The sequence below is a fragment of the Choloepus didactylus genome, chromosome 16, assembly GCF_015220235.1.
Source record: "Choloepus didactylus isolate mChoDid1 chromosome 16, mChoDid1.pri, whole genome shotgun sequence".
Classification (NCBI taxonomy): Eukaryota; Metazoa; Chordata; class Mammalia; order Pilosa; family Megalonychidae; genus Choloepus; species Choloepus didactylus.
In genome coordinates this window covers 16,905,150-17,156,481 of record NC_051322.1, presented here as the reverse complement: position 1 = coordinate 17,156,481, position 251,332 = coordinate 16,905,150, and the positions used below count along the sequence as shown (strand labels likewise).

At 40.2% G+C, this 251,332-nt stretch overlaps 4 protein-coding genes across 13 annotated transcripts in view; 3 read left to right on the top strand and 1 right to left on the bottom strand.

Annotated features, from left to right (window-relative positions):
* Window positions 1-19,062: 19,062 nt before the first annotated feature.
* On the bottom strand, window positions 19,063-70,789 carry VPS4B (vacuolar protein sorting 4 homolog B). Of its 2 annotated transcripts, XM_037805712.1 has the most exons (12): window positions 70,501-70,789; window positions 54,809-54,920; window positions 53,195-53,351; window positions 46,379-46,446; window positions 43,832-43,951; window positions 37,712-37,868; window positions 33,757-33,905; window positions 33,179-33,260; window positions 31,577-31,796; window positions 25,615-25,755; window positions 23,917-24,038; window positions 19,063-19,510 (listed from the first exon to the last, which is right to left on the bottom strand). In XM_037805712.1, the coding sequence occupies exons 1-11, from the start codon at window positions 70,525-70,527 to the stop codon at window positions 23,937-23,939; spliced, it is 1,335 nt and encodes a 444-aa protein (XP_037661640.1). In that variant the 5' UTR covers window positions 70,528-70,789; the 3' UTR covers window positions 19,063-19,510; window positions 23,917-23,936. The 2 variants fall into 2 exon arrangements, with proteins under 2 accessions (XP_037661640.1, XP_037661639.1); XM_037805711.1 differs by having other exon boundaries at window positions 19,063-24,038.
* Window positions 70,472-172,878, top strand: SERPINB5 (serpin family B member 5). 3 transcript variants are annotated; one of them, XM_037805708.1, is made up of 7 exons: window positions 70,472-70,968; window positions 147,186-147,360; window positions 157,089-157,226; window positions 159,398-159,515; window positions 162,980-163,122; window positions 167,488-167,655; window positions 171,055-172,878. In XM_037805708.1, exons 1-7 carry the CDS (start codon window positions 70,526-70,528, stop codon window positions 171,445-171,447), a joined length of 1,578 nt encoding a protein of 525 aa, XP_037661636.1. In that variant the 5' UTR covers window positions 70,472-70,525; the 3' UTR covers window positions 171,448-172,878. The 3 variants fall into 3 exon arrangements, with proteins under 3 accessions (XP_037661636.1, XP_037661637.1, XP_037661638.1); XM_037805709.1 differs by lacking the exon at window positions 70,472-70,968 and adding an exon at window positions 85,564-86,312; XM_037805710.1 differs by lacking the exon at window positions 70,472-70,968 and adding an exon at window positions 135,327-135,394.
* A 40,322-nt stretch (window positions 172,879-213,200) lies between these two features.
* On the top strand, window positions 213,201-225,460 carry SERPINB12 (serpin family B member 12). Of its 2 annotated transcripts, none has more exons than XM_037806336.1 (7): window positions 213,201-213,368; window positions 215,098-215,172; window positions 215,976-216,116; window positions 217,185-217,302; window positions 220,981-221,123; window positions 223,900-224,067; window positions 225,056-225,460. In XM_037806336.1, exons 1-7 carry the CDS (start codon window positions 213,201-213,203, stop codon window positions 225,458-225,460), a joined length of 1,218 nt encoding a protein of 405 aa, XP_037662264.1. The 2 variants fall into 2 exon arrangements, with proteins under 2 accessions (XP_037662264.1, XP_037662263.1); XM_037806335.1 differs by having other exon boundaries at window positions 215,098-215,232.
* A 14,745-nt stretch (window positions 225,461-240,205) lies between these two features.
* The window catches only part of SERPINB13 (serpin family B member 13), a 17,295-nt gene continuing 6,168 nt past the window's right edge, over window positions 240,206-251,332 (top strand). For 2 of the 6 annotated variants that reach the window (XM_037806126.1, XM_037806121.1), the window contains exons 1-3: window positions 240,206-240,370; window positions 240,893-240,961; window positions 249,280-249,297. In XM_037806126.1, coding sequence (XP_037662054.1) covers window positions 240,206-240,370; window positions 240,893-240,961; window positions 249,280-249,297 — 252 coding nt within the window. The remainder of the gene's footprint in view (window positions 240,371-240,892; window positions 240,962-249,279; window positions 249,298-251,332) is intronic. The other 4 variants (XM_037806124.1, XM_037806127.1, XM_037806123.1 and 1 more) reach the window with 2 other exon arrangements.

Below are 251,332 nucleotides of genomic sequence, written 5' to 3'. Positions count from 1 at the left end.
AATTATATAAAATACACCAATTCCAAAACACGTGTGAAGGCTGCCAAGGCAGCTGGGATTTGGCAGAGGCCAATGAGGAGAATTGAAGGGGAAAATTGTGCAGAATACTCTATGTGCCAGCAATAAATACACCCCTCAAGATGAGAGATTTACCTGGAGATGTAAAGCATACATCCATTGTTTGTAACAATGAATGTGCTTGTAGGGCTGGCAGCAAAAGACCAGCTTGTAGGGCTGGTTCAGCAGAGTAGAGAGGCAGAGCTATTCAAACAATTACACAAACAAGTCCCATATGCAGCTGAGGAGAGAACATTTGGGTTATAAATCTTTGAAGACTACTTTGCTCTGCCGGAAAACTCCTGCAAATAGCTGATCCAGGTATATCCAACTTATTCAATGGTAAATAAAATTTTAAAAAAGAAAATGGCACAGCACTGATATTAGGATAATACAACAAAAAAAGGTGGGGGGTGAAGAAGGAGAGCAGGAAGACTTAGAAACTGATCAACATTTAGGAAAAAAACATAAAAGACCTAAAATTTGTGATGATTAACTATTTCACTATGATTTATGAAAATGCAATGAAGGAGATTTAAGATGGAGGCACAGAGAGGAGTGGAAGCTAGTTAGTCCCCCTGGAACAACTAATAAACAACCAAGAACAACTAGTAAATAATCCTAAATAACTGTGGAGGGACAAACGTGACTGTCCACTCATCATACACCAACCTGAATTGGGAGGAATGCCCGAGATCGCAGCATAAAATCTGTAAGTAAAAACTGTGTATCCAAGCCAGGAGCCCCCTCCCCCCACAGCCCAAGCTGCAAAGCCTCCTGGAGCCAGAGAGCATCACTCTCCCAGCAAGCGAATATAGCTCAGCTGAGCTCCAGCTGGGGTTTTAATTAACAAGTATGGACTGATCAATATAAATCGCCAACAAACAGACAGAGGCTTTGGGTGAAGACTGATCTTGGAGAGCCAGAGGGTGGCTGCTGACTGCCCCTGAAGGGGGCTTTCTGTCCCTGTTTCAGCTCAGTGGAGAAAGCCTCAGCCATTTTCAGTTCCCAGTGCTCTGATGCAGAAAAGGGTGGAGATAGCACAGGCAGAGAGAAACCATTGAAATGCTAATGACCTCTCCCTAGGGGGTCTACCTTCCTTAAGAGGAAAGAGGTGGGGCCCAGCTGTACTACCTGCCTTCCATTCAGAACCAGACCCCAGAGCCTGGGGGAAAACAGCCACGGGCCACACCTCCTTACACCAGTCTGGAGTTACAGGCTGACAGGCACCACCTGCTCTGCAGAAAAGCACAGTGACCTGAGGCCTCACAAGGTGTACCAATCTTCTAAGACACACTCTCAGGGAAACCAGATATGGAATGGTTCTTCCTTCTAGGACTGGAGCCCATTTTGGTCTGGGAAAACCTGATTGGGGTAACCAAGGAAACCATGCCTAGACAACAGAAAACTACAACCTACACTAAGAAAAACGAAGTTATGGCCCAGTCAAAGGAACAAACTTACACTTCAACTGAGATATAGGAACTTAAGCAACTAATATTAAGTCAATTCAAAAAGTTTAGGGTAGATATGCCGAAAGAGATGAACTGTAAAATTTAAACACTGGGCATATATGAGGTAGAAATTGAAAGTTCGGAAAACCAACTGGCAGAATCTATGGAAATGAAAGGCACAACACAAGAGATGAAAGCCACAATGGAAACATACAATAGCAGTTCTCAAGAGGCAGAAGAAAACACTCAGGAACTGGAGAATGAGGCACCTGAAAGCCTACACACAAAAGAACAGATAGAGAAAAGAATGGAAAAATACGAGCAACGTCTCTGGGAACTTAAGGACAAAATGAAAAGCAAGACTGTACATGTCATTGGTGTCCCAGAAGGAGAAGAGAAGGGAAAACTGGCAGAAGCAATTATAGAGGAAACAATCAATGAAAATTTCCTGTCTCTTATGAAAGACATAAAATTAGGGATCCAAGAAATGCAGCATATCCCAAACAGAATAGATCTGAATAGGCCCACGTCAAGACACTTAATAATCAGATTATCAAATGTCAAAGATAAAGAGAGAATCCTGAAAGCAGCAAGAGAAAAGCAATCCATCACATACAAAGGAAGCTTGATAAGTCTATGTGCAGATTTCTCAATAGAAACCATGGAGGCGAGAAGGAAGTAGGGTGATATATTTAAGATAATGAAAGAGAAAAAATATCAACCAAGAATCCTACATCTGACAAAACTGTCCTTCAAATATGAGGGAGAGCTTAAAATATTCTCAGGCAAACAGAGAATGACAGAGTTTGTGAACAAGAAACCTGCTCTATAGGAAACACTAAAGGAAGCACTGCAGACAGAAAGGAAAAAACAGGAGAGGTTTGGAACACAATTTTGGGAGATAGTAGCACAGCAATGTGAATACACTGAACAAAGATGACCGTGAGTATGGTTGAAAGAGGAAGGTTGGGACCATGTGGGACACCACAACAAAAGAGGAAGGATAAAGACTGAGACTGTGTGACTCAGGGAAACCTGGGGTGCTCAACGGTTGTAATAAAAGGTACAAATATGTTTTTACATGAGGTAGAACTAATGAATGTCAACATTGCAAGGTTGTAAAAATAGGGTGGGATTGGGGGGAAAATAAAATCAATGCAAACTAGAGACTATAATTAACAGAAACATTGCATTATGCTTCCTTTAATATAACAAAGGCAATATATCAAAATTAAATGCATATGGGAGGTGGGGTGGGGAATAGGGGGAGGGTATGGGACTCCTGGCATTGGTGATATTGTCTGACTCTTTATTCTACTTTAGGTTAATGCTATCTTTCCTTTTGTTGCTTTCTAGCTGTTGTTTTGTTTTTTTGTTTTGTTTTGTTCTCTCTCTCTTTTCATTTTCTTTTGTCTCTCTGCCTTCTTTGACTCTTCCTCCTTCTTTGTGGAAGAAATGGAGATTTCCTTATATAGATAGTGGCAATGGTGCTGAACACATAAATATGTGACTATACAGGGAACCAACGATTGTTTACTTAGGATGGAATATATGGTATGTGAACAAAACTGTCTTAAAAGAAATGGGTTGATGAAGAAACCTTGAGGGCACTATATTGAGTGAAATAAGACAGACACATGAAAGCAAATATTGCAGGGTCTCACTGATATGAACTGATTATAATATGTAAAATCATAGACGTGAAATATAAGTTACCAGGATAAGAACGAGGCTAAAGAAGGGGGAGCGATTACCTATTATGAACAGAATGTTCAATTAGGGTGAATTTAAACGTTTGGAAATGGACAGGGGTGATGGTAGCATGTTGTGAGAATAACTAACACTGCTGAAAGGTGTGTGAAGGTGGTAGAAAGGGTAAGCTGAGAGTCATGCATCTCACCAGAAGGAAAGATGGAGGTTAAAAGATAGGAATGTATAAAACATTGAATCTTGTGGTGGAAAATGTCCATGATTAACTATACAAATATTAGAAATCTCTCTCATGAACTAGAACAAATGTAGGACACTATAATGAGAAGTTAATAATAGGCACATAGGAAAAAATATATACCTATTGCAAACCATGTACTACAGTTAGTAGTATTTTAACATTCTTTCATCAACAGTAACAAATGTACTATACCAAAACTATGAATCAATAATGGAGGAGCAAGGAGTGGTTAGGGGTATGGGAGGATCTGAGTCTGCTTTTTTTGTCTTTATTTCTTTTGTGGGGTAATGAAAATGTTCTAAAAGTTGAAAAAAAATTTATTGTGGTGATGGATGCACAGCTGTATGATGGTATCCTGGGCAATTGATTGTACACTTTGGATCATTGGATAATATGGTATGTGAACACTCTCTCTCTCTCTACACACACACACACACACACACACACACACACACACACACACACACACAGTTCTAGTTTGCTAATGCTGCCAGAATGCAAAACACTAGAAATGGATTGGCTTTTATAAAGGGGGTTTATTTGGTTACACAGTTACAGTCTTAAGGCCATAAATTATCCAAGGTAAGACATCAATAATCAGGTACCTTCACTGGAGGATGGCCAATGGTATCCGGAAAAACTCTGTTAGCTAGGAAGGCACGTGGCTGGCATCTGCTCCAAAGTTCTGGTTTCAAAATGGCTTTCTCCAGGTCGTTCCTCTCTAGGCTGAAGTTCCTCCAAAATATCACTCTTAGTTGCTCTTGGAGTGTTTTTCCTCTCTTGGCTTCTCTGGAGCAAAAGTCTGCTTTCAACGGCCATCTTCAAACTGTCTCTCATCTGCAGCTACTCTCTCAGGTTCTGTGCAGTCTTCAAAGTGTCCCTCTTGGCTGTAGCTCCTCTTCAAAATGTCACTCTCAGCTGCACTGAATTCCTTCTGTCTGTCAGCTCATTTATATGGCTCCAGTGATTTAATTTAGACCCATCCTGAATGGGTGGGTTAAGACCTCCATGGAAATTATCCAGTCAGAGTCATCACCCACAGTTGGGTGGGGCACATCTCCACAGAAACACTCAAAGAATTACAATCTAATCAACATTGATACATCTGCCCACACAAGAGTACATCAAAGATAATGGCGTTTGGGGGGACATAATACATTCAAACCGGCACAAGGGCTAATCCATACTGTCAAAGGAAGGAGAGATAGACAATAAAACAATAAAACTAACTTTCCTAAATATCATATTTAGGCAAGAAAAAGAAACAAGAGCCATTAAAAGAAAAAGAAGGTAGAAAATAAACCATCACTCTCTGCAAATGATATGATTCAATTCTTTCCCGACTTCCTCAGCACTTGCTGTTTCTGAGTCGTAAGCTTTGCCAGTTTTCTGCAGGGCTGATTGGCATCCACTGGGCAGTGTCCCCCTTTTCACCCTTTGTTGATACCAAGTGCTTCTCAAATTGTGTTGAATCTCCACCTTTCTTTTTAATTTCTGTTCTGTTGCAAACCAATTGGAAAAATGAAATGAAACCAAAACAGAACAAACACATGCAAAATACAAGCTCTTATGATTTACTACTAGTTTCAACAGACTTAAAAATAAATTTTAATAAATACAAATGGAGCAAAGATAATACAGTGGAAAAATTGCAAACTGCCTATCATGTTCACTGAAAGGATGCATAAAAGTGATCAATATGAAGAATTATTTTTGTAACAAACAGCATTTTCCAAAGATGGCTGCACAATAGCTTTTATAATGTGATCTTGACACTCATTCCATCAAGCCCACCCCTCCCCTTGAACTGGGGTGGGCTCCTGTGTCTGCTTTGACCAAATGAGTGTGGCAGAAGTGATACTGCAGGACTTCTGATGCAAGGTTGGAATAGGCCACGTGGCTTTTCCCCAGTGTTCTTGCAACACTCACCCTGGAACCGACTCAGCATCCTTTGAGTAAGCTCAAGCAGTCTGTGGAGATGCCCATGTGAAGAACTGAGGCCCCCCAGTCCTCGTCCCAGCTCAACTCCCAGCCAACAGCTGACACCAACTTGCCAGCCAGGTGAGGGAGCCATCTTGATAGAGCAAGTTTCAGCCCCCAGTCGTGTGCCCCAGCTGACACAGAGTTGAGCCATCCAAGTTGAGCCCAAATGGTAGATTATGAGCCAAGTAAATGGTCATTGTTGTTGCAAGCCACTGAGTTGTGGAATGATTTGTTTTGAAGCACCAGATAACTGAAACACTATTCCACTTGTAACTTTCTGTCATTTTGCTCTCATAACAACAACTGAGTGAAATAGCATTCGCTCATGTTAAATGCCTATAATCACACTTTTTTTTTAAATTGAGATTGTTCAGATACCATACAACCATCCAAAGATCCAAAGTGTACAATCAGTTGCCCATGGCACCACCATACAGCTGTGCATCCATCAACACAATTATTTTTTTTCAATTTTTAGAACATTTTCACTACTCCAGAAAAGAAACAAAGACAAAAAAAAAAAAGAAAACTCACATCCTCCCATACCCCTAACCACGCCCCTACCTCCGTTATTGATTCATAGTATTGGTATAGTACATTTGTTACTGTTGATGAAAGAATGTTAAAATACTACTAACTGTAGTATATAGTTTGCAATAGGTATATATTTTTTCCCTGTATGCCTCTCTACTATTAACCTCTAATTATAGTGACATACATTTGTCCTAATTCATGAGAGAGATTTCTAATATTTGTATAGTTAATCACGGACATTTTCCACCACAAGATTCACTGTTTCATACATTCCCATCTTTTAACCTCCAACTTTTCTTCTGGTGACATACGAGACTTCTGAGCTTCCCCTTTCCACCACCTTCACGCACCTTTCAGCACCGTTAGTTATTCTCATTACATGCTACCATCACGTCTGCCCGTTTCCAAATATTTAAGTTCATCCTAGTTGAACATTCTGTTCATAATAAGCAACCACTCCCCATTCTTTAGCCTCATTGTATATCCTGGTAACTTATATTTCATGTCAATGAGTTTACATATTATAATTAGTTCATATAAGTGAGACCCTGCAATATTTGCCTTTATGTGTCTGTCTTATTTCACTCAATATAGTGCCCTCAAGGTTTCTTCATCAACCCATTTCTTTTAAGATGGTTTTGTTTGAACACTATACATTCTGTCCTAAGTAAACAATCGTTGGTTCCCTGTATAGTCATTTATTTATGTATTGAGCACCATCACCACTCTCTGTACAAGGACATTTCTTCCACAAAGACAGAGGAAGAGTCAAAGAAGGCAGAGAGGCAAAAGAAAAAGGCAAGAGAGAGAGAAAAACAAACAAACAAATTTGATAGCTAGAAGGTGACAAAAGGGAAGATAGCATTAACCTAAAGTAGAACAAAGAGTCAGACAACATCACCAATGCCTGGAGTCCCATACCCTTCCCTTATTCCTTCCCCCCCCATGTGCATTTAGCTTTGGTATATTGCTTTTGTTACATTAAAGGAAGCATAATACAATGTTTCTGTTAATTCTAGCCTCTAGTTTGCATTAATTGTATTTTCCCCCCAATCCCACCCTATTTTTAACACCTTGCAATGTTGACATTCATTTGTTCCACCTCATGTAAAAACATATTTGTACCTTTTATTACAATCGTTGAGCACCCCAGGTTTCCCTGAGTCTCACAGTCTCAGTCTTTATCCTTCCTCTTTTGTTGTGGTGTCCCACATGGTCCCAACCTTCCTCTTTCAACCATACTCACAGTCATCTTTGTTCAGTGTACTCACATTGCTGTGCTACTATCTCCCAAAACTGTGTTCCAAACTTCTCACTCCTGTCTTTTCCTTTCTGTCTGCAGTGCTTCCTTCAGTGTTTCCTGTAGAGCAGGTATCTTGTTCACAAACTCGGTCATTGTCTGTTTGTCAGAGAATATTTTAAGCTTTCCCTCATATCTGAAGGATAGTTTTGCTGGATACAGGATTCTTGGTTGGTGGTTATTCTCTTTCAGTACCTTAAATATATCACCCCATTTCCTTCTTGCCTCCATGGTTTCTACTGAGAAATCCACACATAGTCTTATCAAGCTTCCTTTGTATGTGATACATCGTTTCTCTCTTGCTGCTTTCAGGATTCTCTCTTTGTCTTTGACATTTGATAATCTGATTATTAAGTGTCTTGGCATAGGCCTATTCAGATCTATTCTCTTTAGAGTTCGCTGCACTTCTTGGATCTGTAATTTTATGTCTTTCATAAGAGATGGGAAATTTTCATTGATTATTTCCTCTATTATTGCTTCTGCCCCTTTACCCTTCTCTTCTTCTGGGACACCAATGACACATAAATTCTTGCTTTTCATTTTGTCTTTAAGTTCCTGGAGACGTTGTTCATATTTTTCCATTCTTTTCTCTATCTGTTCTCTTGTGTGTAGGCTTTCAGGTGCCTTGTTCTCCAGTTCATGAGTGTTTTCTTCTGCCTCTTGAGGGCTGCTGTTATATGCTTCCAGTGTGTCTTTCATCTCTTGTGTTGTGCCTTTCATTTCCATAGATTCCGCCAGTTGGTTTTTTGAACTTTCAATTTCTACCTTACGTACGTCCTGTGTTTTCATTATATGGTTCATCTCTTTTGCCCTATCTTCCCTAAACATTTTGAACTCACTTATTATTAGTTGTTTCAATTCCTGCATCACAGTTGAAGTGCAAGCTTGTTCCCCTGACCAGTCCATAACCTCATTTTTCTTCGTGTAGGTTGTAGTTTTCTGTTGTCTAGGCATGGTTTCCTTGGTTATCCCAATCAGCCCTCCCCAGACCAGAATGGGCTCAGGTCCCAGAAGGAAGAAATATTCAGTATCTGGTTTCCCTGAGGGTGTGTCTTAGAAAATTGCTCCACTCTTTGATGCGTCAGGTCACTGTGCTTTTCTGCCCAGCAGGTGGCGTCTGTTAGCCTATAATTCTTGACTGGTATAAGGAGGTGTGGCTCTTTTTCCCCAAGTTCCGAATGAAAGGCAGGTAGTAGAGCTGGGCCCCGCCCCTTTCCTCTTAGAGAAGATAGACGCCCTCAGCGGAGGTCATTAGCATTTCAGTGGTCTCTCTCTGCCTGTGCTATACCCTTGTCTGGGTCACAGAACTGGGAACTGAAAATGGCTGAGACTTTCTCCACTGAGTCGAAAAAGGAACAGAGCTAGTCCAATGCTACCCTCCGGCTCTCCAAGGTCAGTCGTCACCCAAATCCTCTGTCTACTTGTTGGGGATTCGTATCTCGTAGTGGGCAGTTCACATTCGCTAATTAAAACCCCAGTTGGAGCTCAGCTGAGCTATATTCGCTTGCTGGGAAAAAGCTTCTCTCTGGCACCACGAGGCTTTGTAGCTCGGGCTGTGGGGGAGGGGTCTCCCAGTTTGGATCCACAGTTTTAATTACAGATTTTATGCTGTGATCTCGGGCCTTCCTCCCAATTCAGGTTGGTGTATGATGAGTGGATGGTTACATTTGTCCCCCTGCAGTTATTCCGGATTATTTACTAGTTGTTTCTGTTTTTTTTTAGTTCTTCCAGGTGGACTACTTAGCTTCCACTCCTCTCTATGCCGCCATCTTCTTGTTACCTATAATCACGCTTTGATTGAACACGTATATGTCGAGTTTTTGTGAGCAGTGAGCTTGCTTCTTTCTTGTTAACTTATCTAAGGTAGGTTGGGTTGTCAGCAATGCTACTCACAAGAGATAATGTATGCCAAGTTAGTTTTATGTTTTGTTTGAATGCACTCCCACAAAAATCTCAAGAGATATGTTGACAGAAAGGAAGAAGAGATTCTAAGGCAATTTCAACAAGTTCAGGATATTTAACTTGTATACAAATGCTGTATTTCAAAATTCATCTACAAGCTTTCATGAGTTACCAGTTATCCTATAAAGTTATGGTTAAATTTTAAATATCTTGTGAAGAAATAAACAGATTCCAGAACCACAATTTCTTATGAGTGGATCTTCTCTTGACAAAAAATAAAACTTGAAACATCCTATCAAATTTTAACGTAAAAAAAAAAAAAATTTAATGTGATCAGTTATTATTTTTCACAGAATTTCAATGTCAAGATCATCACTGACTTCACTGATAATTGTGGCTAAATAATGGAACATGTCATAACAATCTGTAGACACTTGTTTCTTCCAAGCCTCTAACTTTTGTTTTTGCCCTCCAATTCTTATCAGCCATTGCGGGAAAAAGTCACACTGATTTCTTGCAGGAAACTTAATTAAAGTATCTTAAACATTCGACAAGTAGGCACTTTTAGCTAATTCACAACTTTAAAAAAAAATTGGGTCCCAACAGGTTTATTATCTCGAAGATTCCCCCTTAATAACCACTGTATGTCAGCATGTAATAACAGTTGTTTTTGAGTTGCTTCCATGTCATCCCATTAAATAATTTCAAATTTAACATATAAACATTATGTATTATACAAATTGTACTACTTCACTAAGCATATGGTGTAGTTCAGCTGAGATTTTTCATAGCAGGAAGGAAACAATGCATTGATTTGCATTCTGGCACAGTCACCTTCATCTAAGTTACTCCTTCAGAACCATTTCCTGTCATTGCACCTGCCCCATTAGGACATATTCCTACATAAAACTTAAACTCCAAGCCACATTTATTGACAAAGTTATCCTTCCTAGCTTTATAAAGTTCTGAGATGTGTTTGTCAGCAACAAAAGAAGCATTATTTTCTTCGTCTTACCATTCTGTTGAAATTGCATGCCTACTTAAAGAATTGCCTTGTTACCAGTATCTGTGCATTCAAGTTGCAGTAAAAAACACACCTAGCTAGCTTTACTTGTTCTATGAGTTAGTCTTCAGTTCTTGAATATGTTAAGTTGTGGCTCACTGGAAAGTGGTGCCTGAACCACCTTCCTGCATTTCCAAGCAAATATCTTCAGTGCTGTCCTTCACTAGTGTCCCAGCAACTGCATGTGGATTTTTAGCCTTAGTGAACAGGTGTGCTCCTTTGTTTAAAAAACTGCAAAGCCCTAATGTTTCCATGTGCCTCTACTGGCTTTTTAATTCAATCTTCTTTCAAAGAATTCTTTTGTTTTCAAACTTATTTCTGTATATTCTGATGTGAATTCCACTTAAGTTTTCATGGTTCCATTCCTTCACTACTCAGTACATCTTAATGACACACTATGATTCTAGCACTTTGCCATCAATTATGTCTACAAAACCAAATCACATTTCAAATAAAATGAGTACAAATGTAGTATTTATTTCTTCATAATCACTTCCATCATCACCTTTAGGTACTATTTGCCACATTTGTGAATGGTGTGTCTTTTTAGACAACAAAGTCAATTTAAATTTGTTTCCCACATATACTAGCATTAAAAATAAACAATACAGATCTTATTTTCTTGATTTAGCTTATGATGTTAAATTCTAACGAAAAAAAAAAAAAAAGCAGGCTCGGAAATGGGGGAGAAAGGACAACTTTTCCTTGTAGAGAATCCTAGTTAATAAATGTAGAAGGAATGGGGAAATTGAAAACCATCTTTAGAACACCAAGTAACAAACAATTGCTCTTACAGGCAAAATCGACCAGTGTCTGTGAAACTGAGTCAGGAAAAATTTAAGGAGAAACAGGATATTGCATAGCCTCCATGTGTATTTTCCTCCAAATCTTTATTAAATGCTATGGTGGTTTTAACGTATGTCCATAAATGCTCTGATAACTCTCCCTCCAGGAGGTGGAAGCTTAATTCCTCTCCCTGTGAGTGTAGGCTGGGCTTGGAAACCAGCATCTAATGAACAGAATATGGAAAGGAAAACTAGTAACTTGGCAATGGAAAAACCTGGCAGACTGCACCTTGATCAAGTGATCAAAGTTAATTGTATCACTATTAATTAGACTTTGATAATTTGTACTCCATGATTTGATGTGATGAGAAGGATACCTCACCTTCGTGGTATCCTTATTCTAAATCCAGAACCTTTGCTAATCAAGAGAAACCATCAGACAAACCTAAATTGAGGGATTCTACGAAAACCTGACCAATGCTCTTCAAGACCGTCAAGGTCATGAAAGACAAGGAAAGGTGGAGGGGACATCAGGGATCAGAGGCGTCTAAGAAACATGACAATGAAATGCAATGTAGGATCCTGGATTGGGTCCTGGAACAGAAAAATGCACTGGTGGGAAAGCTGGAAAAATCCGAATAAAGTTGTGATTTAGGTAATAGTGTTGTATCAAGGTTAATTTCTTAGTTTTCATCATTGTACCAGGTTATATGAGATCTTAGTTTTATCTTTGACCTCTTCGGCCTGCTTCCGCTTCCTCCTCCCTCTTCCTTTTGCAGATGTTGATCTGTAATAAACATCTTACACCCCCAAACCCATTTCTTGTCTGCCTCTGTGATAACACAATGTTTCAGTTTTCTGGTTGCTAAAAAAGTACTATACAATGGGTTGGCTTAGACAATAGGAATTTATTGGCTCACAATTTTGAGGCCAGGAGTTAAAGACAGAGGCATTAAAAAGGTAATACTTTTTCCTCAAAGACTGTGGCAGTCTGGGGCTGGCTGCCAGCCATCCTTAGTCCTTGGCTTTTCTGTCACATGGCAATGCATATGGCGGCATCTCCTCCTTTGTCTTCGGGTTCTGTTGATTTCCACTTCTGGCTGCAAACTGTGGTTTCTCTGTGTCCAATTCCCATGGCTTATAAAGAATTCAGCCACACTGGTTTAAGACCACCCCCCTCATTCAGTGTGGGCACACCCTAACTAAGGACCTCTTCAAAGGTCCTATTCACAAATGGGTTCATACCCACAGGATCAGGGCTTGGGACCCAAACATGCCTTTGAGGGGGACAGGATTCAATCCCTATCACCACATCCCACAGCTCCTTTCCCTACAATCTCCATTCTTAAGTACTAGGAAATCCCAGTGTGAACTGTACTTTCCTCAGGTTTTAGCATTTGAATTGTACAAAAGGTAAAAGGAACCTAGTCAGATTCTAGACCCTGCTGGAAGAAAGCTTACTTTTCCCCCTGCCACCACATCATCAAAACCATTTGGTGTAATTCAAGAATAATTTAGGAAATCCCAAAGGCTGACTCGTTGGTGTTTCATGGAATACTGAACAATCTTGCACAAGATTGTTGTGCACAACAATCTTGTCTTGCACAAGAGCCAGAAGCTCTTTGCAGAAGAGCTATAGTGCAAAAACGTGTGCTCCTCAGTTTGACAGGTGGCCTGGTTTGGCATGACTTCTAGTCTATAAACAGTCAGAGGACCAGGCTAGAACAAAGTGAATGAGGCCTTGACTGAGGCACAGAATTTAAGGGGGACCAAAGAGACTGAGTAAACTGAAGTAGTATTTCAAGTCAATGTTTTTTAAAATCAAAATTCATGCAAGAACTCCATGATGAACAAAATCAAAATTTTCAGTACAGATGATCTTAACCCAAATGACTGAATGAACAGAAGAGGTTCGTTATGGGGTTCCATTCCTACTGCCGTCATCCTAAAGCAGGTTACCACCACATTCTTAGCTATATAAATTGTGGATTACAATTTTTTCCCTGATTTTTAAAATAAATGCTCACTTCTTAACATTTAGAAAATAAAAAATAAAGAGGAAATTAAAATTACCTATAATTCCATCACTCAGAGATAGTTACCATTAACCATTTGGCTTCCCATTTTGTTCTGGAGACATTTGCTTGGGGACCTCATACTACATGAAGGATTTATCGAGATGTCAATTTTTTCTCTCTGCATTTTCCCCCACCCTGCTGTGTGAAGGTTGTCAGGACTTTTTTTTTTTTTTTAAATAAAATACTTTCCTTTCACTTAAGAATCCACTTAAAATTTTATAGAAGCCTTTAGGAAAATAGGATTCGAACTACAGCTCTTACAGTTCTGGCAACTTTCCAAGACACAGCTATCTTCATGCCAAGGATTACCCATGTTCAAAGGCGGTGGCATTACAGCCCAAGAATGGCATCCAAGAGCACATATCAAGGACCCATCCTTGTTCATAAATATGTCCATGCTTGGGATTTAGCAACATCAATTGGTCATGGATTCTACCACTGCATGTTTTTTAAATTGGCAGCAAGTTTCACCTCCTCCAGAAATGACCCATAATCTCTCTACCTTATTTGTTTTAGCCACATTTGCTTTATGTGGGTGTAGGTGTGTGGCTGGTTACTACTTTGCTGAAGAGTTTCAAAGTAAGTTGCAGACAAACTGGCACTTCACCTCCCATCCCAGTATGTCCAGACGTTGGCAATATCTCTTAAAAATAAGGGCATTTTTCGTCATAACCACAATACCATTATCATACCTAAGACATTAACAATTCTATAATATCTGATAGCTAGTCCATATTGCTATTTTTTTCAACTGTCCGCAAATTGCCTTTTATAGCTATTGTTTTTCAAACTAGGGGACAATCAAGGTGCATATATTTACTTGGAGTTCAGTTTCTTTTAACCTAGAAGAGGCCCCCAACCTTTCTTTTTTTTTCTTCTTTTTAAATGATATTGACTTTTCAAGAGACCAGGCCAGTTGTCTTATAGAATGTTCCACATTCTCTTTTGACCGACTGGTTCCTTGTGTTGTTATTTACCTCTCTTCCCTGAATTTCCTATAACCTGACATGTCTCTGGCTTGATTGGACTCCGATTAAACATTTTTGGTCCAAACACTTCAGAGACACATTTGTACTGCATCCCACGGGGAGGCACATCATGTTAGGCTGCCCACTTTTAGTGATGTTCGATGTGATTTCTTGCTCAAGATGTTGACAGTCATGCCTCTCCACTGTAAAGAGAGTGCTCCCCTGTGTAAGGAGCAAGGAACCTGGGAGTGATACTTCGGCCCTTTGGCAGGTTGTAACCACCAATTCCTCCCATTCCTGTTTGCACATCCTACTTCCCCTATCAGGAGGTAGAATCTACTTTTCATCCCTTGAATCTGGGCTGGCCCTGTGACTTCCTTTGGACAGAATAATGTGGTGGAAGTGGTACTTCCTTATTACCGGGCCTGGGCCTTAAAAGGCCTTAAAGCTTCCCTTTGTGAGCTCTTGGGATTAGGCTGCCAGGTAAGGAAACTGAGGCTGGACTCCTGAATGTTGAGAGACCAATGGGAAGAGAGGGGCCCAGTGTAAGGACCCTGATGTGTGAGTGAAGCCATGTTGGATTCTTTGAAGTCAAGCCACCCCAGCCAACACCACGTGGAGCAGAAGCAAGCATCTCCACAGAGCTTGGTGTACAATGTATCCATGAGAAATAATAAAACGGTGGTCATTTTAAACAACTATGGCTTTTAAAATGATCTGTTATGCATGAAAGATACTGCGTGAGCTGTCAGTTTCTTGAGGGCAGAGACATTACAGGCTCAGACCCAAGTATAAAACTAGATTTCTGTCATTTTTTTTTTCATTTTTTCTTCATGCATATTATAGCTTACATAATTTGGATAATATTGTATAAATTTTTAAAATCCTGCAATTGTTTTGTCTTTGTGGTGAGTTTGAAGTTTAAATTTCCATTTTATGTTTTAATCAAAAGAATAACTGCATGTGGATATTAAAAAAATAAACAGTATAGTGGGCTAATAATGTAAATCAGCAATCCCCTACCTGCAAGCCCTCCTCAACTCCAATTCCACTTCCCAGGGTTTTGTAACCATTGTCATTCTTTCTTAGGTTTGATTTTTGTGGCATTTTCTTTTCCAGTCATGGCCACGATATCTTCCAAATCACATGCTCTTCTTATGGTGTGTGCCGGTTTGGATGTATTATGTCCCCCCAAAATGCTATTTTCTTTGATGCAATCTTGTGGGGGCAGATGTATTTAGTCTTGATTAGGTTGGAACCTTTGGATTAGGTTGTTTCCATGGACATGTGGGTAATACCTTTGATTGGATTATTTCCATGGAGGTGTGGCCCCACCTATTCAGCATGGGTCTTAATTAAATCACTGGAGCCATAAAAAAGAGCTGACAAACTCAGAAGGAACTCAGTGCTGCAGCTTACAGAGACATTTTGAAGATGGCCATGGAAAGCTGACACTGACATTTTGGAGAACACCATTTTGAAACGCAACCTGGGAGCAAGCAGACGCCAGCCACGTGCCTTCCCAGCTAACAGAGGTTTTCCAGATGCCAATGGCCTTTCTCCAGTGAAGGTACCCTATTGTTGATGCCTTACCTTGGACACTTTATGGCCTTCAGACTATAACTTTGTAACCAAATAAACCCCCTTTATAAAAGCCAATCCATTTCTGGTGTTTTGGATAATGGCAGCGTTAGCAAACTGGAACATGATGTGACGCTGACATTCTTTCCATGGACAGGTGGGTTCTGTGTCCTCTCCTCTTGAGACTGAGTGGGCTTTAGCAACTGTTTCAACCAACAGAGTAAGGGAGAAGCAACACAACGTGACTTCTCAGGTGAGGTCATAAACAGCGATGCAGCTTCTGCCTTGCTCACTGGGATATTGTTCTTGAAGCCCTTGGTCACCAGTCACCACGTAAGCTGTCTGACTGCCCTGAGGCCACTATGCTGTGTGGCAAACAAGTCCGCGCAGAAAGCACTTGGAAAGACTGAGCCTTCCTAAGGAGAGAGGCACAGCCGGCCCTCAGCTGCTTCAGCCCCTGCTATTCCAGGCCCACCACTCCTGGTTGCAACCACGCAAGACTCCCAGCAGGAACTGCCCAGCCAAGCCCTTCCTGAATTCCTGACCCACAGACCCTGACAGAAAATAACAGTTTTAAGCGACATTTTGTGGTGATTTGTAATGACTGAAATAATTTTTCTGTTACTCCGTTTGTTTATTTCACTATACCTTATCGCTTATACATTATTATATTCCCTACTTTGATAGATGAGAATTTAGCTCACATCAACCCCACTTTTCCCTCCCAACTTTTGATAGTTAATGTCACCATTTACTTTTGTTACCTTTGAAACCAGAAGTATTTTTAAATCTTTCTCTTGCCCCATATTTTGAAATCCCATATTGTTTTGTATTCTCTATACCTTTTTCTTGCACTTCTCTCTTCCCCCTTCAACTCTCAACTTATCTGTTATATTCTGTTTTATAAATTGTGAAATACTAGGCAAACAGGACGTATAATGTATGCACTGACATCTTCTAACATTCAGTTGTCTTCTGCACTGTGCCTCCTGAAGAGCTGAAGGGGCCCATGGTGCATATCACCACACCTGCCTCTTTCATGTCCTTTGATTGTGGCAGGACTTTCTGGGATTTCCCCTAGAGCTTTAAAAATTACTCATGATTTACTGTTTTTATAAGAGGGGGAAGTTCCAGGGGTTTTTCCTTGGCCCCTCTTTTTACGTTAATTTTACTCCACGCCTCAGGGAACTGGTATAGGGACTGACAGTTGCTGAGGACACATTCAAAGTTTTACTGGGCCTAGGATGCAGACTTTAGTCAGAACTTGACTCCACTTTCACTTGACCACATAAATCCCCTCTGGAACAGCGGACTATGTTGACTTTTTAATTCCCCAGTAAAGAGTATTAGCTCAGGGCCAGTGTCCAAAAATTGCCCCAAAGCCCAAGTATTTCCTTGTCTGTATTTCACAGCAGGCTTCATAAGTAACCTCAGATCTTCTAGGTGAAGGCTGAAAGGAAAAGCACAGTATGAACCTGTATGTTATTACAGGATCTTTCCTCAACAATAATTAGTTTCCATTTCTTTCAAGTGGGACCGATTCTGACCTGGCTCATGTGGGAATTGAATAAGCTGCTCTGCCTACCACAGGGGGTCCAGTCGGGTCTGTGTTCCCCAGACTTTGGAGTTTTTTTGGGCAATACCAATGTTCTAGTTTGCTAATGCTGCAGAATGCAAAACACCAGAGATGGATAGGCTTTTACAAAACGAGGGTTTATTTTGCTATACAGTTACAGTCTTAAGGCCACAAAGCATCCAAAGTAACACACCAGCAATCGGGTACCTTCACCGGAGGACGGCCAGTGGCGTCTGGAAAACCTCTGCTAGCTAGTAAGGCAGCCGGCATCCGCTCCAAAGCTCTGGCCTCAAAACGGCTCTCTCCCAGGACGTTCCTCTCTAGCAAGCTTGCTCCTCTTCAAAACATCACTCACAGCTGCACTCAGTTCCCTCTCCTAGAGTCAGCTCATTTATATACCTCCACCGATCAAGGCCCACCCTGAATGGGCGGGGCCACATCTCCATGGGAACATCTCATCAGAATCATCACCCACAGCTGGGTGGGGCACATTCCAAGCAAATCTAACTAGCACCAAAACATCTGCCCCACAAGACTACAAAGACAATGGCATTTGGGGGACACAATACATTCAAACCGGCACAACCAACAAAGTAGCTCTTTACCGTTGAGTTCAGCTGCCATTTCTTTTGGTCCTAGGACCCCATCGCCAATGAATTATTGCTGAAGATCTCTGTGGGAAAGACCCTTTTGATTACCATGCTGGCCTTAATGTCTTAACGTGGTAGCCAAGTCCCCTTGGCTTGTGCTGGTTAATTGCTACTACTTGGCTTCTACAACCCAACAATCTTTCCAGCTCCACTGAAATCAGAGAAGAGCCAGAAAAGCACTTTTGAATATATTCCTTTCATCTAGTAAAGCCCTGGTTAAAGGACTGTATTCTGGGTCTTCTCAATGGAACAATGTGGCTTTGTGGTGGCTCACACATGTTAAAATACTCCAGCACTGCTATATCCCAAAGATACTGGGTTCTTTCTTTGGTATTATATGCTACTGGAGTTTCAGAGTGGGTCCACCGTTGAGTTCAGTTTCTTCAACCAGCCAAGCAAACAGAAAACCACTCCCAGCAGCTCAAACTAAAATACTGAATCCAGAATCTCTGTTAAGTGAACCTACATGGATAAATGCAATCTTACCTGAAATTAGATTGTCCTTTCTTGGATGATCACCGGCATACTACATTCCCACACATAGACCTACAGATAATTGCCAATCCCCAGAATCCTCAAAATTCTCATAAATATGTACATTACAATTCTATGGATCCCACTTTTTTCCTATTAAATGACTGTACTTATATTAAAAAAAGAAAAAAAAAAACTTGGTGAATCTGCGAATTCAACTGATACAATTTGACAAATCTCAGATCAAATACTGAATTTGACTTTTGGTTACTTTAGTACTGAGGCTGCAAGAAGTAACATTCTTTTAGCATAGTCATTAGAAATTCCTGGTTTCTGTCCCTGCCTTGACTCCAACCAGCAGTCCTTGAAGTTCTCATGCTCTTTATTTTGTTCTCATGCTCTTCATTTTGTTCTACAGCAGCTGCTAAAAGGTCTCCACTATCTTGCCCTCAATGGACACATCATCCCACATGTCCCACAAGCAAAAATATAAGCAGGCATCTCACCAGTCTGAGCCACGAGCTACCAGATTCCCATCCTTAAATCCTACTGATATTTCATGGTGCACAGTCTTAACTAGACCAGATAACCAATTTCAAATTCCCCACATTTCACCAAGTTACATGTATAACTGAAACCACATGTACGAATTTCTGAATTAACTCAGGTTATTGCTTACAGACCAAAGAAACTGGCTCTAGTCAACTTAAGTAGAATAGAAATTTATTGGAAGCACACTGGGTTTTTCACAGAACTGATGGAAAGTCTGGAACCTCTCTGGGAGGACCAAAGGAGCCTCGGCACTCAGGCTACACCAGTGCTTCTGGACCCAATTTGATGCTGCTGATGCTACTAGGATTCTAGTTTTTAAATGTCCTGCCATCTTTGTGTTATTTGTTCAAGGCTAAAGGATCTGGGTGACGGCATCTGAAAAGTCACGGCTAGGTCAAGGGTCCATGTGCTGACTGCCAAGTGATGAAGGAAAGGAGCTCCCATTTTGGTTCCTGTGGTGGGAGGCCAGAGGCATTCCCCAAACCAGGACGGCAGTTTGGATGTTGACTGGCATCCCTCCAAGTACATTAGTTTGATGAATATCTTTGTTGTCCTGTTTTTCTCTCTCTTTTTAAAACATTTGTTGTTATTTTATAGGAGTCCTGGGGAAGAAAGAGAGATTCCTGTCATTAGCTGTTAACCTGACTGTAAGTGTCCCTTAATCTTTTTTTTTAATTTTGGGAAATTAAAAATTCAAAAATGAAAATATAAGGGAAAAATTTTAAGTATCCACATGTCTACCACCCAGATTTAGCCACTGATAGTCTCTCAGTGTATCTGTTTCCAGTTCTAAGTTTCTTTTTTTTCTTTGTTTACAGAAATAAAATTTGGGGGGATGGGACAAAAATATAAATGCTCATTGTAAAGTACTCAAACAGAAAGCATACAAAGATTCTTTCACTCAAACATTTCCTGGCACCCTTCAGGGACCAGGGACTATTGTAGATACTAGAGACACTGCGGGGAACACCGGAGACAAGAAATGCTGCCTCTCGTGGGGTGCATGCGCCAGTGGGAGACAACTACAAATAAGGGAAAACTGAGTAAAATAGAGTGTTAGATAATGGTAAGTGCTACAGAGGGAAACAACAGGGCATGGGGATAAATAAGGAGCATCAGGAGGGACTGTAATTAAAAACAGGAAGGCCTGAGAAGGTGATGTTTGAAAATACACCTGAAGGAGACAAGCAGCACCGAAAATAAAAAATCAACTCAAATCTCACTACTCACAAATAACATAGTGAACATAGGGCGAGAGTCATTCCAGAAATCTTTCAATGAATACATACAGATTTCTGATGGATCATCAATGGATGGATTGATGGATGAATGGTCTGACAGATACAGCTTGGAGAAATATACTAGAAACTATTTTCCCCTAATCATCAATAAATCACTTATTAAGCATCTATTTTTGTTTCTGGATATGTGTATTTATAGCATAGGGCGCATATTGTAAAAGTAGAACTTCAGGAGTGTTTGCAAATGTATACACCTCTGCATCAACCATCCAGATTCAGATGTGGGACTGCATTAAATCTATAAATCAATTTGGTTAAATTGACATTTTTTTAATAGTGAATCTTCCAATTCATGAAGAGGGCACATCCCCCCACTTATTTAGGTCATCTTTAATTTCTTTTGGTAATGTTTTGTAGTTTTCTATGTGGTGGTCTTGCACATCTTTCAGTGGATTTATTTTGAGGTATCTGATGCTTTCAGATACTAATGTAACTGGTATTGTTTTATAATTTCAATTCCTAATTGTTGCCAGAATATAGAAATACAATAATTTTTATTTTCTGACCTTGTATCCAGTCACCTTGCTAATTTTATATTATTTCTAATAGTTTATCTTTAGATTAATTTGGATTTTCCATATATGCAATCATGCCATCTGTGAATAATGACAATTTTGTTTCATCCTTTTTAATCCTTAAGCTCTTTATTTCTTTTTCTTGCACTGGTTGGAGCCTCCTGTACAAAGATGAAAACCAGTGGTGATATCAGGCACCTCTGTCTTCTTCTGAACTCCAGGGAGTAGTTTTCAATAATTCACAAATATAAGCTTGCTATATAATTTTTTGTTTCTTTGCAGATACTCTTTATTAAATTAAGACATTTCTTTCTATTTCTAGATTGTAAGCTTTTTTGTTTAGGATGTTGGATTTTATCAAATGCTTTTTAGGCATCTGTAAAGATAATAGAACTTGTCTCCTTTATTTCTGGAAACATGACAAATAATATTAATTTCCCCATTTTAAACTACAGGCTCTCCTTGCTTTGTACAGCACTGTGTTAACTGAAACTCTTGCTGATTTCTGTGTGTTTCAAACTACCAATATGAGCCAGGAAGAGATGAGAACAATTGGTTCTTGTGAGCCAGCATGAGCTGGCTCCAGCACATCTCTGACTTTAGAGTCCCTAATAACCAAGATAGAAACACAACTTTATCACAACTTCACTAGACCAGTAATAACAAAGTGACTATTACCTAACAAATTACCTAATTTATAAAGAGCCTCACAGATAATCCATGAAGTAGATCAATAAAATTCACTTATTTTTTCAACAAACTTTTCTAAGTACCTAATAAATAGTGTCCAGCACTATGCTAATTGCTGGAGAAAATGTTAATTCTTTGCAGAGTTTACAATTGAAGTGATCTAAATAAGATTAACAGAACATGCTTGGCACTGGAGAAAAATCTTAAGATAGCAACTGAGTGCTAAAGAAATCCAAAGGTAGGATGGGGACAGTTTAGGAATTCTTTCTGGAATAGATTACCCGAGTCATGAGCTAAGTCTTGAAGGAAATATGGGATTTGGACTAGCAGCTAAAAGGAAAGGACACCTATCATTAGGGTACTAGAAGTATTCAAACGAGGGTATTGAGGTAGGACAGAGCAGGGCATCTGTAAGAGTTTAAACCCTGAGGACCTCAGTGTTGATGCCACACACTCTGTGGTACCTCATCTGCGACAACGTCAAGCAACATTTATGGCAACCGTGTTAGGTGCGTGTCCCTCTAATCTAATTATGCAAGTGGTAAATGGTATTTCAATAGTATTAAAAATCAAATACATTTTAAATCAAACAAACCAAAGTTACTGGGTTCCAGGAATAGTTTTAGACCCAGAAGTTCTGATAATGGAGCTATGGCTAGAATTGTATGGCTACTGAGACATAGCCCTCAAAGCATACTGAAGAATTATGTGTAATTAAAGCAGCCATTTCTCATCATAACTGTGCTTACATCCTATATGGTCATGTATCTGATCAATTTAAGTAGAATACTTCCTCAAAACAAATTTTGGATTCACAAAAATTCTGGATTGCAACTATTATATAATTCTAATATGAAACTAAGAACAATACTGTAATGTAATTCTGATGCTGATTAACATATAAAGTACATAAATTATCATATAGGGTATCCACAAAAAAATCCAGTGTTAGTCTGCTAAGTTAATTCCCAAGCCTCACATAAAAATCAAGGAAAAATAGAATTTTCATGCATATACTCTTAATTCTTAATGTTTTATGATTTCTTTGTAACTAACCAATTTTGATAGCATTTTCTCCAACCCAGGTCACAAAATAAAGAAGCATACGCAGAATATAGCCAATAGTAGGTTATATCAATTTACTTCACATAAGAACAGTGTATTTCAGACCCATGATTTCCATTAACATCAATAAAAACAATCTGTACAGAAACCCCAAAGGCAACCATATAGCATAACATGTAAAATGTGCAAATATATCTTAAAATGCAAGTTATTCTATAGCATTTGCAAGGTAGAACTTTACAATAATTAAGGAATCTACCTCATTCTAGCTAACTAATAATCTTTTGCATGTATAGCCAATGCAGATGTACAAGGCACAACTTAGTGTTGATGCTAAGGTGTTTTAATACACATCCTCAGATTATTTATTTGAAGATATTAAAATAACAAAATATCATGTGTATATTTTATTATTTAATGAGACTGTGCATTTCTAAAGCTTCATAAAGCATTACACTGATAATGTATGTGTGGCCAAGATAAACTGTTCTCTGAACCTAAAAGGTAAAAGACAAGATCCTTTCTAGCCTATATTAAAAAAAATTTATATATATATATACACACACACATACACACATCACACAGAAGGAACTTCCCATAATCCAAAGCGTGGCCTTTCCTTGTTAGCAAAGGTTCCCATTACAGTATTTCAATGAGCTATTTAAAAATCATAAACTTATTTACCACCTGTTTTGGTCAAACTTGCCATAAAAAGACAATGAAATAGACAATTTTGTTCCTCAAGGTAAAGACAATGCCTAATTTCGAAAGTTGTTCCCTTGAGATTGCACAGTGAAAGGTATCATTTAGTTAAAATATAAAAGCTTGCTGCTTTTAAAGAAAATATTTAAATCCAAACAGAGAGAAAAAAAGTCAACCTCTCAGAAATCAATTTTATAGCCAGGGCACTCACTGGCTATAACACAGTTCAAAATCTTTCAAACCCAAACATAGTGCTTGTTACTGTTTTATTATATACTACCCATCCCTGAGAGTAAAGATTCTATCATTTCAAATTTTGAATAAAGCAAATAAATTTTTCTTTGATATTAAGAATGATATTTAAGAATTTTTTTCTAAAATATAAACGAAACCCTATTTTACTTTAGTCAAAAAATGATAAATGCTCTTTGCAAAGACCACTACATTCATACAAATTTTAAATATGTGCATCTCAATTAATTGCCATCTACTTTTTCCTGGGTAAAATTCTATTACTTGCCATTCATATATAACTCATTTCCTCATAACTCACTACTCTGTAATTTTTGTTAATAGGAGCATTTAATAGGTAATGGAGGAAAGGTACAGTATAAAACTTAAAGGAGCTCTGAAGTAAGATCTAAGTATCCCTGTGGTAAAAGAGTTTGGAAATAATCTGAATGCCATCCAAGAAAGGCAAAACTATTTATGAAAGAAAGAATACATATGGTAAACCTCTTCCTTATTGCTTTGGATTAGCCTTCTTGGCCAAAGTCTTCTGTAAACTTCTTTAATTTCAACAAGTCGTGTTCATTGACTGTAGCTTTTGTGCTAGACAGTGATCGTAACATGTCCGACTGTCAGGGAAAAAAAGATGGGGGGGGCAGTTATTAATAACAGATTTAATAAAATAAAATCATCATATCATCATTGCTATTATGAATTTTAACCTAAGGTTAAGCTTAAATCTGAATATTTGCAGTGTGCCGTAAGTCAATGACAGTCAATTATCTCATTCTGTCTAAACGACACCTTTGATACTGTCATTGCTTTGTGTCGAAACTTTCAATTCCTCCCCTAATTCTGATTAAAATCTTTCCTTGGCTCCTCAGTACTTATTGTTCGAAGTACAATCTTCTTAGCCTAAGGATCACAGCCCTCCAAAATATGTTCATGATTTACTTTCTGGCCTTAACTGTTTTATTTTTAAACAAGAAAGAAGGTTTCTAACTGAGTGCAATTCAAAAGGAATATAGTCATTTACACCTACTTGGGTGCAGTGGAATAACCACTTAATCAAAAGCAACTCAGCACCATTTTACTAATTAGTTAAAATTATGACTGAAATGGCAAGAAAACAGGCTCGTACCAGGGATCATTCAAAACTCAACTTCTAGGCTATGACTCCTATGAAACAGTATGGGAAATGATCAAAAGGACCACTCTAAGTTACTGCAAATTCTTCACAGCTGGACAGAGTACAAAACTTAAAAAAATAATATACCAAGGGTTGAAACAAAAAGGAGTTTCTGATTAACTTCCCAGATAACATTTATGGTTAATTAATATATATAAATACACATGTATACACACATATATATACCCAAATGCATTTCTAAACATATATGCACATATGTCTTTATATATAAAAATTTCTCCTCTGGAAGTTATTGTTAATCCTACCACAAAATTCTTTTAAAATCTGTAAACTAAAGCAGATAATTTTAAAAACTCAGTGTTCTTCAACAAGAAAAAAACATAAACATAATAAAATGTAATTTTCCAATCACAAGCTCCCTTATGATAATATACCTTACCAAATAAGTGCTATAAAATATATTAACTCCTACAATATAAACTATAGATAGTTAACTTTCTGCAATAAAAATGAGGTTTTTTCAGTTTTCTTCTGCATTATTAAACTTTCCATGGAGCTTTGAAGAGTAAAACAGAAAAACATTTATGACTACTATCATATATATATATACTATATGTATATTACAGTATTGGATAGTTTTAAAAATCTAAGATTCAGAGAAAAAAATCTTCACCAATCCTACTTTTTTTCATTAAGTCTTGACAATGCAATGTATATGAGCATTTGGGGGAGAACACTGGAGTCAAATTTCAAGTTTTACTAACAATAGAAAAAACAGAAGACACCTATAAAACCTCTAAGGTCAGAAACCTGTTTGTTTTTGAAAAATAGACTTACTTAAAATTAAATTTTCCTCAAAGCCCAAGATAATTATTTTATATTTTAAGTTTAATCATTGCAAATCTTCAAGTTAGTATATAGCACTCAATGAACATGCCTGATCATACTAAAATTTTCTGGCTAATCTTATATAATGGAAAAAAATTTTATCTCCATCTGACAAATTACAAAATAATGTTTTAAGATTTTTCTAAAAAGCAAACAAAATTTCAAACCATGGAAACAACTGGCTCCAAAAGTTTATCACCAGGGACATCCATCCATGTCATTTCAATGGCATCAGGATCACCAGGAGAACAGGGCGTTAGCAGATCATCTACAATTTTGTTAGGGTCAGCTCGGGACGGTCCACAAACCTGGAAAAAAATATTTATTTCAACGAATTAAATTAAGATTTTGGCTGTTAGTATGAAAGTTGAAAATGTTTTTTGTTAAATTTTTGTTTAAAATGCTTACTTTTGAAGATAGCAAGGAATATACAATAAAAAAAAAGTGAGTGAAAACATGGATTTTGGTTGATTTAAATTTTTTCTTTATGATTTTCTGTGTTTTTGAAATTTAGTACAATAAATTATTTATATGTCCACAGGGGAAAGTGAGTTTAAAAAGAAGAAACAGTTACTATGGCTAGTCTCCCCCCCCCCCCTTTTTTTTCCTAATGCTTATTAATTGGTAATAGTGTTAGAGAGCAAAAATGAACAGATATATTTCAAAAATTCTATAGTGGAAGAACTTCTGTGATATGTGAAGCTCTAGTCTGAAATTACTGAATCTTTTTTATCGTTTTTAACAAAAAATCTCCTTCTTCAAATATAAGTACAAAATAAAAGCTAAATGTAATTCCAGGGCCATTTTATGATTCGTAACTTAGGAACAATATACAAAAAGGACCTCTGTGACATACAGTCAAATGCAAATATTTATACGGCAACAATTTGTATCAAGTTTTTAATACTTGTTTTAATATTTGTTTTACTGACCAACTTTAAATGTTATGTCAAGATAGGTGAAAGTATGGAAAAATCAACATTTTCACTTTACTTAGCATGGGTATTTTATTGTCTATTTTCCGTCACAAAAATTTCAGGTGCATGAGGTCAAGGATTTTTTTTTTCCAACTAATTTCTGATCTTTCTCTGAGCTCAGATTGGTACTTCAGGCATTTGATAAATGAAATAAACAGGCAAACTTATTCCTGCTAATTGAAATAATTAGTTTGAAAAATCAAATGAAGGATGGAGCCATTAGAGTGGTCTACTTTGCTTGGTGATGCAAAAGTGCTAGTGTTGAAACGGAGTTGACAGTTTTACCTTCATCCTAACAAGGACTTTGGTTTCGCTGTCATGTAAGCTGTCTCTGGTTATAAGACTAGAAGCAAATGATAAATTCTGGTAGGACTGGACTGACTTCCTAAGAATCTATAGGTTCAAAATGGCAAAGAGAATTCTGAAGGAAAAATACAATGGCTGCAGCAGGTACATCATCTTGAGCCTATTTAATTTCTCAGTAATGAAATGGCTGAAGAAGGGTAGGTAAGTCATATTTACTGGGCTATTCAGGCCCCGTAATGGGTGATTTATGAGTATTATTTCATTTAACTCTCACAACAGCACTTCAAGGCAGTGTTATTACCCCCATAGAGATGATAAAAAGGAGTCTTAAATAAGTATTTTGCTCATGGAGATATTATAATGAGTAAATTGTTGTGCCAGGCTTCAAATTCAGGTTTTAATTCAAGCCCAGAACTTTTTTTTTTAAACCTTATTTTACTGTGATTTATAAAAAACATGAAGAGGTAACTTGGTCATCATATACTACTCTTGTCATATGTTGCTGGATTAGGTTTGCTAATAGGTTTTTAGGATTTTTACATCTATATTCCTGAACAACACTGGCCTGCAATTTTCTTTTTCCTTTTAATGTCTTGTCTGATGTGGGTATCATAGTTAAGGTGGTCTTATAAAATGAACTGGGGTATGCTTTAGAGGGATTTGCGTAAGATTGCTACTTCTTTCTTAAATATTTGGTAGTATTTGCTGATAAATCCATCTGGGCCTGCAGTTTTATTATGAGAAAATTTTAAAACATAAAATTTCTTAAATGGTTTATTCATATTTTTGTTTCTTTTTGTGTTAGTTACGTTGTATTTTTCTAGAAAATGTGTATATTCATCTAAATTTTCATGTGCCCTAGCATAATGTTCATTATACCACCTTTTTACCTTTTAAATGTCTAAAGGATTGACAGTAATTGTCTTTTCAGACCTCATATTGTTCATTTGTGCCTGCTCCATTTTTCCTGGGTGAGTCTCTTCAAGAGTTTAGGAATTTTATTAGTCTTTTAAAAGAAGCTTCTGACCTTGTGGATCACACCCCCTTTATCTAGTATATGGATGAGTAGAAAAATGGGGATAAAAACTAAAGGACAAATGGGGTGGGACGGGGGGATGATTTGGGTGTTCTTTTTTCACTTTTATTTTTTATTCTTGTTCTGGTTCTTTCTGATGTAAGGAAAATGTTCAGAGATAGACTGTGGTGAGGAATACATAACTATGTTATCATACTGTGGACAGTGGATTGTATACCATGGATGATTGTATGGTGTGCGAATGTATTTCAATAACACTGAATTTAATAAAAAAAAAAAAAAAAAAAAAAGAAGCTTCTGGTTTTACTGATGTTCTATGTTGTATATTTGTTATCTAGATCATTCATTTCTGCTCTTTATTTTTCTTTCTTCCACTTGCTATGGGTTTAATTTCCTGTTCTTTTTATAAGTTCTGACACAGATGTCAATTGAGCTCATTGGTATCCTTTCTCTTTTCTGATGTATGGAATTTAAGTAAAGATATTATTAAAGCAAAAAATAAATACAGAAAACGTACAAATACAGGAACACACCGTGTAGCTACCACCCAGATGAAGAACTAGAACTTTACCAGAACCCCGCCTTGCAATCTCCCCCAAAGGTAACCAATATCCTAATTTCTATCACCATCAATTTTACCTCGTTTCAAATTTCATATAAATGGAATCATATATGTATGCTTGCATCTAGCTTCTCGTGGAATGCTATGTTCCCAAGAGAAACATACACCAAAAGAAATGCATAAAAATGTTCAACAGCAACATTAATCCAAACTGGAAATCACTCTCACATATGTAAATAGAGCTATACCTCTGAGTTGGGATTTTTTTTTTAATTTTTTAATTTTTTTTAATTGGTGCTGTGACTCGGATACTCTAAGTTGGGATTTAAATTCAACTCACAGGTTGTAAAATAGAAGGCTTTCCTATTCATTCAATTCAAAATATTTTCTAATAATATTAGGATATTTTCTTTAAACCACAGTCTATTTAAGAAGTATACTTCTTAATTTCCAAAGAGATGAGATTATTCATTGTTTATTTGTTTGTTTTTTTGGGTAACTGTACTGTACCCCAAAAAAAGGCCATGTTCTTTTAATCCAATCTTGTAGGGGCAGACCTATTGTGGGTGGGACCTTTTGATTAGATTGTTTCCATGGAGATGTGACCCAGCCCATTCAAGGTGGGTCTTAAACCTTTACTAGAGTACTTTCAGAGAGCTCACAGAGAAAGAGAGCTCAAAGAAGGTGACAGACATTTTTGGAGAGGACCTAGGATATGTAATCTAGAGTTTGCCCCAGGAGAAGCTAAGAGAGAAGCAAAGACAGAAGCCCAGAGACATTTTGGAGAAAGCCACTGAAACCAGAAGCTAAACCCGGGAGACAAGGTTCAGCAGAGCCAGTCCTGTGCCTTCCCATGTAACAGAGGAACCCTGGATGCCATCGGCCTTTCCTCAGAGAAGATACTTACTTTTGATGCCTTAATTTGGACATTTTCATGGCCTTACAACTGTAAATTTGCGAGCCAATAAACTCCTATTGCAAAATCCAACGCATTTCTGGTATATTGCATTTTGGCAGCTTTAGCAAACCAAAAGAGTAACTGATTTCTAACTTAATTGCACTGGCTTCAAAATATGCTCTATATGAGTTTAAAACTTTGATTTTTTTTTCTTTCATGACTTGATTTATGGTCTAGTACTTGGATAATTTATGTAAATGTTCTGTGTGCTTGTGAAAAGAATATGTGTTCCACAGATTTCCATTAAGATCAAGTATACTGTTTTGTTCATTTTTCTTTATCCTACTCTTTTAATCTGTTTGTTCTATTTGGTACTGAATGATTATAGATTCGTCTGTTTCTGTTAGTAGCTCTGCCAAATTTTGTGGCATCTACTTTGAGGCTATGTTATGTTCATACAAATTTAGAATTTTCTGTTTTAAACTTTACATGAAATTAGTTTTCCAGAATTTTTAAAAGGCTGTTTTGGATTTTTTTTTTTTTTTTAACTTCACAGAACTCTCTCTTGTTGCTTTCATGTGGTATTAAAATATGGCAGCTCGCTTTCTAAGATTTTTTTCTGGCTCTGTTCTTCGCCCCATTTACCTAGACTTTCTCTTTCCTGCATCTCTACTATCCCTGTCGTCCTGGTCTATTCTGATCCCCCTTCCAGCACTGTAGGACCCTCTCTTGGAGGGGGAACCCTGGTAGGTCCTTTGAGGGTTCCATAGGGTTAGACAGCCCCTCACCTATCCACCAGTCCTTACTCTAGGCCCTGCCACTCACTTGCTATTTAGAACAGACAGAACTTCCCAGTTTTAGGTGCTTTCCTCAAATTGGCCCATCCTGCTTTCCACTGGATACCTCTTGGCTATTTTGGGATTCTTGTTCTCAGTCTGTAAGATTCCATTTGCTTACACATTTTCTCCCATGCAAATACTAACTCATAAGTCTCATAGGTGGTGGTTTGTCCTCACCCATTTATATACTGAAATAACCTGTCACCTAGTTTTGTTGTAAATACTGTTCAAGGGTTTTTGGTTTATCTATCTGGTTGACTGATATTTAGGTTTATTTCTAAGATTCTTCCTGTTAGTTTCTGTTCAAACTGCCTTGTCTCCATGTGTACTAGGTTATTTTTTTATCATAAGCTGGTCACTGTATTTGTAAAATTGTTGTAGAAATAAATCAAGCTTAGGATGATGTAATCCTTTCCCATAAAACATTTATATTTTCTTATGCCAGGTTTTGGGGGGATACTAGCAGTCTGGAAATACATCAATATAATTTCAGGGACTAAAATGATTCAAAGGTAAGCTGCAGTTCCTATAGGGCCTGTCTACTTTGCATTCACTCTTACTCCTTACTCTTAAGGTACTTTCTTTTGGGGTCCCACCAAAACTTGCTCCCCCACCCCCACCAGCCTCATGATGCTGCCATAAGCAACATTAATCTCTATGCCATCTTCTCTGGAACTGGCAAGTATTATCAGAGGAAAAGTGACCAAAATCAGGCTTACCTTCCCATACTTCCTTTTCTCCTTGGATTCTCACCTAAGGATTATTTATCTTCTTTTTAGGTCTCTCATGCCTTCTAGTGAAACATTTGTTTTTTAAAATATATTTTTCTAGTTGTCCTCAGTAAGAAAGGTGGTCTAAATTATCTAGCCCACTACTTAAATTGGATATCCCAAGACCAACCTTTTTACTAAATTATATCCAAAGCATATATGCTCAACTCATTTATGCAGAAAAAACAGTGCACAGGAGGGTTCAGACTTCATATTCTTCTTACTTGGGGCCAAATCATACCCCTGCCCCTCACTAATCGCAGTTCCATGGAAATTGTGTTAACATCTAAGTCCCAGATTGACCATCATGTATCTCTTGTAGAGTTTTTGTGCAGACCAAATAAAATAATTTAAAGGATAGAACCAAGTGCCAAGGATGTAATAAAGGATATTAGCGATTATTATTTTTACTTAGTTAAGTAAGTATAATTGCACCAGGTTATGGTCAAGGATATTTAGGTTACATCAAAGGCAGCTTTACAACTATATATTTAAGTGCCTACACTTACATCAAAACAATACAGAAATGCTTAAAACATTTTAGGACTATATGTCTATTAATAAGCAAACTTTAGTTGGAAAACTTATTTTTAATGAAGTAGAAATATTTCTTTTATATAAACCCATTTATGGTACTATTACACAAAACTGAAACTCTCCCAAAATCTTTGAAGACAAACCAATGATGGTCTCAAAACTTGATTTTAAAAATAAATGAAAGGATGGATATAAGTTACTTACCTTTTTAAAATGGGTAGCTGACTGTACTTTTCTAACAGGCTGCATAAGTGCATCACGTACAATGATACTTATATCTGCTCCTGAATAACCATCCGTTTTCTTCCCCAGTTCTCGGAAGTCTGTTTCCGTTAGACTGTTCTGAGTGGTCCCTAAGTGCAGTTTAAACATTGCTGCTCGGGCATGGGCCTCAGGCAAAGGAATATAAATTCGTTTCTCAAATCTTGAAAAGAGGAAATACATCAAGAAAATTAATATGTATTTTAACATTTTAATTGAAAATTCACATATTTTCAAAAGAACAAGATATTTAAATATTCTCAATTATATAAAGTTTAGTTGAATAAATCAGTAGACCTTTATGTATTAGAGTTAACATTTTTATTTAAGATGGATTAAGGGAAAATGCCCAAAATACATTAAAAACAAACAAAACCAAAATAGCCAGGGAACCAGTCTGGAGTGCTTTCAGTTTTTCTCACATGTTTTGGGGGGTATTTTGGGCCACTGTGTTTGTTATATGCCTAGAATTCATGACATAAAAAGACTTGTAGTACAGGACTATATTTTGCCATGGAGTTGCACTCTGAACTCCCGATCAATGGATGAACAAGAGTAACAATATTAAATAAGAGTGGAGATAACAGAGTAATTCTCTAAATTCATTCAAAATAGTAAAATTACTCAAAATCTTATAGAATAAACATGTTATTATTACACAAAATGCCCATTTTCTTATAATGGGCACATTCAGAACAAACAATTCTACTATATCATAAATAAATTTTTAAAAAAACCAAAACCATGATTTATCAACAATTTTGCTTGCCTTAAAATTTCAGGATTTGGAGATAGGGAGGAGGCAAAGAGGGACAATTTAAGTGGTCTGTTCAGACTTTTTTTTTCTAGGTAACTTTCTATGGCATCGGGAAGAATTTTAAGATCTACCATTATTTTAGAAATGGGTTCAGAATAAGGCCAGTTTTTTTCAAAAATACCTAGCACATTTCCTTCCTTTGCATTGGATGGTAATCTAGCATGCTGACAAACCATCAAGTGAATGGGATAAAAATGGCAGACTCAAGTACTAATTTTTACCATGCAAAATTAAATGAATGGAAAAGGGAATTATGAGGCACTGAAAAGTGAAGAGTCTATGTATTTTTCCTATAAATGAAGTTTCATAATTTAAAAATTAAAGACAAATTTTTTAACTAAAAATATATCTTGGTTGTCTTACTTTTTGACTTGTATAATTGTTATTTTGCAAAAACTTTATATGAAGACTTTTCACTGAAACATCAAGCTACATTTATAAATTTCTGAAGCATCAGGGCCCACTGAGCTCCATCAGAACTAACGGTAAGCATTAGGTAATATATTTTCCAACACAAAAGATTCAGTAGGTAGAAATCATTTTCTTCAAGATAGCAGGCAAACAAACAATGCCTGCTCCTATTCTCCTGAGGTAGGGAGGCTACGGGGTTAGGGAACAAAAAAAATTCTGAAAAGTTATCAGAATGCTTCCTCACTGGACAAAATGAGAATTATCATTTACTAGCTTTATCTGTAGTCAGAAATAAGATATTTACTGTATTATCATACCTTCGCCTAATGGCAGAATCCAGAACCCACGGTATATTTGTAGCTCCCAGAACCAAAATTCCATCATTGTCCACACCAACCCCTGCATCAAAATAGGTAATACTTTTAATAATCTTTTATTTTAGTGTTCTTTAATCACCTCTATGTACTACTAAGAAATGTGATACTTGAATGCTGAAGTGCCTTATCTTGAGTCTCTCTCTCAAAAAAGTGTATTGTATCAGATATGATATATATATTCCCAATAATTAATCTCCTAGATTGTGGACTAAAACTTACTATTTTCAAAATACTTCTTGAAAGGTTTCATTTGAAATCTACACATTCTCTTTACTCATATTGTTCCTGGTACATCATGTCTAAATATATTCTTCTCTTTACACAGTGAGTCCTACAAAGATGACCACAACTGGTTGAAAACCATGTTATGTATATGGAGGACACTTAGAATGAAACATGGCACAATGAAACAGTTGTTCTGTTAGAATGGAGATGTTCTACTTGAATTTCTTCCTATTATTGTTATAATTCTGGTTATATGATAAATAGAATCTGTTTTTAAAAATCAATAATACTACCTTGCATTTGAACTAGGAACTCGGTCTTAATTCTACGTGCAGCTTCACTTTCATTTTCACTTCTTGAACCACACAGAGAATCAATTTCATCAATGAAGATAATGGAAGGTTTGTTCTCTCTGGCAAGTTGAAATAAATTCTTAACTAGCCTGAAAATAAACAAAAACTTTCAGTTTCTAAAAAATAGTAAAAAAAGAAAAAAAAAAAAAAAGACTGACGAAAAAGATCATATCATATCACTTCTCTGAACGTCTAATAACGATATAGGAAAACTACTACATTGTAGCCTGGTTATTTAAATATGAAAAACTATTTTAAAACATTTGGATTATTCTTCACATTCACACTATGATTTTTAAATATCTCCCTAACAATAATGGGATCATGACAATTATATATATACCTATTTCACCAAACCAAGTTTTTCTGTATTTGCGATACTGTATGTGGTAGGAACAAAAATCTGAAAACACAATTAAATGTATACAAACTTAATAAAGGATATTATTCTTGTTAGTGGCATTCTGAGCCAACACAATTTGTCATGAAAAAGCAGGTTGCTGATACAGTTGAGAAACGTTCACCTTTTCATAGTGCTTTAAATAATAAACAGCAGTCTCCTTGTATTTGTTGCAAGGGCAAACTGTTGAGAAAATGATCTCCCAAATCTTTGGTAACTGTCAATGATCTAATCTAAAATTTATTTTTTTCAATTATGAAATACATCAAGCACAGAACAGTTCAGAAAAAATAACAGGTTATATTATGTATTTATAACCAGCCAGAGTTACAAATGTTAATGTTTTGTCATGTTTGCTTCAGATTGCTTTCTTTCTTTTTCAAAGAAATAAGCCACTGAATTAAAGTTAAAGCCCAACCCCAATCTCTTTAGTGCTCCATCTCTCCCTAGGGTCAAACATTCCCTTAAGATAATTTGTTTCATTCCTATATATATTTAATGTTTTTATTAAAAGAGTATACCCATAATTATATTTTTTTATCCTTTAACATGTTACATTAATGGGAATATACTGTATGAATCTTTTTATCCTAGGCTTTTTTATTCAATGTGATTTTCAGACTTATCTATATTGATACATGAGGATGTAGTTCATGCCTTTTAACTGTAATGTAAACCATAATTTGGGTAACTATTCCCTTACGGATGGATAATCAGGATGCTTCCCAGTTTTTGCCATTACAAACACTGCTAATACATGTTTTCTTAAGCATGTGTACAAGTTTTGTTAGAAATGAAATTAATTTTTCAATACCTAGTATGCTGGTTTGAAATCTGTTATGCCCCAACAAAAGCCATGTTCTTTAATGCAATCTTGTGGGGGTAGACTTCTTAGCCTTTCAATTAGGGCGGCACCCTTTGATTGAATGTTTCCATAGTGATGTCACCCACCAAACTGTAGGTGAGACCCTTTGATTAGTTCATTTCCATGGAGATGTGACCTCACCCATTCCAGGTAGGTCTGATATAGATCACTGGAATCCTTTAGGAGAGCTCATGGAGAGAGGCTCAGAGAAGCTGAGAAAGACATTTTGGAGAGAAGCTAAGATATGTAATCCAGAGTCTGCCCCCAGGAGAAGCTAAGCACCAAGACAAACCCAGGTGCTTGGAGATGCAGACAGAAAGACATTTGGAGATGCTAAGCTAAGAGATGAAGCCCAGAGTCTGCCTCAGAGAAGCTAAGAGAGGACCTCCGGATGCTTAGATGCACAGGAGCTGAAGAAGCTAAGAGACACAGAAGCCCAGAGACATTTTGGAGAAAGCCATTTGAGAAACCAGAACCCGGGAACAAAGCAGACACCAGCCATGAGTCTGCCCAGCTAACAGAGGTGTCCCGGATGCCATCGGCCTTTCTTCAGTGAAGGTATCCTTAGTTTGGACACTTTTATGGCCTTAGAACTGTAAATTTGTAGCCTAATAAATTCCCTTTATAAAAGTCAATCCATTTCTGGTATTTTGCATAACAACAGCTTTAGCAAACCGGAACACCTAGTAAGGCTGAAACTTTTATTTTGCGAGTGGCTGTACCAATTTACACCTCTACCAGCATTTTATACGAGTTCCCTTTTCTCTACATCTTCGTTTATACTTGGTGTTAAGATGTGATTTTTTTGCCTATCTGATAGATTTGAAATTATACCTCATTGTTGACTTAATAAGCATTCCTCTGATTACACCTTCCCACATTTACTTTCTAAAAATTTCTTGTCAACTGCTTGTTAATATTCTTCCACATCTTTCTATTAGGCTGTCCTTTTCCTCTTAAGAACATATTTTGGCAATTTTATGTATTAAACATTTTTCTTCTTCTAGCCTTTGAGCTTTATTATAGTTTCTTTTGAGATACAAAACCATTTTAATGTAAATAAATGTATCTTTTCCTTTATCTACAGTTTGTATATGTTGACAACTCAATTAACGAACAGTGAGACTTGAACAGACATGAAAGATGTGAGAATAGCAAATAAATGCTCACTGGGGAAATGCAAATTAAAACCACAATCAGATTCTACTGCAAACCCACCAGAATGGCTTCTAAGACCAACACCACCAATTTGGTGGCAAGAATATGGAGCAAAATAAAATGATGCCTCTTTGGAAAAAAGGTTTGGTGGTTAAACATGTTCTTAACCTTTGACCTGGTAATCAAACTCCTATTTATCCAGAAGAAATGAAAACATATTCTGCCTCTAGAATTTTCTCCTTTTATTCATGACAGCACACTAGACTAACTTTCCTTAAATAGAATTTCTTTTATCACTCATCCAGTCAAAATCTTCAATGGTTCATTTATTCATCTAACAAATATTTGCTGACTGTAATTTGGTAGATGCTGAGATTCTTTCAAAAAGAAAGTCAAACTCCCTATCTTCTTGGGGCATAAGAAACATTCAAATAATCGTGCAAACAAGTAATGAATTACCATCTTATAAGTTCTTAATGTGGTAAGTGCTATGAAGAAAAGGTGGAGACCAGCCTGGGACATGGAAAGGAGTCCCTGAGGAACTGATGATCTGAAGGAAAAAGAGAACTTAACTTGGCAAAAGCGGGGTGAGGTGTGCCTCTGGGGGAGCCCAGACACAACACCTCTAACATGATTTTGTATACACATAGGTAAATGCAAGAAAATCTGCTCCTCTTGATAACGGTGATGACCAGAATAATGAAAATAATGATAGCCTAACTTTACTAAGCTCTAACTATGGACCACGTGCTACTTTAAGCCTTCACATGAATTAGGTGAGCTAATCCTCACAACCCTCAGTGAAGCAGTATTAATATCTCAGTAGATGAAATTACACTGAAGGCTGAATTCAGTACAATGGATGGATACTTCTCAGAGGAGGTTCAACAGAGTATCTCCAAATTCTCTATCATTTTCAATTCTATATTCTAAAAAGTTTGCCCTTTGTAGTTCTCCCTGTCTCCTGTTCTATGATATACAATAATTGTCAAGGCACTGACAGTCAGAGGTTAGATATCTTCATTAAGAAAGCAAACATGAATAAAAATCAATCTGAAAACACGACTTTATTGAAAACAGTAACCTTCAATTACCCTATACTTTCAATATTCTTCCAAGTCATTCAGCACTGTCAATTCCAGAAGTATGAGGTAAATAAGCTTAAAGTCCTCAGAGCTATGAATAATTGACAGAGCTACAATCTGAATTATACTTATATTTCTGGGGCTATACACACATCACCTTCAAAAAAATTTTCTAATACAGAAATCAACCATAACATATTTTAAAACAGTAGGAACAGAAATACCTAGAAATAAACTTTTTAAAATGAATATTTTAATATCCTAGTAATAATAAGCATGAAAAAATTTCCAAAATTTAAATGACAAGTTAGGATAATTTCTGAACTATAATATTTCATATAAGTGACTATGAGACAAAGAAAAATAAAAAATCAATTTACTACTTACTTTTCACTTTCACCTAGCCACTTAGAAACAAGGTCAGAGGAAGATATCGAAAAAAATGTTGAGTTGTTTGCTTCTGTTGCTACGGCTTTGGCTAAATATGATTTTCCTGTTCCAGGTGGCCCAAATAATAGAATGCCCCTCCAAGGTGTTCTCTTGCCTAAAATTTGCATAAGAAAAGTAGCATGAGAATTTCAAGGCTGCCAATTTCAGCTACCACAGACATCACCCACACTGAAGAACACTGTGGAGATGGTTTCATTCTAAAGCTTTCAGTAAGAATAAAAATGTTTTAAAAATAGATCAGTCTAAGGTAAAGAATATTAGACACATTTTATTCGCTTTTTCTAGACACCGCTTTGTCAAAAGTGTGGTTACATACACATAATCCTTTTAACAGGAAGTTCATGTGCTTGCTCTCATTCATTCAACCAATATGCATCAAAACCACCAAGGGTAGACAGAGAACACAGAAGAATCTCTGCCCTGGTGGGCTTACAGCCTAGGGGGAAAAAAGAGTTCAGCCAAAAGGCACTTCCAGAGCATCTACGGTGTGTACTGCTCTAGGCCAGAAAACTGCAGGAGAAACCATAGCCACAGGGGAAGAGCAGCTGGAAATATTTTCCTTTTAAATATTTATGACCTCTGAAAGAGTAAAACTAACACAGTCTGGATGACCTGTGACATTCTAGCCAATTCTTGATTCTACAAGGTAGCATAGGTTATTATTACAGGTAGCAGATTCTCATTCAAACAGCTGGGTAATGATTCTACCTTAAATCCTAGTTTTGCCAAAATATAACAAGTGAACAAATCAATACTTTGCATCTCAATTTTGCTAATGAGAAATTATAATACTGACTAAAGTGGGTTACAGCTAGCAATAAAATATATATTAAAAAACTGCTAAGTGCAAACTGTGGATGGGTACATGGTCTGCAAAATAATAATACAGAGATGGCTAATGGAAAAACTAAATATTTTATATTTACTATTACAAAAGCTTCAACTCCTACTTGAATTCTGTTTGCCTATTTTAAATGTATGCCATTATAAGGCTGTGTTTCCCTGAGTGTGGTACAGACCACTGTGGCACAGGAAGTGTTTTTAGGTGGTAAAAAAAATACTTCACCTAAATCATTATCTTTTTAATGTGTATTAGAAAATCGATGATTTTTTCCATTTGTAGTAGGCACAAAGCAGTCTTCTAAAATAAAGTTATTAACTAAAAATCAGTGAGATGATTTAAATGTTCAAATGTACAGGCAAAATAAGAAGTCAAGAGAGAGTGATTACCTTTGGGAAGAAGATGGATGGTGACTGCAAAGAGGCAGAAGGAGGGCTTCTGAGAAACATCACATCTCGCAATGTGATATGTTTTGATTTGGATGTGATTACACAGGGGTAGTTACTTTGTGACAATTTATTAAGCTGAACACTTAAGGGTTCGTGAACGTCTATATTTATGCTATACTTTGATATAAATTTTATTTTTATTTATTTATTTATTAAATTAAATTCAGTTTTACTAAAATACATTCACACACCATACAATCATCCACGGTATACAATCCACTGTCTACAGTATGATAACATAGTTATGTGTTCATCACCACACTCTATCTCTGAACATTTTCCTCACATCAGAAAGAACCAGAACAAGAATAAAAAATAAAAGTGAAAAAAGAACACCCAAATCATCCCCCCATCCCACCCCATTTGTCCTTTAGTTTTTATCCCCATTTTTCTACTCATCCATACACTAGATAAAGGGGGTGTGATCCACAAGGTCTTCACAATCACACTGTCACCCCTTGTGATCTACATTATTATATAATTGTCTTCAGGAGTCCAGACTGCTGGGTTGGAGTTTGGTAGTTTCAGGTATTTACTTCTAGCTATTCCAGTACATTAAAACCTAAGAGGTGTTATCTATATAGTGCATAAGAATGTCCACCAGAGTGACCTCTCGACTCCATTTGAAATCTCTCAGCCACTGAAACTATTTCATCTCATTTTGCATCCCCCTTTTGGTCAAGAAGATACTCTCAGTCCCACGATGCCGGGCCCACATTCATCCCCGGGAGTCATATTCTGCATTGCTAGGGAGATTTACAACCCTGGGAGTTGGGTCCCACGTAGGGGGGAGGGCAGCGAGTTCACCTGTCGAGATGGCTCAGTTAGAGAGAGAGAGGGCCACATCTGAGCAACAAAGAGGTACTCAGGGGGAGACTCTTAGGCACAATTACATGCAAGTTTAGACTCTCCTTTGCAGTAACGAGCTTCATAAGGGCAAGTCCCATGATCGAGGGCTCAGCACATCAAACCGCCAGTCCCGATGTTTGTGACAACATCAACACCAGTCCAGGTGAGGATGTCTAACACATCCGCACATTCCCCCAGATCCTCGGGGCTGGGGAGATGGAGGCTGTAAATATATTTTTTATTATCTGCCCAAATTACTCTGGGATGTGTCACTATTTCACTCCAGCCTATACTAACCTACCGTATCTCACTTCCTATTCAAAGTTCCATGCAATTGTGGTGTTTGAACAAATCGACTGTAGAGTTGTACCGTTTAGAAAATTTAGATCCTGTACCAAATAGATATCTCTTCCCTTGGTCTCAAATGGAAGTTGAAGTTTTAAAACACAATCAGTTTCAACCTTTACCTTTTGGCCTGGCTTGCCCTGGTCTTAACCAGATCTGCTTCATTCATATCACTAATTGAAGTCTGGGCTCTTTTTCAGCTTTTTTTTTTTTTTTGACAGTGGCTGTATGCACTAATACTGACATTCATATCTGCCGAGCTCTAGCTCTGAGTTTCAGGTGTCTCAGAGATATTCATTGTTCCAGAGACCAATCAGGTTATACGCTAGGGGCTCAGCATCTCAAAGTTTAGAGATAGGCATTACAATTCAGGGATAGAGTTAACTGCTGTAAGAGCTTACAATCTAGGGACTATTACAATTATTATGTCCACGTTAGGCTGTGTTCTAAGATTCAATTCTGAGTTTACACATTGTAGTTAGTCCATATTGGTGAGGCATCATCCCTTTCACCATGTTTTCTCCAACACTTTTACTCAAATACATATATTTTCCTACAATTTTATAGAGTTATATTCACATACCATACATTTATCCACAGTGTACAATCAGTTGTTCATGGTATCATCATAAAGTTGTACATTTATCACCACAATCAGCACTTGAACATACTGATTACTACAAGAAAAATTGTTTCTTTTTTAGCAATAAGAAAAAAATGATAAAAAGAAAAATAACATGTCATACAATATACTAGTAAGGACAGCAAATAACACCACTACCAAGAATCCCATATTCCTCCCCTATATCCCCTTCTCATATACATTTAGCATTGGCATATTGCCTTTGTTACATTTAATGGAGGTATATTACAATGTTACTGTTGACCATAGACTCCAGTTTGCTTTGATTATGTTTTTTCCTGAATGCCATCCCCTTTTCAACTCTCTACATGGTTGACGTTCATTTGCTTTCCCACATGCAAAAACATTTTTATATTTGTATATTTAGTAACAGTCATTGGCCACTCCAGTTTCTGCCAAGTTATACAGTCCCAGTCTTTATCATCTATGTTTACCTCTGGTGTCATACATTCTCCTATCCCACCTCTTTCAGCTTTACTTACAGACATCTTTGTTCAGTGTACTTACAATACTGTGCTACCATCACACAGTATTATGCTATCTATTTCTGGATCTATGCAATCAATCCTAAACATTCTGTAGTCCTTCAGCATCAAATGGCTGGTCTCTGCCCTCTTTCTATCTCCTGGTCGCCTGTGTTGTCAGCTTTTAACTCCCAAAGTTTGTTCATTAATGTCTGTTCATATTAGTGAGACCATACAGAATCTGTCCTTTTGTTTCTGGCTAACTTCACTCAACATAATGTCCTCAAGGTTCATCCACATTATTACATGATCCATGTCTTTGTTCTGTCTTACAGCTGCATAATATTCCATCATGTGTATATACCACAGTTTGTTTATCTACTCGTCCTTTGATGGACATTTGGGCTGTTTCCATCTCTTGGCAATTGTGAATAATGCTGCAATAAACATCAGTTTACAAATGTCTGCTTGTGTCTTAAGTTTCAGTTCCTCTGAGTATATACCCAGCAATGGAATAGCTAGGTCATATGGCAAATCTATATTTAGCTTCCTGAGGAACCTCCATACTGTCTTCCAGAGTGGTTGCACCATTCTACATTCCCACCAACAATGAATAAGTGTGCCTCTTTCTCCACATCCTCTCCAGCACTTGCCATTTTCTGTTTTTTGGATAATGGCCATTCTGGTAGGTGTGAGATGATATCTCATTGTGGTTTTGATTTGCATTTCCTTAATAACCAGTGAAGTTGAGCATTTTTTCATGTTTTTGAGCCGTTTGTATTTCCTCTTCAGAAAAATGTCTGTTCATGTCTTTTGCCCATTTTTTAATTGGATTGTTTGTTTTTCTGTTATTGAGATGCAGGATTCCTTTATATATTCGGGATATTAAACCCTTATCTGATATGTGGTTTCCAAATATCATCTCCCATTGTGTAGGTTGTCTTTTTACTTTTCTGACAAAGTCCTTTGATGTACAAAAGTGTTTAATTTTGAGGAGATCCCATTTGTCTATTTGTTCTTTGGTTGCTAGCGCCTTGGGTGTGAGATCTAAGAAACCACCTCCTGTCACAAGATCTTTAAGATATTGCCCTACATTTTCTTCTAAGAGTTTTATGGTCTTGGTGCTAATGTTTAGGTCTTTGATCCACTTTGAGTTAATTTTGGTATAAGGTGTGAGATGGACATCCTCTTTCATTCTTTTGGAAATGGATATCCAGTTCTCCAAACACCATTTATTGAACAGGCTGCTCTTTCCCAGTTGCTTTGGCTTCACTGACTTATCAAAGATCAGTTGTCTGTAGATGCGAGGGTCTACTTCCGAACACTCAATTCGATTCCATTGAATGATTTAAAGAAAAGACTATAAAAAGTAAAAATGGTCCACATATTTGGCAAAATGCATGAAGAGATACATAAATGACTCATGTTTGGGAAACACTAGTATAAGTATTGTAACACAATATGAATTCAGCTGCATTTTTGTACCTGCCTGGGATAATGATGTCAACCTTGACACCTTCATGTCATATTCCTGAGGTTACGCTGGTTGTAATTCGTACCTGGGAGCTAGCTAGACAGCGCGTGGCCCACAGGTCCTTGCTCTTCATCACTGTTCTATATGACATCACTGTCTGGACCTGTTCAATATGAGGCGAGTATCACGGATTTGCTCTCTACATAAACCAGCTTGTTTGCAAAAGGAAAAACCTCTGCTTCACTATTAAGATTGTGGGGAGAGCCATATCACAAACACAGGCTATCAGTCACATAAAGGTCAAATGGGAAGGAATGCTTCAGCAGAGACCAACCACTAACTGCTGAAACTTAAACTATATCCAGCAGCATTTGCTTCATGGTAATGAGCTGTCCCTTTGCTACCAGAGGATAGGCAGTTTATCTGAAATTATTAAACAATTATTACTCTTCTTTTTTAAATATGGAAATACTGTCTAAAACTAATACATGTCCGTTGCAAAAAATTCAGATGAAAGTCAAAAGAAAAAATCACCTGTAATCTTATCTCCTAGGCATACATCAACATTTTAACTATCAAAACATTTTCACCTACTTTTCAGTACACACATTTGTTTAACAAAAATGGAATCATGCCACACATATTTCATAACTTGCTTTTTGACCTTAATAATATATCATAGACATTTTCCATGTCAATAAATTATAATGTAGTCCTAAATTAATTAATGTAGATGTACATGGTACTTTTCAATAAGTGCATGGCAGTGAACTACTCTTATCCTCTACTGATTGGCATTTAGGTTGTTTTTATATAATATATGTATTTTAAAAGGCAATAAACATCTTTGCATAAAGAAATATCACCCCCTTATTTCACTCAAAATTTAAGATAATAACCCAAAATATGGTGGATGAGAATTGAGAATGCTTTACCTCAGTCAATGCATTTTGAACAAAAATCATCAGATAAAATTATTTAAATCATCTCACCCGTAAAAAGATGAGGAAATTTAATAGGCAATATCACAGCCTCCTTAAGTGCTTCTTTGGCTCCCTCCAGACCAGCCACATCGCTCCATTTCACATTTGGTCGCTCTATAACAATGGCACCTACAAAAAATTAATTACCTTTAAATTAAGGAAGACAATTTAATCAAAGTTAGAACACAACATGAAATAATGATGTTAAAGAAATGCATTATAAAATTGCCTGGAAAAGTTTTATGCAATAAAAGGTCTTCTGCGCTAGTGTGATGAGGGAGTAGTTGTCAGAGAATGGTCAGCTGGAGTTGGCGACCTGGGCTGGGGTGGCTGGATAACCTCAGGTAAGTCACTTAACTTTTCTAGCTCAGCTCCTTCATTTGTGAAATGACAATAATACCATCTGCCCAAGCTGCACAGACAGGGTCATGTAAGGATCAAATGACATCATGGAGACTAAAGTGCTTGGAAAAGCACCAAACATTATGTAAACTGGTTCTAACATTTGAATACACCGATTCTGGGGTAGGAAAAGTCTTTGTTCTATAGGGCTGACCTACTATTTCTCCTTTTTATCAAACGAAAAGACATTGCTTAATAGTTTGTCAAATTATATACGGGAAGGGATTCTTGGAAAATACAACCAAAACACTTTGATTGTACTTTGAATTATGTAAGTTTATCCAGTCTTTAGTTATATTACTTCTAAGTTAGTTAACCTCAAAAAAAGTTACTGAAAACCCAAATTAGCTAACAGAAAAGCCAAATCATAAGCCCATTTTTAATTCTAATGATCAAATATTACACTTAATGCCATAACCTGAAACAGAGGTAAAACTGTTTTGGGAGAAAAGAACAGGGAAGATTCAAAAACAGACATTATAGTGTGCAATCTATCAGCAAACCATTAAATTAAAAATGGGAAAAAAAGATTCCCAGGTATGAGAGGCTAGGACTCCTTTCATATTCTATTATCATTCTGAAGTTCCAAATAAATTTCCTCGTTAAATGTTTTAAACATTTTCCTTTTTATACATTCCTGGCCCTTATCATAACTGATAAGGAATTTAAAGAAATGTCCTCTATGAAAAGTTGGTTGTATCTTTCCCATAGTAAAGATACAATCCAATTTTTACTGGGGGTGGCAGAGGGCAGAAGGGATGGTAGTGATGGTGAAGGGGAACAAAGCCAAAACCAAAAGACCAGAGACAGAAGAAAGGTTCCTGGCCCTACAATTGAAACGAAGCCACAGGCAAGAAGCCCTGGTCACCTCACAAAGACTCACTGAGCCCTGATGAGGGCCGGCTCTGCTCCAGGCTGTCGGGAAGCAGCAGTGGGAACCCAAAGTTTCTGTGCTTAGACAATATATCCACCACTGAAGTTCTTGGCATATAAAAATGCTCTCTACCCTCATTAACTGTACTATTTTCAAGATACCATTCTTATTAAAGTATTCTCCTATACATCCCAGTGGGCTTCGTAAAACACAAATATTACCAAAATGAAGAGACTTGTGAAACAACGTTACAAGTCTGGCCAAGCTTGGTATATTCACCCTTCACTAACCAAGGCTGAACTTATGTAATAGAATTCTTCCCAGTTACTCATTCTAGTTGGTGAGATTCAAATTAACAACATACATATTAGCAATGACTGAGCCTAAAACTCAACTTGAAAAATTATTAGCTAGCATGATCAACAAACAATCAAATCTCAGCAATTAAAGAAGCCAGCAATTAAACAGATGCCTTTCTAGATACATAAGAACTACCATTTAATGAGTCCCTACAATTTGTCAGATATCACATTAGAAATTTTTACAGTCACTGATCATTGAATAGCCCTGACAGGATGGTATTATTAATTTCCATTTTAGAGATGGAGACTCAGACTCCAAGAAGTTAGGTAACTTGCCCAAAATTAGACAGCCAGACTCTGGGGTGGAATCCAGATCTGAATGGAGCCAACACCTCTGCCTTTTCTATGCTGCCATTATCCTAGAGTAGAGGAGACTGAGAGGACTTTTATGGGTTTGCAAGGTAAAAGCAGGTAACTTTAAAGAGATAAATGTATGTGGGAACACTGAAACAGGATAAAAAAGCAGATGAGGAGTAACAGGTAGGAAACATGAATGAATAAGCAATGAATAAGCTACATTAACAATCATAAAGGTCAAGTGCAAGTCCTAATTCATTCTGCTCCTTGGACAGTAAAATCTAATTCTAACAGATTCTGTAGTACGCTAATAGTTTAAATGCTACCTTTGGAAAAGGGAGAAAATATGATCAAATGAAAGAAAATAAGCTAAGAGCCTTTTTAAGGGAGACATAAAACCAAACATTATTTTTACTACATGAATAAAACCAAAACCATTAGACACCCCAGAGAGCAAACCCTATGAGAATGTTCCAAACAAAGTCCACACTGACTATAGGAACCAAGTCCATTCCTGAAACTCATGTAAGTATAGGAAAAATATATAGATAATTCAAACAGAAAATTCACTCTGAATCTTTTTAATAACAAAGCAAATTGAAGAATGAAATCTTAAGCAACCTTGAAGTTGATTCTGTAGTTTCTTTTTTTCAGGATCATCAGATTCTCCTTCCCCATCACTGTCATTCCTGATAAAAAGAATTTAATATATTCAAATGACAACTCATTGCTAGCAAATAAAATAAGGCAAACATGAAGGAAAGATTAACCTGAAATATTTTACAATTAAACAGCAAAAGAAGACATTCATATTAAAAGTTTGCTTATTTTATTATTTTTAAGAATACATGTAATAAAATAGTAAGCAAGCACATGATCAATCAATATGGAATTATGGAGAGAAACAGGACAAGAACATCAGAACGAAGTCAGAAATTAGCTCCCAATTCCCATAACAAACCTATGCATGTATTAATTTATAAATACACGCTCCATACCTCACTCCACAAAGGATTTAAGATGAATTGCGGAGAGGCATAAGCAACGATAATAAGGTATCAGGACCAGGCAAAATATGTATTAGAACAAGAAGCCATAACTGGGGGAGGAGGGGGTGGGGGGTGTTTGTTGGGGGAAAAGGGGAGACCCAGAATACTGATTATGTAAGGTATAAAGTTCTATAACCTTTGGTCTGGGAGTTCAAAGGATGGACGAAGCTTCCTGATGAAAATGAACTGAGCCCAGAGAGCAAGTGAAGCAACTCAGGCATTTCAAACCTAAGGAATTTATGCTGAGGAAATAATTTAAAATGAGTCAAAGGACTTGACTATAAGAATAATCATGGCAGCACTGTTTATAATAGGGAAAAAAAATAGGAATAATGTATTTTAAATTACAGGGATTGGCATATGACAGAATACATTGCAACTTTTAAAAAGAATGTTGTATTTATCTTGTATCCTGCCACTTTGCTGACTTCCTTTATTAGTTCCAGAAGCTTCCTTGTGTATTCTTTGGGATTTTCTATATACAGGATCATGTCATCTGTGAATAGGGATAACTGGACTTCTTCATTTTCAACATAGGTATCATTTTTTTATATTTTTTTAATTTTGAATATAGCATATGTACATAGAAGTGATAACTTTCCAAGTGCAATTTAACAAGTAGACAGCAAATTTCAAAAAAATATTATAGGCTGCAGTTCCAAAATTTCAGTCATTTCCTTATTATGAAATATAACATATATACAAAAAGGTAATATCTTTCAAAGTATTACTTAATAAGCAGATACACAGGAAATTTCCAAAGTTGCTATGAGTTACAGTACCATAGTTTCAGTTACTTCCTTATTGTAAATATAACATATATACAAAAAGGTATAGCTTTCAAATTACAATTTAACAAGTAGCTACAGAACAAATTTCAAAGGATGCTATGTGTTACAGTTCCACCATTTCAATTCTTTCCTTCTAGCTATTCTAAGACTCTAGCAACTAAAAAAAAGAAAATTATATAAATATTCAGTATTCATAATCCTTTGTTAAATTCCATCTTGTCTTTTGCTACCGCTTCCTCTAGTTTATCACTCTCCCCATCTTCAAGGATGTCTAGGCAGTGACCACCCTAACCTGTTCATGTTGAAAAGGGGTGTCAACTTTATAAGGAAAGGGGACACATCTAGTTAATGTTCTTGAAGAGGCTATCGCCTCTGGGTTTGGGGACTTACCCGGCATAGGGGCACTCTAAAGGATTTAAGTCTCTGAAGAATAACTCAGTGAATGAAACTCAGTCCCAGTCTGGGATCTGGGTATTCTTTAAGGTTTTTGGGACTACTGTTGACTTGGGCTTATCATATTGTGGTCATTTGGCACATCTACTTGAAGCATGCATAGGAGTAACCTCCAGGATAGCCTCTTAACTCTATTTGAATTCTCTTAGCCACTAAAACCTTATTTTGTTGCCTTTCTTTTCCCCTTTTCGGTCAAAAAGACAATCTCAATCTCTCGATGCCAGGGTCAGGCTCATTCCCGGAATCCATGTCCCATGTCTCCAGGAAGGCTCATTCATCTTGAGGATCCTGTCCCACATCGGGGGGGAGGGTGATGAATTTATTTGCAGAGTTAGGCTTAGAGACAGAAAGTCCACATTTGAGCAACAAAAGAGGTTCTCTGGAACCTCCGAGGCATAATTAAAGGTGGGCTTAGCCTCCTCTTTATAACTTTATGTTTCACCTGAGAAAGCCTCAATATCGAGGGCTTGACTTACAATGCACAGGGTTCCCAAGTTCACACAACATATGTTATGCCTACAATAATCTATCCATGTCTCACATTCTTATCACTTAGCTATACAATCCTCATCACTCTCCATTTTAAACAATTCTCATGACCCAAAACATCCCATAGCTCCTGTCAGCCTTCAATTATTTGTCCCTAGTATTTACGTAACTAGTATGGTATTCCCATTATAGTCCTTAGTATGCAATATATAAATTTTTCCCATATACCCTTCTGTTGTCAACTCTCTGCGCTAGTGTCATACCTTAGATAGGTGCTTGCGTGATATACTTCATACCTTAGAAGTATATCACACAAGCACCTATCTATATTTGTGGTGATCTGTGGGAAACGCCTTTAAACAAGCTGTTTCAATCCTATTCACCTTCAATACAGTTCTGATACTTATAATCCCATTAATAAGCAATTGTTACCCCTATCTATTACCATACCTTTGAAGTCACCATCATTAACATATCTGAACATGTTAGATTATTATTCCCCCTTACCAGCTACGTCTATCACTAGGCCCCTAATATTCTACATTATAAGACATTGATTTTACATTGTTCAGATAGTTCACAGAAGTGGTAACATAAAATATCTCTCCTTCTGTGTCTGACTTATTTCACTCAGAATTACATCTTCAAGGTTCATCCATGTTGCCATGTTTCAGGACCTTGTCAATTTAGGTATTTTTTTTTTCTTTCTCTGGCCTGATTGCTCTGGCTAGAACTCTCTATATAATGTTGAATAACAGTGGTCAAAGTAGGCATCCTTGCCTGGTTGTTGATCTTAGCAGAAAAGCTTTCAATCTTTCACCACTGAGTCTATTTGCTGTGAGTTTTTCATAAATGTCCTTTATCATGTTAAGAAAGTTCTCTCTATTTTAAACCATATATCTGATAATGGTTTAATACCCAGAATATATAAAAAACTTCTAAAATCCAACATTAAAAGACAAACAACCCAATCAAAAAATGGGCCAAGGATATGAATAGACATTTCTCCAAAGATGATATTTAAATGGCCAATAAGTATATGGAAAGATGCTCAACATCATTAGCCATTAGAAAATGCAAGTTCAAACTACAACAAGATGCCACTTCACACCCACCACAATGGCTATTAAAAAAAAAAAAACCAAAAAACTTAAAAAAAAAACAAGGGTTAGCTGAAGATGTGGAGAAAAAGGAACCTTCATATATTGTTTGTGGGAATATAAAAGAGTGCAGCCACTGTGGAAAACAATTTGGCAGTTCCTCAGAAAATTAATCCTAGAATTATCATATGACCTGGGAATTCTACTCCTAGGTATATATCCCAAAGAACTGCAAGCAGAGACTTGGCAGATATGTCAGTACACCAATGTTCACTGCAGCATTATTCACAATAATTAAAAAAGTGGAAGCAACCCAAGTGTCCATCAACAGATGAACGGAAAAACAAAATGTGGAATATACATACAGCGGAATATTATTCAGAAACAAAAAGAAGTGAAGAACTGGTACATGCTACAACATGATGAACCTTAAAGATATCATGTTGAGTAGAATAAGCCAGACACAAAAGGGCAAATATTATATGATTTATCGTAAAATTAACACATTCAAAGGACAGAAAGCAGTATAGCGGTTATGAAGGGTGTCAGGGTGGGAAGGGAGAGTTATTGCTAAATGAGTATGAGTTTTGGTTTAGGATGATGACAATAGTCTGGAAATAGTGGTGAAGTTACACAGTATTGTAACTGCACTCAATGTCAAAGAATTGCCCACTTAAAATAGTAAAAATGGTATTTATGTCATGTATATTTTACAACTAAAAATAAATTTTTTAAAAAAAGAATGTAGAAATAGTTGACTGAAAAGATGTTCATTTTATAATTTTGAGTGAAAAAGTGATGAAAACAATAAATATGGCATTAAATCATTTCTTAACATAAATTATAAAGGCAGATAAAAAGCTTGACAAATTTATCCCAAAATGGGATTGTCCTTGTTATCTTTGGATGATGGGGTTATGTGTAGGCAGATCCTGCAAACTGACTTACTCAACACTCATTCCAACCTCCTTCTACCATGCCTTCTTCTGCTGTAAAGGCTTGTTCTCATAAAAAAAAAAACAACTGTCTTTCCTAGGCTCCCTTGCAGCTAGGGTTCCACATGAGACCTAAGTTCCACCAAGAAGACGTAGCTTTGCAATACTCAGAAGGCAGAACCAAGCACAGTGAGGTGGAGGCTGTACACAAGATCAAATTATCTGGCAAAATCACCGGTTTTTCTAAGGAAGCCAAGGCAGAGGTTATCCTTTCTGTTTCCAAGCATTCTCAGGGACCAGCAACCATGGGATCTCTACTAAAACACTGTTATGGCTGGGCATTTCTCTTAGCTATATGGAATCCAAGCTCTGACCCCTAAATCCTGTGACATATCCCATAATAAATCCCTCTTTTCTTAAGTTAGCCAAAGCAGGCCCTGCTTCGTGAAATTAAGATTGCAGATTAATACAGCCGAAGTACTGGCATCCCCTTGTTAAGTGACCATCTCAGGAAAGATCATTAGAGAGCCTTTACGCAAGACCAGAAGTGTCTCAAAAGACATGGAAAGAGAGAATGTTTCTGCTGGCAAGGGGGCCTCAGTGAGGGTTCCAGGTCCTAAGCACTTGAAGTCAGCTGAATTTTTCCCAATACTGTTATTTAAATCTGGAGTCTCAGTCTTCCAATAAATGTTCTAACTTTTGTGTAAAAAACCTGGTAAAGTTCAACCCATGTTAAAATTCAGTAATCTGTAAGATCAGACAGTGGTCTGATTTTTGTTATGTCAAAGCTATAGCTGCAGAAAAGAAAACATTCTTAGAAAATATCACAGAAACTCCCTGGTTCCCTGACCATCTCTTGAACAGAGAATATAAAACCATGAGCTTGTAATTTTGTTGAGACTCTCCCATGTAGTCTGAGGCACTCAGTCAACTCTGATCCTTCTATTCCTCATGACCTTCAAAATGGTCCATGGCAGCAGCCCCAAAGCCCTGCCTTCAGGGAACTTCTTTCCTGGTGACCTGAGAGGATTGTAGAAGTAGCTTGTGCCACCGCATACCATTAACTATGAACTATGAATCTCACATCCGCCAAAACTAACCAGACCCTCACTACTTTCAAACCCACCCAGGCCAGATAACCCATCCCAGATTCTCATTTTCCTGAGTCTGTCACCTGGACCCACTTCTGGTAACAATATAGTGGTCAGAAAAGGTCTGGCTAGAATATGTTCCCACTGCTAGCATAAGCCTGGCATGGATATATTAGGAGTTGAATAAATAAGTTCTGCATTTGTAATTTCCCTACCCAGGAAGACATTCCAAAAAATGAGTTTCAATGTTTTGAAATTAAGCTGGGCTGCTTTCTTTACAATGACAAAATGAACCAAATATAATGCAAAATCCATTCTGAAAATCTTTACATAAGATATCCAAACTATTATTTACATGATTGGATTTATTTTTCACTTTGTTTACATTTCATAACCACGTGGTTAGTACTGATTAAGAGCCCTAGTAGTCAAATATTTAACTCACAGATCACCACTGTAATTTTAAACTTCAATATTACATAATGCCCAGAGTAAAGAATGGAATACTATGCCTATAAATGTCTTCCCCTTTTACTAGCAAGTAGTTATGGAAAGCTATTTAAGCTATATCATCCCCTAAGCATGGTTTAAACTAAGGGTGGGCAAATTTTTTCTGTAAAAGGCCAGAAAGTATTTTAGGTTGGTGGGCCATGAGGTCTCTCGAAGCTACCTGACTTTGCCATTATAGCATGAAAGCAGCTGTATGTTCACTGTAGCTGTATGGCCACGTGCACAGGGTGCTGTCCAGAGGTAAGCCCTGGGTAACCCCTGCGGCCCCTCTCCACTATTCTTCCCCAGCCTGTCTTGGAACGATTTGAGCTGGTTCATCTTTTATTCACAGACAAAAGAGAGGCTGTGTTCCAATAAAACTTTTACACAATCAGGAGGCTGGCTGAGATCTGGCCCATGGGTCATTGTGGTAGTGTGGAGCTGTATGTACCCCAGAAAAGGCCATGTTCTTTTAATCCATTCTTGTGGGTGCAGACCTATTGTGGTTGGGACCTTTTGGTTAGGTTGTTTCAATTGAGATGCGACCCACCCAATTCAAGGTGGGTCTTAATCCCTTACTGGAGTCTTTGATGAGAGGATAAAAGAAAGAAACATTTGGGAAGAGTTAGAGAGAGAGAAATGACCCAGAGATGCTGAGAGAGATCCCATAAATACTCAGAGAGAAAGCCACCGGAATCAGAAGCTGAAAGCAACAAAACCCAAGAGCGAAGGACCAGCTGACGCTGGCCCTGTGCCTTGCTATCTGATAGAGGAACCCCAGATGCCAGCAGCCTTTTGTCAGAGAAAATATCTTCCTCCTGATGCCTTAATTTGAACATTTTCATGGCCTTAGAACTGTAAAATTGTAACCTGATAAATCCCCATTGTAAAAGCCAATTCATTTCTGGTATACTGCATTCCAGCAGCTTTAGCAAACTGGAACAGTCATAGCTGGCCAATACCTAGTTTAAGCAAAGGAAATTTACTTCACAAATTAAAAATTAAAAGGTACTAGAAAATCTAACACTTAAAATACATACCCTTTCTCATCTGCTGGACTCGGTTGTCCCTCTTTTACTGGTTTCTGTGGTTTTTTTTCTTTCTTTTTCAGGTACTCCTTTAGTTTTTCTGCTCTATCAAGATATTCTGTACACTTTGCCCTGATATTTTGCTTGGCTTTATCGCTCTGTGCTTCATCTATTGAAGGGAAATGAGAGATTTTTTTCCATTAGTATTTGCCACAGGAAAGGTTTAAATATTTAGGTATACTTCTTTTTTAAACTTTCCATTTTGAAACACTTTCAAACTTACAGGAGAGTTACAAAAATAATACACACCCCATACAGAGAACTCCAACATCCCCTGTTCCCCCAGAGACCCAGATCCACCAATCTCAACATTTTGCCACATCATTCTTTCTTTCTTTCTATGTATCCATCCATCCATCCATCCATCCATCCATCTCTCTCTATATCCATCTGTCTATCTATCAATTTAAGTGTATTTTTTAAACAAGGAAAATCTATTCTGGCCAAAGGAAGAAAGATCATCTCAAGTTCATCATAACCATGACTATTAAACCTTTTCTACTTCTTTCCCCAGCAGGGTGGGAGGCCAAGAGGTCTCAGTCAGAAAGAAATCTGAGCAAGAGAGCAGAACACTTTACGTTGGTGTTAAATAACAAGATATTTATTAATTTGTAGGTTTCATACTCTTCTCTTACATTTAATGCAATAGTTGAAGGCTTGCTTGTCTCACACAAACCCAATTATAAAGAAAGACAAGTAAGATTAAAACAGTAGTAACCATTTCCATTCATGACTATAGAAGCTTTATTTCGGGGTATAAAAAGTGATGGAAATTCCATATATTATGTATACTACCACTGTAGTAATTTCACTACATAAAGGCCTCTGTCAGGATGATTTTCAAAAGCAGACTTAGCAATACCCACAGTGCACTGGGTTATAGCCCCACATGCTTTTCCAAAACAACAACTTACATGACTCATTCTTTATTTAGCTTTAATTTGACAGAAAATCTCAAAATTAAATGAGAAGGTTCAAAAGAAAATCTTAAATGATCTCACTGCTAAAATTTTCATTTAAAAATAACTTTAAAGTTTACCAAAAAGACATCTTTTCTTAGATATAAGGCTCTTCTTTCTTATATGTGCAGCATTAGGTTTAAGATCCACAAAGGTAGGGTTTTTACTTCCTTTTTCCCCCCCTGTTGTATCCCCAGGGCCCTAGAGCAGTGTCTGGCACATGGTAAATGTGCAATTGATCTTTGTAAAATGCACAAACATAATGTTTCCCGATCTACGTTTAAAACAGAATATTTTGAAAGAGATGCTTAGTAAAAGAGTAAATTCAGATTAAATAATTTTGGTGTATTTCCAGTAAAATAAAAAAGTATTTCCACTGACTATACGGCATTTTAAGATGTTCAGATGTACAAAATAACAACTGTGATAGCTGTTTACTTTGTTAGCTAAGTTCGAGTGCTTAAAAAGTTGCTAGAGTAGTAGTAGGAAATGTTTTGCAAATGGATGGGTTTTGAATTTTCTGGCATTTTATTTCAATTTTATTAAACAAAATTAATTAATTTTTTCTTTTATTATTTTTTAAGTAAAAAATAAGTTACTAACTTACATTTAATTACATGAAGAAAATACTGTACAGCATGTTGGTAGAGTCGAAGGGCTTCTTCATAGTTCCCAGCTTTGTCTTCTTGTGCAGCTTTGTTAGCAAGTTCTATTGCTTTCTGTTGGAAGAGAGGCAAAATAATGGCCTTAAAAGCAAAGCAAAAGCAGTCTGAAGCAGATAATCACATGGAATTTTTTTTTAATAAAAGCAATCTTAAAACAAATCTGTCTTTTCTTCTAAATCACAAAATTGTATTTTATTAGAAATTATTTATAAAATGCAAATTAAATTTATTATATGGAAAATGCTACTATGAATAATATTTTAATACGTATCACTAAGATTCTAATATAATTTTCACTGAACAAAAGTCAAACTTAGGGTTAGTAAGAAATGATCTAATAATCTGAAAGCTCAAATGAAAAAAAGCATTCAGGGAAATGTTCAAAAACATAAATGGAGTAAAACCCTTTCTGAACTAACAGGGCAATGGAATATCAAGAATCTGAAAAACACCCAAATCTTTTGATCCAGAAATTCACTAAAATGTTTATTAAGCAAAGACATAAACCAGAGCAGTTTTTAAAACAACAAAACCTGGAAACTTAAATCTTAAATAGCAAAAGGATGCCAAACAACAGAATATTATAGTATTATTAAAATAATATTAAGAAACATTTGTAATAACATAGAAAGTACTTACAATCAAAGTTCTTAAAAATCAGGGTACAACACTGTATATGTACCATGAGTTCAACTATTTGCAACAAAAACAAAACACAGGGAAAAGAAGGGAAGGAAATTTAACAGAGCTTATCTTTGACTAGTAAAACTTCATTATATTTTTCCTTTTCTAATTTTTCATGTCTTCTAAAAAAGGTCATATTGAACATGGACTACTTTTGTAATGCTGAAAAAAAAAAAAAACCACCCCAGAAATAGAGCCACACAAGTATGTCCAACTGATTTTTGACAAAGATGTGAAAGCAAGTCAATGGAGGAAGGAAAGCTTTTTTAAGAAATTGTGCTGGAAAAACTGAATTCCACAGTTAAAAAAAAAGCTCAACCTAAACCTCAGATTTTCCACAAAAATAACTTAAAAATGAACTATGGACTAAAATATAAAACTATAAAACTTTTAGAAAAAGCATAGGAGAAAAATCTTCAGGATCTAGTGCTAGGCAAAGAGTTAACAGACTTGACACAAAAAACATACTGCACAAAAGAAAAAAATGAAAAACTGGACATTATCAAAGTTAAAACCTTTTGCTTTGTGAAAGATCCTGTTAAAAGGATGAAAAGAGAAGCTACAGACTGGGAGAAATATTTGCAAACCACATATCTGATGGAGGACTAGTATCTAGAATATATAAAGAACTATCAAAACCGAACAGTAAAACAACAAATAAGCCAATTAGAAAATAGGCGAAAGACGTGAATGGGCATTTCATTGAAGAAATTATAGACGGCAAATAAGCATATAAATAGACGTTTAACATCACCAAGTCCTTTGGGAAATGCAAATTAAAACCAAGAGTTATCACTACACAATCAGAAAGCCTAAAACAAAAATAGAGGCAACATTAAATGCTGGTAAGGACGTAGAGAAACTTGATCACTCATATACTGCTGGTAGAAAAATAAAATGTACAGCCCCTGTGGAAAGCTGTTCGGCTATTTCTTACAAAACATGCAAGTACCATATGAACCAGCAACTGCACTCCTGGGCATGTGTCCCAGAGAAATGAAAACTGATATTTCACAAAAACTTGAATAAGGATATTCCAGATGTCCTTTAACGAGGGTGTATTAGTCAGGGTTCTCTACGGAAAAAGAATAAACAAGAGGTATCTATAAATAAAATATGCATGAGTCCAAATTTTGAAGGGCAAGCAGCAAACTGGCAACTCCAATGAAGGTGTTTGATGACCTCCTCAGGCAGCGAACTGGCAACTCTGATGAAGGCGTTCGATGAACTCCTCAGGAAATGGTTTGCTGGTTGGCCGAAGAAGAAGTGAAGGTTCTCTAAGTTTCTCTCTTAAAAGTCTTCAATTGGATTAAATCCAGCTGATTGCATTCTCTCATTGTGGAAGACACGCCCTTTGTTGATGTAATCAGCCACAGCTGTGGACAATTGACTATTTAATAAACCAGCCTTCTGGTTTATTAACCAGCCACAAATGTCCTTGCAGGCCAGAGCTTGCTGGACCAGATACCTGGACAGCATCACCTGGCCAAGTTGACACATGAACCTAACCATCACAGTCCACCCCTTGTCTACTTGTCAGTCATACATATCACCTTAAACCATACTTATTCTCTAAGTAGAGAACAATAACAGACATATATTTCGCCTAACAATACTCAGCTGTGCTGCGTACAACTGGAAACGCACTAAATCTCTCCAAAATAGGGTGCAAGTCCTTGGCTGATATTAACTCTTAAACTTGATTTCCTTTAATTTAAATACTGCAAAATGAACAATACAGCTTATGTCCTATGATAAGGGGATAAGACAGGGAAGAAAACAAAGATATTTGCTTTACAGACAAATCCAAACACACTCATAACAAAACAAGGAGGAAATATTCATGCCATCATAGTCTTCGTTTCTGTAACTGTTTACATGGTCGTAGTTCATATTTGTCATTACCTTCTTCCACAACCAATTCAATGTTCCCTTTACCCTCAGCAAGCACTTCAGCTGGCCATGGTTCTTTGCCTGGTGGGGTGACACAAACCTTCATTCCTGAAATTTCTTGGCCATTGGTAGTCCTGCCTGGATTGGGTTGTTGCAGTTTTCCATTGACTTTAATCACAGAGCATGGTAGTACTAAGAGATGCCCTAGGGGATCTCCTGTATTCCAGGAAAACTCTTCTTTACCTCCATTGTGTAGTTGCAGTGCTACTTCCCCTTGATAGTCACGATCAATCACCCCAGCCAGTACAGTAATCCCCTTCCTGGCCTGTTGATTCAGAGGCATAAGAAGCCCAGAGTGGCCAGGTGGCAGTCTTAACTTCCAGTTCAATGGAATTATTGTTGCGTTTCCTGGTGAAAGCACTCCTCCTTCTGGAACTAAGACTCGTAGACCAACAGAGCTTAAGCTTGCAAGGACAGAGAGCAAAACTTTTCGTATTGGATCACTAGGAGTGATAGTGAGTGGTGCTACTCCTGTTTCTACCCCTTGATTCCTGGACCCGTGAATCCCGGCTAACGGAGAAACAGCACCATAGAGTGGACGCTGATTCAGAGCATACACAGCCTCCTGGAGAACACTGCCCCAGCCCTGCAAGGTATTGCCACCTAGTTGGCACCGTAATTGAGTCTTCAACAGGCCATTCCACCGTTCTATCAACCCAGCTGCCTCTGGATGATGGGGAACATAGTAAGACCAGAGAATTCCATGAGCATGTGCCCATTCCCTCACTTCATTTGCTATGAAATGGGTTCCCTGGTCAGATGCAATGCTGTGTGGAATACCATGATGGTAGATAATGCATTCTGTAAGTCCATGGATGGTAGTTTTGGCAGAACCACTGTGTGCAAGCAAGGAAGGCAAACCCATATCTGGAGTATGTGTCTATTCCAGTGAGAACAAATCACTGCCCTTCCATGATGGAAGTGGTTCAATGTAATCAACCTGACACCAGGTAGCAGGCTGATCACCTTGGGAAATGGTGCCATATTGGGGACTGAGTGTGGGTCTCTGCTGCTGGCAGATTAGGTACTCAGCAGTGGCTATGGCCAGGTTGGCCTTGGTGAGTGGAAGTCCATGTTGCTGAGCCCATTCATAACGTCCATCCCTACCACAAGACCACTTTGTTCATGAGCCCACTGGGCAATGACAGAAGTGTCTGGGCAAAGAGGCTGATTGGTATCCACCAAATGGGTCATCTTATCCACTTGATTATTAAAATTTTCTTCTGCTGAAGTCACCCTCTGGTGAGCATTCACATGGGACACAATTATCTTGTTTTTGCCCACTCAGGAAGGTCTATCCACATACCTCTTCCCCAGATTTCTTTGTCACCAATTCTCCAATCATGTTTCTTCCAAGTCTCTGACCATCCAGCTAAACTATTAGCAACAGCCCATGAATCAGTATACAAATGCAACTCGGGCCAGTTCTCCTTCCAAGCAAAGTGAACAACCAAGTTTACTGCTCAAAGCTCTGCCCACTGGGAGGATTTCCCCTCTCCACGGTCCTTCAGGGACACCCCAGAAAGGGGCTGCAGTGCTGCAGCTGTCCACTTTTGGGTGGTGCCTGCATATTGTGCAGAACCATCTGTAAACCAGGCCCGAGTTTTCTCTTCCTCAGTCAACTGATTGTAAGGAACTCCCCAAAGACGCCATAGCTGTGAGCTGGGTAAGAGAAGGTAAGGTGGAAGGAGTGGGGGGCATGGGCATTTGGGCCACTTCCTCATGTAATTTACTTGTGCCTTCAGAACCCGCTCGAGCCCTATCTCCTATATACCATTTTCATTTCATGACGGTGTGCTGCTTTATGGCTTGGCGGGTTGGACAACACCCAGCTTATGATAGGTAACTCAGGTCTCATAGTAACTTGGTGGCCCATGATTAAGCATTCTGTCTCTACTAAGGCCTAATAGCAGGCCAAAAGCTGTTTCTCAAATGGAGAGTAGTTATCTGCAGAGGATAGTAAGGCTTTAATCCAAAATCCTAAGGGCCTGCATTGAGATTCTCAGGAAATAAATAGCATCTCTATTTGCCACTGACACTTCTAGCACCATTGGATCAGCTGGATCATATGGTCCAAGTGGCAGAGCAGCTTGCATAGCAGCCTGGACCTGTCATAGAGCCTAATCTTGTTCTGGTCCCCACTCAAAACTAGCTTTTCTGGTCACTCGGTAAATGGGCTGGAATAGCACACCCAAATGAGGAATATATTGTCTCCAAAATCCAAAGAGGCCAACTAAGCATTGTGCCCCTTTTTTTGGTTGAAGGAGGGACCAGATTCAACAGGTTATCCTTCACCTTAGAAGGGATATCTCGACACGCCCCACACCACTGGACACCTAGAAATTTTACTGAGGTGGAAGGCCCCTGAATTTTTGTTGGATTTATCTCCCATTCTCTGACACACAAATACCTTACTAACAAATCTAGAGTAGTTGCTACTTCTTGTTCACTAGGTCCAGTCAACATGATATCATCAATATAATGGACCAGTGTGATGTCTTGTGAGAGGGAGAAATGATCACGATCCCTGTGGACAATATTATGACATAGGACTGGAGAGCTGATATATCCCTGAGTTAGCACAGTGAATGTATACTTCTGGCCTTGCCAACTGAATGCAAACTGTTTCTGGCAGTCCTTACTAATGGCTATTGAGAAAAAAGCATTTGCCAGATCAATAGCTGCATACCAGATAAAAGGGGATGTGTTGATTTGCTCAAGCAATGACACCACATCTGGAACAGCAGTTACAATTGGAGTCACCACCTGGTTAAGCTTACGATAATTCACTGTCATCCTCTAAGACCCATCTGTTTTCTGCACAGGCCAAATAAGAGAGTTGAATGGGTATGTGGTGGGAATCATCAGCCCTGCATCCTTCAAGTCCTTAAGAGTGGCATTAATCTCTGCAATCCCTCCAGGAATCCGGTATTGCTTCTGATTTACTATTTTGCTAGGCAGGGGCAGTTCTAGCAGCTTCCATTTGCCTTTTCCAACATAACAGCCCTCACTCCACAAGTCAGGGAACCAATGTGAGGATTCTGCCAGTTGGTGAGTATGCGTATTCCAACTATGCATTCTGGAACTGGGGAAATAACACAGAAAGGGTCTGGGGACTCACTGGCCCCACTGTGAGATGGACCTGAATTAAAATTCCATCTATCACCTGACCTCCATAAGCCCCAACTCTGACTGGTGAACCAGAGGGACGTTTTGGGTCTCCTGGAACTAATGTCACTTCTGAACCAGTGCCTAATAATCCTCAAAATATCTGATCATTTCCTTTTCCCCAATGCACAGTCACCCTGGTAAAAGGCCATTATGTCCCCCTAGGGAAGGCTGGGAGGAAGATTAACAGTATAAATTTTTGGCAGTGTAACAGGGTCCTTCCTCAAGGGTACTCGGCCTTCCCCTCATTCAAGAGGCTCTGGATCTGTAAACTGCCTCAAGTCTGGGAATTGATTAAGGGGCCGTGACTCTCTGTTTTTGTAATTCAAGGTAGATTTTTGTTCACTTGACCTAGAATTCTTCTGCTTATACAGATCAAACAAGAATTTCATCTATTTTACTACTAGGTACTCCATGATATACTAGCCAATGCCATAAGTCTCTGCGAGTCAGATTATTATGACTGCTGCTTTGAGCCTGTTTTCCATTATGGTAGCCATGTCCACCTTGTCTTTGGTGATTAACTGCTGCCACGTGGCTTCTGCCAATTTGGGATCTGATTATCTCCACTGTGTTTAAGGATTCCAGCTCAGTGACAGCAGTTCCCATAGTAATATCTGACCTACAGAGAAGGGCGACTACAGAGCAGTTCAGGAATGATGGAGCTAGTCTCAAATTTATTCCTCACAGTCCTGGTAAAAGGTGTGTCCTCTGGACATTCCAGGGGTGTGTGAGAGGTCCTCCATGATAAATCCACCCTAACATTCCAATTCTCTAAGCCTTTGAATCCCCTCCTCTACATTATACCAGGGAAGTTCTGGCATTTTGACCTCAGGTAATGTCGGCTACCTTTTGATTCATGTTTCAGCCAACCACCCAAACTATTAACGTCCTTTCTAACCCCGCCAACTACAACATTATATGCAAAATCTCTGCTTAGTGGGCCCGTATCAGTAAATTCAACCTGATCCAACTTTATAGTCCTTCCACCATTATCCCACACCCTTAATATCCATTCCCATGAATATTCCTCTGATTTCTGTCTGCATAAATTGGAAAACTCATACAGTTCTTTTGGAGTATAGCATATTTTCTCATGGGTCACACTTTGTACCTCACCCTTTGGGGCCTGTTGGGACTTTAGTCTAGTTATAGGTCTTAAAGCAAAGACTAGTGGTAGGGGTGGGTCATGAAAAGAATTAGAAGCATCCCTCAAGCCATTTACCTCAGGACATTCTGTTACAGTTTCATCTCATAGAACAGAATTAATCTTTCCAGACAGAGGAGTGAGGGCTGCTTCCTCAGGGGAGGTGATTTTAGGTTTAGCAGGCTCTGAAGGGTTAATCTCTTTAGGTGGAGGCTGGATGGCAGGCTCCTCAGAGCAGACTGGAGGTTGGAAGTTGTTTCCTCAAGGCATGCTGGAGGTTGGGTAGCTGTCTCCTCAGGGCAGACTGGAAGTGGGGGGGCTGTTTCCTCAGGACAGACCAGTACAGGTATATCTAACAAAGACTCAGCAGAATCCAGGGTTCCAATGTCCTTACTGCCATTATTACCAATCCATATGTCCCAATTCCAAGTTTCAGGATCCCATTCTTTTCCAATCAATGCCTTTACTTTAACAGCACACACCCTGTGAGGTTGAGATTTTACTTTATGTTGTAAATCTGCTACTTATACAATGAGCCTCTGGGTCTGGTTTTCAGAAATCTCAAGTCTTTGGCCACAGAAAACAAGAGTTTCTTTCAGGGCACACATAGATACCTTTATATCCATTATACAGTACTTAAATTTCAAATTTGAAGCCTTTAGCTCATCCTTTTCTCTTATAACTTTATCCAGCATAAAACTAAGAGCAACCAGTCAACATCATTATACTTCTTAACTCTGCAAAACTCTATTAAGGTGTCAAAAACATTGTTACCCAGAGCCTTGCTTCGTACAAGAGTACCATCAGGAGAATCACACGGTGATATTTTACCTGTCTCCATTGCCAACTCACGCCATGGACTGTCAGTGCCATCTTGATTATTGGAAATGCAGTCATTAGTGCCTTTGAATCTAATCAGAGTAGAAAACCTATTGTAAAAGCCCATTTTAAGATTCTGTTTCTCAAGAATCACCCCACTTCCGATACCAAGTTGTGTTAGTTAGGGTTCTCTAGGGAAACAGAATCAACAAGAGTTATCTACAAATATAAGATTTTATAAAAGCATCTTATGCAACTGTGGGTATGCACAAGTCCAAATTCTGTAGGGCAGGCAGCAAACTGGCAACTTCACTCCAATGAAGGTGTTCGATGACCTACCTCCTCAGGCAGCGAACTGGCAACTCCGAAGAAGGTGTTCAATCAACTCCTCAGGAAACACTTCACTGGTTAGCCAAAGAAGAAGTGAAGGTCCTCTATCTGTCTCGCTGAAAAGCCTTCAACTGATTGGATTAAATCCAGCTGACTGAATTCTCTCATTACAGCAGACATGCCCTTTGTTGATCAGTCATAGCTGCACCTATTTGACTGATGATTTAATAAACCAGCCTGTGCTGGTTTGTATATATTGTCCCCCAGAAAAAGCCATATTCTTTAATGCAATCTTGTGGAGGCAGATGTATTACTGTGGATTAGGCTGGAACCTATTGGTTCAGTATATCCATGGAGGTATGGCACGCCCATTCAGCATGGGCCTTGATTAGTTTACTAGGGCTTTATATAAGCTCAGACATAAGGAACTCACAGCTGTAGCTAAGACAGACATTTTGAAGACAGCCATTGGAAGCTGATGCAGACATTTTGGAGAACACCATTTTGAAATGTAACCTGGGAGCAAGCAGATGCCAGCCATGTGCCTTCCCAGCTAACAGAGGTTTTCCGGATGCCAATGACTTTTCTCCACTGAAGGTACCCTTTGTTGATGGACGCTTTATGACCTTAAGACTGTAACTGTGTAACCAAATAAACCCCCTTTACAAAAGCCAATCCATTTTGGGTGGGGATTTTTTGCATTCTGGAAGCATCAGCAAACCGCAACACAGCCTTCTGGTTCATTAACCAGCCACAAATATCCTTTTGCAGTAATGGCTAGGCCAGTGCTTGCTTGACCAGACACCTGGACACCATCACTTGACCAAGTTGACACATGAACCTAACCATCACAGGGGGCATGGTTAAACAAATTGTGCTATACATGCACATCATGGAATATTATGCAGCAATATAAAGGAACGAACCACTGATACAACTTGGTAGATTGGTGAAATGCATCCAAGGAATTATGCCAAGTAAAAAAAGCCAATCCCAAAAGGTTATATACCTTATGATTCCATTTGTATAACATTCTTGAAAAGACAAAGTAACAGAAATGGAGAACAGATGGGTTGCCAGAAGATGGTAAGGGAAGGGAAAAGGAGGTGACTGTATAAAAAGGAACATGAGGGATCCTTTTGGAGATGGAACTGTTCTGTACTTTGTGGTGGTGGATACATGAACCAATACATGCGATAAAATTGCAAAGAACTTCACACACACAGACACACATACACACACACACACACACAAATGAATACAAATTAAACTGGGGAACTCAGAATAAGTTTGGTGGAAAGTATCAATGTCAATATCCTGGCTGTGATACTGTCCTACAGTTTTAGGATATGCTATCACTGAGGGCAACTGGGTTAAGGGCACACGTACCTCTCTGTATCATTTCTCACAACTGCAGGTGACTCTATAATTATCTCAAAATAAAATTTTAATTTAAAAAAACTATCTTTAATACTTAAAAATATGCACACATATACACAAAAAGAACAGACATGATCTATTAAAGTGTACCAACAGGATTTATTTAGGTAGTACAACTCTATTCTATAGATGTAAGAGCCAGCAGAAACAAATAAAACTATCATGGTTACGCTGTATTAAAAATAGGCACATAATAAAGATAAGAAAAAATTATTCAAACAATTAAAAAACCCAATCATATGCTGTGAACGGAATAATACACTTGGAAGCAGCTGCTCATGGACTGGAAGTGGACAGGTCTAAAGGCTGTCAGTGGAAGGAACAGGCCTTCCGCTGCAGGACCACTCTTCGTCTGTTGTGGCAAAAGGGAAGGATAAAATGGTATCTTTTAAAATAGACATGAATTGCATGATTTCACAGTTCAAACAGCTAAATTTTAAAAAGTTTTGTAAGCTAGGCAGAATATAGAAAATGGAATTCACAGCAAATGGTCAATTTGTGGTTGGTTGAGCCTGGTCATATAAAAATGAAGCCAATAACTGAATAAGAACAGATAAGCTATCATGGGTAAATTTAACATTCTGGGAATACCCAGGAATGACTATGGTTTGTTAATTTCTGGTGGGTATGGTAGGAACAGGTTCATAGAAATGTAACTATATTAGCTTATTTTCTTGGGGTACAGTAGGAACATGTTGAAAGTAAAGTAGTAATTTTAGGTTAGTTGTCTTTTTCTTACTCCCTTGTTATGGTTTGTTTGAAATGTTTTTTAATTGTATATATTTAAAAAAAATTTTTTGATACAGTTAATAGTTAATTTTAAAAAAAGAGTTAATTTACAAAAAACAAACAAAAAAAAAAAACAATGAACAAAATATGCAGAGCCCCCCTGAGGAGCTGCTCACTTCTTCAGCCACCCATTGCCCTCAATAGCAGTCAAGTCTCTTTCAGGCACCATATGACTGATATTTGTTAAACCCTTATAGTCAGTACTTAATACTCTGGCTCCAAATGCTGTTCCTACTAGTTTAATTGAGACTCTCTGATGATGGAAATATGCTATATCTGCACTATTCAATATAGGAGCAGTATCCACATATGGCTTTTGAGGAAAAGAATTTTAAAATTCCATTTAAAATTAAATTACTTTATTGAATTAAAATTCAAACAGCCACATGTTCCTTAGTGGCTACCACAACAGATTGCACACATCAAGGCTTTAATCAGAGATGATTTAAAGGATATGTATCTTTTGGTTTCTGCTAACATTTTTCACTTGAAATGAAAAAGACTTTCTTGTACAGTTTTGGACAGCAAATTATTCTTTCAGAATCTAATCGTTACCACTGCTACCACCCTAGCTCAATGACTATTGTTTTGTCAAAATTCCCGCCATGCCTTGAAAGGGTCACCTGCCTCCACCTTGCCTAAAGGCCACAGAGCTCTTTGAGGGCTTCCCATGGCCAACAGCATAAAATCCAAATGCTGGGTCATGACTTACCAGACCTTAAATCACCTGGGCCCTGGCTATCTCTGGATCTCACCTGAAACCCTCCAGTCCTCCTTCACCCGGCCAGTGGGTGTGTGCACCCCTCCGCTGGCCTCTCTGTGGGACGTCTCCTTTTCAGACCTAGTGCCAAGGCTGTGCCCCGTTCCTGCTTTCAGCACTCCCCCCACCCCACACCCCACACGCTCTCATTCCCGCAGACTGTTTACATCGCATTTACCCAGAGGCGTACTTTTCGGCTATCTCCCTTAGTAAGTAAGGAAAGGTAAGCTCTGCGGGGACAGGGATTTGTCTGGAGCACTGCTTTATTCCCAGAGCCTAGAACAGAACCTGGCACACAATGGGCACTCAATAAAATTATTAATGATGAACAAACTCCCTATTACTTCCTCAAATCATCTCAGGTTATTCCATCTCAGTCATATGTAACAACAATTTCTCTCCACTACATCATTTCCATTAGCATACAAATAGCCCTTCTTTAAAAACCCTTCAGCTTATGTTCCGTTTGCTGCCTTTCCCAGCCCAAATCTCACTGAAGTGCTCTCTACTCCCTCTTTGCAATTCCTTTTTTCCACTGACCCTTCAGCTCAGGCCATCTGGCCTTCTGTCACTTATCACATCACTACAACTGCTCCTATCAAGGTTCTTCATGATGCCAAATCCCAAAACCAGCTTGTGTCAGTCTTGATCTCTTCACAACATTCTACAAAATAGATCGTTCCCTTCCTCTTGGACCTCGTCCTCTCCTGGGCTTCCAAGCACCAGCCTTTCCTGGTTGTCCTCCTCCCTCTCTGAGGCTCCTTCTCAGTCTTCTTTGCTGTATTTTCCTCTCATATGCAACACAGAAAAATTACGGATCCTCAAAGTTTGGACTGGGTCTCCTTTCTCTCCATATACTCCCTCCCTAAAAGATCTGTTTTCAATGACTCAGCACCCTCTTCATGCTGATGACTCTCACAGGTATTCAGTTTTAAAACACAGCTGATCATGCTGATCCTCTGTTTCAAATCCTTCCAGGGGCTTGTTTTTCTCTTTACCTTTTTTGATCTGTCTCTCCATTAGAACATAAACTCCATGAGGGCAGGGATATTATGCCATTGTATTCACTTGTGTTTTTTTATTTTCAAAAGTTTATTTGAACATAACTATGCTAACAGAAATACACTCATATTGATTAACAGAATGCAATTTAAATTTAAATTATGCTACACAATTTGAACCAAAAACTTGGTACATGGTTTACGATTTTTAAAAAAAGGAAGGATTTGCAATCAGGTTTATTTTTCATCTATTACAAATGTATAAATGATTCTATTCTCCCTCAAATGCCTCTATAATAAACAACAAGAACCATGAGAAATTTACCTTTGGTTTGTTTCAGAAAAATAGCACATATTGCACTGTAAAAGTTTCCATTCAAATGTCCCCATAGACATGTCAAACCTGACATGTTCAAAACTGAATTTACTTTGCTCCTCCTGACCCTACCGTAGCCCCCAATATGCCCCTTCTCTATATCCCCAGAACCAACTCCCACCCTTCAGCTATCCAAGCCAGAAATCTGGGAGAAAACCCAAACTCCTCCCTCCTCTTTCCCTTTCTAATTGCAGATCCAGGCCTAATATTCTACTTCTTAAAATTTTCCCCATCAATCCTTTCTAACAGCTACTATTTTTATTTGCCCCCCTCCATCCATCATCTCCCATCACACAAAACCATGCCTCTTAACTGATCTCCCTGTCTCTAGGCTTGCTACCAGTCAAGTCTTTCCCTGTACACACATGATAGTTTCATCCTAAAACAAAAGCCTGACCAGACTGACATTGACTCACCAAAGAAGAACAATCACTGAGGGGCACACAGTTGCTGAATGACATGGCTTATCTCTCCAGCCTCATCCTCCACTTTGAACACTAAGTTCCAGTCATTCCAAATTACTGGCACAATCTGGGCTGCTCGGGCTCCATGCTTCTGTATACAGTGTACACACCACCTGCAGTACCCCATTCCACTTGTCTCCCTGCACAACCCCAGCTTCCCCAGACAGTGCAGGCGTTGTTCACCTGCTGCAAAGCCCTCCCTGATTTCCCCACAGAGGCCTTGCCTACCCTTCCTCTAGGTCCCCACTGTCTTTTGTATGCACTTCCAATGATCACGCTGTATCCTATTTGCCACTTTATGTCTATTTTCGTATGAGAACATAAGCCCTCTGAGGATGAGGATATGTTTCTTTTATGATTTCCCCAGGACTTGGCAAAACGCTTGACATATAGTAGGTGTTCAATATTTACCACTGAGTAAACTTTGAGTTTTACTTCATACTGCATTACTTGCAATTTCCCCCAACGCTTTCTAAAGTTTATTATACCTCTGGCATACGTTGCTTTTCTCTGCCTAGAATGCATTCCCCTTCCTTGTCAAAGGAAGCAGTAATATTGTAGTGAAAAAAAAGTCTTAAAACCAGAGAGACTTGGATTCAAAACTATCCTCAACACTAATTAACTGTGTGTCTTTCAGCAAATCATAATGTCAATAAGCCTTAGTTTCTTATTTTATGAAACTGGAATAATATGTACCTAAAAGCGCCGTTTTGAGGATTAAATGAGATTATATCAAACACCTACCAAATAATTAGTGTGAGTACCTTTGTCTTTATCTAAGCTCACATCACCTACTCTGTGAAACATTTCTTATTTGTCCTCAGAAGAATTAGATGTACCTTTCCTTTCTGCCTGTCCACGCTAATCTCTAGTTCTATTACAGCATTTATTGCCATATTTTCTGATTTTGATCTTTAGTTATTTGCATTTCCTATTAGATTATAAGCATCTGACTACAAATTTGCCTTGTGGGAAGTTTGTTCGTTATTTGAATATTCTTCATTCAAATTTCCTAGGTTTAGAAGGCTGAAAAGGTTGAATGGGAAAGCGCACCTGTGAACTGACCAGAAATAAAAGCATAACTCAACATCTCTCCGGATTTAGCACTAGCAACAATCCCATCTCCTCCCTTTAATATTGGTCAATCTCTAACTGATCCTGTTATGCATATCCAACGGTCCATTCCAAATATGATGCAAAATGATTGTAAAATGAAATCACAAATATAGCAAAACAAGAAAGACATCAGTAAATGGATGATAATTACATTATAGAATGTCCAAATCACATGTAAAGTCTCCCACAAATGAAGAGCTGGGGGGATATAACCAGTTAACTGACAAACCAATAAAAATGATACAAGACAGGAACTTCAAAAGAAATCACCTTTGATATTCAAAGGATCAATACTTTTAACAAATAAGCAATACTTTTCCCAAATACTTTTACTAATTACTCTCCTTCCAAATGGGGCTATAAATAAACAAATGTTAAGTGAAGATCAATGTATCTTAGTTCAATACAATCTTGTTGGAAAAGACACACACACACACACACACACACACACACACACACACACACACACATCAATGCCTGACTTGTTCTTTATTCTAAGAAATGAGCTATAGTTGCAATTACAGCATGTGTTAAAGATATAAAACATCTATTTTCATCATCTTTTAGTTTGATTTTCAAAATAAAAGTCCCAACTAAGCCTTTCTCCCCACTCTCTTTTCTTGTGAAATTTTGATCCCTGCTTAAGTGGGGTCACTCTGAATCGTCTTTCTCCTGGGTTAAGAAGGTCCTCAGTTATCTTTGGTGCCTGTACAAAGCACTCAATAAACGCCTGTTCAATCAACTGTAGCAGGACAAAGACAAGGATTCCATACAGCAATTTCACACTGACTCTTTTGTCCTAAATTGAGCCAGTGACCCGGAAGTCCTTCAGGCTAAGTCACACTCTAAACCCCACTGAAGCCCCAAATCCGTTCGAGAGATAGGAGGCACTTACATAAATTCCTCTTCTCAAGGAATTCCTTTCCTTAGAGGCCAAAAGGTTACATCTAAAATCTTAGCAGTCTATGATTTATTCACAAAACCCTGTACTCACTGTGGTGACGGGGTGGAGGGAGGAGTGAGAAGGGGCAAAGAGTGGAGACACATAGGAGTTTAAGGATATTCCCTTATCTTACATACTACAAAGGCAAGTGCATATAAACACATAAGCTCGATGAATTCACGGACATTGTATTTAGGCTGACTCCAACCTTAGGCGCCAGGGCTGTTGGTATATTTCTAATCATCCGACTGCCCGAACAAAAAAAGGCTTTGCTGTACCAGCTTCGGAAACTGTAAGAACGATAACCAACTAGTCCAGGGAAGTGCTCTCCAAGAATTACGCACTACAAGCCCTCTCTCCTCCCTCCCTTACATTCCTTGAAGAGCCTGTGCCTTCGGTCTGTCCAGTCCGGTGCAATATCGGCTGGTTAAAAAAAAATTCACAAAGCCAGAAAGGTCAGGAGACCCCAAAGGCAGGCCGGAAGTGACCCTTCCTCTAGGGAGTGCCCAGACTCTCCCACCCGCGCCCCGCCCTCCTCCGCCCCGCACCCGGGCGCGACCGCTTCCTCTCCCCGCCCCCCATCCCACTTCTCGCGCCTCCCCTCTGCTCCAGCTCTCAGTGGGGTGGGAGAAGAGTGATGATACCTGGAGGTTGGATGAAGTGGATGCCATGGCGGAAATCCGAGGCGATTCCCTGGGGAGAAACCAGGGATTGGGAGGGCCAACAGGATCGACGTCGAGCCGCGACCGGTGTGGCCCCAAATGTCGGGAGGCTGGTGGCTCTTGGACCCTGAGCGGCGCCTGCCCTTCGGGAACTTGGGAAACCACACCGACCTCCACAATCCGCCAGACCCTCCTCACCAAACTTCCGCAATCCGGAGCCCCTCTGGGCTCTCGTCCCTCCTCGAGCCGTGAGGACTTCCGTCTTCGTCATCAGCACGCGCGCTACCCAGTCACCGGATTCCCGGCGTCTGGCTGTGACCCTGGCCCTCTGGAGGCGGGGAGAGGCGGCGTTGAAGCCAATTACAGGCCTGGAGGAAGTCAGGCTTGGCTCAGGCGCACTGCAACCCCGGCTTCTGGGCAGGAAGGCGGCCTGGAGAGCGGAAGGGGAGCGTAAGCTTCTGGGGACAATTCCCTTTTCTTTCCGAATAACTTATACTTTGGAATGAGTTATTGGCTCTGGCTTCTCCCATTCCACATCCGCTGCTTCGTCACTCTACGGCTTTTGAGTGAAAAGAATTATCTCGTCTCTAGACCGCACTGGTTGGGGACTTTGGGCCTGTTACTGGTCCTTATTGACTCCGTTTCCTCATCTGTAAAATGGGGTACTTACAGTCCCTACCTCAGGGCTGTGGACAGGAGGGGTTATGCGCGGTGAGGGGATTGACGGGCAGTGCCACCTCTGCACGTGCCCACACTGTGCGCTTATTCAGCAGACGTTTGTCGTTTGCTTCTTTACCGCTAGACAAGGCTCTGGGAAGATTCAGAAAGACATGGCCGCTGCCCTCGAGGGGATGTGGGGAAGCAGGCTCTTGAACGCAAATCTTGTGAGACGGATAGGTCAGATATTTTACCAGTTACAGTTACTAGGAAGGTTATTGACTGGAGAGGTTAAAGTGCTTTATGCAAGCTCACAGAGGTCAGGGATCGGTGGCAGAACTAAAACAACTTTTCCTCAGCCCTGCTATTGTTTTGCAGCCACAATCCTCTGTTTCTTCTTCCTTTCACAGTTGAGCTTCTCAAAGGAAAGTGAAATAGATGTTTAATTGCTCTGCCATTTTATTTTCCACTCCCTAGTTATTTCCAATATCTGACACCCCCAAATAAAATATTCCTCTCCCCCTTCTCAGTGGGTATCATCGACCACTCATTTCTTGAAATCTCTGTGTAGCTTCCTAATGTTCCTTGCCTAGCTCTTCCTCTGTCTTCTCTTTTTTCTCCTCTCTAAGTGACGAATTTCCTCAAAGACCTAATGTCCTCCCCTCTCTCACTACTCCATCTCTGTTCATCTTATCCCCTTCCTGGCTTGGAATCTAGATCTCCAGGCCCACCCTCTCTCTGCCCAGCCTTTATTGCTGCCTCCCTGCCCAGCCTTTATTGCTGCCTCCCAGATATCTCCATCCATCCCTGGGTTTTTCCTCAAGACAGATACAAAGCCCAACTGATTATCTCCAATCCCAAACTTCCTTCTCTTGTCTCTCTTCCAAATGGTATCGATGAATCTCCCTCAGCCAAACTCAAAGCTCAAAGCCCCCGCTCTGCCTTCCACCTACCAGCCCTCCCTCCCTCTCCTCTGTTTCCTTCCAGTTAGTGATACAATATTGTAGGGACTCCAGACTTTAGCCAGTAATAGACACTTAATACATTTTAAACTGTTTATCTGAACTGCTTAAAAGAAATCAGTGTTTCCCTAATGACAATCAAACCTGATTTTGCCTGAAGATACAACCAGACTCCAACTTACCTTTCAATTCAAACCCTAAACCTTAATTGAACACCCACTAAATGCAAAAGTCTCCTAGGCATTAGGAAACTACAAAGAATAGCGGTCCTTGCCGTTTAGGAGTTTACCATTTAGTGGAAGAGACAAACACAAAAGAGTTAAAAAAGAAGAATTTTATTGAGATATTTACTGAGTACCACCATATGCCAGCCTGTTTTAGATGCTAGATATGAACCAAACTGTCAAATATCCCTGTTTTATCACCAGTAATATGTCATTTTGATATTGTATATCTACTGATATGCAATGGGAAGGGCACACCACCTCTGTGGTATTCTTTCCCCAAATCTGTATTGTCAGTCTGATTATGAGAAAACCCCAGAAAAAAAAATTCTAGAAAATGCCTTACCAGTATTCTTCACCAGTGTAATGATTGTGAAAGACAAGAAAAGGCTCACAGTTTGGAGGAGACTAAGGGGATCTGATGATTAAATGCAATGTGGAATCCTGGATTGTATTTTGGAACAGAAAAAGGACACTAGTGGAAAAACTGATAAAATCTGAATAAGGCTTGTAATTTAGTTAATAGTATTGTACCAGTATTAATTTCTTAAGTTTTGATAAGTGTCCCATGGTTATGTCAGATGTTAGCCATCAAGGAAGCTGAATGAAGAATATAGTGGAATTTTCCATATATTGTTACAACAATTATGTGAATCTGACATTTCAAAATAAAAATTTTTTAAAAGTCCCTATTCTCTGGGAGTTTACAATCTATTGGAATAGAAATTTTTTTGTCTTTTTCCTTCAAATCTAGATCTCTAGGTCCATCTCCAGGGTAAAAGTGTAAATGTAAAAATGTTACATGTGTAACCATTTACAACCATTTATATTCTGTTAAGCCTGTAAGGTAGATCATATGGATCCCATTTTTCACAAATGAAGAAGCTAAGCCTGAGTGAGATTGGTGGAAGTTCCAGTCCACTGGGCCCCTAAGTGGCCGAGCTGGAGTTTGAAGCCAGGTCACCTGACTCCAGCTGCAGTTTCAGAAGGCAGACTGTGACAAGTGCTGTAATTGAGGCAGAATGCCCCGTGGGGTCACAGAGAAGAGGACACTCTTCTGATAGGGTAGTTAGGAATTTCTTAGGGAAGGTGTCATTTAAATCGAGTCTTAATATCTTAAACAGAGAGACAAGGCTGTTTCAGGCAGCAGAAAGAGCATGAATACAGGCATGAAATTGAGAAATACATGACAGTTTTGATGACTGGGAGCCTGGGGAGCAGAGGGATCTGGGGAGGAGAGGGAAGGAGCAGGACATGGAGCTATAAATGCCCCAGTGGGCAGTGCCAGGCTCTCAAGGCTTTGATAAGGAGTTTGGACTTTATCCTATGGGCAGAAAGGATTTGTTGAGAGGTTTTACCTTTATTCCTACTTTCCCTTCCTTCCTTCCTTCTTGGTAGAGCAGCGATTCAGTTGGATATTGGTTTTATGAAGATGAACTTGACAGTCGTTTGTAGAATGGAGGGGAGAGATAGGAGGCAGGAAGAGATAGGAAGCCTCAGCAACCGTGTTGTATTTTGGACAAAATAGGGTGTGCAGGGCCAAACAGAATATTCCCCATGCTTGGAGCATATCCCCTCATTCCTTGCCTCTTGGGTTTTGAAGGAAAATCATCTCTCCCTCAATTCTTTTCACCAATTTGACCTGTTAAAATCATACCTATTCTTCAAGTGCCAGTTCAAATGTCACTTCCTTAAGAAACCTTCCGGAATCCTCTCCAAATGCTCATTGCACTTTGCACCTTGTATTGCCCTGAGCAAGTGCATGGCCAGTGCCTATTACAGTGCCTAATGCAGAGCAGATTCTCAAAACGTGTGAGCCTCAGCATGAAGTGTTCTACCTTTCTAGACTATAAAATCCTGAAATGCTAAAACTTCATCTTATTCATTTTTTTTACCCTCTTGCACCCAGCCCCAACATATACACCATCTAAGTATATGCTTAAATAGTCACGGTTCATTGGACAAAATGAAATCTCCATGCTACTGATCAAGGGATTGGGAGATTCGAGACGCCAGCTGGCTGGTAGGCAGCATTTGTGGAGTCAGGCTCACATCCAGCCCATCCAGGACTGAATCCATCCCATTTGCATCTTTTTGTAGGAAAAGCCTAATATTTAGGACCTCATAGGTTGTCCTGCCCAGCCACTCATGTCTACTCAGAAGCCAGGTCTCTGCTTGCCCAGTCACCAGTTCCCTCCCTAATCCCGGAACATAACTCTAAGGAAGCAAAGTGCTGACAGGGCTGATCATGTGAAAGAAGTGACTCAGAGGAAGTTCTCAGGTGGGAAACTTGTTGGCCTATCTCAGGCAGCATACCTAGCTGAATGTGCACAGTTATCCTGGAGGCCCATCCCTTTCTCACTGACTACTATTTGTTTTATTCACACGAAGCCACAGAGTGTTCACGTACTGATAGGTAGGTTTGGGAACCACCCTTCGACGTCAATCAGACACATAATAGAGGGTGTGGGCCTTGAATGAGCCAGTCATCATTTTGATTACATAAGGGCAAAGATAATGTAAAGAATTGGTACAGAAGAAAAGAAGTTTGCAGGCTAATACCATCATCCCCAGGCAATGAAGACCTGGCACACGAATAATTCACATGCAAAGAGTTAGTTCCAAACACCTTTATCCCATGCCACTCAACCTGTCTTTTCCAGGATGGTTTTCTCCAAAAATGCCTCCTTTCCTCTTGTTCTATATTCAGTGTTCAAGCTGTCATGGCTTAGATAGTGTTGCCCCGTTATGCTTGTTGAGGGAATGTGGAAAACATTTGATCCCTTCTCAAACCCTATTTTTACTGTCTCGGGAATTATTTGGCAGGAGCTGTCTCCTTTATTTTCCTGTTTTAAGACCCTTTGCTCTATTTTTTTTTTTTTTTTTTTTTTGAGGTCTATATCTTTTATTATTCTATTTATATACAGGGCCGAACCAGGCAAAACTCATCTATGGTGTTAGAAGTCAGCCTGCTTCTACTGACTTCAGAGTGTATCAGTTATCTACTGCTGCGTAACAAACCACGCTAAACATAGTGACGTAAAACAATGACAACTTCTTCTTTTTTTTTTTTTTTTCACTTTCTTTTTTTTTTATCTTCATTTTATTGAGATATATTCACATACCATGCAGTCATACAAAACAAATCGTACATTCGATTGTTCACAGTACCATTACATAGTTGTACATTCATCACCTAAATCAATCCCTGACACCTTCATTAGCACACACACAAAAATAATAAGAATAATAATTAAAGTGAAAAAGAGCAATTGAAGTAAAAAAGAACACTGGGTACCTTTGTCTGTTTGTTTGTTTGTTTCCTTCCCCTATTTTTCTTTCTTTTTTTTTTTTTTTTAATCATCATTTTATTGAGATATATTCACATACCACGCAGTCATACAAAACAAATTGTACTTTCGATTGTTTACAGTACCATTACATAGTTGTACATTCATCAACTAAATCAATCCCTGACACCTTCATTAGCACACACACAAAAATAACAAGAATAATAATTAGAGTGAAAAAGAGCAATTGAAGTAAAAAAGAACACTAGGTACCTTTGTCTGTTTGTTTGCTTCCCCTACTTTTCTAGACATCGATCCATAAACTAGACAAAGTGGAGTTTGGTCCTTATGGCATTCCCAATCCCACTGTCACCCCTCATAAGCTACATTTTTATACAACTGTCTTCGAGATTCATGGGTTCTGGGTTGTAGTTTAATAGTTTCAGGTATCCACCACCAGCTACCCCAATTCTTTAGAACCTAAAAAAGGTTGTCTAAAGTGTGCGTAAGAGTGCCCACCAGAGTGATCTCTCGGCTTGTTTTGGAATCTCTCTGCCACTGAAGCTTATTTCATTTCCTTTCACATCCCCCTTTTGGTCAAGAAGATGTTCTCCATCCCACGATGCCGGGTCTACATTCCTCCCCGGGAGTCATATTCCACGTTGCCAGGGAGATTCACTTCCCTGGGTGTCTGATCCCACGTAGGGGGGAGGGCAGTGATTTCACCTTTCAAGTTGGCTTAGCCAGAGAGAGAGGGCCACATCTGGACCCTTTGCTCTATTATTCCAATCAATTGACCTTTGTCAATGCAATTGGAAAAATAGCATTGTGTAATCTTAGAAACACTTTCTGATACATTTAAAGATAAAATTATTTGCTTCATAATAATGCGGTATGGAGGTGGTCGGGTCGGGAATGTGTATGGGAAATACAGATGAAACAAGAGTAGCCAGAAGATGACTGTTGTAGCTGGGAATGAGTATATGGGCATTCGCTGAACCAATCCCTTTACTTTTGTGTGCAATTGAGATTTTCCATAGTTAAGAGGTTTGTTTTTTTTTAAATTGTATTTCCATTTTTGTATTGAACTCTCTGTCCAAGTTCTTTGTCCAGTTTTCTGTTGAGGTGCTCACCTTTTCAACTTTTTATTTGTTAGAGTTTTTTTTATATTAAGGAAGTTCTGCAGTTACAGAGTTGCAAATATTTTCCCATTTTATTCTTCAGCTTATTACTTTATTTTTGGATACAAGATTTAAGTTTCAACACTGTCACATTTATCACTTTTCATTTTCTTTTTTGTTACATTTAGAAAGACCAACTACCAGCAACAACATGCAGTTGCCTTCTTCTAGTGGTATTTCATTTTTGCATTGACTCTGTTTGACCTCTTGGAACTTATTTGGTATGACAATCAAGATTATCATTTAATTTTTATTTATTCCAAATGGGTTAGTCAATTGTCCCAATATTATTTGATGTCCATCTTTTCCCCAGTCATTTGAAAAGCTACCTTTATTATATATCAATTCCCCACGAGAATTTGTCTGAAATTTTTGTTATGTTTTGATTATTCCTTTTCACCACCTATTCTTATGCCAGCACAAATTGTTTTTACTCCAGTAGCTTTGTAATACATGTCAGTCTCTTGCGGGACTGCCGAATTCATTCCAAGCAGAATGCAGTGCTAGTTAAGAGCTTAGGCTCTGACATTAGAATGTTTGGTTCTTGTTCCAGTTTGCTAATGCTGCCAGATTGCAAAACACCAGAAATGGATTGGCTTTTATAAAGGGGGATTATTTGGTTATACAGTTACAGTCTTAAGGCCATAAAGTGTCCAAGACAACACATCAACAATCGGGTACTTTCACTGGAGGATGGCCAATGGTGTCCGAAAAACCTCTGTTAGCTGGGAAGGCACATAGTTGGCATCTGCTCTAAGTTCTGGTTTCAAAATCACTTTCTCCCAGGACATTCCTCTCTAGGCTGCATCTTCTCTCCAAAATGTCACTCTCAGTTGCTCTTGGGGCGTTTTTCCTCTCTTAGCTTCTCCAGAGCAAAAGTCTGCTTTCAACGGCTGTCTTCAAACTGTCTCTCATCTGCAGCTCCTCTCTCAGCTCTTGTGCTTTCTTCAGTGTCCCTCTTGGCTGTAGCAAGCTTGCTCCTTCTGTCTGAGCTTATACAGGGCTCCAGTAAACTAATCAAGGCCCATGCTGAATGGGCGGGGGCCATACCTCCACAGAAACTATCCAATCAGAGTCATCACCCACAGTTGGGTGGGGCGCATCTCCATGGAAACAAGGAATTACGATCTAATCAACAGTGATATATCTGCCCACACAAGATTACATCAAAGATAATGGCATTTGGGGGGACATAATGCATTCAAACCAGCACAGTTCTCTTGACTCAGCATTTATTATGCAATTAATCTCTCTAAGCTGCCATTTATGCGTCTCCAAAATGCTGAGAATCACAGCACCTATTCTTGGGGGCAGTTGGGAGAATTAAATGAGACTAACGTGTGACAGAAGTGTGCTTAGAACATAGTTAACACTCAAGAAATGTTAGCTATCAATACCTTTCAGGATAGCTAAGATTTTCTTACATGTATTTTTCTGTATGAACTTTAGTACCATTTTGTCAAGTTCTGCCTAAAAAGCCAATTTATTTTGTAAGTGAATTGATAGATTAATTTAGGGCAAGTGGACATCTTTACAAAATGGAATTTCCCTCAGGTTTCAAGAACATATCTTTATTTATGGAAGTCTTGTATGCTTCTTAGTTGAGTTTTTTCTGCATGTAGTTTCTGAACTTTTCTTTTAGGTTTATGTATACATATTTTATGTTATTACTGCTGCAATAATTAATAGTGTATTTTCTTCTCTTATGTTTTCTAGCTATTTATTGTACGTATGCAGGAAACTATGAGTATCTGGAAGTTAATTTTGGCAGGTTAATAGTTGTTTCTAATAGACTGTCAATAGATTCTCTTGGGGTTTCTAGGCATAGAATGAAAATACCTGCAAACAATGACTCCTTTGCCTCTTTCTCATATAAAGTTAAAAATGTCAAGAATAGGCATCCTTGTCTTGCTCCTGACTTTAAAGGGAATGTCCATAGTATTTCATAAATAGTCATTTTGAATGTGATTATATTAGTTTTTCATTGCTATAGAACAAATTACACAGACTTAGTGGTTTAAAACAATGCACTTCCTTTATCTCTGTCACCATGGGCCAGGAGTCCAGCATGGCTCTCCTGGGTTCTCTGCTAACGATCCCGCAAGACTGAAATCAGAATGTAGGCTGGGCTGCATTCTCATCTGGAGGTTCAGCCTGGGAAGGTTATGCTTCCAAGCTCCCTCCAGGTGTTGGCAGAATTCCTTTCCTGGTGGCTGTAGAATTCATGACAGCTTGCTTCTTCAGAGCACAAAATGAGAGTTTCTGCTGCTTCATGTTGCTAACTTCAGGGAAGGTTCAGATCTTCTTTTAAAGGGCTTGGCTGATTAGGTCAGACCCACCAAATCAGAGTAAACTGATTAGGGACCTTAATTACAGCTGCAAAATCCCTTCACTGCTGCTGTCTTCTGTTGTTTTGAAGCAAGTCGTGGGTTCTGCTTGCACTTAAGGGGAGGGAATTGTACAAGGGCTCGACTCTTTGGAGACCTTAGGGTGTGACTGCACAGTAATCTTTTGAAACATATCTATAAAAGAGAGGGGAGAAATTAATATTCTGTTCTTAACATAAGAGAAGTATGTAATATTCAAAATTCTAAATACTATATCCACTAGCAAGAATAAAATTTTTTGTTGGTACTATATATGTTCATATATATGTATATATGTATAATTTATATATTGTGGGACAAAAATAAGTATTGCATTCATTAAGCTAAAAATAGATGATATAAAATGGAGTGACTAAAGACATGCTGATAAAGAAAGGCTTCCTGATAAAGCACTGCCTGGAGCCATCATATGAAGGGGAAGCATTTGGTCTCAGAAAGAGGAACCACTTCTCCAGACTTGGAAATACCATTACGAAGACACAGTTTAGGAGTAAAATTGATTCATACATTGATGATCTTGGAGTCCACAAAGAGCTTGCTTTCCACAGTGAAATGGATTTCAGTTGTCTTTTGAACAGACAAAATTCCCCAGGATGACTGCCACTAAATCAATACAAAGGTCTGTGGTGAGGGTGCCGGGTGGATTTCTACCAGTTTTAGTCCAAAATCAACCTCCAATGGCTTCCTGTGGATAAATTTGGGGAAGATTTAGGAAAATTAACCTCAGGACGACCCCAACACTGAACACAATCTTCCAAATAGCAACAGTGCCTTAATCCAGTTAACTGTCTACATTAGCACAGGAATTTTGCATCTTGTTATCTAAGTGAACATTTTCTCATGAATTACAGTCTAATTTAGTTCTTCACTGACCGATTTAGTTGCTAAATCAATCAACTTGACAATGATTAAGCAGAAATAAAATGAATGCATCATAAGAGTAGCAATTACATGTTGTTCCAGAGGCTCAAATACGATGTCTTTTTACTAGAGTTTTTTTTTCCCTGAAAATAGCAGAATGCTTTCTTTGCCTTTTTTAGCAGCTCATTTGCATCAATGTCAAGCAAATCTTTGTGGAGACCTTAAACTTTGATTTGTGATCTTTTCTTCCTTTTCAAAGAGAAGGGACTTACATTATTTCTTGATACTGCAAGTACTCTTTATTCAGTTTTCTTGAGATACATTCACATACCGTACAATCAACCACAGTGTGCAATCAGTTGTTCACATTTCCATCATATAGTTGTGCATTCATCACCACAGTCAATTTCTGAACATTTTCATTTCTCCCCCAAAATAACAATAAGAATAAAAATACAGGTAAAAAAGAACACCCAAGACATCCCATCCCCCCTCTCCAGCTCCCCTATTATTCATTTAATATTTGTCCCAATTTTTTATTCATCTGTCCATATGCTGGATACAAGGAGTGAGAGCCACAAGGTTTTCACAATCACACAGTCACACTGTGTATGCTATATAGTTATACAATCGTCTTCGAGAATCAAAGCTACTGGGTTGCAGTTCAACAGTTTCAGGTATTTCCTTCTATCTATATCGACACACTTAAAACTAAAAAGGGATATCTATATAATGTGCAAGAATAACCTTCAGAATGAACTCTCAACTTCATTTGAAATCCCTTAGCCACTGAAACTTTTTTCATTTCTCTTCCCACTTTTGGTCAAGAAGGCTTTCTCAATCCCATGATGTTGGGTCCAGGTTCCTCCCCAGAAGTCATGTCCCACGTAGGGAAATTTACACCCATGGGAGTCATGTCCCACATGGGGGGAGGGCAGTGAGTTTACTGCTGACTTGGCTTAGAGAGAGAGGCCACATCTGAGAAACAAAAGAGGTTCTCTGGGAGTGATTCTTAGGCACAATTATAAATAGGCTTAGCCTCTCCTTTTTACTGCAAGCATTTTTAAAATGATCAAACTGTGTCACAAAATATATATATATATAAATTTGCTTGTGGTTTTGTGTTGAGTACATAGAGAAGCCCTATGCTTTCATTATTAGCTAAACATTTGATAAATAGCCCTCTGCAGATCTCTGAGTAATAGGTAAGAGTAATGCTCAGTTAGAGAGGGGTGTGGGGCAGGACCGGGGATCCCTGAGAAAAAGATCAACCTGATCAAAATGTTATGACTGAAAATCAGCTGGTAACTTTCTTCCTTTTGATTTATCAGTTTCCATATTTAGTAAATATAGATTTAAAGATGAAACATTTCCATAGTGTGATAAAAAAACAAAAATTGCCAAACCTAAAAATGTCTTATTAGAAGCTGCTATTTCAATATACATTAAGGTCAATATCTTGACTAGATAAGCCATTTAATGCTCCCTGTTACTGTTCTATTTGTAATTGTGTTGGATGTTGGAATCAAAGAATATGGAATGCAATTCTTATTTATATGTGTTAATAGACAGAAACCCTGGGACTCTAAAAAGAGGCAATAGAATTGGTGAAACACCTATGCTTGAATCAGTAATACTTTTCATTCACTAAATCAACTGGTGCTAATTGAGCATCTATTATGTAGGTAGCACCAAATTAGTTACTTAAATGAATCCCAAAGAGAAGTCAAACATGGCCCCTTCTTTCCGAGAACTTTTGGTATAGTTGGAAAATAAAGTGGAAACAAACAGAGAGCAGGTCACATGGGTCAAAATGAATGATGGGTAAAATGGTGCAGCCACTGTGGAAAACAATCTGGGGGTTACTCAAAAAGTTAAACATAGAATTACCATATGATCCAGCAATTCTACTCCTAGGTATGTACCCAAAAGAATTGAAAACAGGGACTCAGATGGACACTTGCACCCCAATGTTCACAGCTGCTATCTTCACAATAGCCCAAAGGTGGAAACAACCCATGTGTCCATCAACAGATGAATGGATAACAAAATGTGGTCTATCCACACACTGGAATATTATTCAGCCATAAAAAGGAATGACGTTCTGATACCTGCAACAACATGGGTGAACCTTGAAAACATTAGGTTAAGTGAAATAAACCAGGTACAAAGGGCACATGTTTATTTTTCCACTTATATGAGGTATCTAGAATCAGCAAATTCTTAAAGACAGAAAAGGAGATGATTGGAGGTTACCAGGGGCTGGGGGAGACGGGGATGGGGAGTTATTGCTTAGTGGATGCAGAGTTTCTGTTTGGGAATGGTTCTATTCTGGAAGCAGTTCTTGTGATGGCTACACAATATTGTGAATGTACTTAATGTCACTTAATTGTACACTTAGAAATGGTGAAAATGGTAAATTTTAAGTTTTGTGTATTTAAGTTTTGTGTTTTTAAATTAGGTAATATATCTATAGCATACAATTTGCCAGTCTAACTGTTTTCAAGTGCACAATTCAGTGGCACTATCTATATTTACAATGCTGTGCCAACCTCACCACTACACACTATGAAAATTCTTTCATCGCCCAAAACAGAAACTCTGTATCCAAGTTATATATATTTTACTACAATAAAAAAAAGAAAAAAATCCAACTAAACATCTGGTCCAATAGCCATAAAACAGGCAGTACTTAAAAATTAATAATTTAAAAGTATCAGCAACTTCCTTATTCTACTCCCCAAATGTCGAATGGAATATTCAACTATGATTATCTCAGCCTGTAATTATTCATGCTGGTGAAAGGAATGCCTCTCACTTTAAAAAATGTAATTTTTCCTTCATAATAAAATCATGAGGCTCCTTTAAAAAAAGGATCATAGAGACAATACGATGTATGAGTTAAAACAAGTGCTAAGAAATGTTGGCTGCAGTGTTCCTAGAAAAGGTTGGGCCAGAACTGTGACTTAAGAAGAAACTTTAGATACAATGATGGAATTTAGATTTGTTCATTTAAAGACACTCTGTTACTGAGGAGAATTGTCCCTTCATGTTATTTAAATTAGAATTAACAAAATGGAAGTCTTGAAAGCTCAAATGTTTATTCATAATCTTGGCCAAATTCCACCTTGGAAGGGTAAGAACAGGATAAAATCCACAGTCAATTCAATTATTTAATTTCACTGTATTAAAGCTCAATGTTGCCAAATGATCTCATTATCAAATTATATTTTCAGGTCATCCTGGGAAAATAAGTTATTCTGTGCAAACAAACTACTCTCAAGGGCAACCCCTGGCCAACAATATTGTGAAGTTGCAAATTGGGTGTATTTTTTTCATCAGAAAATTCCGTCTTCTTTTCCCTTGTACTCTTGGAGAGTTCTGTAACTTACCTAACCAAGCACAACGAAGCATTGAGCCAAACAGCATCATGAAAAACCACTTAGTAACATGTGAATGACATCTAATAGCAATCTGGAAAATAATTTTGTAATGGAGGGAAGTTGGACCTATAAAAATCATACAAGAAAGCAGGAGATTCTAGTGCTAATCCCAAGTGCCTTCTACCTGCTATGATTAGGTATTCACAGGTTGTCAAAATATTATTGTACCAGTTGCCACTGAAGGAAAATGTTAACTAAAGAAGTGAAAAGACCAAAATGTTCAGCTTTCACCATTGATGTTTTGGTGCCTATTTTTTCAGTGGTGGGATTTTGTAGAAGCAAAAGGTTCAAGTTCCCTCCTAAAAGAGCAAGTAAACTACCCCTATCAAGGCAAGGAATACGTAAAGCAGAGTAGTTTTATTATGCCAGAGACAAACGAGAAACTCCAGGAAAGGGATAAGAGCCCCTAAGGTGTAGATTTAGGTCAAGGGAATATATACTTTAGAGGGAGATGGGGACATTAACTTATTGAGCAGTTGGCTCACTTCAAAGCCCCCGGAGTGTAAAGTATCAAGTAATTGACCCAAGTGGACAATATGTCCATCAACAAATCTAAATTGAGTCGACTATTATTATGTGGAAGGACCCTTCAAGCTTCTTCTCAATTCCCCGAATGAAAAAGACAGCATTGTGCATTGATTGTCTAACTAAAGGATATTACAACACCATATATATATATATATATATATATATATATTTTTTAACTTTTCAAATTTTCTTTTTTTTATTAAATTCAGTTTTATTGAAATACATTCACACAGCATACAATCATCCATGATATACAATCCACTGTCCACAGTATGATAACATAGTTATGTGTTCATCACCACACTCTATCTCTGAACATTTTCCTTACATCAGAAAGAACCAGAACAAGAATAAAAACTAAAAGTGAAAAAAGAACACCCAAATCATCCCCTCATCCCACCCCATTTGTCCTTTAGTTTTTATCCCCATTCCTCTACTCATCCATACACTAGATAAAGGGGGTGTGATCCACAAGGTCTTCACAATCACACTGTCACCCCTTGTAATCTACATTATTATATAATTGTCTTCAGGAGTCCAGACTGCTGGGTTGGAGTTTGGTAGTTTCAGGTATTTACTTCTAGCTATTCCAATACATTAAAGCCTAAGAGGCAACACCATATATTTCTGAAGAGCCACTGGAGAAGTTGTGTTCTCTATGTGTTTGCACTTTGTCATGTGAACTCCTGAAAGTCCTGGGTTCTAATCCTGACTCCTCCTTCAACAGCTACAGGACTTTTCTCCGGCATGGAGCAAGGGGCTTGGGTAGAAGGCCGTGTGACCTAATCTGTACCAGACTCTGCCACTGACTTGCTTTGCAATATTGAGGAAATGACAGCTTCTCTTGTCTTCAGTTTGCCTGTCTGTGAAAAGGACAGGCCAGATTTGATCTTTTAAACTCATCCCTTGGAGCATAATTATTTTATTTGAAGTGATTGTGGATGCTTAGAGTTGCATCTTAGCTTTCTCGCCAGACTGTCTAGGCACTGTGGTATAACAGAAGGTACTTGGGACTTTGGAGCCAGATCCAGGCACAAGCCCTTAACTGCTCTGAAACTTGGTTTTCTTATCTTTAAAACTAGACTAACAAGTCCTGCTTTTCAAGGCTGCTGCCAAGATTTGAAATAATGGACCATGAATCAGTAACCGGTGGCGTTTTTAATGTTTACCTCAGTGAACGACTTGATGCCAAGGTCTAGCGTTATTCCTGTGGGAAAATAAAACAGAGTTTGTAGCAATCTACAATTTCTAGGTCATTGCCGTGGCGGCCACAGCATAACGTTATCTTTTGTAGTGCAGACAGGTAGGACATTTTAGGAAAACTTACTATTGGAGTCTGGTGTTGGGTTTACAAAGGTATTGGATGTTGCCTGGGTAAATGTCCCGCGCTCAGACCTTTACAGTTAATTCTGACACTTAATTCTCACTTAGTTCCGCAGGCAGTTAGGCCAGCTCCAGCCGGCCCCAAGTTGACTTGAAGGGCTAGAATGCACTTTAAAGGCGTCTTCTCAGCTTGGCATTTTCCTCAAAACCCTTCGCTTTAGACTTCTCTTGTTTCACACCCTCCGGGCTCGCGGCGTCGCCATCGCTCCGGGTCTTTGCATTTTTGCCACATCGTGGATGCTATGGGGTGTGTCCTCCTTCCTTCATGCAAGCACAGAACAGCAGGCGGGGTTCTGCCAGCTCCGCCACTCGCCTTCAGCCCGTCTGACCACCAGCAATCATGAGAAGGTGAAACCCTTTACACCGTTACTTATAATGCCTGAAATTAATGTATCGCACTGCGGAGCACCTGCCGCGCCCTCACCGTCCTTGCACCTGGGGCTGGTCGCGGGGGCGCACCGGGAGCCTTAGTGGGTAGCGTCCGCAGCCGCCGCGGTTTCCCTGGCAGCTCCCGGCAGAAGGCACAGCCCGGATCTCCCAGGGTTTACAGCCAGGTCACCTCTGCAGACAAGCTGGGTTTGGTGCTGCCGGAAGGGGGAGCGGCAGCGCGGCTCGGCCGGGCTGGGGGCGAGGAGAGCGCGCTCTCGCGGCCCCTTGGCTGGGTTCTCCCGCGGGGAGAGGCGGGGCCGGGCAGAGGCTCCCGGGAGAAGTTCCACCAAGACTCATTCCTAATCGGTGTAGAAACTCACCTCTCCCGCGGACATTCACCCAGCCTAACACGGAAGAGAAAAGCGGGCGTCAGATACTCGATGTGAGCTTGGCTGGACAACGTGTGCCCCTCTAGCCCAATGTCCTCCACCCAAAGAGGGACAGTTAATGTAAGTTGTTAATATGTAGCCCAAGATGTGGTACAAGAAGTATCCGGGAGGAAGCATGTCCCTGATCAACGTGAGGTGCCAGGTGTACCTCCCTGCCACGTAAATATTTATATATGAGAGGTAGCCTTAGCTCATATTGGTCTGTATAGTTTAACAATTTCCTATAAGATTTTATTCACAAATTAATTTATACATTTATATGAATACTAGATTTATAGGTTTCTTAGCTCTTTGCTACGTCTAAAATATTTCCATCGTGGATTGAAATAGTTTTAAAAATATTTTTAAAGAAATCTCACCAAATGTATTAGCACAGAGAGCAGAAGATCGTGTTTGGGGTTTTTGGTAGCCGGCAGCTTCCAGACCACCTGTGTCAGTTTCCTAGGCTGCCATAACAAATGGCCACAAACCGGATGCATCAAAACAACAGAAATGAATCCTCGCACAGGAACTAGAAGTCGGAAATTAAGTGTCAGCAGGGTGGCTTCCTTTTGGAGGCTTTGAGGGAGAATCTGTTCAGTGCCTCTCTCCTGACTTCTGGTGTTTTCCGCCAATCCTTGTCGTTCCTGGGCTTGTGGACACAGCATTCCAACCTCTGCCTCCCTCCTCACATCGCCGCCTTCTCCGTGTGTCTCTGGGTGTCCTCTTCTCTTAGAAGGACACCCCTCCTTGGGTTTAGAGCCCACCCTCATCCAGTATGACCATCTTACCTTAACTAATTGCATCTGCAAAGACCTATTTCCACATAAGGACACATTTGGAGGTTCTGGATGGACCTGAACTTTGAGTGGGAGTTATTTAACCTACTGCTCCACCCTTCCTGGTCTAAGGGACCCCAAAATTGTCCAGTCATGGTGGGAGGCAGGGGTCCTGCTTCTCAGTGTGGAAGCTGGGGTGAAGGGTGAGGGGGAAGATCTCTCTGGTGGATAAGCAAAGTCTAGCAACCACAGCTCTGACCCTGGCAGCTCTTGTTTGGACTTTTGGATCCCGAGCTAGTGGCCTAAAGCTTTAGGGACAGTGAGGTTGGACTTCAGAACCCTGCAGTGGCGTGAGTGTCTGAGCAGGCGGTCCTGTCTGTGGCTGTGGCCAAAGGCTCATGAGTGAGTGGGTTCTGGCCAGACAGCTGCTCAGGCTCCTTCAGTTCCTGCTTGATTCTTGAATTTGATTCTCCGTCCTTTCCATCAGTTCTATGATCATCCTAATATCCTTGCAATTAATTACTTCTCCTTTGCTTAAGTTTGACAAAGTCAGTTTAAGAAAAACTGCAAGCCAGAACTCTGAGTAATGGCAGTAACAAATTAAATGAATTTTTAATCCAAATATTGCTAGAAGGTTCCAAGCAGAAGCAGAACCGGGAGATAATTATCTTCAGAAGAGTAACTGCCATTAAGAGCATTAATTATGGCAAGACATTAATTATTGATTACCAAGTCACCCTTTTGTTGTAAATATTTTATACAAATGACAGGATTAAGCTCCTTTATAAATAAAATAATTGCATCAGGAAACATTGGAGTTTTACTCTTTAGTTTCTAGAGGTCCAAAGGGGGTATTCAAACTATTTTTAAAATTGTATTTCAAAGGGCTTTTGGAAAAAAACTTCAAAAGAGGAGTTCAAATATTACTTCTTTTTATTATTTTTTGGCTATTGGTACAGTTCCCCAATATCAGGTCAATCTGCAAATTTTAAAGAAAATTTCCCACTTAATATGAATTAATTTTTAATTATTCTTTCAAGAAAATAATCAGGAGCTGGATATAAAGAATTTATATTCTGAACAGCATAATTTGTTTTGTAGTTTTTCAGTCCTATGTGTGGTAAGAAGTCCCTCTACTGGCGATCTATGGAAACTATAGTTTTCTAAACAGCAGTTACAAAGGGATTCAAAAGTAAGCAGGTAATATTTTGTTCTAGCTCCCTTGAAAAATTGTCAGAGGAAGTAGCCTCGAGGCAGGAAAAAGTATAGGCCCAGATTAGGAAAGCAGCTATGAAGCAAATCTTGGCCTACAGCTCTCAGGGTTGCAATCAGAAATGATCAGTTCTCTAGGGAACAGTGCTATCCAATAGAGACATACAGCAAGCCACATATGTAATTCTAAATTTTTTGGTGGCCACATTAAAAAGTGAAAAGAAAACCAAAACCAGGTGAAATTCATTTTAATATTATTTTTTATTTGGCCCAATATATCCCAAATATTATCATTTCAGCATGTAATCAATGTAATAAATTAATGAGATGAAATTGGACGTGTATTTTCCGTTCGGGGTACGTCTCAGTTTGGACTAGCCTCATTCCAGTGCTCAGTAGCCATGTGTGGCTGGTGGTTGCTGAACTGGACAACACAGGGTGTGGGAAACTCCCAAAACAAGAACCAAAGCAGTAGGGGTATGACATTAGCTGTGTTTCACAATTGGCAATTCATGAATTATCACCTTACAGTTTGTCCAAAATCCTCTTAGAAAAGGGCCTTCAAATCTTAATTAGGCTCCCGACAGCCCAGAGGTTAATGGTTTATTTGTAATGTTGGTGGAGTGTACAGCTGTACAAGGTGGTCTTGGGAAAGTGGTTTGCTATTACGTCCCAAGGCTTTCTAACATTCACCCCTGCCCGGCAGCTACATTTATGGAACTTGTAGCAATGGAATATGAGGTCTCCCCTAACTTTGGTGCCAAGCTCCTGTTTGCTGGGCCGGGCAGCTGGAAATGCTCTGCCCCTCTCCATGCAATTCCCACAATCCCGCAAGTCCCTGTCAGCTCCCAGGAAGGCTGCTGTCCTCCGCTGTGGATCTCTTCCCGCCCACCACAGGCTGGTCCCAGGAAACGTGTGGCCGCTTTGTCCCAGGCCTGGAAGCAGCTGACAGAACTGGACCTGCTGGTCACACTCTCGGCTTGCTTTCCTTTCCCTCTTCCCTTGGGGTCTGCAATTGGGGTGGGCTAATTTTAAAAAGTATGCATAAAATTAAATGAATTAATTGACATACATGATTTAACCAATTAAAATAAGGAAATAATTAAACTATTTAAATTTATTATGGTTTATTGAAAGTATTTGTCTTCTAGGGCATTTTGTAAGGACTGATTAAAAGGAGCCCTGGGTTCCAGTGAAAGAGCAGGATGAACCCACAAGCGTCCACTGCCCCCTGCCCCAGAATAAGAATTTACTCTAAGGAGATGATCCAAGATGCAGCCCAAGACCCATGTACAAAGCTATGGGACATAGCCTTATTTATTTTAGGAAAAAATAGAGACAACAGGATATTGTTTAACAATATGGCCTTTTCCATATGATGGATAATTATGCAGCTTTCAAGGTAAGGTTTCAGTGAATTTTCTTCCTTTTTTGTTTTAGTTTCTGGTTTTATCAGTTATAGCCATGTTTTGTATAGTTTGTCAGGGAAAGCATCAGACCTCCCCCACCCTTCGCTTTTTTTCCATTTCCCCTCTTCCCAGAGCCCATTCCTTTAACCTCTTTTAAACTGGTCAATTGAGCATTTACTTCCAACTCTCCAAATATCATGCATATGTTTCTACCTCTGGATTTTCAGTTTTTGTCATTATTTTTGACTTGTCCCCCTGGAAGGAGAGAATTTAGCTCTTTCCCTTCCCATCACCACCAGGAAGGCTTACCCTTCCCATTCCCGATCCCCTTTGGAGTTTTGGCCCCTCCTCAGGCTTGCTGCTCCCAATTCTACCCCCACATTGCTCTGTCCTATCACCTGTCCCCACTAGTTTGTAATTATTCACTTACTTGTTTGTTTCCTCACTAAACTGGGAATCTTTCAGGATAAAGTTTATGCCTTTATACAGTCTGTGTACTGGGTGTTTGATACATTCCAGACACTCAGTGTTTGAGAAATACCTAAATTAAACAAGGCTTATGGCAGTCCGTAGTCTGCTGCTTTAAGAAGGATATGGAATGTCAATGGCAATTAAAGCCACCCCCAAGGAACTTTCATCTCAGACTTCTCCTTCCCTCCATACCTGTTACTGTATTTTAACTGGTCTTCCACCTGCCCTCCCAAAACTTGACTACTATGTCAAGATAACACTTGTTTCCCCTCTCTGTATTGGCTATCTTTGTCCCAGGTCTGCCTATAAATGGAACAGCAAAGAGTATCATCAATGTCATTTAAAATGAATATTCTCACTGAACTGTCCTAAGTGAGACTGTGTTTTCCCTTGAAATATGCTACAGAGTTTGGGTGGTTTTCAAGTTGTACATTGAAGATCAGGTAAGACATCAGCAGATGGACCCAGGGCTTGTTTGTAGGAGGATGTGCCAAGTAATCCTTTGAGGCAAAGCAGAGAGGGCTTGTTCCAAGACGAGTCACCGGTTTACTTTATCTGTAATTTAACTCTATTTATAGTGGAAATTAGACCATAATATTGTTGGTGACTGTTGCCTTCCACAGCAGCTTGTAAAATTTTGTGAGCTACAAGTTTGTGAGTAAAGTTTCTACCAGATTCTGTTGAGTACCTGTTATAGAACAAGGCCCTCACTTGATCCTGGGGAATGAGCAGTCAAAAAGACATGATTTTATAGTCCAGTGGCTGAGATAATCACAAATAATAAATAGATAACCACACATAATTGCAAGTATAATAAATGCTATGATGAGAAAGTGCTATGAGAGTGTTTTGAATAGGGGTTAAGGCTCCCCTTGAGGAAGAACTCAACTTCCGTTAGAGAAGATTGTTAGGAGTGTGGGTCACTGGGCACAAGTCGAATTCCAGGTTGTGTAATATGCAGAGACAGAACACATGTACAAGGAAATATTTGAAGATATAGGGTAGATAATGTATATAAAGTTACAATTTTGAAAAATCAGATGTACAAAAATTGTACTTTTTCTATAACTGAATTTACTTCTATCTGACAGATATGGAGAAAAGAAAGTAGTCTGTTTACTCATGAGTAAATTCAGCCATATTCAGTAATTTGGGGGCATTACTGATTTAGAATTTAGTCACGTTCAGAACAAACTTGGTCATATTTGGGGATGTCATTCTGGGTCCTGTTCCTCTCCCCAGGATGGGTATTAGGATGAGCAAGCTTTGCGTTCCAGCCACCTCAGACCCCTGGCGGACCTGCCCAGCTTGCTCTCTCTCACTCAGGGCAGCTCTGCCCTGGGGTGGCCGTGGGAGTCCTCAGATGCCCTTCTGGGCCTAGACAGGCTCAAATACTGCCAGGTCCCCACTGGAGCTACCACTACCCGGTAGCTCCGGGGAGAATTCTCTGTGCAGCCTGCTGTCTCCCCGGGCTTCCTCTGGGATTTGAGGCTCAGGTCCTGCCTGTTCTTGGATTCTGAAACTTATCATGTGCCCTTACTTCTCCATCCACTGCCAACCTGACTTGGCTGAGGAAGGAGCAGATGGTGTGTCTCCTGCTTCCTTCCCAAACCTTCCTCCTGCTTCACCTCAGATCAGAGGGCCTCTGATTCTGTGGGAGTGAGGGTGGCACCCAGGGGAAATGGATCTGCTCTATTATACCTTGTGGTGGATTGCATTATGTACCCCGGAGAAAAACGTGTTCTTAATCTTAGTCTGCATTCCTCTGGGTGTGAACCCATCGTAAATAGGATCCTGTTGAAGATGTCAGTTTTGGTTAAGGTGTGGCCAACTGAATGAGGTGGGGTCTTAATCCAGATTACCAGAGTCTTTTATAAGCAGAAGAAATTCAGACATAGTTAGATAAAGCCACAAGGAGGAGCAGGAGGCTGGAAGTCAACGGAGCCAGGAAGAGAAAGGAGAGGACTTTGCCATATGTCGTAAGATGGGACATAAACCAATTCTTGGTGTCAAGGATTGCCAGCATCGTCATGGTACAGACTTTGAGGAGAAAGCTTTGCCTGGCTGACCCCTAGATTTTGGACTTTTCCTAGCCTTAAAACCATGAGCCAATAATTTCCCATTGTTTAAGCCAACCCGTTGTGTGATATTTGTCATAGCAGCCAGGAAGCTAAGGCATGCCTCTTTTTACATCTTTTCTGCTTTACCCTTTTCAACCTCTTCGTTCACTGATTCTGCCATGCCTGGGCTGGTGGGGAGGCCTGAGGCTGTAAGTGAGAGATGCTTATGGGGGGAAAGGTCACAACCAACAATACCTTAGGAAACCCCCACTGGGTTCACAAGAGAACAGGGACTCCAAACTGGCCCAGAGTGTAGTATAGTAGCCAGGGCTGGCGTGGGGTTGAGGGAGAGCAAGAGCTAATCAGGACAGAAAGGGGAACATAGGAGGAAATGGTCAGGCTCCCAGGTTTGTACCCAGGGTGCCATGATGGCAGATGGCAGAACTCAGTAACAAGAAATGTCACGGTGGGGGAATTCAGAGTAGACAGTATTTAATCTTATGTTCTATGAACCATTTGTACCAGCGTTCTGAAAAATTTATTTTTCATTCCTTTTTCCATGCATTCAAGTTAGGAGTGTTGTGAAACATAGATTGTTTATATTATTTCCTGGGTGTTGCTTTTTCTTTTTTGTATCCTAGTATAAATGCCCAGACATTTGAAAACACAGTAAATTAAAAGCAGGTGGTACTTTGTAGAAACATCACAACTCACGTACATACACATATGCACACATACAAACCCGGTTTCTGAGTGGGTCAAGTTGAGTGTATCTTCTAAACGTGCTGTCTGAACAAGACAGCAATTATGTCATTCATTGGCAATAAACACATGGGAAGCCATCATTGAGGCTGACAGGAAGTTAAAGAAATGAGTCCCCAGGGAAACACGAGGCTCTGCTTCCAGTTCCGTGATAAGTGAATAACGTCACTGGGAATGCATACAGATAGAATTTATTTCTTATTACCTCATAAAAATTTATGCCCAAGGCGAATTTGGTGAACTTGGCCTTCATTCCTCCAAGGCACCGTTCAGGAGCTGCATCCTGGGTGACCAAGGACCTGAAACATAAACCTTTTTTTAACCACCTACCCCCTCCACCCCCCACACAAAGTGTGAGTTCATTCTGTTGAGCTAAGATTCAGGGAAGACAGGGCATGCCCCAAGCCCAGATGAAACATTCTTCTTGAATGTGTAACAGAAACCCATTCATTCCTAGAAACTGGGATCTGGCGTTTTTCTTGTAGAGGCCTGTTGGGGCTGTTCTCTGTTGGAGCAAACCCTACTGGGCATGCAGCCCAGTCTCCAAGCAGAGAACTTTCCCAATCACATTTGTATCCTAAAGCCAGGTATCTTGTTTTATGAGGAAATTAATGAATCTCCTAGATATTTTATGGGGCAGCAGAGGAGGTGGGTTTCCCCAGTGAGAGAGGAAGTCACAGAGAAAGAGAGGAGCAATCCCTCATTGGTTTAGAATTATTGGGAAGAAATTGAGTTTGGATACAGGAAAATTCTGAATTATGGAATACTTGAAAAGAAAGATGAATTAATAGTTTCAAATACCTTATATACTAAACTAAAATGCCAGGGGTTATTAGTCAACTAAGTGACAAATTGTACTTTCCTTAGTCTTGCATCATATATTAATGTATCATAAACATAAAAAAATTATTTTGAGGTTTTTTTTTTTACCAGTACAAACAACATTATGTACGCATGAGTATAAATTTCATTTTAGTGGAGTCATAACCAATGAAGGTATTTATTGCTCCATCATTAAAATGATAACTGCTCTAAGTCTCTGAAAGGGCATTTGAGGGGCATTCGTCTTTCCAAAGGGACAATTTGAATTCAAGGATCTGTAAGGCTACTCTCTACTGATAACAGGCTCAGACAACAGGAGTTGGTTTGGAAGTAGACACAGGACTGGAAGCAGGCCAGTCTGAGCACTTCCCTGAGGGGTTTCTGACTGGAGCTGGCAGAGAGGAGCCCCGTGCTCTCTGGTGATAGAGAACTATGACAGGTGACTGCTGGGCCTGTCCCTGTTGCCTGGGAAAACCCATCTACATCATAGAGACTGAGGTCAGCATGCCGAGAGAAGCAGAGTCAAGAGGCCATTAAAGAAAGTCCTCACTGGGTTGAATCTCTGGTCCAGCCCTGCCCCACCCACCATTTAAATGGTGCTGATACTGTCCCCTTTAGGGATCAGGCACTGTATTAGTTAGGGTTCTCTAGGGAAACAGAACCAACAGGAGATATTTGTAAATATGAGATTTTATAAAAGTGTCCCATGCAACTGTGGGAATGCATGAGTCCAAATTCTGTAGGGCAGGATGCACGAGTCCAAATTCTGTAGGGCAGGCCATGAGCTGGCAACTCACCAGGAGAGGCTGGCTGGCTGAAGAAGAAATGAAAATTCTCTCTCTTCTCTCTTAAAAGTCTTCAACTGATTGAATTAAGTCCAGCTGATTGAATTCTCTGATTGCAGAAGGCATGCCCTTCATTGATATAATCAGCCACAGATGCAATCAATTGACTGATGATTTAATAAACCAGCTTTCTGGTTTATTAACCAACCACAAATGTCCTTGCAGTAACAATTAGGCCAGTCCTTGCTTGACCAGACACCTGGCCAAGTTGACACATGAACCTAACCATCATAGGCACATTTGAGTTTCTGTCACTTACCACCAAAGGGACCTGCCTGATACATTATTCATGACTTTTAGTTCCTTGAGTTTGCAAATAGAGAATTAAGGCCCCTCCGTGTTAAGTGTGTGGACATGTGGACATTGCATCCCTAGCCTACAGCTTGTCCAGTAGGCCTTCCCTCTGGGCCTGCTGAGTCATTGCTGACGGGGGTGGTGTGTGCTCTCCAAAGGCGTGCTCTCTGACAGAATGGATCATTAGAAGGCTCACTTGATTTGCCTAGAAGGCTTTTCCAGTTGTTTCTGTGTGTGCCCAATTCCTTAGTGAGACTGGGGCTCCCACAGAGCAGGGACAGGACACTTTTCATATTTGCATCCCCTGAGCCAGCAGAGTGCCTGCAGCGTGACAGCAGCCATAGCAGCTGGATGTTCCTTTCTCACAGAGGCCCTCTCACAGCCTATCTCACGTTGTGCCTTATGCTGGAGATGTTTGGTTCACACATTAGTTTCCCTGCTCCTGCGTTAGCTCTTGCTGCAGAGTCCAAGTTGGATTATCTCTGCACCTGCCGTGTGCATGGCTCAGGAGGAGACACTCAGTAATTGTGTTCTCGGTAACTTGGACTTAGGGTCGTTTGGGATGAGTATTAATGCACCTTTAGTGGATGATAGGGGAGGGGGCATCTCCTTTATCTTTACCTTCACATGCACACGAGAATGTGCACAGCTTAGCAAGGTGTGTGCTAAGCAACTTAGAGTTGCTTCACTGTATTTTCTTTTAAGTTTTTAATTTTGAAGCAATTATAAATTTACAGGAAGTTGCAAAGGTAGTACAAAGTCCTCTGTGCACATCCCTCAGTTTCCCCCAGCGGTTTTGTCTTACACAACTCTAGAACAACCTCAAAACCAGGAAATTGGCATTGGTATATGTAAGTGCCTTCTGTGCCATTTTATCAGTTAGATTCATGTAACCACCGCTGCAATCAAGATACAGAACTATTCCATCACCTCAAAGATCTGCCTCGGACTCCCCCTTTATAGACAAACCCGCCTTCCTACCCCCACCATCCTCAACCCCTGGTGTGGTCTTAAATACTATGTCTAGGGGGGGGGGGCGGCCGGTTGCTGAACCCTCGGCTCTCGGCGTTGCTCTGAGGGTACCGGCGGCGGGGGCTCTTTCCCGGAGGCGAAGGCGAGGCGGGAGACTTGGCCAGGTCCCCGGCGGGGGGGGCGTGCAAGGTATGGAGGGCGGCGAGAAAGGAACAGGAGGGACACGGTTCTTTTTGGGTCATAGAAGAAAACCAAGAGAGAGAGCTTTATTAGGGGAGAGCACAAGCTTATATTGGGCGATTAGAGGGCGGGGTAGCTGTAGAGGTCAAAGGCTTGGATTGGTTCGGAGAGGGCGCGGAGGTTGATAGACAAGGGGCGAGAGTTGTTCTGGTAACTGCGCATGCGCACTGGCGGTGGGGGAGTTGCTCCGGCAACGGGGAGTGTCCGGGCAAGATAAGGGGGTGGGGAAAAGGCGGTTCCCTCCGGCAAGCCTCTCCTAACAGTGGTAATTTGGGTGAGGAAATGGGGCCTGCCTCCGGCCTCACTTTCCCAGGCCCGGGGGGCTGTGAAGGGCGCTGTTCACCCGTACCCACTACCCTCCCCAGGGGTGGCCGATCCCCTGGCCCAGGCCCGCCAAGTCGAAGCACGTAATCAGTGTCCCGCATTTCCCCCTTTTTTTTCTAATTAAAGGAAGAAGCTTACCGGAGAGGTCCGCTAAAGGATGAGGGAAGGGGAAGGTTGGGGAGGGGAAAAAGGGTTGATGGTGGCTCAGCAAGGCTGGAGCTCAGCGTTGGTGTGGCGCCCGGGCGCTCGACAGGGGCCTTGCTGCTTGCGGGATGGGCGAAGGTGGGAGGTTTAACTGGAGCTCGAGGTTGGTACGAGGTTCAGGCGATTGAGAAGGGCCTCGCGGTCGGCGGGTTGACCGGTGGCGGTGAGGTTGCGGAGGGTTGGTTGTCATCTTGGAGTAGGGAGCGTCAGAGGTGGCGAGTCGCTGGTACTGGATTTGCACGAACGAGGAAAAAATAGCATCTGTTTGTTTCCTTACAAGTTGGACGATTCTGCGGATAATGCAGGGTCCTAAAGTGAGAGCTAGAATGATCATTAGTAGGGGGCCGAGGAGAGGGAGGAGGTAAGGGAGGAGGGGGGTAAAGATGTGGGACCAATAGCTGGTGGCTTCACGGTCTCTTCTACGTTGTTCCAGTCCCTCTCGGACCTTTTTTAGGCTGTCCTCGGCGAGACCTGTGGAATTGGCATATACACAGCACTCTTCTCCTAGGGCGGCGCAGAGGCCTCCTTCTTTGAGGAGGAGAAGGTCGAGACCTCGGCGGTTTTGGAGTACGACCTCAGAGAGGGAATTGACAGAATTTTTAAGATGGGAAATAGCGTCTTGTAGGTGACGAATGTCCTCGTCAACAGCCGCCCGGAGGTGAGTTAGGGCGGAGCCTTGACTGGCTAATGCAGCGATTCCGGTGCCAGCGCCTGCAAGACCTAGGAGGGAGGCAATTGTGAGGGCGGTGATGGGCTCTCGCTTTTGCAGAAGGGCGGGATCTGCAGTTCTTTCCAGGCGGAGGAAGAAGTCTTCCTCGCTGTGGTATAAGACCCTAGGGATAAGGACAATTAGGAGGCAAGTTTCATTAGTGGTATTGAGGGTTTGCACATTAAGGCAGGGGGTAAGTCCTGTAGAGGAGCACAGCCATTGGGAGGAGTTGTGGGGAATAAGAAACTTGGCAGAGCTGCTGGGAGAGGAGTAGTTGGCACAAGCTGTGAGGCTGGGAGAGTTACTTGAGCGAGGACGGATGCACTTTCCTGTAAAGGAGACTGAATGAAAAGTTAGAGGGACGGCAGAGGTATTCCAATTGCATTCCGAAGGGCTGTCCTCTGTGTTTTCCGAAAAGGAGAGGTTGGAGGCAACTGGCTCATATAGGGGGAAGGAGGTGGAGAGGCAAAGCCAACAAGAAGAGGTAAGATTAGGGCTGGAGGAATTCACTGAGGTGAAGGCCGCTTGGATAAGGTTGAAGAGGGGAGAGGAGTAATGAGAGGGGGGCAGAAAAGGTTGGGGTGGTGGGGTTGGCGATGCGTTGTTTGCAGCTGAGGTGCGGCTGGTTGGAGCTAAGGTGCGGCTGGAGGGCTGTGGGAAAAGAGGGTTAATGACTTTGTTGGGACCAATGCCAGAGGGTGTTTTTATTGCAGTAGTTTGGCCTGGTCGGCTTATAGCCTCCTTTTTTATTAATATAAGGGAACCCGGGTCGGTCCCTTTTATGTAAATCCGAAAGCCCCAAGTTCGACCGAGGAGCCAAGAGGGATCAGCAGGGAGCTGCACGGTGAGATTTAAATGTGAGCAGTCACCTGTAGGTGCAGTGTGGTGATAACCTCCATAGATACCCCAGGTAATGGGTTCTTCAGGAGGCTTGCAGTTCAGGGGAGCCCATTTTAGAGTTAGGTAAAGATCAGTGGTGTAAGGCTTCCAATAAGTGGCTAATGTTTCACATCCCCAATATGCACAGTAATATTGGTTGGGAGTATTACAGTAAGGTTTTCCAGAGTTTGAGGATGGGCACATGTAATATTGGGCTTGATTCCAACCAGTGGGGCGTACTAAAGGAGTGGGAAATAAATCAGTTGCGTTGACAAGAAAAGAAGGTCGCCCTGCTGTAACTTGGGTTTGTATAACTGTGGAATCTTCCCATCGTGCCAAGGTCCATTTCCAAGGTTGGTGGGGGGAGTGGGGCTGAGAGATGGCCTGGGTAGAAGAGGCGAGAGCCAACATGATTGTAAGAAGGGAAGCAATACTAGGGTGAGGGTTGTGGAGGTGTAGGGGGCTGGCTTTTGCCTGTCTATAGAGGCGTATAATTTCTCTGATCTCTTGTTTCTCTGGGGTTTCACTCGGGCTGGGGTCCAGGCTCAGGTGTACTGTTGTCATCTGGTGCACCAGGTTGCGGAGACGACGGCGTTCTCGTCTCGTTAGACGCGTGGTTGCTGGTGGCGAGCCGGATTGCCCTTCCTGGGATCCAGATTGGTTGTGCTGCATCATCTGGGAAAACACAAGCAAACCCGCGCCCCTGGGCGAGGAGTGGGGAGGGACCCTTCCAGGCATTATTCTCTGGGTCCTTCCAGTAAACCATCGGGGCCTGGGTGGGCCTATACGAGGGCCCCCAATGTTTATGTAGGGGCGAAAGCCCTTCTTTATTGAATGTGAGTAGATTAAGGTGAATAAGGGCTGCTATGACAAGGTCCCCTGGAGTTGCCTGGGGGAGCATTGCCCTTTCTTTTTCAATTTGTGTTTTTAAGCGGCGATGGACTGCTTCCACAATGGCTTGCCCCTGTGGATTATAAGGGATGCCGAAATGATGGGTGATGTTATATAACTGAAGAAAGGCTGCAAAGGAGGCACTGCGATAGGCAGGCCCATTGTCCGTTTTTATGTCCCAGGGGACTCCCATGAAGAGAATTCCCTGTCTTAGGGCCTTGATACAGTGTTTGGCCGTTTCCCCGGCGAGGGGGAGCGCATAACACATGGCCGAGAAGGTGTCAATTATTACATGCACATATTTGAGGCGTCCAAAGGACGGAACATGAGTTACATCCATTTGCCATCTAGAATTGGGTTTTAGGCCTCGTGGGTTGACTCCCTGAGGTTGCAGGGGGCCAAGCGGCGCAAAGGGCGCACAAGTTGCACAATTGCGGACAAGATGTTTACAGGTATCTAAGGGGAGGCCACATAGATGATGTAACGACGTAGCCGAAAAGTGAAACCTGGAATGCAATAACTTGGCCTGATTAACAGCGTCCCCTGGAGGGGCTGCCGTGTGGGTTAGCATAGCTTGGGTACTCTGAGTTGAGACCGCTTGGTCTACTATACTATTGCCATTAGCCAGGGGCCCCGGAAGGCCTGAGTGACTACGAATGTGGCTAATGAACCAAGGATCCTGTCGATGCTCCAGGATGCTTCTGAGGTCAGAAAGTGCTTTATCAATGGCCGAGTCTCCCGGGAAAAAGGTGGAAAACGCGAGGACTCGGCAGACTTGATACGTGTAGAGGCTATCTGTGAAAAGGTTTACTGGGTGGTTGCAGTGGGCGTTTATCGCATATGATACCGCCAGAATTTCCCCCACTTGGACTGAATGAAGGTTAACATAACTGAATAGGCGGGGTTCCGGGTGGTCTTGGGAATAAGAGAGGAAGGCGAAACGGGTTTTGGAGGCGTCAGTGAAGACGGTAGTGGCACCCGGGATGGGTACAGAGGAAGGGAAAGGATGGAAGGGGCTGCGGAAGGGAAACTTGGCGAGCCCCTGTAACAGTCGATGGCTAGGATAATGGCAGCTGAATTCCCCCTGAAATCCTTCCAAGAGGATTTGCATGTCCGGGTTATCACGGATAAGTAGGCGGGTTTGGCCTGCGTCCAGGGGCCAGATAATTTTCTCCGGCGGCTCTCCAAATACATGAACAGCCAGAGTGACTAGATCTGAAGCTAGGCTGATCCAGAGCCGCACTGCGGGGCAAATTTTCCTAAGCCGGCTCTTAGCAGGGTGCACCCAAAGCAGAGGGCCTTCCTGCCACAGGCAGCCCATGGGTGTGCCGGGCGTAGGAAGGATGAGTGCTATAAGATTGCCCTCTTTAGTGCTAAACCTGTTGAGACAACAGGCAGCAAGCGTCCTGTTAATGGCAGCAATGGCTTTCTTTGCCTCCTGGGTGAGCTTAATACGTCGAGAGATTGCGAACGGCGGGGCTTCAGGGACACTTAGCAGCATAAAAAGTGGTTGGAGCTGCGCGGTGGTAATTGGTAACGCAGAGCGGAGCCAATTGATCTGGCCACAGAGCTGTTGGAGCTCAGTGATAGTGACCCGATCCGGTATGTCCAACTGGGGAGCGGACGGGGCAATAGTTTTATCAATACTAAACCCTAAGAAGGCCAATGGTGGCACAATTTGAACTTTATCGGGCTGAATTGTAAGGCCGAGGTCAGCTAAATTAGTGGTGAGGTCTTTAAGGAGTAGAGGAAGTGCCTCGGCGTCCTCAGAGGCCACCAAGATGTCATCCATGTAATGGATGAGCATGGCCCGCTTTCGCAGGGGGGCCACTGCGTGATTAACATACATTTGGCAGATGGCCGGACTGTTACGCATCCCTTGAGGGAGGACTTTCCATTGATACCTGCTAGCCGCGCCCGCTTGATTGGGGACGGGGACTGTAAAGGCAAAGCGCGGGCGGTCTCGCTCATGTAGCGGGATGGAAAAGAAACAGTCTTTGATGTCAATGGTGGCTACATGATAGTGGGCCGGGATGGCTACCGGATGGGGGAGGCCAGGCTGCGGGGAACCCATGGGAAGAATATGCTTATTGATTTCCCGCAGATCATTGAGGAGCCTAAATTTCCCTGTGGCTTTTTTATGAATAACAAACACTGGCGAATTATAGGGACTAGTAGAAGGCTCTATGTGGCCAGCGTCCAACTGTTCCTGGACAAGGGCTTGGAGTGCTACTAATTTATGCGTGGGAAGGGGCCACTGCTCCACCCATATAGGTTCCTCGGTATCCCACTGCAGAGGAACAGGCGTTGGAGGTGTTAAACGAGCAGTGGCGCACATTATTGGGGGGGCTGCGCGGTAAGCACTGCCCCAAAAGCGGCGAGGATATCACGGCCCCATAAAATTTGGTCTATGGTGTGCAGAAATAACGGGCGGAAGGTGCCTGAGTGGCCCTCTTCATCTTCCCACTTAATGGGTCTCATGGCCTGAAGAGAAGTAGAGGTACCGGTGGCTCCCACTACCGAGGGACCATCGAGAACCATGCACATGGTGGCATACTGAGCGGGCATGCAAGAGACTTCTGCCCCTGAATCGAGCGTGCCCGTGTACCATTGCCCCTCTATTCTTAACTTACGAGTAGGCTTTTCTGGAGTGATAGGGACTGTCCAGAGAAGCGTTTTACTGCCGGTGAAATGATTAGTTTTATTAGAACCGGCTGGCACGCTGCCTCTTAGGGGCGGGGCTGAGGCTTGCCCCGCTTGGAGTTTAAAGCTTGCTCAGTGCCCTGGCGCTGACTGCCGTCAGGGCACCATGGATAGCAGAGGTTTTTTAAGCTATCCTTGCTAAGATGTCTGGGCCTGCTCTTGCAATCGCGCGCCCAGTGATAGCCACGCTGGCAGCGTGGGCAGGGAGTGGGAGGAGGGCGCCCATTGCGCTGCATGTAAGGCGGGCGTTTGACCTCCGCATTGGGGCACTCCCGGGCAAAATGACCGCTCTGCCCGCACTTAAAGCAACCGGTGGTGGCGGCTAAGGCGGCAGTGACAGCGCCAGAGACAGCCTGGGCTAGGGACGCGGCAGCTGGGTCAAAGGCGCTGCAGGCGAGAACCCAGTCATTAAGAGTTTTTTCCCGCAAGGGGAGAATGGCTTGCTTACAGGGGGGGTTAGCCCCTTCTAGAATGAGTTCCCGGGTGAGAGCTAGCTGGGCTTGGGGGTTGGTAACTTTTCTAGCACAGGCTTCTTCAACCCTGGAAACGAAGGTGGCGAAAGGTTCGTTTGGCTCCTGGAGGAGCTTAGTAAAGTTGTCAGGTCGACGGGCAGAGCAGTTGGCAAACGCGCGTAAGGCGATGCCTCTGAGGACAGTCCAGAAGGCAGCAGGGGCATTAATATAAGCAGACGCATTTAGAAACGCTCCAGTGCCCAAATAGGCTTCGGGGGGATGATAGACTCCAATGGCTGCGTCTTGCTCACTTTGCTTAGCTGCTTCTGCCTGGAAGTGAGCACGCCAGTCAACAAACTGACTGGGGTTAAAAATTGAACGGCCAAGCGAGGCCCAGTCTTGGGGGAGGCAATAGTCCATGGCGAGATCCTGCAGTATTTGGGAAGCATATGGGCTACCTAACCCGTCCTCCTTGACGGCCCTGCGAAGCTGCTTGATAGTATCTAAGTCAATGGGATACCAGTCGTACGGTTTCTGTGGGGTGGGGGTAAGGTTAAGAGGAAAGCAGCGAAAAGCACGAGAGAAAGGAGGACGCGCTTGCAGAGGGCTTGGCGCGGGAGTGGGGGTAGGGGGAGCGTTGCCCCAAGGGTTGCTTTGAGGTGTAGAAGGCAGCCAGGGGTTGTTAGTCAGCAGGGTGGGAGGAGCGGCGGCAACTGCCGGTAGCAGCTCCGAGGGGAAGCTCGCCGAAGGGGGAGGCGGAAGTGGGAGGCCCCAAGCGTCGCAAGATGGCGGCGCGGTAGGCGTGGCCAAGACACAAGATGGCGGACCAGCCCCGCCCTGTGAAAGGGCGGGGTCCAAGGCACAAGATGGCGGACTAGCTCCGCCCTGTGAAAGGGCGGGGTCTAAGGCATAAGATGGCGGACTAACTCCGCCCTGCGAAAGGGCGGGGTAAAGCGCATGTGGCTTCCGACCCAGCTTAAGGCTGACGTCATCGCCGGAGCATTTCCTCCCCTCGATAGAAGAAGAAGGAGGAAGTTCGCCATCTTGGCAAGGCGCAGTGTTATTTTGTTTTTTGGGAGTCACGTCGAGTGCGTTGTTAAGCTGCTCGACCAAGGACTCCGTGTCCGAGTCATGAGTTGAATTATTATCGCTATCTGAATCTGTTGGCTGGGTTGATAGGGCCTCCTTGGATTTAATGGGGCCTCGATCAGGGGGGAAGGAGCCTTGAAGGCAGGAGCGGATGGTTATTAAGGTGGGGAGCAAACCGGGAGGGAAGCGTTTGCTCTCATGTTCCATGGCGTTGGTGACCCGATCAATAAGGTGATCATAAGTAACAGGGTCCCAAAGATGGCAAGTGGTGAGCCATGGGTTAAAGGGCAGCAGGAGGTCCCAGTATACTTGCAGCTGCCAGACAGACACTTTACAGCGGTGTGTGTCTAGGAGACCCGCCAGAGCACGAACTTGGGGTGCTTGTCGTGCTGATAGACGATTACCCATAGCGAAGGAAGAAAAGAGGAAAAAAGAAAAAAAAGAGGGGTTAATTAGTGAGTGAAGAAAATGAGATAAATCGTGGCCGCAAGGCCGAAGGAGACGGCGAGAGCAGAAAGCAGGACCCTGTGGCAGCGTGAGCAGTCTGGGGGGGCGGTTGCAAAGAGGCAGAGGGCGCCAAACAAAGAGACAAAGACACAAAGGACTACAGCAAAGTAATGGAGGGGAAGAGGGAGAGCGTTAGGAGGAATGGGGGTCATAGAAGAAAAGGACGAGAGGCAGACGGAAGAATGGGTAGTGGGGAAGGGAGGAGCGGCTCCGGAGCGGCGAGGGAGAGGCGGCCCCTGACGCGGAGCGGCGAGGGAGAAGCGGCTCCGGGAGCGGCGAGGGAGAGGCGGCCCTTACCTTGCAGGCGAGGAGAAGGAGAGCTGGAGAGGCGTCCGGGCGAGCGAGTGGCTTCACTGGACCGCTGCGTGGAGAGGACTTCCAATTGCAGGTGCCCCACGTTGGGCGCCAGTTGCGGTCTTAAATACTATGTCTGGGGGGGGGGGGGCGGCCGGTTGCTGAACCCTCGGCTCTCGGCGTTGCTCTGAGGGTACCGGCGGCGGGGGCTTTTTCCCGGAGGCGAAGGCGAGGCGGGAGACTTGGCCAGGTCCCCGGCGGGGGGGCGTGCAAGGTATGGAGGGCGGCGAGAAAGGAACAGGAGGGACACGGTTCTTTTTGGGTCATAGAAGAAAACCAAGAGAGAGAGCTTTATTAGGGGAGAGCACAAGCTTATATTGGGCGATTAGAGGGCGGGGTAGCTGTAGAGGTCAAAGGCTTGGATTGGTTCGGAGAGGGCGCGGAGGTTGATAGACAAGGGGCGAGAGTTGTTCCGGTAACTGCGCATGCGCACTGGCGGTGGGGGAGTTGCTCCGGCAACGGGGAGTGTCCAGGCAAGATAAGGGGGTGGGGAAAAGGCGGTTCCCTCCGGCAAGCCTCTCCTAACAGTGGTAATTTGGGTGAGGAAATGGGGCCTGCCTCCGGCCTCACTTTCCCAGGCCCGGGGGGCTGTGAAGGGCGCTGTTCACCCGTACCCACTACCCTCCCCAGGGGTGGCCGATCCCCTGGCCCAGGCCCGCCAAGTCGAAGCACGTAATCAGTGTCCCGCACCCTGGCACCTACTATTTCATCTCTATATATTTTTCATATTGATAATGTTGTCTAAATAGGATTATATAGAATGTGGCCTTTAAAGATTGACTTTTTTTTTCTCCCTCAGCATAATGCCCTTGAAGGCCATCCAAATTGTTTTGTATATTAATAGTTTGTTCCTTTTTAATGCTGAGTAGTATTCCACCATATGCATATGCTTGAGTTTGTTTAACCATTTGCACATTGAAGGTCATTTTGATTGTTTCCAGTTGTTATGAATACAGCTGCTACGAACATTCCTGTAGAGGCTTTAGTGTGGACATAAGTTTTCATTTCTCTAGAGTAGATGCCCAGGAGTGTGATGGCTGGTTAAATGGGAACTATTTTTAGGGTTTTAAGGAACTGCCAAACTGTTTTCCAGAGGGGCTGAAACTTTTAACCTTCCCTTTAGCAATGTATGAGAAAGCCACTTTCTCTACCCCTTGACATCATGTATTTTTGGCAGGAATATCCTGGAAACCATGCTGTGTTCTTCTCACTGCCTCCTAATAGTTGTCACACAATTTCAATTTGTCCCATTACTGGTGATTTTTAACTTGACTCAATTAGGGCTGGTGTCTGCCATTTTGTTCCATTGTAAAGATATCATTTTCTCCTTTGTAATTAATAAGTATTTAGTGGAGAGGTACTTTGAGACTATGTAATGATTCCTTTTCTAATCAAGCTTTCACTCACCAGTTTTAGCATCCGTTGCTGTTTCTTGACTGAATTATACACTGATGGTGGCTAAATGGTGATTTTCTAATTCCATCATTTCTTCTTCATTTATTAATTGGCTTTCTACTTTAAGGAAAAACTTTCCCTTCTCTCATTTTTTTATTCCCTTATTTATACTGGTGTGGGCTGTTGGATTGCTTTTTTAAAAAAATGGTGTGTAATCTGTTGCTATGATTATTTTTGTGATCAATTTGTCCTCAGTGTGGCCAATGGGAAACCCTTCAGCCTGGCTGCCTGTTCTTATCTCCATCCTTCCATCCTTCTTTGGGCACTTTCTTACTTTTTGGCACATTCTGTGCTTTCTTTTTACTTCTCTGTCCAGCCCTAGAATCAGCATGTCTTCAAGGGCCTTGAGTGGAGTGTGGCATATAGGTTGCTCATTGATATGGGGCATCAGCTCTTGCAAGCCATCTCACTGAGCTGGGGGATATATACACATTCACATTTATATCTGAATTTCCATGTTCACCAATCTATTTATTGAAAACCTTGAGTTTATACTAATACCACCAATTCCAAACCAATACTACAGGGTTCATTGTATTACTGTTATAAAATCTGCCATTATCTATTTCTACAATTTGGAATGTGGTGACAGAAATCAACCCTACAGAGGAATAGGATGAATTCTGCATGCATGTATGTGCATGCATATGTGTGTGTGTGTGTGTGTGTGTGTGTGTGTGTAGATACTGTATTTGGTTGTAAGGGGAGGCGTAACACCAGGAAACTGGAGAACTCAGAGGCACTCAATGACATTAGAGACATGACAAGGTGGAAGTGGCCTGAGCTACCACTTCCCATGTTGCAAGCGGTCCCAGAGGGAACTCCGGAGTTGCCTAGAAGCAGAGAAGACTAATGACTCCATAAATTTTATAGCCACTAGAGTCCATATTAACAAAATGATCTAATAGTGCTTTTTGTGAGAATCTCCAGGGTATTTGCAGAGGTCATGAACCTTGGGTTGCTCCCTGAATGGTTTTTTCCTTATTCTGATAACGTTGGGTGGTTGCACTGAACTTTGACTATCTGGTACGAGCATTTATTTTAACATTATAGATTAAAATAAAAGAATACACGAAGTCAGCTTTTTCTCTACAAGTAAGCAAGGAATGATAAATGTCACAAAAACCTTTGAGACAATGGGTGTGACAAGAAAACCTGTTGATTACGCTTCTTGTTCTGAAATTGACGATTTAATTCTGAGTCTTTTCTCTTTCTTCCCTTCAGAGTGAGACACAAGTTTTTCCAAGAAAAGGCATTTCACTTATGCCTGTGAGGTCAAATGTGTGTGTGGGAGGTTATGGGGGAAGATAATAGATCTTCTTAGGTCTAATTTTAAATGAAAGATGGCAGTGTGGGCAAGTGAGAACAACTGACGAATCCCAGCTTACCTCCACTACTGGCAGCCAGCATTGGCTAATGGAGATAAAGTCTCTTGGCCTCAGTATACCCGTCTGTAAAATGGGGAGGCTAATAGCTGCCTTGCCTGCCTGGTGAAGGGTGGGATTGAATGTAGCCCTGTCTCCTCCAACAAAAATGCTACAGACATAAAAAGTTTTTATTACCATTAATGGTAATAATCTTTCCGAGCTTTCTGTTCTTTCATCAACTTATCATGAAGACTGAAATTTATTTCTCTTGCCTCAAATAGTCATGAGGCTTAAGGTTCATGAGTGCTTTATTGTGGTCATCAGAAAGGCGCTAAGCAGATGATAAATTGCAAATGTCAGAGTGCAGGAGAGTAGATTCCAGGCTCCCTTCCCCACTGTCCAGCCGAGTAAGCTTAGCCTTGGTTTAACCTCTCTGGATCTCAATCTCCTCAATGGTAAAAGAAGGAAAATAAGATTTTGTCTACTTGAAGGCAGGGCCTGATCCAGACCACCTCTTTTTTCCCTTTTATTTATATTTAATTAACATAATTATTGATGCAAAAATTTAAAATCATGTGTTATACCAAACCACATATTAATTAAAAATTTTTCCAAACTCACATTTCATGAAAACAATTTTAGTCAATTCTTTCATCTATCTTTACACAGCCTTCTTTCTAAAATTTTATTAGAGCACTTATAAGTTTACAAAAAAAATCATCCAGAAAGTACTGAGTTCACATATTAACACACCACCCTCCTCGCTCAGTTTTCCTTATTCTTAACATTTTGTATTAGTGTGGTACCTTTGTTATAATCGATGAAACACTATTATAATAATTATAACAATAGGGTTCACTCTGTGTTGCACGGTTCTGTTCTGGTAACATGTATGCAACCTAACCGTTTTGTTCACATTCTCATCTGTATTTACATCAAGATCTTCTTTGCCACCTTTGTCACTTCCTGAGTCACAGTCTTTAGAGCACATCATTGCTTCCATCTAAATTGTTTGGAACTCAGGCTTTTTCTGAAACCCACGGAGCTGTAGCTGGATTCCAGGCCCAGGTATCCATTCACATAACTTTCAAACAGTTGCTGTGTTCATCTGTTTTATAGGTGTGTGGTTGTGACATCCACAATGTAACCACTTATTTTATTGCTTACTTTTGAAAGTTTATTTCATTTTTATCAAAATAATATATACCCGTAATTTAAAAAGTCAGATAGTGTTAGCACACTCATTTAAAGGAAGTTCTTATTACCCAGAAGCAACCACTTTCAACTCTCAGCTGTTACTTGTGATAGTTACCTCCTTGTTTCTAAATGGCATTAGAAAAAGACAACTCTGCTTTCTCTTGATACATTGATTTCTGAAATTACCTAAAGACTTCTTTTTATGGTAGAAGAGAATTTTGTATCTTTCACATCCTCATCTCCTTTCTCTCCTCACATCCTTCCAATATAGTTGTATCAGATTTCTTATTAAAGCCACAACTGGTGTTTTCGTTACATGAATATTGTCCAATACTGAACCAGATGGTATATACTATAATTACATTTCTTTTCTTGTAGCACATTTTTTTTCCTAAAGTTTATTGGCTTTTCATTTTTTTCATTATATATATATATATATATAGTGCTTGGCTGTGTTCTCACACCCTCTAATCGACTCCAGCTAAAATTGTTATTGTGGTCAAAATTGTCAAATGATCCATGAGCTGCATGGATCATTTTTTACCCTTTATTGTATCTTAAAATTTTCATTTTGGTAATATATATACAAGCTAAAATTTCCCCTTCCACAGATCATTTTTTGAAGTCTTTTTTGCCTTTTGGCTCTGTGGTTCTCAGCAGCTCCTTTGGTTTATTCTCTATATTTTGGGAGATGTAGTCAGACAATATTGGATTCAGTGGAAGCACAGCTTGTAAATGCCTGGGAAAAGCCTAGAGGGTGATTTGGAAGAAAAGACCCAGCATTTCCTAAAGATAATATGGAGACTGTTAGCCATCCAAAGAGCAATTCCACCCTGCGGGATCCTCTGCTGACTGGGGGTGTGCAGAGGGTGTGATAAAGTTTGTCTCTGGTGAGGAGGCAGAAGGGAGGAAGCCTGCTGCAGCAGCAGTGGCTGGAAGTTGTCTTGCTTGAGTTGGGTCTGAAAGATAAGTGGGTATTTATCAGGTTGAGGGAGGGAAATAGAACATTCCAGATGCAGCAATAGTGGCTGAAATGGCCCAGAAGCAGGACTGTGACTGGATTATTCAGGGACCAGGGTCTAGTCCCCTGACCCAGAGAAGTTCCTCTAGGTCAGCTTGCTGAAAGCCAATCCACCAAAGGACCAATTCACTATAGAAGTATTCTTGAATAAATTCAGCTATACATGTGTAAATAATTTGAATGCATATATAGTGAATATATTCTTCTTGAATAAATATTTAATTCTTATGATTAGATTCTTGAATATTTTAAAGATGAATATATTCTTCTCAGCTCCATTTTAAGGAATGTTCAGTTGTAGAAAGAGAAGGTACGTAGGTAGGTTTAGTTTTCTCAGAGTATCTATTTTATAACTACATAACTGGTTATAGAAAAAAAGCTGAACTTCTTGGGGGTACAAACGGAAAATGATCTTATTTTTCCCCAACTACTTTCTTCAATTCTTTGTCCTGCTCTTGTTAACATTTCTGAGCGATTCCATAGCTTCTGAGCTGTTTTCAGTTCAAACAACAGCGTCATTTTTAGGTAATTACATCACGCTTTCCAGTCATGAAAGATTTGGTCCATTCTAAATAAAAACTTCAATCTCACACCCAATTCAAAGGCCCCCTCTGCCTTTTCCTCTCCAGGTGGGGCTCAAGAACCAGCAGTGAAACAGAAGCTCAAAGTTTGTCTTTCCTTCTTTCATTCCTTTTTCTTTCCTCTCCCCCATTTGTGGCCTTCTAGGGGAGAGGATTCGGGGAAAGAGGGAGAAAATCATTTATTTAGTTGATTCACTTTCTTGGCTAACAGTGACTGGCACCCAGGCCCTCTGTTATGTCAGAACTTCAAATGCTGACTTTCTCCTGGCAGCCATCCGTGGGTTCTTTGCAGGCTCCCAGAGTGAGCTGCTTGGCTTCCTCATTTAAATGATGCATCCTGCTCACCTCTTGACACATCTCTGGAGATTGCACCTCTTCTGACTGGGGCGTCCTCACTCACCTCCAGCCTGGCTACCTTCTGTGGGCCATAAGAAACTCACCCATCCTTGCCTTGTCCTTATGTGGGGGCAAAGGGTGCCTCTTTCTGCTTCAGCGGGCTGCTTCATCTGCTGTCCACTCTTTGGAATTCTCTAGGGCAGAAGGCTGTAAATACACCTACTCCACCCCACCCAACTCCAGCGATCACATGTCAAACTTTCTTAAGAACTGTCCCACCATATTCCAACTATGTGTTTCAGTAGCTCAGCAGGGAAGTGAGATGCCAGGAATTCCTTGCAGGTACCCCGATACCTACAGGTGTTCTCTGGTCACTCCCTCTCCCCAACTTAATTGGATTTGGAGGGAGGAGGGTAAAGAGAAAGCTCAAACCACTCTCCAGACCTAGACTCAATACTTCAATGACCACCCCCTCAAATACCCACAGCATATCTCATATGTAGTTCAATTATGCAGAGTGGTGGGTGGAAGGCTGACGGTTGAAGAACCAGTTTGGCCACATCCCCATAAGTCTTATGGGAAAATATCTAAGTATCTAGCAGCTCCTGCTTATATTAGCAGAAAGTGTATTATCTATTATTCTCACCTTTTGGGAGCTAGCAAAATTAATCCAATCTTCCATTACAAACACAGTATATTCCTGAAAAATTGAATGTATGGAAAATTCATTTTTTTTTTAATTTAATTTAATTTTTTTAATTTTATTTTTTTTTTAAATCATCATTTTATTGAGATATATTCACATACCACGCAGTCATACAAAACAAATTGTACTTTCGATTGTTTACAGTACCATTGCATAGTTGTACATTCATCACCTAAATCAATCCCTGACACCTTCATTAGCACACACACAAAAATAACAAGAATAATAATTAGAGTGAAAAAGAGCAATTGAAGTAAAAAAGAACACTGGGTACCTTTGTCTGTTTGTTTCCTTCCCCTACTTTTCTACACATCCATCCATAAACTAGACAAAGTGGAGTTTGGTCCTTATGGCTTTCCCAATCCCATTGTCACCCCTCATAAGCTACATTTTTATACAACTGTCTTCGAGATTCATGGGTTCTGGGTTGTAGTTTAATAGTTTCAGGTATCCACCACCAGCTACCCCAATTCTTTAGAACCTAAAAAAGGTTGTCTAAAGTGTGCGTAAGAGTGCCCACCAGAGTGATCTCTCGGCTCGTTTTGGAATCTCTCTGCCACTGAAGCTTATTTCATTTCCTTTCACATCCCCCTTTTGGTCAAGAAGATGTTCTCCATCCCACGATGCCGGGTCTACATTCCTCCCCGGGAGTCATATTCCACGTTGCCAGGGAGATTCACTTCCCTGGGTGTCTGATTCCACGTAGGGGGGAGGGCAGTGATTTCACCTTTCAAGTTGGCTTAGCCAGAGAGAGAGGGCCACATCTGAGCAACAAAGAGGCATTCAGGAGGAGACTCTTAGGCACAAATACAGGGAGGCCTAGCCTCTCCTTTGCAGCAACCGTCTTCCCAAGGGTAAAACTTATGGTAGAGGGCTCAACCCATCAAACCACCAGTCCCCTATGTCTGTGGTCATGTTAGCAACCATGGAGGTGGGGTAGGCAAATACCCCTGCATTCTCCACAGGCTCCTCAAGGGGGCACTACATCTTTTTTTTTTTTTTCCCTTGTTTGTCTTTTTTCTTTCTTTCTTTTTTTTTTTTTTAACTTTCCCTTCTTTTTTAAATCAACTGTATGAAAAAAAAAGTTAAAAAGAAAACAAACATACAATAAAAGAACATTTCAAAGAGACCATAACAAGGGAGTAAGAAAAAGACAACTAACCTAAGGTAACTGCTTAACTTCCAACATGTTCCTACTTTACCCCAAGAAAGTTACCTAATATAGCAACATTTCGGTGAACTTGTTCCTACTATACCCATCAGAAATTAACAGACCATAGTCATTCCTGGGCATTCCCAGAACGTTAAATTTACCCATGACAGCTTATCTGTTCTTCTTGGATTATTGTTCCCCCTCCCTTAACTGCTCTCTATTGATAGTTCCCCTACATTCTACATTATAAACCATTTGTTCTACATTTTTCGAAGTTCACATTAGTGGTAGCATATAATATTTGTCTTTTTGTGCCTGGCTTATTTCGCTCAGCATTATGTCTTCATGGTTCATCCATGTTGTCATATGTTTCAAGAGATCATTCCTTCTTACTGCTGTGTAGTATTCCATAGCGTGTATATACCACATTTTATTTATCCACTCATCTGTTGAAGGACATTTGGGTTGTTTCCATCTCTTGGCAATTGTGAGTAATGCTGCTAGGAACATTGGTGTGCAGATATCTGTTCGTGTCACTGCTTTCCGATCTTCCAGGTATATACCGAGAAGTGCAATCGCTGGATCGAAGGGTATCTCTATATCTAGTTTTCTAAGGAACTGCCAGACTGACTTCCAGAGTGGCTGAACCATTATACAGTCCCACCAACAATGAATAAGAGTTCCAATTTCTCCACATCCCCTCCAGCATTTGTAGTTTCCTGTTTGTTTAATGGCAGCCATTCTAACCGGTGTTAGATGGTATCTCATTGTGGTCTTAATTTGCATCTCTCTAATAGCTAGTGAAGCTGAACATTTTTTCATGTGTTTCTTGGCCATTTGTATTTCATCTTCAGAGAACTGTCTTTTCATATCTTTTGCCCATTTTATAATTGGGCCGACTGTACTATTGTCATTGAGTTGTAGGATTTCTTTATATATGCAAGATATCAGTCTTTTGTCAGATACATGGTTTCCAAAAATTTTTTCCCATTGAGTTGGCTGCCTCTTTACCTTTTTGAGAAATTCCTTTGAGGTGCAGAAACTTCTAAGCTTGAGGAGTTCCCATTTATCTATTTTCTCTTTTGTTGCTTGTGCTTTGGGTGTAAAGTCTAGGAAGTGGCCTCCTAATACAAGGTCTTGAAGATGTCTTCCTACATTATCTTCTAGGAGTTTTATGGTACTTTCTTTTATATTGAGATCTTTGGTCCATTTTGAGTTAATTTTTGTGTAGGGGGTGAGGTAGGGGTCCTCTTTCATTCTTTTGGATATGGATATCCAACTCTCCCAGCCCCATTTGTTGAAAAGACCATTATGGCTCAGTTCGGTGACTTTGGGGGCCTTATCAAAGATCAGTCGGCCATAGATCTGAGGGTCTATCTCTGAATTCTCAATTCGATTCCATTGATCTATATGTCTATCTTTGTGCCAGTACCATGCTGTTTTGGCAACTGTGGCTTTATAATAAGCTTCAAAGTCAGGGAGTGTAAGTCCTCCCACTTCGTTTTTCTTTTTTAGAGTGTCTTTAGCAATTCGAGGCATCTTCCCTTTCCAAATAAATTTGATAACTAGCTTTTCCAAGTCTGCAATGTAGGTTGTTGGAATTTTGATTGGGATTGCATTGAATCTGTAGATGAGTTTGGGTAGAATTGACATCTTAATGACATTTAGCCTTCCTATCCATGAACATGGAATATTTTTCCATCTTTTAAGGTCCCCTTCTATTTCTTTTAGTAGAGTTATGTAGTTTTCTTTGTATAGGTCTTTTACATCTTTGGTTAAGTTTATTCCTAGGTACTTGATTTTTTTAGTTGCTATTGAAAATGGTATCTTTTTCTTGAGTGTCTCTTCAGTTTGTTCATTTCTAGCATATACAAACATTACTGACTTATGTGCATTAATCTTGTATCCCGCTACTTTGCTAAATTTGTTTATTAGCTCTAGTAGGTGCATCGTTGATTTCTCAGGGTTTTCTAGATATAAGATCATATCATCTGCAAACAATGACAGTTTTACTTCTTCTTTTCCAATTTGGATGCCTTTTATTTCTTTGTCTTGCCGGATTGCCCTGGCTAGCACTTCCAGCACAATGTTGAATAACAGTGGTGACAGCGGGCATCCTTGTCTTGTTCCTGATCTTAGAGGGAAGGCTTTCAGTCTCTCACCATTGAGTACTATGCTGGCTGTGGGTTTTTCATATATGCTCTTTATCATGTTGAGGAAGTTTCCTTCAATTCCTACCTTTTGAAGTGTTTTTATCAAAAAGGGATGTTGGATTTTGTCAAATGCTTTTTCAGCATCTATTGAGATGATCAATTGATTTTTCCCTTTCGAGTTTTTAATGTGTCGTAATACATTGATTGTTTTTCTTATGTTGAACCATCCTTGCATGCCTGGAATGAACCCCACTTGGTCATGGTGTATGATTTTTTTAATGTGTCTTTGGATTCGATTTGCAAGTATTTTGTTGAGGATTTTTGCATCTATATTCATTAGGGAGATTGGCCGGTAGTTTTCCTTTTTTGTAGCATCTTTGCCTGGTTTTGGTATTAGGTTGATGTTAGCTTCATAAAATGAGTTAGGTAGTGTTCCATTTTTTTCAATGTTTTGAAAGAGTTTGAGTAAGATTGGTGTCAGTTCTTTCTGGAAAGTTTGGTAGAATTCCCCTGTGAAGCCATCTGGCCCTGGGCATTTATTTGTGGGAAGATTTTTGATGACTGATTGGATCTCTTTGCTTGTGATGGGTTGGTTGAGGTCTTCTATTTCTTCTCTGGTCAGTCTAGGTTGTTCATATGTTTCCAGGAAATTGTCCATTTCTTCTACATTATCCAGTTTGTTGCCATACAGTTGTTCATAATATCCTCTTATAATTTTTTTAATTTCTTCTGGATCTGCAGTTATGTCACCTTTTTCATTCATTATTTTGTTTATATGGGTCTTCTCTCTTTTTGATTTTGTCAGTCTAGCTAGGGGCTTGTCAATCTTGTTGATCTTCTCAAAGAACCAACTTTTGGTGATATTTATCCTCTCTATTGTTTTTTTGTTCTCTATGTCATTTATTTCTGCTTTAATCCTTGTTATTTCTTTTCTTCTACTTGGTTTAGGATTGGTTTGCTGTTCATTTTCTAGCTTCTTCAGTTGATCCATTAGTTCTTTGATTTTGACTCTTTCTTCCTTTTTAATATATGCGTTTAGTGCTATAAATTTCCCCCTTAGCACTGCTTTTGCTGCATCCCATAGGTTTTGGTATGTTGTGTTCTCATTTTCATTCGTCTCTATATATTTAGCAATTTCTCTTGCAATTTCTTGTTTAACCCACTGATTGTTTAGGAGTGTGTTGTTTAACCTCCAGGTATTTGTGAATTTTCTAAGTCTCTGATGGTTATTGACTTCTAATTGTATTCCATTGTGGTCAGAGAATGTGCTTTGAATAATTTCAATCTTTTTAAATTTATTGAGGCTTGTTTTATGTCCCAGCATATGATCTATTCTGGAGAAAGTTCCGTGAGCACTAGAAAAGTATGTGTATCCTGGTGATTTGGGATGTAATGTCCTGTAGATGTCTGTTAAATCTAATTCATTTATCAGATTGTTTAGGTTTTCAATTTCCTTATTGGTCTTCTGTCTGGTTGATCTATCTATAGGAGAGAGTGATGTGTTGAAGTCTCCCACAATTATTGTGGAAACATCAATTGCTTCCTTTAGTTTTGCCAGTGTTTCTCTCATGTATTTTGTGGCACCTTGATTGGGTGCATAGACATTTACGATTGTTATTTCTTCTTGCTGAATTGCCCCTTTTATTAGTATGTAGTGGCCTTCTTTGTCTCTCAAAACATCCCTGCATTTGAAGTCTATTTTATCTGAGATTAATATTGCTACACCTGCTTTCTTTTGGCTGTAGCTTGCATGAAATATTTTTTTCCATCCTTTCACTTTCAGTTTCTTTGTGTCCCTGTGTCTAAGATGAGTCTCTTGTATGCAACATATTGATGGTTCATTTTTTTTGATCCATTCTGCGAATCTATATCTTTTAATTGGGGAGTTTAGTCCATTTACATTCAACGTTAAAACCGTGAAGGCATTTCTTGAATCGGCCATCTTATCCTTTGGTTTATGTTTGCCATATTTTTCCCTCTCTCTATTAATATCCTTTATTGTACCCAAACCGAATCTCTTTAGTACTGAACCTTTCTCCAAGTCTCTCTGTCCTGTCTTTGTTTCTCTGTCTGTAGGGCTCCCTTTAGTATCTCCAGTAGGGCAGGTCTCTTGTTAGCAAATTCTCTCAGCATTTCTTTGTCTGTGAAAAATTTAAGCTCTCCCTCAAATTTGAAGGAGAGCTTTGCTGGATAAAGTATTCTTGGCTGGAAATTCCTCTCACTCAGAATTTTAAATATATCGTGCCACTGCCTTCTTGCCTCCATGGTGGCTGCTGAGTAGTCACTACTTAGTCTTATGCTGTTTCCTTTGTATGTGGTGAATTGCTTTTCTCTTGCTGCTTTCAGAACTTGCTCCTTCTCTTCTATGTTTGACAGTGTGATCAGTATATGTCTCGGAGTGGGTTTTTTTTGGATTTATTCTATTTGGAGTTCGCTGAGCATTTATGATTTGTATATTTATGTTGTTTAGAAGATTTGGGAAGTTTTCCCCAACAATTTCTTTGAATACTCTTCCTAGACCTTTACCCTTTTCTTCCCCTTCTGGGACACCAATGAGTCTTATATTCGGACGTTTCATATTATCTATCATATCCCTGAGGTCCATTTCGAGTTTTTCAATTTTTTTCCCCATTCTTTCTTTTATGCTTTCATTTTCCATTCTGTCATCTTCCAGGTCACTGATTCGTTGTTCAACTTCCTCTAGTCTTGTACTATGAGTGTCCAGAATCTTTTTAATTTGGTCAACAGTTTCTTTAATTTCCATAAGATCATCCATTTTTTTATTTAGTCTTGCAATGTCTTCTTTATGCTCTTCTAGGGTCTTCTTGATTTCCTTCATATCCCGTACTATGGTCTCATTGTTCATCTTTAGTTCTTTGAGTAGCTGCTCTAGGTGCTGTGTGTCTTCTGGTCTTTTGATTTGGGTGCTTGGGCTTGGGTTATCCATATCGTCTGGTTTTTTCATATGCTTTATAATTTTCTGTTGTTTTTGGCCTCGTGGCATTTGCTGAACTTGATAGGGTTCTTTTAGGGTTTGTAGACCTATTGAAGTCCTTATCTCTAATTTATCAGATTTACAGCTTCGTGGAGTACACTTTCTCTAACTAACCAGCAGGTGGCGTCCACGAGCCACCTGTTCTCCACAAGCCAGTTCTCCCCTGCCTAGCCTTTTTGGTGAGTGGGGGAGTGAGTCTTGTGGGGCCCAATTGGTGTACCAAGCTTGCGTGTGTAGTTGGTGTTGCCTGCCCTGTATGTGGGGCGTGTTTCTGGGCAGTCGGGGAGGGGGGGTGGCCCTAACAATCAAATCTCCCTGATGATCCTAGAGTTTTAAAGCTGCTGCAATAGTCTATTCCTTCAGTTCAGTCCTGCCACAGTTTGTCTCTGCCACTGACCCACAAGTCTTTGGTATTGGCGTATGGCTCCTGAGACTTGCAAGTGGGCCCCTCTTCCAGGCTGTGCACCCCGGGTCCTCTGTTGAGGGATGACTGTGCTATGTCACAGGTGAGTGCTGTCCTCCCAGGGCAGTTCTGGGCTGCTGGGCTGTGTAGGGAGGCTCCCAGTCTGCTCAAATGATGGCTGAATGGGGCTTTGTTAATTCACACTGCTCCACCTTCCCAGCTCTGGGACATTCAGCTGAGGTTGCAGGGAAGGCCCAGTTTTGTGGTGTGTGCCTGTTATTTGAAGCACTTCCGTCACACTGGGTTGTCTGGGGCAGCTCTGGGCTATGGGGCTGGTGATGGGCAGGAGTGTTTCCTGTCCACCAGGATGGTGGCTGTGAGCAGACACCCCCCTTTTCTTGGGAAGTTGTGTTGTTTAGTGAATTTTCTCAGCCACTGGATTATTGCCTTTTGTCTCAGAGCTCTCTTAGTTCTGCTCTTGACTTGACGTGCCCAAATTGCAATTCTTTGAAGCTTTCTGTATTGGGCTTCTTAGAGTAATTGTTTTAGAAAAAGAAAAAAGGATTTAAAAAAAAAAAACAACAAAAAAAAACGGCCCTCCTCAGAGATCTAATGGGTTATTGAAATGCTAATAGACAAAGCAACCAGGGCCATTAAGGAAAGGTCCACAGGGCAGAGAGATCAGCTTTGCTTCGGGATTTGCATATGCGCCTCAAGGCCTGAGCTCCGCCCTTCCCCTTTCTGTGTTCACCAGAACTCCAAAAATCCTCTGCTTTTATTTTGGAGTTTTTCGAGTTGTTTTTTTTCTATGCCTGTCTCCTCTCTGGTGGGCTGGCTGCTCTCAGAGTCTCTGGTGTCTGGTCTCAGTCTATCTACGGTTGGAGTTTGAATCAGTAGAATGAGTTTCCGATAAGAGCAGCCACTGCAGATCTCCCTTCTCCTTCCCGGAGCTGACAGCCCCTCCTCCCCCGGGACTGAGCCTGGCAGGGAGGGGCGCGGGTCCCCTGGCCGCAAAAACTTACAGATTTCGCTGATCTCAGCAGTTCCACGTTTTCATGAGTGTTGTATGAAGTATGCCCAAAGACAGATTGCTCTGTGGTGTCCAGTCCACGCAGTTCCTGGCTTTTTACCTACTTTCCTCGGAAAATTCATTTTTTAAAATGTTTTGGACATTAAGACTTACAAAAGATTTGTAAGAATAATACAAAAAATTCCTGCCTGTTTTTTACTCAGATTCCAAAAATGTTATCATTTTATCACATTTATTTTGCCTTTTTCTCCACCCACCTCTCTCCTCCTCCCTTCCTCCTTTGTCCTTCCTTCTTTCTATCTGACTGTCTGTCTGTCTATCTATCTATCTATCTATCTATCTAATCTATCCATCCATCCATCCATCTATCCATCCACCCATCTATCTGTAGTTTTTCTAAACCATTTCAGTGTGAATTTTTGATAAAAAATAGCAAATACAATTTTTGCTGGGAATGAACAAGGAGCCATGAAACCCAGAGGAAGGAACAATTACTCTTAAATGTTGGTTGGGTATAGACAATGGTTTCTGTGACACGGTAAGGAATAGCTTGAGAGGATAGCAATACTACAAGCAAGAGATGAAGGGGACCAATTATTGATGGGGACCACTTAAGTAGCCTCAGGAAGATTGCTTAACTCCTCTGAACCCTAGTTTCTTATCTGCAAAAATGTCACAATAATATTTGGCTTCATAGTGTTATAAATCCTCAATATATTACAGCCAAAAAAAAAAAAAAAAACACTAGTGGCAGTGGGAATGATGGGAGAACTGAAAAGAAAAAAAGGGAAAGAAAAAAAAATATTGGGCTTAGCAAGCGATCGGACATGAGGGGTGAGATGGTTATGGATACAGAGTGAGTGGTGAAAGTTGACCCTGTGTTTTGAGCCTGGACAAAAGGGATAATGATGGTGATGTTAACAAAAATTGGGATTTCAGAGACTTAAAGAAGCTAATTGAGTCACAAGATCTCACAGTGGATCTTGTTGATTGATTGTAATGCTTGCAAGGCTGTGATTCTAGGACTTGAAAGAGTTTCTTTTCTAAAAAGCGTATTTCATCCGGGCAGATTTTATCAAAACCTCTCGCCCTCTCCTGTTCTGTAGCTCCCTGAAAATATGATCAGAGTTCCACTGTCTGCTTTTTAGCAGGACTCCCCCTCTTCCAGCCCATCTGTGTCCTGCCATCTTGGCCAGGATCCTCCCAGCTGGGCACAGCCCTGCCCACGCACCGAGAGCCCATGCCCCTCTCTGGGAAGCATCCTGGGGCAGACGGGTGGTGGGTAAAGTTATTTCACTCTGACTTCTGTTTTCATAACAGTCATCCTCTCAAGTTTTGTCTTTTCTCTCCTTGAATCTGGGAAGAAGGAAGAGAGTCCAAGGAGGAAAGGGAAAAGCCCGGAATCCCAACATGTTGTTAATGTCCCTGCCTTCATGATGGAGTGGGCTGCTGTGTCCCCCACATGTTCTTTCATGTTCAAATTTGAGAGGTATGTTGGTTTAGGAATATCCTCATCCTGAGTACAGGTTGTGGTTCATGTGTCAAATAGCTATTCCTTTATTTCTGGATGATGGAAGTGGTGGATGCCTAGACCAGTGCTTCCCAAACCATGGCCTTTCTTGTCTTGAATTTTAAGGTTCATTATGATTACCTGGGAAGTTGTTTTAGAAAGAGCTCTTAGGGCACTTTCCAGAAATGAGGACTCAGTAGGAATAAGGCCGAGCCCTGGGGTCCTCATTTTACATCAACCTTGATGATTCTGTTGAAATGATCCTTAGATCACAAGTTGATGACTCTTCTATGCAAGGATTCTCCATCTTGGCTGCTTTTTAGAATTGCCTGAGAACTGTTTAAAGATACCAATACCTGGCCCTAGCCCAGATCAGTTACCTGAATTTCTGGGGGTAGAGCTTAGGAACAGTATTTGTTAAACATTTCCGCAGAATTCTAGCACATAGCCAGGGCAGGGAGGATCCTGGCTGGATGATTGAAAGTCTAGGGTGAAGTTGGCATCCAATTACATGCACAGAGGGATTGTGTTTACTTACAATTATTTAAAAAATAATTATTTTCATAATTATATTAATTTGAAATTGTATTTATTTAAGCCTCACTGCCATTCAGTGAGTTTAGTATTATCTTCATTTTATAGATGAAAAACACAGGCTGAGAAAGATGATGTAATTTATCTGGGAACATATATCTTATACATGTTGGAACCAGTATTTACTTGCTACCTCCTTCCACTAACAGATGCAATGAAAAAAACAAAAACTAACTTGTGTGAATCAATTTGGGAATTTAAGGGAGCCAGTGTTGGAAATGCCTTAATAAACAATGGCCCTACTGAAGTCTCTTTTTAAGCACTGGTTTGTGAGCTTAGGTATGGCACGTGCTTGAATAATGGATGAACTGGACACAACCTTGTCCATGGATACAAGCAGGGTGGCTGACTTATCGTGCATGCTGGTTAAGTGACAAGAGTCCAAGTGAAGTCTAGTTGCCCCATCCAGATTCACAGAGTGACTTTGACGTGCTGTGGCTGAGGAGTTAGCACCAGGGAAGACTTCCTGTCAGTTTCTCCCAGGCAGGGATGACCTGCAACAATTGACTCTTGTTTCTCCCTGCTCAGTAGTTGTTTGAATGTCAGTGGAACATTAATTCATGTGTGAAATCGGAGACAATAGTTAATCCCAAGTCCTCAGTCCCTTCCTTTGCAGTGTTTCAAATCCGACACAGTCTATAGAGACATCTGACAACAGCCAGCCATCCTTCCTACACCCGGCCTGTGACATCACCGGCTGCCACGCTACCCAGGTGAGGCCTTGGCTTTGGGCTCATTCCTGCTTACTCATGGAGAGCGCTCCATAGTCAGGGGCTGTTTGGACATCCATTGATCCAGTAACCCACAGATTAAGGGAGGGACTCTCTGTGCAGTGCTCCTTTCAACTAAATGTAGGAATCTTCTATATTTTCTGTCTTAATATAAGGTTTCATTAAGTGCATTTCGTTCGATAGGTCACAAAACAAAGACTTTGATTTTGAAGGAAGACACTGAGTTTGAAGGAGGGTTTTAGATTTTTTAGATAATACTACAGAATGATAATTAGAATGCTACTGAGAAGTGCTACTTTTGTATGATATGGAGTTGCAAAAGCAAGTTACTCCCCCCTATGCATTTATGCAGTGTGACTTCCTCTTTACTTCTTTCCTTACCTTCGTCTTGGTCTGCAGAGACAGCATTATCCTGCGGGCTGAATGACTGGGGCTCTGCTTACCTGAATATTCTATCTCAGGTTCACACATTTGAATGGATGATCCCAATTCAATTCCATTAGTGTTTAAGTGAACTAAAGACCCAACTAAAGTTTAAAGATTCCATCTACTCTAAGGTTGCACAACTGATTTATTTTTATCTTTTTATTTTGAAATACTTTAGACTTACAGAAAAGTTGCAATAATAATTCAAACAATTCCTGTATATCCTTCACTTACATTCTCCAAATGTTAACCATTTACTGGATTGCTTTATTATTGTCTGTCTGTCTATCTATCTATCCATCCATCCATCCATATCATCTATCTCTGAACCATTTGAGAATAAGTTGTAGACATGTTGCCCTATTACCTCTAAACACTACAATGTATATTTCCTGAATACAAGGTTAATCTCTTAAATACCCATAGTACAAGTATCAAAATCAGGGAGTTACTATTGATATAATACTATTATTTAATTCATAGACCTCATTCAAATTTTTACAGTTGTCCCTATGTCTTACATAGTTAAAGAAAAAAAAAATTCCCTCCCTACCTTCTTCTTTCATTTTTTAAATCCAGAACCCAATACAGAATCACACATTCATTAAGCTAGCTGATTGTATTAAAAACTTTATTGAGGTATAATTTACATATAATAGTATGTTCTCATTGTACATGTACAGTTGGATAAGTTTTGACAAATGCATGCTTCCATGGATCCACCACTACAATGAAGACAGGCAATATTTCTACCATCCTGAGAGGTTCTCTTTGCTCCTTTCCAGTCAATCCCCACTCCTGGTCCCAGGCAACCACTGATATCTTTGTGACATTGTAGATTAGAGTTATCTTTTCTATAGCTTTGTGAAAATGGGATTATGCAACATGCACTCTTTTGTTTCCAGCTTCTTTTGCTCAGCATATGTTTTGACATTTATCCACATTGCGGCATGTTTCAGTTCATTTTTTTATTGTAGAGTAGTGTTCTGTTGTATGCATGGACTAAAATTTGTTTATCTGTTGATGGACATTTGGATTGTTTCCAGTTTTTCTGCTATTACAAATAAAGCTGTTAGGAATATTCTTGTGCAAGTCTTTGTGAGGACATATGTTCTCATTCCTCTTGGGTGGAATTTCTGGATCATATTCTAAGTGTCTGTTATCCTTTATAAGAAACTGCCAGACTGCCTCCCAAATTATGCTATTTTACATTCCCATCAGCACTGGATGTGAGTTCCAGTTCCTCCACAAGCTCGCCAACACTTGGTGTGCTTGGTCATTTTAAGTTTAGCAATTCTAAGAGGTAGAGTGGTATCTCGTGGTTTTAATTTATGTTTCCCTGATGGCCAACGATATTGAGCATCAGCTAATTGGATGTTAAAATCTATAAGCAATAATAATAACCTTTATAAAGCACCTACTATGTGCTCAGCAATGTTCTGAGCTTGTGCACTAAATTATTTCATCCTCACAACATCCCTGTGAGTTAGGAACTACCAGGATTTAAACCTGAGTCCAGGGCTTGGGCTTTTAGCTGCCATACAATATTGAATCTATGGGTCGTGTCCACTTGGAGTTGGCAGCTCTTTATCAACTGCTGGCTGGTTCTCTTTTCCTCCTTCCCACTCTGCCTAGCTCTGCTCAACTTGATGGTACCCACTCCTGCAGTCCTCTCTTAATTGGTAATATGGTTTCTCTTTAAAGATAACCCATTTTATCTAGAAATTTCCCCAGCTTCTTGTCCCAAGCATCTGCTTATTTTCTCCTCTTTTTAATTTTTCTCTTTCTTTATTTTTTAACTTTTATTATGGAACATTTCAAACATATTCAAAAGTAGAGAAAATTATATAATAAACCCTCATTTTATCTGTAAAAATATTAGTAGGTATCTCTAATTGAAGAGGACATAAAAATTGAAACCATGATATCATCATCACACCTAAAAAATTACATCAATTTATTAATGTTGTCAATATCCAGTTAGTGTTCAAATCTCCCTGGTTTTCTCATTGTTTTTGTTTTTTTTTTTTCCTTTTTTACAGTTTGAACCATGATCCAAATTAAGCACCATAATTATAATTATTTGATATTATTTGGTATGTCTCAAATCTCTTTGAGTTTTTAGATTCCCATTGAAATCTTCTTTTCCTTGCAGTTTAATTATTTTTTAATTCATTTTTATTGAGATATATTCACATACCATGCAGTCATAAAAGCATACATTCAGTTGTTCACAGTACCATTATATAGTTGTGCATTCATCACCAAAATTAATTTTTGACATTTTCATTACCACACACACAAAAATAATAAGAATAAAAATTAAGGTGAAAAAGAACAATTAAAGTAAAAAAGAACACTGGGTGCCTTTTCTCCCCCCCCATTTTTTTACTCATCCATCCCTACACTGGACAAAGGGGAGTGTGGTCCACATGGCTTCCCCAATCACATTGTCATCCCTCATAAGTTACATTTTTATACAATTGTCTTCAAGATTCATGGGTTCTGGGTTGTAGTTTGATAGTTTCAGGTATTTACTACTAGCTATTCCAATTCATTAGAACCTAAAAGAGTGCCCACCAGAGTGACCTCTCAGCTCCTTTTGGAATCTCTCTGCCACTGAAGCTTATTTCATTTCCTTTCATATCCCCCTTTTAGTCAAGCAGATGTTCTCCCTCCCACGATGCCAGGTCTAGATTCCTCCCCGGGAGTCATATTCCACGTTGCCAGGGAGATTCACTCCCCTGGGTGTCTGATCCCATGTAGGGGGGAGGGCAGTGATTTCACCTTTCAAGTTGGCTTAGCTAGAGAGAGAGGGCCACATCTGAGCAACAAAAAGGCATTCAGGAGGAGACTCTTAGGCACAATTATAGGCAGGCCTAGCCTCTCCTTTGCAGCAACAGTCTTGCTAAGGGCCAGTCCCGTGGTAGAGAGTCCAGCTCATCAAACCACCAGTCCCCCAAGTCTGTGAGCACATCAGCAGCCATTGAGGTGGGAAAGCCCAACACCCCTGCATTCTCCACCAGTTCCTCAGGGGGGCTCTGCATATTTTGTTCATGTTTTTTTTTTTTAATTAACTCTTTTTTTAAAATTAACTATATTAAAAAAATTTAAAAAAAAACATACAATAAAAAAAAATATGTTTCAAACAAACCATAACAGTGAGTAAGAAAAAGACAACTAACCTAAAATAACTACCTGACTTCCAACATGTTCCTACTCTACCCCAAGAAAATAATCTAATATAGCAACATTTCTGTAAACTTGTTCCTACCATGCCCATCAGAAATTAACAAATGCAGTTTAATTATTGAAGAGTACAAGTCATATGTGTGTAGAGTTTTCCATAGTATGGATTTCGCTGATTGAATTTCTGTGGTATAAAGTTTTCTTATGTTCTCTATATTTCCTGAAGTTTGTATTTAGATCTAGGGACTGGATCATATTCAATTTGTTTTGGTTAGACTACTTCTAAGGGGATGTTGTGAATTTCCATCAAGAAATATACCATGTCAGGTTTTCTCTCTTTTTGTGTGATGGTATCAACCATTGATGATCATAGCGTGGATGTATTAATTCATTAGGGGTTGAAAGTGGTGTTCTAATTATAGCATCCCTTCCTTATTTATTAGCTGGAATACATCTATACCGAGAAAACCTGTCCTTATCAACCATCTGGTTACTTGAGATTCGTACAAGGAAGGTTAAAAATAAAGATTGGGGCCTTCTCTTTTGTATCAGTTGGTGAGGAGAGTGTGTTCACGGTAGAAGAATATGAATATAGACAAAGTTTCCCATTTACCAAAAATTAGCCTCACAAATTCTTTTCCATACAGTCTCATGTTTGCTTTCCTGAAGAACAGGCAGATGCAAATAGAAGATTTGGCAGCTTGTGCCAGAAAATGAACACAAAGAGTAATTTGGCATTTTTCATCTTCAAAGCATTTCAGGGATAATTATTCTCCCATCTTCCCAGAAAAGAAGGTGTTTTAATTTCATTTTAGAGATAAGAAAATGGAGACTTGGAGAAGTTGTGAGAACAAATCGTCCCAAGCTAAGAGGCTATCGCTGTGAGAGATGATATAATTTACGTTTGGCTTAATTTTTACTTTCATCCTGAGGAAGGGAGTTGCAGCTGAGTCAGAGAAAAAGGGAGCTAGAAACCACTGACTCAGTTCTGATACAAAGACTTGTACAATGCAGAGAAATTGGAGAACATTCTGGACCATAAGGCTTATCAATGCAATGTTTGATATTGTGGTGCCTGACACTTGGTAGATGATGAGTAAATGTCAGATGACTAAAAAACAAACAATTTGCTACATTTTGTCACTATGGATATCTCTGGTGTGCCAAGGACACAAATCTCAGCTTAGATTCAGACTCCTCAATTATCATGTATCAGGCAGTTGGAAGATGACACTCTTTGGTTCTCTAAGTTAGAACTATTTAGTGGTCCTTGATTACTTCTCATATAAAGCAAAAATAGTATTTGTATTCAAATTTCAACATACTCAGTTCATGCAGAAAGACCTCATATAATTGTAGCCTGGATGGAACCAGAGATGATGTAATTGTTGGGAATAAATCTTCTCAACATTGAGGTTGATGCTGCGATTTTTCACTGTGGAAATGTTGAAGTTAAAATAGGCCCAGCACTTTGGAGCTCCAACAGAAAATTTCTGTTGTCCGCCCAGGGTAATTGCCCCAACAGCCTGTAATTGCAGAGACCTAGGGTAAGCTTGCTTTATCCTCAGTGGGAGAGAGCTGGGGAAAGAAAATCAACACGAGGTGTTTTTCCAAAGGAAGAAACATCTTTCTGACAGTTGATTTTTCTTATTATTCACCTAACAGCAACCACTAACCCATGCCATGAGCTTTCTGATGACTTAGCAACTTATCTCCTCCTTGAAAGGAACTGCTAATGCCTTTCGTATACTGCAGCCTTTTGGTTCCAGACTTTACTATATGTTTGACTTACTGGGCCAGGGATCTGCACCACATGTCTCTTCTCTTTAATTAATTCCCACTTCTGTGCCAATAAACGTATTTATTGACTACTTGTTTTTAAAAGGAACTGCATTCCTTCTTAGCTTTTCTCCTCCCCTAACTTAAAGCCAGCTTTGATGTATGGCTGCTCAGCTATTTCAAGGCATCTCTGTAATCTTTTGGACAGGTGGGGAGGAAGGAGGGGAGATCCAATTTTACTCTCTGTTCTGAATCTCCTCAGTCTCCATGCCTCTGCTTTCCTCAGGCTCCTCCTTGTCTGGCTAATGATACCTCCCTGTGAAGTGAAGGTGGTAGCAATTGGTAAACACCGGCTCTCTCATCAAATCCAGGGATACCAAGAGCTTGAATAAAGTAGGCTGAAGACTGTCAAGGACACATTATTTTACACAAGGGCAGCAGATAGGATCTCATTACCCTAATGAGTGATGTGGCTGATGATGCCATTCAGTTTGGGGTGTGCCCTTGGTCTATAATGGAGGGGTGTGTGGGAAACACCCGTCCTGGGGGCGCCAGGGCTCCCACGCACAAATGGCTCTTAGTCCCTAGGCAGGTGGATCTTGATTCAGTTCTGACCTGGTGAGGCAACTCTGGTTGGCTCTGTGGGACTCTCTGGGCTTTGCCCTCAAAAATCTCCGTTGAAAAGCCAACTGATAATATGCATCAAGGGAATTCTCTTTGATCCCTTTGCTTTATTCCCTTCTAAAGCTATCTTTAGGACTCCAGATTTATTTTTTAACTTTTTTTTTATTTAAACAGCAAAAGGCAGTGTGGTATTTGTACCGAGTTTTGGCTGTGATTCTTGATTCCATCTCTTACTAGCAATTACTTACATTTCTACTATCCCTTTCCTCATTTATAAAATGGAGATCTTAATACAAAGCTGACTGGGTTTTAAAGAGGTAATATATATAAAATCACTTTCTAAGAGGAAACACTTTGGATCCTTCTAGGGCAAAGGCTGGGCATATGATAAAAATTTATAAGCTGCAAAGCACCATGGTATAAGTTGTCATGTTGATAGTCATGACAAATATTCATTATTTAACATGAAATATTAAATATTCACTCCCTTGGTTGAAATCTGAATCCTCCTCTCTCACTACTAGTAAAGCCCACTTCTATTCTTGTTTTCATGTTTATTCTTTTGTTGTTGCTCATTGTCGATTGTAAGACACCCAGACACCCAGACACCCAGACTTGAAGGTAGAAAGTGAAAACTTCACATAAATTGTTCGTGTGTTGGGTGTGTTAGAGGTGGCTAATGAGTCTTAATTCCTCTCAAGCTTTAAAGACTATCCACTTTCTTCCAAATAAAATTCTAGCTTTTTCTCCTCATAGAAACTCCATATAAAAGTAATCTTTCTGAGGTTTTTAGCTTTCCTAGTTTTTTGAGGGTAAAAATCATGAAGTTAATGTTAATGAATCTTTACTAGGTGGCAGACACTATTTCAATACTTGAAATGTATTATCTCATTAATTCCTCATTATAACCCTATGAGGCCGTTGCTAATGTCACCCCGATTTTACAGAGGAGGAAACGGAGGCACAGTGAGATTTAGTAATTTGCCGCAGGCCTTTGAGTCAGGAAATGGCAGAGCCAGGAGCCCAGCCAGCCTCATGGCTGCAGCGGCGCTCACCCCCGGAGAGCTCGTGCCCGGAGAGAACCTGTCAGAAGCCCGTGATTCCCAAAGTGTGATCTGCAAACAACTGCTTCACACTCACTGGTTGGAACTCAGATTCCAGGGCCTCGCCTCAGACCTAGAGTCGGAATCTCTGGGAAAGTGGGCCTGGGAATGCACACTTTGAATGTGCTTCCTCTCCTGACCCCTACCCCCTCTCCTGCCTGGTTCTGATGTACAGTGGTTCAAAGAACTAGTAGGATAAGCATTTCGCTGATTAGACTAGAACAAACAAACAAACAAACTTTGATTTACTTACTATGATTTTTAACTGTTCTTGTTTCAAAATGTTAAAATAGTAACGTTCTCTTTCTCAGACACCATTTCCTTTCATAACAGTCATTCTCTGCAGCGTGCCTTTACTATTGATAACTTACTGCTTTCTACTGCTAGGTATCTACTCATATGTCTTTTTAACATTTAAACACAGGTTATGTGATGTTTGATGTGCAAAGCATTGGGTAAATTCTAGGAGAGGGAGTAGGGACATAAAGATGAATAAAAGTGGGCCCTCCTTGAGGTGGTTTAGAAGCTAGGGAGGGAGCCAGGCTCAGATACAAAACATATGTGGGCGTGAATAAAGGAGGCTGAAGCCCAGTGAAGAAACAGCTGCTCTAGGCTTCTGGATGGAAGCACCTGGAGCTTGGTTTCATTTTAAAACATTCAGCCTTTAAAACAGAGTCCTCCAGGGCCTGGGATCAGTCTAAGCTGGAGGGCTTAGATCCCATCGCAGGAGGTGATTAACTCTTTGAGACAGAGTCGAATGTGATGCCTTATGTGCATGGCAGAGGTTGATTCATAAACCAACCCCCAGCCCCGATAATTTTCTTTGAAGCCTCCATGAAAATTTCCTCACTTTCCAAGTGAAGTCAGTTGACTTCATGTTTCCCATTCCCATCAACTTCTACGTCCTCCCTCTCGTTTAATTGGTCTTGTTCTCATAGAGAACTTGAGTGCTTATAAGGAAGCACTCCTTTTAGTCCACACAGGAATGAGTACAGCCAATCTCAGATTACACACAAGAGTGTGGCGTTTAGTACAAGATTATAGTGGATTAGAGGTTATCCAGAGAGAAGGGTGGGGGGAGGGAAGGAGGAATGTATGTTTGTAAAAATAAAAAGTAAATAAAAAATTAAAAAGAAACATAACTTTTTAATCATAAGAAATGATACAGGATGACTGTAGAAAATTTGGAAGCTATAGCAAATTTTAGAAAGAAAGTAAAAATCATCTTTAATTTCACTAGCCAGAAATAACTTGTGAATGACTTTATGTATCTTCTTTATCTTCTGTGTATACACCCCTCCCCATGCAAACATACATAAAATTTGTTAATACAAAATCAAGCACCCCTTAAGTGCATTATAGCAAGATGCAAAAACCCCTAAATCCCACTCTCCAGAGGTTACTACAATGCATTTTTTTATTAAATAAAAATGGGATCACAATTTGTATATATACTCTGCAAATACTTTTATTCAACTTAATTTTGTGAACATTACTCCTTAAAAATATATTTTATTTCCTTATTGATGGACATTCTGCTGGTTCTAGTTTTTTCTGTTAGAACTAATGTTACTGTGGACATTGTTGTACATTAATTATCGACCTTATCTGTAATTGTTTCCTTATAAAAGATTTCTAAAAGCTGTATTATTGGGTCAGAGAACATGAATATTAAAGATAAAAATATTGCCAAATTATGCCCCAGAAGAATTGACCAATTTGCATTCTTGCCAGCTTTATTGAAATTTTAATTTCTACTGGATACCTTGGAAGGTTGCATTTTGATTCGTGCAACTATATTTTCCTTTTGTCTTATGAGAATTACATATGAAAAGAAAATTATAAAATCTTTTATAAGTGTAAATATGTGGAGAACTGAATGTGAACTAACTGAATCACAATTACTTCATGAATTAAAATCAGTCCCTGAGGCACTAATATGTTTAATTTTCATTTCATTTTTATGTTACAGCCAAATGGATTCCATACTATTACTTGCAGAGAAATTACCTTCTTTTTGGTAAGGTAAAGGCATGCTTTGGCTGTTTGACCTTATGTCCAAAAGGAATATAGGGACGGACCCTTTGAGGGTCCAGAGATTCTGAGGCGCAGAGACAATGTCGCTCCCGGATGAGCAATACCTGGTGACGGCAGAGCATGGCTCAGAATCCTCTTCCCCACTCCCTCACCTCCTTCTTCGCTATGTCCATTGATAAAAGCTATGGGATTTGCTATTGGAATTTCTGCTCAGAAATGCCTTTGCACACATTATAAAGCAATTTCTTAACTTGTCACAAAGTTAGTGTAGACTAGCAAAGGTTTTCTCCACTTTGCTCCCCAGAAGGCAAATTGTGGGATTGTCTGGTTGTCTGTGGTTTAACTCTGGGACCCTGCTTTACTTTTTATTTTTTTTTCACTGTAGTCTTAGTTCTGTTTTGTTTTTTTTTTTTTTTTAATTTAAAGTTTACTTCCTTGTAGAAAATTATATAAGTTTATCATTTGCTATGAAATCTCTTCTAGACAGAATTTTAGGCTTCTCAAATACTAGAGTTGATAACTTAAAATCATGAAATCCTGTCAAACTGTTGGATTCTTGAAATAGAGATGGGGTAAAGGATTATAAATCAGGGGTTTTGAAAACATAATTGTGTCTTGGTCAGAAACTCTAAGGTGAAGTCACTTTCTGTTCCCTGATTCTATTTCTCCATAGGTGAAAAGGAGATGACAGTCCTCAGGGACGAACTGGGAGCTTTTATTGTGCAGTTTCTGTGAATTGTTGGAAATGTGCAGTTATCACGGTTCTTCTATTTTGTGGGAGACATATCACACAAACCAGTATGTCTTCCACTTATCAGCAGGGGAAACACTTAATGATTTGTAGGTATCTGGAGAGAATGCCCAAGAATTTGTGGCTGAAACTTCTTTTCTTGGGGAAGAAAAGAGAGATAGAGGAGCGAGAGAGAGAGAGAGAGAGAGAGAGAGAGCGAGCGAGAGAGAGCGAGCAAGAGAGAGAAAGTGAGCAAGAGAGAGGGGGGGACAGAGAATGAGGCGGGAGAAAGCCTTCTAAACATGCTACAACAGAGCTTCCTTGAGGTGTTCCTGGGAGTGGTTGGGTGTGCCAAGACATCCTCAGCCAGACTGCTGAGTAAACGAAGTTATAATGTTTGCCATGTGTCAACCTATAGGTAAGAGAAAGCAGCAACAAAACCGTCTCCTAGGTTATTAAATATGTGAGCGGATGATTATTATTGTTGAATTAGGGGAAATTATTGTTGGATAAAATTGAAAAATGAATGGATGGATAATTCTTTCTGTGAGCTATGTTTCTACTACCCAGAATTAATTTACCCTTTTTATATATAGTCAATAAAAATTTTTATTTTTTTTTGGTGGCAAACTAAAGAGAGAGAAATATATAGATTATTTTGGGAATTACAGAGCAAATGCTCTTTTCCTGCAAACAGGTGTATCATATCCCACCAAATACTCTTTTAAAGGAACATTTATTTTACAAATGTAAAATGTTTGGAATGACTGACAGAGAGGTAAAAGAGAACTGGAATCAGCAAAAATTGTATGCCATCTGCCTCATCCTCAGGTAGGGCTATTTCCTATTCACTCATTCAACAGATATTTATTGAGCACCTACTATGTGCCAGGTACTGTTCTGAGTGCTTGGGATACATCAGGGAATAAAACAGAAAAATCCCTGCTTACATTCTAGCTGGAGAAGGCAATTGGCAACAAACATAAGTGAATTGTATAGACTATTACATAGAAGACTGTAAAATCTGGTTTTATATCTGCTTCCTGTTGGTTTAAACTTCATCAAGAGGAAGGAGTTTAAAAGAGCTCTAGAGCTGGCTTTTCTTGAGGCTACATAGCAAGAGGTTGAAGATGGGACCTGATAATAATAACAAATTGGTATTTTGATATAGCTGTTCTCTGAGTTGCTAGTATGAGTAGAACCTTTTTCTTGTAGGTTTCTTGCCTGCAAGTCCACATGCTAACAGGACTGACAACATTGTTCCTTCCAGAAATTTCCTTCAGGATGTTTCTTTTTTATATTGTAACAATTATTGTAGAATCCCAGACTCATAGAAATTTAAAGCTAAACTGTAGTCTCCTTGAGACTCAAAGCCAGGTCTTATTCTTCTTGGTATCTGTTCCAGTGTCTAGCCCAGGGTCTGATGCACTCAGTAAATGCTTATTTGATCCAATCATGGACTCCAATCAAAGTGTTCTATTGAAATGGGGAGGCAGAGTGGAAACCAACGTGTTGAATACAGAAGAATTTCTTGAGGCCATTCTCTCCTAAAATTCATCAGCTGTCATGTCCAGAAACTAGCCTGAAAATTGGGACATTTTTTTTTAAATGTGAATTACTTATTTTATCCTTATTTCCCGCACTTTTCTTTTCCAGTGTCTTCTATGTGGAATTTAAAAGGACTTAAAATTATGGCCACCACTGAAGAATATATCGGAAAATGGATCCTTTCAGTCAGATACACGGTTTTAATATTATTCCCATGGAATGGGAATTGTTGTTTTGCCTCAGTCAATAATTTGTCATTGGCAATGATGTTTCATTTGAGAGTTATGGGACTTACTTCCATTTTGTAAGAAGGTGAAAACACTGAGGTACATAGTCACCTCCAGAGACACTTTAATAAGTGAATGCTTTTGATAGGCATCACTCTATGCAACCTTTGGTTGGCATACATGTCAAATATACCTTGTGTCATTCCAGCTATGGACCTAGGTTCAAACTGTGTTCCAAGGCCTGGAATGGTCTTCTGATGTCAAAGGAGACTGTCTCCAATCATGATGCCTTTTCCAGTCACTCCCACATGGAAAGGAGTGTACTCATCTCTGAACTCTTTCTCTCTTTGCACCTCTTTCAGGTCACACACCATGTTGCCAGGTACTTTAATTCCTTTTGTTCTTATCTTTCTACTGTACTGATTTGTAAGCTCTTTGAGCAGAGGAACCATGTCTAATATCCCTAATTAAATGGTGCCTCTCACTTTCAAACGATCAGAATCATCTAAAGACATTATGTTTGGGCTTCCTTAGATGTTGCTTAATTCCTATCCCTGAGAGTGTTCCTGCTCTGGCTGGAGAAACACTGAACAAGAGTTTTCTAGAGGACTAGGTAACACCCAAAAGAACTGAAAGCAGGGACATGAACAGATATTTGTACACCAATGTTCATTGTGGCATTATTCACAATTGCCAAAAGATGGAAGCAACCCAAGTGTCCATTAACTGATGAATGGATAAACAAAATGTGGTATAGACATACAATGGAATATTATTCAGCATTAAAAAGAATGAAGTTCTGGTTCACACGACAATATGCATGAACCTTGAAGACATCATGTTGAATGAAATAAGCCAGACAAAAAAAAAAAAAAGGACAAACATTGCATGATTTCACTGTACGAAATAATTCGAATAAGCAAACTCATAGATTCAAAATCTAGAATATAGGTTACCAGGGGCTGGGTTGGAGGTAGGGAGTGGGGAATTAATGCTTAATTTATACAGAATTTTTATTTGGGTTGACTGTAAAGTTTTGGAAATGAATGGTGGTGATCATAGCATAATATTGTGTGTGTAATTAACAGCACTGAATTATATATGTGAAGGTGGTTAAAAGAGGAAATTTTAGGCCATATATATGTTACTAGAATAAAAACTAAAAGATAAAATTTAGGACTGTACAACAAACACAGTGAACCCTATTGTAAATGATGAGCTATAGTTAATAGTACAATTATAAAAATGTTCCTTCATGAATTAAAACAAATGTACCACACTAAGGCAAGGTGTTAATAATAAGGTGGTATATAGGAAAAAATAATACACACTAATGTAAACTATGGACTATAGCTAATACTACAATTATACTATTATTTCAAGAGTTGTAACAAAGGTATCACACTAATGCAGTGTTCATAATGGGGGAGGGTATTTGGGAACACTGTATTTTTAACATGATTTTTCTGTAAGCTTACAATTTCTCTAATTAAAAAAAAAAAAATAAACAAAAAAGAGTGTTGTAGAGGGAATCAGAACACCAACAAGGGGAATGGACAAAGCTGCATGATGTAAGTGCAATCCCTTAAGATGCTGGGGTCAGGTAGCAAGCACACAGCAAGTGGTGGATTTGGTCACTGATGTTGATTTTCTGAGCCTGGAGGAACAGGCAGAGGTCATGATAACAGCCGTCAGTTAGGGAGCACATGGTATGTGCCAGGAGCTTTACATATATTGTATCTAATATATATATATATATATATATATATATATATATATGTATAACACAATTTTTTTTTCTTTTGTGATCTCCTTTCTCTTTTGGCATCTATTAGAGTGAGCTACTGCAGTTTACAACAAAAGAAAGGAGATAGAAATACTCTTGTGGCACCAACATGTTTGAGAGGTATGCAGTATTGCTACCATCACACATTCCCCCTACTTCATACAGGATTTCGCCTTCGGGTCCGCGCGGGGGCTCCCGGGGCGGCCGCATTCCGGAGCCACTGCCAGCCGCGTCCTGCCTGGGCCTGTTGCTGCCCCTTTAGATGCTGTGCAGACAACAGCAGCGTCAGCCTGAGTCACTTTTGTTCCATCAGGGAAGAGCTGCCAAGAGGCGTGAGTAAGAGCAGCGTGTAGGGGAGGGCGGGGCGGGGAGCGCAGGTGGGGGCGGGCCCCGCGGGCGCGGCGGGCGGTGCAGGTGAGCGCCGCTCTGTTCTCTGCCCGGTCCAGTCCTCTGCGCTCCTCACCTCCTCCGGCCGAGCGTTTTCCAGGATAGCTGTAACTCCAGGTAAGCCACGCAGGGTTAGCAGGGCTGGCGATCTCGCTTTGGGTGGTAATTCTTGATTTGAGGTGGCAGCAAATGGTGAACACAGCGATATAATGGGTTATTTTCAAGGACAGCTGCCCCAGTGGGGCAGCATTTCAAGCTTCCAGCCCTCTGGGAACCACGAATGCCTCTTAGGGAAGCAAATCACTTGACCGTACAAAGTAAGAATGCTGAGTCGCATGTTTAGGAGTTTTATTTATTTATTTGTTATTATTATTTTATTTTGGGAGTGGGAGTGGGGGTGGGGGCGCAGCAGTTGATTCACCGAAGAGAAAGTATTTCTGAGAACATTTTCAGCTCTATGATGGAATTCGGAGGAGTCTAAGATTAAAACAAAACAAAACAAAAACACCCCACAGTGAATTTTGTGATGCTAGTATCAGAAAGGGCGTGGTGCCCCCAGACTGGAGAAAGTGGGAAAGTACTTGAGTGTCTGGCTCACCCTCCTGATTGGCATTTTGTGGGGCTGAGATTCGGATTTATGAAATGCTCTTCTTTCTGGCATTTTAAAGCATGAAATCAGAGTTTTATCTGCATTTTTCTAGGCAGAAAGGATTCTTCCTCGGTATTTCTGAGCTTCTGCATACGTTAAACAAGTGAAGGCCTTCACATGTATATTCTTGATCAACTTTTGCAGTAAGCTGGCTCGTAGTTTCTTCCTCATGAACTCTACTTTTCCCTCTTTTTCTAAAGGCGTCCTTTAGGCCTGTCACACTAGAGGTACATTTAGCATGTCAGACTGCTCCACGCATCCACAGCCAGAGCAGACCGAGACTCTCAGAGCCGGGGACCGTGGATGTATTGCGGCTCAGCCCCCCACTTTCGCAGACGAGGCGCAGGGGCAAGGCAAGCGCCCAGAGAGAGCCCCACAGCCCGCCAGCTCCCAGCTGAACCCGAATGGCGGCCTTCCCACGCAGCTCCGGGGCTTTCCCCACCCCGCGGGCACCCTTCACATCTTCCAAAGCACCCCCTCCACCGCCCGGGAGGTTCTGAATAAAATGCGATGGGTCCCAAACTTCAGTCCCCGCTAGTAAGTGCCTGCGCTTGAGGGGTTCCTGGGCGGGTGGAGAGAGGGGGGGGATACGCTGACGCCAGTCGAACCAGGCTCCATAGACAGTGCGTCAGCCCAGCTGTCTCTTCGCTTCCTAACGCTGTAAGTTCTGCCACTTCAGTCCCTCTGGGCTGCGGCTGCCTCGGAGGTTCTGCTGCACGCTCAGCGATTTGCGTCTTTGTGGTGCGGTGTCTGGCTGGAGTCTGTGAGGCCGCAGGGGGCCGGCCCAGCCTTCGGGTCGGGCTCGGGAAGGAGTGGGAGCAGCTCCGATGTGCGGAGCAGCCAGAGGCCCCTCCGCCCGCCGTCGGGGATGACACAATTCCCCTGACTGCTAATAGCCGCGTTGCACTTTTCACTTACGCTTACTCACTCAATCACTTCATTTAATCCTCGTAATATTCGTTCACACTGCAGAAGCTGAAAGATCTCCTGTTTTCTTAATCTGACTGTGGCTTTTCTTCCTAGAGTTGGAATACAGATGGCAGAAGCTGCGTTTTGAGGCATTCCAGGAGGCGGTTTCATAGATAGACTAGGTGAGGTTTCTCCAGGCACCGTCTGGGGATGGGCCACGCCAAGGCTAGAGAGCGTTTCCCTGCAGGTCTCCCCGTCTGGGGATTGAGGCAGGTTAGTCTGAATGCCATCCCCAATACCTTGGCGCAGGGAAACGGAGTTTTCAAGGAATGAAAAAACTATGCACATAGCTCTGTGTGTGTGTCTGTGTGCATGTGTGTGTTTGTGCACGCATGTGTGTAGATGGTCTCTCGGTAGGATGCTCATAAATTGTCCAAATTAGAACATGTTTGATAGTAAAAGGGGCACTATTACTAATATCAGGATGACATGCAAACTATGACTGTCCTGGGCAAAGCGGACCACATGGCACCTTCTCCATATGCCTTAATCCACCCAAGTGGTCTACAGACAAGTTTGAAGACTGTTGTCTTAGATGCATTAAAAACTTTGGAAATGTTTATCTACCAGTAACAATTTCCATTTCCTTCCTACCTCCTTTTTTTCCCCCAACACTGCATTTTTTTTTCTAAATTATATTTATTACTTTAGTTAGCTTAACCTCAGAGAAAATAATGAAGGAGATAAAGCAGGAACTGTAAATCTGAAGAACTGTGACATTTCAGAATACTTATGCTTATAAAAGAATACACTGAATTAATTGTAGCTTGAGACACAATTCAATGCCCCAGAGCATATAGATAATGGCAAGAATTTCTTTCTTATAATTTTGGTAATGTTTTTGGATTTAATATTTAAAAGCTACTTTTAAGATATCTAAATCTCACATTATTGTAAGAGTCTAAATATTAAATTTTTTTTTCTGGGACATACCTCAGAATTATACCTCAGTGTAAAATCTTGTAAAGCATTTAAAAATATTAGATGAGGAAGAATGTATGAACTTCTTTTGCTTAAAAAATGGCAGTACTCCTGCTTTTAATTCCTATACCAGAGAAAAAAAATAATGATGCATTATTCAATGCCCCTAGTTACACAATAATCGCTGCCTTTCTATTCAAACCCTGGGCATTGGCATGAAAAGATGATAGCATCATCTCTTCAAAGAAAACTGCAAAAGATCTTAGAAGCTGCAGTCACTCACCACATAGGGCCTCTTTTTCCTTTGACTATTCTCCACCCCACTGCCTTTTCTCCACCCGGCTCTCCCTAGCTTATCTTAGATTTGCATCATCTTTTGCTGAAGTATATGCCGCCATACCCATCTCCCAGCACAGAATTGCCCTTTGTATTAAAATTTTCCCATGGCAGTCAGAGCTATCTTTCTAAAATGTGAATCTGGTTATTTCACCAGCTTGCTCAAAACCCTTCATTCTCCTTCACATACTTCTCTCTAAACTCCTGGCATCACACACACACACACACACACACACACACACACACACACACACACACACACACACACTTCAAGATCTGGCTCCTGCTTACTGGTCTCTACTTACCGTTCATCAGTGCCCCTTCACCCCGCCCCACCTCACTTCCTGATACTTGTGTCCTGGCCCTCTGGGACTCTTCGCTGTCTCCAAATTGTGTCAGCTCTCTCTGGCACCCACTTTTGCCTGCTACATCTGTCTCCTTGAGGACTCACCTTCAGTGTGCCTTAGCTAAGAAGGCACCTTCTCCGAGGAGGCGTGTCTGAGCTTTCCAGGCTGGGTTCGCTGCCTCTCCTGTCACCCTATCAGGATACAGCTTCGTTCATCACACCACAAGACTGACAGCGCCTCGGGGGCGGGACTGCGCCTTGCTTATCTTTGATTTCTTAATGTCCAGCTCAGTTCTCACACATTAGGTACTTAATGATTACTTATAAAATGAAAGAAATATAACAGTTTGCAACATAAACGGCAGAAAGAGAACAAGGGCTCCTTCAAGCAGGCACATCACAGGGAAAACGTTTATATTGATAAAACAAAACCATACAGGATATCTCGGAATCTCCGAAGGAGGGCTTTAGGACACATGGCCTTTCGGAAAACTCCAGCGACTTCTGAGAGAACAAATGCCAGCAATGACACAGTTGCCCATAAAGAAGTTGGCGTGGTGTGGTGGGGCAATACTAGTCTGGGAGATAGAAGAAATGAGTCCCAGTTCGAGTTTTACCACTCTCACTCCCTGTGTGGGTTGCCTCGGGAAAGTTTCTCCATCTCTGTTTGCCTCCCATTGCTCATCTGTAAAATGAAGAGGTGGGACCAGATTAGATCAACTTGAAGATCTCAACCCACTTTAAAGGCTTATGATTTTTCAAAATATTGCAAAACACAGGCAACTTTAAAATAAACTCTGAAAACTGTATTTGTATTGCTACTTCCATTTCTATTTCACTTTTTCTCTGGTTAAAATAAGAGTGCCTTTTATACTTTTTAAGTGGCTAAAAGATGTAGTGTTTTCTATATTGGGCTGTAAGTGAAATTCTCTTTATTCGTTAAAATTAGTACAGGGATTTCATGAAAACAAAAGGAGTTATCTTTGTCCCAAGGTGATAATAAAATGAAAAAAGTTTGCAGGGATTTTAGCACTTTGACTATGTCATTAAATGTGTGATTTTACTATACAGGAATAGCTAATTTCTTCTCTTGTACTCATAATATTTTTTAGCATTTTCTCATGCAAAATGGTCTGTGTGGGAGGTTGATGCTGTTTCCTGGATGATTCTTGGTAACATTGCTGACATTTGTTGAAATGCTTTGATTGTCTTGCAACACATCAAGTTGGCAATTGGCTGGGGCCCAAGTCAACCCTTGAGTTTCCTCAGAACAGATCAGCATCACAAAGTTTTTAAGTCCTTGGGACTAATCCCTAACAACTGATCAGATTTACCATGCAGTATTTGATGGGTTTCTTAATTGGTGATTATTCACCATCAGAAAATTTCCATCATGCAGACCTTTTTCAATACCTTTGTGGGGCATCCAACAGTGCTGCTGGGACCTCAGACACTCACAGTTATCTGACTTTCTCCAGCCCAAAGGAGAACTTTCTGAGTCAGGACCCAATCAGCACACAGACGTGAGAGCGGATTTGTTTGATTTGCACTGAGACTTTCCCTGTGGAAGAAGGGAACCCAGGGGAAGGGAGCTCTGCTCTGGGGGGCTGGGCTGGAGGCAGGGCCTCTGCTATCAGATGTGTGCTGATTTACATTCTCCAACCCAGACCTGTACTGATGCCTTGAGTTGCAGGGCAGTTATTTATATTAATTATATTGTGTAATTAACTGTACTAACAGCCACAGTCATCTTTTATTCACATAGATCCATTCAGACTAAATATATCTTAAAATATTATAATGAGTGAATAATGCCTCAATTGAGCAAAATGGTAAAAAGAACATTTCGCTATCCTTTAATTCATTTGTAGGATCCAGTTCTGTGTGTTTGGGGTCAAACTCCCCAGGCAAATTATTCCAAAGTCCTAAACACAGTTTTTCTATACAAAGGAAATAACTAAAAGTAAAGTACATTGTCAGTTAGGTCAAATCATTCTGATTTCTCTTCTTGGAGTGCAGTAAAGAGAATATGGGGATAACTTCTTGCCAAAAGCACAGTTTTTATGTTTTCATATAAGTGTCAATTTGATTGTTGAAGCTTTGAGAATTTTCAGGGATCTGTGTATAGGGCTTTGGTGTTTGGTGAAGAAATAGCTCATTATTTATTACATGTCCATGTTAAATTTTAGTTGTAGATGAATTCAGCATCATCAATGTTAAATTTGCTGCTGAAAAAGAGCCAGATTTCTCATTCTGAAAGTCTGTTACACTGAGTCGCCAAACTTTTGGTGTGGAGTTTCTTGTAATTTCCCCAGTGGTGGGTATTGGTTGAAAAATGCTGTATGCTTGCATTTTTTTCTCACTCTGCCAGTCAGCTTCTCCTGGGGCTGTGTGTGGGTGATGTCATCCCATGGCCCCTGCCCTGCCCCCCCTTGAAGAAAGGTCAGTGCCCTACTCTGACTTCAGCTTACCTTGAATAGGTTTGTAATGGTCATACTGGACCTGAGTGTACTTACTTACTTAGGGATAGAAAGAGAAGGAGGAAGAAGTCAATGGAGATGGCCAGTGAGCTCCAATGGATCAACAAAAACATTTTTTGCTAATTAACTTGTTTTTCAGACTCGGATGTGTGTCCATCATACACACAAGCCATATGTTCCATAGGGGTGAATTCTGAAGAAGTATTTGAAGACCAGGGGCCCACTCCTGATCTTATTCTCACATCGTAGCGTTTTGAATATTGTTCAGGTATAAGGTGCTTATTTAAATCATATTCACGCATTTGCCTTTAACACATTCTTGAGTCTTGGGAAGAAAGCCTTTGACCTTGGGTAGTGATGCTTTTTCTGACATCAGGAAGCATGTCCTACCTGAAGACCTTCAGTGCTATGTCCCAGCTCCGTGTCTGTGTACCTGTGCTTGCCTGCTTTGGGGTAGTGCTTCAAGCCTTGCGCTAGTCCCCCAGGGGCAGTAATTTGAATATATGTCTCTTTGGAACATGCTGTCCTGGAGTCAGGCAGAACCTCAGGAGCCCATGCTTCTAGGAGGGGCTGTACCCTGACTGGTGCCTTTGGACTTGATCAGTTACTTATAGGTAGACCCTTTGCTAGAACAGTGGTTCTCAAACTCTTTGACCTCAGGACCCCTTTACAATCTTAAACATTACTGAAGACCCCAAAGAGCATTTTTTAAAATGAGGGTTATATCTACCAGTAGTTACCAAATTAGAAATTAAAATGGAAAAAATTTAAAAATATTTATTTACTAATTCATTTAAAAGTGACAGCAATGTAACCAATACATATTAATACGAATAACATTTTATGAAAACATAGCTGTTTTCTTAATGCAATTTTATTGAGATATGTTCACATACCATACAGTCATCCAAAGTGTACAATCACTTGTTCAGAGTATCATCATATAATTTCACATTCATCACCACAATTTTTGAATATTTCCATTACTCCAGAAATAAAAATAAAAATAAGCATAAAAATACAAGTAAAAAAGAACACCCAAAACATCTCATACCCCACCTCCCCCCTTATTATTCATTTACTTTTTGTCCCCATTTTTCTACTCATTTGTCCATACACTGGATAAAGGGAGTTGAGCCACAAGGTTTTCACAATCACACCATGACACCATGTAAGTAATTTGGTTATATGGTTGTCTTCAAGAATAAAGGCTACTGGCTTGCAGTTCAACGGTTTCCGGTATTTCCCTCTAGATATTCTAATACTCTAAAAACTAAAAAGGGTATCTATATAATGCATAAGAATAACCTCCAGAATGACCTATTGACTCCATTTGAAATCTCTCAGCCACTGAAACTTTATTTTGTTTCATTTCTCTTCCCCCGTTTGGTTCAGAAGGCTTTCTCAATCCTACAATGCCAGGTCCAGACTCATCCCTGGGAGTCATGTCCCATGTTGCCAGGGAGATTTACACCCCTGGGAGTCATGTAGCAGGGAGGGCAGTGAGTTTACCAGCAGAGTTGGCTTAGAGAGAGAGGCCACATCTAAGCAACAAAAGAGGTTCTCTGGGGGTGACCCTTAGGCACAGTTATAAGCTTTGCCTCTCCTTTGCAGTAACAAGCTTCATGAGGGCAAACCCCAAGACTGAGGGCTTGGTCTACTAAATTTGTAGTCCCCAATACTTGCGAGAATATCAGGAATTCCCCAGGTGGGGTAGTTAATATTTCCACATTTTTCCCCAGTCCCTCAAGGGGGCTTTACAAATACATTTTTATTTTCTGCCCGAATTACTCTGGGATGTATTGGGGCTTCATGCTAACCTGTACAAACAAACCGGATCTCACCCCTATTCAAGTTTCCATGTAATTATGGCGTTTGAATAAACTGACCATACGAGTTAAATTATATAATGTGCTACAGAAAACATAGATTTTATACCAAACAAATGTCTCTTGCTTTGGTGTCATACAGAAGTTAAAGTTTTAAAACACAGTCAGTATCATCCTTTACCCTTTAATCTGATTTGCCTTAGTCCTAATCAAGTCTATTTCATTCATGTCTATAACTGAAGTCTGATCTCTTTTTCAGCTTCTTTAACAGTACCTGTATGGGGTTAATGCTGACAATTCGTAGCTGCCAAACTCTGGCTCTATATTTCAGTTGTCATCCAGATACCTGAAGTTCCAGGGACTGACCAGGTTATATACAAACAGTTCAGCATCTCAGAATTTAGAAATAACCATTACAACCCATGAATAGATGTGACTGCTATGAGAGCTTACAATCTAGGAACCTTTACAGTAAGCCTTGCTCTGATAACCTATGCTCTCAGGTTCAATTCTCAGATTTTGCACGTTATAGTTAGTCCATATTAGTGAGGTGTTATAATGTTTGTCTTTTCATTTCTGGCTTATTTCATTCAACCTACTGTCCTCAAGGTCCATTCACCTAGTTGCATGCCTAATAACTTCATTCCTTCTTACCTGTCACTCAGTATTTCACTGTATGTACACACCATGGTTCACCATTCCATTTATCAGTTGATGTACCCTTAGGCAACCTCCATCCATTGAAAATTGTGAATACTGCTGCCAAAAACACCAGTGTGCAAATGTCTACTTGTGTCCCCATTCTCAGTTTTTCCAAGTATATACCCAGTAACAGGGTTGCAGGACCATATGGCAAGTCCATTCTTAGCTTCCTGTGGAATCACCACACTGACCTCCAGATGGGCTGCACCATTCTACTTCCCCACCAGCAGAGAACACGTACATACCTCTCTCCACGTTTTCTCTAGTTCTAGTATCCCTCTGTTTATTTAAAAAATTTTTTTATTGTATAATATAAAATATGCTCATAGAAGTGATAACTTTCCAAGTGCAATTTAACAAGTAGTTAAAGAGCAAATTTTAAAGAATATTATAGGTTACAGTTCCACATTTTCAGTTATTTCCTTAATGTGAAATATAACATATATACCAAAAGGTAATATCTTTCAAAGGATTATTTAACAAGTAGTTATATGGGAAATTTCCAAAGTTGTTATGAGGTATAGTACCATAGTTTCAATTATCTCCTTATTGTGAAATATAACATATATACAAAAAGGTGATAGCTTTCAAATTACAATTTAGCAATTAACTATAGAACAAATTTCAAAGGATGTTGTGTATTACAGTTCCACCATTTCAGTTCTTTCCTTCTAGCTATTCTAATACCCTAGCAACTAAGAAAAATAAAATTACATACATATTCAGTATTCATAATCCTTTGTTAAATTCCGTCTTGTTTATTGCTATCCCTTCCTCTGGTTTAATCACATTCCCGATCTTCAGGGATGTCTAGGCAGTAACCATCCTAATATGTTCGTGTTGAAAAAGGGGTGTCAACTCTATGAGAAAACAGAACACATCAAGTTGATGTTCTTGAAGAGGGTATCGCCTTTGGGTTTTGGGCCTCAGCTGGTATAGGGGCACTCTGAAGAATTTAAGTTTCTGAAGAATAAACTTAGTGAGTGAAACTTTTATAGAGTGTCAGATAGGGATCTGGGTATTCTTTAGGGTTTTGGAGACTACTGTTGACTTGTGCTTATCATACTATGGCCATTTGGCATATCTAGGTGAAGCTTGCATAAGAGTGACCTCCAGTACAGCCTCTTGACTCCATTTGAATTCACTCAGTCACTGAAAGCTTATTTTGTTGCCTTTCTTTCCCCCCTTTTGGTCATAAAGGAATTCTCAATCCCTTGATGCCAGGGTCAGGGTCATTCCTGGAATCCATGTCCCACATCTTCATGAAGACTCATTCATCTGGGGGGGGGGGTCCTGTCCCACATTGGAGGGAAGGTGATGAATTTATTTGCAGGGTTAGGATTAGAGAGAGGAAGTCCACAGCTGAGCAACAAAAGAGGTTATCTGGAGGTGACTTCTAGACATAATTATAGGTGGGCTTAGCATCTTTAATTAGTTGTTTCAACTCCTTTATCTCATTTGAAGTGTAAGTTTGCTCCTTTGACTGGGCCATATCTTTGTTTTTCCTGGTGTGACTCATAATGTTTTGTTGTATAGGCATCTGGTTTCCTTGATTACCCCAATCAGATTTTCCCAGAACAGATGGGCCCAGGTCTCAGGAGGAGGGTATAATCAGCATCAAGTTTCCCTGAGGATGAGACTCAGCAGATTGTCACACTTTCCTGTGAGGCCTCTAGACTCGGTGCTTTTCCTATCTTGCCCAGCAGGTGGTGCCTGTCAGCCCACAGTTCCCCACCAGCTTAAAGAGGTGCAGTGCCTTTAATTCTCATCAGACCCTGCCCTGCCAGGTGGGTGTCAGAAGCCAAGCTTAAGCTATTTCTGTGCCCCCCCCAGGCCCTTGGGTCTGAATTCTATGAGGGAGGGCCCCCACTTGAGCTGCCCCCCCCTTTTCGTAGGGAAGATAAGCCCTTTAGGGAATTATCTTTTTCATTTGACTTGTTTGTCTCTCTGATTCTCTTAACTCCACCCTTGTCTGGGTCAGTGCTGACAATTGAAAATGCCTGAGGCTTTCTCTAATGAGCTACTTAGAATGAGAGGAAAAAAAAAAAAAAAGAAAAAAGAAAGAAAGCCCCCTCTCAGAGCCAGTCTGCATGTTCCCAGTTTCTCAAGCCAAGAGCTGGAGTTGGAACCTGGTTTTATGTGCCCCTTTTCTTGAGACACAGCCCTTTTCTAGTATTCTGAACTCAGAGGACTCTAAAAGCCTCTGTTTTGTTTATTATTATTATTTTTTCCCTTCAGCCCTGCCTCCTCTTTGCTAGGAGAGACCTCAAGCTTCCTTTCCTGCTTGCTCTGGGTTTATCTGTGCTCATAGCTTATATTCAGTTGTCCAAATTTGTTAATTAAAACTATAATGGGAGCTTGGTTGAGCTACCTTCCTTTGCTCCTAATGGAGACTGCTTCTTTTTCCCACAGGGAAGTGTTCCAATTCAGCCTGCCGTGCCAGTTGGTGAGGGGCGCCGGTGCTTCAGTTCGGGGAGTTTTACTTACAGTTCTATCCTGCAATCTCAGTCATTCCACCCTTTCCAGACTGGTGTATGACGTGTGTCTGCTCATGGATATCTCCCAAACAGTTGCTCCAGACTATTTACTAGTTTTCCTGGCTATTTACTAGTTGCTCTAGAGGACTAACTAAATTCTACTCCTCCCTATGCCACCATCTTGCCCCTCCATAACTGTTTTTTGAACTAAAAAAATGTAGTGAGAAGAGTGATATTGTTTTACATTTCTGCAAATCTCTAATATTTGGCTTAATAGAAGACAAGTCATGTAGCCTCTGGAAAACTCCACTGTATATTCATGAGAGAATGAGAGCGAAAAAAGAAAGTATTATTATGAAAACAGTTTTGACCTCATGAGCTCCTAGGGACCACCAGGGGTCCAAGGGCTACACTTTGCAAACTGCTGACTTAGAAGAAGGGAACTCTATGACGGGGCCTGATGACCACTTGTTGCTATAGCTGTTTCACCAGACTCCATAATTTTTTAGCTGAAGTTGCTTTTTCTCTCCTTTAGCTCCCTTATTACTTGTTCTACTGCTCTGCAGTGTGGGCAACCCTGTACTCCAGTTATTTATCTACATATCTCCCCAAAGAGATTGAAAAATCAGAGAAGGAAGGATTCAGTGGAACTTACAGCACTTACTATAGCATCTTGCACATAGTAGGTGTGCACTAGCTACAAAAATAATAACAGCTGCTGTTGATTAAATATTGCTAGGTGCCAGGCACCTTCCTACAGCATTACTTACCAAATGTTAAGTGAAACCATGTGAAATTGCTGCAACTGACTGGTTTTGATCTAGAAAATTTCAGTTTTACATGGTTTAACCCATATCCTAATGGAAACAATATGTGATAAGTAAAACCAACTGCCTGACCAGCGCTGTCTACTGTTCTGACACTGGATGAGGGAATAGTGTGACCACTGGGCTCTGGACGATGGCCACTGTGGCCGAGGAGGCCCGGCCGGGCGCAGAAGGGCTCACGGGCTGGGACATTTGCCCAGAGGTGTCTTTTCAACTGGTATTCCTTTTGAATTTACTTAAGGCTTCATTCCTCTCTTCTACTCCAGACCATTACTTTGTGGAATTAGAATGTTTATTTTTGTTGGCGGAGTGCAGTTTCAGACATTGGAAGGAAGTTTTAACAATGAATCTCCCCCTTGCCTTTGGTTCTAGGCTCACAATGGATGCCCTGCGACTGGCAAATTCGGCTTTTGCAGTTGACCTGTTCAAACAACTGTGTGAGAAGGAGCCAGCAGGCAATGTCCTCTTGTCTCCAATCTGTCTCTCCACCTCTCTGTCACTTGCTCAAGTAGGTGCCAAAGGTGACACAGCAGATGAAATTGGAAAGGTAAGCCCCAAACCTCCCTTCTGCTTTAACTGGGAATACAGTTATTGGAACCTGTCGGCAGTGCCTAGGGAAAATTCAGTGGGGCATTTTGCTCAGGACTGAGAGTTGTGACATTTCTAGGACTCTCTTAATCTATTTTTAAATGTCCTCATTTGTCTTCCTTACAACCCATGTTTAGTACAGGCACCGTGTTATAATGGAAAGCCCAGATTTTCCACTAATAAGTGGCCTTCAGCAAGTCACCCCACATCTTTCTACCTCCACTCTACTTTAAGGATCCATCGAGATGGTGTTTATTAAATGTTCCACTGCAAATACCCTGACCAGAAAAAGAGCATAAATCTGTACCCTCTGTCTATGCTAGGATAGAAGACAAAGCAATCTACTTTAGGCACAGAATTTATTTAAGCCATCATGTTTTATTTTTAAGATGCAAGTTCAATTGCATTTTTTTTTTTTTTTTTTTTTTTAAATCTTCATTTTATTGAGATGTATTCACATACCACGCAGTCATACAAAACAAATCGTACGTTTGATTGTTCACAGTACCATTACATAGTTGCACATTCGTCACCTAAATCAATCCTACACCTTCATTAGCACACACACAAAAATAACAAGAATAATAATTAAAGTGAAAAAGAGCAATTAAAGTAAAAAAGAACACTGGGTACCTTTGTCTGTTTGTTTGTTTGTTTGTTTCCTTCCCCTATTTTTCTACTCATCCATCCATAAACTAGACAAAGGGGAGTGTGGTCCTTATGGCTTTCCCAATCCCATTGTCACCCCTCATAAGCTACATTTTTATACAATTGTCTTCGAGATTCATGGGTTCTGGGTTGTAGTTTGATAGTTTCAGGTATCTACCACCAGCTACCCCAATTCTTTAGAACCTAAAAAGTGTTGTCTAAATTGTGCGTAAGAGTGCCCAGCAGAGTGACCTCTTGGCTCCTTTTGGAATCTCTCTGCCACTGAAGCTTATTTCATTTCCTTTCACATCCCCCTTTTGGTCAAGAAGATGTTCTCCATCCCGTGATGCCGGGTCTGTATTCCTCCCTGGGAGTCATATTCCACGTTGCCAGGGAGATTCACTCCCTTGGGTGTCTGATCCCACGTAGTGGGGGAGGGCAGTGATTTCACCTTTCAAATTGGCTTAGGTAGAGAGAGAGGGCCACATCTGAGCAACAAAGAGGCCTTCGGGAGGAGGCTCTTAGGCACAATTATAGGGAGGCCTAGCCTCTCCTTTGCAGCAACAGTCTTCCCAACGGTAAATCCTGTGGTAGAGGGCTCAACCCATCAAACCACCAGTCCCCTATGTCTGTGGTCATGTTATTTTGCTTCCTTTTTTTTTTTTTTTATCATCATTTTATTGAGATATATTCACATACCACGCAGTCATACAAAACAAATTGTACTTTCGATTGTTTACAGTACCATTACATAGTTGTACATTCATCACCTAAATCAATCCCTGACACCTTCATTAGCACACACACAAAAATAACAAGATTAATAATTAGAGTGAAAAAGAGCAATTGAAGTAAAAAAGAACACTAGGTACCTTTGTCTGTTTGTTTGCTTCCCCTACTTTTCTACACATCGATCCATAAACTAGACAAAGTGGAGTTTGGTCCTTATGGCATTCCCAATCCCACTGTCACCCCTCATAAGCTACATTTTTATACAACTGTCTTCGAGATTCATGGGTTCTGGGTTGTAGTTTAATAGTTTCAGGTATCCACCACCAGCTACCCCAATTCTTTAGAACCTAAAAAAGGTTGTCTAAAGTGTGCGTAAGAGTGCCCACCAGAGTGATCTCTCGGCTCGTTTTGGAATCTCTCTGCCACTGAAGCTTATTTCATTTCCTTTCACATCCCCCTTTTGGTCAAGAAGATGTTCTCCATCCCACGATGCCGGGTCTACATTCCTCCCCGGGAGTCATATTCCACGTTGCCAGGGAGATTCACTTCCCTGGGTGTCTGATCCCACGTAGGGGGGAGGGCAGTGATTTCACCTTTCAAGTTGGCTTAGCCAGAGAGAGAGGGCCACATCTGAGCAACAAAGAGGCATTCAGGAGGAGACTCTTAGGCACAAATACAGGGAGGCCTAGCCTCTCCTTTGCAGCAACCGTCTTCCCAAGGGTAAAACTTATGGTAGAGGGCTCAACCCATCAAACCACCAGTCCCCTATGTCTGTGGTCATGTTAGCAACCATGGAGGTGGGGTTGGCGAATACCCCTGCATTCTCCACAGGCTCCTCAAGGGGGCACATTTTTTTTTTTTTTTTTTTTTTTTTTTCCTTGTTTTTCTTTTTTTTTTTTTTTTTTTTTTTTTAACTTTCCCTTCTTTTTTCAAATCAACTGTATGAAAAAAAAAGTTAAAAAGAAAACAAACATACAATAAAAGAACATTTCAAAGAGACCATAGCAAGGGAGTAAGAAAAGACAACTAACCTAAGATAACTGCTTAACTTCCAACATGTTCCTACTTTACCCCAAGAAAGTTACATACTATAGCAACATTTCAGTGAACTTGTTCCTACTACATCCATCAGAAATTAACAGACCATAGTCATTTCTGGGCATCCCCAGAACGTTAAATAGCTTATCTGTTCTTCTTGGATTATTGTTCCCCCTTCCTTAATTGCTCTCTACTGCTAGTTCCCCTACATTCTACATTATAAACCATTTGTTTTACATTTTTCAAAGTTCACATTAGTGGTAGCATATAATATTTCTCTTTTTGTGCCTGGCTTATTTCGCTCAGCATTATGTCTTCAAGGTTCATCCATGTTGTCATATGTTTCACCAGATCATTCCTTCTTACTGCCGCGTAGTATTCCATCGTGTGTATATACCACATTTTATTTATCCACTCATCTGTTGATGGACATTTGGGTTGTTTCCATCTCTTGGCAATTGTGAATAGTGCTGCTATGAACATTGGCGTGCAGATATCTGTTCGTGTCACTGCTTTCCGATCTTCCGGGTATATCCCGAGAAGTGCAATCGCTGGGTCGAATGGTAGCTCTATCTATAGTTTTCTAAGGAACTGCCAGACTGACTTCCAGAGTGGCTGAACCATTATACAGTCCCACCAACAATGAATAAGAGTTCCAATTTCTCCACATCCCCTCCAGCATTTGTAGTTTCCTGTTTGTTTAATGGCAGCCATTCTAACCGGTGTTAGATGGTATCTCATTGTGGTCTTAATTTGCATCTCTCTAATAGCTAGTGAAGCTGAACATTTTTTCATGTGTTTCTTGGCCATTTGTATTTCCTCTTCAGAGAACTGTCTTTTCATATCTTTTGCCCATTTTATAATTGGGCTGTCTGTACTATTGTCATTGAGTTGTAGGATTTCTTTGTATATGCAAGATATCAGTCTTTTGTCAGATACATGGTTTCCAAAAATTTTTTCCCATTGAGTTGGCTGCCTCTTTACCTTTTTGAGAAATTCCTTTGAGGTGCAGAAACTTCTAAGCTTGAGGAGTTCCCATTTATCTATTTTCTCTTTTGTTGCTTGTGCTTTGGGTGTAAAGTCTAGGAAGTGGCCTCCTAATACAAGGTCTTGAAGATGTTTTCCTACATTATCTTCTAGGAGTTTTATGGTACTTTCTTTTATATTGAGATCTTTGGTCCATTTTGAGTTAATTTTTGTGTAGGGGGTGAGGTAGGGGTCCTCTATCATTCTTTTGGATATGGATATCCAACTCTCCCAGCCCCATTTGTTGAAAAGACCATTATGGCTCAGTTCGGTGACTTTGGGGGCCTTATCAAAGATCAGTCGGCCATAGATCTGAGGGTCTATCTCTGAATTCTCAATTCGATTCCATTGATCTATATGTCTATCTTTGTGCCAGTACCATGCTGTTTTGGCAACTGTGGCTTTATAATAAGCTTCAAAGTCAGGGAGTGTAAGTCCTCCCACTTCGTTTTTCTTTTTTAGAGTGTCTTTAGCAATTCGAGGCATCTTCCCTTTCCAAATAAATTTGATAACTAGCTTTTCCAAGTCTGCAAAGTAGGTTGTTGGAATTTTGATTGGGATTGCATTGAATCTGTAGATGAGTTTGGGTAGAATTGACATCTTAATGACATTTAGCCTTCCTATCCATGAACATGGAATATTTTTCCATCTTTTAAGGTCCCCTTCTATTTCTTTTAGTAGAGTTATGTAGTTTTCTTTGTATAGGTCTTTTACATCTTTGGTTAAGTTTATTCCTAGGTACTTGATTTTTTTAGTTGCTATTGAAAATGGTATCTTTTTCTTGAGTGTCTCTTCAGTTTGTTCATTTCTAGCATATAGAAACATTACTGACTTATGTGCATTAATCTTGTATCCCGCTACTTTGCTAAATTTGTTTATTAGCTCTAGTAGGTGTATCGTTGATTTCTCAGGGTTTTCTAGATATAAGATCATATCATCTGCAAACAATGACAGTTTTACTTCTTCTTTTCCAATTTGGATGCCTTTTATTTCTTTGTCTTGCCGGATTGCCCTGGCTAGCACTTCCAGCACAATGTTGAATAACAGTGGTGACAGCGGGCATCCTTGTCTTGTTCCTGATCTTAGAGGGAAGGCTTTCAGTCTCTCACCATTGAGTACTATGCTGGCTGTGGGTTTTTCATATATGCTCTTTATCATGTTGAGGAAGTTTCCTTCAATTCCTACCTTTTGAAGTGTTTTTATCAAAAACGGATGTTGGATTTTGTCAAATGCTTTTTCAGCATCTATTGAGATGATCAATTGATTTTTCCCTTTCGAGTTTTTAATGTGTTGTAATACATTGATTGTTTTTCTTATGTTGAACCATCCTTGCATGCCTGGAATGAACCCCACTTGGTCATGGTGTATGATTTTTTTAATGTGTCTTTGGATTCGATTTGCAAGTATTTTGTTGAGGATTTTTGCATCTATATTCATTAGGGAGATTGGCCGGTAGTTTTCCTTTTTTGTAGCATCTTTGCCTGGTTTTGGTATTAGATTGATGTTAGCTTCATAAAATGAATTAGGTAGTGTTCCATTTTTTTCAATGTTTTGAAAGAGTTTGAGTAAGATTGGTGTCAGTTCTTTCTGGAAAGTTTGGTAGAATTCCCCTGTGAAGCCATCTGGCCCTGGGCATTTATTTGTGGGAAGATTTTTGATGACTGATTGGATCTCTTTGCTTGTGATGGGTTGGTTGAGGTCTTCTATTTCTTCTCTGGTCAGTCTAGGTTGTTCATATGTTTCCAGGAAATTGTCCATTTCTTCTACATTATCCAGTTTGTTGCCATACAGTTGTTCATAATATCCTCTTATAATTTTTTTAATTTCTTCAGGATCTGCAGTTATGTCACCTTTTTCATTCATTATTTTGTTTATATGGGTCTTCTCTCTTTTTGATTTTGTCAGTCTAGCTAGGGGCTTGTCAATCTTGTTGATCTTCTCAAAGAACCAACTTTTGGTGATATTTATCCTTTCTATTGTTTTTTTGTTCTCTATGTCATTTATTTCTGCTTTAATCCTTGTTATTTCTTTTCTTGTACTTGGTTTAGGATTGGTTTGCTGTTCATTTTCTAGCTTCTTCAGTTGATCCATTAGTTCTTTGATTTTGGCTCTTTCTTCCTTTTTAATATATGCGTTTAGTGCTATAAATTTCCCCCTTAGCACTGCTTTTGCTGCATCCCATAGGTTTTGGTATGTTGTGTTCTCATTTTCATTCGTCTCTATATATTTAGCAATTTCTCTTGCTATTTCTTCTTTAACCCACTGATTGTTTAGGAGTGTGTTGTTTAACCTCCAGGTATTTGTGAATTTTCTAAGTCTCTGATGGTTATTGACTTCTAATTGTATTCCATTGTGGTCAGAGAATGTGCTTTGAATAATTTCAATCTTTTTAAATTTATTGAGGCTTGTTTTATGTCCCAGCATATGATCTATTCTGGAGAAAGTTCCGTGAGCACTAGAAAAGTATGTGTATCCTGTTGATTTGGGATGTAATGTCCTGTAGATGTCTGTTAAATCTAATTCATTTATCAGATTGTTTAGGTTTTCAATTTCCTTATTGGTCTTCTGTCTGGTTGATCTATCTATAGGAGAGAGTGATGTGTTGAAGTCTCCCACAATTATTGTGGAAACATCAATTGCTTCCTTTAGTTTTGCCAATGTTTCTCTCATGTATTTTGTGGCACCTTGATTGGGTGCATAGACATTTACGATTGTTATTTCTTCTTGCTGAATTGCCCCTTTTATTAGTATGTAGTGGCCTTCTTTGTCTCTCAAAACATCCCTGCATTTGAAGTCTATTTTATCTGAGATTAATATTGCTACACCTGCTTTCTTTTGGCTGTAGCTTGCATGAAATATTTTTTTCCATCCTTTCACTTTCAGTTTCTTTGTGTCCCTGTGTCTAAGATGAGTCTCTTGTATGCAACATATTGATGGTTCATTTTTTTTGATCCATTCTGCGAATCTATATCTTTTAATTGGGGAGTTTAATCCATTTACATTCAACGTTAAAACCGTGAAGGCATTTCTTGAATCGGCCATCTTATCCTTTGGATTATGTTTGCCATATTTTTCCCTCTCTCTATTAATATCCTTTATTGTACCCATACCGAATCTCTTTAGTACTGAACCTTTCTCCAAGTCTCTCTGTCCTGTCTTTGTTTCTCTGTCTGTAGGGCTCCCTTTAGTATCTCCAGTAGGGCAGGTCTCTTGTTAGCAAATTCTCTCAGCATTTCTTTGTCTGTGAAAAATTTAAGCTCTCCCTCAAATTTGAAGGAGAGCTTTGCTGGATAAAGTATTCTTGGCTGGAAATTCCTCTCACTCAGAATTTTAAATATATCGTGCCACTGCCTTCTCGCCTCCATGGTGGCTGCTGAGTAGTCACTACTTAGTCTTATGCTGTTTCCTTTGTATGTGGTGAATTGCTTTTCTCTTGCTGCTTTCAGAACTTGCTCCTTCTCTTCTATGTTTGACAGTGTGATCAGTATATGTCTCGGAGTGGGTTTTTTTGGATTTATTCTATTTGGAGTTCGCTGAGCATTTATGATTTGTGTATTTATGTTGTTTAGAAGATTTGGGAAGTTTTCCCCAACAATTTCTTTGAATACTCTTCCTAGACCTTTACCCTTTTCTTCCCCTTCTGGGACACCAATGAGTCTTATATTCGGACGTTTCATATTATCTATCATATCCCTGAGGTCCATTTCGAGTTTTTCAATTTTTTTCCCCATTCTTTCTTTTATGTTTTCATTTTCCATTCTGTCATCTTCCAGGTCACTGATTCGTTGTTCAACTTCCTCTAGTCTTGTACTATGAGTGTCCAGAATCTTTTTAATTTGGTCAACAGTTTCTTTAATTTCCATAAGATCATCCATTTTTTTATTTAGTCTTGCAATGTCTTCTTTATGCTCTTCTAGGGTCTTCTTGATTTCCTTCATATCCCGTACTAGGGTCTCATTGTTCATCTTTAGTTCTTTGAGTAGCTGCTCTAGGTGTGTCTCTTCTGGTCTTTTGATTTGGGTGCTTGGGCTTGGGTTATCCATATCGTCTGGTTTTTTCATATGCTTTATAATTTTCTGTTGTTTTTGGCCTCGTGGCATTTGCTGACCTTGATAGGGTTCTTTTAGGGTTTGTAGACCAGTTGAAGTCCTTATCTCTAATTTATCAGATCTACAGCTTCGTGGAGTACACTTTCTCTAACTAACCAGCAGGTGGCGTCCACGAGCCACCTGTTCTCCACAAGCCAGATCTCCCCTGCTTAGCCTTTTTGGTGAGTGGGGGAGTGAGTCTTGTGGGGCCCAATTGGTGTCCCAAGCTTGCGTGTGTAGTTGGTGTTGCCTGCCCTGTATGTGGGGCGTGTTTCTGGGCAGTCGGGGAGGGGGGGTGGCCCTAAGAATCAAATCTCCCTGATGATCCTAGAGTTTTAAAGCTACTGCAATAGTCTAATCCTTCAGTTCAGTCCTGCCACAGTTTGTCTCTGCCACTGACCCACAAGTCTTTGGTATTGGCGTATGGCTTCTGAGACTTGCAAGTGGGCCCCTCTTCCAGGCTGTGCACCCCGGGTCCTCTGTTGAGGGATGACTGTGCTATGTCGCAGGTGAGTGCCGTCCCCCCAGGGCAGTTCTGGGCTGCTGGGCTGTGTTGGGAGGCTCCCAGTCTGCTCAAATGATGGCTGAATGGGGCTCTGTTAATTCACACTGCTCCCCCTTCCCAGCTCTGGGACATTCAGCTGAGGTTGCAGGGAAGGCTAATGTCCACGCCCAGTTTTGTGGTGTGTGCCTGTTATTTGAAGCACTTCCGTCACACTGGGTTGTCTGGGGCAGCTCTGGGCTATGGGGCTGGCGATGGGCAGGAGTGTTTCCTGTCCACCAGGATGGTGGCTGTGAGCGGACACCCCCCTTTTCTTGGGAAGTTGTGTTGTTTAGTGAATTTTCTCAGCCACTGGATTATTGCCTTTTGTCTCAGAGCTCTCTTAGTTCTGCTCTTGACTTGACGTGCCCAAATTTCAATTCTTTGAAGCTTTCTGTATTGAGCTTCTTAGAGTAATTGTTTTAGAAAAAGCAAAAAGGATTTAAAAAAAAAAAAAAACAAAAAAAAGGCCCTCCTCAGAGATCTAATGGGTTATTGAAATGCTAATAGACAAAGCAACCAGGGCCATTAAGGAAAAGTGCCCAGGGCAGAGAGATCAGCCTTGCTTCGGGATTTGCATATGCGCCTCAAGGCCTGATCTCCGCCCTTCCCCTTTCTGTGTTCACCAGAACTCCAAAAATCCTCTGCTTTTATTTTGGAGTTTTTCGTGTTGTTTTTTTTCTATGCCTGTCTCCTCTCTGCTGGGCTGGCTGCTCTCAGAGTCTCTGGTGTCTGGCCTCAGTCTATCTATGGTTGGAGTTTGAATCAGTAGAATGAGTTTCCGGTAAGAGCAGCCACTGCAATTCTCCCTTCTCCTTCCTGGAGCTGACAGCCCCTCCTCCCCCGGGACTGAGCCTGGCAGGGAGGGGCGCGGGTCCCCTGGCCGCAAAAACTTACAGATTTCGCTGATCTCAGCAGTTCGACATTTTCATGAGTGTTGTATGAAGTATGCCCAAAGTCAGATTGCTCTGTGGTGTCCAGTCCACGCAGTTCCTGGCTTTTTACCTACTTTCCTGGAGGAGTAACTAAAACATACAGCTCACCAGTCTGCCATCTTGCCCCGCCTCCTTCCAATTGCATTTTACCCTGTAATATATCTTAATACTGAAAAAATATTTTGAATTATCTACTTTCAAATAACATGGATAATTAACAAGATGGATTGTGTTTAATTGTGGGGTTTGAGTATCCCATTTGAGACGCAAGGACTAAGGTGACATATCTTAAAGCATTTTGTAAAGTGGTAGATGAATAGAATTATAAGTTTATATGTAAATATACACGTGCATTCTTTTTGGTTTTCTATCTGTCTTTGTAATGATTGATATCTAGCTTTGTAAAGTTCTTAGGTCTTCAAATAAGGTGATTTTCCAAATTATTACATTTCAAACCCTTATTTATGTAGAGATAGGTGACTGAACTTTGAATTGCATTCCATTATTACTCTGTGTTGATCATTCTGAGGTTAACCAGCTTTTTTTTTAATTTGTGAAAATCCTAGTTATATGGGGACACGAGCAGGCACTCTTCCTCCAGCAGGCTGACAGTGCTTGGTTCCACGTCAGCAGGAAGAGGTGATGCTTTGTGGTTAATGACTTTTTTTTCTCTTAATAGGTCCTTCATTTTGAAAATGTCAAAGACGTCCCCTTTGGATTTCAAACAGTAACATCGGATGTAAACAAACTTAGTTCCTTTTACTCATTGAAACTCATCAAACGGCTCTATGTAGACAAATCTCTAAATCCTTGTATGGTGAGTGGTTTAAAGCAATTAACAAGATTTAACCTTTGACCAGAAGTGACGTTTTCCCCTTATTCGAGCTATAACTTTTCAGTGAAATTCATTTCTAAGCTGCTCATTTATGATTTGAGGCTTATGAAAATAAACCAGAGAGAAATGGATAACTGGGTAATTAACGCTTTAATAAATTTAATTCTGTAGACGTAAGCAGCTGATGATTTAAATCTCTTTCTTCTGAGACAGCAGGGCATCTGACTTGGGACAATGTTTTAAAGTCTCCCTCCCATTTATTTATGCACACAGTGTTTGCACCCAGCATTCCCCATTCCTCAAAATCAACAAGAAAAATGAAAACTCTATGAATTAAGAGTTTTCGTCAGTCACAAATTGGTTTTGTTTGTTTTCCTGGGCTGGTCATGGTTAAACAAGTGACCTGAACTCAGACAGGTGTTCACACCAGGCAGCCCTGGGTGTTTAATTTCAGTCATTTGTTGGAGAAGGATCCTATCAAGAACACTGGTACTCTTAAATTTGATCTCAGAGTATTTCATGTTATTTTTAAAATCTTTATTTGAAAAACACAATCAACATCCTGAACTATGGAGTTTCCTTCTCTACTTTAATAATATAGAGCTGATTCAATTCATGTGTGTATCATCAGAATTTCACACTTTCCCATTATAAAAACTAGATCACCAGCTAAATATTTTGCTATAGTTTTACTTACTTTCTGTGGTAGTTTTATGTATTTATTTTTTTCTGGTTGAGATCTTTTGAGGACATGGGCCACAAGTTATTGTTGTGAGTTTATTCTTGTCATTTTAAGACATATATAAATACACATATATACATAAACATATATATACACACACACACATATGCATACATATATACATATATATACACACATGTGTACACACACATGCATATATTGTCATTATTGTCCAGCAATTGCTTAGGAAATTTAAAAAAAACAAAAAACTGAGATCCCAGTTGGGGCCTGGGCTTGTGAAATTTTTAAAAGCTCCCTAGGTGATCCTTAAGGAGATGCCTAATACATTTTTGCTGATGGCACTGATGATAATGGAGCTCCTTCATCTTGCTGAAGCTTCCTGATGTTCTCAGGTGGCCAACAGCTCTCTCAGTCAGTGGCAACAGTCAATCCAAGGTTGAGTTGCAATGGACAGAATCAAATTGTCCAAGGCTGTAGCTGCTCTGATGAAATTCAAGGAGCCCTGAGCTTAGGTGTGAAGTGACAAGGCATTTAATCGGGCTGTGCTTTAGTTTGGTGGCACATCCATTCCACATTTTGGATTATTTCAACCAAACTGGAAGTTGCAAGGAATTAAAAAAAAACAAAAAGCCTGCTTTTTGCACCTGTTGATTTTATAGCATCTGCAACTTTATTAGTAATAGTACAAATAAGTGTGGTCTGAGGAAGGTCACACATGTCAATACTATTTGGGTGTTTGTTAAACAAATTCCTGGCCTCAGATCTCTTGAATCAAGATCAACAGGGATAGGACCCAGAGTTCTGTATTTTAAACAAGTATTAAAGTTAGAAACATGGCTGTGTTCTCTACTGCACTGAGGTTCAAACTTGCATGTGCAGACAAATCACTGGGAATCTTACAAAAATGCAGATTTTGATTCAGTAGGTCTGTTTGGGGCCTGGGATTCTTCTTTTCCAACAAGGTTGTAAGTATTGACAAGGCTCCTGGTTCTGTGGAGCACACTTTGACTAGCAAGGTTCTATAGAACATCTACTGATTTCAGTGAGGATAAGAGTGTTCTGTTCCAAGAGTTCTCTTTTTTTGCACATTTCTCTATTCTAAGATATGCTTCTATTTTTTACAGTTCAATGTTTCTGAAATTGGAATCCGTATTAAATTTCTGTAAATATTTAATATAGTGTTTCTTTTATTTTCCCAAAACTGATACTAAATTGATGTCTACATTTAATAACTGATATTGTCTTACGATTGAAGAAAATAAACATTTAAAGTAAGAAAATCCATTGATTTCTACACAAGGTTTCAATTCATATAGTTTTACAGATTTTGAAAATGCAGCCATAGTAGTAGACATTTAAAACTCCTTTTGTTGTCACAGTGTTACAATGCAATAACCCGACTGCAGACTTTAAGTACTTTATGATTTTATAAACTGTGAATGTTTTTCAGGAGTTCATCAGCTCTACAAAGAGACCATACCCTAAAGAAATGGAAACTGTTGACTTCAAAGATAAATTAGAAGAAACAAAAGGTCAAATCAACACATCAATTAAGGAACTCACAGATGGCAAGTAGCCTTTACTTATTTTTCTATAAATTGCTAAGTAAAACAGACCCTGCCTTTTCATGAATCTTTTAGCCAGGCATAAAAGAACTGAAGATATTGAAAATTCCTTAGGTATTTTTAGTACCCAAGCTAAATTCTTGCACATTACATCATTTCAGCAACTTGAGATCCCTGGGCATTTCTTTTTTTCTTTCTTTCTTTTTTTTTTTTTTTAATTAAATTCAGTTTTATTGAAATATATTCACATACCATATAATCTTCCATGGTGTACAATCAACTGTTTATATTACCATCATACAGTTATGCATTCATCACCACAATCTATTTCTGAGCATTTTCCTTACATCAGAAAGAATCAGAATAAGAATAAAAAATAAAAGTAAAAATGAACACCCAAATCATCACCCCCATCCCACCATTTTTCATTTAGTTTTTGTCCCCATTTTTCTACACATCCATCCATACACTAAATAAAGGGAATGTGATCCACAAGTTTCTCATAATCACACTGTCATTCCTTATAATCTACATTGTTATACAGTTGTCTCCAGGAGTACAGACTACTGGGTTGGAGTTTGACAGCTTCAGGTATTCACTTCTAGCTACTTCAACACATTAAAACTCAAGAGGTGTTATCCATATAGTGCATAAGAATGTCTACCAGAGTGACCTCTCGACTCCATTTGAAATCTCTCAGTCACTGAAACTTCATTTTGTTTCATTTTGCATCCACCCTGGGCATTTCTTGCATCATCTCATCACTTGGCAGAAATCCCTGGTGTTTCTGTTTTAAATGACTTTGCCTCGTTCATATTTGACCTGCCGCGTGCCCTTCTGGAGCCTCAGCTGAGCCTCTAACCAAGTGATGCTCTGGGCAAGCCACCCAAGATCACCAGGCCACTTTCCCAAACTGGAAATGAAGGGATTGGATTATAACTTGAAGATCCCTGAGATAATTTTTCAGCTCGAAAATTCCACACATTTATTAACATTTATTATGAAAAAGAGACGAAAGGTCTTGGGAAAGCAAATACACATATAGGGGAAAAACAGACCTAATCATGGCTTGTGCTTGGTCCCACATCTCCCGCCCCAATCTCCCCTCCCACGGCCATGAGTCTTTTGGCAGCACCCACCTGGTCCCGCCTTCGGTTCAGAGCTTCCCTCTGGCCTCTTCCTTCCCTGACCCATTTCCTCCCTTCGTTAAAATCCCGGGGGAGCTGTCCTCCTTGCTAGAAAGGAATTGGGGCTAAGAGAATCTTGGGTGCTCCTCAGTGACCATGTCCCCCTTCCCAGGGGACACATTTACATTTGTCTTGGGAGGGACCTGTCAGGAGACAGCACCTCATTGTGCAGAGTGGGGTGTATGGATGGGGTTTCAGGTCAAAGGAGACCTTAGTGCCCTTTGCCCTTGGGGCTAAGCACACTGGCTGTGAGGTGGCCAGAGGGCCCCTCACCGAGGACATGGTCCTCCAGGGCTGCACCTATAGGTAGATGACTGGGAAAGAACGTGGACTTTGGAGTCACTCAAGACCTGGATTCAAATCCAGACTCTGCCACTTATTAACTGTGATAGTTGGACAGAAGCCTCAGTTTACTCAACTGTAAAATAGGTTGTATGTTATATAACTTAATTTTTTCATGGTTGTTATGAGAACCAAATTCGGTAATATATGCCAAAATATGGTAGCCATACATATATATTTGCTACTGAAACGAAGTTTCTTTGGTTTCATATGTAAAGAATACTTTGGTATGAGTACACTAGATTAGGCCCAGTTTTACAAATTATAAGCCAAAAAGCAGCTCCTGTTTAAATTTCTATGTAATAGTTTTGCCTTTAGAATGACTAAATAATTTTATTTTCTCTTGAAGGACCTTTTATTTTAAAATCTTAAATATAAAGATTTGACTAGAAAAGGTAGTTTAGTGAAACGTCCTCTGAATTGGGCATCAGAAGCTCAGGATTTAAGTTGATGCTCTGCTTCTTACTTCCCTTTCCCCTCTGCTCTTCAGTTTCTTCAAGTAGGAATAACAATATTATATATCAACACATTATATAGCATGGACAGGACTGGCTACAAAATCTGTGGGGCCCAGTGCAAAATGAAAATGCAGGGCTCCTTATTAAAACATTTAAGAATTTTAAGACAGCAGAGCATTAAACTAAGGGCTGGGTCCCTGGGAGCTCAGGGCATTGTGTCACTGCCCAGACAGGCCCGTGAGGTTGGCCCCAGGCATTGGTGGGAAGACTGGAGGAGATGCGGGACATGCAGTTTTGTAAAAATGTCAAGTGCTATTACAATGTGAAGAGTGACTTGTATGAAGGGATTATCACCATAGAGCTGTTTTGGGTATTGGGGATTTGAGCTCCACAGCAATTATGGTGGCGACTGAGCCCCCAGGAGATGACAGCAGATCTTGAGGCAAAGAGCCTGCCTGCAGCCAGCATGAGTCCAGGAGGGGGTCGTGGGGTAGGGGAAAGCCCTAGAGTCAGACATGCTTTCCAGCCGGGTCAACCAGGAAGGTCATGGGGCATCTGTATCAGGTGTCTCTGGAGAAACTGAACCAACACGAGATCATATATATTCGTATGTATATAAATGAAGAGATTTGTTTAAGGAATTGGCTCACATGATTGTCTGGGCTGACCAGTGCAAATCCGTAGGGCTGACCAGCAGGCTGGAAGCAGGCAAGGAATGGAAGCTCAGTCTTGAGGCAGAATTTCTTCTTCTCCAGGAAAGCTCAGATTTTGCTGTGAAAGAAAGCTCAAATTTCTCACAGCTGATGGCTGAGGCCCACCCACACTTTTGAGGGTCATTTTCTTTCCTCAAAGACAAGTGATTTCAAAATACCTGCACAGCACACCTAGATTAGTGTTTGATTAAATAACTGGATACTGTAGCCTCCCTAAGTTAACGTGTAAGATTAACCATCACAGTCTCTCTGAGCCTCAATTTCCTTGACTATAAAATGGGGATAATGGGGATACAGGATGGTTGGGGAAAAAGTGAGATAATATATATGAAAATGCCGAGCACAATGCCATAGCCTTTGGAGGCAGAAAGACCTGGCTTTGATTCCAGAATCCGCCCTTGCTGGTGTGTCATCTTGAGTAGGTGACTCACCTCTTTGAGCCTCAGCTTCCCCATCTGTAAAGGGAGGGACTTCACGTATGTGGGATGCTCAGCACGTCTCCTGGCACCGGGTAGTGTCCAAAAATGGTAGCTTGTGTTTTTCTTCTTCCTTTTTTCCTCCATTCTCCTCGGTTAAGTCTAGTTGTGGGAAGGCAGAGCGGAGAAAGGAGTCCTTCTGGAATTAGATGCTCTTGGCCTGCCAGGCCTTGTTGTGTAGGATGTGGCTCCAGCAAGTGCTAAGTACCAGCGAGTGGATGCGCACCTGAGTATCAGATGTGGATTTGGAAAAAATAACTGTGCAAATGATGGTTCTAAAATTGTTTGCAGGCCGCTTTGAGAACATTTTAGCCGACAACAGTGTAAATGACCAGACCAAAATCCTTGTGGTGAATGCTGCCTATTTTGTTGGAAAGTGGATGAAGAAGTTTCCAGAATCAGACACAAAAGAATGTCCTTTCCGAGTCAGCAAGGTATGTGGTACAGCATGTCACCTAGAGATGTGAAACATTCCAGTGCAAAGGGCCTGTAGGAATTCAATCCAGTGACGAAAATGAGGCAACAGGAGGTAAACTGCCTTTCCTGGTACCAATAGCTGTGTGGTGAGTGGGAGAAAAAGAGCCGTAACCTAGAGACCCTTGCTCTTTTCCAGAACGTCCTCAGAGTCTGAGCTTAGTGAAACCATGTGGAACTGTTAACCCAGTGGGCAAAGCTAAATCACCAAGTAGAAAATAAATATTTGGAATCTTTAGCAAAAAAAGAAAGAAAGAAAGAAAACAAAACCAAATGCCAAAAACCAACCCCCATCATTGAAGCTCTTGGAAGATCGGAATCTTGACCATTTGGGCATCTTATCCCTGGCTGATTAACTCCTCTATGCCCTTATGTTCTCACCTGTTAATAGTGAGGCACATAGTCCTGGTATTTTAATTTATAAGATGCTTTGAGGTGCTTGTTGGCTGGGAAGAAGAGTGTAGAGCTTGCACACCCAGCCATTATGGTGAAGAATCCTGAGCCTGTTTGGCAGGGCAGATCATTACCACTAGAGAGGTGAAAAATGAAGCCATGTTCCATGTCAAATGTAATTAATGTAAATAGGTAAAGTACCTCTTCTATGAATGAGACCAAAGAACCAAGACTGGAGAATTGACCCATTTCATAAGAGAACCTAGGAAAACTCAGGAATTGATATGATGATCTGATGTCTCACTTGCTGGGATCTGACTTGTGTTAAGTACTCAGACTAACTTAACACTCCAGTTAGTACAATAGCTGGATTATGTTCTTTACCTTGTAGCTCCTATGCATCAATTCTAGTTTGCAAGATTGCTTTAATTTCCTAGTGCTGCTGTGATAAATTACCACAATCTTGGTGGCTTTCAACAACATAAATTTGTTCTCTCACAGTTCTGGAGGACAGAAATGTAAAATTAAGGGGTTAGCAGGGCTGTGTTCCCTCTAAGACTCTAGGGGAGGATGCTTCCCTGCCTCCTCCAGCTTCTAGTGGCCCCAGGCCTGCCTCGGGGTACAGTAACCCCAGCTTCTGCCTTCCTCACCACTGTGTCTCTGTGGGTTTCCCCTTTTATGTCTCTTACAGGGACACATGTCATTGGTTTAGGGCCCACTCCAATCCAGAATGCTCTCATCTCGTGATCCTTACTTCAATTACATCTGCAAAGACTTTATTCCAAATAAATTCATGTTCTGGTGTTCTGGGTGGATGTATATTTGTGCTAAAGGATGAAACTTGTAGAAAACTATAGATTTTCTCCCAGAAGCTAGACTATCTGGCATCAATGACTTAGTTTTGCCAGATATTCTAATAGCAACTTCTTAATGCTAGAAGCCAGGAGGAAATTTTTTTTTGAATTCAGTTTTATTGAGATATATTCATATATCATACAATCATCCATCGTGTACAATCAACTGTTCACAGTATCATCATATAGTTATGCACTCATCACCCCAATCTATTTTTTGAACATTTTCCTTATATCAGAAAAAGTAAAAATAAAAATAAAAAATAAAAGTTAAAAAAAAACCAACACCCAAATCACCCCCTTCCTCACCCTATGTTTCATTTAGTTTTTGTCCCCATTTTTCTACTCATCCATCCATACACCAGATAAAGGGAGTATGATCCACAAGGTTTTCACAGTCACACTGTCACCCCTTGTAAGCTACATTGTTATACAATCATCTTCAAGAATCAAGGCTACTGGGTTGGAGTTTGATAGTTTCAGGTATTTACTTCTAGCTATTCCAATACATTAAAACCTAAAAAGGGTTATCTATATAGTGCATTAAAATGCCCACCAGAGTGACCTCTCGACTCCATTTGAAATCTCTCAGCAACTGAAACTTTATTTTGTTTCATTTCGCATCCCCTTTTTGGTCAAGAAGATGTTCTCAGTCCCATGATGTCGGGTCCAGATTCATCCTCGGGAGTCATATCCTGCATCGCCAGGGAGATTTACACCCCTGGGAGTTGGGTCCCATGTAGGAGGGAGAACAGTGAGTTCACCTGCTGAGTTGGCTTAGCTAGAGAGAGAGGCCACATCTGAGCAACAAAGAGGTACTTGGGGGAGACTCTTAGGCACAATTATAAGCAGGTTTAGCTTCTCCTTTGCAGTAATGAGCTTCATAAGGGCAAGTCCCAAGATATAGGGCTTGGCATACCAAACTGCCAGTCCTCAGTGTTTGTGAGAACATCAGCAACAACCCAGGTGAGGAAGTCCAACACTTCTGCATTTTCCCCCAGCTAGGAGGAAAAGGTTTTAAAGTTACAATCTAAACCTGGTTTAGCTGAACTGATTTCCATTATTCTTTTGTTCTCCAGAGTTTTTATTCATACCTCCCCATCCACAATGACATCTCATTACTTATTTACTTAGAGATTCCCTCACTAGTGCATGGGCCCTTTAGAAAAGATATATTTATTTTCAACTGTGGTGAAATGTACATAACATGAAATTCTTTTTAACTATTCTAAGTGGACAATTCTTCAACATTAAGTACATTGGTAATACTGCGTAAATTTTACCACTATTTTCAGACGATTTTCGCCATCCCGAACCAAAGCTCATGCCCATTTAACAATAACTCACCCTCTCTCCCTTCCTCCACCCTGCATGGGCTTTTCAAGGGCAGGGACAATGCCTCATTCATCTTAGTTTCTGCAACTCGGGCCCAGTCCCTGATGCATTAGTAGGTGCTCAGAAAGTGTTTGTTGAATGAATGACTGATCCCTAAGTGTCAGCCTGAGTAAACAGTCAATAGCAGACAAAATGTGATTGGCTTTTGGGACCATCATGGGCTGTTATGGAAGATCCATTGGGCATTTTCACTGGCAGAGGACATGTGGCCAGAACCACCGTTATTGCTCCTTGTGGCCTCAAAGGGCCCTAGGGAGGGAGCCAGGAGGTCCTCCTTCCACTTCTTCCTCCTGAACTTAGCTTTGGGGACCACAGTGGCTTCTCCAGTCTAACTGCTGGGAAGAGGACAGAGCCTGCACACAGGGGCTCATTAGACTCTTTGGACTCTACTTTCCACATGCAGGCCCTTGAGCTTGAAACCTGACTGCTTGACATTCTTAGTGTTGCCTTTCATCTGGAGCTGCAGCAGAGCATGACTTTCTGGGAGTGGGGATGCATATTAGCCCTAGGAACCCTGAGCAGAGCCCACCTTCTTCCCTGCCACCCAGGGGTCCCTCCAGTCTGTTGGCGGCTGACCGGCTCTTCTCCCCAACAGATCCCTGGGCAGGGCCGGCAGAGGGGGCCTGTGTGGGTTCTAGTGAAGTCGAAGCATGTTGCTCATCGCGCCTCTCAGAAAGAACACAGGGCCGGCCAGGAACGTGAAAAAGTTGTCATAGTCAGTGAGTAGGTCCCGGACGTTTGTGCAGACTACAGTAAGGTTTGCGGTTTCCACATTTAAGAAAGTATTAATGGGTGTCTTTTATATTTTAAATTCAGTTTTATTGAGATATATTCACATACCATTCAGTCATCCATGGTGTACAATCAACCGTTCACAGTACCATTATATAGTTGTGCATTCATCACCCCAATCTATTTTTGAACATTTTCCTTATATCAGAAAGAATCAGAACAAGAATAAAAAATAAAAGTGAAAAAAGAACACCCAAATCATCCCCCCATCGCACCCCATTTGTCCTTTAGTTTTTATCCCCATTCCTCCACTCATCCATACACTAGATAAAGGGGGTGTGATCCACAAGGTCTTCACAATCACACTGTCACCCCTTGTAATCTACATTATTCTATAATTGTCTTCAGGAGTCCAGACTGCTGGGTTGGAGTTTGGTAGTTTCAGGTATTTACTTCTAGCTATTCCAATACATTAAAGCCTAAGAGGTGTTATCTATATAGTGCATAAGAATGTCCACCAGAGTGACCTCTCGACTCCGTTTGAAATCTCTCAGCCACTGAAGCTTTATTTCATTAATGGGTATCTTTTGAGAAGGGAGGAAGGATGTGAGCTATTTCCTTATTCTTGTTAATAAAATCTTAAAGCCAGGTCACATCACATTCTGGAAACAGAATTAATAAAGATTTGGAATGTCATTGATCTCAGCGTTTCACCTAATAAATCTACATGAGGATACACCCTCCTTCTGAACATAGATGCTATTACTTTTCCTTTGTTTCCTTTGAGTTACTTTTGTCAGCCCCTGAACTTTTTATGTGACATTACAGACCCTTTCAAACGTTCTGTGCCATCTCCTGCAAGGGCTGGACTAAACTGGTGAAGTTCTCAAAGTTCAGTAGCATGCCTCTCTGGAGAAAGTGACAGAAACACCATTTCTTCTCCTTTTGCAGACAGACACCAAACCAGTGCAGATGATGAACATGGAAGCTACGTTCTGTCTGGGCAACATCGATGATATCAATTGTAAGATCATTGAGCTCCCATTTCAAAATAAACACCTCAGCATGCTCATCCTGCTACCCAGGGATGTGGAGGATGGGTCGACAGGCTTGGAAAAGGTAAGGAGAGAGGCGGGTGTTTACCGCAGAGGTGGCACCGGCCGAGGCAGAGAGGTGGCACAATACTTTTCGGGTCTGTGGAAAGGGCCAGCCGACTTCAGAGTCACTTCCAAAGATTCCGGGGTCCTCTCTGGAGCCTCTCCTCTTCTGTACTGTGTTTGACACACTGTGCCAGAAACTGGATGGAACCTCCTCGTGTCTTCTCTCACTTGATTAGCCCAACAGTCCTGCGAGGCTCTGTTCTTGTTTGCAGGGGAAAGGGGCAGGGAGGGGTAAGTGACTAATCTCTGTGACCATGTAACTAGTGAAAGGCATGCAGAGTCGGGATCTGCACCCAGAAAGGTGGGGTCTGCCCTCTTAACCCCAGCCTGGAGACCCCCTTCACACACACATGTCCCTCCACTACCTGAGAGCTAAAGTTCTTTTACCATATATACATAAGTGGGATTTTTATTATGCTACACACTTTATACAGACAGAAAATTACAGGTACAGGTTTACATAAAAGTAGCGGTTTTATCTGCTGGTGAAGGAAGTCTTACTTAGCTTCCCCTCAGCTTTGTCAGCCTCTGCCCAGCTGCCCCAGGCCCGTTGTTCTCCCCTCCTGGGTTTTCTTTCTGGCTTCCGTCTTGTCCTCAGCCCTTGGCCAGGAAGGAAGAAGGGCGCACTTTGAAGTTCCCACGAATTACTTGCTGTCTTTCCAGTGGTGTCTCAGTTCTCTCTGCCATTCCAGGGGACAGTCTAACCTGGTCTCCATCTTATCTGCTGCTTTAGTTTTCATTGTGTTTTACCCATCGCCTTACTATCTGAACAGTAATTCCTGTCCTCATTCTCCTTTGAGCCATGGTTCTCTCTTTCTTTATATCACTCCATGCCCTGAGTTCATTTTCTCGTTCAGCCGTTATTCGGCTGTCTTGGATTTTACTTAGTTACTTAAAAATACCCTAACGCAAGCACCATTTTTTTTCTTCTTAAGAACTAAAGAAAATGATCTTCTGAGTATCAGGAAGGGATATTCAAGAATACATGTACAATGGAGGAAAAAAGCGTTTTTCCCTCCTAAGAGGCCTTTTTGAGTTATGGGTGGATTTTCTCCCCTTTTGTTGCCTTCTACCCTCAGTAGTAAATGAGCAAGAGAATATACCTTTTGGCTCCAAAAGGCTAGTTACTTATAACATTATGTGGTCCTAATAATTTATAACATATTTGGTCTTAATAATTTGCTATGTAACGTATTTGGTCCTAATATTTTGTTCTAAATGAAGCAGTACCGCCTGAGAAGTAATTATCATTGATTAGTAAGAGAATCAAATGGCCCCTTCCCCATTAAAGAAACAGCCAACAGCTTGTAACTTTGCCATATCCCTGATATTCAAAGGTTTCATATGAATAACTTCAGTGCAAAGGGATATTTGTTGTGTTCCAATGATAGTAACAAAGTATCATTGTTCTCTATTGTACATGGTTTGTCTTTTCTAACCAGTGAAGAGATTGGAAGGGAAAGGACAATCTGCGATTTGCTCCCTGAAGAATTTTATGACAAAATATTTTTCCTCTTCATTTCATCACTCACTTTTTTTTTTTTTTATTAAATTCAGTTTTATTGAAATACATTCACACACCATACAATCATCCATGATATATAATCCATTGTCCACAGTATGATAACATAGTTATGCGTTCATCACCACAGTCTATCTCTGAACATTTTCCTTACATCAGAAAGAACCAGAACAAGATAAAAAATAAAAGTGAAAAAAAACACCCAAATCATCCCCCCATCCCACCCCATTTGTCCTTTAGTTTTTATCCCCATTCCTCCACTCATCCATACACTAGATAAAGGGGGTATGATCCACACGGTCTTCACAATCACACTGTCACCCCTTGTAATCCACATTATTATATAATTGTCTTCAGGAGTCCAGACTGCTGGGTTGGAGTTTGGTAGTTTCAGGTATTTACTTCTAGCTATTCCAATACATTAAAGCCTAAGAGGTGTTATCTATATAGTGCATAAGAATGTCCACCAGAGTGACCTCTCGACTCCATTTGGAATCTCTCAGCCACTGAAACTATTTCGTCTCATTTTGCATCCCCCTTTTGGTCAAGAAGATACTCTCAGTCCCACGATGCCGGGTCCACATTCATCCCCGGGAGTCATACTCTGCGTTGCCAGGGAGATTTACAACCCTGGGAGTCAGGTCCCACGTAGGGGGGAGGGCAGCGAGTTCACCTGTCGAGATGGCTCAGTTAGAGAGAGAGAGAGGGCCACATCTGAGCAACAAAGAGGTACTCAGGGGGAGACTCTTAGGCACCATTACATACAACTTTAGACTTTCCTTTGTGGTAATGAGCTTCATAAGGGCAAGTCCCATGCTTGAGGGCTCAGCACATCAAACTGCCAGTCCCAATGTTTGTGACAACATATGCTAGGGGATCAGCATCTTAAAGTTTAGAGATAGGCCTTACAATTCAGGGATAGAGTTAACTGCTGTAAGAGCTTACAATCTTGGGACTATTACAATTTTTGTCATCACCTCACTTTTTAAAACTGACCAAAATGGACACATTCACCATCTATGATCTTTAAAAAATGCCTCAGAGGGGTGACAGTGGGATTGGGAAAGCCATAAGGACCACAGTCCCCTTTGTCTAGTTTATGGATGGATGAGTAGAAAAATGGGTGAAGGAAACAAACAAAGGCACACAGTGTTCTTTTTTACTTTAATTGCTCTTTTTCACTTTAATTATTATTCTTGTTATTTTTGTGTGTGTGCTAATGAAGGTGTCAGGGATTGATTTTGGTGATGAATGCACAACTATGTAATGGTAGTGCGAACAATCAAATGTACGATTTGTTTGTATAACTGCATGGTATGTGAATATATCTCAATGAAATGAATTAAAAAACAAAAAAGCCCCAGAGACATTCCAAATTCTCCTATTAAAAAGAGTAACTATAGCTTTAATTTGTTACTACATTTGGTGCCATGCCTAGTACATGAATTTTCTGGATTTCCTAGTAGAGAAATTATAATAAGCATTCAAGAAATATTATGCATAAAAACCCTTCAAACTTTATATTTATTTCACTACTGTTCATGTGACATGATAGTCCATGCATTCGATTCTATCGAGGTGCTCAATAACAAAAAAACCACAAAAGCGCCCAAAACAATGTTCTCGTGAATTACAATGCAAAGAAACTTTGTTGCAGGCTGGGTAGGTGGATCTATTGTGAGAGAAACTAGTCCCATACAAAAGCTGCAGTGCTGATTCTCGTCTCTGATAGTCCATTGACGGTTTTTTAGTTGACACTTTATGCTTGGCAATCAAGCAGGATTTTTTATAATTGGAGATAATAAAAGAAATTTCCCTCTCCTTTTTGTCCTTCAGGTTGAAAAAGAACTCAACTCGGAGACACTGTTGCAATGGACCAATCCCAGCATCATGGCCAATGCCAAAGTCAAACTCTCCATTCCCAAATTTAAGGTGGAAAAGATCATTGATCCTAAGGCTAGTCTAGAAAATCTAGGGTTGAAAAATATCTTTAATGAAAATGCATCTGATTTCTCTGGAATATCAGAGACCAAGGGAGTGGCTGTGTCCAATGTTATTCACAGAGTGTGCCTAGAAATAACTGAGGACGGTGGGGAGTCCATGGAGGTGCCAGGTTCACGAATCCTGCAACACAAAGACGAGTTCAATGCTGACCACCCATTTATTTATATCATCAGGCACAACAAAACTCGAAACATCATTTTCTTTGGCAAGTTCTGTGCTCCTTAAGTGCCAAAGCCCTTGTTAAGTCCCCTTTTCTTTTCTGTGGATTCAGATTTCTGTAAATCTGCACCCAGAGAACTACTTTCTAAATATGATAAATTGTTAATGTTGCTGGATCAAGAAGCAGCTGGCACTTGTCATATGCAGCCCTCACACTAACAAGCCCTTCTTTTCCAATTCTTTGCTTTTGTTTCCTTTTTTTTTTTGTTGTTAAATAAAAGAGAATGACATATGCTTTCAGTGTAAAGGAATCACCTTAGAGACAAAATATTTATTGATTATTTGTTGAACTATACATGGTTATTGGCAGGAATGGGTGAGCAATGCATTGTCCTACGCAGATATAGTCTTCAACAAAGAAAATTTCTATAAGGTGGTTCTGGAAGATCTCTTTCCCAGGGCTTTACCTTCCCTCGCTAAGATGCAGGATGTTCTGGACATTCTCACATCCCTGAAAGAAAAATACACTGCAGTGCACGGGACCCACAATGAAATGTGGACACATGTTGAGGTTACTGAAGATCCAGAAATCCTTCTGTCATACCCCGGGAGACAGATGGTTTGTCCAAACTCTGAATTTTGCAGATTTTAGAAAGATAAAATGTTGTGCATATTCCATGTTGTGTAATGCTCTGATAGGCTCAGGGGCAGCACCCCAGAAATCAACACCATAATATTTCTGCAACGTAATGTAGAATATCCACACAAAATGGATAAATGAAGACTCTAAGTAGCTCATACATGGTCAAGTTTTGCTGCCAAATGAATATGAGTATGCCACCAGCTTACAAAAAGCTTTGTTTTCAGAGCATTTTAGATTTTGGAATGTTGGGAAGGGAATTATAGACCTAGAATAGCTGGAAGTGTGACACCCCCCCCCCCCCCACCAAAGGGAAGCCCAGATCTCATTAAAAACTGACTTTCACTTTTGATAGAACCCCCTCGCAGTCTTTGGTTGGCACTAGGCTGGTGGCATGGCTTCTAACTGACTCGACTCAACAAGGTTGTGGATATCTGATGTCAGGGACTTCAGCTGTGCAGGGACGCTCACAATAGTCAATCAGAGCATTTTGTGAGTTTTGAAGGAATGTGTCTGTTTGTTTAATGTGATAGTAAGAAATTGAAAGGAATCTAATACCTTTTGGAAAAATATAACCATAACCTATTACAATGTTATAAGTAAGTGCATGGACACTTATTTTCAAAGTCTATGAGTTTAGTTACTTTAGATAGTGCATTTGTAACTTACAGTAACAGATAAGTTACCTATGTTGCAAGTTCATGTATGAATTCATCACCAAGAACACACTTCCTGAAAATTTTGTGACATTCTTTCCCTCATCACTTCCCTGACATTCACTGTAAATAAGTTTGATTTCTGTTTTCTTGCTCTGAAGGTTCAACACTGAATTTCTGTTATGTTACCTGCAATAAAATATTATTGAACTACATGTCTTGTTCTTTTTCCATTAAGTTGGATTTACTATTTTGAAATAGAACTGAGTCATACATTTACAAAAGTATTCTTGTCCATAAATGCTGTTTTGGGGGGATTGATGTAGAATAAAATGGAATAAGGGTAATTACTGCCCCCTGTCCCTTGCTTTCCTTGCTTTCTGCTCATCAGTTCTTGTTTCCTTCTCCCACCCTTTTCCTCCCAGGGAGGAAACACAAGGGGATTGCTAAATGACTCCAGCCTTTTTCCTTTTAGGCCCAGCCTAAAAATGTAATTTCATTAAGCTGTGCATGCCTAAAATATTTTCCTTTCTTACAGAGTTCATTTTTCTAAGTGTCAAGTGCATTCCTGCTAAATTATGGTGTCCTTGAACCTAATAAATATTCAACATAGCTCTTTTTCCACCCCACTTGCAACTAACTAATTAGGAATTAAAACTGACGATATTCCTAAAAGATTAGCAAAGGCAGTGGCCTAAAAGACCACCAAAGTTTAGCATCCCATTATACTGATTAGGCACCTGAAGCCAAGAATGAGAAAATGATTTGTCAGGAACAGGCACTGGGTTAGTGGTAACTAATATTTTTTGAGGGCTTACTGTATGAGAGGCACTTGTGCTACCCCTTTACATGTGTAGGGGATGCTAATACAGAATTTTCCTTGTCTCAGCTCCGGGTTAGGTACAATAGGTGACAGGTGCACATTCTAGAAGGAATAGACCATCTGTGCAGGATCCTGGGGGAGGCCCCAACCAAGTTTGCCCCTCTTGTCTCACACACCCCCGCCCCTGCCCTGTCTCCAGGCTCTTAAGTGGAAAGTAGGGGATGATTGTGGGAAAATGATGGTGAGTATTCAGAGGGGAGAGATAAGTGCCTCTTGAAGCCAAGTGGCATGGGCCTCAAGAAAACTTCAGACAGCTTAATGTGTCTCCTGGAATTCGGAAAATATTGAAATTTTTGTTCAACTCTTGCCTTGGGAAACTCTAATTTGGTGACTTTCAACCAGGGGCAATTTTGCCTGCAAATATTTGGCAATGTCTGGAACATTTTTGTTGTCACAACTGGGAGGAGGGCTGCTACTGCCATCTAGTGGGGAGAGGCCAGGGATGCTGCGGAACATCCTACAACACCCAGGACAGCCCTACAAAACAAAGAATTATCTAGCCCGAAAGGTCAGTAGTGCTGGGGTTGTAAAACTTGGGATTCTAACTAAAGGACGGACACTGTCTAGAGGGGTCCCTAGAGGTGGAGCAGGGAGAAAGGGCTAGAATGGGACTAGGGGAGCTGAAGTGGAATGTGGAGGTAGCCAGACTTGATTATTTGGGAAGATACTCTTTTCCAAAGGGCTGCCCAGTGAGGGTGTAGGGTCCCCTAGAGAACCCACAAGAGGGCCCCGTGAGAAGGAGCACCCCACAAGAATGCTAGATTGTAACTGCACCAGTCAAGTAAGGTCTTTCTGCTTCTTGCCTGGCCTACTTCCCCCTTGCCCCACAAGTAGGGTGTTGAAGGAGAGGAGTGGGAGAATAAGCTGGATGAACGGTGAAGAAGCTCCCTCAGCTTCTCTTTCCCTGTGGGTGAGTGAGCTTGAGCCAGACTGTGGATGGAGAAGCTTTAAATCAAAAGAGACTGAAGTTCTGATTTAGAAATATTCTGGGCTTTTTCCTTTCTGAAAATGGCTTTAGTAATGAAAGTGACTGGAGAAACTTTAGGAAATTTATACTATTAAATTTAAGAAAGAATTAAGTTGCCTTTTGCTAGCACCATGCCCAGTCTGCCCCACCAATAAATTGATTACAAAGATACTGTCTTGTTTAATCCTCACAACAAACATATGGGGAAGAAACCATGATCTCATCTTATACAGCAGGATACCGAGACACAGAATAGATGTATGGCCAGGCCAAGGTCACAGAGCTAATGAATGCTGACCGCCAGGTTTGAACTCATGCAGACTGAGCCCAGAGTTAGAGCTAACCACTGTACTCTAGGCCATTGTCTTCCAACCTGCACCAACCCTTGGCAAATGGACACTGAATGCACCTGAAGTTCTCCTCTCTCCTTTGCATCTTCTTTACCTAGGAGTTCCTAAAAATTTATCTTTCTCTGGCAGTCCTTTTTGCACCAACCCCATCGCTTCCTAGTTTCAGAAATGGTCCACCAGTAACAGGTCCCAAAGGTCAATGTATAAGGCCCCTTTTATGGGCCAGGTGTTGCATCAGAAGGTGCACTGTGACAATTACTTCCTTTGCTTATTCTCACAATAACTCAAGAGGTAGTGGTTATTATGCTAATTTATTTCATGAGGAAATATGCGCTCAAAAGAATTGCATAACACGATTGGTAAGCAGCAGGGCTGGGATTTGGATGCAGATCTGTGGGACCCCAAAGCCAAGCCCCTTCCCCTGTGACTCAGGGCCTTTGGACTGCCCACTGGGCAAGACTCCCTGTGGATGGCTTTGCTGGACTTGTGCACCACATGGGACCCCTCTCCACCCAGTGGCCATGTCCTTGGCCCATTTCTCTTTTTAGGGGAAAAAACCAACTAACTGACCTCTTGACACCTTCTGAGGGCCAGGACACCAAAGCAGCAAGACCCAGTGCATGGCACAATCCTTCTCCGAGGGGAGATGCCCCAGTACAGAGAGATGGCAAAAGGAGTGCTCTGGTTCGTTCTTTAACTGGGAAGGGCCTGGTGCTGAGGGGGGGCGGGGAGCCAGCGCCACTGCAGGACATCCTGGGACAGAGGGAAGGAGCTGGGCTGCCCTGGAGACAACGTTCCCAAACTCCCAACGCAGAGCTGGTTACCAGTGTTATCCTTTGCCTTAAGTGATCAAACAGTAACTGGGGCCTCAAGTAAAGAGCAAAGTCCCTTCCCGAACAAAAGGCCTTGGAAATACCAAGTCCAGGGTTTTAGAAGCAAAATTCTATGAATTTGAATTCCAGGTTTCTGAATTTAGGTTGTTTGGAATTTCAAGAGTGAAATTTCAGATCCTCAGGACATAAAAACAGAAGCCTTTCCCTGCTTCTTTTTCTTGTTAAACAAATTGACTATTCCCAAAGAAAAAGCTGAAAACAAGAGTCCAAACGATTTTTTTTTTTTTTTTTTTAAATTGAAGTCACTCTGGAATATTATTAACTAATGGGGAGAGGAGCTGGGCTCAGCCCAGAGGCCGGTTAGCTTCCAGAATCCGTTTGATATATTAGTTTTTTTTTTTTTTTTTTTTTTTTTTTTTAAAGCAATTATCATCAATTGACTTGTCTGGAGAAAAGCTCAAACCAAATATGGGCCTTACTCATCTCATCTGAAAAGGATGGTAAACTACTTGTGCCTTGGTTAGACATAAACTGGAATAAAATCTCTGCTCCTCAGAACCCATACACGCTTGAATTTTGTTAATTTGTTTTAACTATTTTGAATGAAAATGTGCAAAAAGAGATTGACAGTTTCCTCATGTCTCACTTTATTACTGTGTTCCTGAATTGCTCCATTGTACTGTAGTGCAGGCTTATCTTCAAGGTCTTTTGAGAAGTTTCTGGTTAATTTTTTCTATACCTAATGCTTGAAGTTCACTTTCAAGAGTGGGTGCATTTTAACATTTTTCTGGTTTGTTTTTTTCCCTGCCAGTCAGGGTGGGGAGTCAGGGTCAGGGTCAGGGTCAGGGTGAACTTTCCTTCTCATTGTTGCTGTGACCACATGTAGCATGTCCCTCCCCTTCCTTTTATTACCTCTACCCTTGTTGATTAGCTGCTTCTAAGCTTTGCCAGCTAGGAAATTAGATACTAAGTTTGTTGCAATTGTGTGTAATGTAACAGTAAGTTGGCTGACAAGAAGATAGACCAATGGCCAAAAAGCACATGGAAAAATGGTAAACATCATTAGCTGTGAGGGAAATGTAAATCAAAGCCACAGTGAGATACCATCTCACTGCCACTAGAATGGCAGCCATTAAAAAGTAATTACAAGTGTTGGAGAGGACGTGGAGAAATAGGAACACTTGTTCATTGCTGGTGATATGTACAATGGTGCAGCCACTGTGGGAGACAGTTTGGTGGTTCCTCAGAATGTTAAGTATAGAATTACCGTATGACTCACCAATCCCTCTTCCAGGTACGTACCCCAAAGAATTGAGAGCAGGGACCCTGTGCCATTTTGGATGTATTATGTCCCCCCAAACATCATGATCTTTGATGCAGTTTTGTGGGGGAAGAGGTAGTAGTGTTAATTAGATTGGAATCCTTTCATTGTTTCCATGGAGGTGCGACTCCACCCACTCAAGGTAGGTATTAATTGGATCACTAGAGTCGTATAATGGAGTTCACAGACAGAAGGATCACAGAGCAACTGAGAGTGACGTTTTGAAGAGGAGTTGCAGCTAAGAAAGGACAAAACACCCCAAGAGCAACATTTTGGAGAACGCCATTTTGAAACACAACCTGGGAGCAAGCAGACAACAGCCACGTGCTTTCTGAGCTAACAGAGGTTTTCTGGATGCCAATGACCATCCTTCAGTGACGGTACCCTATTGTTGATGCCTTACTTTGGACACTTTTATGACCTTAAGACTGTAACTTTGTAACCAAATAAATCTCCTTTATAAAACCCAATTAATTTCTGGTATTTTTGCATAATGGCAGCATTAGCAGAACGGAACAGACCCCAACAGGTATTTGCACATCAATGTTCATAGTGGCATTTTTCACCATGCTACTACACGGATGAACCTTGAAGACACAAGTTAAGAGAAATAAGCCAGGCACAAAAGGACAAATATTATGTGGTATCACTGCTGTGAAATAATTAGAATAAACAAATTCAGAGAATCGGAAACTGGAATACAGGTTACCAGGGGCTGGGGTTGGGATAGGGAATGGGGAGTTAATACTTAACTGGTATGGAATTTCTTTTTGGGGTGATGGAAAAATTTTGGTAATGAATGGTGGTGATAGGAGCACAACATTGAGTGTGTAATTAACACCACTGGATTATATATCTGAATGTGGTTAAAAAGGGGAATTTTAGGTTGTATTTGTGTTATTGGAATAATTAAAAAAAAGCCATAGGACTGTACAATACAAATACTGAAGCCTAATATAAATTATCAGCTATAGTTAATAGTACACTTATAATAATATTCTCTCATCAATTGTAACAAAGATACCATACTAATGCAAAGTGTAATAATGAAGGGGGGTATTATGGAAACTATATTTTCAGCATGATTTTTCTGTAAACCTACAGCTTCTCTAATTAAAAAAGAATTAAGTTGGCTGAGAAAGTAATCGCTTTCTTATTGCTTAAAGTGCTTAAGGTTTAATACAAAGAATTTTTTTTTACATAATCTTTGCAGCTCAGAGGCCTTTTATGCTTTCTTCTTGATTCTCAATTGGATTCTGAAAAGACAAGTCTGCTTGTAGCTGCATGTTTGGATTGGTGAGCTATTGCTAAAGGACTTTTACAAAGATCAACTTTTAATGATCTCAAAACTGCATCTGGATACTTTTCTTCACAAGGTATTTCTTCTTTTTAAAGTATTTTTAATTAATGGACCAACCAGTTAGTGCTGGATAAGTAACCCAATTGCACACATAATTCTGTGCTAATTATGCACAGAGGGAGGATTTGAAAGAGGGACAATATTTGGTTTCTTCCTTCAAGAAACATATAATTTAGTTGGGAAAGAGAAGTTATGCTATAGATGGCATTTAACAACATATCAATCCCTAACATTAACCCCATGCTCATTGTCAATCAAAATTCCAGAAGCTCTCTAATAATAAAGTAAGATTAAATTGTCTTTATGGAGAACCCATGATGAGGTGGGTGTGTTCATATGCTTTAATTTTATTTAATCCTCCCAATAGCCCTGTGGCATATTGTAGATGTGGAAACTCAAGTTCAGAAGTTTGATGGCTCAGGCTCTGACAGCTGCTTACTGACAGCACCTCCCAGTTCGGTGTCCTTTCACGACATCCTGGTGCCTCTTTTTTTTTTTCATTTCTTTTTTTAAATACATTTTTTATTGTGAAATTTAACATTTAGACGTAACAGTGATAACTTTCAAAGTAAGATTTAACAAGTAGTTAGAGAGCAAATTTCAAAGAATGTTAAGAGTTACAGTTCCACAATTTCAGTTATTTTCTTATTGTAAAATAATATATACAGAAAGGTATATATTATTTCAAAGTACATTTTCAAAGTACATTTTAGCCAGTAGTGATATAAGTAATTTCAAAGAATGTTATGGGTTACAGTTCCACCTTTTCAGTTATTTCCTGCTAGCTATTCTAATACCCTAGCATCTAAAAAAAAAAAGCTATTTATATAAAGATTCAGTATTCATAATTCTTTGTTAAATCCTATCTTGTCTGTTGCTAACCCTTCCTCTTGTTTAATCTCTTTCTCCATCTTCAGGGGTGTCTAGGCAGTGAGCACCCTAACTTGTTCATATTGAAAAGGGGTGTAAATGTTATGGGGAAGGAGGCTGCATCTGATTGTTGTTCTTAAAGAGGCTGTTGCCTCTGGGTTTTAGGCTTTGTCTGGTATAGTAACACTGTGGTGGATTTAAGTTTCTGAAAGATAAACTTAGTAAATGAATCTTTTATAGAGTCTCAGATAGGGACCTAGGTATTTTGGGGCTGCCTTTGGTAAGGGCATAGCATACTGTGGCCATTTGGGATGTCTGGCTGGAGCTTGCATAAGAGTAACCTCCAGGATAGCCCCTTGACTCTATTTGAGATCTCTTAGCCACTGTAACCTTATTTTGTTACCTTTATTTTTCCCCCTTTTGGTCAAGAAGGTATTTTCAGTCCCTTGATGCCAGGACCAGGCTCATTCCTGGGAGTCATGTCCCACGTCGCCATGGAGATTCCCTCCCCTGGGAGTCATGTCCCACGTAGGGGGAGGGAGAAAGGGCACATCTGAGTAACAAAAGAGGTTCTCTGGAGGTGCCTCTTAGGCAGAATTATAGGAATGCTTAGCCTCCCATTTACAACTCAACACAACATAAGAGTAAGCTTCAAGATTGTTGTGCCTTCTATCTTATTATTAAAAACAAAACTTTTCTGAAGTATGATCATTTACAGAAACGTGCACCTCAGTGTACAGTTAGATGGAGCGTCACAAACTGAACACACCCAGGTACCCAGCGGCCAAATCAGGAGCCTTGGAATGCTGTCCCCCTTTCCCACCCATGTGGGCTTCTGGTCCCTGTCCACCCGCCTCCTCCAAGGGGCACCCTGGCCTGACTTCTAGCAGCTACAGTGGGAACCATGCAGCCTGTTCTCTGTCCTGTTTGGCCATGTGAGGGCTGTCCACACGATTGCACTTGGTTGTGGATCATCTCTCTCACTGCCCTATGCTCTTCCGTAAATTATACATTTATTATAATTTATTTATTCCTTTTACCTTTGATGTGCATTTGGGTATTTTCAACTTTTGGCTATTACAAATAGTGTGATTGTGAGCATTCTAGAACATGTCTTTGGTGAAAAATGTACCCATTTCTGGATGTGTGTGATGCACACACACACACACACATGCACACCTGGGGATGGGGTTGCTGAGCTAAGACTACGCCAACATTCCGTTTTGGTAGATGCTGCCAAACTGTTTTCCAAAGTGGTTCTCCCAGTGCCTCTCTATCCTTTATTACTATTCACTGATTAAAATGCACGATGGCTTTTTCAGCTGTGCCTCCTGGCACCACTCTGACCTCTCGGAGGGACGGTGACGAGCCGGCTTGGGGCTAAGCACTGCACACCTTTCTGATTCGGCCTCCGCAGCAACCCACAAGGACCCGTTAGAGGTGAGTGTGACCGATCTTCAGAGATGTGAAGAAGCTTGCTGAGGACAGGTGGCTGGTCATGCGTATGGTTAGGATTTAAACCCTGCTGTCTGACCCCAGAGCCCATATATATATATTTTATCACTATACCTTTCATTACATTAAACAATTTTTACTTGGTGAATTAAGCCATCTACTTTCAGGGGCAGATTTTCTTTTGCTTATGTTGAAAATGAAATACTATGTCCAATATATGATTAATGAACGTAAGTAAAAATAAAACTTAGCTAAATATTTATAAAAGTAAACCTTCTGGGAATGTTTACTTTTCAAACATTTCTGGTTTGTGCTAAGAAGGGGATTTATTGAGTCAACTGGATGCTATTTGCTACTCACAACAGATTAAAAAAGGTTTCCATATTTCAGTTTTAGCTCTTTAGCACTTCTACAACATTCTTACCCTCAGCCCCATAGCACTGTCATTGAAGATTTAGGAGATGGGTGTTTCCAAGTTCAGCACCCCCACCCCCTCTTCAGCCGTCTATGATATTTGCTTGCATTTGTGAGGGCCTTTGAAGTGAGATCAAAGTGTTTTACTAACAGTAAGTAACTATTCCTAACTCGTGCCCTGGGACAGCAAACTCCAATGGTGTTCATGTCCATTAGAGATGGGACAGATAAAGACGTGTCCCTGGCACTTTCGACTGCTTTTGAGAAACCTTGCTGGACCCATGAAGCCCAATGAGAATTCCCCTTCCCCTGAATGACAGCAGTGGCTGTTTCTATCACGAGCTTATTAAGCTCCTTGCACCTTGCCCAGCTCCCGGCACAGACTTTAACAGTAGTGATTGATCAATACATATTTTTGATGGATGAAAAAATAGAGTCTCTTGGGTGAGTAACCTGTGTGTTTTGGTTGCCTTGATTGTCCCTTGGACCTAACAGGGGCTTCTCTACTGACTTAAAAAAAATCTCTTTCAGTGTTTCTGAAAGTGAGACCTAAGGAACCAATCCAGGGGGATGAGAAGTTGCTATGAACAAAGGAGTCCTTGGTTAAGAATCTTGAAAGAGTTATACAGGTTCTGCATCACTTTTCGAAGTCTTTGATAAGTTATTGTGTCTTGTGGATTTTGAAAAGTGGGTGCAGTGCTTTGTTTCTTAAATGTATATGAACTCTACACCTGCTAGTCACATGTGTCTTGGAGAACTCTTGTTTAGTGGAGGAAGTTTGGGAAAAGTAATCTTCCCCTGTACACTGTGTAGAATCGTGTACCCACCCCCCAGGCCCCCCCAAAAAAACCACATGTCTACCTGGAACTTGTGAATCACTGGAACTTATGAGTCACCTGGAACATATGAATCACACATCTATCTGGAACTTATGATCACTTATGAATGTGCTTTTACTTGGAAATAGAGGCTTTGCAGATGTACTCAAGTTAAAATGGATCCTAAGTTGGTGCCTTTAGGAGAAGAGGGATATTTGGACATTGAGGTGTATGGGGATCATGCCACATGATGATGGAGACATAGACTGGAGTCAGGCAGCTCAAAGCCAAGGAGCACCAAGGCCTGCTGGCAGCCACCAGAAGCTGGAAGGGCCAAGGAAGGATTCTTCCCCGGAGGTTTCTGAGAAAGTGTGGCCCTGCTGACACCTTGATTTCAGACTTATAACCTCCGGACTGTGAGGGAATATTTCCCATTGTATGAAGCCACTCAGTTTGTGCTAATTTGTTACAGCAGCCCCAGGAACCCAAGGAAACCTAGAAATCAACTTGAGGAGAGAAAAGAGATACATCAGCTTGCTGTATGGACATCATTGGCTTGGGAGGCAGGAAGCCTGGATTCCCGCGTTCAAGCTGCTCATCCTTTCAGGAACTCAGGTTCTACTTCTGTCCGAAGGAGGGACTGTCTGATTCCAGTGGTCCGCAGGGTCAAGACCAGCCCTCTCTGTCCTGAGCCAGTCCTCATCTGTCCTGCTACATGGAGCCGACCACCACCTCATCTTCACCAAAGGACATCCGATTACGCCCTTCAGGGCTCCAATTGTGCTGATGTTGGTCCTCCCCAAGATGGAGAGGCACTGTTACCAGGGGCCCCTCACCTTGGCGCAAAGACAGGAACATCTGAGGCAAGGACTTGCCCATGCTGATTCCAGGACCCCACATTTGTTGTGAAATGCCTCCTCCTTCCAGCAGTCCCAGAAAGGTGACTGAGGGAGGTGGGACGCATCAAAGCAGTAAAACCAGCTTTATCTGCCCACATCATTGCATTGTGTTTTTCCATCGAATCATAAGCACAGACCTGGCTCATTTCCTCAGGCTGCCCAGTCTTCCACTCTTCGTTTGGACTTTCCCCAACATGAATGCCATCACATACAGTTGTGTAGGTCGATCACGGCACGGGGACCCGAAATCAAGCCTGTTCGGGGCTGTGTCTTTGTCAGGAAGTGTCACCTCTTTTGAATTCACACCAGGTGCTGTATAGGCTGGCAGTGGTTCTGTCAAATTCAAAGTAAAATTTGCAAAAGAAATAAAAGCCTCATCCTATCACCATTACTACCCCATTATCATTACAATTGCTGATACCATCATCATCAGTTCAACATTCTCTTTTGCCACGATAATGGTCCTTTTGTAAAATTAGGCCAATTAGAAGTAGGTAAGAAATAAGGCAGGCTTATGATGCCTTAAGTGCCCTGGGGGGTGGAGGGGTAGGCTCCAAAGGGCTAGGAGGAGGCTGAATCCATGAGCTAAGCTCTGCAGATGGGCTGAGCTGCTGCAATGAACATCTGCTTGCTGAGATGACAAGTTGAGACGTGACCTGGCTCCTTGGCTTTCACCCCTTGCCTCTTCCTCAGTCTTCCTGTGGTCCCAAAGGGTCATTACTCTCACAATCTCTAGTTCTATCACTCTTTAGAGAGGACATCTGGATAAAGGGAATTTTATGCCTGAGGACCAGAGCTTGAAGGTGGGGGAATGGGCGTTGTGTGCACTGCACCCAGATCAACAGGTCTTCTTTCTTCTTCAAAGAGTCTGCTGTTGATTGCCAAATTTGATCAGCCACTCAAGGCAGGTCATGGGAGGTGGGGATCAGCTGTTTCCCTGCCCTTGCTGCTTCTTTGCTGACTTAGGGGAAAACAGGAACTACGCCGGTAAGGTAATTAGGTCACTGGCTTTCCATGGAGAGAATAGGTTTTGCCATCGTGGGGGGGGTTTCATTGCAATGCTGCATGAGAGGCAGCCTGCCTGAGCTGACAAATGGGAGACCTTCCAAACATCCTTTTTTTTCCTTTATATCATCAAAATTCATCTCAATGGGCAAATGAGCACCACTAATAGAGCTATAATAGGCAGAGAATGAGATTTACACTTCTGTTTTTCAGTGATTTTAAGGATGTTAGGCTCAATAATGGATCTATATCTTCATTGAATAAAATTGTGTTGCGCTTCCAGTAGCCATAACTATTGGGTCACTTTAGCAAGAAACTATCAAACTAGACTATCATTTCATATCTCCAGCTCACCCACAAGGTTATCAAGAAAATTCAGGCCCATCCATTCATTCATTTATTCATCAATTCATTGAAAAGACTTTTATTGGGCACCTGTTAATGGGTTAGACACTGGGCAAGGTGCTGGAGGTGAAAGACGGGAATGAGACAGAGGCCATCGTCACGTCCGCAGAAAATGAGCAGCACTCAGGGCTGGTTGTGGTCATTAGAGGGTGCACTGGGCCCAGAAGGGGGGCTCCCAGCTCAGTCTGAGGGATCCCCCGGGATCAGAGCTGAGTCTTAGAGGACCAGCAGGCATTAATTAGTTGCAGAAACCGGGGAGTGAAGAACACACGTAGGGCGAGAGGCACGTGGCTAGGCTGGGTGCTGTGGGATGAGTGGGAGGTCTGTGTGGGGTGGGTGGGGTGCTGGCTGGAGCCCAGCTCACAGCAGGCCACGTGTTACACCCCTAAGAGCTTCACCCTGTAACCAACAGGGAGCAGGTAAACAACTATCTATGATGAAGGAACAGTTTTTTTTTTTTTAGATTTCCAATTCATCATAAACCAATGCCTATATAAAATTTAAAAAATGAATTAGTAGAAAAATGCAATAAAAGACAGGTATACATGATAGAAACCCCAGATTTTTGCTATTAGTTCACCATACATATACTCTATGAATTTGCTCTGAAAGTTTCTGTCCACTTACTCTCAAAGTCTCAACTTCCCTTTTAGCAGACGGTTTCAAAGAGGGGGACACAGACAGGGATCACACTTTGAGTTTCGCTGATTTAAAGAAAAGTGGAGGCTGGATTGGATTCGCATTTTTAAAAGGTGCACCTGTCACCTGGATGGAGGGAGGTCAGTGAGGAGGTCTCAATGTAGCTCTGGTGAGAAAGCGTGGAGCCTGGCCTGCAGCAGGGGCAGTGGGCTGGAGGGGGGGACAGAACCAACAGCCTTTAGGATGTAGATCCATAAGGACGCTGCGATTTATTGGTTGTGGACGTGGGGGTGAGGGGCCACAGAGGATACTAAATTGGCTCTTCGTTCTTAGACTTGGGCAACCAAATGGAACTGTTTGGGAAATAGGCAGTAATGGTTGAGGGGTAGATTCTTCTTTCTTTTAATATAATGAAGTTAGTGTTAGCCATTTTGAGTTGGAGATGCCCATAGGACACCCAACAGGAGAGGTCTGGGAGGGACTTGAGCATAAGGATTTCAGGAGAAGGGGCTCTGGTGGAAACCAGAACCCTAGGAGATCCCTGGGGAAAGCCGGGATTTAAGGGGCAGGGGAGGAAGACAACCAGCTTCAGGGAGTTGGGGAAACAAAAAGAGGGTCTTGGAAAGTCATGGAAGATTTATAAGAAGGGAGCAAATCAGTGTCAAATGCTACAGAAAACTCAATGAGCTCACAGACTAAAGATTGGATTATTTAAGTATTAAAATACAAAAATAGTAGAATAAGGAATATCTGCCATTTAGCAGGATGTGCTCTAAGCTTACCAGGTATGTCAGCACCTGTAGAAAGATGATTTTCTCACTAAAAATGGTCTATAGAGGAGTCCATTGAAGATGTCAGCAATCTCAACTTTATTACTCATAAAATGCAACTTTGGAGAAAATTTATGACAATTTTATGAAAGAATTAAAAATAATAAATCATGCTGAAAAACTACATTTTTCAGAAAAATACAAGTAACACAGATTTAGAGACCAATATATCTACAACACTGGTTAAATTATTCTGCTTATGCCAATTTTTAAAATACTAAGGTGATCAATTTAAGAAAGTTTTTTTTTTTTCAGATTTTGCCTAGTGTACACAGGTACATGCAATTTTTAAAAGAGGATTTTATTTTTGAAAATAGTTTTTGAATAGAATTATTTTAAAGGTCTACCAATAAAATAAAACTAGTTTGGCAAGTCAAGTTAAGATTTCACACACAAATATAGAAATACACTCACACACACAAATATATATATATATGTGTGTATATATACACACACACACACACACATATATATATATATATATATATAAATTATTTTTGATTCTCCTTTCACTTTCAGAAGTGTCCTGTTTGGAGAATTAATTATGTCATCACCCTCTATATAGGAGAATAGAAATAATTTGAAATAAGTTTTAATTTTTAAGTTTTAAGAAAGGAAAGAGGGGAAACCCATGGAATATGGTGGAGTAGCGAAAATACAGCCAAGAAATGCTCAGCTTGTATTGTGGAAATAAACCCCCGTCTCTCCAAGCCATTGGTAAATTGTTTCCATGTTGGCTTGAGGGTTGTCATTTCTGCTTGTGTGAGACTGTCTGCTTGCTGTGGTGGTGATCTCAGCCCTGTCCTCATGAGAAGGGCTGAGATGAACATCCCAAGACACAGTCTTGGGGACGGGAATTGATTGGGGGAATGTGCTGGAACCAGAAGGGGGTGGGAACTCGCAGATGCTGGGGCAGGCATTAGACCCTCTGCAGGTCAGGCAAGGGGGAATTGAGTCAAACCTCGTGCACTTGATAAGGGGCAGGGAGACCCTGCCACCACTTAGACCACAGTTACACCCAGTTCTAAGGGCTTCTATGATTTTCCCATCCCCTTGAGGCAGTTCTGGGTAAGGGAGAGCATTGGAGCAGGACCTGGCAAGCCAAGTACTAGGTCCTAGCTCTGTCACTTGAGAACTGGTGTAACTTTTGGGGAAACCAAACTTCATTTTTGGGCTATGTTTCCTCTATAAAACGTCCTCTCTAAGGTCCATTCAAATCAAACAAATGTGACTTCCAACAAACAATCAAAATCGGACTTCTCTCTTCTGTTCAGCTTCTGTTCCACTAGATGGCGCTGTACCTCACCCTGTGAGCGCGGCTCAGGGTCTCCTACTGTCAGTTGTGTTATTATTATTTTAAGGTATGTAAGCTCTGGCTGTGCCTTACACCCTCTGCTCCTGCCTCTTTGGTAGACATTCTTGAAGTGCTTTCTTCCCTTTGCCTCTGAGACACAGCTCTGGGCAACTCTCCCTTTGCCTGACCCTTGAAGTGCCAATGTTCCTTCAGGTTTTAGCCCTGGCCCCCTTCTTACTGAGACCATTTTCTGGCTTCAGGTACAAATTCTCTGTTGACCATGCTCAAGTCTTTACCTTTCAGGCTTCCCTTCTGAGTTCCGGCCCACAAATCCAATCGCCCAGTGGACACCCAAGCATGAGTATCTCACGGACAGCCCAAATGCAGGGACAAACCCCAACTGAATTCATTCTCTCTCCTGCAAACCTGCTTCTCTTCCCCTGTTCTCTTTATTTTTATACGCCGCCTCTCCCCAGCTGCCCCAATTAGACTCATCATTTCCCACAATAGGTTCCCTCCTTAGTCTCGCATAACCAATCACTCCCTCTTGATCTCTCTAAAATCCATCCACCCGTCTGCTACTACTATCTTGATGCAGACTCCAGGACCACTCCTCTGGAAACTGAAATAGACTCCTCAGTTGTCTCCCATATTGCATGTCCTCCCTCCATTCACCACATTGCAGCCAATGTAATATATGAAGAAATATATATATAAAGAAATACATATGCATGTGTGTCTGTGTGTGTGTGTATATATATCCTCCGCACCCCAGGGTAAGCTCCGTGAGGGCAGAGACCTTGTCTGTTTTGCTGTCTGGTGTATCTCCAGTGCTAAGAACAGTGCCTGACACATAGTAAGTGCTCATTAAGTGTTTGTTGAATGAATGAATTTACTGCTGACACTATCATTGTGCTAGAGAGATGCTGTACATCGGTTGGCTTAGATCACAGTCATACGTGTTACTTGTAGGGCTGGGGGTGGAACCCTGAGTAGAATATATTAACTGAGCATTGGGAATATGTGGTATTCAAAATAAAAATGGGGACTATTGTCAGAAGAGAGGTTAGAAAAGCAAGCAACAAAATGTTCATTATACTCATTCAGTCCAATTCAATTCAGCTCAACAAACATTAGTTGAACATCTATTATGTGCAAGAAATGCTCTAAGCACCTGGAATGAAGCAATGAACAAAATAGACAAAGACACCCTGTTGAAGCTGACACATAATATTGGAGTAGGACTGGCGCCAAAGTCCTAACCAGACTTTGTGTATTCCAGCCTGAATATGAATGCATCTACTAACTACATATCAAAATTTCATGAAAAGCAAGAATCTCAGAGAATTTTAATCTTTAGGAGGCCATAGGCCACTTTCAGAATTAGAGGAAATGCTATGGATCTTCTCCCCAGAAAAATACACATTATATATTATAAAATTTTGATGATACTTTCACGGGCTTCAAAGACCCCATCAAACATCAGATTAAGGAACTCTGTCCTAAGGAAATCAAGCTACTGGCATTCAAGCATTCAACAAGCATTTATTGAATGTCTACTATGTGCCAAGCCATTTGCTAGTTGCTGGGGATATGGGTGATGAGCAAAACAGACATGGTATGTCATCTTGGAGCATCAGATCAAGTAGAAGTGACAGAAAATAAACATGTAAATATGTAATTACAAATGGTAGTGTTACAGAACAGTAAACTGTCTTCTGAGAGACATCATCCAATATTGACTCACACCCTCTTCATTTGGATAATAAACAGGAAGTCTGTTCTCCTTGACTTCCACATTTGGGGGGTGACACTCTGTGTGAGGGAGTCAGGCAATCACCTCTCAGGAGTGAGCCAGCTGGGCGATGCCCTCAAAATTACTCAAAGTCCTTTCTGCTTCCAAATCTTTCCTGGTGCTGCACCTTGAATTTCAGTAATTGTGCCACTGCTTATTGACTACTGCATTTATTCTCAAGATGAAATCCCTGTCAGGTGGGGACTGGTACCTGGATTCTCACCGTTTCTCGGACTTCAGCAAATTATTCTTTCCTTCCTCCTCAACCCCACGCCTGCCATCTCTTTCATTCTGACACACAAATCAACTGCCTTCCTAGCCTTGTTCTCTAGATTCCAGTTTGGCACATTATCTCGACAGACTGATGAAAATAAGGAACTTCTTTTATGTCGGGGAACTTGGTCTTCTTGGTGGAATCCAGTGCCAAAGGCTGAGTGTTGGTAGCCTTGTCTTATTTCACTTGCTCTCTTGAAATGCACTAGCTCTCATTCTAGGAGTTCTCAAAGTTTTGTGTGCATTAGAATCTCATGAGAATCTTGTTAAAATGCAGATTCCAAGTTCCTGTCCCCAGAGTTCTGATTTATTCAGTCTAAGGTGGGACTCCAGAAGAAGTATTTTGAAGCAAGCACCACAGGTGATTCTGAAGCAGTTTCCAAGGATCCCACTTCAGGAAACTCTGCATTAGCCCCATGGGGGCTGCACGACTTCACAGACACCTGGCCTGGGTTCCCTGCTTCTTAGCTCTGTGCATGTCTGTATGACCCCAGCATGAGCTAAATCTACTAATTCAGGAGCTCTCCCATAGACCCTGGGGACCTTCTGTAATCCAGGCCAAAGCCTGCACCCTCAGCTTTCCTTTCAAGTGGGAGGCTCTTGCTGTTCCCGAGACTGATGCCCTGAATAACCTCATCCTCAGGGTGAGACTCTGCTCCCCAGAGACAGGGCATGAAGGTCCAGAAGCTTTCCACCATTAATCTTGGAAGAACGGAGTAGGGGTCACCTGAGTGTGACAGTGGCAACAAGCTCGACTCCCTCCCAGCCCTGGAGGGTGACAAGGTTTCCTTAGGCAGGATAAGGGTGGGTTGAAAGCTATTTCTGGATGAGGAAAGCAAGAACTGTGAAAGGGTGAGCCTTGTTTGGGGGGCAAAGAAGAAGCCCGTGAGGCTGAAGGGCTCCTGAGTGGGAGAGGGTGGAAAATGAGCCGCAGACACGGTTGGCTCCTGGCCGAGAAGGGCCCAGGCGGCCCCACGCAGGGGATGGTGCCTTAGCTGGCTGCGACGTGAGCAGGTTTGTCCCTGCAAATGAACACACTCAGGATGACCGGGGAGACAGATGGGAACAGGGGAGCCAGCAGAAGACAGAAAAGCTGATGAGAAACTTTCCAAATAGTACAGGATAAAGAAAATGGAGGCTCAAACCAGAACAGTGGTACAAGGATGAGGGAACAGTGGCGAGAAGGTAGGGAAATTTGCCAGGTGGAAGCAAAAACTCTTGATGCCCAGTTGAGGGCGGGGGGTGGGTAAAACAAAAGGAGAAATCAAGAAAACCTCCAAGACTTTAAGCTTAAGTGCATGAATAGATAGTGAGGCCATTCTATATATCTACATATCTTCAATATAAAATCATGTACTGGAATATCCTTTCATGAGAGTAAATGACCAGTGTGGTATCACTGCATAAACTTGTGGAGTGTTGTGTGTGTGTACCTTTGTGTGTGTACCTTTGTGTGTGTGTGCATGCAAGTGCACGTGTGTGCACATGCATGGTGTGTGGCAGTTTGGGGTGGGAGGAGGAGTACAAATCAATGAAAGCAGAATTATGCCAATTAAAAAATAAAACCACTTTTCATTCAAAACTGACGTGTCATTCATCAGTCTGGGGCACAAAAGGAGATTATTATTATTTTTTAAGCTAGTCCAATTAAGTGACTCTGTTATATCATCTTAGCTATTGCATGAATGTGTTTCTTCCCTTCTTTGGATACTCCCTCCCATGATAATTTTGAAACCTGCAGGATGCTTACTTGCTCCTAGGAATCTTGATTATTATACTACTGAGAGAAAATGGAAGAACCATCTTGGTTGGCAGAGGAGTCCCACAGCAGTGGGTCGCCCCATTCCGCATCCTGGATGCCATTGCTCCATCCTCCACCACCACACGATCTGGGTGACCTGGGCAGGTGATGCACCAAACCTGGTTCCTCCACCGCCAGGTAGGGCATCGCTGTTCACTGAAGGAAAGCTCATTGGTGACCGAAGGCTGAAGCTATCATTGCTGGCCCAGGGGCAGTGTTTTGGGGACAGGGTGGGCGAGGGCTTTGCCCCCATTATTAGTCTCAGTTGTCTAAGAGCCATCACAGGTCTGGACTCTTTCAAAAGAGTCCTGCTGGTTTTTTTGTGGTGGGTGGTTCTTTAGACACACTCATGACCATTTTTTCTGTAGAGATGCTACAGGATGGCTGGTTCAGGAGCTACTCATCTCCCCAGAAGCCTGGGTCTTGGCCTCTGAAGTGGAAGAAGGCACTCCTTCCCTTGGATTCAGGGCTTGCTTCCTTTGCTTGCCCTGTGATGAATGATATTTCTTTACTCAACTTGTTAGACTTCAATCTAAACAATATTGGTGAAAGTCAGAAAATGCATCACACTATTGCCATCAAGCCATGTCTTACCTTCAGGGAGTTGCCCTCCGTGCTTGGGCTCAAGTTGTACCAGTCAACACCATCAGTCAGCAAGTACTTAACAAATTCCACAGATGATGTAACACATGGGGCTCACAAGCCATATCCTCCCTTAAGGATTATGGTGGCAAGTATGTAATTATAAGCGGATAATGTCCACAGAAGGGCAGTAATTCAAACACTGTCTTTAAGTGGGAGGGAGAGGTTAGAGAGGGGGGAGAACAAATTGGGAAAGCCTAATGGACGTCATAGACTTTTAACAGCCCTGAAACTCAGAGTCATATATAACAAACGTTTACCGATTAGCTGCTAAGTGCCAGGGCCAGGCACTTCCACAGACATTATTTTTGCTTTAAGAAATGGAATTCATACCTCGGTACATGCTGCATGGCAGGGAGAAACAATTCTGTAACATCGTTAGTATTTGACAAGACACCATAGACCCAAACCTTTAATCACACAATAGTAACTTGAAGGTCACTATGTTTGCCCAAATATACAGGGGTCTGCCAAGATCGGCAGCTGGAATTGGCCAAACCCAAATACTTTGGAGAGTTCCATTAGTGGCTGCTGATAATTATGAATTCAGGCAAACAGGTTAAGAATGTTCCCTTTGGTCCTTAAAGTTTCCCTTTCTTTGCTGATCCTGAGATCTTTTTTTTTTTTTTTTTTGCATTTTAATTTTTAATTTTATTTATTTTTTTATTGTGGAATATAATATATTTGCCTAGAAGTGATACATTTCCAAATGCAATTTAACAAGTAGTTAGAGAGCAAATTTCAAAGAATGTTATAGGTTACAGTTCCAGTTTCAGAAATTCATCACCCTCCCCCTGAAGTGGGGCAGGACCCCCAGGTGAGTGAGTCTCCCTGGTGATGTGGGACACGGATTCTGGAAATGAGCCTGAATTGAGGTGTTGAGAATGGCTTTTTGACCAAAAGGGGAAAAAGAAAGGCAAAAAAATAAGGTTTTAGTGGCCAAGAGATTTCAAATAGAGTAGAGAGGCTGCCCTGGAGGTTAACTCCTACACAAGCTTCAGCTAAATATGCCAAATGGCCATAATATGATAAGCCCACGTCAACAGTAGTCCCTCCAAACCCTAAAGAATACCTGGATCCCTAGCTGAGACTTTATAAAATTTTCACTCACTAAGTTTATTCCCAGAAACTTAAATGATCCTGAGATCTTTTAGCTTGAATTGCTGATCCCTTTCTTACATTCTAGTCAACATATAGGTTAGTATTTTAGGCAGACTTTACAGGAAGGCAGGAGAAATAGCCAAAAAATATAGGCTCAGTCTGGTGGTTCTCAAACTTGTTCAGGGATGGACCGCCATATGATTTTCACTATTAAACTCAAATAACATTTTATTTTTGGATGCAAAAATGCAGGCATGTACTTTTTGAGGTCACACGGATTTCAGAGTAAGAAGACCTGGGTGTGAATCTCATTGTTTAGAGTTGAGTGACCTTGGGCAAGTCACTTATCCTGAGTTTCCATTTCCTAATATGTAGAAGAGATAACATTCCCTGTTTTCTATTGACAGTTAAATGAGATGTACTAATAAAATTCCCAGTTTAGTGCCTGGCAATAGTAAGCATTCAACAAATAATTGTTACCTCTGCCTTTTCCATTCCCATAAATTGAGTACCATCTTATACCTGTTTCTAGTATAGATAACTTGTGCCAAGGTTTAAGAGTTATTTAAATAGAAATTATTTAATTTCTGTAAGCTGGAGAGAATGTTGTTATTTACTGTAGTCAAGGAACATCTTGGTCTAACTTGTGGAACTCCAGGGCATTGTGGGAGTACAGCTTGGGAACTTCCTGCCAGTGTGATTTAGGGATAGCTGCTGTTCATATCACATGCTATCCTCGTAATCATGTAATTCCTATTGATTTAAAGATCTTGGGAATAGAGCCATTCTGATTAATGCAAACCTGGTGTTCTCAAGGCCGCTGGGACTCAAGCTCGTACTTTTGTCCTCTCATTCTTATCTTTACCTGGAAAGATGGGTGACATTTTTTGGGGGGTAGTTATCCTGCACAGACCCGCAGAGATTGAATTTAGTTAAGGGACTTAAGGTTGCTTGTCTCCAGCCTTCTACTTGAAATTTTTTTAAGTCCCTGACATTCCTTTTCTTAAGGTTTGAATTATCCCCATTGATATGTTAATTGTTGGCCATCGAGGCAGACCCCATATATTAGCACTAATTTATCAGATCAGCTGATCAACACCTCAAATGGAGTAATGGGATGGTGGGGTTTTGGTTGGAGCCTGAATGCTGGGGGCTTGGGAGATGGCTGGAGAATCCCAAGGAAGGGACTGAGGAGAGCATGGTAGATGCCTGGGCTGGGTGCCCACGGGAGGTGTGGGGATTGTGGAGGCGGAGATGAAAGCCTAGGGCAAAGTTTGCCTGGTCTACAGTTTTGTCTTTTACCGCACCCTGTACTTATTCTCAAATCCAGGGTGGTTTAGGATTAAAGAGATTGTCTCCATGGTAAACACAAGGGGTTCTTGGAGCCATGTGAAGGCGATTGCTAAAGGTTGCTTATTATTTTGAATACTACTTGTGCTACCTCTAGGGTGTGTCTGTATATCAGGTGGTGCAAATTCTGGCTTCTGGGTGATGTTTGAAAACAAGGAAAATAAGGAAAACAACAATAGCAGCAGCAAACCCTATTACCATTCTTGTTTTTTGTTAGGAACCAGAGATGTTTGTAGCACATCCCTAAGCCTTCCTGAGCCTGAAAAAGTACGCCTTATAACATAAATCCTTGGTTTCCCGAAAGTACTTAGTATATGTGTATTAAATGACTGTACCAAAAGTCAAGTTTCTCGTGGCTGGGGGTGTGTAAGAAGGTTGAATCATTAATATGGTATTTAATGAAGCTTTTAATCTTGATGTCTTGATATGATCATCCATCAATCCAGTTGTCATCCTCTCATTCAATTCTTATGTGAACAAACATGGGACACCATTATCCCCCGCACCGAGTCTGAAATTAAAGGATGGCAGAGCTGAAAAGAACCTTAGAGTTCCCTTTGTTGAAGACTTCAGTTTCGCAGATAACAAAACAGAGGCTTATATTTTAATCCTTTTGAAAACATGTTAATCCCGTTTCCCTCCTGGCTGTAACGCACCGGTGCTGATCTTTACTGCTGACCCTGAGCTGGGGTTTTAGAGATTAGTTTGCATAACTCCGTCTATATGAGAGTATTTGTAACTTTGGCAACTCCTCTTTCAGCACCTCTGTACCCTCCCAACTCGTGAATTTCCATGGCTAAGGGAATATACCTACATGGGCAGAATTACAGAAATCCACACAGACTTGTGGGAAATACATACATTGGGAGGAAGGTTGATTTTTATTTTTTTCTCCCTAGCATTTTCTAGGTCTAAGTTCTTCTGGTCTTTTAAAAGTTTGGGTCTCTGCTACAGGTGTAGCTGAAAAGAAGACTGACTGACTGAACAAGAATAGGTTGAATCCTTTGACAATTACAAGCTGTGTGGCGAGGTGGTCTCGGGAGGCATGGTTTGGAATCCTATTGACACTAGGCTAGTGCTTGCACAGTTCTGCTTCTCATAGACTTGATCCCATCTTTGAAAGCTTACACTGCATGATTTTTTAAAGTTGATACCCTTTACTAAACTCACATGACTTGTTGAAAAGTCGTTCACCAGTATTTTCAAATAAATGTCTCCACTGACATCCTCAGTATTTAAATAAGCAACAAAACCCATTAATAGTATTTCAATTATGTTTTCATCAAGCTGTAAGGTTAAAAACTTGGGTTTATCCTAGCCACTAAATCAATCATTTATTGTTCTAGTACACTAAAGTGTGCTCTTTTGAAGGTGTCATTTGATGAAATGATTATTCCAGCCTCTTCTTTGACCCCCAAGTGGATTTGTTTGTTGAAACCCTGCCTATCAGAATTCCCAGTGATTTGTACTCACTAGTGTTCAACAGCGTGTCTCCTGTGCATTAGTCATCTGTGTGTGTCTTTGGAGGTGCTTTTGCAATAGCTACAACACTTTGCAACAACACTTTTTTTTTTTTTTCCAATGGCATCTCCTGGTACAATGACAGAGCAGCTGAGGAAGGTGTGTGCTTGTGATCAAACTTTTTTGGAAATTGAAACTGCAAACCTGGACTCATTCATCCTGCATTGCAACCAACTCACTAGGGTGGAGGTGTGGCACATATATCCCATCACCCACAAAGTACTTGTGAAATGGAAGGAACATAGTGACTTTACAGTGAAGAAATTACCACCCAACCAAATGATCAAAATTAAATCCACTAATAATGGGACAAATGGCCAGCCCCTGGTGCCTCCTGAAGAGATGCTGTGGGAGGGACACAATATCACTTATGCATTGTTCTTGATAACAATTATGAGGGGACAAACAAACAAACAAACCCAAAAAATAAAAAAAACAAAAAACAACTCACAGTGAGGGACATTTTACAAAATAACTGGCCTGCACTCTTCAAAATGTCAACTACAAGAAAGTCAAAGAAAAGCAGAAGAACTCTTCCAGGTTAAAAGAGGCATGACAACTAAATGCAACTGGACTGGAAAAAAATTGCTATAAAAGACAATTTTGGGACAATTGGTGAAGTTGGAATACGACTGTAGATTAGGTGAAATACTGTATCAATGTCACATTTCCAGATCTTAATAAGAGTACTGTGGTTGTGTAAGAGAAGGTCATTTTTCTTAGGAAGTACAAAACAAAATATTTAGGGATAAAGTGATATGATGTAGGCAACTTATTCACTAATAGTTCTGAATAGATAGATAGCTAGAAAGAATTGTAAAGCAAATGAGACAAAATGTTAAAGATTGGTAAATCCAAGTAAAGAGAATATAGTAGTTCTCTGTACTATTCTTGCAACTTTGCTGTAAGTTTGGAATTAGTTCCTAACAAAAGTAAAAAAAGAAAGTTCACCCAGAAAAGTCATAAAGAAAAAGATAGTTTTGATTTAACAAAAATTAAAACCATCTATACTTTGAAAGAAATAATAATATCTTAAGGTCAAATAATAGAACTGGGAAAACATTTACAATGGATAAAGAGCATCTATAAATCAATAAGAAAATATGAATGACTTAGTTTTAAAAAGTGCATAATGGATACAAAGACACATTTTACAAATAAATAAAATATAAATGCCAATAACCAAGAACAGATGCTTAATTTACAACTAATCAAAGAAATGTAAATTAAAGCAAGAATAGCTAGATAAAAAATAGATAGACTTGTATAACAAATGTGGCAAAAGGCTAATAGCTGGCAAATCAGGGTATCTGGCTGGGGGGATACGTTGGAGTTCTTTGCATTTTTTCTGTATTATTTTTGCAACTTTCCTGTAAGTTTGAAATTATTTCAAAATAAAAAGTTTTAAAAACACATGAAGGATTCCATTCTTTACCATTTTTGGCAAATTTATAAAAATGGGTAATATTAGAAGAAATTGCTTTTTCCCAGAGAGGGAAGGGGGCTCCTTTTTTTCTACTCTCACAGAAGAAGCACGGATATAGTAAAATTTCCACCTCTTTTTCCAAGCCCTACCCATTCCACCCGAGGAGGACTGGTTGTATTGAACAGAGTCTGATCTTCATGGGATAACCTGGTTGGTCAGTCTTTGTGGGGAACTTTCCAGGTGCTGGGCTCTCTATGGAGTGCAGTATAAAATGCATCACTCCACTCAACCCTCATGATGAGTCTATAAAGTTCACTCTATCGCTATTTATATTTCACCAGTGCTTTTAGCTTTATCATCTATAAGAGCTGAATAGATGGTCAGAGAAACAACACTGATCAAAGAAGGAGGAATTGGAGTTGGTAATTCAGGACAATTGGAAAGCAGATATTTAAAAAAATTTACTTTATTAATGACTGAGTACATACAGAATATTTATAAAATGTATGTAAAGTTTAAAGACCAAATGATACAATGAACGTGTGTGTATCTACTACCCATTTTATGAAAAAGGAGAGCAGGTATTACAAAATTATATCTCTATATCCATATTTCAATCTATATTGATATCAATAATGTATCCATACCTACATATATCTGGGAGAAAATATGCTAAAATGTTAACACTGGATATCTTCGGGTTGGAGACCATAGGTGACTTTTGTTTTCTTCTTTACAGCTTTTATACTTTCCAGATCTCCTACAATGATCACATATTGCATTTATAATTATTTTAAAAATACAAGAAAAGTTATTAACATAGTCCAAGCTAAGAATTACCTATCAAGTGGGAAGGAATAAAAGGGAGCTGGAGAAAGAATGTGGCTGAAAAAAAAAAAAAAGAAAAAAAAGAAACCTGAACAACATCCTAAAATATTTGTATTTCACCAGGTTTTAGTGTTTGTAAAAGTCACCTCTGCACTCCATGTAAAACGAGCCATTTATATGGTTCTCACAAAAGAGAATGCAAAATTTTAATAAAATTTGGCTAAATTATTTGATATTCCAATTAATTTTAAGACCAATGTTAACCAGGCACCTTATGGAAGTATAATTTTGCATTACCCAAGTATCTGTGATTGTCTAGCTTCATCCTTGTCTTGATCTCGCTCCCCCCACCTGCGGCTCCTGGGGCCCCACCTTGGCTGATGAACAACCACCCACCCCCTCTTCCAAACCAAGAAACCTGGGAGAGAGGTGGTGCACACTATTTTGCCTTTTCCTCATCCCCTCATCAAATCTCTCCGCATCTTATTTGTTCTACCCCTACATTTTTAAAAAATTGAACATTTCTCCACAGTCTCACTGGGACTACTTGGTTTAAGCCTTCCGTGTTCCACCTGATGGACTTCCCCACCCAGGGTCGCTACAGCCCTGTTGAAATGCGGCTGCTTTGGGCAAACCCCATACTGAAGCCTTTTAGTGGCTGGTTCTTCAGCTCTTGAGCTCTCAAGCTCCCGAGCTCCCGAGTCTGGCATCTCAGGCCCTTCAAGCTCATTGTAGCCTCCATGCCAGTTTTACCTGCCCATCGGCAGTTCTTTGAAAGGTCCAATTCTCTTGAGTTCCTTCTGCCCTCACTCTTTCCTCCTTGTCTGCTCTGCTCTACTTATCCTTAGAGACTTGGCTCAAATGTCCTATGCACCGGAGGCTTCCCCATCTAGCCTCAGTTCCTCTGTGCCTCGATCACATGTCCCTGGAACGCTCAGCACCCGGTGTTGTAGTTGTTGTGGTAGAATAATTTCCTGAGATACTGGTTTGTTTGTTCTCATTATAATCCCTCCACCCTCCCCACCCTATACAGGCTGCAAGCAGTTGGTCAGGCTTTGTTCCCTTGGACTGGAGGCGCCTCCCTGTGTTTGCTCTAAGTAAGAATAACAACTTAACACCTTATCACCTATGTGTGACCTTTGCAATGGGGAGCTCATGGGATTTAGACTGGTTTAAAGAAAATGAAGAATTGTAACATTTGTTACACCCCGGATTTATGTTGGCAAATTCACACTGCTCCATGTGGAAGCCTCGGGTGGGATGGTTGGGAGCCCCCAGCCAGCACCCAGCTGCACCAAGGACTGATTGACACTTCTGACTGATTTGGAGACAGTAACTAGGACCCCGTTCGTGAACTGGAGTGCAGAAGAGATTTGCCGGTTGATGCCCAATATACTCTGTGCCTCTGTCACTAAATCACGGGTCCTGCTCCTCCGTGTGACCTTGGTGTCCTGTGCTCACATGGACCATCACGTGCATCCTGGTCTGTTTTGACAGACTGCAGAAACGCAAGAATTCAGGTGTGGCCAATGGAGAGGAATAGAAAGGCACAACAGGCTTTGCCCCTATCTCAAGAGGCCAGTTGACTGATGACATAGCCTGGGTAATGACAGAGCTGGAAGAGTTTAATGCTAACAGATAACCTGATTATCTGAGTTTTACACCCATATTTCTAAATTCCTTAAGAATGTGGATGAATTGTACCAATAGTCTTTTGTGCCCAATACGTGGTTACTGGAAGTCTAAAACAAATCAGGGAAAATCCATGATTTTCCAGGGAGGTGACTACAAACAAACAGTCAGATATAACATTTTCTGAACAAGTTATATGGAAAGCCCCTTGGGCATGGTTAAAAAATAACCATGAAGATGGGTCACATTTATTAATTTACCTTTAGTGACTAATCTCTGGGGATATTTTATTGCTATTATTTAACAATAGTATTAAGCCTTTGCACTTACAGAGGCGGTTTAGAGCATAAGGGAGAACCTCTGGATGAGTAGGAAGGAACCAGAACAGGTGTTGTGGTGAGATGGAGGCTTTTCTAATATACAATAGAAATTCCACCAGAGGGGAACCTTGGGTCTGTCATGTGCATTTCTATAAGCATCTCTGTACATGTACAAGTAGGTGCTCAGTGATTATTTGTTGAATGATAAGTAAGTATAAAAGTAACATGGACACAAGATATGAAAGAGTAGAAGGACTTCAATCACTTGGACTTTTGCGGGAAGTCTTGATTCTGTTGAAAGCAACCTGTCTCATACTTTTTACAAAACAGCTTTATTGAGATATAATTCACATGCAATAAAATCCATCCTTTTAAAATGCACAATTCAGTGGCTTTTAATATATTCACAGAATATTGCAACCAGTACCATAATCAATTTTAGAACATTTTCATCACCCTAAAAAGAAACTCTTTACCATTCCCTCCCCATCCCAACTGCTGGCAACCACTAATCTACTTTCTGTCTTTACAGATTTGCCTATTCTGGAAATTTCATGTAAATGGAATCAAGCAATATGTGATCTGTTTGACTCTCTTCTTTCACTCAGCATAATTTTTCAAGGTTCATCCATGTTGTAGCATTCATGTTTATGGCTGAATAATATTCATTGTATAAATATACTACATTTTGTTCATTCATCAGCTGATGAACATTTGCATTGTTTCTATTTTTTTATTTATTATGTTATGAATGTTCCTGTATAAGTTTTTGTGTGAGCATGTTTTCATTTCTCTTGGATATATCTCTAGGAGTAGAATTGCTAGGTCATGTTTAACATTCTGAGGAACTGTCAGACTTTTCTAGAAGGGGCTACACCATTTTACACACCCACCAGCAATGTATGAAGTTTCAAATTTTTCCATGTTTGTCAACATTTTATGTCTGTCTTTTTTATTTTAGCCAACCTAGTGGATGTGAAATGGTATCTCATTGTGGTTTTGATTTACATTTCCCCAGTGGTTAATGATATTGAGCATCTTTTTATGTGCTTATGGTCCATTTGCATATATCCTCTGGAAAAATGCCCTTTGCCCATTTTTCAAATGGGTTATCTGTCTTTTTATTGTTGAGTTGTTAAACGTTCTTTACATATTCTGAATACAAGTCCCTAAACATATGTATGATTTGCATTTATCTTCTCCCATTTTGTGGATTGTCCTTTCACTTTTCTTATGGTGTCTTTTGCAGCATAAAAATTTTAAATTTTGATGAAGCTCAGTTTATTTTTCCTTTCGTTGCTGTGTTTTTGGAGTCATATCAAAAAACCATTGCCCAAGGTCACAAAGATTTACTTCCATGTTTCTTCTAAGAGTTTTTAGTTTCGCTCTAAGTTGTTTTTTAGTTTTAGTTCAAGTTTTTAATCCATTTTGAGTTAATTTTTGTATATGGTGTCTAACTGGCACTATGGAAACCAAAGGAATGTGAGGACAAATGAACTTGTCATCTTTGAATTTGAAGGTAAGGAATGCAGGGACTACTAGAGTATGTACCATTGACTTTCCATTGTACATGTTAAAAAACTCAACAAAATTTATTATGCTTTGTTCTGAGACATTGAAAGGGATTATACCTCAAGAGGGCTAAAAATGAAATTCTGACTCCATAATCAGGAATTCTGATGAACGGAAAACAGAACACAATATTTAAAGAAACATGTGCAGCTCCAAAAGGGCTTGTTGATCAGTTTAGATTTTAAAGCACACTGCACAGTAGACAAAAGGCAGCTCATATAACCAAAGGTGAATGTTGCACAATCATAAGGAAAAATTCTAGGAAGTTGGAAGACCAGAATGAAGTAAATCTTGCAAACAAGCCTGATGTGCATTCCCAGAAAAAGTACAGAAAGATTTTAAGGTAGTGTGTATGCCTTTACTAAGAACAAGTCAGTCCAAACAAATCTGCTTTCTTTTTGTGACTGGATTGCCTGACTTACTGAGTTGAGGACACAATGCATGTTGGCCTCAGTGAGGCAGTTGACAAGTTGGCTCTTGTTATATCACAAGAGCAAGGTAGAGCGAGTGATATGGCCTTCCCTGACCTCTTTGTCACCAACTTTGATTCACGGCCCTCTTCTTTGCCACCCTAAATTCCACCGTTAGTCCCCCTTTTTTTCTGGCAGCATCAGAATTTGGAGCTAAGATGTACCTACTTCGTACATTTCTTTTAATCTTCAGTTTTACTGTAAAGCAACTGAGGCTCTGTAAGTTTTAATGACTAGGCTAATATCACACATTTAATAAGTCCAGCAGAATTTTCTCAGCAAATATCCTGATGCCTCTCTTAAGTTTGAGCATGATTCTTAGACTGAACTAATAATACATATATATGTTATATTCTTGGGTTTTTATGCATAATCATTGCACCTTAGATTTATTACATGTCATCGATGAGCCTCGGACTATCTGAAATCAGGGAGTTCACTTGAGATAAATTGAATGAGTCAAATACCCTCAATTGACCCATAATTCCTCTACTCTTTCCTCAAAAGTCCAAGGAATGGAATACAATTTCATAGGAATGAATTTCTCTTGCAACTTTCCCTTTCATTTCTGACCACTATTTGAATGGATGTCCACCATTCAAGTGGCTGAGGTCACCAGCCACTCTCTCGAAGAGACAAAGAGAACTAAGAGCTAAGAACTACCAGGGTGGTTTCCTCTTTCTTTGCATTGCTCCCTCTTTGTGACTGTGACTCTTCTCAAGGACTCTAGTAATTGTCATCAGCTGCCACAGCCAAGACCCTTCCAAAGGCTCAATCAGAGTGGATAAGGAGGTGTGAAAAAAGAAAGCACGCACAAAATGTATACCCTTCTTCAACAAAGCGCTAGGAGGCCCTGCTCATCGCAATGTTTTCATTGCCATTTATCTCCAGAAATAGGGAGCCAGGGGTTCTAGGATGTGGGAGAAGAGTGGATGGCAGGAAGAGATGAGGAAGGGTGCCAACAACTTTGTTATTTTGCTTGTGCCTGTGTCCAGGAGCTAATGTCTATTCTCAGTCTTCTCCCTCTATTGGCCTAGCCCCTGCCTCCACTCCAAATAAAACATCAAAAAAATCTTGCCATTCTGTCATTCCATTTGAGTACTCATACTGACGTCTGGCATTGAGATTTTCTAAAATGAGTCATAGTCCCCAGGTACACTGGGAGAGATGGTGGTGGGCGGTCACTCACCCAGAAACCCTCAGGATAGGAGGGAGAAGCCAGTTGGTCATTGGCTAAAGCAACTTGCCACATGGATAACCTCCACACGCATGGTTGCATCTGAGTTTCAGTTTTAGATGTTAATATCACCAGACAAATGGAGTTTTTGAAGCTTGTTTTCTTTGCAGGGTTTGCCATAGAATATTCTATTCATCAAAGTGTAAGTCATTGCAGGTGCCACTGGAGAAACCCAGTACTTGGGCATAGAGCACTGCAACGGGGTGAAAGAGTCACAGGGAAAAATACAAGGTAGGTAGGCACCAACTTGCCTTTGGTGTTCCCTTAAGAGGACTCAGAAAATTAGGTGTCACACCCTGTCCCCACCCCCCTGATGAGAGACTAGTTTGAAAGATGCTCAAGACCTGACTTGAAACAATCATAGAACTTGTCTATTGTGCAGAACGGTGATTGATGGTAGAGGCGTGGTAAGGAATGCTGATCTTTTTCATTGCTTTCCCTGGGACGTTCTGTAGGAGAAATAAGATTGGTTAAAAGTTTTAGGAGAGAAAAACTGGTTAAAAAGTAACCTAAGGGAGAGGGAGCCCTTCCAAACACTGCCGGTGGGAATCCTTGGAGTTCAATTTGACGTGATGTAGTGAGTGTTCAAAATGTGCTTTCATTTTATCCAGTAATTTGATATCTAGTTATCTACTCTAAGGAAACAATCTGAGATTCAGATAAAAAAATGTTAAAAACCAAGATTTTTAATAGCTTTATAAATTGGAAGCTGCCTAAATACTTTATTAAGGAAATGGAAGAGAATTTATGGCATGTTCACATGGTCCTTAAAAGTAATTCTTAGGAAAATAATTTTAAAATTTGGAGAAATAGGTAGGTTGAGATATTAAATGAAAAAAGCATCACACAAAATCACAAATGTAGTGTGAACTCAACTATGTGAAAAGAGACTGTATAGCAAAAAAAGGAAATTGTGAATTTTGATGGGTTTATAAATAATCTTTATTTTTCTTTATATTTTTCAATATTTTCAAATTTTTCAAATGACGTCTTATTTAAAATTCATTTACACCCTACTATCTTGAATTTACTACTGTCTCCCTAATTCAGAGGTTTTATTGCTTTTACAGCTAAATGCTCAGTTTTATTATTATCCGGTAGCTTGACTCTGGCTCAGGCGAGCCTAATTTCATATTTACAAATTATGTTCTCCTTCAAGTTCCTTCAGATTCTCTGATTCTCTGGCTTATAGGGTAGGACCCCACCATTGTAAATCATGACTCTAACGTCCCACAGCACCACGGGATTTTCTCATGTAGTGGGGTGGTGGGGGAGAGTATGTGCTCCTTAAGTTATGACCCTCTCATTCATAGCCCAGGGATGGGCTCCACAGAGATGGAATGTACTGTCTTGAAATCACATAAAGAGGAAGAGCCTTTCTTTGGAAATTCAATGGCATAGCCTTGCTTTAAGGCTGCAGATGGAACTAAATGACCTCTAAATATCTCGAAAACCCCTAGCAGGCTGTGCTATTCTCCTTCACAAAATATGTACCACGCTTTGAAGAAGAGCCTTTGTTCTTCTATGCTGACAGTTGATTCCTGGTGAGTTTGTTCACCCCTCTGAAATACCCTAACGGAGATCAAGGAGGTGGGTGGGGGGTGAGGGGAGAAACAGGTGGGGTGTGGGGTGGGACAGAGGGCAGTGGTGGAAGGGATAGTGAATGGAGGAGTTGAGGAAGGCAGAGGTGAAGTGAAGGAGCCAGGGAGAGCGACAGAAGGAAAGGCTGGTGGGGCGTGAGGGAGCATTTTTCTTACTTGTGAGGCTCTTTCTGAGATGTTAGAAGAAAAACTTTTAATAGTGAGGATGCTAGTGAACTATCTAAGACAGCTGTGGAGCTGCAGTCACTATTGAGGAGGTCATAGAGGCAAAAAAAAAAAAAAAAATTGTTTATGATACCTGACTTCTCTCATACTTGGTTCAGAACCATACAGTTCTCTCAATACCAAATTCTCTTATTGGGGATATTGGGACAGGCTACAAAGAAAATTCTTCTTGGACTTTCTGTATTCCTTTTACAGATTATGAGCTGATAGTGTTCCATTGTGCTTAAAGGGCTCTGTGCATTGTTTAGGGAGAATAGGAAGGGACACTTGATATTTGGGCCTTTCTAGCAGCACGTAGTTCTGCCCTGTGGCTTCCTGGAAAATAGTAGGCAGAAATGAGAGGCTGTCTTGGTGGAATGCTTTGTTCTAAAGGAGTGATACAATTACCTTAGAGACAATTACTTTAATTTAAAGTTCATTGAGTTAATGATCATAAATATGTCTTTTTTTCCTGCCTTATAGGTTAATTATTCTGATTCATGGTCATTATTTAAAGTCACGGAATTTCTTGCCCAGCACCTCTCCTTCCTCATTGGCACTGCTCGGACAGCCTGTTCCCTGCTCTACCTGATTCTCAGTTGACTTCACTGGAGCACAGAACCCGGCTTGGGATGGACCTCCCTGGCTTCCAGGTATGTGGTGGGGGTAGAGGAGTTGCTGTTGGTGGAGGTGGCTTTGGGGCTGGTTGCCCTGGAATTGAAGCTCTGTGCATTGCAGATCTTTATTCTTGAGATCACAGGGAGGTGCTAAAGCTATTGTTCTGCTACTTTCAGGCACTGTGACTGTGAACAAGTTAACTTCTCAGAGTCCTAGTTTTCCCATTTGTTATATTGGGATTACACTGTCTCCATCCTTGAGTTATGGGAGGGGTTGAAGGAGATAATGGGTGTGCAAGGGCTTGTCACTAATACATGTAGATGCAGGTAATACCGTCTGGATTGTAAACTCTTAGTGTATCCGATGGAGATGCTCTCGTGCACTGTACACCCAGTGCCTAACACATAACAGGCACTCGATAAATAGCTGTGCAACAAATGAATAGCTGGATCATTATTTTACTGCTCCGTTAAAGGGGGCTTAGCCTTGGGTCAAGATCAAACCCAAATACACCTTTTTTTAATTTTAGAAACTACATTTCTAATATAATTTTTGTTCTATGTAAGGAGAGGTTACATTTCCAAGGATATAAAAAATCCATAGCCTTTAAGAATTTATGTTGTTTCATCATTTAGAGCAGGGATCAGCAAACTTTTTTAGTAAAGGGCTAGATAATAAATATTTTTGACTGTGCAGACCATAAGGTATCAGTTACAACTACTCAACCCTGCATGTAGAAGGAAAGCTGCCATATGCAACAGTAGGTGAATGGGCATGGCTGCATTCCAATAAAACTTTATTTATAAAAACAGATGGCAGGTCAGATTTGGCCCTTGGACTGTAGTTTGTGAACCCTGATTTGAAGGATGAACAAAAAAGATATATGCCCTGATTTACAATTATAGAAGAGACAGATACATGTCATAAAGATTTGGCTAAGAAATGAAAAAAAAAAAAAAAAGGTTTATGCCGTACTAATTCTATGTGATTATTCTACCAATAGCTTTATAACATATTAGAGTGAGGAGGACCATCTTATTCCTATTTTTTTATGGGTGGGAAAATTGAAGTTCATGAGGTATTTGCTCCAGGTTTCAGGATAGTGGATTCAGACCAGGAGCTAGAGCCCAGATCTACTGGCTCCAGATGAGCTGCTCTTTTCTCCGAGGTCATCTGTGCCATCTCATCACTTTCCTGTGTTTTAATCTGCATCTTCGTCCCATCCGGGCAGGCAGTTAGCTTTGTTTCCAATCCTGGAGGCTTCAGTTTGGGGCCTGAGACCCGAGGGTGTTTAGGGACAGGGTAAGTGAAGTCTTAAGGGTGATTGCCAGTGTTAAACCGAGTTTATTGTGTTTTAGTTTTATTATTGCTACTTTTCGTTGTTTTAATGGAAACTTTTCTCTCTTTTTGGATTTTATATATTGTGACCCGGGCTTTTAAGTCTGGACGATGAATATTTGAAAATCCAAATGATATTAGGATTTTAGATATTAACTGCCTAGCTTAGATAAAAAGATAGATTTTTCGTTAGATTGAAGATCTCTATGCTGATATTTTTCCCATCAATGTATTTTGCTTGCTCCGTATTGTGATATAAAATAAGATGAAAATGAGCATCTACAGTATTTCAAAAGTCATGCCTTTACCACACAGGAGAACTTTAATCATATTGTTTTGCATGGCAAGCTGGCCGAGACTTAGACAGGTGAATCCTTCTGGCATCCCTGAATTTTTAATTCCAGGCAGAAAATGAGTAGTTACCAAGAGGTTAATTGATTGGCTCATAACCTGTGATGAGTAGTAACACATCTAGGAAGAATCATCGAACTTCATGAAACAAATTCTATTTTTACAGTCTGCTGGCACTGAAATTTTTTTTTTTTTTTTTTTTACCTTGCTTTGAATAACACTGTCAGGGTAGTTGATCTCCAAAATTTCTACAAACATTAATGTAATTCTCTCATGCTTTAAGTCACTTATATCAGAGAGACCAACTTTCTTTAGTGATCTATTGAGTTATCAAATAATTAGCTACATTTGGTGGTTGATTTTATCATCACTGGTTGAACAGTTACACCACACCAAATTTTTAGGTTTGTAGGGCACAGTCACCTGTAATCAGATCTTTGTTTGGTTCTTTGAGAGGATAAACAGATGCAATCCTAGATTAAAGAAATCCAAACAAGCTTTGAATCTGTTCGGGCACCTAGGAGCTCAATGTAATGTGAATATCAACAGCCAACAATAACAAACAGACACCCACAAATTTGGAGAGCCAGGCAAGAAGTCATCCTGTTCCAAATGTAAATAGCACACTTTCTGAAGGCTGGGTGTGAGCAGCAACCCATGTCATTGGTCAGCCGACATGTGGCATTCATCGCTTCACAGGTTAAAACTTCCCAACCTCTTGCAAATCATAATGAGTGTTCAGACTCAACCTAAAAGTAATGATTTTAGGTTTTTGTGGAAGTATTTAGAAAAAAAAAGCACAAATATTTTTAAATAACTGTGGAGTTAAGAAAATTTTTTGCATGTTTGTTTTCTATGCTTATTATTGAGAACTAAGAGAACCTCTTGATGCTCAACCACTAATTACAATTGGTTGATACCTTATAAAAGTGGTCTTTATTTGTTTCATGTGTATTTTATCTGCCTAAGTAGCTTATATTCCTGCTTTAAAAAAGTTTTCTTTTGAATTTCCCTATAGCTGATATAATTATATTAATGAGGTTGGAGCTCAGATAATCTTATTGTCAGACAAGAAGCTAGAAAAGGAAGACAAAGGAATCAGAAAGGGAACCAGGACAAAGAGGAATCCTCTTTTGTCCTTAAATCATGTCAATTCCCAAATGCTTTACTTTATAGTCATTAACATTTCAGGGTCTTGGAAAGTTAGAATTAAAAGCTGATCCCTTCTTGGCGTTCTCTCTCTCTCTCCTCTCTCTCTCTCTCTCCATCCTCTGATTGATATTCAGTTATTCTAGTAGGAAATCAGATAATAATCTCTGCAGGGCTACTCTAGGAAAATAACTTTGAAAATGGCTTAAAACACTCTTTGCAAGTCCTATGTAAGAAGTTAAAAAAAATTTAGATTAATAATAGAAATTCAGGGAGAAGAGCTCAAACAGAGCAATGGTTATATAAAGTAAAATTGATCTCTGCTTCTCTATTTATCTAGTATAGGATTTGCATTGTAAGGTGAGGGCAAAACACTGGTATGAGGGCTTTATAAAGAGATAGAGTCGGGAAGGGCAAAGACAACTTTAAGCATAGTAAGTTAAATATTTAATTTAGTTGGTAGTGTAGTTGTTATTGAAGTCCTATAACTGATTAAATGCTCTTTGAATATTCAGCCTGTAAATTAAATCTATTGCTTTTAAAACAATTTATAAAAAAGTTACAGAGGTAAATTCATGACAGTTTATTTTAAAAAATATCTGCCACACATTTCTTTTCTTTACTTTCATCTTTTCTCCTCTTTAGTCAATCAATGCCAATTTTACTTTGGCTTCCAAAATAACACTTGGAAAAGTGCCATCGTGGGAGGGGCAGAGTTTATATGTTTCCATTGCTGAGAGGCTGTAGATAGAAGCTTAACCTGGCCAGCTGTTAGCAGCAACGCTGAAGGCAAGAAGGTAAATGCTTGCATTGCCTAAAATCATTTTTAACAATGAATATTGCACTTGGAAAATTATTTTAAATAATAGAAACACAAAGGAGATGTGATTGAGACCAAGGGATATGCTATTTTTTTTAAGCCAGACATTTTTAAGTAAAAAGGAGCTGTTTTGTGTTTTGGATTTTCTACAGATGTGACAGTACTGACTAGGAAAGAGTGATGATATCTGTTGCTTCTCTCAGTCCCCAACAGTCTGGGACTGATCTTGGGTGTATCTGACTGATTTTTAGAAAAGTGGATACTTGAATAATTTTTTTCCTTCACATACTTGACCTTGCATTTCATCATGTAATGAATTATTTCTGAATATAGAAGAGTGTGACATTTGGAATATCTATATTTTAAACAATGTGAATTTAAATTTTTGTTTTGCAATATGTTAGCAAATGCTTTTGATTGCACTGTTCATAAATATTTCTTTTAGATATCGTTTATCATTTAGTTTACTATAATCTACTTGAATATTTATTCTACCAGAATAGCATCTGCCTGTGTAAAGTTAGAATTTCATTCTTGGGTTTTTAATAGCTTTGTTGCCATTATGGAAAATATAGGATATGAAATATATTTGGAGTATAATTTTTTTTTCTTCCTACTATATAGAGGAAAGAATAATGCCACTCAGAATATTATGGGTTGTTAGAACAGGTATTTAGTCTAAACTTTTACATTTTCACTATAAAGAAAACTATATTTTAATGAGTGAGATATTTCTTATGTAATAGAAAATTAATCAAAATTGATTTGACTATGTAACATCTGTATTGATTATAGCCATTTATAGAATATGTATATATATATACAGAGTTAATATAAAATCCTAAAGTATCATCAACTATTTTAAACAGAATTATCTACAATGAAAAAGGGGTCAGATTATAGCAAATAAATCCATAAATATTTAAGTGCTCCTCTGAGCCACATTCTGTGATCTTTACTGAGGGGACACAAAGGTGAATAAAAAACATGGCATCCACTATCAAGAGTATTGTGGTTTGGAAGCAAAGGCAGAAAAATAAAAAAAGAATTACCTTGCAGTGTGATGGCTGCAATAAGAGAAAATTGAGACGGTGTCGATATTGTATACAGTGGCAACTAACTAACGCTTTGGGGGAGAAGTTGGAGGAAAGTCTGAGAGGGTTCACACTAGTAGTAAAGCCAGAGAGAAATAAAACAACATAATATAACATGTACTGATGCCTCAAAAGCTGTAAAAAAAAACCACTTTTTTCTTTTTTTTGGAAAAAAGATGGTACTAATTTAAGATAATTAATATTTAGGAATTTATTTTTAAAACAATTTGCATAAGTTAAACTCTTACAAGGAAGATATCCTTTCTCATAAGAAATTGCAAGCAGATGACATTTTAAAGTTAAATTTAAAGTGTGTTATTTTCAAAGTTGTTATGTGATAGAAGATATCACAAAGATGAATATTGAGAACTGGAACTAAATAAGATTGAAAATAATTCTGTGCCACATATGCATATGTAGATTTCTTAGGGATGAGGCATTGTTGAATTTCCAGACACACCCAGGACATACATTACTTGGAAAAAATCCATCTTTTATAGATGATTGCTCCTGAACAAACTGATTAAAATATAGCCTATGATTGCTTTTTGCTGTTGTTGTTGTTGTTTCTAAACTGTAACAATGAATTGGCTTTCCCTGCTTTCAAAACTCTGATACATTCAATATAATTTAAGTTCTACGGGGGATGGAATGTAAAGGTTAATTTTTAATCTGGGGTCTTCAAGTAATAGTTAATTTAAAAAAGCCCAAGGCAAATCATATATTTGCCCACAAAAGAGATAAAAAGACTAATGAAAATATTATTTGTTTCTAGCTGGAAGTTAAGCACCTTCATACAATTCTGCCATGCCAATCAGAACCATGATTGGTGGTTATACATGCATTTGGGTAGCAAAAAGTAAGAGAACAAATTCCTTAATAAATGCAGATTTGTAAGCAAAATCTTTTAAATCATAAGGCAGACAGGACTGAAAAAGAGGGCCTTGACGCTTAAAAAGCTGGAAACCACTGCATTAAATTACCTCCAAGTCCCTTTAGTATCTGGTTACCTTAATAAACATCAACTCTTGCCGTAAAGCACTGTAAAGACAGGCGAAGGAGGTAAGAGATTCTTTGGAATAAATTCCCAGTTCCTTTCTTTTATAAAAATAGAATGCTAAAATGTTCCAGTTAGCTAAAGGTCTTGATTAGCTAGAATCTGGGATAATGCAAACATTTTAAGGAACTTTTATCTTTTAACTCAGGTGTATCACTAATATATTGGGATTCATTTTGCTTGCCAAATATATTTAAAGCTATTCTCATGTAACTAGATTATGAGTTCATGTGAGATTAGTTCATGTGAGAGCTAAAATTTTTGAGGCAGGTGATGGAGGAAGGCAAGCTTCTTGAATCTGCAAGCAGCCAGGTTTCGGTGATGGTGTGGATGAACTTTTCTTCTTCAAGGCATCCCGCTTCTGGATGCCCCTATGGAGGAGCCATAGCCTCTGATGCTTTGAACTTTAGCAGGCCATAGTCTTTGGGATCAGGGTTAAGTTATTTGCTCCAGGTCACAAAGCCAGGACCTATGGCAAAGCTTGGATTCAGACCCATGTGTGACTGCTTCTAAAGTTTGTGCTTCTTTCAGTGCCCCACATTGCCTTGCTTGAAACAGTTCATCATACTAAAGGTTTTGACCAGGTCCTTGGGATGCACTGTCATTGACCTCATCACATTGAAATCCTTGCTTTTAAGGGCCTCCAGTTGACTGGCATGAGTTACTTTTAAAATGCAAAATATGTCCCGGATCCAGCTTCGCAGACACAAAATGAGAAATTCGAATCAGGTACCAGTTTGGTAAAAAAAGGTCTAAGGACAACAATGGGCTGTAAGTGGATTTGTTCAAAGTACCCTTCTGTAGTGGGTGGTATCTAATCAGCTCATCCTATGCTGAGGAGCGTCTTTGTAGAAGTAGTAGCAAGAGTAGAAAGAGAGCTTCATCTGGGGCCCCATCCACATGAGACTTGAATCCCATCTCTATGGCTCTGTCTCCCAGACTTCAGTCTCCTTGTTTGCAAAAGGGGGCTGATAATACTTACCTTTCAGAGCTGTAGGATTAAAGCTAATAAATTTTAAAGATTTGGCACATGCCTGCCTGGCATATTTTTTACAAGAGTTCCCTAATGTTATCTTTTTGAACTAGGTTTTATAGGCTGACACAGTCTATATTAAACTGGGAAACCATTAAACCCAGTATACACCATCCAATTCAGTGCAATAACTATTTCACGATGCTTCCTATGCAGCACTTCTGATGATAAAAAACACACTCACACACACAAATAAGGAGCCTTACATTTCCATCGTGGAAGCACACACCATCCATGGGGAAGAGGACAAAAGGAAAAACATGTCCATTGGAGAGGGCTAGGTCTGGGAGAGAGCTATGTAAGATTCTCTTGACATTTCTGGAATAGATGGTTAGGGGAGGCCAAGGACTCTATCCTTTGGGAAGTTGCTTTATTACTTTGGTTCTGTGCCATGGGGAGATTTAATAGATGACTGTTAAATCCCAATGTCTCTCAAGGTCTATTATCTCTTGAACAATATTGACGACTGATTAAAGTGCTTCACGTCCTATTGGTTGCAATGTGCAATGAGTCAAAAGGAGGTGAGAATGTGATCACGGGGCAATGAGCTGAGTCTACTTCCATCACAGAATACTGAGGGGAGGGGAGCGGCAAGGCTTGGGCAGAACCAGGCATAGCCTGTGGAGAAGAACCAGGTAGAACGAAGCTTTTTTGATTGCTATTTTGACTGTGGGGAATAGTAGCCTCTGACTTTATTTTACCTGAATGAAGGAAGTTCCATCACCAAATGAAAGTAGATCTCTATCTTTGTCAATATCAATATTGATACCAATATCTATATACCAGGATGATGATGACTTCGGTTTTCTAGTTTTTAATAGCACGTTGAGTAATCATATATGATTGTGTCTTGGGTATTTAAAATGAGAACTGTTTACCTACCAATTTTCTTCCAATCACCATTTTCTCTCTTCTTTTTTTGCTTTTAGCCCGGTATCACTTTCACAATGGACTGCCTTGTTGCAGCAAACACCAGATTTTGCTGTGATCTCTTCCGAGAGATAAGCAAAGTTGATCGTCATAAAAACATGTTTTTCTGTCCTCTGAGCATCTCGGCTGCCTTCGGCATGGTCCGTCTGGGGGCTAGAAGTGACAGTGCACGTCAGATCGACGAGGTAAGCGTCCGCTAAGGTGCTTCACAGGCTCCCACACTCTGGGTCCACACCAAAGTGAGGTGCTGAGCCTGCTGTGTCAGGCCCGGGATCTCTCCGAGTCCACGCCGGCGTTGCTTTCGTTTGGCTTCACGTCTTCCCGTTCTTCAGGCTCAGCTCCATTCCACCTCCTTTTGATGCCCACCCCCGCCCCACCAGCCTGATGGCTCTTCCCACTCATCGTCTCTGCCTCTGTCTGTCTGCAGGTCTGTCTGTCTTTCTGTTCATAATTTTCAAAATCAATATTGCAAGTATTTTGAAATATGTGTATGTGTTTCCTGTCTCATTCCATAAATACTAGTAATGAATCCACTGCTTTGGGCCAAGGATCTTGGCCTCATCCTTGACTTCTTTCTCTCTCACCTCATCAAATTTGTCAGAGAATCCTGCTGACACTTCTTTGGAACCAGCCCTGTCTCCTGGTCTCCAGTGCTCTGACTGCCACCTTCTCTTACCTGGATATGGCACTAACCTCCTGCTGGCTTCCCTGTTTCTGTTGACAGTGTTCCCAAAGCAGCCGCCAGGGAGATCCTTTTAAAACCTAGGTCAGATCCTGTCTCTCACCTGAGCAAACTCCTTTCCATTTTACTAATGGTACCAGCCCGAGTCCTTGCAGTGCTCTGTGAGGCTGTGTGGGTCTGAGCCCCTGATCACCCTGTGTCTATCTCTTACCTCCTCCCTTGGGCCAGCCGCTCTGGCCTCCCTGAGCATCCCTGGAAAAGCCACCCCTCTCCTCTTAGAACAGTGCTTGGCTTATTGCCTCTGCCCAGTAAACACTTGTAGAATGAATGAATGGCGATGACTAGAACAGCCAAGTCCACCGAGAGCCCCTGTGACTGGTCTTCCTCCTGGATGCAGCACACAGCACAGGGCCATGGACGGATATGGCTGTTGATCCCTGAATATGCGTGATTTGAATTAACAGATTAAGGCAGAGTTTATTGGGTCACTCCACTTCATTCATTCACTCAGATTTGAGATAGTGCTCTTTTCTCATCCCATTAGCTTTAAATCGTGGCCCACATCCTCCAGGTCAGGTCTCAGATTTTCTTTCTCCAGGTGTCACCTGCCCATAAGCCTGGCCTAAGCAGGGCCCCGATGACTTGTCTCTTGCTGTCCTGGCTCCTTTGATTGATTTGAGGCTCTAGATTAGCATTGTCCAATGCAGGTATGATGAGAACCTCACATGTAATTTAAACATTTTCGGTAGCCGCATTAAAAAAGTAAAAAGAAACAGGTGAAGCTAATTTTAATAATCTCATTTATTTAACCCAATATATCCAAAATAGCATCATATGAACATGTAATCAACATTAAAGTTTTAATGAGATATTTTACATTTTTTTTTCATTCTGTCTTCAAAATCCATGTGCATTTTATTCTTGCAGTTCATCTTTGTTCAGACTAGCCACTTTTTAAGTGCTCAGTAGCCACATGTGGCCGTGGGTCTTGAGGATCCCACATTGGGCTGCAGGGCTCTGGATTCTTGGATTCTTTGAGTTTGGCTGCATTCAGCTTTCACATTACCCCAAGGGACTTCTCCTCACAACCCAAGTTGAAAGAAATTTATACTTTCCTTTAAACTGTTGTTGATTGTTTTGTTTGTCTATGTACTCATCATCGGAGTCACATTATAAAAATGTTTCTGAAACTGTTCAGACTTCCTGAAGGACTTCATTCTATTATCACGCAGGTGCTACACTTCAGTGAATTTTCCCAGAGTGAAAGCAAAGAACCCAGTCCCTGTCTCAAAAGCGACCAACGAAAAGTTGTGGCTGACAGCCGTCTGGAAGAGCAGGAAAAGACCACAGGTTCTCTGGATTTGCAGGTGAGCTGCCGTAAACTCCTGCCCCTCTTTTTTACAAGCTGGTCACTCTGGCTACACATTGGCCATGGCTGCCCATTCCAAAACAAAAGGTCCTGGTTGTCAAAAATGACAGCAGTAACAGCCCATATGACTTACAATTCCATTCTCATTATGCGTCTTCTATGTTCTTGGCTATAAGCTGGTTTCCTAAAGAGCAAGCTCAAAGAAACGTAGATCGTAGCCCCATTACTCACCTGCTACCAAGGCCACAGGTCCCCAGATGGGAGCACGTCCACAGCAAAGGGCAGTGGGGGTGGCGAGCAGCTGCGGGATGCCTACTCTCTCGACCACATCTGCCTGGTCTATTTCTTGCTGAAATCTGTCCTGACACTCAAGCTTTATTGGACACTCACACCAGTGGCAGGAAAGCTATTCTCCAGGTTGTATATCCCCCTACCTTAGAAAGTTTTAAGAGGAGGGGGAGAGGAGATTGTCTCTAGTTTGTGTCCTTTTGAATACAGAAAAAAATGGGGCTCATCAATCTAAAACATACTGTGTATTGGTGAGCCCCCAGGTAAACTTTTCCTGAATGATCTTGAGCTCCCACTCGGTCTGCTTCCACCTGCCCCATGACTCTCTTCCCCCCAGCCTGCATCTCCCTAGGCAGATCCAACTTGCTTCTGTCCAAAGCACCCACACTTTAGTGACGTTTAACTCTTCTGAGACCCCTACTTAAGATCACATCTTGCTTCTTCTCTTGTTAGGACAACTCTTCAAATGACGGGAGTGATGCACTCAGCTGCTACTTCGGGAAGCTCCTCTCCAAGCTGGGCAGAATCAGAGCTGACTGCATGCTAAGCATTGCCAACAGACTTTACGGAGACCAGGAATTCCCCATCAGTCCGGTGAGTCACATGGGACTGGTGTTCGCGGCCACCATGTAGCACCCTGACCTGAAGACGAATGAGTAGCTGGGCTTTTCAGCTGCCATCTAGAGCAGGATCTTCCTTTACTGGGTGACATGGCGTGGACAGTGGGGTGCCAAGGGCCCACCTCTTTCCTTCCACATCTGTTTCCAACATGGGTAGCTTATAAGACCCACTGTGGGTGAATAGAGTGGGTAGAAGAAGTGTCCATTGGTGACCAAAAGCCTTGGGAGCCTGTGTGGGTTTGATAATGGCGCTCTCTCACGACCGTCTTTCCCTCTCCAGGTGCCTGAGAGAGGCACTTCATAGCTCCTGGTGCTGTTGACTCTCCCCCAGGCATGTGTCTGAAACCACCTTTGTAACCACCCCGCCACCCATGACATTGTGGTGCTCACTCTGCTCTTAAGAAGCAGAGTGGTGTAGCAGATGCAGACGGCATTTGCATTTATCTCTGTGGCTAAACAACTTTGCACCTAGAGCAAGACTTCCCATCAGTCTGGGCTTGTTTCCTCTCTCACCACTATAGGGAGCCACATGCTCAGCTATAAAGGTGAGGGGCGTCACCAATGGCACCCGTGCAACCCAGCTGATTGGGGTAGGATTGGTTAGGGGATGGGATAACCTACTTTTGATAAAAATGAAAGTGGTCCTTTACAATGGAAATGCAATTTTGTGTGGTAGGTTTTATTTCTTGAAAAGAGAAGCATTTCATAGCTTAATCTCTCAAATCTCAAATGGCTTGTGATTTGTCCCGTGATATCTCCACAAATGGATTGTTCAAGTATACCTGGGAGGAAAAGACTGTGTCCTCCCAATCATGGACTACTTCGAGAGTAAACGTTCTCTTCCTAAGGTCAGTGTAATAACCGGAATCAATGTCTCTGGCTAAATAGGACTGGGAGCAGAGACCTGTGTGTCTGCTCCTCCAGTGTCAAAAGACCAGAGACATCTTTCTCCTTAGGCTCCTCACGACTGCCTCACCCCTAACTGTTAGCATCAACTATATCATTTTATTCTAGTAGTTTTCTGTTTATCCCAACTTAACAGGTATATATAGATGGTGTGATTCAATTCTACCACACAACGATTGAAAGTGTTGACTTCCGGAAAGACAGTGAAAAGTCCAGACAAGAGATTAACTTCTGGGTTGAATCTCAATCCCAAGGTGAGAAAGAACAAACCAGATTATAACTGGCATTCCTTCCAATCTGAAAAAGAACCCATCCACCCAGCGTTTCAGATTGCTGCTCTGCCAGGGGCAAGATGCTCACAGATGTAGACTGCGTTCACAGCTTGTCTTGCAGGTGTCAAACAGGTTTAAATGCTTAGATACTATTATTACTTATTATTTGCTCCTTTGTTCCATCATGAAGGTGAAATGCCTTTCAGCCAAGCACAATGCCAGCAGAATGTTAATTCCTATTATTTTCAAGGGGTCAGTGAAAAAGTAAGATTATGAAGACACTTTAGTTACTCAGAGGGAAATGGAGATTGTAAAATCCTAACTCATCACCTTTTCACTAAACATAGGTGTTTTCCAAGTGAAAGGGGATTTAAAGATGGTGACAAGTGGTGAGAATTTGAGTGTAAAATAAATGGAATAATATTTTAATATGAAGCTCCCCTTCTGGCCGATTCAGCCCCCAGCAAAAAGGAACTCTCTAGATGGAAGAGGAGTCAGGCTGTACGGATGATGCCTTGGGTGGCAGGGAGAGGGCTCTGTGTCCAAGTTCCAAGTGGACAATGCCGGGCTGTTGGCCAGGACTTCTTGCAGGGGAGGAGCTCCTGCAGTGACCAATCCTTCCCAGGCACATGTAAATACCACCTGGTGCTCTAACTTGCTTGCTGACAGCCCAGCTCATCAAACACACCTGACTGCCATGCATAGGAATCATCAGCCATGACCCCTTCTGGGAACTGACCTCTCTCGACCCCCTACTCTCTAACTGCCGTCCTTCTTGTCTTCTCTTCTTTGCTTGCTCAGTACGTTGCCATTCCAGAAAACATAGAAAGTTTGCTACTTTAGGATAATGTTCTTTGTGAAATACCCATATCCTGCCTGTGGTTGACTTGGTGGAGGTGCTTCTCTGCTGTGATGCTTGTATTGAAAATAATACAAACACTAAACGAAACTAGGGGTCTGAGTGCAGCTAAATTAGTCAATCACTTTGGTGTTCATGATGTCTGTGGCTGTCAGTAGCCATATCTGTAAAATGAGGCAGTAGGTATAGGAACGTCTCTTCCCTCTGTAAAATTCCCCAATTCTTAAAAATAGTATTTTCTTTAGTAAATGGAACTCATAGTCTCGTGTTTTAAAGTGTTTTTTTTTTTTCCCATAAGCTCTGTTTTTTGTTTCAATATTCCTAATGTTTTTGTTAGAGTTTAGGGTTTCTTTTTTGCTGCTGCTGTTGTTGATTATTGAGATTGTTCACATACCATGCAATTATCCAAAGATCCAAAGTGTACAATCAATTGCCCATGGTACCATTATACAGCTGTGCATCCATTAACACAATTATTTTTTTTCAATTTTTAGAACATTTTCATTACTCCAGAAAAGAAATAAAGACAAAAAAAGGAAACTCAAATCCTCCCATACCCCTAACCCCTCCTCCTCCATTATTGATTCATAGTTTTGGTATAGTACATTTGTGACTGCTGATGAAAGAATGTTAAAATACTACTAACTGTAGTATATAGTTTACAATAGGTATATATTTTCCTATATGCCCCTCTATTATTAACTTTTAGTTATAGTGTCATACATTTATTCTAGTTCATGAGAGAGACTTCTAATATTTGTACAGTTAATCATGGACATTGTCCACCATAAGATACGCTGTTTTATACATTCCCATCTTTTAACCTCCAACTTTCCTTCTGGTGACATACGTGACTCTGAGCTTACTCTTTCCACCATCTTCACACACCATTCAGCAGTTAGTTATTCTCACAACATGCTACCATCACCTCTGTCCATTTCCAAACGTTTAAGTTCACCCTAGTTGAACATTCTGCTCATAGTAAGCAACCGCTCCACATTCTTTAGCCTCGTTTTATATCCTGGTAACTTATATTTCATGTCTATGAGTTTGCATATTATAATTAGTTCAGATCAGCGAGACCCTGCAATATTTGTCCTTATGTGTCTCTCTTATTTCACTCAATATAGTGTCCTCAAGGTTTCTTCATCAACCCATTTTTTTAAAGGCGATTTTGTTCACACACCATACATTCCATCCTAAGTAAACAACCATTGGCTCCCTGTATAGTCACGTATTTATGTATTCAGCACCACTGCACTATCTATATAAGGACATCTGCATTTCTTCCGCAAAGAGGGAGGAAGAGTCAAGGAAGGTAGGGAGATAAAAGAAAAAGAAAAAAGAAAGAGAATAAAACATGACATCTAGAAAGCAACAAAAGGAAAGATAACATTAAACTAAAGTAGAACAAAGAGTCAGACAACATCACCAATGCCAGGAGTCCCATACCCTTCCCCTATGCCCCCCAGCCCCATATGCATTTAGCTTTGGTATATTGCCTTTGTTATATTAAAGGAAGCATAATACAATGTTTCTGCTAATTGTAGTCTCTAGTTTGCATTGATTGTATTCCCCCCCAATCCCACCCTATTTTTAACAACTTGCAATGTTGACATTCATTTGTTCTACCTCATGTAAAAGCGTATTTGTACCTTTTATTACAATCATTGAGCACTCTAGATTTCACTGAGTTATACAGTCTCATTCTTTATCTTTCATCTTTTGTTCTGGTGTCCCACATGGTCCTAACCTTCCTCTTTCAACCATATTCACAGTATTCTTTGTTCAGTGTACTTACATTGCTGTGCTACTATCTCCCAAAATTGTTTTCCAAACCTCTCACTCCTTTCTTTTCCTTTCTGTCTGTAGTGCTTCCTTTAGTGTTTCCTGTAGAGCAGGTATCTTGTTCACAAACTCTGTCACTGTCTGTTTGTCAGAGAATATTTTAAGCTCTCCTTCCTTCAGAGTAAGACCATGCCCAAGAGAATTTGCACACATTCTGAGTAGAAGGGTCGTCTTCTTAACTTAAGGCATGCATTCAAGTGGCTGGTGATTTTAGTATTTTGAGGTGGGAAAGGATGAACCTAAAAATGGAGTATCATCTGATAGCATGGGACTTTTCCAGTCCGCCTGAGGTCCATGGCTCTGGGATTGTGGCAGAAGTCCCAAAGCTGGGCCAGGACTTGAAAGGCCCCAGGACTGGTCCCAGCTGGCCTTTCTGCTGCCTCCCACCTGTGTGAGCTCACCTTTTCTTGTCTGCACCTTATTCTTCTATAGAGAAGAGATAACACTACCTGCCTCCCATGACTGATGTGAGAGGAAATGAGAGGGGGCATGTGGAAGTTCCTACAAAATATTTTCGGTCATGGCCTAGTTCATATATGTGTATTTTGTATGTGTGTAATCATATATCCTATGCTGTGAGAGTGCTTGAGCTAGGAAGTTTATTTGCTAGTTCTTTCCTCTAGGAGATTTTAATGTGGTCAATGGCAGGATCTACACTTTGAAAGATAAACCATGGTATAAGATGTCTGAGGATATGTCCAACCACAAATCCTGCAGAGAATCAAAGGTGGTTCCCTCAGTTACAGAGTTCTGAAACGGGAACCCCTTCAGGGATGGGGAGAGAGCTCCTTCGTCCCCCTCCAGGACTATCATGGTTTAGTTTTCTTGGGTTGGATCTTGAATGAGACACTCTCTAGCCTTGGAGATATTCAGCATCATTAAAAAAAATCCATCTGTGTGAACACTTTTGGTATAATTCATACTCAGGATATTCTCTGGAACGTTTTCTTTAGGTAAAATCAAGGAACTTTTTGGCAAGGATTCTATTGACAACACGACTGTGCTGGTGCTGGTGAACACTGTTTGCTTCAAGTCCAAGTGGGAAAAGTACTTTGACTGTGAAAACACAGTTGACGCACCCTTCACTATAAATGAGGTACCGTATTGGAACGCATGGTATTCCGGATAATCTGCTCGCAATTTCCACTAAGGACAATTTGCACGATGTATATCAGAATCTCAACTCAGATCTCTGGGTTATGGCATACATTTAGGACAAGAACATTTTGTCCTTAATGAAAATCATTACCTAAAGTTCATTGAGCATTTTTGTGCCAGCTCCTGCTCTGGGCATTTTCCCTTCATGATTTCATATATTTTTCACTATAACACTCTGAGATAGGTGATATTATTCCCATTTAGGAGTTGAGGGGGGAAATGCAAAGGTTAAGTAATTTAGCCAAATTCACTTGTCAGGATCCACATCAATGAGTGTTTGCTTCAAAAACCTGCGTTCGAAGCCAATGGGCTGTCAAAGGGGAGGAAAGCCAAAGGGCACATCTCAGTCCCCCACTTGTGAGCTGTGATGCTGTGAGAAGGGCACAATATCACAATATCACAATAGTGTGATATTGTGAGAAGGGCAAGTCCTTCTCAAAAACTCTGCACGCGCTCAGCTGTAGATGAGACTCCTCTCCTTCCACGACGTTACGGTGAGGTTTAGGCACCTGGGATGCCGCCCTTTTGTCTGGTGGAAGCTGGTGGAAAGCATCAGCCTTCATCTGCAGGCTGGCAGCCTGGGAGCTATTAGGAGCCATCTGAATCTGAACAGGCTTCCCTGCCCCTCGGCCACCAAAGGCGCCACTTGACATCCTCCACTCCGTTCATGCTGCTCGGGACCCTGTTTCCTAGGTGGCCGTCGGAACTCGCAGAGCCCCAAGCCTGCACTAGCCTCTCAAAATGATTCCACTTCCCGCAGGCTCAGCGCCTGAGGACTCCGGGGGGGTTCATGGATGATGGCTCAGGAGAGTCTTAGAAAAACTCAGGACTGAGACTTCTACTAGTGACATTTCAGCTACATGAAAAGTTTATTTACCCCAGCCTGCCCATTGACTAACATTGATAAAGTTGTTTATATATGGAAATGACTTCTAAATGGCAATCAACTAGCAAACAAAAATGTCGGACATCACTTTCTTATGACTTGGAGGTGGTCTGCATAATTCTTTAATGCAAAAGTATGATATTTGCTTAAACCAATACTTTTCAAACTTTCACTCCAATTTGTGGTGGACAAATCATCTTTTAAAATAATAGAAATGAATTACTAGAAAAATGAAATATACACACAGAATTTTAAAAATGCAGTTTCTTATGATTAACTTCAACACACGTAAAATTGCTCTGTCCTATTGCTATAAAAGTTGCTAAAAAGTTCCTCGCAGTTTCTACATTTTCCTCCTTGGGGGTTAGTACAATAGTTCATGAACTGGCACCAGTCAAGGACCACACTTTGAGGACAATGACCTATATGGGTTAGGGTTTTTTTTTTTTTTTTTTTGGTTTAATTTTTCCAAAAATCAGAAGTGAAGATCCAGTGAGGAATATGCTGAGATGAGTATCTGGGTCATGGTCAGTGTTCTAGTTTGCTAATGCTGCCAGAATGCAAAACACCAGAGATGGATTGGCTTTTATAAAAGGGGGTTTATTTGGTTACAATGTTACAGTCATAAGGCCATAAAGTGTCCGAGGTAACACATCAGCAACTGGATACCTTCACTGGAGGATGGCCAATGGTGTCTGGAAAACCTCTGTTAGCTGGGAAGGCACGTGGCTGGCGTCTGCTCCAAAGTTCTGGTTTCAAAGTGACTTTCTCCCAGGACATTCCTCTCTAGGCTGCAGTTCCTCAAAAATGTCACTCTTCCTCTCTTAGCTTCTCCGGAGTAAGAGTCTGCTTTCAATGGCTATCTTCAAAATGTCTGTCATCTGCAGCTCCTGTGCTTTCTTCAAAGTGTCCCTCTTGGCTCCTCTTCAAAAGTTCACTCTCAGCTGCACTGAATTCCCTCTGTCCATCAGCTCATTTATATGGCTCCACTGATCAAGACCCACCCTGAATGGGTGGGGCCACGCTTCCATGGAAATATCTCATCAGAGTTATCACCTACAGTTGGGTGGGGTGCATTTCCATGCAAATCTAATCAGCACCAAAACGTCTGCCCCACAAGGCTGCATCAAAGAATATGGCTTTTCCTGGGGGACACAATACATTCAAACCGGCACAGTTGGATTTCTCCTTAGTAGTGCCCATCACTAATGGGGAGAGTGTTTTCACTCTATGTTATTATAGACTAGGGATCCCAGCCTCAATCACTGGGAGATCCATGAATCCAGATTTCTCAACATTTTCCTTCTTCTTTTAAAAATCCTTGGATTCTTGAGAAGTTCTCCTAAAGCAAAATATTGCTGTAAGTTCTGCCTGTGTTGGTGAACAGGTGTTGTTGCTTAGCATGTAGATGATTAACATTTAACCATGAGTCCCATTGGTGCTGGGGTGGGGTTGTCCACGCAAGACCAGGCAGGGGTTGGCATGAGGCCACGAGGCTGGGGAAGGGCAGGAAAGCTGGCCTGGCTTCCTCCTGCTAGCCACACTGTGGGCAGATGCCTGGGGAGATGGTTTACCAGTCGGTAGTCTCAGAAGCTGAAGAACTGATTACAAACACAGGAAGATGAAGTGTTGGCAAAGAAAGGGTCACATCATCAGTGGGAGAAGGAGTCTCTTTTGCTAGGTCATTGGTGAGGCTCAGGGCTTCTGGTACAGGCCCCTCTCACCCTAAAGGACCCCTGTTTTTAGGGTGTTTGGGGCCAGTGACAATAAGGCTGTGTGTGTCTGTGAACTTACGGCAGTTTTGTGACTTCCTACCTTTTTACTACAGAATGAAAAGAAGACTGTGAAGATGATGAACCAAACGGGTTTATTTAGAATTGGCTTCATAGAGGAAGTAAAGGCACAGATCCTTGAAATGAGATATAAAAAGGGGAAGCTCAGCATGTTTGTCTTGCTGCCATCTAGCTCTTCAGATAACCTGAAGGGCCTGGAAGAGGTAAATCTTTCTTTTCACGTCTCTACAAAATATTTCATTATAGATATTCGGTGAAAAACATTATGTCCCATCCATGGTTCTGAGGAAGGATGGTACTTAATTTGCCAGAGATGTAAAAGAAGTTCTAACAATCTGAATTAGATGAGATATTTATTCCTCATTTATTTAGACCTAAAGAGCAAAGGCCAAAAAAGTCAGAATAAGAGTTTCATCTCTAATCTCATAGCTCTCCGCAATTTTTTTTTTCCAGACCAAAGAATTGGGATGCTGAGTAACTTGAAAATTGTTACAAATGAAACAGCATTGCTGACTTCTGACCTTTTAACTCAGACTATTTTGCTATAGACTAAAGAATCTTTAGCAGAATCCTTTTTTTGGGGGGGTGGGGGGATGTGGTCTGTGTGCCTTAATAGAAGTGGAGATACTGATACTGTGGTAGATTAGTTGTTAGGAATTAATGAAGGCTGGGGAAGCTCAGCTTGGCCTGGGGGAGAGGAAAGAGTTAGACCTGGGGTTAGGGGAAAAGAGAGAGAGAGAACTGTCAGTATAGTAATTATAGCAGCAATAACTTCTATTCAAAATTTACCATGTGCCCAACACTACATTAAGTACTTTAAATACATTATTTTGTTTAATCCTTGCAAGAGTCTAATCTTATTTCTGTTTTATGGAAGGGGAAACTACACTTCAGAATGCTAAGGCTTGGCCAACCTCACCCAACTAATCAACTGATCTTTGCTGAGCTTTGAAAGCTAGTTGGTCTGATGCCAAACCATTCAGGAACACAAATTATTCCGTAACTTCTCCTAAAGAGGACAGAGATTTACTTGAAGGTGTTCTAAATGAAATCAGACTATTTGGAGGCTTAGGGAAAGACTTTATAAGTTGTCACCACCTTTCGAATTTGCCTCAGGCCCTTAGAAGTAATTGGGAGCATTCTTTGCTGATGTGTCATCTAACCCTAAATCTTCTTTTCTTCCCCTTGTAGCTTGAAAGGAAAATCACTTATGAAAAAATATTGGCCTGGACCAGCCCAGAAAATATGTCTGAAGAAATGGTAGCTGTCTCCTTCCCCCAGTTCACGCTGGAAGACAGCTACGATCTCAGTTCTCTTCTACAGGGCATGGGCGTTACGGATATCTTTGATGAAACAAAGGCCGATCTTACAGGAATCTCTCTAAGTCCTAATCTGTACCTATCAAAAGTCATCCACAGGACGTATGTGGAGGTGGATGAAGATGGCACACAGGCAGCTGCAGCCAGTGGGGCTGTTGTCGCGGATATGTCAGAGCCATCCTATGTGACATTTAATGCTAATCACCCTTTTGCTTTTTTCATCAAACACAACAAAACCCAAACCATTCTCTTCCATGGCAGAGTCTGCTCTCCCTGAAAGGGGCACACTGCCTAGTATATGGGAGCTGGAAGAAATGGCGATATAGTCTTCCCCTGGCATAATATGGGCATTTGCATCATCACTAATCTATACAGCGGACCGCGTTACCGGTGCAGCTCCATGCTCCCTTCCTCCACCTGGTGCTTGTCCTGATGTCCTCCCCCCCTGTGGCTGCCTTTCATATAAGTCCCTTAGCATCGAAGTGCTCTTTCTCCCTCCCTAACCTCTTCACCACACTCAGCTTTCAAGCATACTAATTCACCCTCTGTGCAGGTCAGCACAATCAAGAGTGGTGTTGACTTTAGCTAAGCTACCTACCTCCTCATTAAGGAATCCTGAAATTTCCAGTCATTTGACTATTCATTTCTAAGAGATGGCAAAATCCGAAGCCTCTTTAATATGGGCAACAAGAGAAAGCGTTTAACTGGAATGTGTTTTGCAAACTCAGCTCTAGTTCTACGGCATTCGTAACTATGCTCCATCACTGGGCAAGAAGCCTGGCCTCTTCCTCTTACATCCCCTTCTCCTACATGCAAGGTGTTATGTCCCATGAGATGCTTCTCATTTGGGAGGAATTAGGGCTTGAGGGTGTGTTTTCATGATAGCTGAAGGATTTAAGACTGCCCCAACCAGTGTTCACTCTGCACAGAGCAGGTGAATGCTTGTCTTGTAAATTTGACATAGACCCAAAAGAGAGGCAAAGTGGATTTAAAAGAGATTGGTCCCAGTTTTCTCTATTGAGCCCCATAGGGTGTCAAAGGTGAGCACGTCCCTCAATCTCTTCTTCACCTGCTCCTGCAGTTACTCCTAAACTTTGTGCACGCTGAAGTGGGGAGGCGAGCGCTGCCCTCATGTTGAATAACCAAGCTCCCCATTCCCTTCTGTCTGCATCTGGCTGCCTGGACCTATTTTTCCTGCCAGAGGCCACCTCTCTGGCCACCTTCTAGAGCTGGCCTGGGCCTGGGTGCAATGCAGATGGAAGCCTTGGCCAGGTAGGCTGTGGGCTTCAGTCTTGCCATCCGTTCCTGAGCAGCTGTCTCCGTTTCTCTTGAAAGCCTGATTACTGAGGGTGCAGACTCCTGGACCTGGGGCCTTTGGCCTCTGATATGGCAATTTGAGTTTTCTGCCTTAGCTGAACCTTTTGAAATGACCACTGACATGTCTGACCAGGGAATTGGTTAGTTTCCTTGCCTTGCCCTGTGTCTGTCCTCCTTATTGTCACTGCCCGGGCTAATTGTGGTTGTGACAATTTTGGCAGTAGAAGATAAGTGAATCACACCTGCTCTCATCCTGGCTCTGCCTCCCCCTTCCCCCCCAACCCCAGGACTTCCCTGGAGACTCCACTTTCTTCATACAAGCTTCTCATCGTTGAGGTTAATTTATGGTGTAAAACAACTTCCCATTGGTAATGTGAGTTGGATAATCGAAATTCTTAGTCTCCCCTGTGGTTCCTTTTGGGGTTGAGTGTTTGAGGGCTGATTCCATGCCTGACCTTGGCATCACTGTCAGACACTGAGCTGGGTGACATCTGACCTGTAGGTCTGGCACTCTCTGGCACTTTTCACATTTTTATTCTTTTCTTTGGTGAACACTTTTTCTCTTTTTTTATTGGGATTTCCAAGAATTTGGATCATGAGGGGAAGATATACCTATTTACATAATGAAAAAGAGCGAGATTCTTCAATCTTTCCGTGAATCAGTAACCTCATATTCTTTATTAACCTTTGATTGATTAAAATGTTTCTTCTTAGTGAATAACACACCTTTGTCATTCGTTAAAATGTGTACAATATATTGCCAACAGACTTTTTAGAGTGACAAGTCAATTAAAATTTTTTTCATCCAAAAATATGGAAATACATAATCCATAAAATTAACAATTCATACAAGTTACATAGGAAAGGTACATCTTGTTACCGTCATATTTTCTCCCATCTTTCAATCATAATTACATGTGATGATACACAAAAAAGATGAAAACTCACAACAGTTCTAAAACCTAAGGGCAATAGCCAACTCATCATGATAATATGGAAGAAATTTCTGCTGATTATAATTAAGGGGGCTGTACTGAAGGACGTGGTTGAGAGGTGACCTGTATTTTGCCACCTGTGTGTCAATCTGCCTTGTTTCTTCTCACCAGTGCCTTCCCCTCAGTTCAGAAACATGAGATCTCTGCCAACCTAAAATCTGAACATCCATCTCTTCACTTGGTACTTGCTGCTGTCCCCTGCCCTCTATCTTCCTTATCATTTTATTTTCTTTCTGCAGATATTTGAAGACTAAATGAAACTCCCTGAGTCTGACTTGGGGAAGGGAGGGGAAACGCATTGGCATTTCCCACCCTATATACTTTAGTCATCACAGGTTAAGTATTTTTGGTGGGGACAAAGGCAGGATGAGTCCTAGAAGCAGTGTTCTTGGGCTTATATATTTCACCCACCCTATTTGTTTAGAGTGTCAGAGAACGAGGCCACACAGGGAATAGAAGTTTCCACCTTAGTCTAGCCAGAAAGCAACCAGATGTTGGGAATTAAGCCCACTATTAGGAACTCTTGACTCTTCCTTTTTCCTGTATCAGCAAGGTCAACCCTCCAATATGACAGCCAGAGGCAGAAAGAACATTCAGGATAGTGGACTTCATCAATTGCTGGAAAACCTACCAGTTCATGAAAATCACCAGGAGAACGACCTGCTCCATTCCTCAGTTCCAGGTTCCCTCCATGTAGCAATGCTGACAGGTAGAATACATGAGGCGATGTAGATTCAAAGACAATTGATTCATTTATGCTGGCTTTGAATATTCTGGTAAGAGAAGCATGGATGTGTGGGACCCAACTGGCTCGTTGGTGTTCTCCAGCTCACAGGCTCTGTATGTTCTATATTTGTCAACCCAAGTCCTCCTTATGATCTCAGACATTGTCTAATGCACAGTCTCCTCTTAGGCTCCTCCCCTGTTCTTCCCCCAAGATGGGACACCTCAGAACATGTGTTGCATCATCCTTAATTGCTGTTTACTTCTTTGCATGCATGTTTTATATGTATTTTATTACAATATCATTAACCTGAGATGGAGGCCCTGTAACTGGGGCAAAAGGGAGAGGAAGCCTACACTTGTCTCACTGGATTTCTTTGCTCCACACTTGAATGTCAGTTCCAAATATGTTCTTCATCCACCTTACTCAGGTTGTATTGTTGTTCTCCCAAATCCATTGTCTCAGCATATTTTATTTTACTCAATAACTGACATAAAATATATCCCCAAACATGCTAACCTTACTTTTTATAAAAACGTCTTACTAAAGTGGGGCTGACAGAAACCCACACAGACTTTGTTAACACACATAAGTTTCAAATGGATTATCCCATATTCAAGGTTAAATTGGGGAAGATTATAGGGTTATGAAAAAAATAGTGCTAAATGAGGAAGGAGTGTATCTACTGTAGACAGGAAAATGAGACTTTGGATAATGATTTATGGCAGAAACAAGAAAATTTTAGAAAATTTCTGGCATAGTCAATAGGATATAGAAGATATCGCATCTATGCAATTGGAGCACAAATCCATGAAGATAAACTGTGATGAGGTGTGGAAGAATGGAATGAGATATAAGAAGACGGCTAGGAAACTGAAAATGAAATAGCAGAATTTCAATAGATTTAGAGGCAGTGAAAAAGCAAAACTGAAACAATGAACAATTAACTCATGCTGAATAGGGCATATTTGAATGTCTCTCTTGGAATGTATGGAAACAATAAGAGGGAAGTTGTTAGATACAGAGAAGAGAAAGTAAACATGAGAATTATGGTGTTTTGAGTAAGAAAGCTTATTAATGGACATGGAATCAATAGTCAAAGATATAATGAAAGAAAAATTTAATTTGGAAAATTACTTGGTTACACTGATTGATTTTCCAGAAAAACAAGTGAAAATAAACATCCTAAAAACTAAAAAGAAAAGGTTGGGAAAACAATTCTATTAGCATGTAGGCAGAAAAGAAAATAGTTTACTTATTAAGTATAGGAAAAGCAGACAGTCCTCAGACATCTGTCTGCATTAAATTTCTGAAGATGATGAAACCTAGTCTACAGTTTTTAGGGGAAAATATAGGATTAAAGAATTTCATACCCAGTCACTTTGGCTTTTGTGTGCAAATAGAAAACCATTCTCATGTTTTTCTGTGTTGAGTACAGGTATGTTTAATCTCCAGCACCTGGCATCATCCTGTAAAATCATAGGAAATGAAATTAAATACATGGTTTGGATGGAATATGATGCAATCAAAGGCTCCAAAAAGTCAGTAAAGAAATATCTTCAATAAAAATGTGATCCTAGGTTGACAAACAAGAGGAGAAATTCCTCATTTTAAATTCTCGCTATGCTCAAAAATTGTTTGTAACTGTGACTTTTCCTTTTAGCACTGATTTATTTCATGTTGGATCCAGGCAAACAGAGAGATTTGATATCCCGAATAAGGCTTCAGCTAGGAAATCTCTGAATTGTAACAATATAATAATATGTAATACTTATTGAATGCTCATTGTGTACCAGGATTATTCTAAGGCCTTTAAATGCAGTAACACATTCAATCCTTTCAACCATCTGAGTGGTAGGTTATTATTATCCACATTTTGCAGATGAGGAAACTGAGGCACAGAGAGATTAAGCAACTTTCTTAAGGTTACCCAACTGGTAGATGTGGTTGAACTAGGATTTGAACCAGGTTGCCTGGCTCCCAAGTCTGGGCCCTTCACCATTATTCTCTATATCCTTCAGGTAGAGTTAAAGAATACAAGCGGCCATTTGTTTCCATTTCTTTATTTTGCAGATGTGTACATTGAGAGTGAAGGATTACTCTAGATAAATGGCTTTGGGAAGCAGAGTAGAGTCAAAAGTTGACAGCTCCTGTGCTCTTTGAGCTTGGAGGTGGGCGATTCAGGGAGCCAAGTTGCAAGGACATGCAGCCATTTTGAGGCTAGTTCAAACACTGCGGTGGGAGCCGCTGGGCAGCTCTGGGTGCAGAGGTGTTTGCCCCCAGGCCCGGGCAGTCTTGAGTCCCTTGCTCGAGTCTCAGATGCATAGTCCCAGGTGACCCGCAGAACCAAGGAGGAGAGCTTCCCACACAAGGCTCATGACATGAGCTCCTAAAGCACTTGCCTGGAAGCCCATCCAATCCCTCCCATCCTGTAGCCCCCCAAACAGCACTCATAAGTAGTCTAACGGGGCATCTCAAATACAAAGGTAAGCATACACCCAGTGTCACCAAACGCCTGAAGAAAATCACTACCATGAAAGAAGGAAACCAACCTCCACAGAGTGAACAGGTCAAGCATGAGGATCTAAAAATATGAAAAATGTAATTAATTTGGTTAATAATATCCATAAAGTAAGAACAAGCTATTAGGGGAGTTAATGTCTAATTGGTACACAATTGCGGTTTGGGGAGATGGAAAAGTTTTGGTGATGGATGGTGGTGATGGTAGCACAACATCATGAATGTAATTAACAGCACTGAATTATATATTTGATTGTGGTTAAAAGGTGAAATTTAGGCTCTATATATGTTACTAGAATAAAAATTTTAAAAAAACCTTAGGACTATACAATATAAACAGTGATAAATATACATAGTCTAATGTAAACTATGGGCTGTAGTTAATAGTACAATTCTAATCATATTCTTTCATCCATTGTAAGAAAGGTAATGCAAAATGTTAAGTATTTTCTGCATGATTTTTATGTAAACCTACATCTTGGAAAATTAAAAAAATAAACTATAAAAAGGTTTTGGATTAAACTTAATTATTACAAAGATCAGTGAGTGGACTGATAGAATGAATGCCACTGAAGAGTTAGCTGGAAGATTGAGCTGTGGAGTTCTACAAAACGTAGAACAAAAGGATAAAGAGATAGAAAATATTACAAGATTTTAAGAGCCATGTAAGAAAGATTAAGAGGTTCCAACATTCATTAACAGGCAATTCAGTAGAAAGAACAGAGAGAACTGAGGGGAGGAAGTACTGAAGGAATAAGATAAGAAAAATGTTTAGAACTAAAAAAAGTCATGCAACCTCAGCTTGAAAGGACCCATGGAGAACCCACAATTCCCTACTGTGGCACAGTTATAGACTACTGAGGAAACAAGGAAGTATTCTAAAACTTTTGTGAGTTAAAAGAAATAGAATTCCTACAGCAGAATGAGTATCAAATTGAGTTTGGTCTTTTCTTTGGCACTGCAAGAAGATACAAGACAATATTTTGAAGTTCTGAGAGAAAAATATTATGAAGCTAAAATGTTTACCCGCACAAACCATTATTCAATGTGAGGGCAAAATGCATGAGCAAGGACTATCAGCTCCTAGCTTCAACTTTAGTCTATAAGAATGTCTAGAAACTCTATTCCAAAGACATTTAAAAATAAATAAATTAGAGAAGAAGATATGCAGCATGAGTTGCAATGATACAAAAAAGAGTAAAACTTGATTTAAGTTTAAATTAGAATTAATAATTAAAAGATTAAGATTCACATTATCTCAGCAGAAAGGGCAGTCCTAAGGAGGAAGAGGAATAGAGTGCTAGACGAGGGATGGAAATAAAATCTCTGGGGCTCTTCTGTTTCAGGGAGTGTGGGGATAAGTCTAGATATTAATAGAAAATTATGTCCAATAAGGATAAATAGTAAGAGAATTGAGGTAGTATGCATTTTCCAAAACATTAAGGCTAAAAGAACACTTCATCATTCCAAAGAAATGTGGAAAAGGAAGATGAAGAAACGACAGCATGGAGAATGCAAAGCATAAAACAAGATGACTAACAATATTTGGATATGACTAGTCTGAAAGAATGTGAATGACAAAAGACACTGCATAAAAAAGACAAATATCCACTTGTAGACTGTTTGTAGGAGACCACTCTAAGACAATAACACACTTAGAGAGGTTAAAATAATGGTAGAAAAAATATAGACAGAAGGGAAGCAGGAATAACGTAATAACAAGAAGAAAATAAATCTAATTCAAAGTCCTAAACAGTAACAGGGACAAAGATAAATATTTCACTTTGACAAAAGATACTGTCTATAAAAAATTTTTAAAAAATCACCTAATCACATCATTTCAAAATCAAAGAGATAAATAAGAGCAGGAATTGAAAAATCTACAAAAATGGTGCATGAGTCCAATACAACTTTTCTTGATATCAATCATTCATGTAGGAGAAAAGCTGAACTCAGAAAAATGGAAAGCTTTTAATGCATTTATTAGAAAACAAGAAATACTTAAAACATATAAAGTTTTTTATCAGAAGTTAAAAAAGGGAACAATTTATTTCACACACACAGATAAAGATGAAAATAATAAAGATAAAAGGAAAAATTAATAAAATGGGAGATAAAAATATTTTTCAGAAAAGAATTGGTGGTACCGTAATACCTAAATTTTTTATGTCTACATAAAAAATAAAGACAATCTAGGAAAAAGAAAAGGGACTAACTAAAAATTCATGAGATGATAATTTATAATAGAATGCTACATATGACTTCATGTAATTAAATTTAAATACCTGGAAAATTGGATGACTTTTTAGAAAAAGATAAGTTACCAAATTTGGCTCAGAACATAAAAAATAAAGATAAATATGAAAGAAATTGAAAAGGTAGTCAAAGTACTACTATTATAAATGACACCAACCTAGATAGTTTTACACATCTTCTAGGAACAGTTGAATTTTCATACCATTTTCACTGTTACAGACCATTGAATAAGTTAGAAAGCATCATAATTCATTGTACTAGGATGGCACAACTTTGACTCCAAATCCAGCAAAGATAGCATCAAAGAGATAATTCGCTTATAAATGTAAAGCTCCTAAGTGAAATATTAGCAAATCACATCTAACTCCAAGAGTGATATCCTTTAAAGAGTACATCATCACAGACAGCATTTGCCCCTGATCTACAGGAAGAGTTTAAAGAAAAACCCCATTCGCAAGGACATCAAAACTATAAAATATCTATGAATAATTGTAACAAAATGTTTTTTGTGTGATGAATAACAAATATGGAAAAATAAGAAAATCTAAAAATACAGCTCAATGAGTTACCATGAAGTGAACACCCCTGAGGTCAAGACGTAGAATGTCATCCTTGCTCTAAAGTCCCCACATCCTTTTCCAATTATTACTGTCTTCATCGTCTTCAAAAGATAACCAGTATCTTGACTTCTGGCACTGAAGTTTAGTTTTGCCTGCTTTCAAACTTTATATAAATAGAATCATACAGTATGTATTCTTGAGCATTTGGCATCTTTTGTTCAATATTGTTTGTGAAAATCATCCACTGTGTTGTCTAGTAGCTTTAGTTCATTGCCATTGCTGTATGGTATTTCATTGTGTGAGGATACTGGAAGTTATTTATATGTTCTACTATCAGCATCCATTGGGTTTCCAGGTTTTTACTACTGTAAATAAAGCCACTGTAAACATTCCTGTACATGTTTCTTGGTGCCCACGAGCACATATTTCTCTTGGTGTATTTCTGGGGTGGAGTTGCTGGGGCAGAGGGTGTGTATATATTCAACTTTAATCATGTCTCTTGATTACTGAAAGTTTTTTTGTTTTTATTTAGTCTAATTTATTAATCTTTACTGTTGTTAATGCTTTTGTTGAGTTCCATTTAGGTCTGTAATTCGTCTATAATTGATATTTATATACGGTATGAGGTAGTAGTCAAGATTCATTCCCCCCACCATATGGATATCCAACTGACTCAGCATAATTTATTGAAAAGACTGCACATTTCCCACAGGTCTGCAGCAACATTTTTTTTTTTTTTTAAATCAAGTGTCCACATATGTACAGACACTTTTCTGGGCCTCTGTTCTGGTCTATCGTTTGCTGAAACTACCCTGACATTTCTTTAATGATATGTCTTGCTGTGTGATGGAGCAGGACATCCTTCCTTGTTCTTCCTCAAAAGGGTTTTGTTGTTCTTGGTCATTTGATCTTCCATATAAATTTGGAACCAGCTGGTTAACTTTTGGAAAGAAGACACCTCCCTGGGATTTTGATTGAGATTGTGTGATCAGTTTTGAAAGAACTGACATCTCTACCATATTGAGTCTTCCAAATAATAAATACGGTGTATCTCTCCATTTACATAGGTCTTCGTTAGTTTCTCTAAATGATGTTTTATCATTTTCTTATATACTCGTCTTTTTACTAAATATGTGATCCTCTTTGATACTATTTTAAATCATATATTTAAAAAGTTTTCATTTTCTAAACTATATGTGGGTAGTATATTAAGCATATTTGATTTTTTACTTTGACCTTGTATTCAGCAATCTAGCTAAACTCATTTTTTAAATTCTCTTAATGTATTTGTTAATTATTTTGTGAATGACAGTTTTGGTTTTCCTTTTGAATCCTTGTAACTTTTAATTAATTAATTAGTAACTTATGGCACTTGCTAGGATCTCTGGTTCAGTTTTGAATGGAAGTAGTGATATTGGGCACACTGGTTTTGCTTTTTTATCATAAGAGAAAACTGGTTCTCTCTTTGAATCTCACCCTCTTTCTCGATCTCTTTCCATTTCTTTCTATTTATAAACTCTAATGAGAGACATATGAGTATGTTCTTTGTTTGATATGTAAAGGCGTCATTTTCTCATTTTAATATATTAATTCTCAAGATTCCCAATCAAAAACCCAGAAGGACATTTCATATGACTTGATAAGCTGGTTCAAAAATTCATCTGAGGAAGAATATATGCAAGAAATGTCAACGAAATTTTGAAAGCAGAAATAACATGAGGGGCATGAGTTAGGTATTCAAACATTTGTCTTAGTTTGGGTATCCTGAAAGCAGAGCTTGAGACAGAGATTCTTGCTCAAGTAATTTTGGGGGGGTTTGAGGAGAAGTCCCCTCAGAAGAAAAAGAGTGAGAGAATCAGGACAGAGCAAGAGGGGAGTGTTAACTAATCACGTTGTCTCAGCGAGAGACTGGCTCAGCCTGCTCCCAGCGGGGAGCTCTGGAACACACATTGCACCTCAAAGTTAGTACCACCCTGATGCAAGGGACTGACCTTTTAACTCACGCTGGTGAGTCACTGACACAGGTGTGTCCTGGGGGGTGGGACTGGTGTGGCACTTCTCAGACAGGCGGCTCCCATGAGGCTGAGAGCAAGTCACCTGGGAAACGGCAACTGTGAATCATCAATCACAGCAGCAGGTGCACTGGCTAGTAAAGGGAGTCCGGTTGGGGTACCACCGCATCTATGACAATATTATGAACTTGGAGAAGAAAAAGGTTACAGCCATTGTCAGTACTAGAGATGCAGAGGCTACAACTGTGAGTTATGGGATGGGGGGGAACCCATCAGTACTCTGGTTCGGAGCTTAACTATTTCCTCTCTTCACACATAAGCATAGGAACCCTAAAAAGCTCTCTACTCATCAACATAGTTTCTTCCTCTGGGACAATTTTGGTATTAGAAGAAGAGACTAATAAAATAGAGGAAGAGGTTGGGGTCCAAGGATCGGAGGTTGTGATGATATTGCAAATTAGGCTTAGAGGGAGCAAGGATGAGAATCTGTAACCAAAAGCAGGAATGTCGGCGGTGAGCAGCTTACGCAGGAGCCGTTTCTGGTGATGACAACAGCCAGTGCGTGACCACCTGAGTGGGCTTCCATAGAGGAGTGGAGGTGAAGGTCAGCGAAGTGCCAGGTGCCCTTACCGAGGACCCTGAAGAGGTTCCGAGTGGTGGTCACCGTTAGGGTGGCGAAGGAAACCATGACCGGAGTACCGGAGAGGTCTCTGGTTGGGGGAAGCATAGCACAGCCAGGCGGTGTGAATTTTGAAGATGATTAAAGAAAGAAAGTCTGGGAAGAAGCCAGAGTATGGGAATGGGACCTTACTTCCTGATCCCAAGATGTGGGGAAGGAGTGGTTGTCTCCTGAGAAGACTTTGTGGAATGTCGTGGTCATCTGGGGAAAGCAAAGGGTCCTGGTGAAAGCAGAATAGTAGAGAAAATGCTTTAGGGAAAAGGAAGATGGAAATAGCCAGGCAAGAGGACAAGGAGTCTAGGGTTCGCATGGAAAGGATTAGAAGACATCAACTTATAGGGATATCAAAACACAGAGCACTATTGGTGACACAAAGACGTCATGTCATTTTTTAAAAACTAACATTTCTACTGCATTGGCATCCCAAGTTGCCACCGTAACACATTGCTATTTCTTTTTAAACCTTACCTAATTTGCATATTTCTCAGTGATGAGAAAGTAAAGTTAAATACTGTTTTGAGTTTGCTTATGGAGCTAATCAAAATATACAAAACAAAAAAGTTTGTGGTTGGTTTGTGCATTTGCCCAGGCCCTTAGCAGCTTCGTCTCTAAGGAGGCGCTTCTGGGCAGAAGGGAGAGCCAGTCTTCGCTTCTCTGTCAATGATGACATCACTTGGCAACGATGACAAATCCTCACACCCTTTTACTAAAGGCTAAAACTGGGAATAATACAATTACTGTTTCTTTTAATGAACTAGTAGAGTCAGTATAAATGCCCCAGGAAAAACTGAAATTTGTTGTTGGTGTTTTCCGGAATTCATTGATGTTTGGAGGTTGCTGGATGTTCATGAGTTTCTGGCGCTTAGCACAAGATCAGGCACATAGCAGTTTCTCAGTGAGTGATTCTTGAATGAATTAAAAATTAGAGATTTTACAATTAATAAACAGACTACTTGATAATAAATCTGGTGCATGTGTGTAGTTACCTGTCCAAACTTTTCTCAAAACTTTTTCTTGCTCCTTCCTAGCAAGATAGTTTTCTTTCATTTTCTTCTTTGGACTTGGCACCCCAAAATAATGCAACTGCAAAATTAACATTATTACAGAACATGGGTTTTTCAGGACACAGCTCTCTACATTCGTGGTATGATGAATTTAATTCAGGGCTTCATCAGGCTTTAAACCAGGGGTTTCCAACCTTGGGTACTCATTGTAACCAGCCTGGGGTGATGTAAATTCTGATGCCTTTTTCCTATCCCAGAGAGCACCATTCAGTTCCTGGGTATGGAATTTTTTTTTTTTTTTTGCCATTTACATGCTTTCTTAAAAAAAAATTCCACTGAGGTAACATGTTATATACGTGTTATATAACATAAAATTTGCCATTTTAACCACTGTTAAATGTGCTATTCAGTGGTATTAGTTAAATTCACAATATTGTGCTACCCTCACCACCATCAATTACTGAAATTTTTTATCACCCCAAACTAGAAACTCTGTACCCAATAAGTGATAACTCCCCATTTCTGCCTCCCCAACCCCTGGTAACCTCTAACCTACTTTCTGTCCCTATAATTTTGCATATTCTAGGTATTTTATATAAGTGGAATCATACAATATTTGTCCTTTTTTGTCTGACTTATTTTACGTAACACGATGTCTTCAAGGTTCATCCATGTTGTAGCAAGTATCAGAGCTCCCGTTCCTTCTTACGGCTGAATAATATTCCTTGATGTGTATGTACCATATTTTGTTTGTTGATTCATCTGTTGATGGCCGCTTGGGTTCTTTCCATCTTTTGGCTGTTGTGAGTAATGCTGCTATGAATACTGGTTTGTAAATACCTGTTTGAGTCCCTGTTTTCAATTCTTCCGGGTATCTTCTTGCTGAGTCACATGTCAATTCACGCTGAAAAAAATCTACAGTAACATAGAATTACTTTTTTAAAGTTCCCCAAGGGATTCTAACGTGTCCCCAAGGTTAAGAACCACTGCTATAAATGGCTCCTTCCAAGGGACCCCTGATATCTTTAGGGATGAAGCCCTCTCTTGGGTCTTGCCCCTTGGATCAGAGTTCATTTAACTTGACTGTTCTAATGTTACCCTTTAGCTCTGGGTTGAGCTCCTGCTTTGTTGCCAGGTTTTGTTTCCAGGTTAATTTAGGTCTCTTTCTATTTGGGCCCAAGAAAAGAATTTCTAAGGGATTTAAGAAGAGTTAGAATTTAAACTTTATTCCACTGGTGATGGAAAGATGGCTAAGGTACATAGATTGTTTGAGCTACAGTTCATAACACAATTGCTGACAACCTCAAATTCATAGCTTGGTGGCAATGAATGGTGGGAAATTAAATCCCCAGTTTTGTTGTAAACCTTGCATGTTAATTTTATTAGGGAAATCATAATTGAGAAACCAAAGTTGTTCCATTGGAGAGGTGAGCTATAATGACTAGGGAGAGGCAGAGAGAATTATAAATTCAGGATCTCAGCTGCTCACTTTATACACACTTCCTAGTTCCTTGTCCAGCCTCCTCTGTCTCTCTGAAACCCAGGTAAGTGCTTCCTTCAGCTCCAAATTAAGACTTCTGTATTTTGAGAACAGCATGTTTGTTGATTTGAAAGAATTATTTTAATTGTGCATACACTTTCCTTGGGGTGTTTTTATTTAATCCAGTGCTTATGCGGCATAACAATGTAACTTCTTTATCCTGTTTGACATTAGTTTAATTCATTTTATTTCTGAGTTAACCTGCAAGGAAACCAGATATCTGGGGTTGAAATGGAAACTTTAACACCAGGTGGGAGATGCCTTAGTAGGCATTCACATTTATCTCATTCTTGTTTTAGGATTCTTCTTAAAACTTTTATTAACTAGTTAGAAAGTAGCTGGTGATGAAGAAAACATAAAAAGTGCTCTTATTTTTGGTAAAAATTAATTGCTCTTTAGAAACAGCTTTTTTCGTGTGATATTAAAAATAATACAAACTCATTGTAGAAGACTGAAATGATACAGAATCCTTTCTCCCACAACTAATAATCCATTAGAAAAAATTTAGCTCAGAGGCATATGTGGTTAAGGATTGAGGTTTGAGAGAATGAATCCATTCTGCCACTCTCGGGACTCAATTTTGAATCAATAGAGAAACAGAAAGTATCAGATAAAGATAAAAATGTTGGCTTTATTATTATTGTTAAGGCTGGTTGGTGAATTCTGCTTGGATCTGAGGCGAGTGGAGCTTCCCCCCTACCCCCTGCCTGGTCGCGGGCAGAGAGCAGCTGGACGTGGGCAGGACAAGGGCTGGGCTTGCCCGGGGAGCTCCCAGGAGGAGGTGGCACGAGGCCCGGGCAGGCAGGTTCCCACAGAGAGAGAGAAGCCAGTAGGGGATTAACCCTGTTCCCTGGGGAAATGAGAACTGAGAGTCACTCGATGGCTCCACACTCCCCATGACTCATGTCTCCTGCCAAGAGAAGGGGCGGGAAGAGGCAGCAGCACCCTTTTACTGTGAGGGTGACACCACTGCTTTATGGATCAATGAAGACAGAGGAAGAAGAGTGAGAACCCCCCAATACAAAGCAACTAAAATACATGAAAATGGTATACAAACCTATTCTCAGGGGTTTAGAAAATGGACAGATAGACATACAGATGATAGAGATAGAGAGATGGATAGATAGAGAGATGGATGGATGGATGGATGGAGGGAGGGAGGGATGGATGGATGGAAGGATGGATGGATGGATAGATGGATGCTCGGATAGATGGATGGATGGATGGACAGAATGATACAGTAAATGTGGCAAAAATGTTTAAAGTTGGAGGATCTGGGTGTCTGGGTGAGTGCCCTGTTGGAGTTCTCAGTGTGGGTTTTATATTATTTTTGCAACTGTCCTATACGTTTGAAATTATTTCCAAATAGTTTCAAAATGCTGTTTATTGCTGTTCCAGACTTCACTAATCTCGTCATGAATTCACTCGGTGCGGCCAACTATCAGTTTGGGCTTGATCTTTTCAAAGAGCTGAGGAAAACAAACGAAGGCAACATCTTCTTTTCCCCTGCGAGCATCTTGACAGCCATCGGCATGCTTCACCTGGGGGCCCGAGCGAGCACGGCCCGGCAGTTAGGGCAGGTAGGGACAGGCTGCCTTGGCTGTGCACCTACACACGCTCGTTTCCCGGACTCAGCCCTCTCAAATTACCTCGAAAATATGCTCATCTGAACTCTTGGGTCAGGACACTGAAAAAACAAATGAAGGGATGGAGCAGTTCAGGTCCACCAGGAAAGTCTTCTTGCCTCTTCCAATATCACCACGTCATTGCTCCCCGATTTCTCTTGAGTGGGGGCTGGGTGAGCAGCTTTCCCCGAAGCCACACTCTCCCAATTTCAAGGCAAGGGGTGAAGAACCAAAGCCACTGGGAGAAGTGACATAATCCCCACTTGAGTATAAACAACACGACCTGATGGGTAAATGAGTGGACAGGCCAGAACCGGCCCCTCTGAGGGGTCAGCGGATAACCCCAGATTTTGGCTTTGGGTTTTTGCAAGGAAGGAAATGAGGTTTCTTTCACAAATATCCAATTTTCCCCGACTGATTCTGTGTAAAGTTTTCTCTGCTCTGACCACTGCAGTAATATTTTTCTGTCTCTTTCAGGTGTTTCACACTGAAAAAGACACGGAAAGCTCAAGAATAAATGCTGGAGAAAAAGAGGTGAGGACCCATGTCATACAACCTTCAAACTGGGTGGGTTCTTTCTGGGGAAAGGGCAGGGCAGATGCGTGGAACGAGGTAACACTTAATGCTTACTGTTAAGCAATCATAATCACTGCAGCCAAGCCACATTGCTGAGATTAAACAATAATAATAAACCCTTAAAGTAATGAAGAGAACGTAACTACTATAATAAATCCTGGCAAAAAAAGTTACCATAGCAGTGTGGATAGGTTTTGGAGTTAAACAGATCTAGGTTCAAATCCTGGCTCCATCACCTAACAGCTTTGCCCTTTGGGCAAATTTGCTATCTTCTTTGGGCTCCTATGATGTGCCGAGGAGAGTTCTGGAACACTCTGGATGGTATTAGGTGTTGTTATTACTGAATTCCATTTTCATTTTAAAACCCCCAACTAGTGTTTTATTAAAAGCAAAAGTTAGTGCAGGAGAAGTGACTTCCTGGAGCCTCTTTGAGTTCTAGGATTCCTGTATTCCTCCCCTAAATCACGATCTGCTCCAACCTGGGAAAGGGGGTAAGTCCACCATGTCAGGGCTGAGCATCTGGGGTGGTCAGAGCTCTCGGCAAGGTCATTGCTGGCCAGACGGTAGTCACAGCCAGTTCCAGACCTTCGCGGCCTCTGGCTTGACTCACCCAGCAAATGTAAGCTGTCCATTCACAATCCCACAAGGCCAGGCTGTCTGGGCGACCTTCCAGGGTCCGCACAGCTCAACTGGGGCCCCCAAGCCCAGCTCTTCACTCAGTCAAGGGCACAGTTATTTTCAGAGCACTTTCCATCCAAGGCTCGGACGCCCATGCAGCACCTTTGTGTGAATTTGAAAAAGGCACAGCCCCGTGGACAGATGCCCCACCCCAGCGTGGCGACTGGGGTGTGGGAGGAGAATCTCAGCTCCCGTGCTCTGTAAAACCCCATGAGGCAGCCCAGGACTTCTCAGGGTGTGGCTGGGGTGGGAGGAGGAAAAAATTACTGCCTGAAAGGGTGTTAGGGCTGGGAGGAGTCCTGGAGGTCATCTACTGAAATCTCCTCACTAGACAAGGAGACTGGAAAAGGATTTACCCGGAGACAAGTCTGACGAATGCCATGTGATTATCACACGAATTCAGAGTATTCTTTTACAAAATAATTATGAAATCTCAAGACATACATAAGAAAGGAATGAAGAACAATGCAGTGAACACCCTTGAACACTCCCCACCCAGTGTAAGAAATAAACCAGATCAGCAGATGCCCCTGGGACCCCTGAGCACACCCCATCCTCTGCTGCAGAGGAAGTTCTACTACCTGAATTTGGCGTGCATTATTCCCATATATTTATTATCTTATGCATCTATATTATCTGCATAGTATATGGATATTGTTATTACATATCTATTTATTATTTACATAATAGCTTTGCAACTTGATTTTGTTGGCTCAGCGTATTTACAAGATTCATCTATTTTGATGAGTACTTGTAGTTCTAGTTGATTCATTTTATAGTTGTTTATCCATTTATGCTATTGATGGGTATGCTTTCTTTGTCCCTCTCTTCCTCCCTCTTTCATCCTTTCCTTCCTCTCTTCCTCCCTTCCTTCCTTTCCTGGAAGATTCAAGATTGTATATGTGGTTCACATTTGCGACTCACATTAAATTCCTAGCAGACAGTGCTGGTCTAGCATATTTCTGAGGAGTAGAGTGTTTGCGTCTTCAACTTCATAAGGCATTATCAAATTGTTTGCCAAAGAGAGGGACTGACGTGCATTCTGCTTAGCACCATATGCAGGCCCATTTCATACAGCTGTGCTGGGACAGTGGACCTGAAATCCTGCTAGTCTGATCACACCCAGTCATATATATATATGTATATTTTTTCCTGAATCTGTTGGTAATCATATGATTTTTCTTTTCTTTGTTAATGGAGTGAATTACATTAATACAGTTTCTAATGATAAGCCATTCTTGCATTTGTGTGATAATTAGTGTGATCATGATTTCTTTTTAACAATTATACATTATTGATATGGATTTGCTAATATTTTATAAGAAGTTTTTAAAAACTATGCTCATGAATGAAATCAATCTATAATATTTTTTTCTTATATTGCCCTTGCCAGTTCTGATATTGAAGTAACCCTAGGCTCACAAACTGGCATGGGTAATATTCCCTCTTTATTTCTATTCTCTGGAAGAGTTTGTATAAATTCAGAAACACATGATTTTTTTGGCAGAATTTAGATTTAGGTTGCCTGGATCTGGTGGCATTTTTGTGGTTGATTAGTTTTCTTTCCTTCCTTCTTCCCTCCCTCCTTCCCTTTTTTATTCTTTAGTTGTTAAGATTTTTAATTATTTAGACAGTTTCTTTAAAAAGTATAGGGTTTTATTTTCTTTTTGAGTTGGTTTTAAGTAATATTTTGGCTTATTTTCTATTTACATTTAAATTCAAATTTAATTGGAATACAGTTGTTCACGATTCCTGTACTGTCCCTTTGGTCTCTGCTGTATCTGTAGCTGTGCCCCCCTTTTCATTTGTAACACTATTTATTTATCTATCTATTTATTTATTTATATAGTCTATTTTACTCTATCAATCTTGTGAAAGTGTTATCAATTTTATAAGTCCTTACACATAACCAACTTGTGATTCTTTTAATGTCATTTCTTCCTTCACTAATGCTAATTCCTGCTCATATCTATCCTTCTTTCATATATATATTTATTTTGGTGGTAGGTAGGTGGTTGCTGTTTTACTAACCTAAACTGGATGTTTAGGCCATTAATTTTCTAATTAAGACTGTAATCTCATCAAGTTGCCTTAGAGAAATATTTTAGTTACATCCCCCAAACAAGCTTTTTTTCTTTTTCTAAGCTGGATATTCCTATTTGAGATTTTTACAGGCTTGCTTTTTTCCTTTGGTAAACTTAAAACTGAAGTATAACCTAGATACAGAAAGATGCACAAATTTTAAGTGCTCAGCTCAATTAACTTTTATAAAGGGATAAACCCATATGACTAAGACCCAGATAAAGATAATGAACTTTATCCACACCTAACAACACTTCCTTGTGTCTCTTCCAAATCATTATCTGGTTACCTCCTGAGAGGACTTTTATCATCACAGATTAGTTTTGTAAGTTTGAGCGCATTACTGCGTTAGAAAGCAGGCATCTTCTGTGCCCGGCCTTTTTGGGGTTTATTGTTTGTGATTTTAATCTGTGTTGTTGTGTCCTCATAGCTGCTGCTTCTTTTTTTTCTTTATTGCTGTGTGTATTCCATTGCATGACTGTACCACACTTTACTGATTTTTCTATATATGGATATTTGTTTTTTTCTAGTTTTTGGCTGTTATGAATCAAATTCATATGAACACTTTTGTACATGTCTTTTTTTGCACATATCAACTCATTTCTCTTGGGTTCTTACCCAGCAGTGGAGTTGCTGGGCCATAGGTTATATGTGTGTTCAGCTCTAGTAGATCCTACTAGTTTTCCAAAGTGGTTTTACTGATTTATCTCTCATCAGCAGTGGATGGAGAGTTCCAGTGGATGGAGAGTTCCACATCCTTGCCAACTTTTGTTATTATCCTTTTAAAAAACTTTATCCATTCTGATGGGTATACCTTGTAATTTTAATTTGCATTTTTCTGATGAATAATGATATTGGACACCTTTTCATAAGCTTATTAGCCATTTGATATCCTCTTTTATGAAATGCTTATCAAGTCTTTACTCACAATTTTTCCCTTGAATTATCTAATTTTATCTTATTGATTATTAAAAGTCCTTTATGTAATATGGACATGAATCTTTTTGTTGGATGTAGGTATTGGAAATATCCTCTCCCAGTCTGTCTTAGCATTCCAGGTCTTTTATGACAAATACCACACATTAAGCCAATGGCAATTGATTGCCTCCTGACTTTGGAGGCTAGAAGTCCAGCATCAACGCACTGGCAGGTCATGCTTTCTCCGGGAGCCTGCAGCATTCTGGCACTGGCTTGCCTCACTTCTGAGGGCTCCTTGGCTGGCATCTCTGCCTCCACCCCATGGCTTCTCCTGGCTTCTACTTCTTCTGCTTAGTCACCTATCTCTGTCTAGATTTCCTCTCTTTATAAGGTCTCCATTTATATGGAGTAAGTCCCACCTGATTCAATTCGGTGCCATCTAACTAGGCTCTTCAAAGATGCTATTCACAAATGAGTCCCCACCTTAACTAATAGTACATCTTCAAAGGTCCTATTTACAAATAGGTTCATACCTACGGGAACGCAGATTAAGCCTGGAACATTTGTTTCGTGGGGGACATGATTCAATCCCCAACACCACCCATTGGTGTTTTTTCACTCTCTTGATGTCTTTTGATGAACAGAAGTTCATAAATTTAACGAAGTCCTATTTATCAATCTTTTTGTTTAAGATTAGAGCTTCTTGAGTCCTGTTCAAGAAATTTTTGCCTCCTCCAATGTCATGAAACTAGTATCCTATGTTATCTTCATTCAGCACCATTTACTGATATGTATTACTTGGCACATTTGTCATAGATCAGGTGACTTATGTAAATATGCATCTGTTTCTGGACTCTATTCATTCCACTGGTCTATTTGACCCCCTTGGGCTAGTGCTACGCTGTCTTAATTACTATAGCTTTATAATCAGTCTTAAAATCTGGCAGTCTAAGTCTTCAACTTTGTTCCTTTTTTTCACTACTGTTGGTCCTTTGTGTTTCTATATACATTTTAGGATCAGTTTGTCAATTTCTACACAAAAAAAGCAAAAACTGACTGTGATTTTTATTTAGTCTACTTTGAATCTGTAGATTAATTTTGGGACAATTGACATTTTTGCAGTATTGAATTTTCCAATCCACCACATAGTACATTGATTCATTTATTTTGGTCTTTATTAATTTCTTTCCATGATACTTTAGATTTTTCTGTGTGGTAGGCTTCACATATTTCATTAGAGTTCATATTTTTGACCCAAAATATTCATATTATAGTTCACTCTCAAGTATTTAAAATTTTAAGCATGATTTATTTTTTTGCTTCATGAGTTACTAGACTTACTACTTACTATTTCTTAATATTATATTTTGTTTTGTTGTAGGTATCTTGTTTTTACTGATTTATAACTTAATAGTGTTGTGATAAAGACACATTCTGTAAGGTACCAATTATTTGAAATTTGTTAAGACTTGCTGTATGGCCCAGTATGTAATCTATTTTCTTTAATTTTCTCTTCATGGTTGAGAAGAATGTATAGTTCTTTTACTGTTGCTTGTAGGCTTCTAAATACCACTTAAAGCAAACTCATTTATTTATTGCATGAGCTTTTATATCTTTTCCAATAATTTCTGTTTTCTTGATTTATCAATTACTAGGAAAGATATGTTAAAGTTTCCTTGCATGATGGCTGGTTTGATTATTTCTTCTTAAGTATCTGTCACTTTTTGCTTAGCATATATTTAGGCCATGTTACTTGTGCATTAATTTTCGAGATTGTTTTATCTTTCTGGTCAATTAAACCCTTTTCAAAAATGAGTAATGTTTTATGCTTTAAACGTTTTTTTTCTTTTTGCATATAAACATAGCTATGAAAGCCTTCTTTCAATTGGTATGTTTCTGATATATCCTTTATTATCTTTTATTTTAAAAAGTTGTTTTTTTCTTTATTAGAGAAGTTGTGGGTTTAAGGAATAAATCATGCATAAAATACAGAATCCCCATATTCCACTCTACCACCAACGCTTTGCATTGGTGTGGAATATTTGTTACAATTGATGGTGGCCACATTTTAATAATTGTACTATTAATTAAAGCCCATGGTTTTACTTAGGGTTCACTGTGTAGTGTAGTTCCATGGATTTTTTAAAAAAATTCTATTCTGTAACCATATATATAATCTAATATTTCCCCTTTTAATCATATTAAGATTTATATTTTAGTGTTGTTAATTGCATTCACAATGTTGTGCAACCATCACCACCATTCATTATCAAAACATTCCATCATTCCAAATACAGTCCTGTACATTTTAAGCCTTAACTTCCCATTCCCTATCTTTTATTTTTAACCCCTCTGTTTTTAATCTTTTAATATGCCTTTTAAAGATGAAACTAAAAAATCTGGTTGAGAATCTGCCTTTTAACTGGAAAGTTTAGTTTGTTTTACATAATTGGATTGCTGATATATTGAGAATTTTTTCTACTGTATTGTTTGGGGCTTTCTGTTTGTTCCTTTCCATCCTTTCTTAGCTTCTTTTGAATTGTGATTTATTTTTTTAATCACAATTCCCCCCTTTCTACTATTTTGGGAGTCCTACACTCTATATCTATTCTCTCCTTTCTTGCCTTTTGGAAGAATGTTAGAATTCTTATTCTATTCTTAATGAACATATTTCACTTAAGATTAAATTTAATCAATAGGTCTATCCTTCTGAACAATGAACATTTGCGTTTCGGTAGCTGTCCTCCTATCTTACATTATTATTACCTGGTATTTTGCTTCTGTCTTGTCATTTTATGTATTTCAAAATTTGACATTATCATTGTTGTCTCACCTGCTTGTATTTATATAGATTTATCCTCATAAATTTCTTTCTTCATCATACCTTCTTAGACTTAGACTTTCCTTCCGAGATCATTAAACTTCCTTATGTCAAACATTTTTTTGGGAAATTCCTTTATTAAGTATTTATACATGTTAAATGCTGCCAGGCTGTGTTTGTTTATGTTCCTGAATGAATGCTTAACTATATATTGAATTCTACGTTAACATTTTCTCTCAATCCTTTGAAAATATCATTCCATTCTCTGCTTCTATTGCTGCTTTTGAGGCGTTAATTTAGTAGGAATTCTTCAGTAGGTGATCTCTGGTTGCATTTAAGTTTTGTTCTTTGCTTTTGTTGTTCTTGAATTTTACCACAATGTTTCTAAGTGCGGATTCCTCCTATTTATCATGACTTTGATTTACTGTGCTTTATGAATATGAAAATTCATATCTTTCATTAATTCTGGAAAATTTTCAGCCTCTTAAATTTTTTAATTATGAATTTCCCACATTCTCTCTTTTCTTGCCTTTTGGAAGAGTGTTAGAATTATTATTCTATTCTAGATCTCTTGATCTCTCATATATTTTGCATTACTTTTTGTCTTTGTGCTCCATTTTGAGAAAATTGTTCAGCTCTATCTTTTGTTCACTAATTTTTATAGCACCGAGTCTAATGTTTAACCCATCTATTGAGCTTTCAATTTCAATGCTTATATTTATTCATATCTGGAAGTTCTCGTTAATGGTTAAAATGACTTGATTGTTGTTGATCATATCATATTCCTTGACCACATTGTCAACATTGTCATTTTTGCTCACATTGTCAATATATTGCTTTTTTTATTGTGATTGTCCACATACCATACAATTATCCAAAGATCCAAAGTGTACAATCAGTTGCCCCCAGTACCATCATACAGCTGTGCATCCATCACCACAATTAATTTTTTTTCAATTTTTAGAACATTTTCATTACTCCAGAAAAGAAATAAAGAAAAAAAAAAAAAAAAAAGGAAACTCAAATCCCCCCATATCCCTAACCACCCCACCCCATTGTTGACTTATAGTATTGGTATAGTACATTTCTTATTGTTTATGAAAGAATGCTAAAATACTACTAACTGTACTATATAGTTTGCAATTGGTATATATATATATTTTCCTATATATCCCTCTATTATTGACTTCTAGTTGTAGTGTCATATATTTGTTCTGGTTCATGAAAGAGATTTCTAATATTTGTATGGTTAGTCTTGGACATTGCCCACCACAAGGTTCATTGTTTTATACATTCCCATCTTTTAACCTCCAACTTTCCTTCTGGTGACATACATGACTCTGAGCTTCCCCTTTCTACCACATTCGCGCACTATTAAGCACCGTTAGTTATTCTCACAACGTGCTACTGTCACCTCTGTTCATTTCCAAACATTTGAGTTCAACCTAATTGAACATTCTGCTCATAATAAGCAACCGCTCCCCATTCTTTAGCCTTGTTTTATATCCTGGTAACTTTTATTTCATGTCTATGAGTTTACATATTATAATTAGTTCATATCAGTGAGACCCTGCAATATTTGTCCTTATGTGTCTGGCTTATTTCACTCAGTATATTGCCCTCAAGTTTTCATCATCCACCTATTTTTTTTTTAAGATGGTTTTGTTCACACACCATACATCCCATTCTAAGTAAACTATTGATTGTTCCCTGTATAGTCACTTATTTATGTGTTCGCCACCCTCACCACTATCTATATAAGGACATCTCCATTTCTTCCACAAAGCAGGAGGAAGAGTCAAAGAAGGTAGAGAGGCAAAAGAAAAAGAATAAAGAAAGAGAGAAACAAACAAACAAAAAAAACCACACAAAAACCAAAAGAACAACAACAACATGACAGCTAGGGAAGCAGCAAAATGAAGATAACCTTAAATTAAAGTAGAATAAAATCAGACAACATTACCAATGCCAAGAGTCCCATACCCTTCCCTTATGTCCCCCTCTTACATGTATTTAGCCTTAGTATATTGCCTTTGTTACATTAAAGGAAGCATAATACAATAATTCTGTTAATTATAGTCTCCAGTTTATGTTGATTGTATTTTTCCCCCAATACCTCCCTATTTTTAACACCTTGCAAGGTTGGCATTCACTTTTCTCCCTCATGAAAAAACATATTTGTACATTTTATCACAATTGTTGAACACTCTAGGTTTCACTGAGTTATACAGTCCCAGTTTTTATCCTTCCTCTTTTCTTCTGGTTTCCCACATGCTCCTAACCTTCCTCTTCCAACCGTATTCATAGTTAACTTTGTTCAGTGTACATTGCTGTGCTACCATCACCCAAAACTGTGTGCCAAACCTCTCACTCCTGTCTTTTCCTATCTGTCTGTAGTGCTCCCTTTAGTATTTCCTGTAGAGCAGGTATCTTGTTCACAAACTCTCTCATTGTCTGTCTGTCAGAGAATATTTTGAACTCTCCCTCATATTTGAAGGACAGTTTTGCTGGATATAAGATTCTTGGTTGGTGGTTTTTCTCTTTCAGTATCTTAAATATATCACCCCACTTCCTTATTGCCTCCATGGTTTCTGCTGAGAAATCCACACATAGTCTTATTAAGCTTCCTTTGTATGTGAGGGGTCATTTTTCTCTTGCTGCTTTCAGGATTCTCTTTGTCTTTGACATTTGATAGTCTGATTATTAAGTGTCTTGGCATATGCCTATTCAGATCTATTCTGTTTGGAGTATGCTGCGCTTCTTGAATCTGTAATTTTATGTCTATCATAAGAGATGGGAAAATTTCATTGATTATTTCCTCTATTATTGCTTCTGCCCCTTTTCCCTTCTCTTCTGGGACACCACTGACATATACATTCTTGCATTTTGTTTTGTCCTTAAGTTCCTGGAGACGTTGCTCGTATTTTTCCATTCTTTTCTCTATCTGCTCCTTTGCATGTAGGCTTTCAGGTGCCTTGTTCTCCAGTTCCTGAGTGTTTTCTTCTGCCTCTTGAGATCTGCTGTTGTATGTTTCCATTGTGTCTTTTGTCTCTTGTGTTGTGCCTTTCATTTCCATAGATTCTGTCAGTTGTTTTTTTCGAAATTTCGATTTCTGCCTTATGTACCCCCAGTGTCTTCTTTATAGACTTTATCTCTTTTGCTGTATCATCCCTAAACCTTTTGAATTGATTTAGCATTAGCTGTTTCAATTCCTGTATCTCAGTTGAAGTGTAAGTTTGTTCCTTTGACTGGGCCATAACTTTGTTCCTCTTAGTGTAGGTTGTAGTTTTCCGTTGTCAAGGCATCTGGCCTCCTTGGCCACCCCAATCAGGTTTTCCCAGGTGAGAACAGGCTCAGGTCCCAGAAGGAAGAAATATTCAGTATTTGGTTTCCCTGATGGTGTGTCTTAGAGGATTGACACACCCTGTGCTTTTCTGCCCAGCAGGTGGCATCTGTCAGTCTGTCACTCCAGACTGGTGTAAGGAGGTGTGGCCTGTGGCTGTTTTCCCCCTGGCTCTGAGGTCTGGTTCTGAATGGAAGGCGGATAGTAGAGCTTGGCAACTCCTTCTTCCTCTTAGGGAAGATACACACCCTAGAGAGAGGTCATTTGCATATAAATAGATTCTTTGTTTCTCTGACTCTGCTATATCCACCCTTGTCTGGGTCAGAGTGCAGCAAGTTTAAAATGGCTGAGGCTTTCTCTACTGCAGAACACTGTGAGCTGAAAATGTCTGAGGCTTTCTCCACTGAGCTGCCCAGGTTGAGAGGGAGAGAAAGGGACAGAAAGCCCCATTTTAGGGTCAGTCTATGGCCCACAGATTCACCTGTCAGCCAGAGAGAGC

What these genes read in the sequence shown, in the direction of transcription:
- SERPINB5 (XM_037805708.1), top strand. Translation starts at nt 70,526, where the DNA reads ATGGCGGAAATCCGAGGCGATTCCCTGGGGAGAAACCAGGGATTGGGA. An exon ending in AATCTCTAAATCCTTGTATG is followed by an intron (nt 157,227 to 159,397) that starts GTGAGTGGTTTA and finishes AATGTTTTTCAG; the next exon opens with GAGTTCATCAGCTCTACAAA. An exon ending in GTCCTTTCCGAGTCAGCAAG is followed by an intron (nt 163,123 to 167,487) that starts GTATGTGGTACA and finishes CTCCTTTTGCAG; the next exon opens with ACAGACACCAAACCAGTGCA.
- VPS4B (XM_037805711.1), bottom strand. Translation starts at nt 70,527, where the DNA reads ATGGCATCCACTTCATCCAACCTCCAG. An exon ending in GTTCCTAGTTCAAATGCAAG is followed by an intron (nt 33,261 to 33,756) that starts GTAGTATTATTG and finishes ATTTTGATGCAG; the next exon opens with GGGTTGGTGTGGACAATGAT. An exon ending in GATTCTGCCATTAGGCGAAG is followed by an intron (nt 31,797 to 33,178) that starts GTATGATAATAC and finishes CCTCTTTTCAAG; the next exon opens with ATTTGAGAAACGAATTTATA.
- SERPINB12 (XM_037806335.1), top strand. Translation starts at nt 213,201, where the DNA reads ATGGACTGCCTTGTTGCAGCAAACACCAGATTTTGCTGTGATCTCTTC. An exon ending in GTGCACGTCAGATCGACGAG is followed by an intron (nt 213,369 to 215,097) that starts GTAAGCGTCCGC and finishes ATTATCACGCAG; the next exon opens with GTGCTACACTTCAGTGAATT. An exon ending in AGGAATTCCCCATCAGTCCG is followed by an intron (nt 216,117 to 217,184) that starts GTGAGTCACATG and finishes CCAACTTAACAG; the next exon opens with GTATATATAGATGGTGTGAT.